The sequence below is a fragment of the Nyctereutes procyonoides genome, unplaced genomic scaffold (genome assembly GCF_905146905.1).
Source record: "Nyctereutes procyonoides isolate TBG_1078 unplaced genomic scaffold, NYPRO_anot_genome, whole genome shotgun sequence".
NCBI lineage: Eukaryota > Metazoa > Chordata > Mammalia > Carnivora > Canidae > Nyctereutes > Nyctereutes procyonoides.
The window spans coordinates 25,090,406-25,378,763 of NW_026575048.1; the positions used below are offsets into that span (position 1 = coordinate 25,090,406).

Genomic DNA, 288,358 nt, shown 5'->3' on the forward strand with positions numbered 1-288,358 from the left:
CTCCATACCCCAGTTCAGTTCTGTGCTTCTAGAACCTACACATCATTTCAAAACCCCACAAAACGATGATGTCACAAGTTTGAAACCTCTGATTCGGCAAAAATACGGAAAGCAGCACAGAAGTACAGCCACAGGTCCTGTTGCTGATGCAGACAGAAATAATGGGTTAGCAGATATAGTCATGCCTATCCACAGGAGTAGTTTACTACTTTCATTACTGCTGCTATAATTTTGGTTATACAGAACTACAGGTATCTTAGGAAACTCCACAAAGACTATATATAGATTTAATATGAACTTAAATTTAAAGTTCATATCTTTCACTCTCAGTCAATCTCTGCCAGAAAGGTACTCAGGGAAACTTGTGTCACCATTCAACCCTTTATCGATTCAAAATGTCATGAAATGTACTGTGCTAGGGTACCAACAGATGCATCACCTCATAATTATACTAAATCATCCCAGGTAGCTTTAAAAGACTGAGCTCTTGTCAAATCAAACCATTGCAACCAGAGTTTGCAGAACCAGAACTTGTTTCACTTTTTGAACAGCAGTTGGAGAGGCATGAAGAATAGAGAAAGGGGTTATGGAAACAAATACTATAGTGAAGCTGGGTTCTCTGGTGTTTTAGAGTTTGACTCCAGGTTAACAGTTGCATTCTAGATATGTCTCACACAAAGGACTTCAACTCTTCAGAATCTGAGCAAATAAAGAAAATAACTTTTTAAGGTTAAAATTTTTTTTTTTCTGGTCAGTTTTTCTTTTGGTTGGAGTCATGACATAAAAGGAGAGTAGTGTCACTAAGATGATAGAACAGGAAACCCTGGGCCCTGCTACCCCCAAGGAACATAAAAATTCAACAACTCATGGAAAAATTCCATTAGTGGAAACTCAGAAGCTAGTTAACAAGCTAAAATCCAAAAAAAATGACAACACTAAAAGGTACCAGGGATATGGAGCAACAGGAACTCTCATTTCATTGCTAAAAATGCAAAATAGTACAGACAACTTTGGTAGACAATTTGGCAATTTCTTACAAAACTAAACATACTCTAACCTTATGACCCAGCAATGGCACTATTTGGTATTTATGCAAATGAGCAGAAAACTTATGCCAAAAACAAACAAACCACAAAACCTGCACAAAGATGCTTATGGCAGCTTTATTTACAATTGCCAAAACCTGGAAAGAACCAAGATGTCCTTCAACAGGTAAATGGATAAATGAACTGTGGTATACCCAGAGAATGGAGTATCAGTGCTAAAGAGAAATGATCTATCAAGACAGAAAATGACAGGAAGGAACTTTAAATTCTTATCAGTTAAGTGAAATAAGCCAACCTGAAAAGGCTGGATACTGTAGGATTCCAACTATATGACATTCTGGAAAAGGCAAAACTATGGAGACAGTAAAAAGATTAGTGGTTTCCCAGAGCACGGAGGAGGGAGGGATGAAAAGGCAGACCACAGATTTTTGGGGGGAGTGAAACTACTCTGTACCGATACTATAATAGTGAATACATGTCATTACACATTTGTCAAAACCCACTGAATGTTAAAGCCATGAGTGAACCCTAATGCAAACTGTGGACTTTGAATTATATGTCAATACAGGTTCATGCATTTGAATAAATTTATCACTCTGGTTCAGGCTAGTGATACTGGGAAAGGCTGTTCGCATGTGGGAGAAGGGGATAAATGGGAAATCTACTTTCCGATCAATTTTTTCTGTGAACCTAAAATTGCTCTTTAAAAGTCTGTTTTTAAAAATTAAATAAAAATCAGATTTCATAGATATAAGGAGTCCATATATATAATGGACTCCTGACAGGAGTCTACACTAATTTCTTTCTTTCTTTCTTTTTTTTTTTTTAATGGGGGAGTAAGCCAGAGGGAGAGGGAGAGGGAGAGGGAGAGGGAGAGGGAGAGGGAGAGGGAGAGGGAGAGGGAGGGAGAGAATCTTAGGTAGTCTCCATGCCCGGCATGAAGCCCAACGTGGGGCTCAATCTCTTATCCTGAGATTATGACCTGAGCTGAAACCAAGAGTCAGATGCTTAACTGACTGAGCCACCCTATGCCCCAGGAGCCTACAGTAATTTCTTAAACATACCAACATGTTTCCTGTCCTTCTTGACTTGTGACCATTAAGAATAATCAGAAGAATATTCTGCAAGCTATGAAAGTCACATAAAGTGCCAAAGTGCTAAATAGGTAGTCAGCCAGAAAAGGTTTTGCCACAGGAGAGCAACTATCTGTACATATGAATTCTGAGAAGTTGGTAGAAGACATAAGTCTCTTTATTGATAGGCATAACTTACTATGGATCATCACAGAGCATCCCAATTCTTTTACCGAAAGTCGACTGCTAGTATATTGCTTGAATTGTGTTATGCATTTTAAACAGTACTTTCTATAATGAGATTTGACCTGCATTACAGCTGACAAATTTGCTGAATATTACAATGTTAGGTATCATTTGCTTGCTTGTTTGTTTTGTTTTAGATTCAGACCTTTACTTTTTTTTTCTTTTTTTGGGGGGGGGGGGCGTCTGGGTGGTTTAGGTGGTTAAGTGTCTGCCTCCAACTCAGGTCATGATCCCCCTTCAGGATCTCTGCTCTCTGCTGAGCAGAGATCCTGCTTCTCCCTCTCCTCCCTGCCTGTGCTCTCTGTCACTATCTCTGTCTTTCTCTCTCTCAAATAAATAAAATCTTTAAAAAGAGAGAGAGAGTGGGCACACACGCGTGAGCAAAGGAAGAGGGGGAAGAGAATCTCAAGCAGGTTACATGCCCAGAACAGAGCCTGATGCAGGGCTCAATCACAATCCCCGAGATTATGACCTGAGCTGAAATCAAGAGTTGAAAGTTTAACCAAGTCACCCAAGTGCCCCAACAAATTAGGTATCATTTTCAATTACTAACTATATAATATACTTATAATACACTTTTACAACAACAAATTTTTAAATGTTATATAACTTTTAAAAGAAATTAAGGGTATTGCCAAAAAAGAAAAACTGTTTAAGTATACTGCTATTTAAAACACAACAGTTTTTAAGTGACATATTTCTCTAAGAATCAGCACTGTAGATGCTTTGATTTCTGTGCCAGATTTAAAAAAAAAAAAAATCAGTTCATGGGGCACCTGGGTGGCTAAGTCAATTAATTCTCTGACTCTTTTTTTTTTAAGATTTTATTTATTTATTTATTCATGATAGTCACACAGAGAGAGACAAAGAGGCAGAGACACAGGCAGAGGGAGAAGCAGGCTCCATGCAGGGAGCCCGACGTGGGATCCGATCCCGGGTCTCCAGGATCGTGCCCCGGGCCAAAGGCAGGCGCCAAACCGCTGCGCCACCCAGGGATCCCTAATTCTCTGACTCTTGATCTTGGATCAGGTCTTGGTCTCTCGGTCGTGGGTTTGAGCTCTACACACCCAGTGTGGAGCCCACTTTGAAAAACTAGATAAATAAGTAAATATAAATTAATCAACTGATTGGTTAATAAAACATCAGTTCATTACCAAAACAGTAAAACTGAAGGATTTCAATTCAAACACCTCTTTTAAATTTTACTGAGTATTTTTCAATATCAAAATCACTAATTCAGATCTCACCAACTTTCAGAATGGTTCTAAGGGATTTTTTTAGTTGTGAACAACACACTTTAAATTTCTGCATTTTCTTTTTTTTTTTTTAATTTCTGCATTTTCAAAAGTTATAGTTTCACATCACTTAACAATCTACACTGAGATGTCCAGGAGTTTCATATACATAATCCCTAAGTATTCAAATAATTTATATTGTTACATGGCCTAATGGCCATCCATCAAATAAAAATCTTGACCATCCAGCTTACAGATTTGAATTTAAGATAAAGCAATGATTCTAAAACTTTTAAGGTATATTCTTTCTTGCTTCCCCCTCCCTACCCCACATGCACACATACACCACCACAAAAGGGCTCATGGCATCACCGTTAATAATGAATTCTGCAGTCTCACCTTGAACTGAAGAAAATTTCAAGGTCACTAATCTTTGAAACTCTTCCTGGATAGAACCTCATCTAAACCATTACTTATGGAAGTTATTTCCCCTTTTCTTCACCAAACCTTTCTATGACTGTGTGCTGTTATGTTCCTTAGGCTACACAAAGTAAAGTTTTTCCAGATGCCAATCTCATTTATAACTGTTTAAAACTAATTATTGACTAAAATAAAAAGCAGCTCCTCATCATCACCCATGTTCCTTCTCATAGTCAATCCTCTCCACTTTACTTACTATTCAAACATTTTTTTTCTTCATTCTTCATCCAAATCTTGTTTCCTCAAATCATCATTCATGTGTACTACTTACCTGAATTTTCTCTCCTCTTTCCATGTGTGGAATCCAAAATTAAGCACAAAATTCTTACAAATGTTTATAATTTGTGAGGACTCTGCCAAACACTGTTTGGATGGCCATTTTTCTTCCAGTGTACATATGATGCCATAATATGAGTGAATTGTAATAGGCAGAATTCCTATTTCCAAAAAAAGTTATTTTTTCTTCTTGAAACTCATTGGTTTTCATGAATGACAGTGTATCACAGACAGAGATGTCTAACCAATCATTAGTTTTTCAGTGGTTTAGTAAATGCTGCTGATCAACCATTCAAAAATAATTAAGTTGGACACTTAAAAATCAATGAGAAGCATCTCAAGATGGTGACACAGAAAGATCCTGAACTCAACTTCTGGGGACACACCAAATCCACAGCTACATACAAAACAATTTCCACTGAAAAAGACCTGAAAACTAGCTGAGCAAATCCTTCACAAGAAGAAAACAAACAAGGCAGGTAGGAGAGGCTGACAGACAATCTATAAAACTCACTCCCAGCTCAGCGACTCATAATTAGGAAGAAACTCATAAACCCCTGAGGAGCAAAGGGTTCATACCCTACAGTGGACACCCCAACTGTGAGGACCTGCACCTGAGAGATGAGCCTCAAACACATCTGGCTTTGAAAACCAATGGGGCTCATATCCATGAGACCCACAGAGCTGCAGTGAATTGAGAAGCAGCTCTTAAAGGACTCACACATGGATCACTCATCCCAAGACTGAGGGCAAAGGCAGCTGTTTGGTAAATGCTCAGAATTTATATGTAAGTGATCCACTTGCTAATCTTAAAGCATCAGCCAGAGAGTAGGGGCATGCTGAGATACTCTCTTGAACTGAGGTGGTGGATACCATCTATGCACTCCCCCTCTGCCTTACAAAAGCTGGTGGCACCATCTTTTCTTTTCTTTTTTTTTTCTTGATGGGCACCATCTTTACACTCTCCCTCTGCAGAGCTCCGGAACACCAGTAAATCCCAGTAGGAAGCTTTTATACACATCTGGTGTCCCAGTTTTTGCATCTACCATTATGAAATGCCCCTTGATCATCTGGTTCTGGTGGAGAGGGGGACTTGTATTCCTGGGTCCCATAGGACTGTTAAAGTCAGAAAGACAGTTCCTGGCAGACTACCAGCCCCAGAGTACTGCAAAGACAGCAGACACAACCCCAGTCTTTCTGAGAAAAAATGTATTTGCTTGTGCTGGAGCAGGCTTCAGGTTTGGCACACATCTAGAGGCCCACAAAACCACTCTTGAGGAAGACAGGCCAGGAGACTCTATCTTTACACTATCTTTCTGCCTTGCTACATACAGCTCACCAGTATTTCCCAAAAAGGAGCTTATACAATCAGCTTATACAATTTTTGTGACTGTAATCTCCAGATCAGCTGGCTCTGGTGGCCAGCAGGGCTTATTCTTGTGGTCTAACAGAACTGTATGCATTTGTATACTTGACAAGCTGCTGAGTGAGATTCTGGCGACCAATCAGCCTGAATCTATGTGCTGACCGAAAGACTCCCCCTTGGAACACTGACAGGTCTCTGCATACCCTCAACAACTAGAGGCTAATAAAAATAAAATAGGCTATGTGGACACCACAAAGGTTAAAGAGACAACCAAGAGCTAGAGCAGGGCTAAACAGCCAGGCTCTTTCCCCTGAACAAGCCTACTTCTTCAAGACTAGGAGAGGTAGTTGTTTTACCTAATGCATAAAAACCAACAAAGGGGGCAGCTCAGGTGGCTCAGCGGTTTAGCTGATCCTGGAGACCCGGGATCGAGTCCCATGTCTGCCTTCCCGCATGGAGCCTGCTTCTCCCTCTGCCCGTGTCTCTGCCTCTCTCTCTCTCTGTCTCTCATGAATAAATAAATAAAATCTTAAAAAAAAAAGAGAGAGATGAAACCAGATCACTATCTTACATCGCACACAAAATTAACTCTAAATGGATTAAAAACTTGAATGTAAGACCTGAAACCATAAAACTTCTAGAAGAAAACAAGTGGGTACGCATTTTAACACAGCAACTTTTATAAAGATAGGATTCCAAAAGCAAAGGCAACAAAAGCAAAAGTAAACAATCACGACTATATCATACTAAAAAGCTTCAGCACAGCAATGGAAATCATCAACAAAATGAAAAGAAAACCTACTGGATGGAAGAAAATACTGTAAATCATGTATCTGAAAGGAGATTAATATCTAAAATACATAAAGAACTCAAACGACTCAATAGAAAAGAACAAACAACCTGATTTAAAAATGGGCAGAAGATCTATACAGACATCTTTCCAAAAACATATGGATCACAACCATCACCAATCATCAAGAATGTGCAAATTAAATGAGGTATCAACTCCCACCTATTAGAACAGTTATTCACAAAAAGACAAGAAATAACAAGTGCTGGCGAGGATGTTGAGAAAAGGGAAACCTTGTGCACTACTGGTGGGAATTTAAAGTGGTACAGCCACTATGAAAACAGTATACGCATTCCTCAAGAAACTAAAAACAGAGGTACCATACAATCCAGCAATTCCACTTTTGGGTATTTATCTGATGAAAATGAAAACACTAACTTAAAAAGATATATACACCCTCATGTTCCTTACACCCCTATTTACAATTGCCAAGACATGGAAACCACCTGAGTGTTCAACAGATGAATGAATAAAGAAAATATGGTGTCTGTGCATGTACGTACACACACACACACACACACACACACACACAGGAATATTATTCAGCCATAAAAAATAACATGAAATCTTGCCATTTGTGATAATATGAACGGAGGGCATTATGCTAAGTGAAATAAGTCAGACGGAGAAAGACAAATACCATATGATCTTACTTATATATGTAGAACCTAAAATAATAATCAGCTCATAGATACAGAGAATAGATTGATGGTTGCCAGAGGTCATGGCAGTGGTTGGGCAAATGGGTGACAGCAGTGAAAAGGTACAAACTTTCAGGAATGAAATAAGTCATGGTGATGTAATGTACAGCATGGTGACTATAGTTAATGATACTGTACTGCATATTTGAAAGTTGCTAAAAAGTAAATCTTAAGTTTCTCATTACACACAAAAATTTGTAACTACATATGGTAACAGATATTAACTAGATTTACTGCGGTGGCCATTTCACAATATATACAAATATTTCATTATATTGTACACCTAAAATTAATGTTATATGTCAGTTTTACCTCAATTTAAAAAATCAACATTCTTTCTTAAAGGGGAAAATATTGTGTGAAAAATGACAAAGTAGGAAAAGCTGTATCCCTTCTGATGTGATGTGATTTAAAAAAACTCAAGACTGCAATGTTGGTTTAGGCTTCCACAATTTGCCCTGCTATACACAAAGGAACCCCATTCAAGAAGAAACTAAAAATCCATTTTTATTAAAATATTTTTGGAGGGAAAGAAAACAACATATTTACATACATGTTTACAAACATTTGCATAAAATGGCTTTTCCTTTCCTTTGAAATATTTTTTTCCAGTTGGCAAAAGATTAAAACATTTATTTACCATAAGCAATGAAAGCCAGTACCTTTATAAATGGTGATATCTCTGATACACTTTACCTGATATGTAAATTGACACCGATGTTTAGAAGAACAATGAACTAAAGTAGTATGGTTGATGATACAACTGCTCTGTTAGGAGATGGTGCTAAATTTATAAGTGCTAATTAAGAATATGAAATACAGTAATTACATACTTAAAGGGTCTTATTCTCCAAGAGGAGGGGGAAAAAGAATAGGAAAGAGTGAGAGGGAAAAAAGGGGAGAGCTGTTGCTGGGGGGCAGGGGAAATCAAGCATTGGAGAACACCACTACAAAGGGAGAATGTGCCCAATCATGTGCCCAAGCAAATATAGCTCTGCTGTGAGGGTATTCTATCTCAAGTTCTAGTTTCCATTAAAAAAATGTTATGGCTAAGGATATCAGAAAATGAACAAATTACCCACTACAAGAAGCTACAGGTTTAGAGCTACGTTGAAAAGATTTCTCTCAGGAAAAAGCAGTCTTTTTGAAACTTTAAGAACAGGCTTTTGTTATTTTTGTTGTTGTTTCCAATATACAAAGAAAAAACTACAACAAAGGAAAGGGAGGATGGACACAGATCAGTATTTTCCTATCTTTATCTTAGAGGAAATATCTTTTTAAATGTTAGAAAATAACAATCATTACAGAATTAAGCCAGTAACACTAGTGCTAATTAACTAAAAAGGGGAAGAGAAACAAATCAATCTTAGTTTTTACTGCTCTAGTGCCCACATAGATAGAAGATAATTAAAACATACAGTATCTTTTTCTTAGGAATAACCTATTTGTTTTCAATAGAGTTTAGATTTTTAAAAATAGTTTTAACTATTCGTGTTTTCTGTCCCATATTTTCATTTATAAGCCTCGTTATCTTCATTTGAAAGAACAGTTTTCTTCACTGAACTTTACAAAATCCTCATGCTCAAAAATCCCACTATCTCTATTTTACTATACAATCCATCTGTTACTTTCTTAAGGGTTTTCCTAGGCTGATCTGCAAATAAGTACAAAACTTGGTAAAGGTTTATTCTTTAAGAATATTAATTGCTGGGCAGCCCAGGTGGCTCAGTGGTTTAGCACTGCCTTCAGCCCAGGGTGTGATCCTGGAGACCGTGGATCAAGTCCCACATTGGGCTCCCTGCATGGAGCCTGCTTCTCCCTCTGCCTGTGTCCCTGCGCCTGTCTCTCTCTCTCTCTCTCTCTCTCTCTGTCTCTCATGAGTAAATAAATAAAATCTTTTTAAAAAAAAAGAATATTAAATGCTATAAGCTCTGTTATAAAAGAAGGAGGTAAAGTATATCTCCTTAATCACACTACTGCTCATCTTGGACAGAAAAACTAAAACTCAGTGAAAAGAACTCCTTTTTCAAGTGTCTAGTTTTCCTAAAATTGTAGAGAAGATGCCAACAATGTAGACATTAAAAAGGCAGAGGGTGTGGGGTATACAAGGGAGAAACTAGCAAGAAAACCTAAAGACTCTAACCAGAAAGCTGCTCATTACCATGTAGCATTGAAATTACTATAAAATTTCTGCTAAAAAATATCATTCTAAGCCATTTTATAGTAACAGTAACTTTAATCATATGAGATATCTGAAGAAATGATGGACAGTATTTCTCCTCTCTTTATCTTAGAGAAAATCTGAAGCTATGATGGACAGACATCTCTACAACTATAGAGGTAAAATTTCCCGCACAGAACTGAAGTTCCTTTCAAGTAATAAACTAGTAATGATTTAAATACAACATATTTACCTATGTTTCTATTATTAAAAAATTATTTAAACCTCCATTTAAAAATAATATCTGAATATGGAAATTTTAAAAATATCTGTTAATGCAAAATCTCTACATTACACTTAAAATATAAATTACAATCAAGTAATTTTGTTTTGTTTTGTTTTGTTTACAATCAAGTAATTTTGAATCCAATGTTAACTCTATTGTAAATCTTGAGTAGAAACTGACATCCTTTAGATACACAATCCAAACTCCAACCAAAATGCCAGACCTAAGTTTCAACCTGTTTTAGTACTGATAATTGGTTTAAATTTTCCCATTCAAAATGTAAACATTTATTAAAAAATTACTTTTGTTAAGAGATAATAAATGTGAGGATTTTTAAAACAGAAAAAAAAATGCAAACCAGGTACTATAAGGTACAATATTTTCCCAATACACAAACAATTCTGAGAACAAAGATTACAAAATTATCAATCGCAATCATGGAAATCATATTTTAAATAGAATCATGGAGATCTTATTTTAAATAGAAATTTTAAAATTTTTAAAAATTTTAAAAGTTTTAACTTTAAAACTGCACCATTGTTTTATCCAAGTTAATTTTCTCTGATAACTGTACCAAGCAGAACTTTTAGGAAAAGACTTACCCTGCAAGATTCATCAAATTAACAAACATCCAGAAATACAACATTATCAAAAACAAGTACTTCACATTAATGGAAGGAGGGGAGCACTTTTTAAACCTTAAAAAGGCCAGGTTCTATTTAAATACTTAATACAAAAGTATAGCATAAGTGGCCTATTGGTGATGGAAAATATGTAAACTTTTCAAAGAGACAATTTTTGATGCTTGTTTTATTTATATCAAGTTATCATGAGATTGTTCACATTTAACACAATTAGCTTCCAGGAAAGACTTTATAAAAAGATATTCCCCATTTTTAATCACTTCAACATTTAGCTTTCAGGAAATGGGCCAGCTTTCTTATGCACTGGAAAAAATCACCTTTGCTTCTTTCTTACACCAGATCTCAACCTATCATTTCGAGATACTTGTAATGCCAAAAGCCTTGTGTGGATTTGGTAAAAAGAAAAAAAAAAAAAGGTAGTTATTTAGATGTAGCACACCTAAAAAGTAACAAGAGTACTTTTTGAAGTAAAAATACTTATATTTATAAACGAATAGTTACTTTGACAGACTCTAAGCTTATTCCAATATGCCACTCTGGAGATTTTGGAGAGTTTCTACGTTAGAGCAATTTAATGTATCCCAGGAGAAAGGCAGACTTATTCTTTTATAACTAACATTTTTCCCCTAAACCGTATTATCCAGTCTAATAACGCAGTTGATTTCTGACCATGTCCAGTAAACAAATACAACCCCAAAAGGTCAAGAAATGTCCTGTCATGTACTCAAAAACATAGAATCTGAAGGCACCACAAGGCAAGGCAATTGCACTGTCGGAAAACACTATATATACACACTCTGGTATTTCTACTTAAAAAATACAGAGATGTTTTAAGATGTTATTTTATAATCAGGATAACTAATTAAAATATATTCCTCAAATATTCTATTTCTCTGATGGGAAAATATTTGTGCCATAATAATAATCTTAGAATGGCCCTATAAACAGAACTACAAACCTGCTTAAATTCATTTCTGTTCCATTTCACAAACCAGATCAATAGAGCGTATATTTCAGACACAAAAATCACAGTTTTTATGTGAGAAAAGAAAGAAGATTGATAATTAACATGTGCCTAAAACGGATGTTTCTCCCATTAGTTTTTAAACATACAAAACTCAGTATTCTTAATTCAGAAAAGATATCAAAGTATAAAAGATAAACTTATAATGCAATTTAACGTAGAGTTTATTCAAATTATAAACTCCATATTCCTGAATCCTTAATAAAAATCACAAAAAATTATTTATTTTTTAATTAAGTAAAGCTCAATGCCCAACATGGCGCTTGAACTCACACCCCCGAGATCAAGAGTCACATGCTCTACCAGCTGCTCCAGCCAAGTGTCCCAAAAGTTTAAATAAGAATCATAGAAAAATCTTTGGGGAAATTACCCAGGAACTAAATTTACCCTTACAATCAATGTTAGTAAAGGCTAATTCTGGTCCCTGATTATGAATAAGCAGGTCTTGGTAAGAAATGAGAAAGTAGGATCCAAGCAGTTAATAATCCATAATTTTGGTTGAACCAAATTCCATGTAATTTCTACCAAAACAGATAACCCATTGTGTCTTTCTTAGGTTATTTAGATAATGGACCTATATTACTTTTTTAGAAGAAAAGAACAAATAGATCTGGTAGTACAATTTCCACCTAAAATATTTAGCTTGTATTTTTACCTAAGTCTTTTTACTGTGAATCTTTCCTTTGCTATGAAATGAAGCTAAGGAAATTAAATTGAACATGGATGCAATTATGAGACAAGCTAAAATAGAATACTACAATACTTGTTTTAGATCTTGTTCAAAATAATAATTTTTTTCTAAGATTTTATTTATTTATTTGAGAGAGAGTACAGAGGCAGAGAGTAAGGGAGAAGCAGAATTTCCATTGAGCAGGAAGCCCAACGTGGGGCTCGATCCTGGGATCCTGGGATCATGATCTAAGCCAAAGGTAGATGCTTAACTGAATGAGCCACCCAGACACCCCAATTATTGTCTTTTTAAAAGAAATCTTTCATATCTAGCATGAGTACTAGTAATGACTTATTTCCAAAGTCAAAAGTATTTTAGGTGGTCCCAGAAAGAGACTCTGAAGACCAGGATTTTAAGACAAGAAGCTTATTTAGGAGTTAATCGTTAATCCCAGGGAACACTGATAAAGGAATGGAAGTGAGACAGTGAAGAGGGGGAAGAAAATAAAGAGTACATATTTAAGTTTCCTGCTGTGGGCAATGAAGTCTTGTCCCACTGGAAACTCTAGGAGACAATGTGAAACATGCCTCAGAGTGTCACCAGAAGGGCAAGGAAGCTAGAACAATTATCTTCCAATTTTCCATCCGTCACTAGCTGAGGGCTGCTCCCTGGGCATTATCTTCCTAGCACTTCCAGTCTCCCCTGTGTACAGGTGAGAAAAAAAATCCATGGAAGAGTCACAGGTGTTTGCAGAGGAGCTGAATTCTTATCCTCGCTCTGATACTAACTAGCCATGCAAACTTACCTAAGTCATATTATTTGTATGGGCCTGCCTCAGGTTCTCTATCAATAAAAATAAGGCAAAAATGTCGGGCATACTTATTGAGATTAAGAGGAAAGAAAAGGTTGTGTAACTTTTAAAAATGAAAAGTACAATATATTAAACAAGGTATCTTATTATTGTCATAAAAAAAAATCAAAGGTGGAAAGTAGTTATATTATTCAATTCTAACTCACGTCAATAAAGAAAGAAACTCTGCTCTAAGAAAGAGCAATGACTTGTCTCAGGAAATCAGTGGCAACTCACCGGCAAAGGTGAAAATGAATTCCAGTGAAAATGAGTCCACAGTATCTTTCTACTTGAGAGTTGGCTGAACATGTCATTAGGCAAGCAGCTAACGCAGATTCTAATTAATTGTCTTTAAAACTTTATACCAAATGCCAATAAACACCAAAAGATATTGCAAAATATGAGCTAAGAACCGTGGGCCAGTGGTTTCAAATTCACCAGATCACTTACATACCATTCATTTCATTTGGCACTACAAAGAGCCTGCGAGTATTAAATTCTACCATCTTTTAAAATTAGTAAAGAAGCTGGTTTTCACAATTAAAACTGAAAATGGAAAAAGTCAATTTAAAAAAGTGCTTCCAATTAAAAGGTTTATGCTTTCCTGTCTTTCAGAAGACACTTCATCTAAAGATTGCCTTTGGTTCTCCTTGCTTTAAAATTCATCAAAATTGAACAAATACAAAACTGAATGTCTCTTTTGTTAGATTCAAATCAATAAATTTTAAATGGAAAGAAAACTTCAGGAAAAAATTTCCATTTATAAAATGTTTAAGCTAAAAATATATTTATTAAATCTTGTTCAACAGTCTAAGTACTTATTTTAAAATCTCACCAAACTCTATCATTGGTATGTCATTTGTATATCATTCTCATTTTTTTTTAGTTTTCATCATGTTTTATACTTTTTACTTTCATCATGTTTTATACTTTATACTTTTATAGATAACATCACATTTAGTAAATAATTCAGAGAATATTGTGGTCAGAAAAATAAAAATATTTTCTACAAGTTGCACTGGCAGATTTAAAGATCAGAATTCAGGTCTTGCTCAATGCTGAATACACTTGGACTTTAAAAGCTTAATAATGGTATTTATATGCTCTTTGGTTTCATTATTACAATGACAGGAAAGAAAAAGGACTACAGCTAGTAAAGTTACAACCTCACCATACAGTATGAAATATGCATTTAAACATAACTTACAATTTATAATGAAAAATCAACTGTATTATATTATGGCTTTCAAAATCAGAAGAACTGGCTTTTAAAGTTTTTTCTATTATTTTATAGGGTGAAGGCCAAAACATTACATTAGAATTAAACACATACACACATACACAATTAATGTGATACATCTTGGGCACAAACCACTCTGAAATCCCTAGAGAACCTTGAAATAAATGACAAATCTAAAACTCTAAAATTACTGACATACTACCCCAACAAGCAGCATGTATCAATAAACTCATGATAGGCAAACAAGTTCCATCCACAACAGTGACTTTAAAAAGGCAGAAGTCCCAGTTAGCAGCATTACCTAAGGGTACTTTTACCAAATGTACAGCACAGTCAGTGATAATAGGGTGACACAATACTCAGTTATATTTATAGAGTAAGAGAGAAAGAAGGCAGAGAGAATTTATCTGCCAGCTCCTCTTGATTCCCTTCCTAGTATTCTGACATTCACAGGTGTAAAAAGAGCAAGCTCCCTCAATACCCTTTTTCTGCTACGGATATGGCTCTGTTTTAATGTTCAAGAAGCACCTGTTTAAGAAAGTCAAGTCATTGATTTGAAAACCAACTTAAATTTATTTTAGTAAATAGAAACCTCTAGCTTGTACTTAAATGTTTTAATTAAAACAAAAGTATATTTTCATTCTGAGGGTCCAGTGTTCCACCACTACCAAGCAACAATCATCAATTTATAATCTATGTTCAAAGTGAGTGCTAAATGATCAAAATTAATTTCTATTGAAAAATTATTGCCCTTAATAGTTTTATACACATGAAATAAATTCCATTTTATTTGTACTAATTCCATTAGCTTTTTTTCAGCTTGGTATTCCATAATTTTAGATCTACACCAATAATATACCCATGTGATGCTGATGCTGATAGTATAGGATCCTACTTTGAGAACCACTGATCTAGCTTTTGAGTACTTCCAATGTTTTTTGAGGACAGAGTTCATTTGGATTTAGAAATTCTCACAGAGAACATTTAATGTGGAACCAGAAACTTCCATTTCTTACTTTTATCATTTAGAACAACACAGAACAATCTTATTTCTTCCTATACATGGGAGTCACTCAAATATTTGAAAAAAAAAATTCCCTCTCTTTAAACTTATCTTCTCTAAAATAAGTATTACCAATTTCTTTGACTGGATCCCACTCTGCATAGCATTCAGGACTTCCATCATTCCAGATGCCTCCCTATGAAGACTATAGTTCATAACATCCCTCTTAATATGTGGCACTTACAATTTAACACAATAATATAAAAGCTTTAGACTGAATGTCAGAGTGCCCGTGGCTTATTACACTTGCTAATCAATAATAGTCCTATAACCACATTAGGACTTAAAAGTCAACTGTACCATAGCACTTCCCAACTGTCAGTCGATGGACTAATACTACTCTTCAATGAAGTTTTCATTGATCCAGAGTAAATGAAGACAGAACAGTGTTGTAATTTTTCCATCAACTTAAAAAGTTGCTCAAGTTAAAAAACCGTCTTTTATTCTGAGTTTATGCCCTTCCTAAATATTAGGGGTTTTGGTTGAGGGGCTGAATACTAAAGGATTGTGATAGAAGATGGTAGTTATTTTTCCAAAGTCTTTACTTGGCAAAATAGAGTCCTACATTTCACAGTCTCTCTTAAATTATTGGTATATGTCCTAGAATACTCAGGTACAAAGGTTCATCTTATCCAACCTCTAATACCTTCTAGGTAGCCAAGTGCTTAGAATAATCTTTATAATTTCCAACAACCAATCACAACCTCTACTCATCATTCTTTTCATTAATTTATGGCAGCAAAGCAAACCTCTCAGTGGTCCACGGCAAACAAAAGGGCTTCAAAGTGCTTTAAAATATTAGTTCCTAAGACTTCCTAGTTTCCTTTACCTACTTCCACTTCCCATTATAATTCTAAATAACACTCAAACCCAGCCAAGTAGACTACATCAAATTAAGAGAGGATTAGGAAGGTAGACACTTGGAATCATTTGCTGCAGTTTAAATTACTAGCCAGTAATTTGAATTACAAGTAAACTATACGATCTAGGACTGGAGACAGTAAACTATGACCCACAAGCAAATCCAAGAGTCTTTCTTTGTGAAGTTTGAGCGAATCAGCCACACCTACTCACGTACACATTGCCTCTGGCTGCTTTTGTGCTACAGTGGCAAAGATGAATAGTTGGAACAGAGACCCTATGGCCTGCAAAAACCCAAAATATTAGGAACTGGTCTTTCACACAAAACATCTGCCAACCTCTAATCTAGGGCAATGGACAATATTCACTACCAAAGAAAACTTTGTGACCTGCAACAATGATCAGTAACGAACTCAGGACCTACCATCCATAATGGAATATCTAAATATGAACACTGGAGTATCTGGATAGTCTTTTATCCTACTCTGTGTGATGATTTGTTGCCCACCCAAGACAAAGTATTTACTTACCTGCTCACTGAGCTAATCTTTAACATATATTTCTCAAGGATTCACTAGTAGAATAGTGAAGAATCCATGAATATACTGCTCTGTGCAATCTACGGTTAAAAAAAAAGTTGCTGCAAATAACTCAAAAGTATACAATATAGAAGAAACTGTACAGAACTACACAATAACTTCCTTTACATTTTAGATTTCAAATACAAAACACTTTCAAGGCACTTAAAGTAGAAAAGTTTAAGTTCAACAATTTAGGTAACATTAACTGCATTAAATAATGCAAAATAATTTCCCTTTTGTGTTAAGAAAAGACTTTCATTTTTACGTATGTAGAGTTGAAATCAATATAAAACTTCTAATTTAACGATGTAAGTTTTTAACATACTAGAATGTGCTTAAGAGATCACCTCCACATTTTACAGATGAGACCATCTCGATACAACATGAAATATTTATGGTAAGAGAACTAATTAGTGGCACAGACAGAACTAGAACTCACTACTCAACTATCAATTTGGAACTCTTTATACTTCATGACTAAGTATGAAAGAGATGCTCATATCCTAGGAAAGGGTGGAGTGATGTTGAAATATTCTAGAGTTTTAAATGTACAGTAAACATATTCACAGGGGTACAGCCCACTTAACCTAAGCAACCCTTTTGTGAATTTTATTGATCAATGAACTACAAAATCACAGAAGGAAAAAAAAAACTGATTCATGGTAAAGCCACTCTTATTAGAATGATGAAAAAGAACAACCAATTATATGCTTAACAAATTATCAAAAATTTTTAAAAATCATAATCAGTAAGTGGGGAAGAGGCAGTATGAGGGGTATTCATGTATTATTAATTTGGTACAAACTTGCTGAAGGGTAATTTGGCCATATTTTAAAGTGACTAAAAAGTTCTCACCATCTAAAGCAAATATCCCACTCCCATGAATATATTCTAAATAACTAGTCTATTATAGAGTTCAAATTTTACATACAAAGATGGCCATCCCACTATTATTTATAATTGTGAAATATTAGAAACAATCTAATATCCAAAGAGAGAACTGGTTCAATCGTGGTGTATATATTCATACAATAAAATATCAGGCAGCCATTTTTTAAAAATCACATTTTCAAAGACATGGGGGAAGTACTTAGGAAGTCAAGTTATAAAAAGTAGGGTATACAACTATATGGTCAGTATAATCTCAATTTTGTTATGCACACACACAAACACATATACACACTCATACATATAAATAGCATAGACAAAGACTGAGAGGAAATACAAAAAATATTAACAGTGTTATCTCTGGATAGTGAAATTGAAGATAATTTTTTTCTCTTCTTTAACCTTTTCAGTACTTTCTAAATTTTCTATAATAATCATGTATCAGTTTTATACTCAGAAAATAATAAAAATTCACTCTGCAGTCAATTTTGAAATTTTTATAGTCTATATAATAAATAAGGAATAAATATTTATAGTGCTCAAAAGTATACCTAAATGATGGGAAATAAATCATTAATATGTAAGAGTATAATTTCCATACATGTATAGAGGATAATTTTGAATCCAAAAGATAACATCATTTTTTCTCAACTCTTGAGTATAGAAAGTTGATACTTAGTAAATAAGAAATGCAAATCTTTAAATAAAATTGGTGCAAGGCATCTAAAAATTGTGCTATTCTGGCATAACACTGAAGATACAAATGCTCTCCAATGTAATGTAGATACCCATGTTAGATTGAAATAGGTATAATCTAGTACATGCATGGTGGCCAATAATTAACTAATCAAGTATTTTTTTTCTCCTGAAGTGACTAGAAATGGTCTATGCTAAAAAAAAGAAATACAACACCATACCATTATTTTAGTTGGAAGAGCCGCACCAAAAATGACAAAAAATTTGTAAAACTATAAGAAAATCCAGTGGTTTTTTGTTTTTGTTATTGTTAACAATTTCTTGCTAAAAATTCAAGTAAGAGAGTCAAATTGCTTAAAGCACTAAAAAAGCACAGCAGTAGTGTATGGTCTGCAATGATTTGAAAATCACTAAGAACACTCTTCATTCAATGTTTCCTCATTTGCAGACTACTGCCTATCAAACACGATCTTTGAAGGGAAGGACTACATCTGTGTACTTTTACCAATCTTGAATTTATATTCTATTACAATATAGTAATGACACAAGGTGATGTCACACACAAAAAAGGCAAACTGTATGTAATTTTAAAAACTAACTTGAAAATATGATTCTAATATCTGTGATAAAAAATCACATAAATATGTAAAATACAAAATGCATCCTAACATATTTTTACATGAGCTGAAGTTTACCACTTTTAACATAAAAATTCTGAGATGGAATTAATAAAAAAACAATTTTTCATATGTACCACAGAGCAATAAGTTTAAATCAGACTATTTTGAGTTGTGTAGCCCTTTATTAGCAACTAAAATAGAAGGTATCTGTTGTACAACACGGGTAGTAATTGACTATAACTGGAGATTTATTATATTCTAATACAGATCATTTATAAATGCAATTTCTTTATTAAAAAGCTTCCACCCTTTTTTTGTTTGTTTGTGTACAATTTGCAAAACTATTCTGAAAGCGGAATATATGTGCACAAGTCTGCAAAGAGTGCAAATTTAGGATATGGTAAATGCTTTACAAGTTACTTTCCAAAAACTGCCACAACTGGGCCTTCACATTACCATCTTTTTTGATCAAAATATTTTGATGCCAGCCTTCCTTCCACTGCCCTATACTATAAAGCATTTTTTAATGAATTGAAATTAAGGAAGGACTACACCTACTAGAAAAGAAGAGAAGAAAGTTCTATTAGTTTGAGGTTTCAGAATCCCCCCAAACCAGGACCAGTATCTTGGTAAGGGCTAGGCTGGGACCCCGGACAGAGAATGAGTATGTGCAGGTGGCATCCCTGAGGATTCAGAGCTTCAGTGGACCGTGAGTGCTCCCGCTGCATAACTCACTGAACTGTCTTGCCAGTTTCTACACTGGCTTGACTGGGCATAATTCAAAAAGGAAAAGCTCATATTCATTCCATTCTTCTGGAGCTCTGTGATAGCCTAGGGGAAAAAAAAATTGGTTATGACACACCTTACATAAAAAGTGAATACTCTTTGAATGTGCTGGTAGCTTAACTTTGTCCACTTTACAACTGAAGCCTTGATTTTTTACTCTTTTCTTAATTTGTTTCTTGAACTTCTTATTGTATCAATATTAAACAGGAAAAAGAGAATTCCTTATTTCATTCTCTCAAATAATTTCCCCTAGTCTAGCTTCTTGATAAATATGTTATCTTCCACACTACCTTTGTTATATTTAATAAGGCCACTTCAAGAAAAATATACCTTTCTCCTTTCTCTAAACCAAATCACAGCCACTTCTGTCACTTTGAAATACTGTCTCTTCTTTGTCTGACTTTGACTAAATTTGAAATATATATAAATTAATTTCCAGATCTAAGAATTAAGCCAGGATTTTTACTTTAATTATTAGGGGCTGGTTCATCATTTATTTTTTTACAATTTTATTTGAGCCAATACAGACTTTAGGAATTGGTGTAGCTTAGTTTAAATTTCAATAATTAGTTTATGCCCTTAACAGGCTTTTCTTCCAATCAATACCACTAAGAGAAAACCATTTCTAAAAACCCACAATGTACTATCTTTCAAATTACACTAAACGAACACTGTAGTGTAGGTTGCTACCCTACCTATTCTAGGCCAACATCATCTTCTCCATTATTTTCTGTCTCTCCAAACAATAAACACAACTATAAGAAAATCCAGTGGTTTTTTTGTTATTTTTGTTTATAGTTATTGCTTCCTCTTCCGATTCCTGAGTATACATACACTTTCTTAAAAAGTCTCATATTTTCTTTCAGGAAAGCCACAGTGTTTTATTTATTAGAGGAAAAGTTAATATTATTATCTCTTTCAAAAAGTCAGCTACTTGAAACTTCCATCTCTTATTATTTACATGAAATTTTGTTGTAAGAGAAAAATGTATACATGCTGTCTTGTGTTACATTTTATGAATATGTGAAGTTCAAAAACAGAATCTTCCATTTATTATTATAGAGTCTAGAACATTAAATAAAACAAATAAATTTATAAGGTTACTTATTATCAAAGGTTACTTTTGTTTATTTTTGTAAAGACTATATTGGAATTGGCTGTGAGTCAAGAGAAAAACTAGGTTTCTATTCTAAACAATTTTTCTATATTTAAAGAGAGTACTGGCCTATCTTGCATTAACAAATAACTTTATCCATGTAAGCAAAATAATGAAAAACTTAATTATTTTAAGGTACTAGAAAGGAAATTTACTATATGTACCTAAAACCAACGCTCATTAATAAAATATCACAGATGATAAGAATTAAGATATTTTGAAACATCATTGGATCAAATGTTAAAATGTTAAAAATCAAGCCTTCCTAAAGATACTCACATTTAATAACACCCCAATGGGATGTCTTCCACATATAGTATTATGGTATTTCTTCAAGTAATTGCTAAAAGATACAGGGTCTAGTTGTTCTATAATACTCATACCCTAAAAAAAAGAAGAGAAAAAGAAAATGAAAGAAAAAGAAAAAGGTACACAACTTATTATTTCATAATTATATTTTAAAACTGTTACTAAGAGCCAAACATCATAATTTTTCAATTAAGGAGAAGTAAAGAAAACACATTAAATAATCCTTGTGAAGTATCAAACTCATTCATCATAGGTAATCTTATTATAGTCAGCTCTCAACAATATGTACACTCCATTAGCAGAAAACTTTCAGTACTCAGTTTAGTTTTTTCTGATCTCCTGCTGTTTCCACACCACTATCATCAGTCATTACTTAGTTGACAATCCTCAAACATTTCACAATCTTACATCTTTCTTATATAAACATATTTACAAAAGTAAATCTGTTGTGAAAATTAAATTTTCTATATGGCTGTTTTTTCCCATAACCATTTTATTTCTCTTACCACTGGCATAAATAATTAAGAGTTTACTGTAATTTAGCTAATTCCATAACATACACTTAAATATCAAGAGTGTGCAAGGCATTCTGAATTACCAGGTTAAAAAACGAAGATACCAGTAAGAAAATGGTTAATACACTTTAATTAATTTAAAGCTCATAAAAGACAAATGCTTAAGCAAAATAGGCCTTTTATGAACCTTTTTAAAAAGTGTTTTATCTCTTTGTGCGCCTAGGTGGCTCAGTCAGTTGAGTGTCCAACTCTTGGTTTCGGCTCCAGTGATGATCTCATCAGGGTCATGGAATCAAGCCCTTTATCAGGCTCCACACTCAGCAGGAAGTCTGCTTGAGATCCACTCCCTCTGTCCCTCCCACCCTTCTCATGCTCATGCTCACACACGCATGTTCTCTCTTTAAATAAATAAATCTTTTTAAAAAAAAAAGAAAAAAAAAGCTTTTCATCTCTTTATACTTCCAGCTAGAATGCTTTAAGATTTTGAGAATCAAAACCTTTAAGACTACTATTAAAAAAAAAAAACTACTATAAAGACAACCACTATGACTTGGGTAATTATTCACACTAAATTCCATACTCTGCAAATGCATTCAAATAATGTATTCATAATAAAATAATATAGAGCAACTTTAATCAAGCAAATAAATCAATGATTCTCACTCATTCATTCACCAATTACCTTACCTTGTTTTCTTATTGAGGTAAAATATTTTACATTTGAGTTCAACAAACTGGATTAACATACTTTGAGAGAAATGTAAATGATGGTTTAACTAGGGAATCAACTGATATATTTTGTGTGGTTTTTAAATTATATTTCAACATGTTTTAAAACAACTGCAGTAGAAAAGCACCTAATCAGATGAACACATCTGAAAAATGACAGTAATCAGTAGGTGACATAAAAATATGGCAGTGGCAGCATCAAATTTAATTTTATAAAGAACTTGTTTTCAGAGCATCCAAGTTGTTCATAAACATCATCACACTTTCCTGCAAATATGTAAGACAGATAGGTGTGTGCATGTAATCAACTTTCATTTGATTGCACATCAATTAGCCACTTCTAGATTTGTCGACAACCAGTGTATAATGCTAAGCTGTTTTCCCCGCAAATTAGGAGGCTTCCAGGTCTACAGTCTTCAGTGACATTTGGTACAAGTTCAGAGAAATATGAACAAACTTAAAAACTAAACCTAAGATAAACAATAGTATAATTCTAAAGAAAAATCACACAATATATTTCCGAGCCAAGTAGTAGTGCAGAGATGAAGTTAAACAAATCTCTTCCACATATATGGATAATCAAGATAAAACTCCCTAAAGATGAAGGTACTGAGGCATAAATCAGATGAAGAGCTTGCCTCTAAATTTCTAATCCGAGGCTATTTCTCACTGACTAGTCTGCCTCATGTAGCATAAGAGACATACTAACAATTCTTAAGAAGTCTCACATAGCTATAATTTGTACACACATTTTAAGGAACTTTTAATGTTCCTGAATTAAGTCTAGGACAGTTTACTTTAAATAGAATTCTACTCATTAATACATGATATGACACTGAGGTTCTGATATACACCTTAATGTTAAAATCTTAAAGCACATCTTAAACAAACTTACCACATTTATAAACTGATGTGAAGAATTCAGAAACAGGAAAACTAATGAAAAAATTTGTTGAAAACAAAGAACTCACGAAATTTCGTATAGAAAGATAAAAAGGTCATTAATGCAGAGAAGACACTACTAAATAAAGCGTTTGAAATTAAGGTATAGTGGTTAAATTATAAGAGGGAAAAGAAAAAATGGAGATGATGGAAGTTAAGGGATTAAATTTGAATTTTTAATTCCCTAAAGTGTGTTACGTACCGACTCATGCAAAAATCAATTCCATTACGATCAATTCTCTGACAAATAAAGACAATGAACAAGTATGCATTTTTATAAAGAAGGGATATAGACAAAAAAATAAGGCTTCCCTCATGAGTGAAATTCTCCAATTGGAAAATTCATACAGTATGCAAACAACAGCAATAAAGATAGGGAGAAAGAGGACATCCATTAAGTAATACAGAACACTGGCAAATATAGTTTTGTATACATTTATATTTTGATGCTAACAATTTTTAAATTATTATTACCAAAATCCCAAGAAGATGAAAATGCTAATTTGATACTACTGCCAACTGCCAAAATTCCAAGAAGAAGAAACAAAGCACTTCTCAAATATGCTTAACTCTTCTATTCCTTAAAATACTGGAAGATATGATCAGGGAATCTAAAGTCTAGGAGATGAAAATCTTGCTTAGGGCCTAGCATATTGAGAATCTGTTCACATGAATTTAAATCTAATATGAAACAGTGGAGATCTAAGATACAAAGCAGACATCGTAAACACCAAAAGCCAATATCCAGTACGATTTGGGTTTCTGAGAAATTTAGCAGCTTCAGCAAGAAATCCTCAGATTGAAAGGTAACTCCCCACCTTGAGGGGGACAAGCGCAGGCAGAGGGAATCTATCATGCTGACTCTCCAAGTAATGAGTGAAAGCTTCTAATGTTAAATCCCAAGTGACAATCCTAAACTGAATAGACAGTTTTAACTGACAGAGTTGCAAATTCAGGACTCTGATAAGACAATAAAGATCTTCCCTTTTAAAAAAAAAAAGTTTATATATAATAAAATATTTAATTTAATTTTAATTTAATTTTAAATTCTATCACCCAGAAGCAATCTCCCTCTAAAGTAACAAACACAAAAAGAAAAGTATTTTAGAGGCAAGATGGGAAACGGAAATATTGTGCTTTCTGTAAGAGGCATCAAGATAAAATCTTATAGTGAAAGAAATTTTGTGGGGGAAAAAATCACCCTAAAGATAGCAATGCTAAGAAGCAATGTACTAACAAATAACTATCTTAAAAGATATTATAAAACCTTATACCAAAGACTACTAAAGAAACTACTGGTCTGAGTTCAAGGAAGCAGTATGAGTAGATAAATCTGAACAATTTCACTTTGAAAAGAGTAGAAAGAAAAGTAGCTGAAGTTCAATAATTGAAGTGACTACTAATAAATCTGGAAGGAAAATATATTATAAGGATGACTACAATCCCATTTTCAGATTCTCTTTGCTAAATGCCCATAATGAAACATTGGTCTATATAAAAAGTGCAACAGAAAAAATAACATGATCGTGTAATACATAGATATAAAATACATATGTATGTACTTATGTATGGTTAATGTTTCCAGTATGTAGTATCAAAAGTTCACAAAAATCAATGTCTTAAAATACGTTCTGCTTTATAATTACTGAAATTACAAAGTACTACATACCAAAAATATGATCAGCAGCCAATACTATTTTAACACTTCCAGAATATACATCTCCTGTAACTCATTACTTTTTTCCCCACTTAATAACATTTAGAAGATCCAGTTTATTTTCCTACAATTTTTATTTAGATATTTTTTTCACATCATTCAATTCCAAGATATTTAAATTCTAGATGTAATTATTTTGTAATAAGAGGTACAGCTATTTTTCTTTTGTTTTAGAACTTAGAAACAGACTTTTCTGATAACTAAAAAAGAGCCAAAACTAATTAATTAACTAATTTTGAACAGATTATACCTCAGATTTTATACTTAATTTTTCATCCTATCAAACTTTCAAGATGTGTAACAACTACAATTCAGAACTACTAACATGTTTTAATACTTATATAGAGAACCATCCAACTATATTTGCTTTAAAAAGACTACATATAGAAATTCAGATACTGGTTCTCAAAAGAATGTAATTACTTTTAAATGGCACTTTAGAAAAGGAATACACAGAGGGATTCACCATTTGGTTATATAAATCAATTAAGAAAATATATAAATATATATATATACTATATATACACACACATACAAACATACATACATACAAGACTATATGTATAGACCTAATCATTCGTATTACTCTTATTCTTATTTTAATCCATTTACTCTAACCTGCAGAAGTGAGTTATAACTTCAATTAAGAGTATGCTAATAAAAAACCACAACACTTATAAGCCATTTAAAAATTCTATATATAAACAGAAAGGGACCACAAAAATCAGACTCCAAGTCAAATATCATATCAAATATTAAACTCAAACATATTAATAAGAACCAAATACTCAATGTTCAGAAATTATATTCCAGACATTTAAATAAAAATTTAAAAATTATGACCTGGTTATTTTGGACATCTAAAGTAAGGTTGTCAGATGCAGATTTAGAAGTCAATCTTAAACTTACTGGTTCTTTGTTCATTTTTTGAGCAAAAATTTATAATTTCAAAGACTTAGAAGCCACCAGAAAGGGCAATAATTGTAGGAGAATCATGAGAATCATGCCAATGGATAATTGTTGCCCTTTTTGCTCTTCCTCAAAGTAAGAAACCAAGGTCTATCTCTGTCTGATAATGTATCTCAAGAGAGATAAATAAAGCTACTCCTCTTAATATAAGCTAACAATTAATATAGAATTAGAAGAAAGGCTAAAAGGATAGTTAAGTATGGATGTTTATACTAACACATAGAATGATAAATAATACTAAACTTTTTAAATGTGACCACAGTTCTAAAGAGGTCTAAAGGATACCATCATGTTCGGTGACTTCGGAGTACCAGGTAAACTAATGTTGTAGAGAAAACATCTCTCTGTGCTAAAAGCATCAATTCATGGATTTACAAATTCCTACATGTGCAAAATTAAATGCTGCCTAATTAAAGCTGACAAATGATTTAAAGAGCTGAATAGAAAACGAGAGAAGAGAGATAAAGAGGAAATTTGTTCTATTCAACAGATTGTGGCCATAGCAGGACAGTTCAAATTTATTTACAAAGCGAATTTAGGAATAAAGAGATTTGGGGACTCTTTCCATACTACCAGAAGGTGATCTCCAGGGGCACATATGTGCCAGTCTATTTTGAAAAAGTTCCACGGGTGACTGAAATTGTAAAGATAAGTTTAAGGATTACTATGGCAGACAATCTCCTCTCTACCCTGTCTCTAATTACCTGTTAGAACTCTCAAACTTACTCCAGACTTCTCCAGGTTTCAAAACACTATAGTCAATTCCTTAGCAAAGACCTTTTGAAAATACTTCTCAAAGTGATCTCAATCAAATCTACAAACTTCTTTTCACATCCACTAATGCCACCCCAAGTCCAAGTTGCTATCATCTCCCCGCTAAACTACTGCCCACGCCCATTGTTATTACTATTCCTGAGACTTCTGTAGAATCCATTCTCTACACAACCACCAGACTGACCTTTAAAATAATGTAACTACATCATTTCACTTCCCTTTGTATTTATATAAATTTCTTACCCTGGAATATAAAGCCCTACATTATCTGATCCCTGCTTATCCCTCTCTGGCCACAGTTTATACTACTCTTACTCTTATCTACTGTACTCCTGCAACACTGGCCCTTCATTTCTTTCTCCACCCACCAGCCTCTTTCCCATCAGGACTTTGCACAGGCAGTTCCTTCTTTCCAGAATGCTCTTTTCCTCTGATCTTTACTTGGTTTGCTCCTTATCATCTTTATCTCAGTTTAACGTTTCTCCTCAGGGAAGTCTTTCTCCAATCACTCAACCACCAATCATTTACTATTTCAAAACCCTTTCAATAAAAAAAAAAAAAACCCTTTCAATATTTTCTGTACAGCACACATCACTTTTGGAAACTAACTTATATATACCCTTACCTTTAAAAAAAAAATGTACCTCCTCCTGTTAAATAAAAGTCCTGTGAGAACAAGTGTGTTTGTTTACTGCCATTATCTCCAATGGTGCCTAGGACTGTAAGTGCACTCAAAAATAACTGACAAAATAAAAATCCAAGTGCCTACCTGACATCTCCACTTGGGTATCTTAAAGGCAACAGCAAATATAGAATATCCCTAATAGGATTTATGGTTTCCCTACCTCCAAAAACATCAGTCTTATCTTCTTATAAACCTAAGTGAATAGTACCAACACCCAACCAGGAGCCTAAGCAAGACATTTAGGAGTTAACTTTGATACTTCCTTCCCCAGCAAGTTCAATCAATCTCCAAGTCCCTTCATCAGTTTGTCTCTTACATATACTGAATATATCCACTCTGTCCCTCTCTTCCACCATCACCATCCCATCTACTGTCTAAATTACCTGAATTACCAAACTGGTTTACTCATTTCTCCTCTGGCCTCCCTCCAACCCACCTGCTACAATGCAGCTATATGATCTATTCAAATACAATCTGATTTTATCACTTTCCTATTTAATATCCTTTAAACAGTATGTTCTAAGGACACCTGGGTGGTTCAGTTGGTTAAGCATCTGCCTTCAGCTCAGGTCATGATCTCAAGGTCCCTGAATCAAGCCCCTCTTCGGGCTCCCTGCTCAGTGGGGAGTCTGCTTCTCCCTCTCCCTCTGCCCTGCTCGTGGTCTCTCACTCTCTCTCTCTCAAATAAATTAAAAAAAAAAAAACCCTTTAAAAAAATTTTTAAATGAAGAGTTTGCTCTAGATTCTCTACCTTCATTTCTCATCACTACCCCCCATCCATTTATTCACTGATTCACTCACTCAGCAACTATATATATTGAGTACCTGGTGAAAAGCTGATACAAAATGGACAAAGATCCTGACTTCATGAAGCTTGTAATCTAATAGGGGAGGTTATCAGCAAACAAATCAACAAATAATAAGTCACACAGTAATTAATACTGAGAAGAAAACTTAAGTAGGATAAAGCCATAGAACAACTGTTCACCACAGGGTTATGATGAAAAATTGTGGGCACATTTTTGTTTGTCTCAGTAATTAGAAGATGTTACTGGGGGATTTGGTGGGTGGTGTCCAGGGATGTTAACTGTCCTATAATACAAGACAGTCACACACATAAATCATCGTTCTCATCCTATAACACTCTTGACATGTCCACAGAGGTGAAACTCTACTTTTATATATAAATATTCTATTTTATATATAAATACTAAGAAGTTTTGCATGGTTTTAATATACAGATTTCCCAGGAATTGCCATATCATATAAAGTGAGGGAAGGCTACCCTTTGTTTAGTTTACAATTTTACTAAGAATCGTTCACCATTTTAGAAAATCAAGTCACTCAACAATATACCTTAGTAATATGAGTCACAAATATTAAAAAACTGTTTAGGTTTGGATAGCTGAATTTTTTAAAGATTTTTTTAAGATAGATTTATTTATTTATTTATTTATTTATTTATTTATTTATTTATTTATTTATTTATTATAGACATAGAGAGAGAGGGAGAGAGAGGCAGAGACACAGGAGGAGGGAGAAGCAGGCTCCATGCCGGGAGCCCAACATGGGACTCGATCCTGGGACTCCAGGATCGCGCCCTGGGCCAAAGGCAGGAGCTAAACTGCTGAGCCACCCAGGGATCCACTGGATAGCTGTTATATGACTATCCAGTGTAAGCATCTAACTACTTCATAGTGTCTTCTAATATAGTTGGTATTATATCATTAAATCATTAAAAATATATCATTAAAAATATACTATTTTATCATAAATTATTTTCCGTTTATTTCTTTCTCATATTATAGGTAGGGTATTTACTTGAATACGTATATAGGAAGATTATATTCACCTGAAAAATATCTGAGCATCTAGTAATGTTCTAATCATTATTCTAAGCCCTTTGGGTATATCAAAGACTAAGATAAATTTCCTAACAAAACTATAATAAATAAGTAGAATATTTAGTTTGTTGAAAGAAAAACTGCAGCAGGATAAAGTGGATTGAGAATGCTGAAAGGGTGGAATCTCTGATGCACAATTAAACAGGGTAGTCAGTGTGCCTGGTTGGGAAGGTGAAACTGAGCAAAGCCACAACATGAGACAATCAAGTATAAAAAGAGTCAAAATCCTAAGCAAGGATCATCTATGTCACTCTCACAGCATAATAAGGAGAGCATACGTCCCGAGTATCTCTTATATCTTTATGTCGGAATAGCTTCTAAGTCTGTTTAATGATTGCACTAAGTGAGAGACAGTGTTTTCTCTTCTCAACATCTTTAGTATTTCACACAGTACCAGACACACAGGAGACACCCATTAATCACTTACTACATGAAGAAAATAAATGATGACATAACCGGAAAAGTTTCCTGAGGCAACTGAGAACCAAGTCTCAGAAAAATAAGATCATAACTAGAAGCCAGAAAAGAATTAAATGTCTGATATGACAACATCATAAAGCCAAAAGAAAAGTCAGTAAATTAAATCCAAACAAAATTCCAAAGGTAAAAGTGTACTGAGCCATAATTGGATCCAATAATAAGATAAATTTAAATACAATAACATCTAAATATAACAAAATCTCCTAAGTAACTAAATTTCCATTCATTCCATTTGGCTTTTAATAAAATATATAAGGTATAACCTACCTATAGTTTTAAATCCAGATTCCTTACTCAAATATTTTATCTACTTCAGATACTTCAGACTAAATATTCTTGTATGTATGCCAAAAAGCTTTCAAACAGTGGTAAAGTTGATTTCAACAGATCACAGACATAAAGTCTGACAGAGTTTAAAGACAATTTAGAGACCACCTATTCCACATCTCTCATCTTAGAGATGACAAATTGAGGACTAGAGAATGAGATGATCTGTCAAAGGTCAGAGCCAATTAGTTATATATCTGCTATATTTAATATTCTGTTTATAAGTAAAAAAAATAAAAAAGAAAAACCAAGATGATTTGTATGACTTCTTAAATATGAAAATAAGTACTATGACTTCCATACTACTTTAAGGAAAATGACAGCAGGATCAATGTCTACTATACTCCTGGGCCAGATAAGAACATAATCATATTTTTAAATTCTATATTTAAAACAACAAAATGAAACACTATTTAAGAAAATACAAATGGCCAAGAAATATAATTAGATAATAAAACAAACTTAGAATTTGCTACCACTGTTTCTGCTTAAAAGTAAATAATGGCATTAGTATCCTGTCATCCCTAAACCTTAGACACTCCCCCAAATAGCATCTAAAACCTGTATCTAATTTTTCTTAGTCTCATTAATCAAATAAAATGAAGATAAAGGAAATTTCAACTAATAGAAAAGGGGTTTTTTTATGATCAATATTTATATGACTGTAAACTCTATTTTGCACATTTAAAGAGAGGGAAAGAATTATTTATTAGTCCACTGTATATTTCACATATTAAGTCTTGAATCACTAATCTGAAATTAAAGAAAACACCTTAGAGCATTAAAACCCCACACCTGAAAGACTTACCATTTTATCTAGATGTTCAATGGATCTATAAATCTCCCCCTGGGATTCATCATAGTAACTGTAACGGAACCTTTGACCTTGAAACAAATATCATGTACAAAATAAAATAGGGAAAAATTAGAAGCTAAAAAGAAAGCAAGCGCTTACCAAATAATTTCAGTTCTCATGGAAGGCAAAGCACAGCTTAAGCCTCTGAGAGAATCATTCCCAAGAGCCCTTGTACATAAAAATAAAAGGCGTATTTGGGAAGGTAATAAGGAAATGATATATCACCAGTGTTTTATGATGTTAAAAACTACTTCAAACTGTAGAACCTTAAAGTCACGAGCAATACAAAAGACTAAGGAAACAAAACAGCTTAAAAGTTAGAAGCATTGTTAAACATATCATATCTGTCTATAATAGAAGGTAAACCCAAAAGAATATGATTCAAGGAAGCTTGGTTTAAGAAAACTATCTCAATTTAACAAATCAATGAAAGTTTAGCTTTTGCCGCATAAATGCAAAGATTTGGTCTCTATTACAGAAAAAAAAAGTGCAAGCCAGAGATATATGTGGCTTCTGTGATTTTTATGACCTCAATAAAAAAGTTTCTCATCCTTGCAAAACTCTCTACTTGAAAAATGATCAATACAAGTGCCTTAAAATAGGAGGCACAAAAGGATTAAGTACAATAGATTAAGTACAATAAATAGTCCTACTCTGACAATAAAATCTCAGTAAGAGTACAAGCACAGAACATTCAATAAGTTTAGCTCTTCTCCAAGAAACAGAGCGGGTAAACTGGAAGAAGCTTGAAAAGAAGAGAGAAAACAAAAGGCTCAGGTAATAAACTATGCTTCCTGCTACAGTCATATAAAAACCAAAAGTTAAACATATTCATTATTAGATAATTGTGGTATGTTATTCCACCGTTCATGTTGTATTTCAGATACATCTACACTTGTATTTCTGTGATGCCTATATTTCTAAGAACTCATTACTTTTATATTAGTTATTTTTAAAGGTTCACCAAAATGCATTTTAAAGGGATGAGACTATACCAGTCATGTATGTACACACTCTGTGTCTTGTGCTTCATTTTTAGAGCAAAGTTCACATATATAATTATCATCCTCACACCTGAGAAGATGGGTTCCTTTGGCAGGATAATTATGATTTTTATGTTTTATTTTACTAAAAAAAATCATAAATGATGAGTAATGCAAAATAATAAAACTCTTTTGATGCTCTTTTTTTTAATGTTCTTTTTTGAAAAAAACACATAACCATTCTCAATACTTCCTTTACTTGTTGACGTTGATGTCTTTGATGGTCATCTTTCTAGAATATACTGTATTTTCTTTTTCACATTTTAACTTTTCACATACATTAATATGTACAAATTACTCATGTAGCAGTTCTTACTTTCCCTCAAGAGTTTCTATTAAATCAGTATTACATCTTGTAATTCATGATATCCTAGAATCAAGCAATAAGGTTCTGAGACAATTATCTGCTTTCTGAATGTAACAACCTTTTTGGCAAACACTGAGGATTACTACATCTTGCCATAACTATGTGATCCATTACAGTCCTTGCATTAAAAACATTCTTAAAGAGTGACAATTCATCATCCAATGTCCCTATGTTAAATAACTCATGAGACATTTCTTTCAAAATTTAGAGTTAGGTATAGTTTTGTTTTTCTTTATATAATGTATACACTTACTCCTACCTAATAGTAAGAACTATATAAACTGACCCTATTTTTCCCATTTGCCACTGGCTATCAGAAGACTCAAAGTCAAATCTAAAGCCTGTTGCAGTAACTTTACAGATTCAATTCATATGTACTAATTTTCTACTTCTATTTCAAAGTTCTTTTGATAGAATTGTCCCAAATCTTTTGTGAAATGAATGAACAATTAAATGGATAACCTTAGACAAGAAACTTTTCACTGTCAACTGTAGTAATATTCTTGGAAACAATGAAGATGAATATTCTTTGAACCTGAATTACTTCAGATTTATACTAACACATTCTATTTTACTTGCTTCAGGAGATAGCTGTCAGTTTTAGATGTCAATAATCCCTGTGACTGGAACATAACTGTCTAATCCAAAAACTGCTACTGTCCAGGTGGAGAGAAAAATGCATGTACTTTTTGATAACCATCTGCTACTCAAAAGTGTTTTCTGCTTATTTCCAAGTTCAGAGCTATTGTTTCTATTGTTTCAAATAACTGAAGTTGGTCAAATCTGGCTTAATCACAGGTGAAACGCCTAACTATATTTGGAAATGCTGCCTTGTTCATATGGGCCATTTTCAATGTCATTTTCACTTAAAAATTACTTCTGAAGAGAAAAATACATAAAATGTTTTGAATATTTTAAAATACTAAATCAACATGTGATTGAAAAAGAATGGCAAAATGCACAGGAAAAAAATGACTAAATGTTTAACATTTTGCTATCTACCACTTGCTACTCCTTAGGTAGCTACCCTGCATTTTGTAGCTGAAGAATCTAGTAGAAATATTTTATGAGCTCTAAAAAATATATCGATTAAGTAGCTAAATCCACACTACATATAGCTACTACACTGAAAAAATATCTGACTTTAACAGCTCAAACTGTCTTAGAATAATCTTAAAAAATTGTACAAGCATTTAAAAATTATTTGAGAAATTCATTCTGGTCAATATACATACATACAGAAAGAATCTAATCCAAAGTAAATAGTTTCCATCATCCTAACCTATATGTGTGGTGGGAGAGGGGGAGGATGAGGGGGGATGTGTGCACGTGCACACACACGCACACGCAACTTTAGTTACACATCTCTTGGAATTTGAATGCAAAGAAAAATCTTTTGTATCTAATTATTTTTAAAAAGTTTATCAAGATTTTATTTAATGAGAAACGAAAGAAATGACAATACTAGCATAATACATTGTCCGTAAATGCACCTTTAATCAAATATTTACTGTTGATTTAAAATATATTATGATTTTTATGTAATTCACGAGCAGACATTTTGTTTTATAATGTGTCTAACATTCAGTAAAGCTTATGCATCTAAACTGAGGAAATACAGTTGCCTATGTACCTGGAGAACTGGACTTGTATACTTTCATAAGTATGAATAAAGCATATCACGTAGTAAGAGAAAATTACTTACCTGAAACTCATCCTTTCAGAAGGTACACTGGGAAAATGGATTCTCTGAGCCCCTGTTTCAACTCCAAGTATGAGCTTTCTAGCTTTAAGAGCCATTGACACTGCCCCTAGGGCAGCATAAGCTTTGGAGCTCCCCTAGTGAGTATGTCAGTAGTTTCTTCAGGTGCCTTCCCTCAGTTCTTTTCAAATTCAAAAGATGAGAGGAAAAATAACCCAAGAAAAAAAATCCTGTAAAGCAGAAACCTTACTCTTTGAGGGAAGGAGGGTAGCTCATTTGTGAATCCATTCCAGAGCACGCTTTCTGAGAAAAAGAAATACAGGTAAGTAATTTTCCCCATCTCCAAAGGTGACTGGTGATTCATGAGTGGATTCACAGAGTGCGGAGAGTAAGCTCCAGGGATGTCTGTGTGACACACGACAGTCAACTAATGAGGACACACAACAATGAATGGTACAAGAACCAACACTACTGTTTAGTACCTCCAAACACAAAGTAAACAAATATCAAATACCTCAGCGTGAAGCCATACACTAGATTGCAGAAATAAACAGTGAGCTTGGAAAGTTCATCAATAGAGCCCCCGAAAGATGAGTGAACAAAACAGACTTCCAGACATACGTCCAGGAAAAACTGTACTGTTACACATTCACTTCATCACTTTAGGTTTATAGGTTACAACATTTTCAATGATTTAACTTAACCCTCACAACAACCTGTGAGATAGATTATCAAGTCGCTCTCTACTAAGGACCTAAAAACTAGGGACGTTCATAATTGAAATTGTGAAAAACTATAGTCCTTTCATTCTAAAGTCTCAATTATAAGGTTAAAAAAAATAATAATAACCTATTCTCCAACATGCAAAAGATCAAAACCTTAAATAGGTGAAATTAGTATGTATAAAATTTGAGAAGACAAATATGAAAGCTTGGATAAGATGTATTTCAGAAATCAGCTAAGTTACACTCAAATCAATTTAAATTATTTAGAAAATAGTAGTACCCTAGTATCTAAGAGACTAACAACAGAAAGGAAAAAAAGCAGACTGTATAATCTCTTGTTAATGTATATTAAACTAGAAATCTGAATAAAGATATAAATTTATAAATATTCTGAGGAATGCCACTTTTGATAGGTGACACATACTTATAGAAATTATGTAAATCTAGACAAATATAACTTTATATGTAAAAATCCAAAATTGCTAAAGTGAGTATAATAAATTTTATTCATATTTTTAATAAAATAATTTATCATTAACATTTACCAAGTAAATTTACTGAAGTCAATTTGCACTTAAAACCACCATAAAAGGAAAATTAAATAGAATGAATCGACTTTTAAAAAGGCCAATTTCTGTTAGATCCAGTTTCATTTAGAAACTTCTTAGAAGTTAATTAGAAATTATGTTAATGAAAGCTGTCAATAATCTAAATTTGAAAATATAAATTTCAGGGAGATCAAGAAAGTACAAATATTAACATATATATTATATGTAAGAATAAGAGCAAAAATGAAAGTTAGGAAAACACAATGAAAATTCTACCAATTAGAAAAACTAAATTAGGCCCAGTCAAAATTCTCCTATATGCAGCTATCTTATATGACAAGAAACTTGATTAGAAAAAGTAGTGATAACATAACCTAACCATAGTAAAAATCAAATATTAGCAGCAAATGTCTTTCACTTATGCCACAATCCCTGGTAGTAGTGGGAAGGGTGAAATGAGGTAGGATCATGAACTGTTACTAGGAAACATCACCCTTTTGGGCTGACTAATGAATTTTCATGTGGATTAGACTAAGGATAGAATAAAAGGCAGAAATTGAAATGGTGAAGGTTTTTTTCTGGGGGGAGTAGGGGGTTCAAATAAGGGACAGAAAGAGCATAATAGAATCTAGGTCCCCACTCTCCCTTGGCTTTTCCCACCCAAAAAGAAAATTTGAGAATGTTTTAGTCTTTCTACTTTTTCTCTAATGTCTTTTTCAAGTCCACAAAAAATTTAAATGGGATCTGAAAGATGAACATCTTTAAAGCAAAGCATACACACAAAAAAAGTCACTCTTGTAATAGACATTGGCTAACAAGTAAAATCAACCAGGCAAAACCCTTCCAATCACATAATAGGTCTCCCAACTGTCTCTATCACCAAATCTCTTGCTTTATTTTAAACAGAAGCTGGACAGAATAGAAACAATGACTAGAAATGAAAAATGCTGTCACTGCCAGTACTCTATTCAACAAAAACAAAATTCCTCTGTATGTATCTGAGTAATTTGTCAACTGTACCATAATCAATTAAGCAATTTTTCTTCAAAAATTAGCTATTACAAATGTAATAGTGTGTTGACAGTTTAACTCAATGGAACTTTTAAGATCTCTATTTAAGGAACTAAATCCTTCCTGTTAAATTATTTAGAATTCAGGGTTAACATTACTTTGATATGGTAAAATCAATCTATACAGTATACAAAAAAAACAAAACCAAAAAAAACCCCACAAAAACAAACAACAACAACAAAAAAAAAAAAAAAAAAAAAAAACAGAAGAAGAAGAAAAAAACCGTTAAGAAATATCCTCACAAGAAAAAGCTAGATTTTTGAAATGGATGTATATCATTCATTAATTTAGAAAAGATGACCAAAGCCACTAGAGCACGTAATTTGAGAAATATGAAAATTTCTAAGACATTTTAACCCATAACTAGCCAAAGATTCGTATTAATTCAACCAGGCATATAAAATAGAAAATGAATCTTACTTTACAAGAATGACAGTTACTATTGTAGAAGGGGAACTACCAATCTTGGAATAGTATCTAATAGTATCTATAAGTACCTTCCACTTATCCCCAGATCTTTATCAAATTTCCTAATAAGAATTAGTACAGTGCTTTCCAAAAGTACAAACTAAGCACTTTATAAGTATTGTTAGTGATACTAAAAAAAATAAACACTTGGAAAAGTTCTATTACTTAACGACCAAATGTAAATATAAATATATTTAATATCTGGATAATTCTCATAACTAAAATCTACCAAACTTTGGAAATTTTGAGTTATCATCTGTAGTTATCACCAGAAAATCCTAGCTTACAAATTTAAACACCAGAATTTTCTAGAACACTGGAGATCAAATGGCCTAAATAATTTTCTAAGAATCTAGGTAGAATATAAAAATTCATCTTTCTCTCTCAATATTATACTTAAATACAGTAGTGGACTAGAGCTTGTTTGCTTTAGAATTTCATTAATGAGGTAAAAAGAATGATTTAAGAGAAAAGCATCTACTGATTTTTGTGTGGATTTATACTGTGATTGCACATGATACCAACCAGATTCTAAAGAACAATATCAGGGGAACTAATTCTCTAGATCATAAAAGTAATCTAAAGTGATTCATGGGAGCCTTAAAAGTGAAGAGGGAGGGGACACACACTTCAAGAATTTTTAATTTCTAAGACATATGGACATGTTTTGTTATCAACACAAATTCACAACACTAAGAAAAATATCCTTTTTTCAATAATGATACTTAGTTTAGTTGTATCAACTACGTTTTTAAGATCAACTACGACTAAACATCAGAATTTCAAAGCATCTATCTAGTCCTCAGATCTAAGTAATATACTTAAAATCCATAAAAAATAACTTCTGCCAAAGGTAGCAAACCAACTAGCCAATAGAACTGATTATTAAAGAAACTGGAGAGTCTCTTAGGTAAGGTAGCACAGCCTAAACCAGGACTTCCCAACCTTAGCACTACGTGTTTTGGGCAGGATAATTCTTTGATGAGGAAGGCTGTTCTGTGTACTGAAGGATGTTTATTTGGCAGCTTTTCTGTACTCCACTAAATTGATGCCTAAAGCCTCCCTGCTTCCCACCCCCATCCCAAGGTAATGACCAAAAATGTCTCCAGGCATTTCCAAATGCCCCCTTATAAGACAATCAGCCCCAGATGAGAAATTAGTGCCTTAAACCAAAATACGTATCTATAAGGGAGGATGGCTCTCTTAAAAATGATCTCAAAGCCACTCAGAGAGCAAGGTAAGAGAAAATACCTGCCTAATGAGGCCAGAAAAATAGTGAGCCAGATTTGATAACCAATGCTTAAGACATATAAAAGCCAGGGGTCCCTGTATCTCACAGAGGATGTTTTTCTGGCAATTCAAGTACTCTATCTTAAAATGTACAGACTTGTGCCTTATGTTTTCTCTATAATAAAAGAAATAACTAAAGGATGAACAGATAACTGGCATCCTCAGGCCAATGAGAGAGGTCCTAAAAGGAACAGGAATCAGAAATACTCCATCCAGAACAGCAATGGATAAAGGATAGCAAACTGTATTCAAAGATTCAAAAAATAAAACTTACTGAAAGAGGCATCCACAAATGTCTTTTTATGATTTATTCACTGTGAAGTCTCCTTACTTTTTCTATTCACAATAATAACAAAAATCACATAAGAGTTCTTACTCGTATTAGCCATTACCAGTGAAAACCACAATGCTAACAGCCAACATGTTACACTCTTTGGAGGGTACCTCTAAACTGATGGCAAAAATTAAGCACCAAAGGAAAAATAGAAAGAAAAAACACTAATTACAGAAAAAGAAATGTGGAAAAGGACTGGCATAGCACACAGTGCTCTTCTACCTTCTAAAGAAGAACATTGGTTTTATCTACCAAAAACTAACTTCCGAGAATCTACCACACAACTCAACCTGGAAATAGGGGTTAAAAGATCTTAACTCCCACTAATGTAAGTAGCTAAAGCAAGGATGCCCTCACAGTGTGAATCCAATTATACCAGTCGCCTTTGGAAATGTATCCATCATCTACTATAATAATCTGATCCTTTTTAAAAGACTTTTTTATTCACTTTTAAACATTGCAGCTAAAAGTAAAACTTTCCAAGGAAAATGGTAAAGAACTGAAAATCAGAGCTTAGAGTGAAAAGATACCATTAACCACAAGTATATAGTATCTATCATGATATGTTAAAATCTAGAACTTACCCCAATGGCAGAAATCAGAAGAAACCACAAAGAGATTACTAGGATCCGCTAGATATTTACTGAAGAGTTTTCCGAATTCCTGTTCTTTTGACTCACTCAGAGCTCCAACCAGTACAGGAATAATGGTAAACTCATCCTTATGGCTTAAAGAAAACAGAAAAAAAAAAAAAAAAGTCATTTAAGAAGTATAAGAATAAAAATAGTTTTCCAATGTGTTGGCACTAAAAAGTGGAACATTTATTAATAATGGTAAGGGAAAGATACATACTGTTGAATTTTTTAGTCTATAAATTAAATGTTTAAAGAAGACCATTTAAAAATAAGAGAGATACAGAATATTAAAAATATCTATTCAAATTACAGAAATGTACAATAGTTCTTTAGATAAACAAAGCTAATTTACTACCAGGTATAATAATATCTTCAAAATAAAAATAAGCCCATCAGACCATCACCAAATCAAGTCTTCTCAACTACCCATCAAAGCTACAATCATCTGCCCAATCTTTCTGCAATTTTAAAAGAGCATTAAACTCTTCCTTAATATTTTAATCCTATCCTGTTATAAATACCACCACTTCTGGCACTTTTATAAACCTGCCAAATGAGACCCACAAAACTTAATCTTGGCTCCCGTAAGATACACCAACTGCACCTTGTACCTATACTAATAAACAGATATAAGACAGTCTGAAAATACAACTCAAATTTCACTGGCATCTAGGGTGGATGTAGACTTCAAGGAAGTAGGTATTAATTTCTAGCAGCAAGAAAAAGACACCACACCCACCCACAATGTTTATGACATATCCACAAGTCCCTTTTTCACTCTTCAGATTGACAGATTTATGGAAAAGGAACAGAGCAGATTAATAAAGAATATCTATGATGGGCTATAGAAACAGACGTTCATCCAAAACCTTTTAAATTTTTCATTGTAGTGAAATTTTACTTACATATATTCAATATAATTTACATTCTAAATGATCCCAGATTGGAATTTTAGAAGCGTGAATCATGTTTGTCTGACTTGTTCTGAACAGGACTTTAAAAAAAAAAAAAAATCACCATTATAATAAATGCTTTTTAATATGATAACCTGACACTTAACTGATGTAGGGCAAAGAGAATTCATAAAAGGGTTTTTACAAATACTAATTTTAAGTTTATTCCCAAAATAAGTGTTAGCCCAGCTTCATAAAGCTCAATTCAGGGCACCCGAGCGCCTCCCCCATAAGGACCCCCTTACCCTTGTCAATTGCGAAATAAACAGATCATACAGATCTCCAGTCCCTCTGCAATGCAGGGGCTTCTTGAGCAGAATCTGCATCTATGGAGTAAGAAAAAAAGAGGAAGCTGGCAGAGGAAGCTGCCATGGAATATCTCTTTCTCTCTTTCACCAGTTTGCTTAACAACTGCATGAATGAATAGGGGCTCTACAATAAGTTAAGAGTGATTATCATTTGAAAGGAAAGAATTTGAACTCTAGTAAAAACTCAAGAAGATTGTTATGATTTGTTCTAATTTCAAGTACTATATAAATAAATAAACTAGGATCACCAAAGAGTCTATAAATAATTATGACATGGTAGGGATGCAGTTATATAGAGTATAAAAACCAAGAAGTCAGAAGAAATAGGTTCAAGTATCATCTCCATCATATAATAAAAGTTAAGAGGGCAGGTAAATTACTAATCTAAAAATGTTTCCTTAACTATAAAACGATCATAATTGCAATATCTATTTTCTAAAACTGTTATGAAGTGTGAAACACTACTGGGAAAGTACTTTGTCAACAATTGTTGGCTTGCTGTCAAGAAATAATACATGTCTACTATTCCACAGAGCCACCAAACCATTCACTTACCCTTAGCCTCAGCTTGCAAATCTATCTATACCAAGGTAAAAGACTCATACTGCTTAGAAATCTAAGCTTTGAATCAAGATTCATCCATCTACCTCGTCATTTCTAAAAAAAAAAAAAAAAAAAAAAAAATTTTTTTTTTTTTTACTTGTTGTTCTATATTTCCACAAAGTATGAATTAGAAAAAAGAGCAATTGGGCTTTGAAATTAATATTCCTAGGTTTTAGAATTCAAGTTGTCAGGCTGGTCTTTCCTAGTCATGGAGTACAAAATCTCACCCTCAAAAAACAAATCTAAAACTTTCCCACCAAACCCCATTTTGTGCTCTAGAAATTAACCAAAGACAAAAAAAAAAAAAAAAAAAAAAAAAAAAACACAACAAGAATAGTTTGGTCATGTAAAATAACTGAACTTCTTTGGAAGAGCAGAAGTCTGGCATTTTACCAAGAGCTGCCTCCATCCCCCTGCGCCATTCCACCAACATGGTAAGGTTGGCTGTGAAAACCAGCAGCTTCATTGCTGAAGAGGGCTAACTTTTATTTGGAGCAAAGAGCAGAAAATTTACACCCAGCAGGAACCAGAAAAACCTGTAGCTCCTGCAGCCTGAGATTATAGTACCAGTGGAGGCAAGCCATAACCTGAGCACTACCTAGAAATTTAAGAGAGATTCTGGAAAGGAGAGAGCCACAGAGGGACTGGATAAATTCACATATTCTGAGCAAAGTATTGATGTTCTCCATATAATCCCATCTGACTAGAAGGTAGCAAGCACATATGTGCAGGGGAAACCCATAAGGCCCAAGCTCCCCCAGAATGCCAGCTAATTCTGTGTGAAAGCATGCCCAAGGGAAAGTGGAGACATGAGAGAGACCAACATGTCACACATCACAGGCTGACTGGAAATCCCCATGCACAAACAGGGAGACCTGAGAACACCCAACAGAAAGGAAAGGAGGCAAGCTAGAAAAGGGCCCAAATTTTTAATATGCTCCCCAAACTATACTCAATCCACCAGCGGAGGATGAAAGCTTTACAGACTTAAGGTATTCAATCACAACCTCCAACCAATCATTAGCTAAGCACTAAGCAATGTGAACATAGAGGTGAACTCTAGAAAGTCAAATTATAAGAAATTTTTAAAAGTTGAAGAAATACATCAGTAGCCACAATTTTGGGAGAGAGAAATTCTGTAGACAAGGACAACAAAGTTACTTTAAAAAAAAAAAAGTGAATGAATGAAACAACCACCACTACCATTTGCAGAAAATTTTGATAAAATCAGAACCAAGTTGCTATAATACAAGATAAAAAAAAGTCCAGTTTCAAGAAAAAATATGAGCCACAGAAACAGGAAAGTGTGACACATTCTCAGGGGAAAAAAAGGGGGTGGGGGAGTAGCTAGTAGAAGCTGTAACCATGTGGGACCAGATTTAGCAAAGACTTTAAAACAATTATTATAAATATGTTCAAAAAATTCAAAGAAATTATGCTTTAAAAAGTTAAAATATGGCAATGACTAAGTAAGTAGTAAATATTAACAAAGAAATGCAAGCTATTAAAGAGAACTAAAGAGAACTAAATGGAAATTTTAGAGTTGAAAAGTACAACAAATGAAATTTAAAATTTACTAGATAGTCTGAAAAGCAGATTCCATATTACAATCAGTGGAATTAAAGATAAAATAAATCATCTGACCTGTAGAAAGGGGAAAAAAGGATTGAAGAAAAATGAACAGAGCACTGGAGACTTGTATATAACATCAAACATAGTAGGATGCATACAATAGGAGTCCCAAAAAAAAGTTACAGTAAAAGAAGCAGAAGAAATGATGGCTGAAAATGTCCCAAATTTCATGAAAGACATTACATTTCCCAGAGACTCAATTACCCAAAGTACGATAAGCACAAAGAGATCCCCATCTAGATATACTATAATGAAACTGATGGAAACCAAAGACAAAGAAAATTTTAAAAGCAGCAAAAGGAAAATGACTCATTACTTACAGGATATTGTTCTCAATAAATGGCACTGGATAGTAATTGCATATCCATATTTAAAAAAAGTGAACTTAGACCTTTACCTCATACTATACACAAGAATTAACTCAAATTGGGTAATCGATATAAGAACTAAAATAATAACACTTCTGGAACAGGGGTCAGCAACAATCTTTTTAAAAGGGTCCATAAAGTAAATATTTGAGGTTTTCAGGGCCATACAATCTCCATAACCACTCAACTATCACTGTGAAGAGTAAGCAGCCATGGACAATATGTAAGTGAGTGAGTATGGATGGTTATGTTCCAATAAAACATTTATAATAACAAGTTGTGGGCAGATGTGTTCTGCAAACTGTAGTCTGCTGATTCCTGTTCAAGAAGAGAAAATCTCTGTGACCCTGAATGAGACAAAGATTTCTTAAATATGATACCAAAAGCAAAATCCACAAAAGAGAAAAAAATGATAAAAATGAATTCATCAAAAACTTTTGCTCTTCAAGAGAGCAAAGTAACCTGTATCTAGAATATGTAAAATCTTTTACAGCTCAGAAAAAGACAAATTATCAAATTAAACTAAGGCAAGATATATGAACAGACATTTCACAAAAGAAGACATACAAATGACTAATAACCACACTGAAAAGTTGCTTAACATCATGAGTCACTGGAAAGATGCAAATTAACGCCAATTGAGGTTACACTACACATCTATCAGAATGGCTATAATAAAAAAGACTGACAATAACAGGTATTGGCCAGAATGGGAAGAAACTAGAACCCTCATACTTTGCTGGCTGAATATAAAATGGTGCCATCACTTTGGAAAATAGCTTGGCAGTTTCTGAAAGAGTTAAAACATTCAAGAGAAATGAAAATATATGTTCACATAAAGACTTGTACAAGAATGTCTATAACATTATTCCTAATAGCCAAAAATGGAAGTGATCTAAATGTCCATCAACTGGTGAAGATATTAAATAAAACAGGATATATTCATATAATGTAATAACTATTTGGCAATAAAAAGGAATGAACTATTTTTTTAAGATTTTATTATTTACTTATTCATGAGAAACACACAGAGAGAGGCAGAGACATAGGCACAGGGAGGAGCAGGCTCCCTGCCAGGAACCTGATGCAGGACTTGATCCCTGGACCCCAGGATCACGCCCTGAGCTGAAGGCAGATGCTCAACCACTGAGCTACCCAGGAGTCCCAATGAACTACTGATACAACTACAGTATGGATGAACCTCAAAAACAGTATGCTAAGTAAAAAGGGACAGACAAAAGACATTTCATATGATTCCATTTATATGAAATTTCTAGAAAATACCAATCTATAGAGACAGAGAGCAGATAAATGGTTGCTAAAGATTGAGAGTCAGAGCCAGCATTGCCCTCAAATGAACACAAAGTTTCTTTGTTGTGTATTGAAAATATTCTCAAACTAGATTGTGAGAATGAATGTATGACTCTATAAATTTACTAAAAATCAAACAGTTGTATCCTTATGTAAATGAGTTTTATAGGATGTAAATCATATTTCAATAGGCTGTTAAAAGAAAGTCCATCTTTGCCACTTGCAAGCTGTGCTACCCTGAAGCAAGTTACCTGAAACTATCCTAAGCCTCAATTTTGTCATCTGTAAAAACAGTTGATAATACTTACCTTACTTACAAGGCTCTTATGAGTACTTCAATAATGGAGAAGAAAGTTTTATCTCTTCTTTTTCTGTCCTATACCTTAAACCATACTGCAGAAAATTAATATATCCAAGATGTGTAACAGAGTAAAAAGAACTGAAACCCCAGAACCAAGAAAGGAGCACTCATTTTAAAAACAAACAGTATTACTATGTCATCAATACCACTGAAGGTACAAAGCACTAAAGATCTACATTCTAATATTTGAGGACCTTGAGTCAGGCCACAATCAGAAAGAAAAGTAAAATTTTAAGATCTAATACAAAACTAAGCTATAAGAAGGGTTAGAATGGCATTTAAGTAAGTCAGAAACTTACGGCAGGCTGGAATTGGGAAAAGAGGAATGGGAATTTTGCAGGAGAGTTAACCTAGCAAGTCTGCTGCAGCAATTTTTAGAAGGGGCTGCTTATAAAGACTAGCCCTTGGCTTTAACAATGTTTCTTGTGTTGATTAAGGCTGTTTTATCCACTTGGGACACTGTACCAGCTTGCCTGGATTGTAAACAAAATGATAATGGCAAAAACCCATTTTCCTTCTGAGAGTCTAGAATTTCAGTAGCTGGAGCTAATTACACAGGCTGAGAGTCCCTATATGACAAGCCCCCAACCAAAATCCTGGATTTTGAACCTTAAAGCAGGATTCCCTGACCAGAAACACTGCACGTGTGTTACACTGATAGAGGAAGCACGTTCCATTCAATCCACCCTATGAAAGGAAAACGTTGGAAGCCTCCACCTGGATTCCTCCAGACTCTGCCTGATGTATCCTTTTCCCTTGGTGGTCCTGTTGTGTATCCTATCTGTCCCAATAAACCAAAACCAGTAATAAACTGTGAGTCCTTATAACAAATCTTCAAATGTAAAGCTGGTGGTGGAACCCTTGAAACAGGAGTTAAAGGCAAAGTGGCATAAAGGAATCATAACGGCAGAGTTTTAGGGAGGCTTATAAAAAATAATTTCTCTCATCTTTTTTTTTTTAAGACTTTATTTATTTATTCATGAGAGACCCACAGAGACAGAGAGTGAGAGAGAGGCAGAGACACAGGCAGAGGGAGAAGCAGGCTCCATGCAGGGAGCCGGACGTGGGACTTGATCCTGGGACTCTAGGATCATGCCCTGGGCCAAAGGCAGGCGCTAAACTGCTAAGCCACCCAGGGATCCCCTCTCATCTTTTTTTCTGATCAAATTCACCATCAGACGACAGAAACATGCATATATAGACCATACAAAAGACTGTGACTCACTATAAGAACAAACTAAATCCAGAAACATCAGGCAGAACCAAAGAACTTGGGAAAGAGGAAGAGAGAGGGAAAAGGGGGAGGTAAGCTAGCTGTTAGTGACAACTAAAATTAACATTTTATAAGTCTTTGCTGTTTCATCAATTAAGTGAATCTAATCAGATTATAAAAATAATTTCAAAGGTTATATACCTTTCTCAATTTCCATTTTAGTAAGAATACCGAAATAAAGGTTTTTACAAGGCCAGGCATATTTCATATTTCTTAATCATCTGAAGCAAAATAATCATATCATAAATTGGCCAAGCTTGCTATCAGAATTATAGAGAAATCCCCATATTTTATTAGGAATAAGTCAACATTTCCATGCCCTATATTCTCTTAAACTTATACCTATTTCTGGCTTTACCATCTCTGATAATGGCATCTATTAGGCCTTTCACTTTTGCATGTTCTTAAAATCAAGTTACTCCCCCACATAGAAACATTTACCAAGTTCTATAGATTCTAAACGTTCAAATGTCTCCCACCATCTGCTCAATTTGCTACCCCATCCACCACTATCTTAGTTCAAAGTCCCATGATTTCTTTACTAAACTATATCTAACAATCTTTTCCAACGCTAATCCATCCTTCACCATACCATCACATCATCAAGCAGTAATATTTGGAATACCTGGTTCGTAGAGCATGTGACTCTTGATCTGAGTTCAAGCCCCACAATGGACGTGAAGCCTACTTAGAAAAAAGGAGTAATATTCTTATTTCAAGTTCTAACCATATCCTTCTTTTTTTTAAGACTTTATTTATTTATTCATGAAAGACATAGAAAGAGAGGCAGAGACACAGACAGAGGGAGAAGCAGGCTCCTCACAAGTAGCCCAATGCGGGACTCAATCCCTAGACTGGGATCACACCCTGAGCCGAACACAGACACTCAACCTCTGAGCCACTCAGGCATCCCTAACCATGTCCTTCTTTTGCTGAGGAACTCTTACTAGCTCTATACCAATCAGGGAACAAAATACAAATATCTTACAATGACATTCAATGACCTCTATAAAATGGTCCCAAACCTACTGTTCCAACTTCCTTTAAAAAAGAAAAAATTTATTTATTTGACGGGGGGGGAGGGGCACATGCACAAGCAGGGGGAGCAGCAGGCAGAGAGAGAGGGAGAAGCAGACTCCCTTGTCCAGCAGACAGCCTAATGTGGAGCTCGATCCCAGCACCCAGGGATCATGACCTGAGCTGAACCAAAGGCAGACACTTAACCAAGTGAGCCACCCAGGCGGCCCCCAACTTCCAAATCTGCCCCTCTTACTCTATGCCTCTGTAAGTCAACTTACAAATGCCTCCAAATGCCTCCAGCTCCAGGCTAGTAATATATATGCATTAAAAGCTGGCCAAGGTATAAGATAACAGGAAGTAGTAGGACTAATATCCAACTAAAAATATTCATACATATAAGAAAACTTTTTCTAGCTTTATAGGCCAAACAAAAATATCTCAGATAGACCTCAGTTACTAGGCAAACCTTTTGCAACTTCCTTAAGCCAAGGTAAATAGCTTTCTATTCTTAAGCCCTGGGTTTTCCTACTCCTAGACTTTGTACTTAGAGAACTGTTTCCTACAGAAACCTGCCCCGCTTTGTGAAAATTATAGCCATCTTCAAAGTCCACCCAAATGCTATCTCTACCACAAAGCCACATGTGTGCTCCCCTAAATATATCTCTGCTCCCATATCCCCTTTCTCAGATCCCATAAACTCTTCAACTGAACTTAATACACTTTGAACTATGTTACATATATTTAAGTATATTTCTTATCCTTCTTACCAGGCTATATGCTGAGGAAATACACAATGTTTGTTTATTTTTCTATTCCCCATCATTCTTTACACATAGGTTAGCACAGTTAAGAAGCTCTGTAACATATGAAAAATGCATATTAATCAAAATTTTTAAATTTTGAGAGGAAATGTCTTAATATTTTTTTTATTTTTTTTATTTTTATTTATTTATGATAGTCACACAGAGAAAGAGAGAGAGGCAGAGACACAGGCAGGCTCCATGCACCGGGAGCCCGACATGGGATTCGATCCTGGGTCTCCAGGATCGCGCCCTGGGCCAAAGGCAGGCGCCAAACTGCTGTGCCACCCAGGGATCCCAAAGAGAGGAAATGTCTTAAACCACCTTAAAACCAATCAAATTTTTTACATAAATTAATTAGTAAAACTTAAGGGAAGAGAATTGCCTTTTTGGGGTCAAAATGAGTTTTATTTATTAGCCTATTTAATTACCCCTCCATATATAAAATACATTATTTGTGATTTAAAGAGACATCATAAAAGGAATCTCTCGTGTATTCTGCAGTGGGTGGTAAAGAATTCCTTTTTCAACCCAAAAGAGAAGGTATAAATAAAATCAGAGCTATAAATTGGTAAAAAGTTCTGCAAAGGGAAAATGATATAGGTCAGAAACTCAGAACTACTTAAAGAAAGCACATTAGAGAAGAAATAAAGATAAAATGACATCTTCAGTTTACTTCATTTTCTTATACTTAATTGATCTAAGAGATAACAATGTTTTCAAAAACTAATAGCAACAATATGCTGTAAGTATAGCTTATGAATGACTGTAAGGTTATAAGAAATAGAAAGGACAAACTGAAAATACTGTTGTAGGTACTTGTACTACCTGTGAAGCAGTATAGTATTACTTCAATGTGTACCTGGATTGGTTACAAATGCATACTGCAAACTTCAGAGCAACCACTAAAAAAGTTTGTTTTTTTTTTCCCCTCCTCCCTCCCCTAAAAAAGGTTTTTAAAAAAATTCTATAATTGGGCAGCCCCGGTGGCGCAGCGGTTTAGTGCCGCCTGCAGTCTAGGGCGTGATCCTGGAGACCCAGGATCGAGTCCCACGTCAGGCTTCCTGCATGGAGCCCACTTCTCCCTCTGTGTCTCTGCCTCTCTCTCTCTCTCTCTCTGTGTCTCTATGAATAAATAAATAAACAAATCTTTAAAAAAAAAACTATAATTGATATGTTGAGAGAAAAAAATGGAATCCTATAAAACACTCAAGTAAAACCACAGAAGGTAGAATAACAGAAAACAAAAAAAGAAATAAAGAACAAGGGCAATAAGTAGAATGCAGTAACAAATATGAGAGATGTTAATCTAACTATATCAATAATCCTTTAATAAGTGCATGGATAAACTGTGATACATCCATAAAATAGAATATTCTTCAACAATAAAGAGAAATAGGTATTAAGTCAAAAAAAAGACATGGAGGAACCTTGAAAGTATATTAACTTAAAGAAGCCAACCTGAAAAGGCTGCATACTGTATGATTAATTGTAATCATGTAATTGGTTACATGACATTCCAGAAACGAGATGACTATATACTATGGAGAGAGTAAAAAGGTAAGTGGTTACCAGGAGATGGGAAAAGGGAGACACAGACAGAAAAAGGGAAAAGGGCGGCGGGGTGGGGATGAACAGGAAGAGTACAGGGGATTTTTAGGACAGTGTAATGATTCTGTATGGTACTATAATGGTAGATAACATGTCTTTAGAAAACCCATAAACTTGTAACACCAAAAGGGAACCCTAATTAAACTATGGACCTAGGTATTAATAATGTACCACTATTTCTTCATCAACTGTAATAAATGTACCATACTAATGTAAGATATTAAGAACAGAAAAACTGTTCAGTTAATTGTATTTAATACCATGCAAAATCATCTGATAGTAGTGTTCTTACTCAGGGAACTCAAACATAAGAATTACAAGACTTCAGCTTATTGATCTGGGTAAACTACACAAAATCAAGCTGCTGTTTTTTAATAATACTCTAAGTACTCCAAGAGCTGTGGAATCCTAATCATACTGAATTTGTAAGACTGGCTAGAAAGTAAAGCAGAAGATGGTACATATTTAAATACACTGTACTGTACTTCCAAGTTGTATATGTTCCAAACTATTAGCAGTAATAAAAAATATTAAATGGCTAAGATAATGATATTTTTAGAGTGAACGTGAAAAGTTTTATAGTGCTGTATTTCTCAATGAAACACTTTCAAAGTTACTAAAGCATCCTATTTACTCTGCATATTTTTCTGAACAAAAGATAGTAAAATTATATCTGGACTATGATGGATATATACAACTCTGTATTTGTCAATACTCATATAATTCTATGCCTTAAAGAGTACATTTTAATTTAATATAGATAAATTACCAAAACAATTAAAAGTTTAAATTTTAAACAAACACTAAATAGGGATGATACAGAGAAAGGAACATGTAGGGGATGTTAAAGGTAACTGAACAAGAAAAAAGAAGAGCTGGGATCCAATGATCTTAATCTTCAGAGTTTACTAGTTTTTTTTTTTTTTTCAAAATAGATGGTTTCTACATATCCTTTTTTTTTTTCTAACTTAACTTTTTAATACAATTATAAGCAATGTAAAAATTACTACAGTAAAGATAATATATGGAATTCAATAGTAAAAATAAATATGGAAGAGGATCAGGATTACATAAGATATGATCTCTTGTTTGTGTGTTTTAATTTACACAAGTATGTATATATATAAACCTTACATATATAATACAAACATACAGGCATACATATATTAGTAGATACATAACACTTTTTACTGTTAAATGAACACTTGTTGAAGGGAAGCAGGGAAGCTTTAACTGTTCATCTTATACATCTTGATTTTATATTTTCAACCTATGTACATACAGTACTATACAAGTATTTTTTTAATGTCAATAGGGTTAACTAAGCAAGGAGATTATGGGTAATTTCATGTTTTCTCCTTTATACTACTCATTTTTTTAAAAAGTTCTAACGAATATTATTTTTTAAATTTGTTTAAGATAACACATAGAATTATAAATAATACCTTAGGTATTTAGTTTTAAAAATCTGTAATGACTATGAAAGGAAAGTTAGAAAATTAAATGTTCAACTGATTAAAGTATTCCATAGATATATTCTAGAAAGTCCTATATGTACTCAATAAAAAGAAGTAAAAAAGACATGGAAATATGTTCATAATATGAAAAGCAGTAATAAGAAAGAACATCCAACCTCATTTTGGGAAAATATTTAATAATCTTTAATAATGTGAAGATCATTATGAATTCATTCAACAATTAATTACAGAAATTCTTTTGTGTAGCAGGTACTGAGCTGGGCACTGAAGGTACAGTAAAGACTAGCTGCCCTCAGACAGGGAGCAAAGTAGGGAACTGCAAGAGAAGGGGAACACATACCAAAAAGAGCTATTTAAGCTGTCTTCAGGTATAATCCCTGAAAATTCGTCCCACTTCTAAATGCTCCTACCACTCCTCTCATCAAAAGTAGTCTCCTTCTCCTTCTCCTTGAACCTAGTCTTGCAACTTGCTTGGATGAGGAGAATGTGGCCTAAATGACACTAGGCCAGTTCCAAGCCTAAATATAAAGTGGCCTCAAAGTTTCTAGTTTTGTTTTCTTGCTGCCCTGAACTGCCATGTACTTCATTATGGTCCACAACTATCTGAGGAGAGGGACAATCAGGTGAAGAGATGCCCTGAAGGATAAGTGACAATAGGTGAAGATGAAGCGCTCCAAGATGGAACCAAGGTACCTCAGTAGACAACAAGCATTGCAGCCCGTGACAAAAAATGAGGGTACCCTAGAGCCTTTGGCCTAAGTCAGCCTGTTTCAATGGGCAGCAGATGAAACAGAGACAAGTTGTCACCATCTGCCCATGACCAAATTTCTAGTTCACAGAGTTATAATAAAAAAAAAAAAGGCACTTTGAGATTATCTGTTAGGCTACGAAGGTATGTGAGACAAAAAGTGGTGCTTGAAAAGGGTACTACGGGAACAGAAACCTAACCCATTGGCTTTGCATACAGAGGCAAGCAGAAGCTGAAAGGGCAAGAAGAAGACAGGGAACTGTTAGAGCAGTAAGGAAACTGCTATACAAGGCCAGGAGAAGAGGGGCCCGTATTATATACTGGCAGAACAATTAGCATAATTATCAGAAGTATAATGATTTATAACATTAAAAATATACCAAGTGAACCTGGAGAATAAGAAGATTCCCAGGCAAAATATTCAAAATGTCACTCGTTTCTTTATAGCCAAGTATGAGAAGGTAAAAGAAGAAAAACATGAGCTAAAGAATTAAAAGTAGAACTTAAAGGAAATATTTCTAACCATGAGTTGTTTGGTTGGAAAATAGTTGTTTTTCATCACCAGCCTCTACAGATAGCAAAAGACTATCAAAGAAACAATATGAAGACAAAGATCAAATCCAGAGCACTGCCCATAAATCATAAGCTCACAATCATCAAATCAAAAATTCATCTGTACAATTCTTTATTAAGACCACAGAAAGAGGGAAGCCTGGGTGGCTCAGCGGCTGAGCATCTGCCTTGGCACAGGGTGTGATCCAGGGATCGAGGATTGAGTCCCACATCAGGCTCCTTGCAGGGAGCCAGCTTCTCCCTCGGAACTGTGTCTCTGCCTCTCTCTCTCTTGCGGTGTCTCTCATGAATAAATAAATAAAAATCTTAAAAAAAAAAAAAAAAAGACCACAGAAAGATTTAAGCAGGTGGGCTTATATTCCCTCTTAGGTAGGCAAAAGGGCTCCTAAGAAGCTTACAAAATCCTAGCTTGGGATCCAAAGTAGAGAGAGTCCTATCACTTAAAGAACTGTGGATGTGACTTTTGCCTAATGAAATGCACTTATAATCTGATATACAAAAATCCCACAATGTTTAATAGAGTTCTATCAGTTTGGACTAAAATAAATGCTGTTCCAAATGAGAAGAGGCCTTTAGGTTTTCAGATTGTCACATATATGAAGCAGACTGAGGTATAAACAAGGCCCACTTCTTATGTAGAAGTAAAAATGAGTCCGCAAGTAGAGCCAAGAGCCCAAGGGACCAAGCCAAGAGATGAGAAAAGTGAAGAATTATGAAACCACTACCAGAAGTCAGAACCAAGCCCTAATTGGAAAACATTCTTGGAACACCTGGGTGGCTCAATAGTTGAGCATCTGCCTTTGGCTCAGGTTGTGATCCGGGGGTCCCGGAACTGAGTCCTACATCAGGCTCCCTCCACAGGGAGCCTGCTTCTCTCTCTGCCTCTGTGTCTGCCTCTCTGTGTATGTGTGTCTCTCATGAATAAATAAATTCAATCTTAAAACAAAAACAAACAACAAAAAAATATTCTCTGTTCCCTAATTAGATTTCAGAATTGCTTTGGACAAAGGCTGCTATATGCTTCCCATTCTTTCATTCTCCACTAGGAATGTCTATTGTGACTAAGAATTCCTGTCTCGGGATCCCTGGGTGGCGCAGCGGTTTGGCGCCTGCCTTTGGCCCAGGGCGCGATCCTGGAGACCCGGGATCGAATCCCACATCGGGCTCTAGGTGCATGGAGCCTGCTTCTCCCTCTGCCTATGTCTCTGCCTCTCTCTCTCTGTGACTATCATAAATCAATAAAAAAATTTAAAAAAAAAGAATTCCTGTCTCAAAATTGTATACAGTGTGAGTGGTGGGATAAAACTTGTATTCTTAGTTCACAGGTATCCAAACCAAGAGGAGCTGTACCCAGAAAGACTCATCCATATCCCAACCTAATAAAGACCATAAGGTAATGGACTTTGAATCTGAGGTCCTAACTGAATGAGATTTCTGGGCATTTTAGGAGGGCTGAGTACAGCATGTTGGAGACACACTGAATTGTCCATTAGAAGAACTGTGAAAGTCCATCTGCAAAGATGGCTACCAACAATTCCTCCTATTCTTGAATATACACATGCTACTCCTCCCATCAAGGAATGGATCTCTTTCTCCTTCCCTTAAATCTTGGCTAACATTGTGGTCTGCTCTGAAAAACAGAATGTAGTAAAAATGATGCTAGGCCTTAACAATCCAGTCTATCCTTCTAGAGAGAAGCCAGAAGAAAGAAAAGCCATGGTTAATGAACAAATAGGCTACCCAGAGAACAAATGAGGTATCTCAACTAAAAGCCAGCACCAAGGCCACCTTGGATCCTCAAGTTACCTTAGTCAACATCTCATCGACCAGAGCAAGGTGTCTCCTACCCAAACTCCTGACCCAAATTAGCGAGCAGTAATTCATACAATAATAGTTGTGATTTCAAACCAAAATTTTTGGAGCAATCTATTACACAGTAATGGATAACTAATACAGGTAATGAGTGCAGCAAAGACTACAAAGGAGAAGTACTGGGTACTTTTTAAGAGTCAGTATTAGGGATGCAAATGTAATCTGGGTAAGTGGGAAGGTCTCTTGAGAAGTGATATATTAAATATTGGTTATTTAACACTATTTAATAGAGAGGGAATTATAAACAGGAATTTTTGTGGATTTTAGTTTCTATTTTCCCAAATTTTCAACATTACGTTTTACTTTTGAAATAACAAAAATATTATTTTGTTAAAACTGCCTTAAGGATACTATTGGCTTCTAATGTATTAGTTCTACTATACTGAGATTCACTATGTCTAAAATATATTTTCTCATGACAAAATATGCAAACATTTTAGGAAAACAAAAGTTTTCTTTTAGCCTATGTAATTGAAGAATGCAATGTTCTGATTATACTAGCATTCCAGAAAATAAACAGCATATATTGGTTTAACAATTTCTGAAAGATTAGAATGTGGTAAAACACACTTAACCTAAAACTATACTGCTTATAATTTAATATCACAATGATTTTTTTGGGGGAAACTTCCTTTAGGTTTACACAATTCATCATAGTTATCATCATGAATAGATGTGAATAACATAAGACTGAAATAAGTTAAGTAACTGATAACGGAATTAGGAATAGAAATGATCCTAAAAGACTGCCATAATAGACTAAAACCAACCAGAAAAAATTAAACAGTAGTAATCAAGAGTTAAAAAGAAACCACAAAAGTACAAGAAAAAAAATGATCCAACTGTATGAAAAAGCCTTGGGCTGTAGCTGGCCACAAGTGTATTAGCCAATAGCAGGTAAGCCATATAAACATGAAAAATGTTAATGTGATCTTGGACTTCATTAACACATTTAACTTTATATATATATAATATAGGTTTATATTATAAAATATATTTTATATAAAATATTTTATATTTTTAAAATATAATATATATTTTATTATGTAAAATATAAACCTATATAATATACAATGCATTTTACTAAGGGAATATAGTGACAAGACCCAGGGAAGGAATAATCTCACCATATTTAGGACAAGTCAAACTCTATAAGGAATATTAAGTCCATATAAAGGAAATGGTTGAAAAAAAATCAGACAAATGGGACCTACAAAAGGAAGACCTTCTAATTTGAAATACTGTCCTAAAAGAAAAAAGCTCTTTTAAAAATTCTTTCTTTTTTTTTTTTTTTTTAATTTTTATTTATTTATGATAGTCACAGAGAGAGAGAGAGAGAGAGAGAGAGAGAGGGAGGCAGAGACACAGGCAGAGGGAGAAGCAGGCTCCATGCACCGGGAGCCCGACGTGGGATTCGATCCTGGGTCTCCAGGATCGCGCCCTGGGCCAAAGGCAGGCGCCAAACCGCTGCGCCACCCAGGGATCCCTAAAAATTCTTTCATTTTACAAAATAAACTAATGATTTCTATGTAATGGGCATTCTGCTAGGCACAGGGATACAAGTGAAGAATAAAATAAATATTGTCCCTGTCATCCTACTTAGTCTCGTGGGCATCCTACCACTGGAAGACCGTTAGCAGGCACGAGATAATAATCTGTCAAGCGTATTATAAAAGATATTTATGTACTTTGCATAAGGCTGAAATAAATGACCTCCAATGTTACTTCCAAATCTAAAATTTTATGATTACTTACTTATAGCATAAAAGAATTTGTTATTCTGAGATGTTTAATGATTAATTCAAACACACACACACACACACACACACACACACAGGTTTTTAAAATATTATCACCTAATAAAACAACCATGTCAATTCATGTGTTCAGCCGTTACAAACTACTTAAAACTAACTTCAAACCACATTAGAAATATCCAATTTCAAATTTTTATATCATTTCAAATAACAAACTTTAAGATTTTATTTTTAAGTAATCTCTACACCCAATGTGGGGTTCAAACTCACAATTCTGAGATCAAGAGTCACAGGTTCTACTAATTAAGCCAGCCAGGCACCAGTCAAATAACAAATTTCCTTAAAAATCTCCTTATCCTAATGATAATTTTACCCAGTGAAAATAACTCCAAAGAAATTAATATTTACGATTTCTCTGGGATTTCTTATATTAATCAATATACCTTTCCATGGCTTTAGCTGTATAAGGCAAATGCATTTCAATACTGTGTTCATCTTCATCTGTCTGCAGAGACATGCGTTCAAACATTCCTGTCTTCCATAGTTCTCCGTAAACTAAAGAGATTTCAAAATATAGTAAAACAAATATATTAATGTATATCCTTATTCTGTGAGACTCCACTCAGTAACAAAAAACTACATGCTTTGGCAAGAAACAGAAGTACCACATAACATTTTCCTTCATTTTTAACTTTAAAAAAGATAAAACTAGCTTTTTACATACCAAACAAAGCAATAATACATGTGATAACTACGGCATTTTCATATGTTACACAGTTAAATAAAATAATTCAAAATTTTCTTTTCATTACATCTAAAATCACCTCTGGGTCTAAGCTCTTCCTGGACTTTAATCAGCACATGCAAACAAGAATACAGTTGATTAGAACTCCTAGTAAAATATGGCAAAGCCATTGGACTACATACTCGTGAGGTTAATAATATAGTTTTTAAGTTGTGTTTTGTTTTATAATAAAATTCCCACATCAAATGCCTGCCATACCAAGAGCAGAAAATTCCTTTAAGGATGCTATTTTCCTCAAAATTAAAAATTCAGCTTCTGGGACAAGAACATAAATTCACATAGTACTACGCCATAAATAATCTTAAAATTACATAGTCATTCAGACCCTTCTAATTAATCATACTTAAAAATGGATATTATACAATGAGAAAAGGATGAAATTTAATATGCTAAAAAAAGTTATATAAGAATTTTTTTTTATCAGAGAACAGAACCAACATTTTTATAACTATATACTTAAATGGGTTTTACCAATATCAAAGAAAGAAACAAATGATGGCATGGCTTTTTTTCTGCAAAATTATACCTGATTAAAATCATTCATTCCTTCATTAGGAGGCTACCTAAAACCAAAATTTTCTGAATGCCCCAACAAAATTTTAAAAAATAAGGTACGTCCCCTAAAAGCATCATAAGGAGTAATAAGGCTAGTTCTACTCCAGCTTCATTAGTAAAAATTATTCTAACAACAAATTACTAATACTCAGTGATAACTGAAACCCCCAATTATGAAAAATTAGGCCTAAAAAATAAGGAAAAAGAGGTGATTGTCTGGCAAATGGCTTCTCTCATTCTTCAGAAGAATTTGTTCCAAGATTTCTTGAAACAATAAGCACCCAATATATTTAAAATATAATGTGATGAACTAGAGGAATACACAGCAAGATCATGAAAATGGTTTCTGGGAAAATAAACTGAATTTAGATAAAAGGAAAATTCTGAGTCAATTGTGTATGGTAAGTACAAGAATATTTGTTATGCTATTCTCTGTACTGTTCTAGATTTTTAAAATTATGCTCCCACTCCTCCAAAAATATTATTATGAAGTCAAAAGGTTTTAATTTACACATTCAATGTATAAAATGAGACACAACTAAAAAAGATCTGATTTCTAGAATCCTATGGAAAAACATCTATCAAAATATAGACATGTCTTAAAAATAAAATACACTTAAGACTTATGTAACACCTTTGTTTCAGAGTTTCACTTTTTCCCCCCCACAAAACTCATTTGAGAATGATGGCCTATTTACAAGGAAAGGGATATATACAGAAGCAGACTAACATGCTCAGAATCTTTCTTCAAGTTGTTGTGGGTACTAATTTCTTGTCTCATGATATAGTGAGTACAAGGCACCTCCCTGAATACACATATAATCATAAACAGTTAGAGACTAGTTGACCTGACAGATTTTTGCAGCTGGCAAAAAAACTATAGTTGTCTTTTATGCATATAGAAGATCAGCTTTCTTTGCTTTTGCTTTTTGCAGATAAGTTAAAATCAATTTATTCTTTAAAACTGAGATTTAATTTATAATATTCATATTTTTAATTTTTAAAATTAATTTATTATTCTTATTTTAAAAAAACTTTTAGCTGTTAAAAAGCTGTAAGATTTCTATATACTTACTCTTTTGGTCAATACGAAGGTCATACAGAGGTGTCCTATATATATCCACACTGGAAAGTGCACATCGAGAGAGGGGCACATGATGAGAAGGCCCAAGGATGAAAATTCTCCGGCTAGGAGATATACAACAAAAGCACAGAACAATTGCAATTCTATACAAACCTTATTAAATAAAAGGGAAAAAATAAGTAATTTTTAAAAATCATATATGGCACCATTTTCTATCTTGACTGATTTCATTTCATTATCTACTATTATGAGCTAAATTATGTACTCCTAAAGTTTATGTTGAAGTTCCACCCTAGTACCTCAGAATGTAACCGTATTAGGAGATAAGATATTAAAGCATATCATTATGTTAAAATGAGGCTATTCAGATAAGGCCTGAATCCAATGACTGGTGTCCTTATAAGAAAAGGAAAAGATACCAGGGGCACATATGCACAGAAAGGAGACCATGTAAAGAGGCATCAAGAAGACAGCCATCTGCAAACCAAGAAGAGAGGCTTCAGGAGAAACCCACCCTGTCAGCACCCTCATCTTGGACTTCCAGCCTCCGGACTGAGAGAAAATAAATTTCTGCTTTCAGTCACCTACTTTGTGGTATTTTATACAGCACCACCAGCAAACTAATATACCCACTAATGATTTGCTCCTTAGTTAATTAATTTCAACTTTTTAACTATATTTTTTGTTGGAAGGCCTTTAAAAGAACCATTTTCAACAACAAAACATTTTCAACACTTGGGTGTTCTAGTTACTGATTTATTGATCTACAGTAAATCAATTGCTATGCTTAAAATCATCTCAGCATTCACAATGCCTGCGATACAGGTTTTTCAATAGCTATATTCACTGAATTTAAACATTTCATCTATTAAATAAAATCTCCAAATTCTAAACATGTCCTAAATTTGCCTCCTAAGATCTACCATGACTTTAATAAAAACACATGATAGTATAATTTCTAAAACTCCATACAAAATATCATTACAAAGAACCATTCTGATAAAGCTATTTCCACATTTCTACCATAGCAGAGAAAAAAGGAAAAATTGTTGAGAAAAATTCTGTATAATAAGCTTTCTCTGTTTCCATTCAAGTAGATAGAAGCCATTCCCAAAAACAAAGAAACTTGATTATGTGTTATTTGCACTGTAGCTAAAGAAAAGAACTGGGCTAAACCATAGCTTAATTCTTTACAATCCTTTTATCTTGACATCAAGAGTAAAATTAACTTCCCCTCATTTTAACACAAACATCCTCACAATCTAAATTCGAAAACCATCCATTTTCTCTGTTCTCCCAGATTCTTCCCCCACCACACACACACACAAACTTACAGACTTGAAAAACCAAAACTATGAGAAAGAAGGGGATAGATGATAAGCTATGTACCTAGAAAAAATTAATTACTACTCATTGCTCAGTTAATGGACAAAGACTGAGACATTAGCTAGTTCTTTCATATCAAAAACTTGCAAGTGAAGGAATGTGCTTAGGCAATAAATATATTTATTTTCATAAAATTCAATGACAGCTAAGAAAATTAACCTATTGTCTGCTATATGTTACTTGCTGTGGTGGGGGGAGGGGATGGTAAGGAAGATATGGATAAGGAAAACAGAGATTCTCAGTTTAGAGTCCCAAAACTTCCTCAAGATGTCACAGATAGCAAAAACATAAGACTTCATCCATAGGCCATTTCTAGTCAAAAACATAATCTCTTCTCTTCCTTTCCTCCACTGCCAGTATTCACTTCCTATCATCACCTCTATGAGCAAGCCAACAGCCATTTCCAAAACAAAAAAAGATCAAATCAAATTTAGATTCCTGAATGAACAAAAAAGATACCACTATGCTCTCTCAACAGTCCATAAACATCATCACAATTTTCTAAATTAAAGTCTAATGTGGGATATAGACAATGGTAACTCTAAGTGTTCAGGTGACTTGCCTAAGGACAGGTATTACATGAACCAAGAATCAAGTATGAAAAGGCAGCACTTTTATTATTGATGAATGTATTTCTATGACAAGGCAGAGGAATAGAATATTTAAAATAAACACTCCTAGGAAATCCAGCATATATAATTAAAATATGAAATGACTTTTAAAATATTGATTTAAACCCAAGACACAGATATATTTCTAGGTAAGTGTAACAGGTTGTAATAGTGACCAAAATATGAGCACTACTCCAGAAATAAACACTGAAGGTCAGTTTGGAAAGCCTAATTGTCCCCTCTAATACCTATTTACCTTGTCAGCCTTTTTGCGAGACCCAATCTGGATGAAAAGATAAGACTGGTGGAGAAAAGAGTCCCACACATTTGAATTAGCCAATTGTATACTCAACAGATTCTTTCCAATCTGACAGAAACTCACTCATACGCAACACAAGGAAAAGGAGGTTTAGTTCACATCAATATGAAATCCTTACAAGTGACAAACCCAAAAATAAACCAAAAATAAGCTAGACATCATTGAAAAGGAGAAAAAAAAGTGCATAGTAGTAGTAATCTCAAAATGAGTCTGTTAGCTGTGTGCTAACAAAAAAATTAATAATGTAAATAAAAAATAATGCTCGCTCTTTTTTTTGGTGGATGGGGGCTAAATTGCTAGATCCATAAACGTCAAGACCGCAGGAATATTTTGAAGAAAAATAAGTAATAAGGGCATTGGAAGCAATGCCACTTTCTTTCCAATTTAATTGCAAAGTGCTTTGCCTTTAAACAAATAACTTACAAATATTAGCCTATCATTATTATTGTCACACATGAAAAAAAAAAAAAAGACCAACCCTTAGTATGATAAATCAAGAAAAAGTCAAGAGGTATTCTTTTAGAAATAAATGTAGTTTATGTGTAATACCTCCAGAGAATTCACATTTGTGGAGTTACTTACTACAAGAAGTATAGTCTGTGCATCCAATAAATAAAGTTACCTGCATATCTGCCCTCATAAATATTCAACTACTAATTCTAAATAATGGAATACAAGTAATTTTTAAAGATGTTTCCTGGCACACAGGAATATTTTAACTGAAGAATTAAACATCATGTGACCCCAAAGAAGATTCTTTGGCTCTTTCAAGTTACTATATATCTTGAGGTCCAGGTTTTCAATTAAAGTGTTAGTAACAGAAAAAGATTTTGCAACAATAAATACAGGAAAGAACTTACTTAAATATACCATTTTCTAAATTACTTAAACAACCAAGGTATTCCTTTTGAAACATAAATTAGATTCCATCATTCTCCTGCTTAAAAAGTCTTAATCAGAGGATAAAATCTAAACTCCTTAAAATGGGTTCTAAAGTCTCAAATGCACGGCCCGCCCCTTGATTACTTTCCCTACCTCCACCCCTTGGTCACAATAGTTTATATACTGGTCTTGCAGTTCCTTGATGTTTCTTTTTTTTTTTTTTTTTTTAATTTTTATCTATTCATGATAGTCACACAGAGAGAGAGAGAGAGAGGCAGAGACACAGGCAGAGGGAGAAGCAGGCCCCATGCACCGGGAGCCCGACGTGGGACTCGATCCCGGGTCTCCAGGATCGCGCCCTGGGCCAAAGGCAGGCGCCAAACCGCTGCGCCACCCAGGGATCCCTGCAGTTCCTTGATGACTGGAACACGGCTCTGCCTATTTCAAAGCCTTCACAGGTGCTATTGTTCCATTTGCTTGGCTTAAAAATGATTTCCTCAGAAATGCCTTCCCCAACAGCCAAATCTAAATCCAATCACCCTTTATCATAGTACTTCTCAAATTGTGAACTGTACCTTCCAAAAGAACCTTTCAAGAAGTGTACAAAATCAAAACTATTTTCATACTAATGAGGAATTTATTTGCCTTTTCCACTGGGTTGACATTTGTACTTAGAGGGAAAAAATGAGGCTGGGTAAATCAATAGCACAAGAGAACTATGATCCACAGATCCAATAGATTGATAGAATCAAAGGTACTGGTGGTCATGTATTCTTTACCTTCACCCACACCAAGGGGTTTTTTTTTGTTTTTTTTTAAGGCCAGTTTCACTTAATATCATTAAATCTTGAACTCTGAGTACAGTTTTTTAAAAATATTCTGTATGACAAAATGTATTAATTTTGTGGTGATAAATATGTAAAGCACTTTTGCTATCTACAGAATTATATCTCAGGGAAAACATTTGTGTGATTGTAAATGTGATTAAACTGGGCTTTTTTTTCATGGGACACAATTTTTACTTCAAAAAATGACTGTAGACAAATTGCAGTTACTCCAATTTAGGTATTAGGCAGAAATTTTCTAGAAAATGAACAAAATAGACCTGCCACTTCAAAGAAAACAGTGCCCAAGATATAATTGAAGCTTTTAAGTGAAAATTAGACTTTTGCAAAACTTCTATCACTGTGAGATGGACAGCTTCCCAATAATTAAAGATATTTCTGATGAAATTTGTGGTGATATTAACAAATGTGATTTTTTGGCACTGTATGATGAAATGTCAACATTCAAAAGATCTGCATAATTCAGTTAACAAATATCTCCTAAACGTTCCATGCAAGATATTACAAAATGATGCAAAGGTAAAAGATCCATTCAAAGTAAGACAGCACAAAAAGATGATCCTAGTTGACATGTAGGGAATGGATTAGTGTGGAAGGTAAGAATGGATCTAGTGGCAGAGAATTTAAACTTCTCTCCTGGACTGTTATTTTTTTCTCTGTACTTCTCATAGTTCCCAGAAAAATGTTCTTTCTCTATTTTCTCAAAGGACTCTGAAACACTGCCAAGCTCAAGGAAAGCTACTTTCAAGAGAATATAGCAATGACTGTCAATTATTTTTAATGCTTGGATCTTCAGATTTATTTATTCAAAATTCAATTATATACTAATTACAAAAATAAGCTGATAACATCTTCATGCATCATTTGCCTCTCTTTTTACTCATCTCTTTTATTATCATCTTAGTCCTTGGCTCTCTTCCCTTTTCTCTTTTCCTTCCATTATCAACTTATTTAATACATCCTTTTTTATCAACTTATTTAATACATCCTTTCTGCATCTACCAACATAGGTTCTCATCTCTCTAAATATTGCTAAGCCAAATTTAATTCAGGAGTATCCTTCTAGCAAATAATATCCTCAAATAGAAAAGGTTTGAAAAAGGCTGTCACATTAACTAACCTTTATTATAGGCCCAAGTGAAGGAAACATTTGAAAATCTTTCCAATTAATTTATTTTTGTTCTTACTCATGAAATAAATTAGCTGAAATCATATATTAAAAATGTATCAAGAAGTACTTGATGAAGACACTCCTCAAAACACCATAAATGAGGCAGGGCTAACTAAAACCTCATCAATTTGGCAACATTATCAATTTTTTATCATTAAAAACTTACTAAAATAATTTCCAGCAAAGGCATGATACAATGTGCAGAGCACACTACATAAATATAAAAAAGAACAGTTCTTTTGTTTTAAAAATCTGAACAATTTGCTCAAAAGTAAAGGATTAGGCAGTGGGGTGAGACTTTCTTTTTAAACTCAGGGCTGCTGTGAGTTACTTATTTTGAATTATTATGCTTTACCTCTACTAGCACAAGTCTAACCTAACAATCAATATTTGACAGAATTAAGATGATTGATTTTACCTACTTATATAGTATATGTATAACTGGCATACAGACTGGAGCCTAATACCTGTTCACATTTGTGAATTAACTATTTCAGTAAAATGCTGGTCAGCAAATTAAGTAATGGGGATGGCTATTTCTAGTTAATGCTTTTAAAAGTTCATAAATTTCTTATTTTAGAGAGCAGTATATTACTTAAGTCTCAATCTGCCAGATAAAAATCTTAAAGCTAATTTCAGAGTTCTCACTGAATTATTAAGAGCTAACATACTTCAAACACCATATTAAATTCACTGTCAGATTCTAAAATAACTCAGCTACCTCATCTTGTCAATGAGAAATTATTTTCTTTCATTAACCACAACTTAACATGTACAATAAAGAATTTTAAATCACAAAATGACTAGGATAGAACAAGGCACTTTGCATTCTTAAAGATTCTCATCTGGTTTCAAAGAGAAATTTAAACAAAACATTTAACCTTCTAACATTTCCAGAACTAAGCATTCTACCAACAACAACAACAAAAAAAACCTAAATGTAAAAACCAAATGTTCAGACAATGAAAAACAGTATGAAAACTTTTCATAACCTATATAAGGTATAATAAATAGTCAAATTCTTAATGAAATCAAGTATATAACAATAAGCATGCAAAATCAAGTTACTTCTGTGACGAAGTGGTTATGATTCCCAACCTTCTCCCACTTAAACAAAACTGTGTATTACTTACGTAATAGATGGATCCACTTGTTTATATGCATGAGCAGCACAAGACCCACAGTATGTATATCCTGCATGGCTACAAAACAAAATATTTTTAAAATTTAATTATCAGATTCAAAATTAAGATATTCTCAAAAAAAACCTTTTGAAAGAAATATAACTATGGTAAACATCACAGAATTGAGTATATAGATTAAAAAAAGCAATGTAGCTAATGATGTAAACTTTAGCAGACAATAGAGAACACATAATTGTTCCATGTTCCAATTTTTAATTTTAAAGAGTATTTTATAATTTTTTTGGTCTTGAGAACAATTAAATTGAGATTGCCAAGGCTTACTTGAAGTTGCTAATGAATACTAATAAATATGAGTTTTTAACATTCCTCTTCAATGTTATTAGCAGACTATTACATAACAATAAGACCAAGATCAAGTCAAATCAGACCAAAACAAATATCCTACAGTAACAACTCACCTTATTTTTCTAACTTCTTATTTTTTAGACTTTTTTTTTTTTTAATTTTTATTTATTTATGATAGTCACACACACACACAGAGAGAGAGAGGCAGAGACATAGGCAGAGGGAGAAGCAGGCTCCATGCACCAGGAGCCCGATGTGGGATTCGATCCCGGGTCTCCAGGATCGCGCCCTGGGCCAAAGGCAGGCGCCAAACCGCTGCGCCACCCAGGGATCCCATTTTTTAGACTTTTTAAAACATACAGTGTTATATCAGTTTCAGGTATACAATATATGATTCAAGATTCTACACATTTCTCTGTGCTCATCAAGAAGTATACTCTTAATCTCTTTTATCTATTTCATCCATCATCCCACTGACCTCTTCTCTCTGGCAACCACTAGGTTTGTTCTCTCTATTTAATAGTCTGTTTTTTTTTATCTCTTTTATTCTTTGTTTATTTTGGTTTTTACATCTTACATAAGTAACATATTTATTTATCTTTGTCTGACTTATTTCACTTAGCACTTATACCCTCTAAGTCCATTCGTGTTGTCACAAATGGCAAGGTCTCCTTTTTTTTTTAATTTTTTTTTAAGATTTTGTTTATTTATTCATGACAGACACAGAGTGAGAGAGAGGCAGAGACACAGAGGGAGAAGCAGGCTCCATGACGTGAGACTCAATCCTGGGTCTCCAGGATCACACCCTGGGCTGAAGGCGGCGCTAAACCACTGGGGCTGCCCAAGGTCTCCTTTTTATGACTAATATTCCATTGTGTATGTGTGCATGCATGCGTGTGTGTGTGTGTGTGTATATATGATGTCTTCTTTATCAATTCATCTTTTTTTTTTAAGATTTTATTTATTTATTCATGAGAGGCACAGAGAGAGAGAGAAGCAGAGACACAGGCAGAGGGAGAAGCAGGCTCCATGCAGGGAGCCTGATGTGGGACTCGATCCTGGGTCTCCAGGATCAGGCCCTGGGCTGAAGGCGGCGCTAAACCACTGAGCCACCCGGGCTGCCCTCCATTCATTTTTTGACGGACACTGGGTTGCTTCCATACCTTGGCTATTGTGAATAATGTTGCGATAAACAAAGGGGTGCATTTATCTTTTCAAATTAGTGTTTTTGTTTTCTTTGATAAATACCAAGTAGTGGAATTACTGGATCATGTAGCAATTCTACTTTTAATTTTTTGAGGAACCTCCATACTGTATTCCACAGTGGCTGCACCAATTTGCATTCCCACCAACAATGCAAGAGGGTTCCTTTTTCTCCACATCTCACCAACACTTGTTATTTCTTGGCTTTTTGAATCTAGCCATTCCTAACAGCTGTAAGGTGATTTCTCAATGTAGTTTTGATTTGCATTCTCCTGATTAGTGATGTTAAGCATCTCTCCAACGTGTCTAATGGTCATCTGTATGTCTTCTTTGGAAAAATGTCTACTCAGGTCCTCTGCCCATTTTTATCAGATTGTTTCTTTGGTACTGAGATATAGAGCTTCTTCTTTTTTTTTTTTTTTTTATTGATTGATTCATGAGAGAGACAGAGGTAGAGACACAGGCAGAGGGAAAAGCAGGCTCCATGCAGGGAGCCCAACGTGGGACTCGATCTCGGGTCTCCAGGATCGTGCCCTGGGCTGAGGGCGGCACTGAACTGCTGAGCCCACCCAGGCTGCCCCTAGAGCTTCTTTATATATTTTGGATATTAGCTTATCAGATAGATCATTTGCAAATATCTTCTCTCATTTATCAAATGACTTCGTTTTTTTGATGGTTTCTTTGCTGTACAAAAGCTTTTTATTTTGGTGTAGTCCCAATAGTTAATTTTTGCTTTTATTTCCCTTCCCTAAAGACATACCTAGAAAAATGAAAAATGTTTCTACTGCCGAAGCAATCTCTATCAAAATACCAATGGTATTCTCCATAGAGCTAGAACAAATAGTACTAAAATGTGTATGGAACCACAAAAGGCCCCAAAGAGCCAAAGCAATCTTGAGAAAGAGGAGCAAAGTTGAAGGTATTATAATCCCAGATTTCAAGACATACCACAAAGTTGTAGTAATTAAAAGAGTATGGTATTGGCACAAAAACAGATCAATGGAATAGAATAGAGGGCCTAGAAATAAACCCACACCTATATGGTCAATTAATCTATGACAAAGGAGCCAAGGATTTACAACAGGGAAGAGACAGTCTCTTCAACAAATGGTACTGAGAAAACTGGACAGATATATGAAGAAGAATGAAACTGGACCACTTTCTCATACCACGTACAAAAATAAATTCCAAATGGATTGAAGACATAACTTGAGACCTAAAACCATAAAACTCCTAGAAGAAAATAACTCACTTCTTCTGTGTCTTTAGTAATAAGAGAATTGATGCGGCCTTCTGGGTATTGTTCCTTTCATTTTCTCTCCCTATTACTCTTCCCTTTCATCTTTTGGTTTCAGAATTAGATTTGATTCTCTTATCACTTATGGACTGACTTTTGTTTCCTGACCTCATTTTTCTTTCTTGACTCATTCAAGTTACATGAGTTTAGACACATTTCCCTGGTTACTTACTTATTAGTGGGTGGACAGTGATATGCCGGTAAATATTTAACAACTGTCTCTGCAAAATATATATATATATATATACATGTGTACATAAACTTATTATAAACTTTACTGAGAGAAAAAGATACGCCTGGGTTGCTCAGCAGCTGGGTGTCTGCCTTTGCCTTTCGGCGTGATCCCGGGTTCCAGGATCAAGTCCCACATCAGGCTCATTGCAGAGAGCCTGCTTCTCCCTCTGCCTGTGTCTGCCTATCTCTGTGTCTCTCATGAATAAATAAATAAAATCTTAAAAAAAAAAAAACAGGTATCATATAATTTACAAATAATGAAAAATACATAATTCTCTTTATTGAAAATTCCACATAGTCAATTGATTGCCACAGAATGCTTTCACTGATTTTTGCTGAATTCTTATATCCATAGCCAAGTAATGGTTGCAACTGACAAGGGTAGAACAATGAAGACACATGTCTGACCTGTGTGAGTTCTCTACTGATTAGCTAAGTTTGAAATATTATAAGAAATATTTCCTTTCATACTTTCTTACACTTTTTTTATAAAGTATAAGGCTACAGACACAACATAATCTTTTTTTTTTAAGATTTTATTTATTTATTCATGAGAGACACAGAGAGGCAGAGACACAGGCAGAGGGAGAAAGCGGGCTCCATGTAGGGAGCCTGACGCGGAACTCGATCCAGGGACCCTAGGATCATGCCCTGGGCGGAAGGCAGGTGCTAAACTGCTGAGCCACCCAGGGATCCCCTAGACACAACATAATCTTTAAGTTTAATCTGCATTATTAACATTTTCCCCCATTTCTTAAGTATAGACAATCAACAAACGTAAATCAAGCCCTGATTGTAGAAATTTGCTAATTAATGTGGAGTAATTCATTCTTGCCATAACTGATTTCAGGATGCACACTAAACTGAAAAGACAAAACACAGACTGGGAGAAAATACTCATAAAGCATACACCTGATATAAGTTTATATCTGAATATGTAAAAAAAAATTTCAAAACAAACCCAATATTTAAAATAGGTAACCATTTTGCAAGACAAAGAGTTCTGAAGATTGGCTGCAAAATAACATGAATGTGCTTAATGCTACTAAGGTATAAGATGGGGGACACCTGGGTGGCTCAGTCAGTTGAGCATCCAACTCTTGATCTCAGGGTCCTGGGATTGAGCCCCAAGTCAGGCTCTGCACTCAGTGGCAAGTCTGTTTGAGGATTCTCTCTGTGTCTCTCCTCCTGCCCCTCACCCCACTTCTGTGCAATTATGCACATGCTTCCTCAAAAAAAAATAAATCTTAAAAAAAAAAGTAAAAGTACTTAAGATGTTAAGTTTTGTTATGTATATTTTACCACAATTTTTTTAAATAGGGAAAGATATGAATAAATACTTCAACACAGAATATACTAGGATGGCAAATAAGCACATAAAAGAATGCTCAATATAGTTTAGTCACTTGGGAAAGGCAAATTAAAACTACAAAAAACTACCACTAAACACCCAATAGAATAGCTAAAATTAAAAAGAGTGACCATACCAAGTATGTTAAGGACATAGAACCGAAACTCAAGCTATGCATGCTTGTGGGAATGTAAAATGTTACAATCACTTTTGAAAAGAGTTTGGCAATTTCTAAAAAAGTTAAATATACTCCTACCATATGACCCAGCTTTCCATTCCTAAGAAAAATGAAAGCATTATAACTACAAAGATTTGTACATAAATGTTCATCCCAGCTTTATTTGCAACAGTCAAAAACTGGAAACAACCAAATATCCCTCAAAAGATAAATGGATAAACAAACTGAGGTTAATGGATAAACAAACTGAGTTAGGGGGGTCTGGGTGGCTGTTGGTTAAGCATCTGCCTTTGGCTCAGGTCATAATCCCCAGGGTCCTGGGATCCAGCACCACATCCAGTCCTTGCCCAAAGGGGAGTCTGCTTCTGCCTCTTCCTCTGCCTCCCACACCTACTTGTTTTCTCTTTCTATCTCTCAAATAAAGAAAAAAAAAAATCTTAAAAAAAAAAAAAAAACACTGAAATATAAAAAGTCTTTCAACAAACCTGGGTGGCTCAGTGGTTGAGCACCTGCCTTTGGCTCAGGTCATGATCCCAGGGATCAAGACCCCCATCAGGGTCTCTGCGGGAGCCTGCCTCTCCCCCTGCCTACGTCTCTTCCTCTCTCTCTCTCTCATGAATAAATAGAATTTTTTTAAAAAACTGAGGTATGGTCATATAATGGAATACTCTTCAGCAACAGAAAGGAATGAACTATTGATAAAAATAATTATGTTAAAAAAGATGGCAAAAAAGAAAGAAATATGCTAAGAAGCCAGACAAAAAAAGTTCATACCATATAAGTCTACTAAAAAATAAAATTAACTTGTAGCCAACAGAGAGGAAGTCAATGGATGTGGGTGGAAAGAAGAGGCAGAGAGGTGCAGAGGGAGAATTACAAAAGGGCACAAGGAACGTTGAAGATGATGAGTATGTTCATTACCTTAATTGTGACAGTTTCACAGGTGTGTATATATATTTCAAATGCATCCAAATGTACACTTTAAATAAATATATGCAGCCATATGTTAATCTTACTACAATAAAGCTCTTTTTTAAAAGGATCACCATTTGATCTAACCTAAGCTATGAATGGAGAAAAAGAGATTCACTTAAGTCAATCACAACAATATGGGATAGCAGTATGCTTAATCAAGAGGTAAGGAATACGGAATCCACACTGAGCATAGTGAAACCACTGAAGGCTTTGTTGGTTGGATTAGGGGTAGTCACTCTATCCATAAATCCAGCAAGAGAGCCTATCAAGTTGCTTCAGTATAGCACTATTCTCACAACACAGTTCTAATCTTAGCCAGAAGAAATGTTAAGTTGTTCTATAGCTCAGGCACATTCAGTTTTGCTGATTAATATTCTGGCCTAACCAGGGGCTCAAATTTTTTTCCAGTTATGGCCCCAGTCTTCCAGTGCCCAACACCCCAAGACTGACTATTTCAGATTCCTAATAGCTGCTCCTGATCATAACATTACTGGCTCCCTCTTGTCAAATTCATAAATATGCTATCTTGTCCAGCCATGTGGGCCTTAAAAACCACTTGATCCATCAAGATCTAACCTGGTCTGTCTCAAACCTGCAGAACAATATGTCATGTTTTCAATAACTGCTTTGCTCTCAGCTGTCACTATCCCTTCCCGTCCCAACCCTTGTCGTTTAAGTTGGTCCTTCCATCTTAGATCTGCTTCTCAGGCTTAACTCCTATTTGCCATTCTTGAATTTAAAGGCTCTGATCCCCAGTCCACACTCTGATCTCTCAGTCTTTGTCTCAATCAGTCCAATCCTGTGCCTACCTAAGCACAGTTCTTAAAAGCCATAAAGTCATCTTAGAAACACTGGATTATTGAAGTAGAATAGAAATACTAAGAGTAGAGAGGTAAAGGCACAAAGGAAGAGCATAAAGGTTGAAGGAAGAACATGAGCAAATGTCCAAGTACATGATGTAGGTGAGAAAATATGAGACTGGCCTGAGTGAAATAAGTAGTGTTACGCCACAGTCAGACTTGATAAAACAAGTAACTAAAAAACTCCTGTATATTCTGGAGCAAGGTAGTGACAATACAAAACTGTTATTAGTCTAGTACTGAAAAACATGAGATCAGAGATCAGAGGCAGGAGTTGTTAAGTGGTGCTGTGGCCTGAGGTAGTAAAAGTCATGGTCTAGAAAGGTCCCAGTGCCAGCAGGAAATGAGACATGAATGTTCTACAGTCTAAAAAAAAACCTGACATATCTTAGTGACCAAGTAGGTACAGAGGGACAAGGAAGAGGAGAGGGTAGAGGGCAATTATGATAATGGTAATAACTAACATTTACTGAAAGCTTACTCTGTGTCCCTCATCCACATTATTCAAATTAGTAGCTCATTTAGTCCTCACACCAACCTTACAAGATAGGAATTATTGTTTTTCTTTTATAGATGAAGAAACAAAAGCAGAAAGGTTAAGAAACTTCCTCAAGGTCACACAAATATTGACTACACCAGGACTTCAAGGTCGGCAGTAGAGTTCCAGAACCCATTCTTAACCTCTATCTATTTTAAGGAACAAGGAAAGGTTTCCGTGGGGTAGGAAAATCAACAACCTTATAACTAGAAGAATACCATATATCCTATAGGACTGTAGGGAAAGTGGGTGCTTTTGAAAACATTATTAGGGATTCCTGGGTGGCTCAGTGGTTTGGCGCCTGCCTTCAGCCCAGGGCATGATCCTGGAGTCCCGGGATTGAGTCCCACATCAGGCTCCCTGCATGGAGCCTGCTTCTCCCTCTGCCTGTGTTTTTGCCTCTCTTTCTGTGTCTCTCATGAATAAATAAGTAAAATCTTAAAAAAAAGGAAGTATTTAAAATTAAAAAAAAAAGAAAAGATAAAAAAAAAGAAAACATGATTAACTAAGGTAAATATGTTTTATAATAGAACTCAGATTTCATGGTTTCAGTCCTTTCTGAAGTTGAGGACTTAAAAGCCTGCTTGAAACAAAGACAGAATGGTTGCAAAAAAGGGAGAGAGAGTTTTAATCTTAATAGAGAATATATTGCAGAGTATATTTTTAAAAATCATTAAGTGTACCATCCCTCTTAGCCCACATAATGAGAAACTCTACTTCATGAAAGGACTATGATTATAGCCAAAGAAAAGAATTTCTAGGGACACCTGGGTGGTTTAGTGGTTGAGCGCCTACTTTTGACCCAGGGCATGATCCTGGAGTCCCGGGATCGAGTCCCACATTGGGCTCCCTGCATGAAGCCTGCTTCTCTCTCTGCGTCTCTTATGAATAAATAAGTAAAATCTCTTTAAAAAAAAATTTCTATACTTTCCTTTATCCTGGCCCAGATACATGGTAATGAAGAGAGTCATGGTAATAACCATCAAATCTCAGCACTAATCCTCTGCTCCTAGACCCTTTTCTTGCTAATAAGAATCTTTCTACATATTTGTGGAAACAATGTTTCATTAAGAGATCACTCATAATAAAGTGAGTGTTCACTATGGGAACATCTAAGGTTTTTTTTTTTCTTTGTGCATAATAATAAGAGCATTGAAAATGTGAGCTCTACAGATACCTGAATACACATCATAAAAGTGTATCCTAATCAGTCTTTCACAAGCTCTTATAACCTTAAATTCTTTTTTTTTTTTTTTTTTATTTATGATAGTCACACAGAGAAAGAGAGAGAGAGGCAGAGACACAGGCAGAAGCAGGCTCCATGCACCGGGAGCCCGACGTGGGACTCGATCCCGGGTCTCCAGGATCGCGCCCTGGGCCAAAGGCAGGCGCCAAACCGCTGCGCCATCCAGGGATCCCAAGCTCTTATAACCTTAATGCAAAGTCATCCCTGAGAGTTTTTCCAGGTCACTCTGGTTCCCAATGTAACCTCAATGAAGGCAAATTCAAAATTATACTTTAATGCCTATCATTTCTCATTAGTCTAAAACCATGCCTTTAAAAACTGATCCTTCCTGTAACAAAATATTTTGCTTTTCCCTTTACTCTTACACAGCAGACCCTTTATATCACCAAGTCTAGCTCCTAACCTTCCTAATTTCTGTGCCCTATACAGAGCTGCAATCAAATGAGGATACAAAGCCACTGTCCATGGTCACTCACTAGTTAAATGACAGTTCCCACAGCAACCTTGCAGTGTGGGTATAATTTAAATAATTTAAATTCCTATGTCAGGAAGATTACCAATTACTACATGACATGGACTTTCACTTGTTCATTCTGAGACCTTCAAGGTTATAGGTGAATTGCATAAAGTGTGAATGCCAAGAGTCTACAAACATTCTCTGAGAGGCTTTTCATCAAAGAGGATATAGAGAACAATTTAAAACACACACACACAGAGACACACACACACCCCACACACACTTGGATTCAACAAAATCAGATTCTCATAGTCCTAGTTCTACTTAATAGTGGCAAAAATGCAAAATAAAAAGATTGGACTAAATGAAATGAGAAGATGGGACCAGATGAAAGAGTAAGAAAAGTCTTTAAGATCTACTTACAGTAAACTATGATCTAGAAAGCTAGAAACTAAACTTAAAAACACTTGTTAGTATCTGGAATCCACCTGAACAACTGGCTCAAGCAGCCTCCAAAAGCAGCAGCCTCACAATGACACTCTCCATTTAGTTTCACTGGACCTCATCTTTCATTCTCTTATTTCCATAGGCATTCCTCAAGGGCCCTCAAGATTCCTGCTTCATTAAAAGAATATTAGATAATTGTATCTTCAAAAATGTCCAGGTTAGAAAGTAATTATTCAGACTACTTTATTTTTACAACATGTTTAGAATCTCACAAATATTAAGCAAACAGTATTATAAACTAAGGAAAGTTATTAAAGTTATTCAAGTCAAATAAGAATACACTAACCATAATGTTGCATATCCAGATTGTTTTACTGCTGGAATATACAGGACCTGAAATACTGCCATGAATAACCTACTGCTTAAAATAAACAAGGACTAGAAATAAACAAGTTGCAGGAACTTAAATTAACTATATTTATTTAGATTCACTGTGTCACCACACTGGTAGAGCTCAACAGGTATATTTCACTATATGTAAACTGGTCTTCTATATAAATGTTTCCTGGCTTTTAAGTTTTCAAAACTTAACTAAGTTTTTATATTAAAAATAATACATGCACACAGTATAAAAAAGTCAAACCATAAAGAAGGGTATACAATGAAAAGTGAAAGTATCCTTTACTCCATACTACTACTATTAGGTTCACTACTAACAAATCAAACTCTGGTTTAAATGTATGAGGCAGGTTTCAATAACCATAGTATCTGCTTTACTCTAAGTAAGCCCCCTTCCAATTATCTGATTGTATTTTTATATTCAATAAGAGGTTTCTTAAGTGATGCATACTGAACATATAGTTCCATTCCAAGGGTTGCTAAGTTAATCCTACATAGTGCAAGATAACAATTTTGGCATTAAGGTGTCTGGCAGTCATAGTAGGAAGGCTTTTGGAACCCTAGTTCATGAGATCATTTCAATATATCTCTGGGCAACATACTGTTTCCTACACCTCAAGACAGTAAGGTTGTCCTAAATTCAACCAAAGGGCATTTTTAAATCAAATTAAATCCTTTTGAATTTAATTCAAAGATGCCTATATGCCATACAGATTAGAATCATTAAGATTGATCATTAGTTGGTTTATGGGCCAATATTTATTCTCTAACAACATTATTCTATTTACTATATACATCAATATACAAACAAGCAATCTGTTTAAGCAGTTTTAAAAGTATGCTATCTAGGTTCTGAATTACTTGTTTCTTAAGGCTCCCCTTACATGATTTATGCCTAAGAAGGCAAAAAAATCTAAGAAAAGCTGGTCCTAGAGAGCTAAATTTTATAAAAGTTAAAGAATGTTTTTTAGGAGAACCTCACTGGCTCACAATAGAGCATGCAACTCTTGATCTCAGGATTGTGAGTTCAAGCCCCATGTTGGGGGTAGAGATTACTTAATATCTTAAAAGTTTAATAGATTTGATTTGAATTAAAAGTAGGAATCTTAAATTTTCTAATTACTAGATAAGCATGTTCTAACAAAGACCCTTTTGTGCCTATAGAACAATAAAATGTTAGTTGTTGCTTTTCTACCTAAAAAAACCCCAAAACTCTAGAAAGGAAAATAATTACTTCTGGACACTATATACTAAGATTAATTTGACTATAATTTAAAGTCTTCATATGTTAACAAAATGGAGATTGTATTACATATGCATAAACATAATTACAAAGTCATTATAGAACAGAAACACACAGACCAAAGCCAAAACTATTTACAAATACTCATTTTAAAACCTAAGGTAGGGCAGCCTGGGTGGCTCAGCGGTTTAGCGCTGCCTTCAGTCCAGGGAATGATCCTGGAGACTCGGGATCGAGTCCCACGTCGGGCTCCCTACATGGAGCTTGTTTCTTCCTCTGCCTGTCTCTGCCTCTCTCTGTGTGTCTCTCATGAATAAATAAATAAAAATCATTAAAAAAAAAAAAAAGGAGGGATCCCTGGGTGGCGCAGCGGTTTGGCGCCTGCCTTTGGCCCAGGGCGCGATCCTGGAGACCCGGGATCGAATCCCACGTCGGACTCCCGGTGCATGGAGCCTGCTTCTCCCTCTGCCTGTGTCTCTGCCTCTCTCTCTCTCTGTGACCATCATAAATAAAAATAAATAAACTTTAAAAAAATAAAAATAAAAAATAAAAATAAAAGGAGTTATTTCAAAAATAAATAAAACCCAAGGTAACTTGGAAATCTTTTACAAATCCATATACTTGTGACTTAGACTCAAACATTTCATTTCCCAGGCTACTGCCAATTTCAACCCAAAAGCTAAATATAAAAAGGAAATAAATCTAGCTACATTTTCATGAATAACTAAACTTGACTTTATAGATTGTTTTAGCACAGTTCCTACATTTGAAACAAGTTTTAACTAGGAAGGTAGCATGCAATAGTCAAATACCAGCAAAGTGATGAGAATGACATAGAACCTATGTCACAAGTCACTATAAAGATGTGATTGACTATTAATCCATTGTTTCTTTTTTTTATCCATTGTTTCTCAGCCAATCAAGGATTACACAAACTTCCCTCCCTTATCCATGAATCAAGGAGAGAGCTCTTGCTGCCTATTTCATCCACGACTCTTCTCCTTGTACATGCCACTCCAGCTACCCCATCCTCCTCACTTTTCCTCAAATACACTAAGCATATCCTGCTGCAAAGCCTTTGTACTTGCAGTTCCTCAACTTGAAAACCTCCTCCCTCAATAGCCGCATAATCTCTCTCTTGAATTATTTAGGCTCAAATGTTACCTTATCAGGGAGATCTTTTCTTACTATCCTACATAAACTAGCACGTCCCTACCCATACTGTCAGTCTCAATCTTCTTATCAGCTTTATTATTCTTAGCATCCATTAGCACCTGATACAATATACAGGCATGCCTTGTTTTATTGTCCTTTTCTGTATTGTGCTTCACAGATACTGCTTTAAAAAAAAAAAAAACAAATTGTGAAGGCTTGTGGTAACCTCAAATCAGACAAGTCCACTGGTGCCAATTTTCCAACATTTGCTCACTTCATGTCTCTGTGTCACATTTTAGTAATTCCTGCAATATTCCAAACATTTTGTATTATTAAGGCCATCTGTGATCAGTGATTATAACTTACTGAATGGTTAACATTTTTTAGCAATAAGTATTTTCTAATTAAGATAATACACTGTTTTCATACAATAATGCTATTGTACACTTAATAGAATACATTACAGTGTAAACATAACTTTATCCACCAGGAAACAAATTCATTTGGCTTTTTTTATTGTAATACTCGTTTAATTGCAGTCGTCTGGAACCAAACCCACAATATCTTTGATGTATGCCTGTAATTATTTGTTTACTGTTTGTTTTCCCAAGTACTAAAATGTAAGCACCAAAAAAGTAGCAATTTTAGTTTATTCAAAATGCAGCATTAGGGAGCAGTCCAAGATGGCAGCAAAGGATGATCCTGAACTCACCTCCCATGAACACACCAAATCTACTGCTACATAAGGTATGGTTCCCTCTGCAAAAGACCTGAAAACTAGCTGAATACCTCCTTTGCATGATAGAAGTGTCACATCAAGATGGGAAGAGAAGGCAGGATGCAGCCTTGTCAGAACCCCATCCCTGGCACTGGGACCCACAATCAGGAGGCATCTCACAAACCCAGAGTTTCTTCCTGAGGAAGGAAGGGTTCACAACCCACATCAGGTACACCAATTCCTGAGAAGTGTAACAGAGAGATGAATCCCCAAAACAACCAGGAAATCCAAAGCTATAGGAAACTGAGATACTTCTCCTAAAGGGCTCACATGCAGACTCATGTCACCCTGGAAACCAGCACAAAAGCAGCGATTTGAAAAGTGCCTAGACTAAATGTGAAGGATACTGACTAATCTTAGAACATCAGAGAGACAGGGACCTGTTGCAACTCTCTCCAGGGACAGAGGCACCCATGGGGCAACCTAGCCCTGTGCTCTCCTGCGGCCCTGTAAAAGCTGTGTCTGCACCAACCACGCGCTCTCCTGTGGCCCTGCTAAAGCTGGCAGGCACATGCAAGTCTACACAGAGGACACTCCTTGATCAGCCGCTCTGGTGGCCAGGGGAGCTTGTGTTCCTGGGTCCAATAGGGCTGCAACAATTGAAGAGACAGTTCTTGGCAAGCTATCACCTCCAGGGCATCACAGAGACAGCACTTTGAAACACATCCCTAGTCTTTCTGTGAAACAAGCCTATTTACTTGTCCCAGAGCTTCAGCCTGAGGGGCAGACTTCACATTTGCCATACATCTAGAGGCTGTGAAGATGCTTTCAAGGAAAGGAGGCCAGGGGATACCATCTTTATGCTCTCCCTAAGCCTTACTTGTAGTTAGTAGTAGTAGTTAGTCACTTAGTAGTAATCTAACTACATTTCACCAGTACCTCCCAGAGAGGAGCTTATACACTCCTCTGAAGCCCTGATTTTTGCCAATGTCACCCCAGAGGACACTTTTAGATTACCTGGTCTGGAGGCTAACAGGGTTTTTACAACTATAGTCTCACAGGACTATCTATGTTGGCATATTTTAAAACCTGCTGCCTGAGGGTCTGGCTTCTAATTAGCGCATAAGTAGGGGGTGCCTAAGATCCACCTCCTTCAGAATACTGACAGGTCTTGACACACCCTCAACAACTGGGACTTATCAAGAATAACTCAGGCTGCTTAGACAATCACAAAGGTTTCAGAGACAATGAAGAGCTAGGGCCAGGTTGAAAGATAAGGTCCATCTCCTATACAAGGCTACTCTTTGAAGACTCATACATAGAAACAAACACAGGGAAGTCAAACAAACTGAGGAAATAGGAATATGTCCCAAATAAAAGGATAAGATAAAACCTCTCAAAAGAACCTTACTGAAACAAAAAGCAGCACTAAAAAGAACACCCGGCATTTAGCTGGGTACATACATATTTGCTGAATGACTAAATAAATAATAGCTTAAGTTATTATACTAAAACTTTCTAAAGATTAACTCATTTAATCATCAAAAAACTATATGAGGTACTATAAATATTCCAATTTTACCAACAAGACAAAAGCATAAGGGATTAAGGAACTTGTCTATCACATACCTTAGAAATGGTACAGTAGCCTCCTTTATCTATTAAATGAGATCAAGTTAGATCATACAAATGGAGCATTTAACAAAATGTTTGGCACATTAAATATCTAGCATTTGTGGAATACTTAATTATGTGTCAGACATTAATGTAGGCTCTTTATGTGTATTTACTTATTTCTCATATTGTTTAATAAGTAGATGCTATTATTATTTTCACTATTTTTTCTTTATTGGGGCACCAAATCTAACTCAACCGAAGTTACATAAAAGACATTGCTGTGAAAGAAATGGGACAAACTCCAACCTTTACTTTTCTCAGAAAACAGTTAACATGTGCTTTAAAAAATGTGTTCTGATGAGCAGCTGCCTTTGGCTCAGGTCATGATCCTGGGATCCAGGATCAAGTCCTGCATCGGGCTCCCGCATCGGGCTCCCACATCGGGCTCCCGCATCGGGCTCCCGCATCGGGCTCCCGCATCGGGCTCCCGCATCGGGCTCCCGCATCGGGCTCCCGCATTGGGCTCCCCACAGGGAGCCTGCTTCTCTCTCCACCTGTGTCTCTGCCTCTCTCTCTGTGTCTCTCTCATGAATAAATAAATAAAATCTTTAAAAAAAAAAATGTGTCTTGAAAGTTAGCACTGGAAACCAAATCAAAATGAACTGAATTCATATCACATACAGACCACACCATTAACTATATTTGTTAACTTGTAGTTCTAAAAAGCCTTTGAATCTAAAGGATTCAAAGACAAAACATTTTCTTCATTAAAATAAAACAAAACAAAAAAACACTACCCCTTCCCCAAATATCTGGTTGCTACTCCATATTGCATGGTGTTATGATTAACACATCTTTTTCATTATAAGGAAAAAGTCAGCTGAATTAAAGTAGATCATTTTACTATTTAAAACAGAACTTACTCAGTTACATCAATCTGAAATCACCAACTTTATGCACTGCAAATCACCCTCCACTTTAAAAGTCAGTTTTACTACCAAAATCAAATTTTAAAATTACTGTACCTGAGAAATTCCTTTATCCTTAAATTAAAGTGAAAGCTAAAGGAATAATGAAAATAATATATAATTTCTTCAGCTCAACATAGCATTTGTTTTTTAGTTTTTTAGTTCCATCTGTAGATACTATATTAATTCTTAACATATGAAACATTCTGGGTAAAGACCCTTAAAACTTACGGTGCAATAATGGCTCTAGCGGGTCTTTTTGTAGACTGAACTTGTGAGAGCCAACCTTCTAGCTGTGCATTCAGCTGTGGTCCTATAAAAAGAGAAAGAGGGAAGTTGGAGTTAGCAGAGAAATGTACCATCTATAATCATCCATGACACAAAGTCCTTATTGAACCTATTTGGGACTAAAATAACTTAATGGACAGTGGGATCATTAGTTTGGACATTAACATTGGAAACTTAACCAACTACTAAACAAGCCATAGATAAGGCCACATACTGATTAAAAAAATTCTGCTTTTATACATTTACTTATTTACACCCATCTTCATTCCAGAACAACAATACAATCTACGATTTGAGGCACAAGAAACAAAAGACTGTTGGCATATGAAAATACTTGAGTGATTGTTTTCAGAGCACCAAAACTTGCCTTAATCACTAATATCACATCCATGGAGTGATCATTCCCATACCCAAAACCTTTCCTTCTATCTACTCCAGCCTCTATTCTGGTAATCACATTGATGACCAGTGACTGCATCATGTCAAAAATCTCAATTTCAAGCATCCCACTCTCCTCACTTCCTATCTTTCTAGTTCACTTCTAAAAATCTGTTATTGCCAAAAGATTTGGAACTATTTTTCCCACTATCCTTCGTCTCCCTTCTTCTCTACCTCTTACTCAGCCTGAAAGCTAATGATCCATCACTATAATCATTTCCTTACCTATGCCCTCACTCTTCCTCATCACAATCAAATCAGTTAAAACCAACTTTCCATTTAACACAGTACCTTCACCTGTAGAGCTGAATGAGATGACAAGAAAATACCACATGACCTTTGATATTATACCCATAAATTTCAGCAGACCCTTAGCAAAGCTCAGAAGTATATCATACTAACCTAGTCAATTTGCTTTCCCAGCCTTAAGATAATTTCTTCTTATAGCTTCTCAATTTACCTTAAAGCCTCATCCTCCTCTCACTCCTAGCAGATGATCTTGCTTTTTCATTTTGTCAAGGAAAATCAGAAGATGGCCAACCATCCTTGTTTTTCCAGGACTTTCCCAGTTTAGCACTGAAAGTCTTGCATATTGGGAAACCTCTTAGTCCTAGGCAAACCTGGACATTAGTCATACTAAATTCAGAACAGAACTACTTCCTCTTCCTACCACTTATTCTGTTTACTCTCCTGTGTCAACACACTGGCCTTACTCCTATCAAAAGCCAAGCAAATTATTTCTGCACTGGGTCCCATTGTTTTTCTTCTCAAGGACTCTGCTCCGGTAACACTCCCAGTCACCTGCACTAACTTGTCCCTTTTTACTAGATCATTACCATTAGCATGCAATTACAAAAGTAGATTGAGTTCCCCCCCAACTAACACTGATTTTTCTGGCCTTTTTTTTCTCTCTCTTTTTTTAAGCATTTAATCATAAAATATTTAAACATTACAAAAGATTCTAGGTAATAACAAACACCAATGTACCTACCCACCCCTAATAAATTTTAACATTCTTATTTAAGATCTTTGTTTATTAAGAAATAAAGTATTACAGATACACTTGAAAACCTTGCTGATCCCATTATACATTTCCCTCCTAAAAGGTAACCACTTTCTGATCTTGGTGTTTATCAGTTCATTATACTTTTACTAATGAATATATCCATAAAAATATAGATTGTTCTGCATGTTTTTATTTTTTTTAAGATTTATTTACTTATTTATTTATGATAGACATAGAGAGAGAGAGAGAGAGAGGCAGAGACACAGAAGGAGGGAGAAGCAGGCTCCATGCTGGAAGCCTGATGTGGGACTCAATCCCGGGACTCCAGGATCGCGCCCTGGGCCAAAGGCAGGCGCTAAACCGCTGAGCCACCCAGGGATCCCCAATGTTTTAAAAATATTATATAAATATACTGTGCATGTTCTATAATTTAATAATATTATTTATAACAGGTACTCATGTTGATTTTGTAGCTCTAATTCAGTCACTTTCAATGCTGTATTATACCTTAAGAATATACCAAAATGTATCTATTCACTCTATTCATAAACATTTGCTATTTCCACTGTTAATATGCAATGTTACTCTCTTACACGAGTTTTCTGGTAGACACACAGCTGGCTCTGTCAGTTGAGCAACTAACTTGATTTCCACTGTTATGATCTCAAGTTTGTGGGATGAGCTCTGCATTGGGGTCCACACTTAGTGGGAAGTCTACTCAGGATTCTCTCTCACCCCCTCCCTCTGTTCCCCCCCACCACCACCACCACACCTGCTTGCTTAGTCTCTCAAATGAATAAATCTCTTTTTTTAAGAGTTTTTCTGGGATTTAACTAGAAATAAAAGTACTGGATCATACAGTATGCACATCTTTAACTCTACCAGAACACTGCAAATTGCCCAGTAAAGTAGCCAAATCAATTTACTCATCAGTGTAAGGGCATAAAAAAATGAGAAGTTTAATTCTCATTGTAAGGGAAGAATGGGATGTCTGCCTGGTTCAGTTGGTGGAACACCTGACTCTTCATCTTGGGGTTGTAAGTTCGAGCTCCACATTGGTCATGGAGCCTATTTTAAGTAATTAAAGTAGGTAGGTAGGTAGGTAGGTAGGTAGGTAGGTAGATAAAAAAGATACCCCCATATTTTTCTTAGAGCACTTTCTCTAGAAGAGTTGTAATTATAAATTCTTTCTCTATCCTGAAATATATGTAAATCTTTTTAAAAGCTAAATAAGCTTCTAGGGGCTCCTGCTGGCTCAGTCAGTAGATCATGCAACTCTTGATCTCAATATCCTGAGTTCAAGCCCAACATTGGGTGTGGAGCTTACTTTAAATAATACATAAATAAGAAAGCAAGCAGGCTACTAACAGCAACCCAGGGCTAGCTCAAGGACCTAGTAATCACCTCTTTGAAATGTGATTTGCACCAGGGGAGAGAATACCCTCTTTTTGTCAATTTCTGTGGGAAGACAGGAACCTAACTAGCTGGCCACCTAACTCCAAGCTGCAAAATTACCTCCTATCATAAGAATACAAATACACATTCAGCCAGTTAACAAATACATATTGTCATCCCAATTACCAAGTGACTTAGAATGATGCATGGGTGCGATATCTTGCTATTAAGTCCCCCAACTTGAGCTAAGTAGTGCTCTCAATTTATCTTGAAAACATGTATGTAATGGTTGTATCTGCTTGGACATATAAAAGGGTAAGCTCTCTTTAGATCTCTGCAGTCTCTTAGCAGATTGCCTGTGATGTACTTCACATTCTGGCTCAATGCTTATTCAAGAAAAAAAAATCATTTTCTTTCTCTTCTGCCTTTGAGGAAAGGTCTTCTTGAAATGGAGGTTTTAGTTCATATTTTTACAACATCAGCAATGGTTAAAAATTCCCACTTCTCTTCATTTTTACCAATATTTCATACTGTCAGAATTTTTTATTTTTTGGCAATATGATAGGTATGAAATAGTATCCCCTTACTTCTTCTAATTTGTTTTTCCCTGGTATCCATTGAGATTAAATATCTACTGGCTTGGATATCCCCCTGTACATAATAGGACTATATACATAAACAAGTCATATAATGAACAGTCCATCTGTAAAAAGTCAAAGTACAAAAAAGTTCTGATTTCAGCAATGTCATTTATTTTAAAAACTTAAATTTAAGACAATTCCAAAAAATATATGTTACATAACCTCATTAATAACTCAAGGTAAAAGAGCTCAGATTTTCAATATAAATTCTTACCTGCCTAATAAATTTCATATTAACTTAAAATAAGTATTGCTCTAAGTATTTCCACAGACAGAAGTTTATAAAATAGAAACTGGATAATGGATAAAAGCAAAGAACATATTATTTCCCAATTTAGCCACTCTACTGCCACCAAATTTACTGATTTTAAGCACTAAATCAAGTTCTTTTAGTGGTCCCTCTATTAAAAGGGCCAATTTCCTCAGGAGAATCCCAAGGTAAAAGCTAAACTCCAAGTTTCTTAATTATCTTTGAATATGACAACTAAGCATATCTATTTATTATGGTTGCTTAAATTGTTGATCTATAAAGTATCAAGGAAAAAAAATAATCTGAGTTCTTCCAGAGAGACTGATACTTGGCAATATGGTATCCTTAATACATGAAGATGATGAACAAAATATGTTTTGTGTTTCAAATACCACTGGATTTGAAGGCACACTGATGAGTAAAAAATCAGAAATACTGTTAAATCCTAGCAAAACTAACAGCTGTCTGATCTTGCCAAGAGGGATAAATGGGCATTTACTTCTTTGGATAAGATACTAAAAGCAGGTACCCAAAAGATCAATGAACAGCTATTTCCTTAGGAAACAGACAATAAATCATACTGCAATGCAACTTAATAACACATACACACCCCTCATCAGCCTTGCTTTTCCTATGTAACTCATTAACAGAATCATTCTAAGATATGTAATGAAGTAGTCAAATTGGTTTTCTACACTTTTCTGTTTGGCCTGCTTTTCTTCTTCTTTGCAAACAAAAAATTTCCGTTCAATGGCCTGCTCACTCTGAAAAAAAATCATGTGTACTCTAAGTTCTTTTCTAATAAATAAATTAGCACATCATGGGCTTTCCTAGGACCAATAATGTTTTAATGTCATAAATAACATTTGCCTTCATTTATTAATTGAATAAATATTTATGGAACACCTATTTATGTGCCAAGAAATGGAACAGATGCTGTAGTTATAGCAATAAAAAAAGACAGATGTGGTAACTGCCTTCATGGAGCTTCTATCAGTGTCTTAACTACAAAGAGCAGCTGAAAGATAAAAACTTCAGACAATGGGACAATCTAACACGGAAAAACTTTTGGTTAGAAGAGGAATCTTCTAGCATTGTTCAAAATATCCCACATATATAAGGAATGAACAGGGTGCTTAGGTGGCTCAATCAGTTAAGCATATGCTTTAAGCTCAGGTCATGATCCCATGGCCCTGGGATGGAGCCCTGCTCAGGCTCCCTGCTTCACAGGGAGTCTGTCTCTCCCTCCTCCTCCTTTGCCTGCTGCTCCTCCTACTTGTGCTGTCTGTCAAATAAATAAAAATCTTAAAAAAAATAAAAATAAAAAAAGGAATGCCAACTGCCACAATTTTTTAAACCATTCTTTTTAAATAGTATCTGCCTATTAACACAGTAAACTTAATTCCATGAGATTGGTTAAGGCCAAGTAACAAGAGAGAAAGCAGAAGCAAAAATTACAAATTCAAACAAAAGTATGCTGTTGGCAATCATTCTGTGAAACCTATTCAAATTAAAAAACTAAAATGTAGTCAAAAAATAATAAGATAATTTATGCTTGATTTTTTTTTTATAACAGTGGCTGCTGGATCTCTGAATTTCATGGGCCAATAAAACTTCAAAAAAAAAAAAAAAGCAGGAGCAAACAACAGAGTTGCCACTTTTTCATTGTACCAAGAAAGGACACTTAAAACATACCAAGTATTTATTTATGATCACCATGACTTCATAAAATAATATCAAAAAGATGAGCACAATTTTAACATAATCTCAGTACTTTAAACTGAATAAATTAATCACATTTCATTGACTGCAAGATACTGTCAGTATTACTATGCACCATTATTTATTTTATGTACCACTAAGAAAGAAAAATAAAGGGGCACCTGGGTGGCTCAGTGGTTGAGCATCTGCCTTTGGTTCAGGCCATGATCCTGGGGCCCTGGGATCGAGTTCCGCATCAGGCTCTCCATGGGGAGCCTGCTTCTCCCTCTGCCTGTGTCTCTGCCTCTCTCTCTGGGTCTCTCATGAATAAATAAATTCTTTAAAAAAGAGGGACATCTGGGTGGCTCAGTGGTTAAGCGTCTGCCTTTGGCTCAGGGCATGATCCCTGAGTCCCAGGATGGAGTTCCAGATCAGGCTTCCTGCATGGAGCCTGCTTCTTCCTCTGCCTGTGTCTCTGCTTCTCTCTGTGTGTCTCTCATGAATAAATAAAATTTAAAAAAAAATTCTTTTAAAAAGAAAGACCAAAAAAAAAAAAAAAAAAAACCCTCCCAATTTGAGGTGCCTAGGTGGCTCAGTCTGTTAGGCATTTGCCTTTGGCTCAAGTCATAATTCCAGGATCCTGGGATCAAGTCCTGTGTCAGGGCTCCCTACTCCACAGAGAGCCTGCTTCTCTCTCTCCCTCTGCCTGCTGATCATCCTGATCCTCCTGCTTGTGCTTGCTCCCTCTCTCTCTCTCTCAAATACATAAAATCTCTTAAAAAAAAAAAAAAGCTCCCAATTAAACTAGGACATATGGTTTCTTATCACTTAGAATTTTTTTATTTTTTATTTTTTGAAAAAGCTCTTTTAAACTTATTTAGACATGAATTATGATAAATACTCATGTTTATATTTTAAAAAGAAAAATAAATTCAAAGTAGTCTTTTTTGAAAAAAAAGACTGTATTTATTTACTCATGAGAGACACAGAGATAAAAGACAGAGACTTCGGGATCCCTGGGTGGCGCAGCGGTTTAGCGCCTGCCTTTGGCCCAGGGCGCGATCCTGGAGACCCGGGATCGAATCCCACGTGAGGCTCCCGGTGCATGGAGCCTGCTTCTCCCTCTGCCTGTGTCTCTGCCTCTCTCTCTCTCTCTCTCTCTCTCTCTGTGACTATCATAAATAAAAAAAAAAAAAAAAAAGACAGAGACTTCGATCCCAGGACCCCGGGATCACCACCTGAGCCAAAGGCAGATGCTCAACCACTGAGCCACTCAATTGCCCCAAATTCAAAGAAGTCTTAAAAATGTCTTCAAACTCACAATCTGATTAGCTAAGTTGCTTTTTAACTCATAGTCATTAGTACTCCTTGTTTTTCCATAAAATCATCCTCTGTACCATTTGGATAATTAGTGATGCAATATTTTTTTTTAAAGTGTTCTATTGCTTCTGGGATTCTCATCCAAACAAGTGACTGTACAAATTCCCATGCCATACATTTCTTGATCTTACAAAAGGTGCCACCAGAAGATGTAACTAACTATAGGTTTCGGAAGACAACTCAGGAATCATAAACTATTCATAAATGATCCTTAAATAGTACATTAACTAAAAGATCAGTGGGTTGCGGTTGTCAAGTCATACAAGCAGGATTAATTCTTGAGTTCACATATATGTAGACAGGGGCAACTATTTCACAACCAACAATGATAGTTAGGTGCCACCGATTATAAAATAAGTCAATTCTAGAAATGTTAAAATGTGGAAAAATATACATCTTAAAATTGATAAAATACAGTAGGCACTATGAAAACTACACTCATAAAAAAAAAAACTACACTCACTACAAGTTTCTCGTATTTATTTCAATGCAGAACAACAAAAAAGTTCACTGAAAACCAGCATTTGAGACCAGTACTTCTCACTACAATGGAAAATGTTTCTGAGAAGCCTTACCAACTATAATAATCTCATTTAATTTTTTTTTTATTTATAATAGTCACAGAGAGAGAGAGAGAGAGAGGCAGAGACACAGGCAGAGGGAGAAGCAGGCTCCATGCACCGGGAGCCCGATGTGGGATTCGATCCCGGGTCTCCAGGATCGCGCCCTAGGCCAAAGGCAGGCGCCAAACCGCTGCGCCACCCAGGGATCCCTCATTTAATTTTAAAAGCAACATTTCAACAGTTCTTCCCAAATCCTCTCTCTCATTATTGATACTGTAACTGCGACACACACCTAAAATGTATTGCTATGTTATTTACAAAACTTAGTATCTTATTTTTAGATACATCTCAAGGAATGTATATTATCTGTATACTATTATTTAATAGTATCTATGACAGGACTCCTCACACAAAAAATAGCATGCTCTTGGAACACAAGAATTATCACAATGAATCTAACCCCAACCTATCCAGAATATTATTGTATCAACCCGCAAAAAAATCCTTTGCTGTGAAGAACAACTGATTGTTTTACTTGACAAAAACCTCAAAGGCTAGACCAAATCCAAATATCCTGGATTCCTTATTACCCACTAATTTATTTAAACATTTTAAGAATTTATTTACATTTTTTAGTTAAACTCTATAGTTTAGAATACAGTTGCATAGGGGCAATTAATCATCCAAAAAAACAACCATGGGGATCCCTGGGTGGCTCGGCAGTTTAGCGCCTGCCTTTGGCCTGGAGTCCCAGGATCGAGTCCCGCGTCGGGCTCCTGGCATGGAGCCTGCTTCTCCCTCTGCCTGTGTCTCTGCCTCTCTCTCTCTTTCTCTCTCTCTCTCTCTCTCTCTCTGTGTCTATAATGAATAAATAAATAAATAAATAAATAAATCTTTTAAAAACAACAACAACCATTAGTGTATACCAACCAATTCTTGTATTTGGCCAACTGGAAATCACTTACCACTCTTCTACCTACTCATATACAGTTTCTCAAAATTTTCAGAGTTAATACCAATTCCTTTGGCATTTCATACCTAAAAGGGCTGCAACTTTTGGAGGATCACAGTCTATTTCTCTGCCCAATCATTTACAAAACTATAGTCTGAAAACAGGTTTAGCAATGATCTGCTTAATAGTCTATTAATTTGGATTCTCTATTCCTACTTCTATTCTCTGTTTATAAACAAATTCCCTATCCCTACCAAATGATGTGATTAAATCCCTTGATAGTGACTGGCTGTAATATCTTATGTAAACTCTTTTTTGAGATCAAAATACTGACTTGTGTTTGTTATTTTTTATTACAAAAAGTATGCTCAGTATAGAAAATCAGGGGAATACATATTAAGGGGGGAATCGATAATCCCAAATTATAAAACTCACTGAAAATTAATATTTTCCAAATTTCCTTATAAATCTTTAAAATGATCTACAATTCTTTAATTTGCTTTTATTTACATAATAATATTATAGCATAAGCATTTCCCTATATTATGAACTCTTAATTAAAGACATTTTATGGTGAAGTAGCATTTGGTTGTGCGAATGGGCCACTTCTTTAAATATTACTCCAAAATAAGATGTTAGGTTGTTTCCAATTTTTTGTACAATTATAAACAATTCTATAGTAAGTATCTCTATTTCATATTTAAATTTTATTTTTGAGATTCTCAAGGAAGGAATTACTATGTAAATCAGTATGAGCTGTTTTAAGATTTCAATACATATATTCAAAATGTTATTCAAAATTGCATCCATTCATAAGTTTGCACCATGCAATGACAATGCCGATTTTACCATAACCTCACCACTCTTAACAAAACAATATTTTGAAAGAGAAGGTCATTTAACCCATGCCTCCAGCTGATAAAAATTAAAATCTAATGCCCTTAGATTTAGCATTTCAAATTAAATAAAATATTTTATTTCTTCAACCAAAGCAATTTTAACTTTTCTTTTTTTGAGCAATTTTAACTTCTAAGAAAAATGTATTTTTGGCTTCTGAGATATTTATTTTCTACTTGGACCATGGAATAGCAACATGACTCTTGCCAGCCACAAGTTTTCCATTATCAAAGTTTAGCAAACAACTACTATCTATAGGTCTTTACAGAAGACAAGTCAAATTCAAAATCAAGCCTATTGTGCTGCATCATGCTGCTGCTTTAAATTACAGTCCTGAAGATTTTGATATGCTCCTACCATTACATTTTTTTAACTAAGGTGGTTCTCCTCTAACAATAGTCAAAAGAGGTCTACAGACTAGAATCATCTGATGTGTTTATTTAAGGAAGAGATCTCTAGGTCTTACACCACAGAGCTACTGTCATCAAAATCTCTGGAAATAGCAACAATTTTTTTTTAACAAGCTTTTAAGAAGCTCTCCAGGTGATTCTGATACAAATTAAAATGTGAGGCCCACTGCCATAAAGGAGTTTATTTGCCCATGCTCTATGAATGAATGTAACTAACAACCTCTTGGTAGGTTTATAACTGAGATTTTTCATTTAATTTGTATAATTCATTCATTTATTTGTATAATAAATTAATACATCACATAATCCATAAATTAGCTATATAAATGCATGAAGTTTTATCTCCAAACTACTTTGAAGCCATAAGTGACCTCCATTGCTTCTTAAAATTTATATTATATTTTTAATGGTGATTGTAGCCTTGCATTAGGATCAATGCCTCCCCAGCTTTTCCTCTCAAATATCCTTGATGACAAAGTAAACTCAGATTCTTAGAAACTAGGCGATACACAAATTCAAAATCTCTTTTAACTCTTCTGTTTCAATCCAAAAATTCATGAGAATGTAGTAGACTGACAATACAATAACCATTATAATCTCAAAACTCCCATGTTCCTATTTGCAACTGAAATGGAGGCTTCAGGAAGATATACCATGTTTATCCCCTCACACAGCATCAAGTACTCTAGTGAGGAAACAGGAACTGGAGTCATAAAAGGCAACCACCTAAATTATATAAATGTTTAATGTTAGGTCCACAATACTTCCTTAATGCATATCTAACCAGGAATCATTTTCATCCAATTGCAGCTAGTGCATTTCTTTCCCTTTTTTTTTTAATGTTTCTTTGTGTTACCATCAGTCAGTTGATACTAGTAAATCTGGGTATTTTGATACCCAAAATCCAAAAACATAATCTGTGGAAAAATAAAACAAGTCTACCTTATTGGACAGAATCAGTACTAAGATAAATTACACTTCCCACACAAGGCAACACTTCTTTCACTAAAAAAATAAGTTTCTTAAGATAAAAGGAGGGGATCCCTAGGTGGCTCAGCGGTTTAGCCCCTGCCTTCGGCCCAGGGCGTGATCCTGGAGTCCCAGGATCAAGTCCCACATCGGGCTCCCTGCATGGAGCCTGCTTCTCCCTCTGCCTGTGTCTAAAATCTTTAAAAAAAAAAAAAAAAAAGATAAAAGGAAAGGTTAGAATTTTCACTTTTCATATATTTCTACTACAAAACAGATTTGCAGACATCACCACATTCTCACCTTATTCTGTATAATACAGATTTGCTTCTCTAAGAGCTTTCACTTAGAGTTTAACCAGAAAAAGTGGATCAGGCCCAATGGACCACACCAAATGAAATGTATAATATAACTGCATATATGTGAATTGACAGAACAATAGATTTGAAACTATCTAAGTGTCTACCCCCCACACAAAAAAAGCCTGATTAAACAGATTATAGTAGATTCATAAAGCAGAAGAGTAAGCAAACGTTAAACAGTGATGCAAATTTTTATGAATCCTTATGGAAGATCTCTTAATTAAGAAAGCATTGTAAAGCACGGAAGGTATAATATGTTGTCATTTTGAATGTGTGTATACATGATTATGTACTGGTTTGTATTTGTATAAACTATCTCTGGATGAACATGAAAGAAATGGATAACATGACTGCATCCTTATGAGGGAACTAAGAGTGTACTTCTTTACTTTTCACTGTGTACTTCTTTGCATCTTTCATATTTTGTACTATGTACATGTACTACCTAACCAAAGATTAAGTATAAAAAATGTTGCAGTCGTGTAACATAATACCATGAAGTCATAAACAATGATCCTGCATCAAGATTCAGAAGCAATCTAAGTCCCATTAACTACTGAATGGATAAAGAAAATATGATATGTATACACAATGGAATAATACTCAGCCATTAAAAAAAAATGAAATCTTGCCATTCATGGCAACATGTAGACCTAGAGGGTATGATGCTAAGTGAAATGCTCCAGACAGAAAGACACATACCTTATTATTTTCCTTATATGTAGAATCTAAAAAAACAAAACAAATGAACAGACAGTAACAACAAAAGAGAAACAGACTCATAAATACAGAGAACAAACTGGTGTTGCCAAAGGGGAGAGGGGTGAAGGGATGTGAGAAATGAATGGAGGGGATTTATAACTTCCAGTTATAAATAAAGAAGTCATCATGAGGATGAATACTATAGCATAGGGAATATAGTCAATATTATTGTCATACACTTACTGTGGTGAGCATTTTGTAATATATGTCACTACTGAACCACTATGCTGTACTCCTAAAACTAATATTATACGTCAATTACACTTCATTTAAAAATATTTTTTAGGGACACCTGGGTGGCTCAGCAGTTAAGCGTCTGCCTTCGGCTCAGGGCGTGATCCTGGAGTCCTGGGGTCGAGGTTGAGTCCCACATCAGGCTCCCTGTGTGGAGCCTGCTTCTCCCTCTGACTTTGCCTCTCTCTCTGTGTGTCTCTCATGAATACATAAATAAATAAATAAAATATATATATATATATATATATATATATATATATATATATTTTTTTTTTTTTTTTTTTTTTTTTTTTTTTAAGGGACACCTGGGTGGCTCAGCAGTTGAGCGTCTGTCTGCTTTGGCTCAGGGCATGATCCTGGAGTCCCAGAATCGAGTCCCACATCAGGCTCCTTGCATGGAGCCTGCTTCTCCCTCTGCCTATGTCTCTGCCTCTTTCTCTCTCTCATGAATAAGTAAAATCTTTTAAAAATATATATGTATATATATTTTTATAAAATGATGCTGCATGAGGCCCTGACTGGCTCAGTCAGCGAAGCGTGCAATTCTTGGTATCGAGGTCATTGGTTTGAGTCCCACATTGGACACGGAAGCCTGCTTTAAAAGAAAAAAAAAATGATGCTGCAGATATCTGTTTCAATTACATGGGGGAAAAAAGCCTCTAAGTGCTAAACCCAACTAACAAATCATTGTTAGACCTAAGACAATATCTATATTAATAAACTAAGTTAAACAAAATCCAACAGTTGAAAATTGCTATTTGACCAATAAAATATAAAGTATGAAGATATATACAGACCAATCTGACAAGCAAAAGGGGGTTCCCCCTTCTTATGTCACTTCCTTAAGTGTGATGTCCATCACCAATTTCTGGTAAATATAATCAGAAAACACGAAAACGTTCTAGATAAGAAAGACCTAGGAAAGAGGACATTGAACACCTTATAAGTATCTTTCTTTATGTAATATGTAAAATGTAATAGTTTCAACAGTTTTGTTTTTCTTTTTTTTTTTTACTTGCCCAGTAAAGGACAAGTAATTCTCCACTATGACTTTTTCAGCAATCATTCATTAGATAACACAGAGAAGCCAATTTGCTTTTTGAAGTAATTAACTATAATCTAATGCAATTTTTGTTTCTATGCTTTTGTTGTGGCATGTTTGAGGCCTGTTTTCTTTTCACTAAACATTGGTAGTGCATGTGCCAGCTCATCCGTCTAAAGCATTATGTTTCTGATTTTGCAACCATAAGATGTAAACAGAAAGAATCTCAGCAAGTTCTTCCTTGATAACTAGCCAAGAAAACATGCCTAATGTGGACTGAGATGGGCATGCCAGGTATCAGATATAGAAAAGGAAAAGGTAGTCAAGCGTAACAGCTACCAGATAATAGGCTTTCCAAGGAGTTCACAGATGGATAATTTAGGAGGAAAACCAAGTTTGAAGACTAAGGGACGTGGTTAAACACAGAAGTTCAATGATATGTGTGCATTTATTCTCTCAAACTCTTTTCATTTCTCTTTGGACCATCTTCACTGAACTATCCCTAAAGCAAATGTTTTAATGTAAAAGGTTTCCAGATGGAAGAATAAACACTTGGATTTAAATCCAGGTGGGACCTCTCCGATTCCCAGAAGATCATACCAGAAAAGTTCTGAAAGCCTCAGCCATGCTCAGGAACTAGTACCTTTAAGAGGTTTTAGATAATGTCACTGGCACCTTCTTTTAAACCACAGTCACCAAAAAATTTTACTTAAGAAATAAAAACTCCTTTCCAAACCCCTCTACACTTAGGCCAATTTGATAGATAGATGATAGATGATAGATAGATAGATAGATAGATAACCACTCAACCAACCTTAACTCTACAAGCCAGAATTTCCCAAAGTATACTAAGCAAAATTAGAATTTGTGGAACTTTGTGCCAAAATTAACTGGAGGGGGTGTGTGAAAGAGCCAGTGATGACTAAACCTGGGGACAAGATAAACAATAAATACTACCAATACCAATGACAATTAAGGAAGACCATGAAATCTGTTCTAAGATGAAGACTTTGACTTGGACACACTGGAAGTTTTAGGAGACAGTAAGGAAACTAGGTAAGATGTTGAGGTCTTAAGAATAAGAGCCATAAGTGAAGAAAAAAGGATGAATGATATAGGGTACCTGGGTGGCTCAGTGGTTGAGCATCTGCCTTTGGCTCAGGTTGTGATCCTGGGGTCCTGGGATCAAGACCCACAATCAGGCTCCTCACAGGAAGCCTGCTTCTCCCTCTGCCTATGTCTCTCCCTCTCTCTGTGTGTGTCTCTCATGAATAAATAAATAAAATATTTTTTTAAAAGGGAGGGGGGATGAATAACAGAAACATAGATTTTGCAGTCAATTAGTGGTGAAAGATGAGAATAGCTGAGCCATCTGAGTGTGCACAGACTGATGATGACAGCACAACTGTTAAAAGTGTGTCTCCAGATACAGATATTTCAGCATGCAAGTAAGAAGTTGCATCAGTGAGGGAGGAAATGAGGCGCAGCTCAAGAATCAGAGGGAAAATACAGTACAAGAAAAGCAGAGATAAGATTTCAAGATTAACAGAACCTAATACACTGCAATGAATGAATACAATGAGATCAGAGAAAATGGTAATCAATGTATTTGGTGATTCTGAGAAACAGAAACCCGAAAGCAATTAGTTTTCAGTATTTTGGGGGGAGGGTGGTGGTAAAAATTAAATTTACAAGTAGTGAGAGACCAGAGAAATTACAAGAAAATGAAAAGAGCAAGTGAAAATCACTCTAAGAAGAGCTGAATACAACTATCATTGCCTCCTTTTTGATTGGAGAAAGAAAAAAAGGTCTCTGGGTCTCTCAATCTGAAGTCTCCAACACCTCAAATATATCATCAATTCACTCATTTTATGAAATAGAACCTTAGGCATTAGCAATCATATGTTTATACCTCCCAGTGAAGAAAGCCATCTATTAACTGTCATGGAAAAGTCAACATTCAAGTATGCTTTTGGAATTGTATCCAAATAGACAGCAACCAGCATGAATATGAGAGTGTATTTTTTGGAAGATAAATAGTTTCTAAGATTTTCTCTACACATTCAAATTAAACATGAATTACACATAAACAATCCTGTAGCTAGTTCTATAGAACTCAAGCCAACAGTTCATGTTCAAAAGGAGAGTGATAATTTAAAATACTAGCATTGAGTATTAGTAGCCAAGCTTTCATCTAAGAACATCAAAGCAGCTTTTAAACATCTATTAATTATGGCCTTTCTAAACTACCCTGTTTGCTGCAGAATACAAGCATGAACATGATTACATCCTACCTTGATGACACAAAATACTATTTAAAACATGTGTTTTGGGCACCTGGGTGGCTCAATGGTTGAGGGTCTGCTTTGGCTTAGGTCATGATCCTGGGGTCCTGGGATTGAGTCCCACTTCTCCCTCTGCCTATGTCTCTGCCTCTCTCTCTCTCTCTCTCTCTCTCTCTCTCTCTCTCTCTCTGTCTCTCATGAATGAATAAATAAAATCTTTTAAAAATAAAATAAAACATCTGTGTTTAATATTCAATAATTATGATAAATGGGGATATAACAACAAAAGTTATTTTGGTTAAGTACTTCAGAATGAAAAGTAAAATCTCAATTTGAACTTCAATACTGTCATCCTGAAACATTCAGAGAGGGACCAGACCAACTTTTTTATTCTGTTAAAGAAAAATTCTGTTAAATGAATAATACAAACATGGTAAAAAATATAAGAAAAGTACTGTTTTCAGCTACTTTAGATATACTTGATGTTCAATTTTAAAAAGAGGTAATAATATGGCAGAAAGAACTGCAAACTAGAGGATGGGAAGAGCCACAATATATAGTATACCTACAATGTGAAGAATAGTACTAGGTTCCTTAAAATATTACTCAATCCCATGAAATAGTTATTATTATTTCTAGCTTACAAATAAATAAGAAAGCCAGTTTCCTTAAGTTCATATAGCCAGTAAATAGCAATGCCAGTATTTTGAGCCACCGTGGTGTGTCTCTGAGCTATGAAGTTGTCCTATCAGCACATTGCTTACTCTAAAAAACAAGTGATCCAGCACTAACATTCTAGCACTATAGAATATAGTGCTATAACATTATAGCACTAACATTCCCACAGATATAGGCTTCAATTTCTCTTTCTATAAATGAAGAGGATAAACTCAATTATGTCTGTAACTCTAGGTTATGTAATATACTAACAGGTAGAATCAATTTTTTTAAGATTTTATTTAAGTAATCTCCACACTCCATATGGGGCTCAAACTCACAACCCTGAGATCAAGACTCTGAACACTCTACTGACTGAGCCATCCAGGCCCCCCTAGAATTATTTAGATTGATACTTAAAGATACTTATCAACCACTTGTATACATTTTACTAAGTATAAACTCTGGGCTATCAGCTTTCATTCTATTCTTTCTTTGAGTGTTGTATCAAAAACTTAAGAAAGATCAACATAGTGGGGCACCTGGCTGGCAAGCAGGCAACTCTTAATCTTGGGGTCATGGGTTCAAGACCCATAGTGGGCATAGAGCTCACAGAAAGAAAGAAAGAAAGAAAGAAAGAAAGAAAGAAAGAAAGACAAGAAAAAAGAAAAAAAAGATCAACATAGGAGTAGACAGACACCCAAAAGCGAGAAAAAGAATAAGAAAATTAACTACAACATAAGTCAATTTAATGGCTTTTAAGAAATTACACCTTTCTTTTTTTTATTTTTTTTTTATTTATTTTATGATAGTCAGAGAGAGAGAGAGAGAGAGAGAGAGAGAGAGAGAGAGAGAGAGAGGCAGAGACACAGGCAGAGGGAGAAGCAGGCTCCATGCACCGGGAGCCCGATGTGGGATTCGATCCGGGGTCTCCAGAATCGCGCCCTGGGCCAAAGGCAGGCGCCAAACCGCTGCGCCACCCAGGGATCCCGAAATTACACCTTTCTTGATAAAAATCCCAAAACAAAGTCATCTAAAGTAAAGCTTTGAAAATTATGAATCTCGATGTATTTTCATCATTAAAAGAATCATCAAAGGTCATTTATTAATTGCCAACATTATTTATAAGATTTTGGTACTTTGATTTTGTTTAAGATAGTAAAGATTCGTGTTCCTTGGGAAAATGGCAGATTCCATGGGCAGGACACGTAAATGAGTCTCGAACATCTTATACCAGATGTGGTGGTTAATTTTATATATCACCTTGACTGAGTCACAGCGTGCCCAGACATTTGGTCAAAAACTATTTTGGGTGTGTCTGTCAGGGTGTTTCTGAGTGAGATTAACATTTGAATTTGTAGACTGAGTAAAACAAATTGCCCTCCCAGCCCTCCCTGATGTGGTTAAGTCCCATCCAATCAACTGAAGGCCAGAATTGAACAAAAAAGCTGGACCCTCTCACAAGTAAGAGGGAATTCCTCCTGCTGAAGAGACTTCAAGCTGATACATTGGTTTTTTTCCTTCCTTCAGACTCAGTCCTAAACACTGGTTCTTCCTGAGTCTTGAGTTGGTCTGGAACTACATTAGCTCCTCCAACTTGCTGAACACAGATCTTTTCACTTATGAGCCTCTGAAATTCATAAGCAAAGTCATTATAATAAATATCTTTCTATATATATATATATATATCCCATTGATTGTGTTTTCCTAAATAATACAGACTAACACCCCAGAATGCAAGAAAGTTATCAAAGACTATTAGGGTCATGTCTAGAGGACTCAAAAATCTGCTTAAAGAGGCTCCCACTGGCTAAAGATGGGACAATTTGAGTATTTTTTTTAAGTCTAGGAGTTCACAGTAACACTTGAAAAAAATTTTTTTTTTTTTTTTTGCTGATTACCTTTATCCAATGTTATCTTTTATCCAAATGCTAGGGAACCAACTCATTATTTTGATAATTTGTAACTAAAAGGATCAAGCATTACTTACCCTACTTTTTCTAAGTGAACTATTCCTGCAAGTAACCAAGGATAGGAAGTATCCTCTCAGAGAAATATTACAGATAATAAATGAAGGTAGAATGATAAAAAAAAAAGTGACTACTTTGTAAGTTCTAATGAATTATTAGATCTAAACAATGATCATGAATGGTTACCAGTATCACCAAAAAGAGATAACCAGACATTCTCTATTTTCTGACAAAAATAAAAAGAAACCTAAATCTGGTCAAGTCTCTAAATCTGTGTTGTTTGGGACAGCCCGGGTGGCTCGGCAGTTTAGCGCTGCCTTCAGCCCACGGCCTGATCCTGGAGACCCAGAATCAAGTCCCACGTTGGGCTCCCTCCTGCATGGAGCCTGCTTCTCCTTCTGTCTGTGTCTCTGAAACGCTTGCGCGCTCTCTCTCCCTCTCTCATTAATAAATAAAGTCTTTTAAAAAATAAAAATAAAAAAATCTGTGTTGTTCAAAACAAGAGTCCAGGTACTTGCAATTGCAGCTTATTCCAAATGAGGTGTAACATAAGTGTAAAACCTACACTAGATTTCTAAGATTTAGTATAAAAAAGTATAAACTACCTCAAAAATTATATTGGTTGTATGTTGAAAGAACATCTTGAATATAATGGATCGAATAAAAACATACTAAAACCAATTTCACCTGTTTTTTTTTTTAAGATTTTATTTTTTTAAGTAATCTCTATACCCAACATGGGACTCAAACTCACAAACCCACATGCCCTACCAACTGAGCCAGCCAGGGTCCCCTTAATGGCTTCTTTTTATTTTTTTAAAGTGAATACCAGAAAATTTCAAATTACTCATACATGGCTCAAATTTATGGCTTTCATTATATTTATACTGGGCAAAGCTCCTCTAGATCTAATTAATATTTTTCATATAATAAATGTGACAGAAAAACATACTGAACACAACAGAGATACAATTACAAAGATCTAGGCCATGGGAATCTCTAAAAATCAAAAGACCTAGTTTCTTCAACAACAAAAACAAAACTGCAAGGAAAAAAAATGTGAGACAGAAAGGGAAGGTGTAGATTTTAAAAGATATAATAACATCAGGAACAAGGCAAAAAGGTGTCTCACATCTTTTTGACATCATACCAGAAATCCCAGCTAATATAGTAAGACAAGAAAAGGAAATAAAAGCTATACAGATTGGGGGATCCCTGGGGGGTGCAGCGGTTTGGCGCCTGCCTTTGGCCCAGGGCGCGATCCTGGAGACCCGGGATCGAATCCCACATCGGGCTCCCGATGCATGAAGCCTGCTTCTCCCTCTGCCTGTGTCTCTGCCTCTCTCTCTCTCTGTGACTATCATAAATAAATAAAAATAAAAAAATAAAAAATAAAAAATAAAAAAAAGCTATACAGATTGGAAAAGAATAATAAAAAACATCCATCTAAGAAAATGACATGATCACCTTTGTAAAACAAAAAAAAAAAAATCCTAAGAATCAACATCAACTCCTGAAAAAATAAGTATAGCAAGGTTGTAGCATACAGATTAAAATACAAAAGCTTTTCTACATACCAGCAATGAACAAGTAGAATTTGAAATGAAAACACAGTAACATTTACATTAGTACCCAAAAAGATGAAATATATGGGCATAAAGCTACCAAAACTATACAAAACCTATATGAGGAAAACTACAAATGTGATGAATGAAATCAAAAAACTAGATAAATAAATGAAGAGATATTCCATGTTCATGGATAGAAATATTGAACATTATCAAGATGTCAGTTCTTCCCAACTTTGTCTACAGATTCAGTGCATCCCAATCTAAAGCCCAGCAAGTTACCTTGGAGGGTATCAAAAAAATGATTTTGAATGTTATATGGAGAGGCAAAAGACCCAGAAAAGCCAACACAATATTTAAGGAGAACAAAGTTGGAGGACAACTATACTAACCAACATTAAGACTTACCATAAAACATGACAGAACATGAGAGACTCCTAACTCTGGGAAACAAACAAGGGGTAGTGGAAAGGGATGTGGGCGGGGGGGGGGGCTGGGGTGACTGGGTGGCAGGCACTGAGGGGAGCACTTGATGGGATGAGCACTGGGTGATATGCTATACGTTGGCAAACTGAACTCCAATAAAAAAAAATAAAAATAAAACAAAATAAATAAATTCAAAATAAATAAAATAATAAATAAAATAAAATCTAATACATGGAGGAAAAAAAAAAAAAAGACTTACCATAAAGCCAAAATAGTCAAGACAGAGTGGTACTGGCAAAAGAATAGACAAATCGAGCAACAGCACAGAAAAGAGAGCCCAAAAAATAGATCCACAGAAATATAGCACCTAATCTTTGACATAAGAACAAAGGCAATAAAATGGAGAAAAGTCTTTTCAACAAATGGTGGCTAAACAAGTAGACATGAGAGGGTTATATGGTAAATCTCTATACCTTCTACTCAATTTTGCTGTGATTCTAAAACTTCTCAAGGGAGGCCTGGGTGTCTAGCAGTTGAGTGGCTGTCTTTGGCTTGGGGTGTGATCCCGGATTCCCAGGATCGAATCTCACATCAGGCTCCCTGCATGGAACCTGCTTCTCCCTCTGCCTGTGTCTCTGCCTCTGTCTCTCATGATTAATAAATAAAATCTTTTAAAAATAATAAAAAAATAAAAAAATAAAACTTCCCTAAAGAAATAGAAAATATTTTAAATAATAATTTTTATATATTTATGAGACATCTCAACCAATTGCAACATGAGCCTCATTTAAATCCCAACTTAAAAAGAATTTAAAAAGAAATTATGACAATAAGGTAAGTGTGAGCATTAACTGAATATGAAGTAATTAATGACTTTTTTACAGTGATAATATTAGTACAGTTATGTTTTAAATTTTTAAAACTTAGTTTCTTGGGATGCCTGGGTGGCTCAGTCAATTAAGCAATTGCCTTCAGTTTAGGTCAAGGTCTCAGAGTCCTGGGATCAAGCCCCACCTTGAGCCCCACCTCAAGCCCACATCAGCTCCTCACTCAGCAGGGAGACTGCTTTTCCCTCTCCCTCTACCCTCCTCACTCGTGCTCTCTCTCTCTCTCAAATAAATAAAATCTTTAAAAAAAAATTAGTTTTAGAGCTAAATATTGAAATGTTTACAGATGAAATCATATTAAGGAATCTGTGTCAAAATAATATGGGAGTGGAATGCCTGGGTGACTCAGCAGTTGAGCGTCTGCCTTTGGCTCAGGGCATGATTCTGGAGTCCCAGGATTGAGTCCCACATCAGGCTTCCTGCATGGAGCCTACTTCTCCCTCTGTCTGTGTCTCTGCCTCTCTCTCTGTCTCTCATGAATAAATAAATAAATCTTAAAAAAAAACTAATATGGGGATAAAAATAATGTGGGGGGAGGCAAATGCAAGGGGATACAGGGCGAAATAAATTAGGAATGGGCTAATAATTTTGTAATTCTCTGATAAATAAATGGGAATTGATTACACTATTCTCTCCACTTCTGTAAAATCACAGAATTTTAGCAATTGGAAAGAACTTTAGAAATCAGACAATGGTAAACATGAATGAAAGAACTGGAAGCAAAGCGAAAAATACCCGAGTTTGTGACTTAAATAAAAAACTTTGAGTTTCAGTTTTCTCATCATCAAGTAAGTATAAAACACTAAGTACCTTATATGGGGTAGCCTAGCATTAAATGGAATAACACATACAAAAACATGTATTTTGCAAATCAAAATCATAATGAGATTATCATCACCTCACACCTGTTAGAAGGGCTAAAATTAACAACACAGGAAACGAGACGTTGGTGAGGATATGGAGAAAGGGGAACTCTCTTGCATTACTGGTGAAATGTAAACTGGTACAGCCAGTATGGAGGTTCCTCAAAAAGTTAAAAATAGAACTACCCTAACGAGGTATTCACCCAAAGGTAAAAAATATAGATCTGAAGGGGTACATGCACCCTGATGTTTATAGCAGCATTATCAATAACAGCGAAATTATGAAGGGCCCAAATGTCCATTGACTGATACATGGATAAAGATGTGGTATATATACACAATGGAATATTACCCAACCATCAAAAAGAATGAAATCTTGCCATTCATGATATAGATAGAACTAAAGTGTATTATGCTAAAGAAAGTAAGACAGTCAGACAAAGACAAATACCATATGATTTACTCCTCTGTGGAATTTAAGAAACAAAACAGAAGAACATAGGGGAGGGGGGACAAAGACGAAAATAAACCATAAGAGACACGTAAAGACAGAGAATAAACTGATGGTTGATGGAGGGAGGTAGGTGGGGAATGGGCTAGATGGGTGATGGGTATTAGGAGAGCACTTATTGTGATGAGCACTGAGTGTTGTATGTAAGTGAAGAATCACTGAATTCTACTCCTGAAGCCAATATTGTACTGTATGTTAACTAACTAGAATTTAAATAAAAATTTAGAAAAAAAACAAAACAAAAAAGATTTCCTAAAAGCCAACTCTTTCACCCTTTCCTAAAGTTCTTTTTTTTTTTAAGATTTTATTTATTTATTCATGATAGACACAGAGAAAGAGGCAGAGATGTAGGCAGAGGGAGAAGCAGGTTCCATGCAGGGAGCCTGAGGTGGGACTCGATCCCGGAACCCCGGGATCACGACCCGAGCCAAAGGCAGACACCCAACCACCAAGCCACCCAGGCATCCCTTCCTTAAGTTCTAAACAAACACTGACTCAAATTGGCCTAATCTCATTTGAAAAGTGAGAAAAAATCCTCCAAAGTCTACATGCAGTTTGCTCCTCTTTCCTAAACCATCCCTTTATCCCCAGTTTATATGCTATCTTCCCAGTTTTTAAATTTTTTTTTTATTTTTTATTTATTTATGATAGTCACAGAGAGAGAGAGAGAGGCAGAGACACAGGCAGAGGGAGAAGCAGGCTCCATGCACCGGAAGCCCGATGTGGGATTCAATCCCGGGTCTCCAGGATCGCGCCCTGGGTCAAAGGCAGGCGCCAAACCGCTGTGCCACCCAGGGATCCCTATATTCCCAGTTTTATCCAGAAAATACTCTACATACTCCCCATGTTTTAACGGTGACTTTTAGGATGAAAAGAAATTTACAAGCTTACCTTGACCAGCTAGTATTAGTTACTACTACCAATTATTTGATTTTTTTTTAAGATTTATTTATTTATTTATTCATGAGAGAGAGAGATATAGAGAGGGAGAGACATAGGCAGAGGGAGAAGCAGACTCCCTGCAGGAGTCCGATATGAGACTTGAGCCAAAGGCAGACGCTCAACCACTGAGCACCAGGCCTCCCCAGTTATTTGGTAATTTATAATTAGAGTTCTAAATTGACAACCTGCTTTTGAATAATAGGTGGCATTTACTACTTTTGCCATTAAATAATAGTTTAATGAGTGTTTGCCATCAAAACTAGGCCTGATATTCATGTCCCAGAGAAATCTAAATCATTTGATGCCAGTTCTATATGGATTTCAAGGATCTCACATACATTTTAGTTAAAATTTATTAAAAATTTAACCTTTTTAAAGTTAAATAACTTTGGAAAGAATAATTATTTAGGCAAAAACAACCAAACTTAGTAAATGTTGCAACATTTGTTAAGTGGCATAAAACCAATATTCTATTAATGGTTATTTTGGAGTATCAAATTTTAGATACTTATTTTGGTCACCTCTATACATTTTGAGTTTTTCTATATAACCAAGTATTTTTATGATGGAAAAAAAACATTGTATAAAATAGGATAATATAGGACTTCATTCTGTAAAGGAACATGGAAACAATAATGAATACTATACTGTTTTGTAGTTATTGATATAATTTCATTAAGTGAAAATTGCTATGTAAGAGATGTTAATAGGTCCCAATCATTTGGCAGTCAATTAACTCTCTTCTTAACAGAAATATAATCTTTTAAAAGAACTTGGTATTTTTTTTTAGAACTAGATAGATTTTTAATGTTAGTGTTTAGTGGAAAGTTTTAAAATTCTGAGTTGATGTTTATGTAGTTAAAGAGTTTCCAAAGTAGTTACTATAAAATTACTGTTCTAACTTCTCTTCTCATACATTATCCTGAAGGCCTCAGAGGAAGGAGGGATTGAACCAGGATGCTTAGACAATAGGAATCAAAAATTTACAAGTTCCAACCAAGTGTAAGGAGTGCTGCCTGTCTGTCTCAATCTGTGGTTCAAGAACCACATTCAAGAAAATCAGCTGGTGTGCTTAACAAAAAAAAATCAGACCCTGCTCCCCAAAGCCTAAGCCAAAAAAGACTGAATCAGAGTATAAATGAAAGTATCAAGTCACATAACGTACTTCACCAAAGATTCTTTTATTTTCTTCCTAAAAAGCTTAAATAGCTTCCTCCAGCCCATGAAGGCATCTTACATCATTTAAATAATTCCAAGTATCTCACCTTGTGAAATGCTCCTAGTATCTGATAATGCCTCTCTTGATAATAGGATGCATCCTGAAATCCTTCTGGCTTCTGTTAACACCAAGAGACCCAGAGCTGCCTATGCCTAGACAGGACTGACTGCAGACAGCTTCTACCCTGAGATTAACAACTTTGCTTAGGAGCTTTCATGCTGATCTTTTTTTTTTTTTTTTTAAGATTTTATTTATTTGAAAGAGAGAGAGGGAGGGAGGGAAGGAGGCAGTGCATGCACATGAGCAGAGGGAGGAGCAGAAAGGAAAAAAGAGGAAGGGAAAAAAGAATCTTAAGCAGACTTTGTACTAAGCACCAATCCAACACAGGATTCAATCTCACAATCCTGAGATATTGACCTGGGTCAAAATCAAGAGTCAGACACTTAACTAACACCCAGGCACCCCTCATGCTAATCTTCTAACCTAGAAGTCTCTGAATCTTGCACTACCTGCACCTCCTAATAGTGTTAGCAGGTTTCCTTCTCTAGGTAGCAAACCTAGTTATTTGTTCTGTAAATGACTAAGTTGTAGATGTTCTATTAGTGACAAATTGTACAGTAATAAATCTTCCAAGTGCCTCAAATTAATTACAAGGAGGCCTCCCTCCCTTTCACTTTTCTCACTCCTTGATATCCATTTCAACTCCATGCCTTCCACCAAATTCCTGACATATAAACTATTTCATTTCACAATTCAACATTTATGTTTTTTGTTTTTATTTTAATTTTATTGTCAATGTTGTCCATTATAGACAGAATTTGAGATAGTAAATACAATCTCTAACAAGGCCATTTCCATTCCAAGTTTTTAACCTTTTTTCATAACCTAGAAAATTAACTAGAGTTCTGTTTCAGGTTACAGTATATTTATAAAAACAAAATTTTAAAATGTAAGCTAAAAAAGGCAGAGAAATGTTTGTTGATGAACTACTAAGAAGTTTAAAATACCATACATTCTGATTTGATCTTATGTACCTAATATATTTTTATTAGCAAGTGCTAATGTTTATTTTAGATAAATGTTATAAACAATTCAACACTAGTCTCATTTACATAGAAAAAGCTAGTTACTATATCCAGTCAGCCATTTAAGACTATATTAATTACACAGGAAACTTTCTGGCAGGATTCCTAATTCCCAATATTTTAACAGAAAGTTGCATATGTTGAACTTCTAGCTAAGTAAATTTATGAGGCTACATAGACATACATACACATACATACATACATACATACACACACATATATGAAATGATCCTATTTTTATACATAGGCATAGAAAACAAGTTAAGAAAAGTTCTTTTAGGGCAGCCCCGGTGGCGCAGTGGTTTAGCGCGCCTGCAGCCCAGGGTGTGGTCCTGGAGACCTGGGATGGAGTCCCACGTCTGGCTCCCTGCACGGAGCCTGCTTCTCTGCCTGTGTCTCTGCCTTTCTCTCTCTGTGTCCCTCATGAATAAATAAATAAAATCTTTAAAAAAAAAAAAAAAGAAAGAAAGAAAGAAAAGTTATTTTAGGATAAGAGATGATTTATTTCAGTTTTACATTGACCTATATTTTCTAAATTTTCTCTAGTGTATCTGAATTATTTTTATAATAACACAAGCTTTTCTTTCTTGTAATTTTCAATAGCCATCTCTCCAAATAGAGGAACAATGCTGTTCCTGAGCTCCCACAACTTTTATTTTTAAAGATTTCATTTATTTGAGAGAGAGAGCAGGTGCATGCACACAAGCAGGGGGAGTGGCAGAGGGAGAAGCAGACTCCCCACTGAGCAGGGAGCCTAATGTAAGGCTCAGTCCCAAGACTCAATCATGACCTGAGCTAAAGGCAGAGCTTAACCACCTGAGTCATCCAGGCGTCCCTCACACTTTTGCATCCAGTAGAGTAATCCTATTACTGCATTTCAAAATGTGGCTTGTTTTAAAGAGCTAATGTTAGTTTAAAATGATCTCAGCTTCTGTTATATTTCAGACAACTACTCAAGTAGTTTTATAGTTACATTTTTTTGTTTATACCTCCACATAATCAAGCATTTTATTAAATACCCATTCAATGCTAGGCACTGTCACAGCTTGGCTTCCTAATGAGTCTTGGGGTAATCTATTAACATCTTTCTTGACCAAATGGCACATAAAATTCTCAATCATGTTCAGAACACACTATCATCCCCATGGGGATCAAGTAAAACAAAAACAAAAACAAAAACAAAAACAAAAAAAAACACTATAGTTACGCAAGCAAAATACCTTTTATTGCCACCACTAACACTTTTTCCAATCTGAAGTAACATTTCAGGTTGAAAGTTCCTTCATATAACCACTCATAAACTAGACCAAAAGACTTTTAACTCTCTCCAAACCCCATCTAAAAATTTTTCTTGCCTTTTTTACATTTTCAGGCTCTTAACTTACACATTGATATGTTCATATGGATGCTAATAACATCCTGCAAATGATGAGAGCATTCTGTTAAATTTTAAGATTGTAGACCCTTCTTTCTTGGGTATAAACTTAAGACAGGAATATTTATGCAAAAAAATGTCTGAAAGAATAAACTTTGTTTTGAAATACAACTAAAGCCAAGCATGAGGAAGATTCATTAATATAAAATCAAATCAACAAAGTCTTACTACCAGCTTCAGAAAATACAAACTAGTAAGATAGCACTATGCAAAATTGCATGTGTAATACATTTGTTTGTTTGTTTTCTCTAACTGGTATGGCTGGGATGTGGTCTGGGAGTCTGATAAACTTAACTCTACCTGAAATGATATACAGTAATGCCAGTACACAGTCACTTCTGGATGTTGTACTTGTCACGTTTCCTATTCCTCCACCTTTAAAGTGTGTGAAACAAACTGGGCTGAGGTAAAAACATACCAAATCAAAAAATAACCTAACAAGACAAAAATTAAAAGCCTTACTTAAAAACCAATTTAAAGGAGATAACAACACTGGGGCACCTTGGTGGCTCAGTGGTTGAGCATATGCCTTCTGCTCAGGTCCTGGGATCTAGTCCTGCGTCAGGCTCCCCACAGGGAGCCTATGTCTCCCTCTGCCTTTGTCTCTGCCTCTCTCTCTCTCTCTCTCTCTGTATCTCTCATGAATAAATATATAAAATCTTAAAAATAATAATAATAAAAAATAAAAGAGACAACACTAATGACCTTACAGAAATGAAGAGGGTTATAATGGAATACTATTTACAATGCACACCAACAAATTAGATAACCTAGATGATATGGGTAAGTTCCTAGAAACTATCCAAACGGACTCAAGAATAGAAATTTTGAACATATGTGTAACAAGTAAAGAGACTGAGTCAGTAATTAAAATCTCCCAACAAAGAAAAGTCCAGGACCAGATGGCTATACTGGTGAATCCTATCAAACATATAAAGTAGAATTAATGCCAATCCTTCTCAAACTCTAAAAAACAACAACAAAAAAAAAAAAAAAAAAAAACAGAAGAGTACAGAACACTTCCTAACTTACTCTATGAGGCTACCCTGATAAGAAAGCCAGACAAAGACATCACAAGAAAACTACAAACCAATATCCTTTTGGAATATAAAAAAGCCCTCAATGAGATACTAGCAAATGAAATCCAGCAACATAGTAAAAGGATTATACACCTCAACCAAGTGGAATTTATCCCAGTTCAATATACCTGTAAACCAAATGCAACAGACCACATTAATAAAACTAAAGGAAAAAAAAACCATATGATCATCTCAATTGATACAGAAAAATAGCATTTCACAAAACCCTACACACCTTTTTGTGATAAAAAGACTTAGAAGGAAACTTCCTTGACATTTATGAGAAAACCCACAACTAATATCATACACAACAGCAAAAAACAGCTAATATCATACACAACGGCAAAAAATGAAAGCATTGCCCCTAAAACTAGGAATAAGACAAGAATGCCTAGTATTGCCACTTCTACTCAATATTGTACTACAATTTCTAGCTAAAGAAATTAGTCAAGAAAAAGAGTTAAAAGGCATCCAAGTTGGAAAGGAAGATGTAAAACCATCTCTATTCACAGATGACATGATTTTTACGTTAAAAAATTGTAAAGAATCAAAAAATTTCTAAAGAATCCATATCAAAACTATTAGAGCCATTAAAGGAATTCTGCAGTGTTGTAGCATACAAGATCAACAAACAAAAATCAACTGTATTTCTATTTAATAGTGATGACAAAGCCAAAAAGGAAATTAACAAATCCATGTATAATAGACCCAAAAAGAATACTTAGCAATAAATTTAACCAAGGGTAGGAAAGACATATATATACTAAAACTATAAACATTACTGAAATAAAGACCTAAATAAATGAAAAGATATCCTGTGTATATAAGTTGACTTGATACTGTTAAAATGGCAATACTCCCCAAAGTGATCTATATCCAATGCAGTTTCTACCAAAATCTCAACTGCCTTATTTGCAGATATGGAAAAACTGATCCCAAATTCATATGGAATTTCAAAAGTCCCTGAATAACCAAAATAATTTTGAAAAAGAACAAAGATAAAAGACTCACACTTCCCAATTTCAAAAATTACTGCAAAACTATAGTGATCAGGGCACCTGGATGGTCCGTGGTTGAAGGTCCGCCTTTGGCTCAGGTCCTGATCCCAGGATCCTGGGATTGAGTCCCCTGAGGGGAGCCTGCTTCTCCCTCTGCCTGTGCCTCTGCCTCTGTCTCTCATAAATAAATAAATAAATAAATAAATAAATAAATAAATAAATCCTTAAAAACAACAATAGGGATCAAAATAGTGTGGTACCAGCATAAAGACAGACCAATGGAATAGAACTGAAAATCCAGAAATAAACCCAAAATATCTATGGAATAGAACTGAAAATCTAGCAGTAAACCCAAACACCAATAGCCAATTCAGGGTAAAGATGAACCTCTTAAACAAATGGTGCTGAGACCACTGGACATTCACATGCAAAAGAATAAAGCTGGATCCCTATTTCACTCCATATACAAAATTTAATTCAGAATGGATCAATAGCCTAGATATAGCAATTAAAGCTATAAATCTCTCAGAAGAAAACACAGGAGCAAATCATGATAACCTTGGATTTGCTAACAGTTTACTATTAGATATAATGCCAAAAGTATGAGCAAACAAAAAGGAAAAATAGATAAAACTGGACTTTATCAAAATGAAAAAACTTGGGATCCCTGGGTGGTGCAGCGGTTTGGCGCCTGCCTTTGGCCCAGGGTGTGATCCTGGAGACCCGGGATCGAATCCCACATTGGGCTCCCGGTGCATGGAGCCTGCTTCTCCCTCTGCCTGTGTCTCTGCCTCTCTCTCTCTCTCTCTGTGACTATCATAAATAAACAAAAATGAAAAAAAAATGAAAAAACTTCTACATATGGAACAATATAGTCAGCAAAGTGAAAAGAATGAACAATATTAAAGGAGAAAACACTTGCAAATCACATATCTGATAAAGAATCAATACATAGGATACATACAGAACTCTTACAACCCAACAAAAAAAGAACCCAATTTAAAAATGTGCAAAATATGTAAATAAACATTTTTCCAAATAAAATATACAAATGGCCAATAAACACATGAAAAGATATTTAATATCATTAGTGACTTGGAAAAACTAATCAATCTACATTGAGATACCACTTCACACTCATTAGGATAGCTATTTAAAAAAAAAAAAGAAAAAGAAATAGAAAACCTGAACAGGCCAATAACTAGGGAGGAAATTGAAGCAGTCATCAAAAACCTCCCAAGACACAAGAGTCCAGGGCCAGATGGCTTCCCAGGGGAATTCTATCAAACGTTTAAAGAAGAAACAATACCTATTCTACTAAAGCTGTTTGAAAGATAGAAAGAGATGCAGTACTTCCAAATTCGTTCTATAGGCCAGCATCACCTTAATTCCAAAACCAGACAAAGACCCCATCAAAAAGGAGAATTACAGACCAATATTCCCGATGAAAATGGATGCAAAAATTCTCAACAAGATACTAGCCCATAGGATACAACAATACATTAAGAAAATTATTCACCATGACCAAGTAGGATTTATCCCCGGGACACAAGGCTGGTTCAACACTCGTAAAACAATCAATGTGATTCATCATATCAGCAAGAGAAAAACCAAGAACCATATGATCCTCTCATTAGATGCAGAGAAAGCATTTGACAAAATACAGCATCCATTCCTGATCAAAACTCTTCAGAGTGTAGGGATAGAGGGAACATTCCTCAACATCTTAAAAGCCATCTACAAAAAGCCCACAGCAAATATCATTCTCAATGGGGAAGCACTGGGAACCTTTCCCCTAAGATCAGGAACAAGACAGGGATGTCCACTCTCACCACTGCTATTCAACATATTATTGGAAGTCCTAGCCTCAGCAATCAGACAACAAAAAGACATTAAAGGCATTCAAATTGGCAAAGAAGAAGTCAAACTCTCCCTCTTCGCCGATGACATGATACTCTACATAGAAAACCCAAAAGCCTCCACCCCAAGATTGCTAGAACTCATACAGCAATTTGGTAGCGTGGCAGGATACAAAATCGATGCCCAGAAATCAGTGGCATTTCTATACACTAACAATGAGACTGAAGAAAGAGAAATTAAGGAGTCAATCCCATTTACAATTGCACCCAAAAGCATAAGATACCTAGGAATAAACCTAACCAAAGAGGTAAAGGATCTATACCCTCAAAACTATAGAGCACTTCTGAAAGAAACTGAGAAAGACACAAAGAGATGGAAAAATATTCCATGCTCATGGATTGGAAGAATTAACATTGTGAAAATGTCAATGTTACCCAGGGCAATTTACACGTTTAATGGAATCCCTATCAAAATACCATGCACTAAAAAAAAAAAAAAAAAAAAAAAAAAAAAAATACCATGCACTTTCTTCAGAGAGTTAGAACAAATTATTTTAAGATTTGTGTGGAATCAGAAAAGACCCCGAATAGCCAGGGGAATTCTAAAAAAGAAAACCATATCTGGGGGCATCACAATGCCAGATTTCAGGTTGTACTACAAAGCTGTGGTCATCAAGACAGTGTGGTACTGGCACAAAAACAGACACACAGATCAATGGAACAGAATAGAGAACCCAGAAGTGGACCCTCAACTTTATGGTCAACTAATATTCGATAAAGGAGGAAAGACTACCAACTGGAAGAAAGACCGTCTCTTCAATAAATGGTGCTGGGAAAATTGGACATCCACATGCAGAAGAATGAAACTAGACCACTCTCTGGCACCATACACAAAGATAAACTCAAAATGGATGAAAGATCTAAATGTGAGACAAGATTCCATCAAAATCCTAGAGGAGAACACAGGCAACACCATTTTTGAACTCAGCCACAGTAACTTCTTGCAAGATACATCCACAAAGGCAAAAGAAATAAAAGCAAAAATGAACTATTGGGACTTCATCAAGATAAGAAGCTTTTGCACAGCAGAGGATACAGTCAACAAAACTAAAAGACAACCTACAGAATGGGAGAAGATATTTGCAAATGACGTATCAGATAAAGGGATACTTTCCAAGATCTATAAAGAACTTATTAAACTCAACAGCAAAGAAACAAACAATCCAATCATGAAATGGGCAAAAGACATGAAGAGAAATCTCACAGAGGAAGACATAGACATGGCCAACATGCACATGAGAAAATGCTCTGCATCACTTGCCATCAGGGAAATACAAATCAAAACCACAATGAGATACCACCTCACACCAGTGAGAATGGGGAAAATGAACAAGGCAGGAAACCACAAATGTTGGAGAGGATGCGGAGAAAGGGGAACCCTCTTGCACTGTTGGTGGGAATGTGAAATGGTGCAGCCACTCTGGAAAACTGTGTGGAGGTTCCTCAAAGAGTTAAAAATAGATCTGCCCTACAACCCACCAATTGCACTGCTGGGGATTTACCCCAAAGATACAGATGCAATGAAACGCCAGGACACCTGCACCCCGATGTTTATAGCAGCAATGTCCACAATAGCCAAACTGTGGAAGGAGCCTTGGTGTCCATCGAAAGATGAATGGATAAGGAAGATGTGGTCTATGTATACAATGGAATATTACTCAGCCATTAGAAACGACAAATACCCACCATTTGCTTCGACGTGGATGGAACTGGAGGGTATTATGCTGAGTGAAGTAAGTCAATCGGAGAAGGACAAACAGTGTATGTTCTCACTCATTTGGGGAATATGAATAATAGTGAAGGGGAATATAAGGGAAGGGAGAAGAAATGTGTGGGAAATATCAGAAAGGGACACAGAACATCAAGACTCCTAACTCTGAGAAATGAACTAGGGGTGGTGGAAGGGGAGGAGGGCGGGGGGCTGGGGGTGAATGGGTGATGGGCACTGAGGGGGGGCACGTGACGGGATGAGCACTGGGTGTTATTCTGTATGTTTGTAAATTGAACACCAATAAAAAATGAATTTATTATAAAAAATAATTAAAAAAATAAAAATTAAAAAAATAAAAAAAAAGAAAGAAAGAAGAAATTGGGGCACCTGGCTGCCTGAGTCAATAGGGTATGCGACTCTTGATCTCAGAGTATAAATTCAAGCCCCACAGTGGAGGGAGGGAGGGAGGGAGGGAGGGAGGGAGGGAGGGAGGAAGGAAGGAAGGAAGGAAGGAAGGAAGGAAGGAAGGAAGGAAGGAAGGAGAAAAGGAAAAGAACAAGTGATGGACAAGATGTGGAGAAACTATATGCTGCTGGTGCGAATATAATAAAATGGTATAGCCACTGTGGAAAAGAGTTTGGCAGTTCCTAAAGATATTAAAGACAGAATTACCATATGATCCAGCAATTCCAGCAATACCCAAAAGAATCAAAAACTGGTATTCAAACAAATATTTTTACACAAATCTCTGTATCAGCACTCCTAACAAATGCCAAAAGATGGAAATAATTCAAATGCCCAATAACTGCATACAAGAAAGTATTATTCAACTATAAAAAGGAGTGAAGTACCAATACATGCTACAATTTGGGTAAACCTCAAAAATATTATACTAAGTGAAAGAGGCCAGACACAAAAGGTCACATATTGTATGGTTCCATTTATATGAAATATCCCAAGTAGGTAAATCCGTAAAGACAGCAAGCAGATTTGGTGGCTGACAGTAGCTATAGTAGATGGGAACGGGGAGCAACTTAATAGGCGTAAGGAGGTTAACTGCTCAATAGATTTCTTTTGGGGTTTTAAGAATGTTTTGAAACTTGATATTGGTGGTAGTTGCACAACACTGCCAAGAAACATATACCTTAAAATGGCTAATTTTATATTATCTGAATTTCATCTCAATACAACAAACCAAAAAAGACAATTTAGACAAATCTTCAGTTTACAGAAGTTCAGAAGCATGATAAAAATGAAAAATCATCCTATCAGAAACCTGCTAACCTTTCTCACTCTACCTCCAATCTTCTGTACCTGGTTTAATACCATGAACATCCATAAAACATACTAACTTACTCTGTAATACTTAAATTAGTGCATTTTATTTATTTACTATGTTTTTGTCTAATAATCACCAAAGGAGTTAAGATTATAATAGAAAAAAGAGGAAGAAGCTAGGTCTGTTTATCATGCCATTTGTGGTTAACAGTTTAAATATATGAAAATTAATTTCAATTAACATAATAATGGTTAGAATCATACTTGTTTTCATATTCAAAACATGATTGTTTTTTAAAAAACCTGTTTTATATACCTAATAAGATGACTTATATAATCGATAGTTAAGGTGTTACACACATTTCTAATGACTCCAATTGGCTTCTAAGTAAAAATTAAAAGATAGGCACATGGATACAGTTTATTTTCTCAGGGCTTTAACATCTTTGGAATACAGCACTTTAAAGTGCAAAACACCAATAAACTTATAAAACATCAATGGACAGTTATAGGGTACCAAAATCTAAACCAACTCAATCTTGTGTTTATAACTGCATGCCACAATGAACAATAAAAAAATGGTCATGAGTAATAGAAATAGGTAGTGAAATCATAAAAGTTCTAAATCATATTGAACTTTTAAATATTAAATAAATTAATACCTGCTTGGCAAGTATAATGACACCTAAATTTTGCATTCTCCTGGGATAAAGCTCCTCTAACTAGACAAAGCTGGGATTTAAGGGAAATTATCATCCCTAGATCTGTGTGACAGAGAGGAGTCAGCAGGCAATGTATATGTAATAGAGTCTTCCCAGTTCCAGTTCAGTGAAAACCTATACTCCTCCTAAATCCATACCCTGCCACCTAGACACACAGAAGATCTTACGTAGATCTCAGGAACAGTTTACAATCCTTTGGTGGGTATCTGGAAAATGGTAGTAATGTCCTAGTTTCATTTCTTCCCCACTGCCCCGCTATGTGGATTGAGTACTAAAAACAAAGCATCTTTGCCTAAAAAGTTTCTAGAAAGACAGAAAGAATGAGATAGAAAGGAAGCAAGTATACAGCAATGGTGAGCTGAAAAATTAGTCTAGGTTCTAAACATATTTAAATATGGCAAAACTTGGGGATCCCTGGGTGGCCTGTCGGTTTAGCATCTGCCTTTGGCCCAGGGAGTGATCCTGGAGTCCCGGGATCGAGTCCCACGTCAGGCTCCCTACATGGAGCCTGCTTCTCCCTCTGCCTGTGTCTCTGCCGCTCTCTCTCTCTCTGTGTGTCTCTCATGAATAAATAAATAAATAATCTTAAAAAATAATAAAATTAAATTACATTTAAAAAAATAAAAGCTTTCTTCAGGGCATCTGGGTGGCTCAGCCAGTTAAATGTCTGCCTTCAGCTCAGGTCATGATCTCAGGGCCTCTATGGAGCCCTGTGTCAGGCTCCCTGGTCAGTGAGGAGTCTGCTTATCCCTTTCCCTCTGCCCCTCTCTTTGCTTGTGCTCTGTCAAATAAACAAAAATCTTTAAAATAAATAAATAAATAAATAATAAATAAATAAATAAATAAATAAACAACAGCTCTCTCTATGTAAGCTCCAAATTTAGAAAGAAATATAGTCAAATTTATACAGAATGTTTTCAAACCAAGAAAAAGTATTCAAGAAAACTATTTTGGAGTATAGATAATTAAACATATCAAGTGTCAAGGAAATTTGAGTTTTCATTTCTAAAAACTCAAAATATTGGGGCACCTGGCTGGCTCAGTCAGTGGACCATGTGACTCTTGATCTCACGGTCATGAGTTTGAGCCCCACGTTGGGTGTGGAGCCTGCTTAAAAAAAAGAAAAGAAAAAAGAACAAAAACTCAAAATATTAATTACTATGATCATATTCTTGCTATTTATACAGATTGACACATAACATACCTTTTTTTTCCTCCTTTAGAGCTCCAACCTTTCATTTCTTCATGAAATTAAACACTAAAATCTTCCACAAGAATATAAATTTTCAGATTTTAAACTTAAGATTTATAATGAGACAAGATGAACAAAATGAAATGTTTACGTAAAAACATCACTGACATGCATATATGGCTTTTTATTATCTTTTTCACTAGAAAGCAGTTATTGAGTTCCTTGTGTGTATAAGATACAAACTACATCATCAAAAGGTTTATCCAGTTAGGGAAACAGCAAATAAGACAAGGTAGGATACGTACACACACACACAGTGCCTAATGAGGGATTTAAGAGTTTAGACGAAAGAGAAGTACTAAGGAGATAATAAATTAACTTAAATCTTAAAGTTGAACAGGAAAAGCAGAAGATGGCAGGGTATTTCCTAACAGAAGGAAGCTATGAACAAAAGCGCAAACGTGGAAATGACCATCTTGGTTACACAAAACAAAAGCCTGTATAGTTGAGAAAGGGGGAACTAAAATAAGTAACCTCAAAGCTGACATTAAGGAATTTGCTGGGAGACCCTGAGCCAGAGAAATGAGCTAAACCACACACGGATTCTTGACTCACAGAAACTGAGATAATAAGTGTTTGAGCCTCCAAAACAAAACAAAAAAACAAAAAAACCGTTTGCTTGTTTTCCATGTAGACAATGGGTAACCACTCAAAATTTTTATGCCTGAAAATGTGTTTAAATTACAAGACAGCATTTTGAAACATGTGCACTGTATAGTTTATATAAACATGCAGGACTAAACTTTATATATTTGGGAAATTTTTAGGATTATCTTGTTTTAATTGATCTTACATCATGAAGCTCCACAAAATAAAGTGTTTTACAAGTTAAACAATTCCCTAACATTTCAGTTTCAAATAAATATACATGTTTTGTAACCTAAGATATTAATTTACTAAAAGCCTTGTATGGGATGCGATATAGAGTAGTATTTAAGAGCTCCAACTGTGGATTAAGCTGGTTGGAATACTAGCACCAACACTGTGACTCTGAATAACCCACGCCTCAGCTTTTTCATAGGCTGCTGTATTAAAAATGAAATGCACATACAAATGCCTGACATACAGTAAAGACTCAATAAATGCTGGATATATAATAAGGCTGAAATCCAAAAGCCTCACCATATGGCTCACCTGAACTTGGGTGAGGCTTCCTTTGTACTAACCTTCTACTTCCCAAAATTCTTAGTGAGACATTATCATGTATTTAGTAAACACTTCCTGATTTAATGACATGTACAAACCAACCATTTATTACTATGTCAGATGGACAAATTGGGAAATAGACTGCACAGAAGTCTAAAATACAAACTGTCTTAACTCAGTTATTTAAAAACATTTTCAAATCTAAGAATTGGAAAGTGATGATTAATGTTAAAATTCACCTAGGCGGGGGATCCCTGGGCCAAAGGCAGGCGCTAAACCGCTGAGCCACCCAGACATCCCTCCAATCCCACCTTTGAATCCTGTTATAGTGGCTGTCAATCTTATGTTTATCTTCATACACACTCCCCACCCCCTGCAGTATACTCTGTACTATTATTATATACACCTCCCACTAATTACAGTGGCTCAGGTTTCTTATTCCCAAGAGGGCAGTGAAAGAAGTGATTCTGATATACTTCTTCCCTCACTTCTGTGGTGAGGGATTAGGGATTATTGGAAACCTGTTGAATTAGAATTGCTAATAAGTAGAACCCAGATATCTGCATACACCAAAGATGACTCTAATACACAACATAGAGAACCACTGCTTTGAGCCTTTAGGAAGGAAACTGGGTTGCTCAGAGTAGAGGATGCTATCACCATTACTAGTTTTGTATTTACTGCTCAGAGTGAAAGGTGACATTACCGCTATCATCTTTGTATTTCTAGCACCCAAAGCAGCATCTGGCACACAGCAGAAACTCACTAAATGCTTTATGAATGATTAGATGATTAATCTGACTACTAACTTGTCTGACACTAACTTGCCAAATATATGAAGTTAGCTTTAAATTATCTTACTTGTTATCTTACTTGTCTGACACTAACTTGCCAAATATATGACAAAGTTAGCTTTAAATTATATGTTTAATTACATTTCTTAGTATGCTTACTTTACAAGAGTATGTTTTAGAACTCAGAAACCATGTAAATCAAAAGAAAAAAAGAAACCATGTAAATCAGATGCGACTGTACTGCTTTAATGATTATTGCTTCAATGATTTTCTTTTGTATTTGTATTTAAAGTCCTGATTATGGATAGCCTACATCATTTGGCTTATGCCTATTGTACATTTTCTTTTGTCATTCTCCCCCTTGTTCACTAGGATTTGTGAAACTGGTTATTTTTCCTTCCTGATTCCTTTAATATGGTAGGTCTTTTAGTCAGGGCTATTGTACTTGCTATCCCCTCTTCCTAGATGTTGCTATCCCTGAGACTTTTCTTGACTCTTAATTCTGCAGGTCTCAATTCAGTTGTTAGATACTTGAGGTGCCTTCCTTGCCTTTTTTTTTTTTTAAACTGTGTCTTCTCTATTAGACAGAGTGGCTACAAAATACGTTTGTTTTGTAGCACTGATCACAATTTGAAGTTATTTTGTTGTTCACCTATTTACTGTCTGCCTCCCTTCTCTGTAATACATACACTCTCTGAGAACATAGACCTGCTTGCCTTTTTTATTGTTGTCTCCCCAGTATCAGAAACAGTCTTGGTATAAAAGAGGAATTTTGTAAATTTCATTAAATAAAAAATGAATGAATGAGTGAAGAGAATATATAGAAGAAAATTATTTTGTTTATTCAGTATAGATCTTAAACTAAATAGAAAAGGTAATGGTTTGTTTATTTATCAGAGAGACAGAAAGAATCTTAGGCAGGCTCCATGCTCAATAAGGCCTGACTCAAGGCTTGATCTCACGACCCTGCGATCATGACTTGAGGTGAAATCCAGATTTGGATGCTTAACAAATGAGTCACCCAGGTGCCTCATTTATTTATTAATAATTAAGGACTTTATGTGAATAACTTTGTTTTGCTGGATTAAGTGAAATATCACATACATTTTAGGATTTCTGGTTTATAAAATTGCCTATAGAGTAGAATTTTTTTCTACTTGTAAATAGGTATGATTCTAAATAGTTGTTAAAACCAGTATAAGAGGGAATAACAGTAATTTCTGGGGGAAATTTGTAAATAAATAAGATAAAACCTTGCTGTTTATAACCATCCAAGAATTCTTTTGGATTAAGTATTTTAGATGAATTACCACTTTCAGCATTACAGCTTATACTTTAGGGATTTGGAAATATATGATTTCAGGGTCGACTTCTTCATTGGTGATGTTGACTAACATAAACTGTGAAAAGTAGAAGGGACAAAGCTGTGTAGTTGGACACAGCTTAGTTTATCGAGTCTCCATTTCTGTTTTGTGTAGAATTCTTCAACTCCTGAGGCTATCTTACTGACTGTTTGCCAGCCTATAAATTGGCTTTTCTTGGGTTCAGACCCCCATTCCTGACTTAGTTATGACCAGATTGGAAGGGTCATAAGGTATCAGGTGTTATATTCCTGCACTTGGTACTACTTGTCTCTATATTTGACTGTGGTGAAGAGATAATAAAGAAGTGACCAGGGGAGAAATTACTATAGATAGGGATTAGAGGAGGCCTTTCTGTGAAAGTAAAAATTAAACTGAAATCCCAAATGCTGTGAAGTTCTCAGGGAGAGAGATTTCCAGTAAGAGGGACTATGTGGCTGAATTATAGTGAAGAACGATGGAGAAGGAGACTAGGACTACATCATAAAGATTCTTGTAAGGCTGGTAAAATGGTTTAGGTTTTATTCTAATTATAATGGGAAGCTATATGAAATAGCAGAAAGAACTAAAAAAAAAAAATCTGATCAGACCTTAAGATGTTTATAATAAACATTGAAGAATACTGGTTTAAAAATAAAAAGTTCTTTTTTTAAAACATTATTTTTTTCTAAAGATTTATTTATTTATTTATTTATTTTATGAGAGAGAGAGAGAGAGAGAGAGAGGGGCAGAGACACAGGCGGAGGGAGAAGCAGGCTCCATGCCGTGAGCCCGATGCGGGACTCAATCCGGGGACTCCAGGATCATGCGCTGGGCCAAAGACAGGCACTGAACCGCTTAGCCACCCAGGGATCCCCTAAAAATAAAAAGTTCTTAAAAGGGATGCCTGGGTGGCTCAGTGGTTGAGTATATCTGCCTTTGGCTCAGGTTGTGATCGAGTCCCACATCGGGCTCCCGGCAATGGAGCCTGTTTCTCCCTCTGCCTATGTCTCTGCCTCTCTCTCTCTCTCTCTCTCTCTCTCTCTCTCTCTCTCTCTGTGTGTCTCATGAATAAATAAATGAAATCTTTAAAAAAAAAAAAAAAAAAGGTGGGATTGGGGGAAGAGGTTAATACAACTGCCAAGGAAAAAGTAAGAATTTCTATTAACCAACAGTTCTCAGAGTAACATCTGCAGATTCCTGGGGATCCCCAAGATCCTTTCAGAAGGTCCACCAGATTAAAATCATTTTCATAATAATATGAAAAACATTACTTGCTTCTTTCACTCTATTGGCATTTACTTTGATGGTTCAAAAGTAACTAGGTACAACTGCTAGCATCTTATTAGCACTAAACAATATAGCAGTCATTACAGTCTTCATTACCACACACTCAACAAACTTTTTTAAAAATCCAGTTTCAGGGATCCCTGGGTGGCGCAGCGGTTTAGCGCCTGCCTTTGGCCCAGGGCGCGATCCTGGAGACCCGGGATGGAATCCCACGTCGGGCTCCCGGTGCATGGAGCCTGCTTCTCCCTCTGCCTGTGTCTCTGCCTCTCTCTCTCTCACTGTGTACCTATCTTTAATAAATAAAAATTAAAAAAAAATCCAGTTTCATTTAGGAACGTCTTTGATGAGCTACAGCTATAAATATTACACATTTTATTATATTTCAACCCTTGAGTACACACTTTTCAGTATTCTGTGTGCTGAAATGGGAAGCATGATGGTTCTCCCAAGGGAAAAAATTTAACATGAGTTGCAAGCTGACCTAGCCACTTTTTTATGGAATACCATTTTTCTTGAAAGAATGACTGACAAAAAATGGTTACTTACTTAATCTTGGGTATTTAGCAGATATTTCCTTGAAAATCAGAGTGAGTCTATCACATTAAGGAAAACAACTGTCAATATATACTGCTGGCTATAAATTCAAGCTTTGAGAAACCTGAAATTCTGCAAAATTTGTTTCTATCATTATGGGCTTAAAAGCTTCCCAAGTCATAGACTTTTCTGATAAGAATGGTGTATTAACAAATGTGATTTTTAAACGATGAATGAAAAAATAAATAAATAAATAAATAAATAAATAAATAAATAAATAATAAATGATAAAATATATAAACATTTACAAGACCTGCATAACCCAAGGAACAAATGTCTTCCAAATGGCTAATGTATGGTGTTATAAAAATTCTACATGGAAGAAAGATCCACTTTAAGTGGAGGATAGACAGATCTTAACAAAAGAATAGTATAAAAACTTCATTGTTGGGGTGCCTGGATGGCACAGTCGATTAAGCACCCAACTCTTGGTTTCAGTTCAGGTTGTGATTTCAGGGTTGTGAGATCAAGCCCTGCACTCCATGAAGAGTCGGCTTGAGAGTATCTCTCCTTCTCCCTCTACCTCTTCCATTTCTATGGTCTCTCTCTCACCTCTCTCTAAAATAAATAAATAAAAGAAAAAAAACTGCATTGCTAGGATTTCTAATTCCAAATTGGAATTAATCGGGCAGCCCTAGTGGCCCAGCGGTTTAGCGCCGCCTTCCACCCAGGGCGTGATCCTGGAGACTCGGGATCGAGTCCCTCGTCAGGCTCCATACATGGAGCCTGCTTCTCCCTCTGCCTGTCTCTCTCTCCCTCTCTCACTCTGTGTCTCTAATGAATAAATAAAAAATCTTAAAAAATAACAAAAAAAAAAAGCACAAATTGGAATTAATCTTTTTTCTAAAACTGCCTTTAGAAGCACATCACCTTGATGCTGACAGTCTCACAGGTATATTAAATATGTATAATTCATCATATGTCAACTATATTTCAATAAAACAATTTTTAAAAATTACAACTTTAGCTTTAGTGACGTATCAAAAAAGTATATCCAAAATTATCTGAAAAGTCCATTAAAATACTCTGCCCTTTTCCAATTTCATATCTGTATTTCTTGATATGGTTCAGGTTAAACAATGCATCACAACAAAATGAATGCAGTAACTTAACAGATATGAGACTCCAGCTGTTTTCTATTAAGCTAGACATTAAAGGTATTTGCAAAAATGTAATAAATGCCAATCATATTTTTCTTGTTTTGGAAAATACAGTTACTTTCATTAAAAATGCTATTAACAGTAAAGCATGGAATGAGTTTTTATTATTTTTTAAATAGAAGTAAATATTTTAAAAGTTCCTCAGTTTTAGTTTCTAATTTGGCAGATGTTGATAGATATAATTCACTTTTTTAAAAAAAACCCATTTGGGGTAATCAATCATTTTGAGGAGTAAAAAGGGACTGAGTTTGAAAAGTTTGAAAATAACTGTTAGAGATCTAATGATATTTTATTTAGCTATTCAACTCTGGGTCACCTTACTGAGTACACCTTAACTATCTTCCTTTGAAGAACCAGAATAAGCAATAAAAAAGGGGGTGTGATAAGCAGAATAATGACTCTCCATGTTAGAACATAAAAAGACTTTCAATTATTAAATTTGTTAAGTACAAAAAGTATAAAACAATTATACACTATACTACCACTTGCTGAAAAGGTGTAGGTAATGATAATACATTCATATGTGCTTCTTTATGCTTAACAAAACAATGGACACTCAAGAAATTGATAAAAGCATATACCTATAAGAGAAAGGGAACATGAAACACACAAGGGTGGCAGAGGAATGAGCCTTTCAATCTTTTAATTTTTAAAAAAATATAAATGTGAAAAAATATGAATCCCAGGACTCCAGGATCATGACCTAAGCCAAAGGCAGACGCTCAACCATTGAGCCACCCAGATGCCCCAACTCTTTTATACTTAAAAGATACCACTGATAGGGACACCCGGATGGCTCAGTGGTTGAGCGTCTGCCTTTGGCTCAGGGTGTGATCCCAGGTCCTGGGACTGAGTCCCGCATCAGCATCCCCACAGGAAGCCTGCTTCTCCCTCCGCCTCTCTCTCTGTGTATCTCTCTCATGAATAAACAAATAACATCTTAAAAACAAAACAAAAAAAAAAGTCACTGATAGAACGAAAAACAAATTTAGATACTGCACAAGATAAAAAATAAGTCCGTGAACTTGAAAATAAAGCAAAAGCAAAAAATTATCCAAAGGGGAGCACAGAGAGGAAAAAAAGGAAAAAAATAATTCCCAATTAACTACAGGACAATATCAAGCTATTTAGCATACTTTTAACTGGAGTCTAGAAAACAAGGGGTAAAAAAAAATATTTGAGGTGATAATGATTATTATATTTTTTTAATTTGATGCAAACTATCATCTATGGATCCAAGAAACTTGGCAAATCCCAAAAAAGATAAACTCAGAGACTACTCAAAGGCACATAAATGATGAGAAAACAGTAATAAGTAAAAAAAAAAAAAAAATTTTAACACAACCACAGGAAAAGAATAAACCATTGTATTGAGAGAAACAAATTTTTTTTTAAAAAATCACAGAATTCTCAGAAGCTGTGCAAGCCAAAATTCAGTAGAATATTTATAAAGTGCTAAAAGAAGTAATGTCAGGGTGTCTGGGTGGCTCAGTCAGTAAAGCGTCTGACTCTTGATTTTTTTTTTAAAGATTTTATTTATTTATTCATGAGAGACACACAGAGAGAGAGAGAGAGAGAGAGGCAGAGAGGCAGAGACACAGGCAGAGGGAGAAGCAGGTTCCATGCAAGGAGCCCGATGTGGGACTCGATCCCGGGTCTCCAGGATCACACCCCGGGCTGCAGGCAGCACCAAACCGCCGCGCCACCAGGGCTGCCCTGACTCAAGCCCCTCAAAGGGCTCATCACTCAGCAGCAAATGTGCTTGAGATTCTCTCTCCCACCCCTTGTTCACATGCATATGCTCTCTCTCAAATAAATAAAAAATATTTTTAAAAAATCATTAGTCATTAGAGAAATAATGATACAATTTCACACTCATTAGGATGGCTATTATCGAAAAAAAAAAAAGGAAAAAACAAGTGTTGGCAAGGATGTGAAGGAAATAGAACCCTTGAGCATTGCTGGAAGGAATGTAGAATAGTGCAACTGCTGTGGATAGCAGTTTGCTAATTCCTCAAAGAATCACGGCATTACCATATGACCCAGCAATTCCACTCCTAGATATATACCCAGAACAACTAAAAATAGGGACTCAAGCAGATACCAACATTCATAGCATTACTATTCACAAAGCCAAAAAGTACAAACACCCAACTGTCCATCAACAGATGAATGAATGAACAAAATATGGTATATACATAAAATGGATATTATTCAGCCTAAAAAGGAAATAAAATTCTGAGACATGCTACATGGATTAACCTTGAAAACATGCTAAATAAGCCAGACAAAAAAGGTAATACTGTACATGAGTCCACTTAACTGAGGCACCTTAGGATAGGCAAATTCATAGATAAAGTGGAAGGGTGGTTGCCAGGAGATAGGGAGAGGAGTCAATGACCAGTTAGGATTTAATAGGTACAGACTTTCAGTGAGGGAAACATTCTAGAGATGGCTGTTGGGGATAATAGCAAATTGTATGAAAGTTCATAATGCCATAGAAGTGTACACTTAGAAATTGGTAAGAATGAAAATTGTATGCCATGTATATTTGACTACAATAAAAAAAAAAAGTATCTTTGTATACCTAGGGCCTTGCTAGATAGTTTATGCTAACAATATAATTTATAGTAAATGCCTGTTTTTGTTTTTCTGGTACCCTAGGCCACACCTGTATCACTCTGAGCTCTGCAAAAGACAGGAGGGCTAGAGACTGATTAGTGAAGGCAAATCACAACAGTGTTCCATGCCTACAAAGACGGACACCCCCACACACACCCATACACATCAATAAAAACCCTGTATACCAAGACTCAGGTGAGCTTTCCTGGCTGGCAGGACTTCATTCTTGTTGTCATGCATCACTGATGAGAGAATGAAATACTATCAGAGCAATTCTACTGAGAGGACAAACTGGACCCTTACACCAGGTTTCTCCTGTACTCCACTGTATGTACCTTTTCCTTTCCTCGATATTAATCTGCATCTTTCCTCTGTAATGAACCCTACCTGTATATAACAGTCTTTCTGAGTTCTATGAGTCCTTCTAAGAAATCATCAAACCTGAATGTAGTCTTGCTGACCCCTGACACAGACGGAAAGGCATGTACCATGCAAACATTAACCATGAGAAAGCTGGCCTGGTTTTATTAATATAAAATAAGGAACACTTCAGAACAAGAAAATTACCAGATATAAAGAGGAATATAAGTAATAACAGTCAAGTCAAGAAAACAATCCCAAATATGTACATCAAATAATAGATTCAAAATACATGAAACTACAAATCAACAAAACTAAAAGAAACAATACACAAATCCTTAATTATGGTTGGAAATTTCAACACTGCTCTCAGGAATTAACATATATAATAAGGAAAATCAATAGGAATATAGATGATTTAAATATAATAACCCAGCTTAACCTAATTAACATTTAGAAAGCATTCTACCCCACAACTACAGAAAACATACATTATTTTCAAATGAACACAGAACATTCACCAAGACAGACCATGTAATGAGCCATAAAAGTCTATTGTTACTTGTCTGGGCCCAAGGGAGAAAAACAGATGCAACATTTCCTGAACTTATTTGACGATAAAGCCTTTCTGCAAAGGCATCTTCAGGGACTACTGTTTCTCAGAACATTTTGGGAAAAACTATCCCACCCATTTTCACCTCTTCCTAATTCTCCTAGCTGTGACTAGCAAAATAAGGTAATCAATAAAAAGAACCTTTCCTAGGCTACTCAGCCAGAACCAGCCAATCTTATGATACCTGCAAAAGTCCTTAGGCAGGAATAAGTTTGATATATTTGGGAAACAGAAGGGGGCCAGAATGGCTGGAACACTAAAGGGTAAGTGGTAGGAGATAAATCAGAAAGTTAACCAGAGGTCAGAGTACGTAAGACCTTCTAAGCCTAAGAATTTTGAATGTGATTTGTAAGTATAAGGGGAGGGTTTTGAGAAAAGGATATTATCTCATTCACATATTTAAAGATCTCCCTCTCTCTGCTGTGTCAAGAACAGAATGGAAACTACGCAACTAGTTAAGAGCTAAGCTCTAGTAATGGTAAATGAAGTAGAAGACGAGAGTAGCTCAGACCAGACTTAAATATGTATGTGAAAGAAAAAACACCCCGACAAATCTATATAAACTGCTGATGGGACGCCGGGGTGGCTCAGTTGGTTAAGCATCTGCCTTGGGCTCAGGTCCTGATCCTGGGGTTCTAGGATCAAGCCCTGCATCTGGCTCCCTAATGAGCGAGGAGTCCGCTTCTCCCTCTCTCTGCCCCTCCACCCTACTTGAGCATGCACTCTCACTCTCTCTTCACTCTCTCTTGCTCACTCTCTCTCCCAAATAAATATTTTTAAATATATAAACTGTGCTGAGACGTCTTTAAGCATTTTCTCTACTTAGCTCCCAGGATATCTCATTCTCTGCCTAATGAAATGCTTAATCGGTCTTCCTTATGTGATCTCCCTCATCACTCCAACCTCTTCAGGTTAGAAATGTTTTAAGGCTCAGTCATGAAACTTTCTTCCAGCTATTCTCATTCTTGTGGTGACTTCACCCAATCCCCAATTTTACATCTCCAGTCTAGGCCTCTTCTCTAAACTACCAGGTTCATGTACCCTCGTAACTGTAAAGCTAGCACCTCAAAATTTAACAAACCAAAACTGACTCACTAACCTGCCTCCCTCAATTTTTTTCTCTTAAGTCCTCCATACCTCAGATGGTAGCAACTCCATTACTGCAATTGCTAAGGGATAAACCTTAAAAAATATCCATGACTCCTGTCTTTTTTCTCTCACACCCTACTTTCAAGTATGGCAACAAATACTTTCAGCTCTATCTTCAAAATATAACCAATAACCAACCACTTCTTACCCACCTCACTGCTATTACTCAATCCAAACCTTTATCACCTCTCACTTGGACTACTGCTTTCCTCTCAACTGGTCTCTCTAGTTCTGCCCTTGCCACTGTCTTCACCACTCCCCAATGCTCAAAATAGCAGTCAAGTGATTCTAGTAAATCTAAATTAGATCATGTCATCAACTGCTCAAAACCTTCCAATAGCAGTCTCACTCAAGAAAAGTCTTTACAGTGGTCTTCAAGACTTATCTGACCACAACACCTCTCTGCCTCTGCTCCAGCCATTTACTTTTTTTTAATTTTATTTTATTTATTCAGGAGAGATACAGAGAGAGAAAGGCAGAGACACAGGCAGAGGGAGAAGCAGGCTCCATGCAGGCAGCCCGATGTGGGACTCGATCCCGGGTCTCCAGGATCACACCTTGGGCTGAAGGTGGCACTAAACCGTTGAGCCACCAGGGCTGCCCTCCAGCCATTTACTTTTAACATCATATCACACTACTCTGTTCCAGGATCACTTCATACCAGTTGCAAAGGCCTCCCCACTGTTCGTCAAACACTTCACATCTGCTTTAGCCTCCGGACCTTTGAACTTACTGTACACTAAAATTATCTAGAATGCAAGGCTTGCTCTGTCATCTACTTCAAATCTTCACTCAAATGTCATTCAAATGAAGACTTCTCTTTTGATGTTATTTAAACTTGCAAACTTCTCTCCCATCCTAAACATTCTCTACACACCAGCAAACCCTACTTTGTTTGCTTGATAATTCTCCCCAGCACTTTCCTATATCTAACATACTATATATTTTACTTATTTACCTTATTGTCTTCTCCAAATAGACCATATACTCTAGGGATTTTTGTTTCATTGCCAGCTACAAAACGAGTCCCTAGAGCAATACCTTTCATAGAGAATTCAGTTTATTCAAGATTGAATCACAATGTTAAATAAAGCCTCTCCAAAAGTGTCAAGTTTTGCTAGGCCTATGGTGCCTGGGTAGCTCAGTCAGTTAAGAATCTGCCTTCGGGGGTAGCCCCAGTGGCTCAGGGTTTTAGCACAGCCTTCAGCCCAGGGGTATGATCCTGGAGACCCGGGATCGAATCCTACATTGGGCTCCCTGCATGGAGCCAGCTTCTCCCCCTGCCTGTGTCTGCCTCTCTCTCTCTGTCTCTCAAGAATAAATAAATAAAATCTTCAAAAAAAAAAAAAAAAAAAAAAGAATCTGCCTTTGGCTCAGGTCATATCTCAGTGTCTCAGATCAAGCCAAGTCAGGCTCTCCACTCAGCAGGGGTCTGCTTCTTCCTGTGCCCCTTTCCCTACTTGCTCTTGTGAAAAAACAATATACACTGTTTTTTCCAAAATCAGCAGGTAGTTCTTTAATCCTAATCTATTTAGTTTTTAGAAATTAGAAGGAAATCCAGAATATCCATCCATCTGGAGAATGATGAGATTGATCAGAAAAGAAAAAAAAAAAAAAAGAAAGAAACTTTTCCAAATGAAAACATATTAAAGTTAGGTTACTAAAAGCATAAGTATTATGATGATATAAATGGAATCTTCAATGTTACATGAGCTATATGTAGCAATACACATCCCCACCAGCATCATCTTAGATGACAAAATGCTCCAAGATTTTCAAAAAAGTAAATTAAAAAGAGAGAGAAAAGCAATGAGCTTAAGATGGAGGAGGATAGGCTACTTAAAAACAGATCATGGTGGGCCACCTGTGTGGCTCAGCTGGTTGAACATCCGACTCTTGGTTTAGGCTCATGTAAGGATCTCATGGGTTGTGGGATGGAGCCCTCGGTTGGACTCTGCACTCAGCAGGGAATCTACTTGAAGATTCTCTCTCTCTACCCCTCCCCCTACTGCTCTCTCTCTCTCTCTCTCTCTCTCTCTAATAAATAAAATCTTAAAAAAAAAAAAAAAGTTTTCCTAAGCCTGAATCTAAATCTGGGACTAGCCTAAAACACACACACACACACACACACACACACACACACACAATTCCTTTGTCAGTATTTACATTCTATGAATAATAATCAATATTCATAAATGTTTCTAGTCACAATTTTATTATTTTATAATCTACTTACTTAAAATTATAGAGATGCTTACCGATTCCAAATAATTCAACTTCTTTCTTACTCCAGAACCACTACAATTAGAAAAAAACAATAGCCTTCAGCCAAAAGTCCTGTGTTCAAATCCTAGCTCACAGTTTACCAGTAGTATGACTCGCAAATTTAGCCTCCTCCAAGTCTTAGTTTCTCATCAATAAAAGAGCAAGGAGTGGGTAGATTAAAGCCCTGCCTGCCTCATCTATCCTACACCTAATCACAGGCTTATTGTGAAAATCAAAAATGTATGAGAAAATGCTTTAGAGGGTGGTTCAGTCAGTTAATTGTCTGCCTTTGGCTCAGGTCATGATCCTAGGGTCCTGGGGTTAAGCCCTACATGGGGCTCCCTGCTCTGCAGGGAGCCTGCTTCTCCCTCTCCCTCTGCATGCCACACTCCCTGCTTATGCTCTCTCTGTCAAATGCATAAATAAAATCTTTAAAAAAAAAAAAAAGAAAGAAAGAAAATGCTTTATAAACCATAAATTATATACAAGTGTGAGTTAAATGTCAATAGTTTGGGGAAAATCTAAAATGGAACAGAGAGGTTCAATGTTTGGGACAACATATCTCACCATACCTCTCCGGAGTCAGACTGGCTCCCTGGAGTCAGACTCTTCCACTTACTACACCTTAAACATGTTACTCAACCTCTCTGACTCATTGTTTCCACATCCATAAATGGAGATAATACCAACCCTGTAGCGTCCTTTTGAGGATTACAGCTTATATTCAAATATATGTAATGTACCTATGTAATAAGCTTAATGAAGGACATTTTTATTATCATCATGGTCTTCCAAATGGACAAAAACCCAAAAACAGATAAATACAAACTGCATCATGGAGCTAAGAAAGAAAATGATTTTGATTTGGAAATTATATGAGAAAAAACATGAAGGAAAGCAAGAAAGAGCCAGAGGTAATCAAGCAATAATCTCAACAGTTTGCCTATTAAATTTGTTCTTTCTTTGTGTTGCTTTTCTCCAAGTAAAATAGCAGGATGAAATGCAAAGAAAAAAAATCAGCATACAGACCACTATATTTAGTAACCTAAAAAAGTAAATTTTTTTAAAGAATTTTATTTATTTATTCGACAGAGAGCCCAAGCAGAAGGAGCTGCAGGCAGAGAGGGAGAAGCAAGCTCCCCACAGAGCAGGGAGCCCCATGTGGGTCCTTGACCCCAGGACCTGAGCCCAAGGCAGACCCTTAACCAACTGAGCCACCCAGGCACCCCTAAAAAAGTTAGTTTTATTTTTTTTTTAAGATTTTATTTAGTTATTCATGACAGACACAGAGAGAGAGAGAGGCAGAGACACAGGCAGAGAGAGAAGCAGACTCCATGGAGGAAGCCCAATGCGGGACTCCATTCCCAACTCCAGGATCACGCCCCGGGGCGGAAGGCAGGCGCTCAACCACTGAGCCACCCAGGGATCCCAAAAAGTGAATTTTAAAACTAAGTATTATAAAGTCTTTTTTCTTCAAAGAAGAATGTTTTTATTGGTCAGTTTTTCAATTTTTCACACACTAAGATGTATTTCAACACCCGAAACTCAAGGCACATATCAAAAAATTAAACAATTGTGGTTTTCCAACTACAGAACCCTGATACATTTTATTAAATATTTAGAAATACAGCAAAATGAGTGAAAACAACTCAAAAAGTAAAACTGCATTAAGATATAGATCATACAAACACTTAATACTCTTTGAAATAATTTGCCTTTGATATATTTCCTCAATTCTAAGACACCAATAATTATAAGATGTACCACCAATACAACAACCATTTTCCAGGGGAGGGAGGGAGTCCCCACATTAAATATACATTTGGATACAAATACCTAACTTAAATAAACCAATTTCAAAAAACATTAAAATGTAATGTATCCTTCTGGGATGCTGAAAACGTTCTATCTCTTGATCTAAAGGGCTGGTTACATACAGTATGTCGAATTTGTGAATATTCATCAAAGCATACACTTGACTTGTATACTTTTTCTGTATCTACATTTGGTTCAACAAAAAAATGTATGTAATGTACCAACTCCATTACACATACAGCTATCAACGAGATGAATTATTGATCTAAATATGAAAAGTTAAAAGATACAAAGTTTTTAAAAGAAAACAGAGGAAAGGAACTTCAAGATACTGACACAGGCAAAGATTTCAAAAATGGAACCAGGAAACCTGGGAAGCTCAGTGGTTGAGGGTCTGTCTGCCTTCCACTCAGGGTGTGAACCCAAAATCGAGTCCCACATCAGGCTCCTGCAGGGAGGGGGGAGCCTGCTTCTCCCTCTGCCTATAACTCTGCCTCTCTCTGTGTCTCTCATGAATAAATAAAATAGTTAAGAAAAACAAATGGAAACAAAAAAGGACTAACCAATTGATAAACAGGATTTCTTTAAGCACTTTCATTCACCAAAACACCAAGATCCTAAAAGAACTAGCTACAGAGTAGACTATATCTGCAATGCATATAACCAACAAGACTATAACCAAAATATGTAAACTACACATCAATACGAAAAAAGTAAACAGCCTAATAGAAAAAAAGGCAAAATACTTAAAGGCTTCACAAAAGCAAAATCCAAATGGCCAATAACACAGGGTCCCTAATATGAAAAGGTGCTCAACTTTATTAGTCATCAGGAAAAGAAAATCAAAACTACAATGCAATACCAGCACACACCAGTCCAGAATAACTAAAAATAAAACGAGTGGCAATAATAAATGCTGACAAAGAAAAACTAGAACTCTCATACGCTGGTGATAGGAGTGTAAATTTGTAAAACCACTTTCCAAAACCTTAGCATAATCTAATAAAATGAGCATATCATAACCATGACTTAATAATTCCACTCTAAGGTATATACCCAAAATACCGCACATGCGCGTGCGCGCGGGCGCGCGCGCACACACACACACACACACACACACACACACACATATGTGTTCGCCAGAAAAAAAAGTACAAAAATGTTTATTGCAGGGGCACCTGGGTGGCTCAGGCGGTTAAGTGTCTGACTCTTGATCTCAGGGTCGTGAATTCAAGCCCTGCATTGGACTCCACACCCACACTAGGCATGGAGTCCACATACATACATGAGTTCCTTGCAGCAAAATCTAATATCTACCAACAGTAGAATGGATAAGCTCTGGTATATTCACACAAGAGAGAACAGCAATGAGAAAAAACAAACTACAACACAATAAGGGTTAATCTCATAAATGTAATGTTGAGCAGAAGCAGCTCAAACAAGACATACTTTATGATTCTACTTCATATAGAGTTTGCAAACAGACAAAATTTTTCTAGTGTTAGAATACAAGGAACACAGTAAGGGTTGGGGATTTCAGTACTTCTATGTTCCTTAAGCTGGGTGCTGATTACATAAAAGTACTTATTTTGTGAAAATTCATCTAGTCATACACTCTTCTATATGTATGTCACACTTTTTTTTTTTAATGGATTTTTTTTTGTTTGTTTTATTTATTTATGATAGGCACACAGTGAGAGAGAGAGAGAGAGAGGCAGAGACACAGGCAGAGGGAGAAGCAGGCTCCATACACCGGGAGCCTGACGTGGGATTCGATCCCGGGTCTCCAGGATCGCGCCCTGGGCCAAAGGCAGGCGCTAAACCGCTGCGCCACCCAGGGATCCCGTATGTCACACTTCTTTAAAAATCTTAGACCGGGGGGCAGCCCGGGTGGCTCAGCGGGTTTAGCACCGCCTTCAGCCCAGGGCCTGATCCTGGAGACCCAGCATCGAGTCCCACGTCTGGCTCCCTGCATGGAGCCTGCTTCTCCCTCTGCCTCTCTGCCTCTGTTTGTGTGTGTGTGTGTATGTGTGTGTGTGTGTGTGTCTCATGAATAAATAAATTAAAAAAAAAAATCTTAGGGCATCTGGGTGGCTCAGTTGATTAAGTGTCTGCCTTCAACTCAAGTCGTTGATCCCAGAGTCCTGGGATCAAGTCCCACATCAGGCTCCCAGCTAATAAGCAGGGAGTCTGTTTCTCTCTCTGCCTTTCCCCTCTGCTCAGTGATCTCTCTCCCCCACTTCCACAAATAAGTATATAAAATCTTAAAAAAAAAAAAAAAAAACTTAGATAAAATGGGGTCCCAACTGGTGAATCAGGATTTCTAATCCTTTCCCACCACTAATATTCTTCACCCATACTATTCTCAGAGATTTAACTGCAATGGTCCTTAATCACCCCTGCTGCTCTTCAGGATTTAAGCAATCAATACCTTTGCCATATTTACTATATGTCAAGCACTTTAACACTCATTCATTCAAATACTTACTGAGTATCTACTATGTACAAAATCTGTGCTGAGTATTTAAGGTACCAAAAATTAGTAAGATATTGTCCCAAGCTTCAAGGAATTCCTAATCTTACAGAAGACCACACATACAGGGGTACCTGGGTGGCTCAGTTAAGCATCCAACTCTTGGTTTTGGCTCAGGTCGTAATCTCATAGGTCATAAACAGGGAGTTTGCTTGAGATCCTCTCCCTCTGTCCCTCCCCCAACTCATGTGTATGCTCTCTCCCTCCCTCTCTCTCTAAAATAAATAAATAAATCTTGAAAAAAAAAAAAAGATTATGACCACACATACAGATAACAAATAAATGTACAGAGATATGCACAGGACATTACAGAATTACAAAGGATCAACAAAAACAACCTAGAGAGGTCAGGTATCGGGACAGCCATCATGAAGGTATGAACAACTGAGTCTTTAAAAGAAGAGTAGGAATTACCAGGCAAAATGCATTCCATCAGAGCAAACAGCTTGAGTAAAAAGCACAGTATATTTAAAGAAACAATTACAGCTGCTACATGTTGCTTAAGGGTGGTAAAAACAAGGACTGAGATGGGGTAAAGGAGTGGTCAAAGAGATAGTAGGATGCCAAGTCATGAAGAAACTTAGACCTCTTCCAAAAGGCAAGATGGGTCAGTGAGATTTATGCAAAGGAATTATGTGTTCAGATAGATTATTCAGGGAGCAATGCAGAGGATGAACTTAAGGAGGATAAGGCTAGTTAGGAGGCGGTTAAAACTGTCTTGAGAGAAGATACTAAGAGCCTGAAATAATGCAATAAAAGCTAGAATAAATATGGAGAAAATACAAAGTACAGATACATTAAGCTGCTGGTCTAGAGATCCCACTTTGAGAACCACTAACCTACACTAGAGGTCGGCATATTTTTCTGTAAAGGGCCAAATAATAAATATTTTTAGGCTTTACGGGCCACAGACGGTTTCAACGACACTTATGTTTGTTTTTTAAACCCTATGAAAATTAAAAACTGTTCTTAGCTAGTAGACTTGCTCATGATGAGGGCCACAGGCCGGATCTGACCTGTGGGCATAGTTTGCTGAGCCCAGCTATACACCGGTAAAGAAATGAGGATTAACCTTCCTAGGAGATCAATCTTCCTAAAACGCTACTCCCATATTAGTTCCCTACTCAGAAACTTCCCCCTTGGTCCTGACTACCTACTGAATAAATCAAATCACTATGATGCATAGCATTCACAGGCGTCCATACTCTAGCACCAATTTAATACTCCAGGCTCAAGAACTATACCCCAGTATGAACCATTCATTCTTATTAAATTCATCTACTTATATTATTCGCCTCTGTATTTTGTGGTGTTCCCCCAAAGTTTCTTCTCCTCTCCAAACCTAAGTACCATTCCTTCAAAGCACAATTCAAATCCTACCTTGAAGTGATTCCATAATCCTCAGAACTACTAAAAGCCCTATCTCAATTTATCCAAAATGGTCTTTATTGGTCTTCTATTACTTGAGTTTTTAGAAATAGTTCACTAGGGAAACAATAATAACACAAGTAAAATTTTTTCCGATGGTCAATGCTATCAACCTAGGTACACTGGGATAATGTGAAGTAAGTTGTCAGACCAAGTCAGAGTTCACTTCTCTCTATTTTTACTTATTTTTAAAATATGAAATAAGCTTTTACAACTCCATTGCTTTAAATTCATCCCTTATCATTACTTAAGTTTAAAATCACACACACATATAGACACACACACACGCCACACATGCTCTGAATTTTTTTAACAATAAGGTTCTCTATGACAATTCACATTATCAAAGTGGCATTACTGACTTTTTGAGAATTTAAGGAAATAAGATTGCATTTCAAATGTCTGAGAAAATAGTTGTTTAGGAATCGTTGAATCATTATACTGTACACACCTGAAACTAATATAACACTGTAAAAAAAATAAAATAAAATCACACTTATACCCCCCAAAAAAGAAGAAAATAGTTTGTGTTCACTCACTACTGATAAATAGCTATAATCAGAGAATGTTTGGGGCTAGATCCTCTTATATTTGAGATTACTGGAGAAGTCGTTTCAAGTCCAAAGTGTGAGATATACCTTATTTTGCTACCCAAAGAATATTCAAGAATCTATAAAAATTCCTCCAGAATTATTTGCCCAAACGTCAAGGCAAACTACATGAAAAGGTCTAACACACTTGTAGAAAGGCACAGAAAACAAAACCAGAAGAAATAAACCAAAAGATGGCCATGAAAGTGAAAACTGAGACGTTCTAACCCTTCAGGACACAGGGAGGAAAGCAGCTTAGTGACTGACAACCCAGAGAAGGCCACTCGTGCCCGGATAAATCCAAGATCAGCGATGCACTTCATGGAGGACAAACCCAGGGGCCAGGGACTCCCGCTCCTCAATCCGCGTCCCGCCACGGGCTGGTGGTACGGTCCCGGGCGCGTCCCCGCGTGTCCACCGAGGAAAGCTTAACTGACATCCTCGGGCCGTGGGAACGATTAGGTGTCTGTGGAGTACCCCGGGGCCACGAGGGCAAGGCCGAGGGTCACGGGCTCGGCGCCAAGCTACAGCTGGCTACCTGCTGGGCTCTGCGAATCCGATCGCGACGACTCTGCTGGGTCTTAACACAGCAAAAGCCCAGTGAGTCGGTCGGGAAAGCGCCAGCAGCAGCGACTCGGAGGGAGGAACTCTCTCTCTTCCCGACCTCGGTCGCCTCCCAGCCCGGACTACCCCGGCCCAGCTCGGCGCCGGAGGGAAGGCGTGAGCGCGAGATCCGCAGGAGTTAAGTCGGGTCTGGGGACCCGGGAGACCCGGGAGCCGGTGCCGAACCACGGGGAACCATCAGGGATCACGGTGCAACTTTCTTTGTTAACTCGCCAGGAACGGGACTCCTGAAAGTAATCCCGGGAAAAACAGTCGCCCCAACCCAAATGTCTGTTAAAGGGAACGTCCCTGGGCTTCCTTACATAAAAGAGCTCCAGAGGGTGTGTAGGCGGCGTTGACGGAGCGCGGGGCGCCGGAGACCCGGGCCCGGCTCGCGGGCTGGAGGGCGGCGCGGCTCGGCGCGGCTCGGCTCGGCGCGGCTCGGCTCGGCGCGGCTCGGCTCGGCGCGGCTCGGCGCGGCTCGGGCGGGCGGGGGGAGGCCGGCGCGCCGATGCCATCTCCGGCTGCCCCTTTCGCGAGTGGCAGCAACAATGAAAACACTGACAAAAGAGCTGGGCGGCCGCAAGCCGCGGCCCGGCAGCCCCTCCACCCTACCCCCACAGGCGCGCTCCGCGAATCCCACGGAAGGGCCTCCCGCCGCCTAGGCCACCTCGCCGGCGGGGACCCTGCGTCCAGCCCGGCCGCGTGAGAGAGTCCGGAGCCCGCGCTCCCGTGCAGGCAGCCGGGCGCCCTGGAGGTGAGACGGGGACGCCCCGCCGCCGGTCCGACCTGCCTCCCCCGCGCCGGGCGCGCCGTCCTCCCGGGGCCGGGGCCGGGGCGGGCGGCCGGCGGGCTCGGGTCCCGGCCTCCAGCCTGGCCCCGGGAGGGCGCGCGCCGCCGTCCGCCCCACGCTCCGCGGCGAGCGGGCCGCCGGGCGGGATGCCACGGGGGGGGGGGGGCGCTCCCTCCGCACGCGGTCCGCGCCGGCCGGCCTGGGGCCCTACCTGAGGCTGTGTACCAGCTCCCGGCGTGGCTGGCTTCCCGGCAGACCACTCGGTTGGACATCTTGGTGCCTGTGCCGCCTATGGTGCACGAGGATGAATGAGGAGGCGGCGGCGGCGGCGGCAGGAGCGGCTCCCCGAGGGGACGAGACACCGCGGGCCCAGCCCAGGAGGAGGCGGCGGCGGCGGCGGCGGCGGGGAGGGGATCGGCCCGGCCCAGGAGGAGGAGGAGGAGGAGGCGGAGGCGGCGGCGGCGGCGGCGGCGGCCCAGGAGGACGAGATGGCAGCCGGGGCGGTGGCGGCGGCAGCAACAATCAGCACGAGCTCCGGCGAGCGCCGGAAGATGGGGCCCGCGGCGGCCTCACCGAAGCCCGGAAAGCCCTGGCCCCGGCCCCCGGCCTCGCCGCCGCTCCCCGGCCGCGGCTGGTTCCGCCGAGCCGCCCCCACGGCCCCCTCCCCGCCGGCCTCCCCGAGCCGGCGCCGCTGACCCCACCCCCGTGACTCCGCGCCCGCCCCCTCCCCTCCCCCCACCCCCGCGGGACTCCCCGCACCCACCCCCGCCCCCGCCCCCGCCCCGGCAGGGCCCTCCCGCCCGCCCGGCCGCCGGCCCGCGGGCCCCGCCCCGCCCCGCTCCTCCTGCGGCCGCGCCGCGAGGTTAACGGCGGAGGCCGGACAGGCCCGGCGGGGAGGCGGCCGCGGCTGCAGCTCCGCGCGCACGAAAGCCCAGGGCCGGGGCCTGAACCGGGAGGGCAGACCCGCGGAGGAGCCAGCGCTTCCTTACTCGCCACTCCAGCGGGTCCTGCCCACTGAGCATGCCCAGCAGCCGCGGCCGGGCCCGCCGAGCAATCTCCGCGTGCACGCTCCGCGCTCCGGGGTTTAGCGGCAGCAGAGGCTGGGGGGCGGGGGGCGGGGAGCGGGGAGCGGGACGCGGCCGCAGGGCAAGCGCCCTCCCCCAGCCAACTTCCTTGAATGAGGAGCGCCCGGGGCTCGCCGCCGCGGCTTTCCGCGGGGACGGTCCTGCTCGTCCTCCCCCGCCTCATCGCACACGCGAATGTTGAGCGGATCCACAGCCCCGAGGTCCCACTCCCAGCGATGCGAGCCTGTGGCCTCGTTCAGGAAGTTCCTGTATAGAACAGGCACGCGGCAGTGTGAGGGCAGGGGTCCCCTCAAACGCTGGCTTTTGCTTCCCGGGGCCACTCTTACACCCAGTCGTGGCTTTGACACTGTAAACATTTATCCTGTTTCATTGTATACGGATGTAGGTGCATGTCTTCGCTCCCTAATTAGATTCAAGTGTGAAAATAGCTAGGCTAGCCTCAGTTATTCCCTTCTATGAAAAGGGGATAGTATATTCAAGGAGTGTCCCTGGGATTATCAGTTAATAAATGTAGGGCCTGACAGGGTATTGCATACAACAACATTATTTACAGCCCCTCCTCTTATAAATCCCACTATTTCACATAAGTGTCAGGAACAAAGAATTCCTCTAAAACTATTGAAGAATCAGAGAGAAGTAGGATATCTTAGACCAAGGTAGCGTCGTTATGAAGCAGATCATTCCAAAACCGGGAAGAGAGTTAAGAAAAACTTGCACGTCTTCAGTGAAAGAATCTGAATTTCATACTGAACAGATCATTGGTACAGTTCAAACCGGATCACTGGCTGCCTAATATTCAAGTTTCCCTAATGTCGTAATACAGTTTTGTTTTTGTTTTTGTTTTAATTTACTCTCCTATTCCCACCCCTCCTCCCACTTTTTCAGCTTTAAGGCCCAAGGATCTTGGATCTTGTGTGACATCCCGGGCCTAAAAGTCTGGTCAATTATTGGAACATTTCTGACTTTCACACCTTTTTCTACACAATTATTAGACGAAAAAATCTCCACTGATATGCATTTCTTTACCCCATTTCTAACCCTCTAACCACTAACCTGCCCAAATGTCAACATACTACACAGCAAAAAAAAAAAAAAAAAAAAAGGATGTGCCAAGTAGTGCCAAAGGGATGTCCCAAAAAGATGAGGGGCAGCTCTAATTCCATGGTACTCTTCACAGAGTACCAAAATTCAGTGGTAAATGATGACAAAAATTGGTAAACTTTTCATCATAAACTTCAAGAAAACTGCTGATATGATTGCCATGGCATTGATAAGCAGTAATAGCTCACAAAGTCAATGATTCCTGATTCTGCTTCTATGGCCCCAGAAAAGGAGGGAAGGGGACACTGGATACGATGAACTAAGAAAGCTTGGTATTTCAGGCTGATCAGGGCATCTACTAACCTCAGCGTTCTCATCTGTCAAATGCAAACAGCAATGTCTAACTCACAGGCTTGCAGTGAGAATCATGAAGTAAAATGAAAGTATTCTGAAAACAATTTATAAGCTGTTCTTTGTTTCTTTTTATCATTATCCTCTACTCCAAGGAACAATCTCAGGATTCATTCCAAACTAGTAACCTAATTTAAATTTAAGCATCCTCCATAGGAAAATGCTCTGTTGGAGGCTTCTTTCCCCAAAGGAGTTTTCTTACTGGTCCAGTTAAGCAAAGACCACAATGCCAAGAGTAGTAAAAGGTTCAAAGATCTTCCATTATCTCGAGAATGCTCTCAATATATCCCGTCATGATTCCTTCTTTCCATCTTTCTTTAGCTACCTTATTCAAGGAGAGACTCTTTAAAGGAATTTGTTGAAACTATTCACTTACCTCCCCTAAATTAATGGAGATCCATATAATGCAAAATACTCATTTCACATCCCAGAAGAAGTCTGTTTGGCAATACTGTACAATTTCCGTGTTATTATTAACAATTTCCATTTTATCTACTAGGGATTTGGGTTTGACACTCCATAAACATCAGTCATAGCAAAGGCAAGGAGGAAGTCCTCACTAATAGAGAGTTCTTATAAAGTAGAATAATAATAAATAGGGCACCACTAGTTCCAGAACCCAACATCAATAACCCAACATATGTTCTAAAAAAGCATGTCCTTGGGACGCCTGGGTGGCTCAGAGGTTAAGTGTCTGCCTTCAGCCCAGGGTGTGATCCTGAAGCCCCGGGATCAAGTCCTGCATCGGGCTCTCTGCAGGGCGCCTGCTTCTCTCTCTGCCTGTGTCTCTGCCTCTCTCTCTCTCTGTGTCTCTCATGAATAAATAAAATCTTAAAAAAAAAAAAAAAAAGCATGTCCTATATTCACTGCATCAGTCTGTATTAGCAAACAACTAGCACAGCCACAATATCCATCAATATGAGACTTGTTACATTAGGATATATTCATACATACACACCCATTAAAAAGACTAAGGTGGTGCTGTATACTGTATGGAGAGCTGGGGGGGGAGGAAAAAGCAAATTGCAGAACAGTGTGTAAAGTATGCTACCATTTGTGTAAAACAGAATACTTATAAGTATCCTCATACACTTGATTATACACAGAATACTCCTACAAGGAAACACAATAAATTAGTAACAATATGTTTAGGTGGCGGAAGTGCAAGGATGGACAAAAGATTTAAACTTTTGAGTATCTTTGGAATTTTGTGCCATGTACATATAGTACCTACACACACAAAATACTTACATCTTTAGGCTTGATTTTTGGAACCTACATGGCAATATTAAATTGACCATTTTTATAAAATGCTATCCATAGCAGACAGCTTAAGAAGTCCACTAATTACTAAAAGCCCCATATCCAAAAAATATTGTAGAATAAAACCAGAGTTCTGAACAAATCAAACTTGAGAAGAGTTTAGCATAAAGATGCTCTTTTGATATCAGTTAAAATGGTACTCTAAGACAAATGCCATTATGATTTCACTTAGATGTAGAATCTAAAAAACAAATGAATAAACAAAAAAGCAAAAACAGACCCATAAACACAGAGAACGAACTAGTGGTTGCCAGAGGGGAGGAGGGAAATGACCAAAAATTGGTGGAGAGTGGGAGGTGCAGACTTAGGGAATGAGTTGAGTTCCGGGGATGAGACGTACAGCACTGGGAATAGTCAATGGTATTGTATAGCATAACATACAGCATACAGTATAGCATACAGTAACAGACAGTAGCTACACTTGTGAGCATAGCATATGCTGAATCACTGTGTTGTAAACCTGAAACTAATGTAACATTGTGTGTCAACTATAATTCAGTTAAAAAAAAAAATTTACAAACTAGTACTATAATCTAGAGTCAGTCAAGTTTGCCCTTCCATTGGAAGCCAAACTTGATAAGTAATATCTATTAAATACTTAACTATGCACCTGACACTGAAGAGTCACTAAGTATGTATTTAGTGATTCTTACTAAAATGAAAATTTGTTCATTTACAATTTTTTGAAATAAATTTTATAAAACTTTTTTCAAACTTATTGTTAATATTATTTAGAATTCCCAGAAATGAAATAACAGAGTTAAAAGATTTTAACTTTTTTTTAAACAAAATTCGTATTCATTACTGCCTGGCCCTTTTATATCTGGTGACCTATTTTCCACTATATTACTTTCCTACTTTCCTAATTTAAATGTAGAGATTTTTAAATAAATAGATTCTCAGTGATAGCCATTTACAGCTTTCACCTTTGTCCCTCATTTCTACAGTTTGATAATAAGTATCAGGCCTCCAATTTGTTAATGCCTTTTTGGAATCCAGTCCAGAAAAATATCTGGCTATATTATTATGCTATCCCTACAACCATTCTATCAAGTTTCTAACAGGAAGTTATCAATTCTAAAAATCCGACATGCCTTCTCCTAAATGAGATTTAAGCAAAGAAAGGTTCAATATTCCCACAAGACCACCAGAATTAAATAGACAATGTCATCATTCTATCCAAACCATTTTTCTTTTTCTCAATTCAAGGTCTCTATTTCCCCTATGAATCTATGCCTAATTTGCTCTATGGTCTTCCCACTAACCTACCTACCAACGTAATTCAAGAATTCATTCTATAACATATAGGACTTCCCATTCTATTTCTGTATTTGTTTACTGAATAACCTATCTATTAAGTATTCGAAGGGTAGGCATGGTTTGTAAAATACCTCATCAAAGTACAGGGAAATGTGCTTAACTGGTTTTCAGTTCACCGGCTTAGTGGAGTAAGTGATGCTCTCCGTTCCCATCGTAAAATAAAGTTGAACTCTATAAGCTTGTAGATTACACTTTTTAGGAAACTCTCACGTGATTGCAGTCTCCTCTCAGGTTTGTATGCATACCTAACAAGGGTCAATAGTGTTCTCCACCTTACTTATGCCAGTTGTACTAGATACTACCATTACATAATTTAATTAAACATTACATAAACCAATGAAATACACATAATGCAAAAGGTGTACAAAAATTAGGTAGAATGCTTTGGAAAGACTTTGTAAAAACTGTCAAATTAGAGGCAGGTAAGATGACTGAAGGCTGGAGAAAAAAACCATGAAACAAGCATAGGATTCTACAAATTACTTCTTAAATGTCTAAAAAAAAAGCATTCTCTACTTTCAAAAAACCTGATACTGAAATATGATTTCAGGAATATTTCATATTCCTATGAAATATCATAGGAGTGATTTAAGGGAGAAAAATGATACAGAATTCCAATCAGAGAACCCATACCCAGATAAAAGATTGAAATGAAAATATTACCAAGTTAATATAGATTAACATTTTTAAAATGAAAAAAAAAAAATCTGTTCAGTGTCATTTAGGATTCCCTACCATGACTCACTTTTTCACCTACCAACTGGATAAAAGGGCTTCTACTGCACACACATGGGCAGACTGATTTTCCCCCAAGGAAAAATTATAAACATACCTGAGAGCATTAGAGCAGAGGGTAATATAGCATTAAGGGAAAGTAATTTAGCATTAAGCTGGGTTTGAATCCCTGCCTCAAATTTACTTTCCTCTATAACCTTGAACAAGTTAACAAAATTTCACTTTGCTCATCTAAAAATGAGGTATTAGATTTTAACCTACCTCACAGGATTTTGAGGATTATATAACAATTAATGTATTTAGCATGATGCCTAGCACATGTTAAGTACTGTTAAGTAGCAAGTGCACTGCAGCAAAAGATATGCCTAGTCTCAGCTATTACTTTAAAAAGTATCAATTTCAAGATTGAGTAATTTAAGCCCCAAGTCAAAGATAATTCAATACAACACTAAAGTTATGGAGCATAGGCAGAGTACTGCATTACTTCTAACTGGTGGTTAACCAGAGGTGTATATCAGAATGCCTCAAAGAGGCAAATTCAGAAGCCAGGTTCTATCACAATTTAATCAGGCTCTCGGGCTATTTATATATGAAATATATATGAAAAGTTCCCCAAGTGGCTCTGATGTGAATCACAGATGAAGAACTGCCATTAAGATGATAAAACTATTGATGTTTTAATAAAAAATTACCCAATTAGCACTTAATCAAATGCTAAAATATCACCAAAAAATTGAGCAGATTATGTAGAATTTAGCCAAATAACCTAAATGCATCTGATGGAATTAGTATTTATGGAAACTACTATATAAGAGATCTCAATTGCTACAGGCTTTTCTTATGCAAACTGTACAGATCTGCAATTTTAAATCAAAACCATGTCACCTCCCCACTAGTCACTCCTACTGAAATAAGCTTTTTCCTGTGTTAAAGTGAACTGTAAGACATACCTCATCAGCATACTTTATACCTCAACTACCTTCACGTGTTTAGCTTGGACACACATCTTTAACATTCCTCCAAAACTGGGTCTTCTTTTCTTTCTTTCCTGTAAGTAAACTCTAGGCCCAATGTGGGGCTTGAACTCATGACCTGAGATCGAGCACTGTATGACACAAACTGAGCCAGCCAGGTTCCCCTCTATGCAGGGTTTCTCAATCTTAACACTAACTGATATTTTGTGGCAGATAATTCTTGGGGATGGGTGGGGCAGCAGGTTGCCCTGTGTATTTTAAGATATTTAGCAGTATTCCTGTTCATTACCCACTAGATGCCAGTAGAACTCCACCTTACTTCAGTTGTGACAACCAAAATGTTTCTAGACATGGCCAAAAGTCCTTTGGGGTGAGAGGGCGAAGCCATTCCCCACTAAGAACTGCTTCTCTTAATGAATATTCTTCCTACCTGGCTTTCTTCAAACAGTTCTCTTTTTTCTGAGCTCATGAGTTATCTTAATTTTTTCATACAGGACAAAGTGAGCAGACCCCAAAAAAGGACTGGTTGGTGTTTTTTATTGCCAAATAAGCAATGATGTGAACTTGCACAAGCACTTCTCACTTAACTATCAGCAACACATTGGTAGGACTGGGTTTGAATGCCATTCAAGCACTTACCAGCAATATGATCTTGAGCAAGTCACTTAAACCCCTCCAAATGTTTCCTCATCTGCAAAATGGGAATAACAATATCTACTTTGTAGAGTTGCTGTATTAAAGATAATTTAAGTAAAATGGTAATTATGTTTGACACATAGAATTGCAATAAAAGACGGCTATTACATTATTACCACCAAGTGTTCTGGCAATGAAGGATATTGTACACCCTCCACAATGCTTATAACAGTACTACAACTTCACTGTGAATTAGTTACCTCTGATATTAAAAACCGAAGATGCAAAAATCCCACCCTCCAAGAGGTCCAGGGACAACGCTGAGAAAAGCTGGCAGAGATTTTTTTATTTTATGTTAAACTCGACTCTGGTGTATTTTCATCCTGCAGTACTCTAAGACCCAAGAAAGAAGGAATTCATGAAAATAACTGAACCATATAAGTATTTGCCATATAGAATAAAAACTACTTTCAAATAATGACGCTTTAATGGTTTATTTTGAAGGTTATTTTAAAAACAAAGTTAAAGACAATCTGAGAAAAAAATTGCACAGAATACACTCATTAAATAAGTATGGTAATTAAATCAAAATAAGGGAAATATGTTTTCTTCTGCAATTCCGGAAATAAGTTCTGTTGTCCTGAAGGTTCTTATATTTCCAAAAAGGGGGGGGGGGGGGAGGAATCATGGCAATTAAAGCTGCCTCTTAATCATGTAAATCTACAGTAGAAACCAAATTTTTCTGTTCTTCCCAATTAAGTCAGTTTCGATCTTCAAACTGTGCCTTGTTTTTTAAAAGATATGATGCTAGAAATTCAATGGGATTTGGTGGTCTGTAAGGGAAAAGAAATCCATAATTTAGAAATGTATATTCTAAGTGTATTAAATTAAATGTATTGTTCCATAATGAAAATACATCTTTTTCAGTTTAATTTTCATTTTACACTCAAAGGCCATTTGTAGTAAATACAGTAAGTGAAATAGGCAAGTTAATCAACAATATAGTTAAAAGAGACTGAAAGTTTTATATGGCTTACATCTGATTATAAATACAACTCTAAAAACACAAGTTTCAAAAATGTAATTTTTGACAATGGGATGATGATTACCCGGGGGGATAATGACTTAAAGAGGTCACAAGGGAGAATTCTGACAGTATTCAGTTTCTGGATCTGAGCACAAGTTATGTGGATATGTTTGGGTTCTGAAAATTCATCAAACCATACACCTACAATATGCACAATTTTCTCCACAGGTATCAACCTTCAATAAGAGTACAAAAACAATATAAGAAAATGGCTGTAGCATCATTGAGACAAATGGATGAACTCCTGAAAAATTAATCAAAAGATTCAATAGTCACTTGGACAAGTTAGTTCTGGTATGTTTCATTCTAAAAATGTACCTCTATTTTACTTCAAATACTTAAATCAATAATAATTTTAATACTGCTACAACACAGAGCAACTAAGAACATAAACATATTTTAAAATTAAGAGGTGGAAAATAAAAAATAAATAAAATAAAATAAAATAAAATAAAATAAAATAAAATTAAGAGGTGGAAGAAAGGGAATTAAAAGTGATCGAAGGGCACACACTCCCAGTTACAAGATGAATAAGTACCAGGGCTATGACTATGGGCTATGACATACGACACAATGACCACAGCTAACACTATGACATACAACACAATGGGCTATGACATACGACACAATGACCACAGCTAACACTGCTGTGTGATAGCAAACTTGTTGACAAGAGTGCCTAAGAGTTCTCATCACAAGGAAAATTTCTTTTTTTTTCCTTTTTATTGCATCTATGTGAAATGATGGATATGGTATCGTTTCACAATATATGTAGATCAAATGCTATGCTATATGATTTAGGCTTATACAGTGATATAGGTCAATTATTTCTCAATAAAACTAGGAAAAAATGTCAACAAAAGATGTATTTTATATTTATCACTTTTCCATGAATTATTCTTGCTGAGAAAACAAGTCAAAAGATGAAAAGCTGGAGGAATCAGCTATTTAAAATCCTACTATGAAAAGGCATATTTAGAATTAATTTACAATGATCTCAAAACATTCCCTTAAATTTGTAGGTCTTTTGAACTGCCTAGACATAAATAATTTTTCATATACTATATATAATTTCATGAATAATTCTGCCAGAATTCCTTACTTAAAAAGTATATTTACTAACAGCATGTTACCTAAAAACGTCTTCAAATTTTTCCTTCTAGTATTTAAAGTAATACTTAGAATTTCTCATATACTGGCTTTCTGCAGATAAAGAATAAAAAAATATATATATAAAAGATGCCCATATTTTAATTGACAGTATTAGAGCCAAGATCTATCTTGCAGTCATAAACAAATCCTATTTTATACATATAATTTAAGAAAACAGTTTTCTTATTGGATTTGCTTACACAAAAAGAATTTAGGTAGAATTAATAGGAAAAAACATGTAAAGAAAAAAACTGTAATGTTGCTAACAAAGAAATATAAATTAAAACCGCTTGGCAAGTGCGGCGCTTGGGTGGCTCAGTCAGTTAAGCATCTGCCTATAGCTCAGGTTATGATCCTGGAATCCAGGGACTGAGCCCCACCTGAGGCTCTCTGCTCAGCGGGACGTCTCCTTCTTCCTCTCCCCACCCCCTGCTCCTTCTCTCATTCTCACTCTCTCACTCACTCTCAAATAAATAAAATCTTAAAAAAAAAAAAACTTTGCAAGAAAAGTTTATAGCAACACTCATGCTGTTGAGGCTATGATAGTAGAACTTTAAGGATAAACTTCTAGACAGAAAAATGATTTTATGTGTCATATACCACATAACAACAGTCATGTTCCTCAAACTAGCAAATTAACTCTTGGAAAAGTATCACAAGAACATAATTAAGCAAGGGTGCCTGGGTAGCTCAGTCGATTAAGCATCTGCCTTCAGTTCAAGTCCTTATCCCAGGGTCCTGAGATCAAGTCCCAAGTTAGCACCCTGCTCAGCGGGGAGGCTGCCGCTGCCTCTGCCTCTGCCTCTGCCTCTCCCTCTCCCTCTCCCCCACTTCACATAGGCACACTCTCAAATAAATAAATAAAATCTTTTTAAGTAATTTAACAAAAGCAAAAGAGACATGAAAACATATAAATTGCCTAACCTATATTAACAAAGGAAATTGGACCTAAGTGTTCAACAATGAGAAAATGGCTAAATTAACTGCAGTATTGTTATAATTTAAATTATAATCACAAAAGCTATGCAGATATAGAAAAAGTTTTGTTATAAAGTAAAAAAGACATATAAAATTACATGTACACCATGACTAGAAAGTTTTATAAATATACATATGATCTAAGACTAGTACAGATAAATGAAAGTATCTGAATTCAGTTATGGCTGACTTATTTTTTTTTAAACTCTAATATCTATAAATTCCCTGTATTTTAAAAATAACTCAGCATAACTAATGATAACAATATTTCAATTAGAGAAGTCTTTATTTTCCTTTCTCTGATAACTCCATTTACAGATACTATTGTCTTACCTTTCTTTTGCAAGCACAGCAAGGCCCTGTAATAAAATAGGCACAACTGTCTGATCCAGGTAGGCACGAGTTGGCAAAGACTGGAGATCCACTTTCTGTTTTGATGACTTTTCTGCATTAATCTTCTCATTGTCTACTATCCTCTAGTGGATTCAAAAAACATGCATGTATATTACAAATAACTGGATTATTTTGAGTGCTAAACAAAAATTAATGATAATATGACACTAACAGAATCAATGACTAGAAAAGCTGATATTGAATAGCAAATCTTTCTGCCAAAATAAAAACCAGACCCATCTCTAAATTCCATTTAAACCTTTTCTCTCTGAAGGCACCATAGTATCTCATTCTTTTACTTACTTGGTTTTTTAAATTAAGTAGGCTCCATACCCAACATAGGGCTTAAACTCATGAGCCTGAGATCAAGTATTGCATGCCCTATGGACCGAGTCAGCCCATACACCCCAGTATCTCCAGATCCTTTTCTCCCTTTCCTTCTGCCTGTTGAGGAGTAAATACAAGTGCTACTGTTTTTTTTTTCATAAGAATACCTTCTTACACTATGCTTCAAAAAAGTCTGACACTAAGTAGCACTGAAGCACAGTAAAAAAGCTAGACCTGTTTCAATTCTTTCATCACAGACAGTATCAAGGACAAAGTCTCACTTTGGTACTTAGTAGGTCTGTAACACTTCTGTAACACTTGCTAAAGTCTCTTAACAGAGACAGCAGGCTTCAGGCTCAGAGCTTTCCAAAGGCAATAGAATATAGCTAAAATTTAATGCCATTTTGTATTCACTGTTTTTATTTTTATGGTTAGCCTCTATCAAAATGAGAATGCCTTTCCATTTGTTTCTTTTTTACAGAAATGCATTCATGATTTTTTAAAGTGAATAAACAAATATTAATCGAATGACAGCCAAAAAAAGGTAGAATTACTAATACAGAAAAGATCATTAATATGGTATTTAAATGATGTTTAAGAAACAATGACATACTTTCTACTCCTAAGAACCTTCAAATTTTACGTCTTTCATGTAGATTCATCTGACATCCAGAGCATCAAAAACTACTTTATTGAAAAACTTTTCATTCTTTTACAAATCAAACATTTTAGAAAATTAGAAATAAGTGGCTACCTAGAAGGCAAAACACTATTAAGAACACTTTCATTTAAATGTAATTTTGGGGGCAGCCCAAGTGGCTCAGCGGTTTAGTGCCGCCTTCAGCCCAGGGCCTGATCCTGGAGACCCAGGATCCAGTCCCACATGGGGCTCTCTGCATGGATCCTGCTTCTCCCTCTGCCTGTGTCTCTGCCTCCCCCCACCCCACCCCCCGTGTCTCTGATGAATAAATAAATAAAATCTTTTTAAAAAAATTTTTAGGGATCCCTCGGTGGCGCAGCGGTTTGGCGCCTGCCTTTGGCCCAGGGCGCGATCCTGGAATCCCGGGATTGAATCCCACGTCAGGCTCCCGGTGCATGGAGCCTGCTCCTCCCTCTGCCTGTGTCTCTGCCTCTCTCTCTCTCTCTATGACTATCGTAAATAAATAAATAAATAATAAATAAATAAAATAAAATAAAATAAAATAAAATAAAATAAAATAAAATAAAATAAAATAAAATAAATTTTTAAAAAAATAAATGAAATATTGAGGTGCCAGACTGGCTCAGTTAGTGGAGCATGCAACTCTTGATCTTTGGGTTGTATGTTTGAGCCCCACATTGGGTGTAAATATTACTAAAAATAAAATCATTTTTAAAAAATGAACTTTTGGGCAGCCCCAGTGGCGCAGCAGTTTAGCGCCACCTGCAACCTGGGGTGTGATCCTGGAGACCCAGGATTGAGTCCCGCGTCGGGCTCCCTGCATGGAGCCTGCTTCTCCCTCTGCCTGTGTCTCTGCCTCTCTCTCTCTGTGTCTCTATGAATAAAGAAAATCTTTAAAAAATTAAAAAATAAAAATAAATAAAAATTAAAAATGAACTTTTGCTTCAGTTATACTCACACTGGATATAAATGAGTCAACAACAAAATAACATTTTCTAGACTTAATTTTTTAGACAACTTTATTTTGTAAAAAGTGGTAAAAAACAAAAACTTTAATCATATACCTACAATATATATACACCATGATTTCCAAAGACACTTTCCACAACTATGTCAGCCAACTATTCTAATTTTGCTCATGATTTTTTCATCTTATTTTGAAACATAAGAGACAATAATCTTCTGTACTTAATTAATGTGTAAAATAGCTATCTGTTTGCTCATGGATTAAGAATTTATTGTTCCTTGGTAAACTTCCACAGATAATACCCATGCAGGACAAAAACTAGTCAGTTACATGATATTTCAATGCCTTCAATAAGAATCAACAATGCCTAAACAACTCCTATAGATGTAATAATAAATCCCTTGACTAAATATTCTTATTTTTTTCATCCAAACATTTAATGAATATCCACTATGTGCCAACAGCCATGCTTAATTTTAGTTAAGCCCAAATCCTGAATTAATCTAAAAATATGTACATCCAAATTACCACCTCCCTAAAAGGTAAAAGGTGTTAAGGGTGTATAACATTGATCACAAATATGAGGAAAAAATAAGGTGAGCACTAGGATTATCCCAGGTTACCGCCTCCTGCCTAGAAAATTTATAGGATGCAATGCAGAGAACCAAAGCAGAGCCCAGCAGTCTCCTTGAGCTGAGAAGACAGACTTAAAACTTCAGGGAAATAAGACAACTAGAATTTGTAGGACAGAGTATTGAAGAGTGCACGAAGAAGAGAGGTATATTCAGAAAGAAATTAAAGAGATTGCCTTGCAGTCTTTAGGTGAATACTTATCAGTGCATGCATACAGGATAGCTACCCAGGGCACCTGGAATGAAGAGACACAATCCCTGGAGCTCACATGAGGCCAAGAATAGTTCATGTTCCTGTGACCCAAAATTGGAAAACTGTAATACATGGAGCTCTAGGGGAGATGAAAGAGGAGGATATTAGCCCTAAATTAAAGGCTAGTCTGGTCCTAACAGAGTTTAAAGCAAACCTCGAAAGGATCAAATTGTTTCTTAGTAACTTAACTGAGTCCTAGAACAAAGCTCAATAAAGTTTGAAGGAATACAAAAATAGCCAGTATCCAACAAGGTAAAATGCACAATGCCCAGCCTCTGATAAAAAGTCACTACACAGGCAAAGAAGCAGGAATATACTACCCATAATGAGGAAAAAATTTAATCCACAGAAACAGACCCAGAAATGATACAGATAATAAAATAGGCAGTGCTGTAAACCATTTCTTATAACATCTTCCACATCTTCAAGAGAGGAAAAACATAAGTAAATTAAGCTTACAGAGTACTTAAAAATACTTGAAGAAATAAAAGCTGAAATTTTCCAAATTTCACGAAAACTCTAAATCCACAGATTCAAGAAACTCGATGAATCCTAAGCACAAGCTGCATACTTAAAAAAAAAAAAAAAACTACACAAAGACACATCATAATCAAATTATTTAAAACCTGAAATAAGGGACACCTGGGTTGCTCAGCAGTTGGACACCTGCCTTCGGCTCAAGATGGGATCCTGGGATCTTGGATCCGGTCCTGTATTGGGCTCCCTGCAAGGAGACTGCTTCTCCCTCTGCCTATGTCTCTGCCTCTCTCTCAGTCTGTGTCTCTCATGAATAAATAAATAGATCTTTAAAAAAAAAAAAAAAAACCTGTAATAAAATCGTAAAAGCACCAAAAGAGGGGGATCCCTGGGTGGCGCAGCGGTTTGGCGCCTGCCTTTGGCCCAGGGCGCGATCCTGGAGACCCGGGATCGAATCCCACGTCAGGCTCCCAGTGCATGGAGCCTGCTTCTCCCTCTGCCTGTGTCTCTGCCTCTCTCTCTCTCTCTGTATGATTATCGTAAAAAAAAAAAAAAAAAAAAGCACCAAAAGAAGAGACATTAAATATGGAGACGCAAAGACAGAAGTGATTGCAGATTTCCTATCAGAAATGATGTCAGCCAAAAAGACAGTGGAACAAATCTATACCAGCAAAAATATCTCAGGAATAAAGACCAAAAAAAAAAAAAAAAGGACAAAATAATGACTTTTCAGATATTCAGAAAAATCTCTTTAAAGAGAATTAACTGGGCAGCCCGGGTGGCTCAGCGGTTTAGTGCCGCCTTCAACCCGGGGCGTGATCCTGGAGTCCTGGGATCAAGTCCCACGTCGGACTCCCTGCATGGAGCCTGCTTCTCCCTGGGCCCGTGTCTCTGCCATTCTCTCTCTGTGTCGCTCATGAATAAATAAATAAAATATTTTTAAAATAAAATAAAATAAATAAAGATAATTAACTTTTTAAGGAAAATATAATGCAGCAGCCCACGTGGCTCAGTGGTTTAGCACCGCCTTTGGCCCAGGGCGTGATCCTGGAGACCTGGGATGAAGTCCCACTTCAGGCTCCCTGTATGAAGCCTGCTTCTCCCTCTGCCTGTGTCTCTGCCTCTCTCTCTCTCTCTCTCTGCGTCTCTCATGAATAAATAAATAAAATCTTTTAAAAAGAGAGAGAAAGAAAGAAAGAAAAAGAAAAAAAATGAATTACAGGACTTATATGTAGAAGTAAAATGTTAACAACAGTCCAAAGGTCAGTTGAGAGAAAATGGGACAATACTGTTGTTTGTTTGTTTTAAGATTTATTTATTTATTTAGAGAGAGGGACCGAGCTGGGGAAAGGGCAGAGGAAGAAAATCTTTCAAGCAGACCTCCTGCTGAACTAGGAGCCTGATGAGGGGCTAGATCTCACAACCCAAGCGATGGGGGACCTACACTGAAACCAAGAGTCTGACTGAGGCACCCAGGAGCCCTTGTTACAAGTAAGGTTCTTATACTCTACACAAAAAGAAATAATGCCACTTGAAGGTAAATTGTGAAGTCAAACTTGCATGGATAAACTATAAAGCAAGCACCTAAAAAGAAATTATAACTTATAAGCCATTAAAGGCAGAAATAGAGTAAGAGGGGCAGCCCGGTGCCTCAGCGGTTTAGCGCCACCTTTAGCCCAAGGCGTGATCCTGGAGACTCGGGATCGAGTCCCACGTCGGGCTCCGGGCATGGAGTCTGCTTCTCCCTCTGCCTGTGTCTCTGCCTGTGTCTCTGCCTCCCTCCCTCTCTCTCTCTCTCTCTCTCTCTCTCTCTCTGTGTCATCAGTAAATAAAATCTTAAAATGAAACTATAGAAGCAGGAAGACCAATCACCAAAGAGTGTATCAAACACTCCCTCTACTCTCATTTTTTTTCTCACTACCACGGAAATTGGTCTGAGAACCTGAGAGAAAGCCTTTGGGAATCACTGCTCTTCTCTATCATGACTCTGCCTTCATATACAAACATCATCAAGAAAAGACTGCTGAAAACAAGAAAAGCAGAAAAGAAAAAAAAAGAAAAGAAAAAAGACTGCTGATGTCTATAAAGAAGTTTGTAGATGAAACACAAAGTGGTGTAAAATATCTTCAGGTTCAATTAAAGGTTACATTATGAAAATAGTAAGTGTTTTTCTTAATATACTGATATCAAACCCAGAAACATTCCTAGCAATTTTGTAAGGCAGAGTGGTTATTCCACATACCAGGGAACTCTAGTAGCTGATCAAGACTGTCAAGACAATTTAACTGTACCTCAAAAACGTCAACCTGCCTACGTTTAACACACAGCCCTCCACTATACTTCTGGTGACTTTGCACAAGGCATTCAACTTCCCTGAGCTTTATAGGACTAAAGATACATGTAAATTACTTAGCAGTGTGTCTGGTACACAGCACAAAGAAATATTAGCAGCTTGGAAATAGTTATGTGCATTTATCCAAACTTAATCACTGGCAATGTCTCCTTCCCCACCCGCTCCCAATAAAACACACACATCTCCCGGAAGCCTCTATTTTCCTAACCAATCCTACCCAGCTTTGGCTAATTCTTTTGTCCTGGCATTTACTCATTCATTTACAAAATAACGTCTGCTTTTGAACAACCACCTCCTAGCACTTCTACGAAAAAGCTCTAAGAAAGTCTATCTTCTTTTGTATGTTTTTCACATGTAGTCTTTGAATTCAGACTTCACTAAGACAAAAACCAAGGTCTATTATGTGTTATAGCTTCCAACGGCATCGCACCTTCTACTGAACAGCAGAGAAATCAACATTTATTACAAGTTAACTCCACGAGCACACTATTCTGCTACAAAGACAATGGGTGTAATTTTAAACGTGCTTTTTTTTTTTTTCCAAAGCAATGTTCCAACAGATTCATTAATACCCACCAAGCCAAACGATTGGCCAGTCTCCATTAGTAACGCATGTTTGTTTCTTTATATCACTTTCAGAAGTTCAACCTCTTGACTCAAAACTAATGTGAACGTCTGCATGGCACGAGGTATTACTACTGCTAATAAAACAAGCTACCCATGATTTGATACTATTTAGTTCATGTTGATAAAGTTTTCCCTTGTGCAAAGCAACCTAGTAAAAAAAAATTTTTTTTAATTAAAAAAAAAAAAAAAAAAGGATCCCAAGTTTGCTCCAGCTCATAAGAGACGTTCAGAGGCGGCATAAGAACTGGGCGAAATTACCTCCACATTGTCTGTGAGACCGTACTCAGAGTGAGGGTTTTCTGCAACCTAGGAAACAAAACACAGGTCACTGAGACGCGAGCCACCCCTTCCTGCTGCACACCGCCACCCTGAAGCCAGGGCCTCCTGGTACCTGCGTCTGCCCCTCCAGCATCTGCTCTGGCTCCATGGCGGACCCTGCAAGTCACAATCCCCGGAAACCAGTCTTGGAAAACAAGAAGAACCGTGAGTTACCCGGGAGATTTCAACACGAAGACGCCAGGATGGAGTCCAGCCCAGCCCCCGACCCCGCCCCTCACCCCCACCTGGGCGCGGGAGCACCCGGAGCAGCAGAGCTAGGTGGGACAGTCCAAGACAGGGCGCCCGCATCAGGTCCGGAAGCTCCGCGGTGGTCCCAAGAACCTAGAAGAGGTGGGAAAGAGGGGAGAGGGAGCTGATTACCCGCGCCCAAGCCGCTCGTTCCTAAGAGCCCTGCACCGCGCCACCAACTCCCAGCACAAACCGCTTCAGCCGTAAGTGACGGATGTCGCACGACTGCCGCGCCTGCGCAGAACTCCCCCCTCCCACCAGCCCCGCGGGGCCCCGGGGCGGGGAGTGGCTAGCGCCCGGCTCGAGTCCACGATCCCCAGCTGCAGTCGGCGGGGCGTCCTGGCCGAGACCGGGCCGAGACCGGGCCGAGACCGGGCCTCGAAGGTTGCGGCAGACGGGCTCTGCAGCCTGCACACCGAGGCGAGCGCCACCCCAGCTGCAGACCCGGGGACCACCACAGCTGGCAGGGGCTCGGCCCGCCCAGCCCCCAGTGCCGCTTTTGGGAGAGCTTCTGCGGAAGCTCAGTCACCCACTCCCTGGGTGGTTCTGAACGAAAAATCAGACCTAAGCCAAGCAGTCAGCGAAAGAATGTCAGTGTTTTTTACTCTAAAAAGGTGGGGGAAGAAGCAGTGTTTGGGGATTTCCCGGTAAGCCTTGCTCAAGACCTCCAATATGCGAATCTGCGGTGTTGATGCTACCTTACATTTGTATCAAAGTTTGCAAAAAGCAACTGGCTTTCCAAAGTGTGATACTGTTGATACTATTGCATTTGTGAAAAAAAAAAAAAAACACAAAGGATCATTCGCCTTCTACTTAACAGCTCGTAAATAGCAAACAGGATTGCTTGGATCCCAATAAATGCCATTTATTTTATTTATTTTTTTTTTGCCATTTATTTTAATGTAAATACAAGTGATAACACTCATTAAAGTTCCTACCTTTAATTCAACAGTCCCATTTGTAGTTGCACTCTATAGTATGAAAGTTTGAAAACTTCATATTAAATATTTGGAGACTAGATATGTCATACCAATATAAGGGGATGTAAGCTATTGAAAGTCATGATTCCAGAAATACAGAAACATTTATGGTTATAACATTAAGTTTTGAAAAAGAAAGAATACAACTAAAAAAGTTTTGCTACTCTGCAAAAACTGAACAGATGAAAATCTAAATAAATTTGGGAACTAGATGTATGCGTACGTTTTTAAAGTTTAATTTTGTGACGTTTACTTGTTTAATATTGTAATTGGTGGCAGTTACCATAAGGCATCTTGAGGATGTTTCATGTAGGACTGACGCAAAGATGTGGACACATATATAAAGGATACAGAAATTTACTACTACATAAATTAAGATTAAATGCTTTTCAGGAGTGGGAAATAACAGTAAATATGTCTAGAAAATAGTTGGGGAAACTTAACAGTTATGTACATTGCTATATTATCATATATTAGTAGATTTCTTAATATATAGTAAGCACTCAATAAATATTTCCAAATTCCAGAAAGTCATTGAGAACTGCTAATTTATATTTTCTAAGTACTGACAGTTTTAGTAAAATAGAAGCTAGAATGAGCTCCTTCAAGACAGGGACCTGTCTTATGTAACTTAGTCCTTCACACAGTGCCTGTAACATACTAAGGTTCACAACATATATGGAGTTGATCCATAGTCAAAACTGAATACAAATACATACAATGACACTACTAAAGATCATATATATCTTTATGTGTGTGTGTAAGATACATGCATATATGATTACCAAAAGGAGCAAACAGAATAATTAACTATCAGCCAGGTTTCTCTCAAACCAGGAAAAACTTATGTGAGGTTTACAAAAAAGCTTCACCAATTTTTTTTACATTTACAACTTGTGGAAAAAAAGAACACACCATCACAGCAGAGAGATGGGAGGGAAAAAAAATGACAGCTAGAAATGATGTTAATGACTTAGCAAGAAAATGATAGGAACTATAAAGTTAATTGAAGAGACTGCAGAATGCTGAGTTCTTATATGAAATTAAAAATTCTAGGGGATCCCTGGGTGGCTTAGCAGTTTGATGCCTGCCTTAGGCCCATGGCGTAATGCTGAAATCCCAGGATCAAGTCCCACATCAGGCTCCCTGTGTGGAGTCTGCTTCTCCCTCTGCCTGTGCCTGTGCCCCCCTCCCTCTCTCCCTGTCTCTAATGAATAAATAAATAAAATCTTTAAAAAATTATAAAGAGGATGGGCCCTGAGAATTATGATTATGACAGAAATTTGCAATAATGTGTACTCTAGAGAGGGATAAATTAGAAGAATGAGAAGAACATTTAACTCTCATTTGGCCTTGTCATTCCAAACTTGGTTCAAGACTCCTCTCATCTGCTTTTATCATGTCTTTCTACTAAGCACTTACCTCATCCTACCTTATATGTTGTGTGCAGTTAAACACAATTAGATTTTTTAGTTCTTCAAAGGCAAAAATTTGTTATATTCATCTCCACATATATTTCTTATATTCAATAAATGTTTTTTAAAAGAAGTGAATGTATAGGGAAGGCAAGCACTTGCACCAAAGCACCACTCTAGACTTGTCTTTCTTGAAGTTTAGAATAAACAGTAGTTTATAGATTCTAGAACTAGAATTCCAGAATCCAGAATAATAAAGAAAAATTATGTGCTTGACCCCCTTTTTACAGACTTGGTGCAAATTCCACTTACAAAACATTAACCTATTGGGGCCACTGAGTGGCTCAGTCTGTTAAGAGTCTGCCTTCGACTCAGGTCATGATCTCTGGGTCCTGGGATGGAGCCCCACATTGGGCTCCCTGCTCAATGGGGAGTCTGCTTCTCCCTCTCCCTCTGCCGCCCTCCACCCACCCCTGATTTATGTATTCTCTCTCTTGCTCTATCTCAAATAAATAAATCTTTTAAAAAATAAAAATAAAAAAATAAAACACTAGCCTATTAGACAAAACCGACTTAGGAATAATGTAATATATATAGTAGAAAAACACTTGATTTGTGATTAGATGAGTATTAGAACCTGATTCCTGGGATCCCTGGGTGGCGCAGCAGTTTGGCGCCTGCCTTTGGCCCAGGGCGCGATCCTGGAGACCTGGGATCAAATCCCACATCGGGCTCCCGGTGCATGGAGCCTGCTTCTCCCTCTGCCTATGTCTCTGCCTCTCTCTCTTTCTCTCTCTGTGACTATCATAAATAAATAAAAATTAAAAAAAAAGAACCTGATTCCTTCATTGTTTGCCATGTGGAAGTAAACAAATAGTTTAACTCTTCTGAGCTTCATGTTTTTACACGTATAGATTAGGATAATAATTCGTGTAGAGGATCAAATGAGATAAAATAGATGAAACTGCTTTGTGTGAAGCTATATAAATATAAGTGAGACATTCTATTTTATCTATAACTACTGCTTTGTTATAATAACATAGACCACTTTTTTAAAAGATTTTATTTATTTATTCATGAGAGACAGCGAGAGAGAGAGAGAGAGGCAGAGACACAGGCAGAGGGAGAAGCAGGCTCCATAAAGGAAGCCCGATGTTGGACTCGATCCCAGAACTCTGGGATCACACCCTGAGCCAAAGGCAGATACTCAACCACTGAACCACCCCAGTGTCCCCATAGTCACCTTTTTTGTTCCTATTCTGTTTTCTTTTAATTAATTTGGGAGAAAGTGCTCAAATAAAGTACATGATTCAGTACACACTCATACACAAAAACGCTAACGTATTTGTAAAGGAAGACATAGAATTTATTGAGTGTAAATGGGCCCTCTGAGGACAGTTTGTGGGAAGGGACACCAACTACCTCTGAAGAAGACCTAGAAATATATGTTCCAGATTTGGTTACTCATTTTCCAAGGAAGTGTCTTTTGGTGGCTGATAAAAAGACAACTACTTTACCCATAGCTCCTGTGTCTCTGCTACCAAACCCCGTGCCCAACCACCCCATCACCATCATCATCTCAGAAATATTGGTATACCAAATAATATGCTAAATGGGCTTTTTAAAAAATGATTTTGTTTATTTATACATTCATGAGAGACACACGGAGAGGCAAAGACATAGGCAGAGGGAGAAGCAGGCTCCCTCCAGGGACCCTGATATGGGACTCGATCCTGGAACCCCAGGATCATGCCTTGAACCAAAGACAGAGCTACCCAGGTGACCCCCAAATGGCCTTTTAAAGACATGAATAGGGATCCCTGGGTGGCGCAGCAGTTTGGCACCTGCCTTTGGCCCAGGGCGCGATCCTGGAGACGCGGGATCGAGTCCCACATCAGGGTCCCTGGAGGGAGCCTGTTTCTCCCTCTGCCTGTGTCTCTGCCTCTGTGTGTGTGTGTGTGTTTGAGACTATCATAAATAAAAATAAAATAAAATAAAGACATGAATAGAATGTGTTTGGATTTTTATGATACAGACATGATCTTAGCAAAGAGGGTAATAAAAAAGCTAAACTTACTACAATCTCCAATCCCTAAACTGTCCATTATTCCTTCCATTTCTCCATAACAGGTTGGTTATATTTAGATTTTGTTTTAAGATTTTCAAAATGATTTTCAGTTTTTAAAAGTGTTGATTTTAGGGGTATCTGGCTGGCTCAGTTGGAAAAGCATGGGATTCTTGATCTTAGGGTTATGAGTTCAAGCCCCACATTGGATGTAGAGATTACTTTAAAGAAAAAAATGTTGGGACGCCTGGGTGGCTCAGCGGTTAAGCATCCAACTTCAGCTCAGGTTGTGATCCTGGAATCCTGGGATCGAGTCCCACATCAGGCTCCCTTCATGGAGCCTGCTTCTCCCTCTGCGTATGTCTCTGCCTCTCTCTTTCTGTGTTCTCATGAAAAAATAAAATATTTTTTAAATGTTGATTTTATGCTTTATGTTTTCTTTTTAGAATCCAAATATATATTTATAAATAGGTCATGGGTTATTAAGTAATAAGTACAATATATAACTTTGATATCATTTTTTTAAAGATTTATTTATTTATTCCAGAGAGAGAAAGAGTGCATGAGACAGCCAGGTGAGGAGCAAAGGGAAAGGGAGCCAAGGAGAGTAGCAGCTGATCAGGGAGCTAGACTCAGTAGCTCGTCAATCCCATGACCCTTGTATCATCAGACACTTAACTGACTGAGCCACCCAGCCACCCCTGATATCTTTTAATCTTAAAATATCCAGAGGCATTCCATGTTAACTTATATTGAAACCATCCCCCCTTTTGTAATCCCTACCCCCAATGTAGGGTTAGAACTTATGATCCCAAAATCAAGAGTCACATACTCTACTGAGCCAGCCAGATGCCCTGAAACCTTTTCTCTTCTTAAAGACAAACATGGGCAGCAAAATAGAAATTGGTAGTTATGCCACCTAATTTTAATACCAGATTACTATGTAAATTTGTTTTTCTTTATAGTATCATTATCAGAATGCATTGCTGTTGTATCTATATGAGAGAACCCCCCTAAAAAACCTGAATTTAAAAAAAATTGAATTAGAATTCCCAACTAGGTTCAAGTGAAGTGATTTACATATTCTACCACATAATACTGTAATCCCCCAGTAAAACAGATACAATTATCCCCATAAAGAAAATAATAAAATTGATTCAGAAAATTGTCAGGGTGCCTGGGTGGCTCAATCAATTTAGTGTCCAACTCTTTTTCAGCTCAGGTCTTGATCTGAGAGTCGGGAGTTCAAGCCTTGTGTTTGGTTCCACCCTGGGTGTGACGCCTACTTAAAAAAAAAAAAAAAAAAAAGGAAAACAAATTTGTCACATAATGTTACATACTCACATGGCTACTTGAAATTTCAACCCATATCCATCTCATTCCAAAGATTGTGCTCCAGGCTGTGCACAAATAGAGGACAAATGTATCAGTTAGTATCCTTTGGGATTCCAGTAACAAATCTCAATTCCAGTTTGTTAAGCAACAAACCAGACTTTTGAGTAACAATTGAAAACCCTGGTAGTAAGGTGGGTATCTAACAAGGTCTAGTCTGGCTTTTATACTGTTTGTCTACAATTTTCTTACCTTCATCTCTTTAATGTATCAGCTTCAATCTCAGGCTGCTTTCTCATGGTAAAGAAATCATTGCTAGAAGTACTCAGGACAACATGTTTCTTTTTCACATTCAAAAACAAAGCATCACTTCTCTAGGTCCACCCATGTACCACAAGTCTGAACTTTGCTTGGATCTGTCCATTTTGAACCAGTTATGTTGATAAAGTAGATGTCATGTACTGACTAGCATGGACCTGAATTACTGTCCATTCCTCAACAGTGACAAGGATGTGACCTGGTAGTAGTTGATCCCACTGGAATTGTATGAACATTATATAATGGGAGGGGATTGGTTCTACAAGAGAAAGCCTTAGAATGGGTAGGAATGGAAAAGAAAGGGAACGGACGCTGAATAGCCAGTCAAAAAATACTGTTGGGGTGCCTAGGTGGCTCAGTTGGTTACGTGCCCAACTGTTAATTTCCACTCAGGTCATGATCCCATGGTTGTGAGACTGAGTTTCATGTCAGGCTCCAGGCTAGAGTGTGGAGCCTGCTTAGGATTCTCTCTTCCTCTCCTTCTGCCCCTTCCTGCTCTCTCACTCTCTCTCTCTCTCTCTCTCAAAAAAAAAAAATCATTGCTGCATGTTATATAAAGACTTCAAGATAGTTTACCATAAGAGGGATAAACTAAAACAGAATTTTCACTTTGGCACACCATTTCTATTTCCACGACTTTATCCCATAGAAATACAAAAAAAAAAAAAGTATGAATTGAAGGATACTTATTGTACCATAGTTTTTAGCAGAAAAAAATTGGGAATAGGTTAAATTATGATAATACAATGGGCTAGTGTGTAAACACTGAAAAGATTAAAATAGATCCATAGGTACTGGTATGAAAAACATTTGCTACATAATTTTATGTGAAAAATGCATGTTATAGGAAAATCTCTATAGTAAGAATCTATTTTTGTATGTATATATTTGTATGGGCATAGCAAAAAGCCTGGGATATAAAACAAAATATTAAAAGGGAAAATGCTGAGGGAGTCTTTGTTTTTTCCAAACTTGTATATTGCTTGAACTTTTTCCCCCCTAAAAGCATGAATTTGCTTTAAAATAAAAAGACTAGGGCATGGGGATCCCTGGGTGGCTCAAAGGTTTAGCTCCTGCCTTCGACTCAGACAGTGATCCTGGGGTCCCTGGATCGAGTCCCGCATAGGGCTTCCCGCATGGAGCCTGCTTCTCCCTCGGCCTGTGTCTCTGCCTCTCTCTCTCTCTGTGTCTCTCATGAATAAATAAATAAAATCTTAAAAAAAAAAAAAAAAAAAAAAGACTAGGGCAGACCCAGTGGCCCAGTGGTTTAGCGCCGCCTTCGGCCCAGGGTGTGATCCTGGACACCCGGATGAAGTCCCGCATCAGGCTCCCTGCATGGAGCCTGCTTCTCTCTCTGCTTGTGTCTCTGCCTCACTCTCTCTCTCTGTGTGTCTGTCGTGAATAAATAAATAAAATATTTTAAAAATAAATAAAATAAAATAAAATAAAATAAAATAAAATAAAATAAAATAAAATAAAATAAAATAAAATAAAATAAAATAAATAGGAGCATCTATGTCGCCCGGTCAGTTAAGCATCCAACTCTTGATTTTGTCTCAGGTCATGATCAAGCCCCACAGTAGGCTCGCGTTGGGCATGGAGCCTGCTGGGATTCTCTCTCTCCCTCTCCCCTCCCCCTCATTGCATTTGCATGCTCACACTCTCTCCCTCTCTCTCCCTCTCTCAAATAAATAAATAGGGTAAAAATATTTAGATACATTTTCTGTAATTGGAAAATATACCGTTTGTTGTACATAACACATGCAGTGTTGGAGAAGAATATTTATGTGGGCAATCAGTCTAATCAGTTGTATGATAGCACTAAAAGAAAAATCTTCCAGTTCATGCTTCCCTTCACCCAAGTATTTGTGGGTTGTGTGTAGAAAAGAGTTAACATAGCAAGCCTGAAACTTCTATCCTTGGAAAGGCCTGCTCCCAAGGTTGGTATCTGGGAATTTGAATGATAAACAGTTCCCTACATAAATACAAAACTTTCCCTAAGTGATGAGAGTGGCTTAAACTTTTTGTACAAACACTATGGTTTCTTCTATATACCTGCCTTGCTTCTAGGAGTCTGGAATTTTGGTATATCTTAGCCAGAGGGTGCCTACATGCTCAGCTCCAGTAAAAACCCAAGCACTGAGTTTCTGATGAGTGTCATGGTAGACAATATTACACACATGTTGTCAGAATTCATTGCTGGAGGAATTAAATATGTCCTGTGTGATTCTACTGAGAGAAGACTCTTGGAAGCAGGTGCTTGGTTTTCTCCAGACTTTGCCTCATGTGCCTTTTCCCTTTGCTAATTTTGCTTTCTATTCTTTTGCTGTAATAAATCATAGCTATGACCATATTCTGAGTCCATGAGTCCTTCTAGCAAATCACCAAGAAGGTGATCTAAGGGATCTTAAACTCTTGAGGAATTTATTTTTTTAAGATTTTATTTATTTATTCATGAGAGACACAGAGAGGGAGAGAGGGAGGGAGGGAGGAAGGGAGACACAGGCAGAAGGGAGAAGCAGACTCCCTGCAAGGAGCCTGATGTGGGGGGATCCCTGGGTGGCTCAGTGGTTTAGCACCTGCCTTCGGCCCAGGGCATGATCCTGGAGTCCCAGGATCGAATTCCACACATCAGGCTCCCTGCATGGAGCCTGCTTCTCCTTCTGCCTGTGTTTCTCTCTCTCTCTCTCTCCTGTGTGTGTGTGTCTCATGAATAAATAAATAAAAATCTTAAAAAAAAAAAAAAAGAGCCCAATGTGGGACTCCATCCTGGATCCTAGGATCACTCCCTGAGCCAAAGGCAGATGCTCAACCACTAAGCCACCAAGGTGTCCCTTGAGTAATTTAAATAAATATAAATTACAGTAAATTTGTATTCTAGTTCATTTACATTAGATATATATACATACATGATACATTTAAATGACAATATAATAACTGATTAAAGGTTAGATTGAATGATACAGAGCATAAATTTTAAAGAAGTTCAGATGAGGTTGAGATATATGTAAGTAGGGGTCTTTGGAGCAGTATTAACAAAGAATAAATATTTAAGCAAAGCTGGGAGGAGCAGGAGGACATCAAACAGACTGAAACACTAAAAAAGGAGAGTAAATGGACAAACTTAGGTATCCCTACCAGACTATAGGATTTGAGCTTACCTGTCAAGATGGAAAGGAGGATGTCAAGGATAAAGAAGGCTCTCTGAAGTCACTGCAGTTGATAGAAACCACTCTTGAAAACAGACAACTCTTTCTACATGCCCCAGCGTTCACTTGGTGCTAACAGTTGCAAATTACCCTGCTTTTCACAGGTGCTAGAGTAAACATGCCCTGCCCACCATAAATATAGAAATGTAATACTATATTTCTATAACCAAGTACTCAGAGTGATGATTGAATATACCCTCTGACAATCTAGATTGCTATTCCAGGGCATGCATTTCAAATTCTGTATTAACTGCCTCTTCATATGCCTCCACAGCATCATAGCTTTAAAAATCAGGTTGAGCAGGTTAGATAACAATTTATACTCTTACACCTACTACTATTTCAAAACCATGAGCTCATTCACTCTTTCACTAGAAACAAATCCTCTGGAAACTAGAGAATCTCAAACTGGTGTCTCAGTTTTGTTTTTGGTTTGTTTGATTTTAAATTTTACGCCAATATCTCCTCAGCCATAGATTTCACATAAGAATTCAGAATTCTGGTTTCTCTTGAGATGTTTTAAAAGTATGGCAACAGGATGCCACATGTTTTTGAAAGGCAAAAATCAGCTGGAGCTAAGTAACAGCTGTCCTGTTTAATAAGGGGATGCTACTCTCCAATTTCTTATAGTATTTTTCATTCATATCATACATACATTTTTGAATTCCACAGCTACACCAGGAACCTCTATATGTTATATGTCTCACCACTGTTGCTAGTTGCTACTTGAGTTTTTTAGCTACTGTATATTTTATTCCCTCCTATATTCTTGGCACCTTACTCATTGCCTGGCATGCTGTCTGTGCTTTATACATTTTTTTAAAAGATTTTATTTATTTATTCATGAAAGACAGAGAGAGAGACTGAGACAGAGAGACAGAGAGAGAGAGGCAGAGACACAGGCGGAGGGAGAAGCAGGCTCCATGCCGGAAGCCTGATGCGGGACTTGATCCTGGGACCCCAGGATTATGCCCTGGGCCAAAGGCAGGCGCTAAACCGCTGAGCCACCCAGGGATCCCCTATACAAATTTGTTTAACAAATAAATGCATAATATGCACCACACTGTGGACTCAATAAAAAGAAATGATTAGTTCCCACAATTATGTTTTTGCTTAGTAACACAGCTATAGGATAATAATCCCCCAATTGTTACTCTACTCCTCCCTTACCTCCAACCATGTCTTCGTTTCTCTCATTTTCTGCCTTTTTCAAGATCAGTAATCTCTTGGTTCTAAGTGGGCCACTTTATTGTACTTTTTTCTTTTAATTGAAAAGGAGCTCCTTGGGATACCTGGGTGGCTCAGCAATTAAGCACCTGCCTTTGGCCCAGGGTGTGATCCTGGAGTCCCAGGATCGAGTCCCACATCAGGCTTCCTGCGTGGAGCCTGCTTATGTCTCTGCCTCTCTCGCTGTGTCGCTCATGAATAAATAAATAAAAATCTTAAAAAAAAAAAAAAAGAAGAGGTCTTTAATAGCTGTCATTCATCCCTACTTCAAATAATCCAGCATCTCTAAAGCTGAAGGTTTGAGGAATTCCTTAGAAGAGAAGTAGGGCTAAAATTGCCCCAAAACTATCTGGTGATAGTCACTTGGTAAATAAATTAATGGGTTAAAGTGATACGGTGACCAAATGTCCTGGATTAGTTAGCACAGTACTCAGCTCCTGCTTTTTGTTCTGGTGAAGCTGGCCCAGATTCCCTTCAAGATTAAGTGTCTGCAAGTTCTTCCCATCTGAAAACTGGGAGGCCATCACACTGTAGGTTAAATGACTGAGGTTAGGATCTTCAATCTAGGCCAGGATTACAGCTCGGCACTATTTCTCTTGAGGCAGATTTAGGAAGAGGTCACTTCAGAAAAATGGGTTTGCCTGGGACATAATTCCAAGAGGCAGGAGATGTGGATTGAGATGACTCCAAAGTGAAATCCCAGGAACGTCTGGTTTCTGGAATAACACTGTGGGTGTAAAAGAAACAGAATTTATTGAGGCTGGAGACTCAACACCAGGATGCCAAGGAACAAAACATCACTCCTGCTCTAGGGGCTGAAGAGACATGTATTTCATAATTGATAGTATATAAACAGACTATGTAAAAATGTTTTTCTTTGGAAGCCTACATTTTTACTTTAACTCCCTGAAGCTCCGAAGTGGTATGTGTCATTAATATGTTTGGGCAAGTAACAGACTATTAGAGCTTCAAGTTCCTTATTTTTAAAAATGGGGGGATAAACAATAAATAAAAAATAAGAATGAGACAACAATGCTTAATTCAAATAGTGATGGTTGAATAAGAGAATATAAGTTAACCGGCTTAACCCAGAATATGGATTCAATAAATATTAGCTGGTGGTCCTAGTCATGATTATCATTGTTGCTGTCACCTTAAAATTACGTGTGTTGATTTAACTTAGCTCATGATCAAAACTAAGAAGGTTTTTATGATTCAGCAAAATGTTTGGGAAATGCTTTCTTAGATGAGCAGTTTATCTAAAATTTAAGCTGAAACTCTGAACTTGAGGTAAAAGGAAATTCTACACATAATCACTATGATAATTTGCAGAGAGACGCCTGGGTGGCTCAGTGGTTGAGCATCTGCCTTTGGCTCAGGTCACGTGTGATCCCTGGGATCCCTGATCCCATCTCAGGTCCCGGGATGGAGTTCCACATCAGGCTCCCTCAGGGAGCCTGTTTCTCCCTCTGCCTATGTCTCTGCCTCTCTCTGTGTGTCTCTCATGTATAAATAAATAAAATCTTTTAAAAAAAGATTTCTTGCAGAGATGTCACAACAATTTCTTCTATCCCTATCTATATATATATATGCCTCCTTTGCAGTGTGCCACTCCTCCATCAAGCATAGAATTTAATTTCCCATCTCTTACTTTGGAGTTGGCCTTGTGATTTCTTTGACAACAGAATGCAGCAGAAATGACAACATGAAGATGTAGAGTTTAGGCTTCAAGAGACCTTGCAGCTCCATCTCCTGGTCTCTTGGAAGCCAGATGCTATGTAAAGAAGTCTGGAATATCCTTCTGGAGACAAATGGCCCAGCCAATGGCCACCACCACCATCTGGATAATGTGAGGGAGGATAGTTAGGCCACACAGGCCCAATCAAGCCATCAGATGACTAACATCTACATGAATGACCCCAGGCAAGGCCACTAGAAGAACTGCCTGGTAAACCCAGATCAAATTGCTGACTCACAGAATCATGAGTAAATAAATGGCTATAATCTTAAACCCGTAAGTTTTTGGAGTGGTTTATTACATAGTAACAGATATCTGCAACAATCACCTGTTTGAATTGATTTTCAAATTATTAATACTTATGGAGTACCATAAGTAAGACATCAGGCTAGATGCAGAAAGTAAGCCAAAATGTGTGAAGTTTGGCTACTGCCTTGAAATAAGTTTTTTAAGTTTATAATCTATATCAGGAAGAGATAAAGTATTTATCCTGGACTCCAGGATCACACCCTGAGCCAAAGGCAGATGCTCAACCTCTGAGCCACCCAGGTGTCCGGAGATAAGGTATTTAAATAACTATCACACAAGGAAATACATATTATCACACAAGGCAATATATATTAACAAGAGCCAGAGAGTAACAAAACCAAATCATCATAAGAATTAAAAGACTGGATCATGGGATCCCTGGGTGGCGCAGTGGTTTGGCGCCTGCCTTTGGCCCGGGGCGCGATCCTGGAGACCCGGGATCGAATCCCACATCGGGCTTCCGGTGCATGGAGCCTGCTTCTCCCTCTGCCTGTGTCTCTGCCTCTCTCTGACTATCATAAATAAATAAAAAAAAAAAATTAAAAAAAAAAAAAAAGACTGGATCATTTCTGAAGGTGGCGATAATGGAAGGATTTATCCAGAAGAAACATTACAGGGCTATCCTCGCGGGTCCCCTCCTACTTTGGGAACTTTGTACTATTGCTTTGCTATCATTCAGTAAACCTTGCTCTGCTGCCCTCATCCCAAAGAAAATAACATTACAGTTAAGCGATGAAGGATTTTGACATTGGAAGTAGGAGGAGAAGCAGTTCTAAAGGGAAAGAAAAATGACCTGAGGATAACTGTGGTCCTAGGAAAGAGCAACAAATGTTTGGAAACTTGATAGCAATTCATTTTAGTGGATTATAGTATATGTGTACACGTGAGAGAACCATTCTTCAATCAAAAAATACCGAGCAGTAACTTTACTCCAGGCACTACCTACTACTCTATTATGTAATAGATGTGAAAGCTGAGTCACTCCGTAGTCCAAGATCAGAGAAAATGGTAGAGCAGGGATTTAAATGCAACCAGTGTGACTCCAGAGCCGCTCTACTTTGAATGTGTCCTGGTGAAATTAAATAGTTATTTAAGGAAAAACAAAAACAAAACTGGCACCAAACTAAATATCCATCAACAGTTGAATGGTAAAATAAATTGTTTTAAATTCAAGTAGTAGAATACTACATAGCAGTTAAAATAAATGTGCTATAGCTATACAAATCAACAAGGAGTTACTGCAAACACTTGACTATCGAGCAGAAAAAAGCTAATTAAGAATACATGTTGCATTTGCATAAGGTAAAACCAGGCAAAACTATACAATTTATTGTTTAGAAATATATGTACGATATATGTACATTGCAAAACTAAAATGAAAAGCAAAGGAACAATGAGTACAAAATTCAGGACAGTGGCTTCCTCTAGGGAGGGAGAAATGAGATTGAGATTAGGAAGGAGCTCACAAAGTGCTTCAAGGAACAGGTTACATTTACTTTCTCTTAAACCGGATGCTGTTTCATCATTTTTCTTTATATATATAAGTTATATGCATCTTGTTTACATGACATATATATAAATACAGATTTCATATAACAAGAACAAAAAGTACTATGAGATTCAAAAGAGAGAACTCAGGAATTGAAATTAATCAGATGTAAAACAGAGAGGACATTATCCGAAGGAAGAATTGACAGAAACCCAGAGGCAGGAAAGGGGGTGGGGAGCATTTGGAGGAGGGGTAGGTCATTTTCACAATAACTTATGTTTGCAGAGAAGAAGTGGTGGGGAAAAATTAGATAAAGTCGTGGCCAGAATATGGAGATTATCAGAAGCTGGCATGAAGCATTTGCAAACCTCACTCTGTAAACAATGGGAACTTTATGTCAGTTAGGATTCTAGTTTTAGGGAACAAAAAACGATGGTTAACCTAAGTAAAAAGAAGAGGGGGGGGGGAGGTCGGTAGATGGAGAAAGGGAGAGAAATAGAAATAGAGAAACAGAACTGAATAGTTTATTGGATAGGTTACACTATCAAGTGACCAGTCCAGGAACCTGGCAGCACTGGGGATCTCAATGAGATGAACTGATAGCTCCTTAGGGCACTCAGTTCCTACTACCTTCTACCCCAGTGTGTCCATCCAAAATTCCAGCTTCTTGGGAGAGTATATTAACCTCATGTTTCCACCTCCGGGATCTGCGAGATTGGGTTCAGTGCTCGCAGCTCATTGACACAGAGGCAGCAGAGGTGAGTGGGTAGTTCCCCAAAGGAAGGGACAGCCAGGAGGCTTAAAAAAAAAAAAAAAAAAAAGGCCCATTTTGGATTCTTCTGTAAACTGTGGGATGTTTACTGTGCAAAACGTAGGAATGCCCCCATTTAAACGAATTAATTCTTCAAAATAGGCCTCTAAACCTGTACTAAATAAACGCGTAGAAGCATCCACTTCATTCCACCGAGCTAATATTTTTGTCTTCGGCGATCTTAACTTTGTGTCTCCCAATTGCTTCCCTGTCGGATATTAATCCCCAGATTGGTACTCGTGACTTTTTTTCTTTCCATTTATTCTTTTTCATGCAAAGTAGGAGATCACACTGGTTTGTGACATTCTGTTTTCACTGAATATATCGTGGAGGACACCTTTCTTTACCAGTACATATAGATCCGCCTCGTTCTTTTTAAATGCTCCACGGAATTCCATATGGTTGTCCCAAAATCCGTTTAATCATTTTCCTCTTGATAGACGATCGAAATTATTTTCATGGCACCCATTACTTTAGGAGATGGGAGTCAGAGGAATCCTCCTTTGCGGGAGTCGGGCAGAAAATGGTGAAAGGACTGTAAGAGCGATGACACTGCGAGCTGGGAGCCCTGCGAACCAGGCAAGCGCGACCCCAAGGCGCAGCTGTCCCCGCCGAGAGTGGGTGGCCGAGGTCCCCTCTGCCAGGCGGCTCCCGGCGACGGCGTTACCCGTAGAGCGACAGAGCCCGAGGACCACGTAGCCGAACTGGACGTTGGGAATCGTAGTTCCGCAGCGAAGGGGCGCGAGGGGCGCGGGCCGCACACGCGCAGTAGGAGCTCGGTCAACAAAGAGGGCGGCGTGCGCGCGCGCGCCGGAGAAAGCCATGGGCAGGCGTGCGCGTGCGCGTGCGCGGCCACCGCTCGGAGCTACCAGGAGGCCGGGGGGACGCAGAGCGGGCGGGGCAGGAGCCGCCGACCGCGGGAGGAGGAAAGGGGTTGTGCTCCTGGCCGAGCGAGGAGAGAGGGGCGGGGCCGGCGGGCAGCGCGTGGAGGTGCCGAGCTCCTGGGACCGGCGGGCGCGCGGGCGTCTGTGGCCCGCGCCGTCCCAGTGGCCGCCGCCGTCCTTGGTCGCCGTCGGTCTGCGGGAGGCGGGTTATGGCGGCGGCGGCAGTGGGAGCTGTGAATGAGTTCTCCGGGTGGACGAGGGAAGAAGAAAGGCTCCGGCGGCGGCGGCGGCGGCAGCAGCCCGGTGCCTCCCAGGCCTCCGCCCCCCTGCCTGGCGCCCGCGCGTCCCGCCCCCAGGCCGGCCCCCCCGCCCGAGTCTCCGCATAAGCGGAACCTGTACTACTTCTCGTACCCGCTGTTCCTGGGCTTCGCGCTGCTGCGTCTGGTCGCCTTCCACCTGGGGCTCCTCTTCGTGTGGCTCTGCCAGCGCTTCTCCCGCGCCCTCATGGCTGCCAAGAGGAGCTCCCGGGCCGCGCCGGCGCCGGCCTCGGCCTCGCCCCCCGCGCCGGTGCCGGGCGGGGAGGCCGAGCGCGTCCGCGCCTTCCACAAGCAGGCCTTCGAGTACATCTCCGTTGCCCTGCGCATCGATGAGGACGAGAAAGGTAAGTGCGGGGGGGGGGGGGGGAGGGAGGGCGACACCTGCGTCCCTTCCTGCGGGCGCCGGCGCGGGCGCGGGCGTGCATCCCCGGAATTGACCCCCCCCCGCCCCCCCGGCAGGCGGCCCCACCGGCCAGACCCTCGGCCTCCTCCCCGGGTCTCGGCTAGACCTCTTCCCTTTCAGGCGCCCTCGCTGGCCACCTGGCTTCAGACACCAGCCTTCCCCTCCACTTCTGCACCACCCAAGTCCCCCGGAGTCCCCCGGAGGCGGCCGGTCGTGCTACTGACAGTGACAGTTGCCCTAGAGTGACCCTTCCAGCGCCGTAGACGCTGTGTGGCTCCCAGAAGGTTTTGGTGTCGGAGAAGCTGTGTCTTGGAGGCTTTTAACGAAAGCAGACTTGTGTAGTGTCAGGAAAAAAAGAGAAGAAAGAACAAACGGTGACTTGATTTTGAAAGGAACAGCTGCATATGATCACAGCTAAAATGGGCATTATTATTATTATTATTTTTTTTAAGTTTCATGACTGTCGTTTTATCAGTGGGTCTCCTAGGTGTTTTCTTTATAAAGTTCCCTTTTAACATGAAACTTTTGCCCGTTAGATGTGCTTTCATCTAAATCCGTATTCCGAGGTAGCCTCCAAGTTTCTTGAATCGAAATGTTAGATAAATGAACAGGAAAAATATATCATTTCACAATAAAATTGGCAACAAGGATTTGTAGATTTATTTTTTAAGATTTATGTTTCTGGATGAAGGCAAGAATACCATATCCTTCAGATTTCTTTTAAGCTAACGTTTTTAAGTCACTCAGTGCACCACACTCTACTGTTAGCTTTGTGTGTGTTACCTAGTTAATCCGCGCAGTTACCCTGTGAGGTGAAGGTACTGTTGGTATCAGCATTTTACGGATGAACAAACTGAGGCTCAAAAGATTAAAGCAGGTCAATCCAAACCTATGCTAATTGCTAATAAACATTTTTTTTAATGGAAGATGAGAACTGAAGTTAAAAGGAGCCTTAACATTTTGAAAATCCCTCCTTTCATCCCTGCCTCCAATATGCTGAGATTTTCTTTTTCCTGTAACTACCAAAGAACATTTTTGTAACACACCTAGTTGAGGTGTGATACAACTTGCATTGTCAATTAGAAAAAAAAAAAAAAGCAGTCTGCAGTTCATTTGTAGTATCTCTCATTACTGTCAACTGCAGAAACTGTTCTGGAGTTTGCTTTTTGGAAACCTGTTTCCTTTGTGGAACTTAGGACTGAGAAGTATGATATAGGGAAAGAGGCAAGCATTCATGGTTTTGATTGTAAGGACAGGGGAGGTTAAGAGAGTTCTGGAAGGGACACATGCATGACTCAGTCAGTGGAGCTTGCAACGCTTGATCTGGGGGTTTTGAGTTCAAGCCCCATGTTGTGTGTGGAGATTACTTTTATTATTTTTTTAAAGATTTTATTGGGATCCCTGGGTGGCGCAGCGGTTTGGCGCCTGCCTCTGGCCCAGGGCGCGATCCTGGAGACCCGGGATCGAATCCCACGTCGGGCTCCCGGTGCGTGGAGCCTGCTTCTCCCTCTGCCTGTGTCTCTGCCTCTCTCTCTCTCTCTCTGTGTGACTATCATAAATAAATAAAAAAAAAATTAAAAAAAAAAAAAAAAAGATTTTATTTATTTATTCATGAGAGACACAGAGAGAGAGAGACAGGCAGAGAGACAAGGAGGCTCTCCACAAGGAGCCCGACACGGGACTCGATCCCAGGCATCCCGGAGATTACTTAAAAGAAAAATAAAATCCTTATTTAAAAAAAGAATTCCAGGAAGGAGTTCTATTTAAGAAAAGAATACCACGTGGGCTCAGTGGTTGAGCATCTGCCTTTGGCTCAGGTTGTGATCCTGGAGTGTTGGGGTGGGTGGGGGTGGAGCCCCACATCAGGCTCCCTGAATGGAGCTGGCTTCTCCTTCTGCCTATGTCTGTCTGTCTGTCTGTCTCTCTCTCTCTCTGTCATGAATAAATAAATAAAATGTTTATTAAAAAAAAAGATAATACCATGTGTTTGTGGAAGGAAGTGTTTTGTTGCCTGCTTCATTCTGTACCACCTCTTAGAACATCCAAGGATCCTTGGTGAGGATGAAGAAGAGTACCATCATCCCTTCCTAGAGAAGCACTGTTTTATTGCACTATCCAATTACAATAGAGTCCTCAGAAGTTTACCGATCTAAATCAAAAGATGTTTTGGAATAAAGGGTATATGTTTAAGATAGGTTCATTGTAATATTTACGGAAGAGAATGCAAGAAAACACAAGGAAATTTTATTTAACACTGAATGATGGCAGTTGGGAGGTGAGATAAGAGAGGGCAAGGAAAACCAAGGTATTAAAAGGTATTTTAAAAAAGACCCAAGGCTCTGAGATTTAAGGAGAAATCAGTTCTGTAATTAGAGATAAATGACAAAAGTAGAATTCAGGGGACACCTAGGTGCCCCTAGGTTAAGTGTCTGCCTTCAGCTCAGGCCATGATCCCAGGGTCCTGGGATCAAGTCCCACATCAGGCTCCTTGCTCAGCAGGGAGCTTGCTGCTCCCCTTGCTTGTGAGCACCCACTCTCCCTGTCTCTCTGTCTCTGACAAATGAATAGATAAATAAAAAAGTATAATTCAGGCCTTGGGTTTCATACTTATGACTTATCTTAGAGTATCCCATATATGCCTACATCTATTATATTTAATTCCTCTAAAATATTTTTTTAAGGGATGCCAGGGTGGGTCAGTGATGTAGCGTCTGCCTTTGGCTCAGAGCGTGATCCTGGAGTCCCGGGATCAAGTCCCACATTGGGTTCCCTGCGTGGAGCCTGTTTCTCCCTCTGCTTGTATCTCTGCCTCTCTCTCTCTCTCTCTCTCTCTCTCTCTCTCTCTCTCTGTCTCTGTCTCTCATGAATGAATAAATAAAGAAATCTTAAAAATAAATATTTTAAAAATATAAATATTTTCAGCAATCCATGGACCACATACTTCAACCTCTTTCTACTGATGTTTCTTTTCAAAGTTATTTGCTTTATGTATACTTTAGCTTCTAAAGTAGACATTGGAATTATAATTTTTAGAATGAGTTTTACAGTTGAGGTGTTATATGCTGAAACTAATTAAAGATTCATTTTCTTTTAAAAATGAATTAAAGCTAAGTTTATATTGTCCTACTTCTTTTCTATCTCATATTTTTCCTTTAGAATATTCCAGTTTTTGTACTTTAGCCTTAATCCAATAGTTGCAAGAGTTCATATTTAGAGTTTATCTCTCAGCCGTTATTGACAATGTAGAAGAATAAGAGAATTTTATTCTCCTTTCGCACTGCGTCAAGATATATATGAACGAATAGAAATAATTGTCTTTAAAGCAGTCTTAAAAGGTTTTCTAACTTTGTGTTAAACCATCAAGGGACTAGTAAGATCATGCACTACCATTCCCTTAGCAACTTGACTTGGCTTCTAAATACACTGTGAGCCCCCCTTATTTCATCAAGTGAAGTGGGATATTTCATACTGTTGTGGTGTTAAATAATTAAAACATTGGTTGCCTTGAAGTAATAAAGGCCAAATTAAATCTTATTTCAATAAAGTAGTGTATAAACATGGCTTATAGGATAACTGTTTATTTTGTATTTTATTCTTATGGTATACTCAGTTTTGATACTGAATTTTCTTTTTTTTTTTTTATAAGATTTTGAGAGAGTATGAGCAGGGGGAGGGGCAAATGGAGAGAGGGAAGCAGGCTCCCCACTGAGCAGGGAGCCCCTATGCTGATGCTGCTGAATCCCAGGATCTTGAGCCAAAGGCAGCTACTTAACTAACTGAGCTCTCTAGGTGGCCTTGATACTGAATTTTCATAAAGGCTTAAATTTGTCTGAAACCAAACTATTTGAAGTAGAGAATGATAACACAGCAAATTCTATTTACCTAATGTAGGGATATTCGAGTTCTATTCATTAAAACAAGCAATTACTGGATACTGGTTTATTTGCACAGCTCTCTTCATTCTAGATGCTACTTTAGAAAAACTTACTCTCCATTGAAATAAGACAGCATTTGCTATGTGATGTATGTTTTCATGCATATTATGTGTCTCTTTTTTTTTTTTTTCAAAGAAGTAATTTTTTGGATGTTTTCTTTAATTGTTGAACATCCTTGGAAAACTGATAACTTTTTATATCCATTATGTATATGGAGAAACTGAAATTTAAAGAGTGAACTCAAATTAGCAGAGCCAGGAACAGAGTTTAAGTGAACGGAAAATTATACCACTCATAATTTTATACTTTTTGCTTCATACAAAGCAGGTTCTCTGTTTTGTAATGCTAATACTGGGCCCCTTGGAATACTTGGGGGAAAAGAGGAGGTTGTTATAGTGGGTCTTTGGATTAACCAGAACATGACCTAACATGTTTGGCATGGCTCCTGCAAGAAGACAAGCCTGAGATCTCTTGGGTAATACAGTGGTGCAGGTTTTCTAGGTGTGGTTTGATTACCAGGAGTATGTAGAACTTGACAGTAAGGGCCCAGTATGTTGTATGAAAGAGAGAGAGCTGGTTTCTCAGGATATTGTAGGGCTGAAGAACCTGGCATCAAGGACAGAAATTGTCTAAATAGAATCCTTTTATATTTATTCCTAGTCAGTTTGTATTTAAAACATTAGGCTTTTAAAAAATTGTCATATAATTTTGTGTTCACGTGTAATTCAACCTTGCCCTATTTAAAACACACACAAGATCCCTTGCCTAACTATATTTTCAGAAGGTGAGGATAGAGAATAGAGGTCACAAATGTCAGATTCAGGGGCACCTGTGTGGCTCGGTTGAGTGTCTGCCTTTGGCTCAGGTCGTGATCCCAGGGTTTTGGGATTGAGCCCCACATTGAGCTCCCTGCTCATTGATGAGCCTGCTTTGCCTTGTACCCCTCCCAGCCCCCGCTGGTACGCATATTGTCTCTCACTCTATCTCAAATCAATAATACATTTAAAAAGTCAGATTTGGTATACTTCCTTTTAACCCTAAAAACTGGTCATCATTGTAAAAGGATTGATTTCAGAAAGTTTTCTTGGGCCTAATGATTCTGCTAATGATTACAGCAAGGAAAGAATTCTGATGGTGATATCACTCTTTTCCACGTGATGTCTCTCTTTTCCAAAAGAATAGCAGTACCTTTTATTAGATATACAACAAATATTTCTCATTTCTCCTCAAGAATATTTAGTGGCATTTACATTAAAGAGACAAAAGGCAACCACTGTTAGGAACTTTATCCCTTGCTCTGTTTTAGCTGTTTTTTTTTTAATTGCAGTTTATATTTTTCCTAATGTAGAATACAGTTAAACCCCATAAACAGGTAACTAGATTCCTAAGATTATTGTTCATCATCCTGGGGACAGTTAAGAAATAGGCAATCAGTAAATGGATATTAAATTATTTGAAAAAGGATCTTCTCTAACCCTTCCTGCCTCTTTTTCACTATCATAGTTCCTATGCACCACTCAATAGTAGTTGGCTTTTTTACTTCTGGCAAAGTATAGATTCTCTATTTTTCTACTAGTTTTCCTCTTTTTTGACCTATAATGCTCCTTGAGCTATATAATTACCAGCACACATATTAATGTGCTATTGTAGCCTTTTTTTCCCTCTTTACTCACACTAGACATCCTATAGAATAAAACTTGGAACACACATCTCAGCAGTTCACTCTAGTAGATGAGGAAAGAAAAATAATTAAAATCTATGATTACCCTAGAGACCATGTTTTACAGCTATGAAGGTATAGGATAGACATGCTAAACTTATTCATGTATTCACGTATATAATCCAGCTCGTCTGCAAATATTTTATGCTATAATAGGGGAGAGAATTAACTGCTATTCTTAAGTGGTCTTTGTCAGTGTCTTTCAGTCAACTGTCACTAGAACAGACACACCTGTAGTTGAACAAGTGGGATTTTTTTTTTTTTAAGATTTTATGTATTCATGAGCGAGAGAGAGGCAGAGACACAGGCAGAGGGAGAAGCAGGCTCCCTGCAGGTACCCTGATGCGGAACCTGATCCCAGGACCCCAGGATCATAAGCTGAGCCGAAGGCAGACATTCAAACCCTGGAGCCACCCAGGTGCCCCAGAACAAGTGGGATTTATTATTTTTTTGGGGGGGATTTATTATTGAAGCAGGGAGAATGCACACTATGGGAACAGTGGCATCTCAGGATAAGGGTGCTGGAAATATCTTATAGGATTGGCCTTGTATTAGGTGATTTTTGAGGAGGATTTAAGGAATTGGTTTTACTCTGCATTGGGTGCTGTCATGAAGTGGGGGTATTCTATGAATAAGTATCTTAAATGTGATCTAGAGAGAGGGAAGACTAGAATGAGTCTAAAGCTATAATTGATTGAGAAGCACTCATTAGTCTGAAGAGGAGATACTTGGTATTTCATGGCTTGGACAATATTCATGTTTTGTTTGGGACACCTGGGTAGCTCAGTGGTTGAGCATCTACCTTCAGCTCAGGGCGTGATCCCGGAGTCCCAGGGTTGAGTCCCACATCAGGCTCCATGCAGCAAGCCTTCTTCTCCATCTGCCTATGTCTCTGCCTCTCTCTGTGTCTCATGAATAAATAAATAAAATCTTTAAAATATATATATTCATGTTTTGTGTTTAGACATGATGTTGGAGTGGTCTTTTTTTTTTTTGTCTTGATCCATCACGATATTACAGAGTGACCTTATCTGATTTTGATATTCTGTGAGATTGTTTATGTTCAACAGAACACCAGGCCTAGCAGTAATGCCAGGTCAGCCCCTAGTTATACCAATGCCTTGCTGATAGTACTAGGCCAGCTCCTGGATGTCAGGGACTGCTTTTCTCTTTCTCAGCTTTGAGAGTCCAATTTTATCCTTTTTAAATTGTGGTGCCTAGTATCCAAAATGATACTTGAATTCTGACTATTCAAGATCTTGGGCAAGTTACTTACTACACTGAGTCGATGTTTGTAAAATACTCAGTGCCTGCACATAGTGGGTCTTCAGAAAATGGGACTAGTGTTATTAATTCAACAATCCCTTTAAGACTATAACCCCTGGAAGTTAGGTTAGAATACTGCTAAACCTTGATACTTGATTTCTGTCACCCTTTTTAGGTATACTTACAGCAGTATAAATGAAATTTGAGGAAGAAGGATAATTATCTAGAATAATATAAAAATATTTTTTGCTAATTGTGACCCTTCGTTCAGGATAAAAACAGATGGAAGTCTCCCCCTAAGCTCACCTAGTATCCTAGTTTTTTATTGTAAAAGATAAAAGTAATAATTTTGTACTCATATATGAAAGTAATGCAAGCCTCTCAGTAGAGAATTTGGAAAATAGAGAAAATACATAGAAGAAAATTAAAATTACCTACTACCTATAGTAAATACAAAAAACTTTAAGGAAGATAAATTAATTGATATTCTTAAGGTTTAAAGAAAATGTCCAAAACTGAAATGATTTCTTTACATGGGATTTAGAACCTTCCCAATTAAATGAGAAAGTCTTTATTTCAGAAATACACTTTGATGTTGGAAAGTAAACGCAAATGTGACCTTTTTGCTGAGTTAAAACACAGTAGAAAATATCCTTTCTATAATAGTGAACTATGAGAGAATTAATCTGGGGGCTATTCGCTGATGCTTTATGATCCCTTTGGTTTATTTGGGTTTAGCACACAGTAAAATCTATTATAGGATTTTTTTTAAAGATTATATTTATTTGAGTGAGAATGAGCATGAACAGGAGGAGGGACAGAAGGAGGAGAAGCAGATTACCCACTGAGCAGGGAGCCTAATGTGGGGCTCAATCACAGGACCCCAGGATCATGACCTGAGCCAAAGGCAGATTCTTAACTGACTGAGCCACCCAGGTGCCCCATTGTAGGATTTTTAAAGATACCTGTTATTCTGCTAATAGTGACACTTGCAAGTTGCTAGCAGAAAATTTTGTAGGAAAATGAATATATTTGTTCTCTGGAATTATTTGTAGGCAAATACTTAAGGACTAGATAAGTAAAAGCAGTGGTTTTATAGAACTTAAATGAGGAAAAATCACAAACATAGAACTGTGCATGCAGTTTAGGAGTAGAATGATTTAAATTAGCAAACAAATGTAGTAAGTATGATAAAGATGGTAGAAGTACTGTTTATATGCCTCTTTATTGTTTAAAGTATTGTCACATACCCTATTTCATTTGATTTTTGCCACAATTCAGGGTTAGGTAAAAGAAATGTCATCTTGTTTTTAGGTCAGGAGACTAAAGTTCAAAGAGATTAACTGACTTTCCCAAAGTCATACTGCTAGCTATTAAATGATGAGCAAGGACTTAAGTCCACATTTTGTAACTTAAAACACATAACTTCTCTCCACCCCAAACTACTCTTTTGACCCTTCTCATGGCAGTGTGGTACTATTAACTATCTGAATGAAAAGATGCAGTAGATAATTCATAACTTAGTCTATTATACTTACCTCTACTTAAAGATAGGTATCATTAGTATTTCTGTTGCTTATACAATAGCACATACTCAAAAATTAAAATAATGGGGGCGCCTGGTGGTTCAGTTGATTAAGTGTTCAACCCTTATCAAGCTCACGTCATGATATTGGGATTGGATTGAGCCCGCCCTGGGTTGGGCTCTGTGGCTTTGTGCTCAGCACGGAGTCTGCTTGAGATTTCTCACTCACTCTTTTTGCCTCTTGTATAAGTACTCATTCTGTCTCTAAAATACATAAATCTTTTTTAAAAAATTAAAATAATGAACAAATATAGAAAGTAAAAGTCCTCTTTAATCTTATCCTAGGGAGATGATTACTAATAAGTTACCTGACTTTGTCTGCCTATATATTTATTAGAGGGGAAAAATGTTACATACAAACTGATCTGTAACTATTTTCCTTAATGTATTGGAACTCTTTCCATTTCCATATACTTTATCTTCCCCTTCTGTTTTTTGTTTTTTTAGTTTTTGGGTAAACTTTGATTAAATTATACATAAAGTGCACAGTTACTATATTGCTTAATGAATTTTCAAAAGGAATATAGCAGTTTGAAATCCCACCAGGTCAAGAGATAGAATATTACTCCAGAAGCCTGCCTTTGTCATGCTCTCTTCCACTTACTACCTTTACTACCTTTCTCCATCCTTGGCAAAGGTATCTACAAATCCTAATTCTAACACTATAAATCCGTTTTGCCTGATCTTCAGCTTTACAAATGAAATCATACAGTATGTGTTCATTTTGTATATGGCCTTTTTTGCTCAGTATATGCTTGTCAGATTCTGTGATATTTCACATGGTACAGTTTTTTCATTTTCATTGCTGTCAGCAAATTGCTTATAATGGGTCAGTTAGTAATTTTTTTTACTGTAAAGCATAGATAACATAAAATTTGTCCTTTTATTCATTTTAAGCATGCAATTCAGTGGTATTAAATACATTCCCAGTGTCATGCAACCATCACCACTATCCATTTCTAGAACTTTTTATCATTCCAAATAGAAACTTATACCCATTAAACAATAACTGCCCACCCATCTCCCTTTCTCCATCATCCCCTTCCTCAGTCCCTGATAATTTCTGTTCTACTTTCTGTATCTATGAATTTGCCTGTTCCAGGTACCTTGACTAAATGGAGTCCTACAATATTTTTGTATCTGACTTGTCTCACTTAGCATAATGTTTTCAAGGTTCAGCAGTCTTGTAGCAGATTTCATTGCTTTTTAAGACTGAATGATATTCCATTATATGTATGTGCCACATTTTGTTTAACCATTGATGGACGTTTGGGTTGTTTCCATCTATTGTGAATAATGCTACTGTGAATGCTGGTATATGGGTATCTGTTTGCTTCCCTGCTTTCGCTACTTTTGAGTATCTACCCAGGAGTAGAATTGCTGGATTATATGGTAATTGCATGTTTAACTTTTTGAGGGACTGCCAAACTTTTCCACATCATTTGTACTTTCCCACCACCAGTGCATGAGGGTTTCCACTTACATTTGTTAGTTTCCAGGTTTTTAAAATAATAGTCTTCCTAATAGATGTGAAGCAGTGCCTCATAGTGGTTTTGATTTGCATTTCTCTAATGATTTATGATGAGTATTTTTTCACTTATGGACCATTTCCATATCTTCTTTGAAAAATGCCTAAGTCCTTTGTCAGTTTTTGTGTTGGCTTTGATTTTTCTGTTGGGCCATTTAGTTAGTATTTTAACCTCCCTGTCACAATATTTTAAGCTTTCTGAGTGCTCAAAATCTCATACAGTAGATGTGATCCAGTAAAGTTTTTTTGAAGATTTTATTTACTTCTTTGAGAGAGAGTGTGTGCACATGTGTGAGTAGGAGAAGGGGCAGAGGGGGAAGGAGAAGAGGGAAAGAATCCTGTGTGCTGAGTGCAGAGCCTGACACCAGTCTCAATCTCAGGATCCCAAGATCATGACCTGACCCTCAATCAAGAGCCGAAGCTTAACCAACTGAGCCACTAGGTACCCCTCCAGTAAAGTTTTATGTACAAAAACAGGTAGCTGACAGTACTTGACCTTTGGGCCATTGTTTGCCTTAAATTATGTAGTTCACTTGTAGTTCAGATTATCAGCTAGTAATGTCAAGTACAACAGTGAATGTAAATTTCTTTTTTTTTTTTTTAAGATTTTATGCATTTATTCATGAAAGACACAGAGAGAGGCAGAGACACAAGCAGAGGGAGAAGCAGATTCCCCACAGGGAGCCCAATGCAGGGCTTGATCCCAAGATCCTGGGATCATGACCTGAGCCAAAGGCAGATGCTCAACCACTGAGCCACCCAGGTGCCCCTAAATTTCTGCCTCTTAAATCTTCTTTTGATTTAATATAACCTGGTTGGAGTTTTGAGTGTTATTTGGGGCTATAGAGGTATGAAAAATGTGTAAGGGAAACTAAGAACTAAGGGCCTTTTGTGTGCTGGGGACCATTGGAAGGTTTGATTTTTCTGCTGTAATTTAGTCAAAAGGATGATCAGTGGACAGGGAGGACTATAGCTTCCTTTACCTTAAGGTATTGAAGTGATGTGAGTATGGTTTCCAGCCCTTGTGCAGGCTGGCCTAGTTCTTAAATCTTTAGTAATGGAGAGTCCCAACCAAAACCCTGGAATCTTTGCCACTACTTCTGGGCATGCCCTGAAATTCACATTTTGTTTGACTCAGTTCTGTGAGTCTGCTGAAAGCTCTGCTTAGTTTCTTGGCCACTTTTGCCTTCAGAATTGGCAGTTGCTTCAAGTTGAAAAGCGCCCCAAATACCAGGCCCACCTCTGTTGGCTTTTTTTCCTTTCATATTTTGGTAATTTTTGAAAATAACCATCCTAATGAATGTGAAATGGTTCCTTTCCAAATTTGGGTAATTTTCACTGTTTTGAAAACTCTCTGATCCCTTCAGACAGACGTTTTAAAAATAATTTTCTGCTTTTTGTCTTCTAATTTTACTCTTGTAATGAAAATTATAGTTCTGGTGTTATATTCCATGCCACTGAATATCATACATAAATGTTGGAAGTATTGCACTTTTTAAGTCAGATTTATTGAGGTATATTTTACATTGAGTAAAATTTAACCTTTTATGAGTGTGTAGTTCAATGAGTTTTGACAGTTGGGTAACCATGACAACAATTGATAAACTGAATGTTTAATCACCCCAGAAGCTCCTTTGTAATCAATCCCCTTGCCTTCTCAGTAGCCCCTGGAAATCTGATCTGTTCCTATAGTTTTGTCTTCACTGAGTATTATTTAAGTGGAATCATTTTGAGATTCATCCATGTTCCTACACTGACCAGTAGTTTGTTCCTTTTTATTGCTGAGTAATATGCTGTCTATGGATATGCCACAGTTTGTTAATGCATTCACTAAATAATGGACATCTGGGTTGTTTCCATTTTTTAGCTTGTACAAATAAAGCACTATAAACATTCATATACTAATCTTTGATGCTTTCATTTCTTTGGGTAAATACATAGAAGAAAAGATTGCTGGGCCATAAGATAAATATCATAAGAAACTACCAAATTTTTTTTTTAAAGAACCATTTATTTACTTATTCATGAGGGACACAGAGAGAGGCAGAGACATAGGGAGAGGGAGTAGCAGGCTCCCCATGGGGAGCCCAATATGGTACTCAATCCTGGGACTTCAGGATCATACCTTGAGCCCAAGGCAGGCGCTCAACTGCTGAGCCACTCAGGCGTCCCTACCAAACTCTTTTTAATGTAGCTCTACCATTTTATATTCACACTTGGAAACATAAGTAAGGTCCATTTATATTTTATCTTATAATTTTAAGTGCTTTAAGAAATTTTTGAGTATAGTTGATGTCTTATAATTTTTTTCAATTTTAAATTAGGTACTTAGTGGTATTTTGTGATTTTAATTTTGTAGTTCCCTAACAGCTGATGATGTTGAACATCTTTTCTTGTGCTTATTTGCCATTCGTCTTTCTTTTGTAAAGTATACATTATCCAATTTTTTGCCCACTATTTTTTAATGAATTGTTTTTTTAATCGTTGTATTTTAAGAGTTCTTTATATATTCTGGTTATGTGTCCTTATTAGTCAGATTGTTTTGCAAATATTTTCTCCCAGTCAGTTTGTGGCTTGTGTTTTCATGTCTAACTCTGTCTTTTGAAGAGCAGGAGCTTTTAATTTTAATGGAGTCTAGTTTCTCAGTTATATCCTCTTAAGGTTTGTGATTTTTAGATTCTATTCTAAATCTCTGCCTAAGCCAAGATCATGAAGAATTTTGTCTGTTTTCTTCTAAAAATTATGTAGTTTTAGGTTTTACATTTAGGTCTGTGATCCATTTCAAATTAATTTTTTCTGTGTTGTGTGAAGTTTTATTTTTTTGGCCATTATTCTAGCATCATTTTTTGAAGAGGCTGTTCTTTCTTCATTGAATTGCCTTGTCATTCTTGTCAAAGTCAATCAGTATTATATGTGTGGGTCTATTTTTGGACTTTCTCTTCTGTTCTACTGACCTATATGTCTATCCTTTCTCCAGTAGTCTTGTACTTGTAAGTTTTGTAGGAATTATTTGTGCATTTTCTATCATCGTACCAACTTGTGAGATTCAAATAATGCAGCAAATCAGCTACCTCTTATCAAGAATGTGAGGTAATTGAGTAATTATTGAGCATGTGAATTTATTTATTTATTTATTTTTAGAGAGAGCATGGATAGACGTGTGCATATGTATGTGTCTACACACTCGAGCAGAAGGGGGAGGGGCAGAAGGAGAGGGAGAGAATCTTATGTGCGGAGTCGAGTATGAAGCTTGATCTCATGACCCTGAAATCATGAATGACCTGAGCTGAAACTTGGAGGCAGATGCTTAACTCACTGAGGTACCCAGGTGCCCCAAGCAGGTGATTTTATTTGTAATTAGTCATTTAATTTGCTTACAGTAATATACTAGAACTCCTTAAAGCATTTTTTGGGGTATTGCCAGTGAGAACTGTCATTGACTGCTATTAGGAGTGGAAATTGGTACAAGCACTCTCAAAAAGTAGTTTCTTCATTTCTAGTGAATGGAGATAAGCTATGACTCATTAACTCTACCTCTTAAGACATACACCCTAGAGGAATTGGCACATGTATGTAAGACGACAGATACAAGCATGTTTATTGCAGCATTATTTGAAATAAAATCTGGAAACAGGGCAGCCTGGGTGGCTCAGCAGTTTAGCGCTGCCTTCAGCCCAGGGCATGATCCTGGGGTCCCGGGATCGAGTACCGCATCAGGCTCCCTGCATGGAGCCTGCTTCTCCCTCTGTCTGTGTCTCTGCCTCTCTCTCTGTGTCTCTCATGAATAAATAAATAAAATCTTAAAAAAAAAGAAAAAAAGAAAAGAAACTGAAAACAACCTAAATATGTTTTAATAGAAAAATAGTTGAATAAATTGTAGGATGATAAAGGATACTATATAGAAATCAAAATGAGGGAACTAGATCCTCAACATAGTAACATAGATCTCAGAAGCAGTACATAATTTTAAAATAATACAAATACAATAGAAACAGCAGAAAAACATATACTAGAAAGATACACACTGAATATATTACAGTGGTTTCTAGAAAGGAGCATTAAAATGGGAAGAGGCATAAAAAAGAAACTTTTGTATCTGTTAGATTGTAATTTATTTTAAAACAAATTTAAGCAAATGTGACATTGTTATCAGTTACCATCACTCAGAATGCAAATGCTATTTTACTCTTTTCTGTAATTTTCCCCCTTTTCTCAAAAAACTAAAAATACACATAAGCAGATTTTTTTTAATATATAGGAAAATAAGCATCCAAATAGTTTGAATTGACATATAACATATTCTTAATAATTTCTTCATGTTTCATTATCAAGTACTTCTTGAACCCTTATTCTGGCTCAGAAACTGTGAAATACTAATGGCATTATAATAAGGAAGAAATTACCTCATCCCAGGGGCTAAATAATAGCTAGTGATTTATTTGAGGAATGAAGGAAGGGGTAGGTGGTATACACTCACAAGGGGACAGCACTTTTTAGTTGTTTTGTGTGGTAGTTATAGTAAGACTTCATCTCTCTTAATCAAAGGAGTCATGATTGATTGGCTTTGAAATTTCAAATGATATTAAGGAATGACATTGGAATTTTTGTTTGATTAAATAGGAATATAAGTTTGGAAAGAAAAGCTGATTCTAATAGATGATTTCCACCTTTACTATATCTCTGTGCCTCTTAGGCTTTTGCAGATTCTAAGGACTAAGAAATTAATTTTCAAAAACTGAGAGTTGCATATGATTGTTCTCACTTTACAGAGGCACATGGGTGACTCAGTTAAGTGTCCAACTCTTGATTGAACCCCATGTTAGGCTTCTTCTGGGTGTGGAACCTGCTTAAGATTCATTCATATTCTCTCTCTCTCTTCCCCCCTCTTTTTCTCCCTCCCCCTCTGCCATCCCTCCCTCCCCCCACATGTGTGCAAGCTCTCTCTCAAAAAAAAAGAGGAAAAAAGAATGTCTAGTTCCTTGGCAGATAAATGTTTACTAATTGAAAATAAAATCTTAAAAAAAAGAAATATCCTACACACATTTTGATTTGCTGAATTCTTAGATCCTTTTTAACTCGGATCAAGAATTAATGTTATAAACCAGTCATTTGTTTCAAAGAAAATGGATGTGTTACTAAATGCCATACTTGTAATCTCATGTATCAGTTCTCATGATGCAGTCATTAGTTAAATAAAAACTAACGCCAGAAAGTAGGCACCCAACAATGAACAAATTACATCAGATTTCAATACTATTGGATGAAACAGTGCTTTTCCCCCCATTATTGAAATCATGCTTATATATTCTAATAGTATGGATTTTGAAAACCATTTATTTAAAATATATTCTCCCTAATTAAAATTTCTTTCCATAGTACAGTATTTCAGTGATTATAAGCATCAATATCATGAGATGGCAAACAAAGGACTCACAGCCCTAAAATTTTGAGAAACATTGAAGTCTATACCCCCCTCTTGGAAATTCATATGTACATTAGGATGCTAAAGGTTTAAGAAGTCATATAGTAATATTTCTCAGATTTATATGGTCACAACCTGCTTTTTCACGTATTATCTAATAACAGCATTACTTGGGGAATGTTTAGTATATTCTAGTATATAACGTATAATATATATACAAATAATTATTTCTATTTTAAAGCAGGACAAAAAGAGCAAGCTGTGGAATGGTATAAGAAAGGTATTGAAGAACTAGAAAAAGGAATAGCTGTCATAGTTACAGGACAAGGTAAGATTATATTTACATTTGTTTCATAGCCATCCCAAATTATATTCACATGATGGCCCTAATTTCAGATATAGCTGCCTTTCTAAAAGTATTTGACAGATTTTTCAAATGTTATTATTAACATTTATAGATTTACAATTAATGCTTTATTACCTATGCTAAAATCTAATTTATAACCAGCTGTGCTTCAACTTGATTACCTGTAACAGCCCAGTATATTACCTGTGTCCTCTCTGACCCGCTGTTGTTGATGGTTAGCCTCATTTTTTTTTTTTAAAAGAAGCTCCTCTTTTTTTTTTTTTTTTTTTAATTTTTATTTATGATAGTCACAGAGAGAGAGAGAGAGGCAGAGACACAGGCAGAGGGAGAAGCAGGCTCCATGCACCGGGAGCCCGACGTGGGATTCGATCCCGGGTCTCCAGGATCGCACCCTGGGCCAAAGGCAGGCGCCAAACCACTGCGCCACCCAGGGATCCCGGTTAGCCTCATTTTTAGCTCTATTTTGAACCTGGTCCTTCCCTCATTGTCAAAAAGGAAGGCATAGTTAATTAGACTCCCTTTTCTGTTTGTGGGTAATGCTTGACTGCATATTAGAATATGAACTATAAATGTCTTACTTTGATTCATACTTGGCTTTTTGAAACCTAAGCAGTCATTTCTCATCTTTACTTTCTTATCACCTAAAATTAAAAATTAGTCTAATTTTATCTTTAAATATATAGGTACTATTTATTGCACACTGTGGTGTGTGCCCAAACATCATTGTGTGTACTTCATGGGTGTTATCTTTTGCAATTTTTACCACACTCTGAGGCTGCTGCTGTTATTCTTATTTTTCATATAAATAATCCTAAGTATGAAGAAGTTCAGTAACTTGCCTAAGGGCTCATAGCTAGCATGTGGTAGATGGAGTCAGGCTTTGAACCCAAGCAATCTGACTTTGGAGCCTGAATTTTTAAATATTATGCTGTGATTATTGTGTAGTATGTGGGCACCACTATTAAACAGAGTGTTTCAGTTTGTCATGCTAAAATAAATTCAGAAGAAAAAATAATAATATGTAGGCTGAGAATCTTAGCCTTATGGATCAGTCTACCCAGTGGTTGTTTGTTGTCTGGTTGGCTGACTCTGTTACTTACATCAGCTAATCTCTAATAATTACAGTGTGTCTAACATTTGTCAGGTTTTTTTTTCTCCTCTTTTTATTTTGAGTGCTTCTCTAGGTGCTGATGTCCTGCACAAAAGAGAGCAGAATAGAACAAATACATATGGGAGGTTAGGCCTTTGAGTCTTTCCATGAATTTATGAGCATGACTATATGAATTATGTACATAATGTATTTGCTGTTATTTGTCAATTCCATGGAAGAAGAACTAGAAGAAAAATTTGTTAAGAAAAATAGTATCTCATTGAATCGAACATGCCTTTGTACCATTAAGAGAAAAAACAATGACAGTCAACCTATGATACCTTCTTTTCTTGTCACTTGGAATTTAACTTTTACTTTATTGCATGTACTGTCTTCATTCTATTTAGACATAGCTATAATTGCAGTATTAGTATCAAGGACCAAATATGTTCCTGCACAGGAAATGACAAACTGTGGTATGAGTGCAATTTGGCTGATAGCTTTAGTAAGTTGGTACTGGTTGTAAAATACATCTCTTGAGGCTCCTGGATGGCTCAGTCAGTTAAGCGTCCAATTCTTGATTTCGGCTCAGGTCATGATCTCAGGGTTGGAAGATTGAGTCCCACAACAGGCTCTACGCTGGGTATGGAGCCTGCTTAAGGTTCTCTTTCTCCTTCTACCCCTTTCTCTCTCTTTCTCTCTCTCTCTCTTTTAAACATTTATTTGTTCAAGAAAGAGACAGAGGCAGAGACATAGCCAGAGGGAGAAGCAGGCACCATGCAGGGGGCTCAATGTGGGACTCGATCCCGGGTACCCAGGATCACGCCCCGGGCTGAAGGTGGCACTAAACCGCTGAGCCACCCGGGCTGCCCACCCCTCTCTCTTAAACACACACACACATATCTCAATTTCAGATGATTTTTTTTAATGTAGAGAAAAAATATTTCTGAAAATCCATGAAATGACATGTGAAATCCATGAAATACCACAATAGATCTGAAACCATCATAAGAAACTGTAACTGTTATTTTATTTTTATTTATTAATTTTTTTAAACATTTTATTCATTTGAGAGAGCGAGCAGAGAGAGAGTACATGGTCAGGAGGGAGGGGTAGAAGGAAAAGGAGAAGCAGACTCCCTGCTGAGCAGGGAGCCCAATTCAGGGCTTGATCCTAGGATTCCAGGATCATTACCTGAGCCAAAGGCATTTGCTTAACCAGCTGAGCCACCCAGGTACACTCCTGTAACTGATTTTTTAAAAGATACTAATTTCTTTATAAAGACCATGATTCAAAAAAAAAAAAAAATTAAAGACCATGATTCCCAAGGCACTTGGGTGGCTCAGTTGGTTAAACATCTGACTCCTGATTTCAGCTCAAGTCTTGATCTCAGGATTGTGAGATTGAGCCATGCATCAGGCTCTGCACTCAGTGGAGAGTCTGCTTCTCTTCCTCTCCCTCTGCCCCTTTGCTTGCACGTGCATGCTCTCTCTCTCTCTCTCTCTCTCTCTCTCTCTCTCTCTCTCAAATAAATAAATTTTTAAAAAGGAAAAGACTATGACTCTCTATGAGATTAGTTGGGATAATATTTTATCTTGAAGTAATATTAGTAGGGAAACACAGATGTTTTAATTTTTTTCCCCTTTATTCCAGGTGAACAGTGTGAAAGAGCTAGACGCCTTCAAGCTAAAATGATGACTAATTTGGTTATGGCCAAGGACCGTTTACAACTTCTAGGTATCAATTAATGAATTGTATAACTGGAATGAGATGTATTTGAAATGTGTGTTCAGTGAAACTTTAAATGTGGATGGAAATAGATCAATAATCTTAAAAATGTGTTCTAGACTTTTTTCTAACTTATAGAAAATTTCTAACATATTCCAGATAGAAGAGTATAATGGATTATCACTCAGCTCTAATAATTATTAATTCATAGTTTTGATTTATCTACTCAAGAACTGGCAAATTACAGCCTATGGACTAAACTCAGTTTAGTGCCTAATTTTATAAGATGGTACACAGTTACTCATTCCTCTCTCTGTTACCTGGATCCTTTCATACTACAGTGACAGAATTGAAGAATTGATAACAGAAATCATACAGCCCTCAGAGCCTGTCAATAGAGAACTTTAAAAAGTATTTTAATATTTACTATCTGCCTTTATATAGAAAAAGTTTGCCAACCCCAGTAAATCCCTACCTACTCACCCCCACTTCATATTATGTTGAAACAAATTCTTGACATCTTTTTATTTCACTTACAAGTATTTCATATTCTATCTCTAAAAGATAAAAATGCTTTAAAAATAATATTGCCAGAGGTGCCTGGGTGGCTCAGTGGGGAGCCTGCTTCTCTCTCTTCCTCACCCTGTGCCGCCCCCACCACCACCTACTCATGCTCTTTTTCACTGTCTTTCTCTCAAATAAATAAAAATCTTAAACAAAAAAAAAGGGACGCCTGGGTGGCTCAGCGGTTAAGTGTCTGCCTTTGGCTCAGGGCATGATCCTGTAGTCCTGGGATCAAGTCCCATATCGGGCTCCCCGCATGGAGCCTGCTTCTGCCTCTGCCTACATCTCTGCCTCTCTGTGTCTCTCATGAATAAATAAATAAAATCTTTAAAAAACAAAAATTAAAAATAAAAAAGTAAAATAAAATTACCAAAATGCCATTATTCCATCGAAAAAACCCAATAATTTCTTTTAGTATTAACAAAAAATAATAGCCAAAGAAATAGTGTTCAAATATAATGTGTATATAATAATTATATGTCTAGTTAGTATCTCAAAATTTAATAATTCTTACTGTTTTTCTAATAAGTTTTTGAAGCAGGATCTTAAAATTCATATGATATGTTTCTTTTAATATTCAAGTTCATCTGTTTTTCTTTTTCTTGTAATTTATTTGTTGATGAACTGGATCTTTGACACATTGTGATTTCCTGCAGTCTTTCTTTTGCTCTGTGAATCTCCATGGTACCTTTTAATATGGTCTGCCCTCCCTATAGATTGATAGTTGGATATAGAGCCTGGATTGTATTGACAGTTGATTTTTATTTTTTAATAAGACTACTAGATAAGTGGTTGTGTGTTTATTTGACTATAGTTCTGACATCTTGTGATGGTAGTAGGGGTTGATGACTGATGCCTACTGACATAATTCTGTCGTTCTTTATGCATTTATAAGCTGGGAGAGGCCTATAAAGAGAAACTTTCGATCTTCTATTTGAAGGTATAGGTTTTAAAAATATTTTTTAAGGTAAATTTACCACTGAAGCAAAGTAGAACTAAAACCCACCCTTCTTGAGTGATTCTCTACTATAACTGGATGTGATAAAAATAGATATTTGGTCAATAGGCAGATCTTATGTATTTATTGCTCTGTGATTTGTGGTAAGTTATTTAGCATGTTTGAGCCTTTTTCATCTCATTTATAGTATGCTGATAGATAATATTTATCCCACCATATGTGACCATTGAATTATTGAAGGAACTTAATCATAGTAAGTACTCAAAAATGCTGGGTTTTACTCTCCTCCTTACCTGTCTGTAATCACTACCTTGCTTTTGTGGAAAAATGTATTTATACATGCATACATAAATATTCATTCATCTATTTACACACATAAACATCAATCTATTCATTCTTATATGGTCCGTTGTGTTTGTAAGTTTTTTGCCCCACATTGGTGAAGAAGCCTTTAATGTTTTCAGGGGACTGACAATACAGTGTTCCCCTCGTTTCTGTGGCTGACAGAGTTTGTCTTCTTACTTCCTATGTGATGATTATTACTGTATCAAATAAAATTAAATATTATATCTGAGGTTATTGTAGTAAAATAATTGTTCACTTGATACTTTCTATGTGTTTTAGCTATAATACCTGTCACTATGTGTACAAAGTATATAAATGATGCAGGAACATTTTATAGCATGCTTCAAATTGAGTAATTAGGAGCTGGTTGTTATCTTTTGAAGATGTGGTATGACAAATTATTGGAAGCATCTCATCAATTATAGACTTGTCTTTAAATACAACTTTGTAATTTTTTAATTTGTGTTATTAAAGGAGAGAACAAAAAAAGGATATATGACATGGAGCTAGACATTAAAAGAATTGATATTTTGGATGTCATTATCTCTTGTCATCCTCAAAAGTGCTATGTGCGCATTGAAAGATGTTACTTTAAAAAAGAAGAGGTGGACTAGAAGGCATCAACATATTCCTATCTTATGAGAACTCAAAGTCTAGGAATATATATACCAAAGACAGTAAAAAAAGAGCTATGTACAAGTACATAGTAGAACATATTTGTGTATTGTGTATTGGTTAAGAAATGGAGTTTTTCAGAGGTGGTATGCCCAATAGTTATCTAATTAGTATGGAGAATCATACTGGGAGTTCCCCATACGGTCTGGTTTGAGGGGATGAAGACTCTGATAAAATGGGAAGAGTTCCTATATATTATATATCTTCAAGTTAGTAAACCTTCAAGCAAAGCTTAAGTATAAAAACTTTCATAGATAAAAAAAAATTTTTTGGCATACCTGGAGGTTACCCTATTGTAAAAAAACAAATATGGCTTCATTCAGCATCCATTTATGAAGTCTTTATTCTGGACCAGGTAAAGTGCCAAGGTATAATTAAATTTATTCAGTAATTCACATATTTACTGGGTGATTACCATGTTCTAGGCACTTAGGATATAAACAAGGATCTTTCCTTTATAGAGTTTTTATTCCAGTAGGGGGAACACTTGACAGTAGGGAGTAAACATAAAAAATAAATAAGTGGGCAGCCCGGGTGGCTCAGTGGTTTAGTGCCGCCTTGAGCCCAGGGCCTGATCCTGGAGACCCGGGATCGAGTCCCAAGTTGGGCTCCCTGCATGGAGCCTGCTTCTCCCTCTGCCTGTGCCTCTGACTCTCTCTCTCTCATAAATAAATAAATAAAATACTTTAAAAAATAATAGATAAATAAGTTATATAGTATGTTGGAAGGTGATAAATATATGAAGAAAAAAAAAGTAAAACGTAGTAATGGGGATTAGGAGTGGATGGGAGGTGGTTTGGGCTTTTAGTTTTAAATAGGATGGTCAGGAGGCACCCGGGTGGCTCAGTGGTTGAGTACCTGCCTTTGGCTTAGTTCATGATCCAGGGTTTCTGGGATCGAGTCCTGCATTGGACTCCCCAAATGGAGCCTGCTTCTCCCTTTGTCTCTGCCTCTCTCTCCGTGTTTCTCATGAATAAATAAATAAAATCTGATAGATAAATAAATACATAGATAGATGGTCAGATATGCCTCTGAAAAGATGACTTGAGTTAGCTGTGCAGGTATCTAGGAGAAGAATGGCCCAGAGAGAATTAAGAGTTGGTATAAATCCCCTAAGAAAACATAAGTGGTGTGTTTGAGAAGCAATGAGACCAGTGTGCCCCAGCAAGGAGAGTATGGTAGAGATGCAGTCAGAGAACTAATAGGACAGAGGGGGTTCATCCAATACATAGGGTCGTATCAGCCACCATGAAGACTTGAGCTTTTACCACCTGAAATGGGGAGCAGTTATAAGGATTTTAAAGAAAGGAATGATATAATCTGACTTAAATTTTAATTTTTTTTGCAGATTTATTTTAGAGAGCACAAGTGAGGGGAGGAGAGGCAGAAGGAGAGTGAGAAAAACAGATTCCTCACTGAGCATAAAGTCCCACTGGGGTTTAGTCCCACAACCCTGAGATCATGACCTGAGCCAAAATCAAGAGTAGACCACCCGACTGACTGAGCCGCCCAGGTGCCCCTGAGTTAAATTTTAAAAAGATCTCATTGCTGATAGACTCCAAGGATAGAGCCAGGGAAAGCAAGTAGGACCATTATTGAATTTCAGTAAGCCTGGAGAAAAATGATGAGAGGCTTGGACTAGGATGATATGAAGAGAAATTGTAACAAGTGGTTGGATTCTGACTATATATGGTTATATTTGAAAGTTGATCAAACAGATTTACTGATAGATTGGATATAATGTTCCTCTCTTAAGGTAGTCAAGATATAGTGGGGGATGCAGACACATAAATAGATGAATCTTTATCACTGCAGGATGGAGATACACAAATATTTTGTAGGGGTGGGAAAATAAGTGTCTGAGAAATATTCCTGGAAGAAGTGAAACAAAGGGGAGGTTAAAAAAAGATAAAGCTTTATTTTATTTTATTTTTAAATATTTTATTTATTTATTCATGAGAGACAGAGAGAGAGGCAGAGACACAGGCAGAGGGAGAAGCAGGCTTCATGCAGGGAGCCTGATGTGGGACTCGAACCTGGGTCTCCAGGGTCAGGCCCTGGGCTGAAGGCGGCGCTAAACTGCTGAGCCACTCAGGCTGCCCAAAAAAAGATAAAGCTTTAAAGAATGTTTGGGGAAAAAAGACATTTCAAGAAGAAGTAACAACATGAACAAGGACTCAGTGTAAGAAATAGCATGGCAGGTAGGGAAAGGTGGTGGTGGAGAAGTGAATTTAGGATTGTTCGGTATGTATAAGAGAGGTAGGCAGATCATGGAGGGCCTTAATGTTATATAAAGAGGCTTGAATATTGATCTCTGGGCAAGGGGAAGCTGCTAAAGAGTTATGTGGTAAGATTTTCCTTTTAGGCTGTGTTGTGTAGGGATTACACGTGAGGGGATCAAGAAGCAAGATGATGGTTTTATTTTAAATCATTAATGAATCTACACAACCTTTAATGATTCCAAAAGGAAGCATTAAACTAAATTTACTTTCTTTAACAAAAATTATTTGGAGCAGGTTCACATTAGCAGTATAACTACAATTGTGTTATATGTATATTTTCACACATATAAATCTAAACCCTACGCACCAAAAAAAGCCACATCTGTGGCTTTTTATTCCTGGTTATTAGTTATCAAAACCAAGGATTTAATTTGTGTACTTTTACTATATAATGAATGTTTATGTGATCTTTTTCTTACATTTCATTGAAGATAATGTTAATTGATAAAGAAGATACTTACAAATCAGGTTTTTTTCTAATTTGTCTATTACCAACATAAATGGTTTCTTTCTCAGTAGAGTGAAGAGTATTATCATTCAGAAAAATCAGATGACCTATCTCTTAACTAACAACAACAAAAAGCTCCAAGGTGTATTGTATCAGCCAGTTCTAGGATACAAAAGCTGTTCAGTACTTTGTGCTTTGTGCAAAAAGGGTAGCTGCTATTTAACCTGTCCCAAAGGCATGTGTGGTTGTACCATAAACCTAGCATGGCGCCTGCTTGTCTGACCTTAGAAATGAATGTTTAGAAGAGTTAGTATATATGTGCTATATTTTTGCGTGTATTCACTGACTTCCTAGTACCAAAGAAAATCAGTATGACAACTTGGAGTACTGCAACAAAATAAATATGGTAAAAACTTGGCCCCTATTATGAATAGGGGCACAGAATAGATACTCTATATATATTATTTTGTTTAATCCTTAAGACCCTTGGAAAGCTGAGGCTAAAGTAAGTTCATACTAGAAAGTGGTGAAGCAGGATGTTAATCAAGTAGCAGTATGAATGACAAACAGGAAAAGAGAGTGCAGCAGTGATGTAGGGGCAAACAGCTCAAACTGCTACTCTCTTGGACTTCAGGTGCTAGACCTTAGAGACCTGGATCTTGAGAGGATTTGTTGTAATTTAAAGCAAGGATAGAGTTGAAATAATCCTTTTAAATCTTTGATTAATTTTAGAAATAGGTAACAAAGAGACATGCTACAACATTTTTTAAGTGTGAGAAGTTATCTATCTGGGTACCTGGGTGGCTCAGTGGTTGAGCATCTGCCTTTGGCTCAGGGCATGATCCCAGAATCCTGGGATTGAGTCGCACATCCGGTTCCCTGCAGGGAGCCTGCTTCTCCCTGTGCTTGTGTTTCTGCCTCTCTCCATGTGTCTTAAATAAATAAATAAATAAATAAATAAATAAATAAATAAATAAAATCTTTTTAAAAAAAGAAAGAAAAGAGAAGTTATCCATCCCATACTATGTCCCAGCCACTCATTTCCCCTCCCCAGAGGCAGTTGCTGTGACATTTCTGAGTCCTTTTTAGAGATAATCTTCATGTATACAAGCATGAATGTGTGTGTGTGTACACTGTTCTGCAGCATGCTTATTCCCTTTTGCTCTGTTGCCTTTATTATTTTTTTGCTTGACATATATTAACATGTAGCCGAATATGGCATTTCTTAGACATTCCTTTTTTTCAATTAATTAATTTATTTTTTAATTTTTATTTCTTTTATGATAGTCACACACACAGAGAGAAAGAGGCAGAGACACAGGCAGAGGGAGAAGCAGGCTCCTTGCACCGGGAGCCAGGCGTGGTATTCGATCCTGGGTCTCCAGGATCGCACCCTGGGCCAAAGGCAGGCACTAAACCACTGCGCCACCCAGGGATCCCTTAGACATTCCTTATAGTTTCCCTCTGTGTCATTTTTAAGTGCTGTTTTCTTTTCCTGAAATGTCCCTTCTTTTTGTCTTTTCAAATCCTAGCCAACTCACAGCCCACGTTTTCTGTAAAGCCTTTTTAACTTTCTTTTGTGCTATACAATCTTTAAAATCTATATATATTTGTGTTGTAAGTTGCCAACCATATGTAATAAGTATCTGGATGATAAAAACCACATTCATTTTTTTTTTGTTTTTGTTTCCATGTTCTCCCTACATAATGATGTGGATATATTACTTAGAAAATATTTGCTGGGGATAGTAGTAATATGAAACTACCACAGGTTACCAAACCTGAATAAGCATTTTTTTTTAAGATTTTATTTATTTATTCATGAGAGACACACAGAGAGAGAGAGAGGCAGATACACAGGCAGAAGGAGAAGCAGGCTCCATTCCATGCAGGGAGCCTGACGTGGGTGGGACTCCATCCCGGGCCCCAGGACCACACCCTGGGCTGATGGCGGCGCTAAACCGCTGAGCCCCCCTGGCTGCCCAGCATATTTTGAACATAGCCAATCAATTGTGAATTCTGTTGCTATTTTAACGTATTAGTTTTTACTAATTATTTTTAAAGAAAATTTTATATAAATACCAAAACCCTTCATCTTCTAACACCTTGAATTATTTTTTATTTTCACATGGACATCTTATTTTTTCATTATGTATGTTTTCTTTTTGTTTATTTTGTTCTTTTCTACCCCTCCCTCTGTTGCATAGAGAAGCTGCAACCAGTTTTGCAATTTTCCAAGTCACAAACGGATGTCTATAATGACAGTACTAACTTGACATGCCGAAACGGACATCTCCAGTCAGGTGGGTTTAGGTTAACTAACATGTAAAATAATAAAGCTTGCATGCAGATTAGAGTCCTGCGTAACCTGATAATGTTGATTTGATTTTTTAATGGTAGATTTGGCTGACTTGTTTTCACAGGGCTATGTTGAAAAAAGTAAGTTGATACGCCATATCATTCATGGTGTATAAATATGTAACAGATATAACCATTCTCAACATGCTTTATTTGCTTATTTTGCAACCTTCCATTTTTGAGATTAAAAAATATAAAGGTTCATTTTTCTAAATTATTAAAATATTCTTTTCTTCCTATTGTATTTTCAGCTTTTGCAGGTTTTTTTGTTTTATGTATACCTGTACCAAGTTCTCATGAGATAGTGTGTTTTTAGGGCAGAAATTTTAATTTCTCTGTTATATATCAATTTTAATTGCACAGCAATTTTCATATAAACTACATATGAATGTTTTATCATAGTACCTATTAGGAAAAATTTGAGGCTGAGTTCACATAGCGAGGGGTAACATTAGAATACTATTTCAGTATATGTGCTACCAAAGTGAGCACACATTAGATAGAATACTATTAATTTTCTATGGGTTAAATTTGTTTTCCATGAACTTTGGGAATCTTACAGAAGATTACATGCTTTTTTGTTTTGTTTGGGTGGGGCAGGGGGAACCTTCATTTCCTAAGTTTTCTGACATCTTGGCTAGTTTTATTGGTGACTTTTTCAGCATTAATTTTCTGTCCAGGGCTTAAATTTTCTTAAAGTAAATATTGTTTTGTTCATTTTGTAACAGAAAAACCTTAGTTTAGACCTTACGACAACTGCCTTCTTCATTCATATGTAATACAGAACTTTTAAGACTTTAATAGAGAAGAATTACAGTTAGTGGATTTCAATGGACTGGAGACAGTAAGTCATCAAATCTTCTCCTCTGGCTTTACCTCCCTCTTAAAGGAGTTCTCACTTTGGTTTAGTCTTCCAGTACAGAGCCCCATGTCACTGGCTATATTCCTTTTCCTATTCCTTCCTGAACATGATTTAAAACACTATTTCGAGTATAGAAGTAGTTTGCCTGTTTCTCTTAACACAGATGTGAAGAGCTGAGATTTGTTTAAGGAACTTTAAAAAAATATAAGAATGTACCACATATAAATAATTCAGTTTACAAGATATAAATTTGAGATCTTAGTAATCCTACCAAGGTAAATAACAAAAATTTTCTAGCCCTGAAGAGTGGTATGCCTTTCTTTTATTATCTTGCTTCTCTTCCACTTCATTCCATATATGAGATCCCACGGTTTTGTTTTGCCATGCAAAACTTTATTTTCCTGGGATCTATATTAAAAAAAAAATCACCGTATCTTATTTTAAATACCTAGTAATCTGACTGTTCTATTCTGTTTTCTTGTTGGGGGACATATTGACTGCACAGCTAATTTATGCAGCACTGGTAATTGATACCCATTGAGCCCTAGTCAATGAGCTGGCTCATTCAAGCCTATTTTACTGGTGTCACCCACTTCTGGAATATTCTGTGATATTTCATTTAGATGAATTACTTCGTCTCTCTTAGGAAATAGTTATGCCGAAGTCCACTTACTACTTCAGTATCTTACCTACAATGTCTAGTTTTCAACCCAAAATTACTAGACATGTAAAAAAATAAGAAAGTATGACCATTACTCAAGAAAAGAATTAGTCAATAGAAACTGACTCTTGACTGGGCCCAGATGTTGATGTAGCAAAGACTTCAAAGCAGCTTTTATAAATATGTTCAAAGAATTGACATATGGCATCAGTTAACAAACCTGCAATTTTAGGACATAACATAAACTACACAATAAAAATAATGGAAATTCTAAAGTTGAAAAGTACAGTTGCTGAAATAAAAAATTTACTAGATAAGTTCACCAGCAGATTGGAAATGTCAAATGAAAGATTCAGTGACTCTGAACCTAGATCAATAGAAACTACTAAATCAGGTGACTCCTACTTTGTCAGAGAGCAGATTAGTAATTGCCTAGGTCGGGGCAATAAGGGATGGAGTGCAAATGAATATAAGAAAACTTGGCTACAATGGAAACATTTCATATCTTGATTTTAGTGGCTATTTGATCTTTAAATGCATCTTTATAAACTTATCAAATTATACATTTTAAATGGATATAATTTATTATTCATAGATTGTAACTTAAATGGTTGATGAAAAAATAAATACTGAAAGGCTTGTAAAGAAAAATAGTATTCTTCCTACCTCTTCCTAATTTCTTCCTGCCTTCACCCCTAGTCTGGCTTCTCATATAATGTCTCACTCTATTTTTTGTTTCCTACTATGTTTCTAGATATTATGCTTAGGTTGCTATTACTGATCGGTATTCTATTTTGATGTGCATTGACTTCTTATTCAGTAAAAGACGGTTTAATTTTTATACCAACATTACCCTTCATCTTCTGATATATAAATATCACTATTTTTAGTTATACTGAAAAATCAAATTTAACATTATTATGATTTAGTATTATATACCTAAAACTAAATAGTATATTCTAATTATGCTTCCTTTTTTTAGTTTTTCCTTCCCACAGATTCCTAATTTCTTTGTTTGCTTTTTTAACTAAAAGACCTTCTTTAGGGCAGCCCTGGTGGCTCAGTGGTTTAGTGCCGCCTTCAGCCCAGGGTGTGACCCTGGAGACCCGGGATCGAGTCCCATGTCGGGCTCCCTGCATGGAACCTGCTTTTCCCTCTGCCTGTGTCTCTGCCTCTCTCTCTCTCTCTCTGTGTGTCTCTCATGAATAAATAAATAAAATCTTCAAAAAAAAAGACCTTCTTTAGTAGTTCTTTCAGTGAAAATTTGTAGATAGTAACCTTTCTTAGTCTTTCTACTGCCTGAAATATCCTTATTCTGATGTGACAGGTTACCAGGATATAAAATTGATAAAGGTTAACACTTTTTTCTTCCTATAGCATTTTGAACATAATCCATTGCCTACTGACCTTTCTTCTTTTTAATGAAAAGTCTCCTATCATTCTCGTAGTTCCTTGTGGAATTTCCTATTCACTTAGTCTCAGGACTGTATATTTACTGTCTGAAGAAATTCTTTCCCACTTTCCTTTTTTTCCTCTAAAATGAATGATCTTTATCTTTAGCCTAGACAGATTTTGCTCTTTTTCATGTCTTTGCTTTTGCTTATTGTTATTCCCCTTTCTAGATTGCTTTTCTGCTTTCATTTAGGGTTGCTATTCATTAGTTCCTTGAACATATGATTCAGAACTTTACATTTATTTATAGCCAAAAGCTCTTGATCACCTTGCTCTATTCTGAAGCCCTCTTCCTTTGAATTTCATTAAAACACTTTAAGGGATTTGATAAACACAAAAATAAGGTTTTTGTCTTTTTTCTAGGCTATTGTAATTTGATTACTGATTTAACATTTGTCTTTACTGTAATCATTGTTATTAGTAACTGATGTTTGTTATGTAGTTTATAAAAATATTAGAAGCAATGATATTTGAACATTTGAAAGCCTGTAGTTTATGTAGAAGTACAATACAGATAAGTCAGGTATACTTTTAGGTTTAATTGATGGTGTTTCATATGTTTATCTACATACATACAGCATGCAGAATACTTGGCATATTAAAAACCACATCTTTATACTCCTTAAATTAAAAATGATTATTTCTAGAAACTCTTTTGGTGGGCACAGACTGTGGACTTTCATACTATTTTACAGTCTTAATTTGGAACCAAGGTAGTACAGTACTCCTCCACCCCATACAACATAACTCTAATCCTTTACTGCATTTTGTTTCTTGACAATATTTGGCAACTTTGTTTGGTAATCTTTTTATATCCTCTTCCTGTCCCCACAAATAAACATGTTTCTTCTTATTACAAATACATATTCCTTATGAGAAAATCAAAATAATACATCAGGAAAAGGAAAAACATAAATAACTATAGTCTTGTCCACCAAGTGATAACCCTGATGAACATTTAAGTAGATATTCTAATTAAAATCTTATTTTGAAATATTGCTAATGTAAAAAATAGTTTTGCAAATTTGTATCCATCTTTATTTTATATTATTTAGCCACAGTTTTCTAACCATGATGGTTTTACTTTTTCCTTGATAGAAAGTGGAGCTGTTCCAAAGAGAAAAGATCCCTTAACACACACTAGTAATTCACTGCCTCGTTCAAAAACAGTTATGAAGACTGGATCCACAGGTTTGTCAGGCCACCACAGAGCACCTAGTTGTAGTGGCTTATCCATGGTTTCTGGAGTGAGACAGGGACCTGGTCCTGTAACTGGAACTCATAAGGTATTTGGAGACAGTCACTTTTAATTGCTATGCTTTTGCAAATAGACAATTTTGAACACGATATGCTTGCTTGAGATTATTAGAAGTACTTTGTAATACCTTAGAGAATTGATAAGTTTCTACAAAGTTGAATATAGTTTTCTTCTTTAAATCTGCAAAGACAATTTGCTATTAAAATCAAATCTTATTTTAACTTCTTTGGACCTAATTAGGTATTTTGTTATAAGTTGCTTGTCTAATCTATTTTATATAATGCTATATAGTTAATTTTAAATTTGTTATTTTAATTGTTTAATGTGTTTTATAACATTAAACATAGAGTTTTGTTCAAATCCTAACAATCAAAATTATATGACTGAATTGTCAGAGGCCTTTTTTATTTTATGGTACCTAAATCTCTCTGGATGAAATGCCCTATATACCCACTTCATGCCAAATGTAGTTCTGTAGTGAATACATTTTACCTTGAAGTGGATATACAATTTTGGGGTTTTTTAATATCCTTTTTCCTATATTTAAAACTTTTAATTCTGTGAATTTTAAGGCCAATTTTAACTTACTTATGACAAGTGTTAATGTTAGGTTGTATTTTTACGTTGCAATTTTGTGTCCTTTAAGAGTACACCAAAAACAAATAGAACAAATAAGCCCTCTACCCCTACAACTGCTGCTCGTAAAAAGAAAGACTTGAAGAATTTTAGGAATGTGGACAGCAATCTTGCTAACCTTATAATGAACGAAATTGTGGACAAGTAAGTTGCCATCTAAAGTGTTTTATTTAACAGTTTTTAGTTTTGAATTTATACAATATATCATGAGTAAAATAGAGTATCTTCTCTAATGTACATAATTTTTATGGTGGTTTTTAGTTACTGTAAATGTAGAAAACTATTGTTTTACTAATTAAACTATAATTTCACAGTTAACATAAAAATAATTGTATCTCAAAAAATAATTGTATTTCATTAAGTTTAAATTTAATATTATAATAACTGAATCATATTTTGTCATAGAGCTAACTAAAATTCTATTTCTTAGTGGAACAGCTGTTAAATTTGATGATATAGCTGGGCAAGAATTGGCAAAACAAGCCTTGCAAGAAATTGTTATTCTTCCTTCTCTGAGGCCTGAGGTAAACACTTTATATTACCATTTTCCTATAACATCATTCATTATTTTTTTCAGCATTCATTATTGAATTCATATTAGCAGTAATCTGTGAGTTACACTAGATAGAAATGATTAATGCATGTAACAGATTGGATGTTTTTAAAAAGAAAGAAACATTAGCAATTGATGCTGACTGGTTATTATAGGAGTGACTATATAGGTTCCTAATGACTATCAAGGTTCCTAATAACCAATCCATTTTTAACATTTAGAGAAAAAAGTAGGTAATAGAAAATAAGTTTTACATTAAGGTAAGAGAGATTTAAAATTATGAGCCAGAAATCATACTGGAGAAAAGGGAAGTTAGGATTAAATTAATAAGTTTAAGTTTGAAGAATTTTATCAAAGTATAGTTGAAATACAATGTTATAGGAGTTGCTGGTGTATAACATAATGATTTGACAATTTTGTACATTAAGTTATACTCACTACATGATAAGTATAGTTAACCATATGTCACCGTACAATATTACTGCAATATTATTATTTTTTTGATTCTTTATTTATTTATTCATGAGAGAGAGAATGAGAGGCAGAGGCACATCCAGAGGGAAAAGCAGGCTCCATGCAGGGAGCCTGATGTGGGACTCAATCCTGGGTCTCCAGGATCACACCCTAGGTTGATGGCAGCACTAAATTGCTGAGCCACCCGGGCTGCCCCTGTAATATTATTGACTATAGTTCCCATGTTGTACTTTTCATCCCCATGAATTATTATTTTGTAACTAGAGATTTGTATGTCTTAATTCCCTTCACCTATTTTGCTCATCCCTTTAGCTCCCTCCCCTCTGGCAACCACCAGTTCTCTGTTTTTATGATTTTGTTTCCATTTTGTTTGTTCTGATCATAACAATAAAAACAACAAAATGGTAATTATGTGAGGAAAAGAATGTATTAACCTCATTGTGGTAAATATTTCACAATTTATTTGTGTGTCAAATTATATTGCACATGTTAAAATTACACAATGTTATATCTCAATAAAGCTGGAAATTTTTAAAAACCAAAAAATGCTGAGTAATTAAGAAATGTGTCTTTGGCGAAAGAATGGACAAATAGATCAGTAGAACAGAGAGCCCAGAAATACAGAGACACAAGTATTATCAATTGAAAAAGGCACAAAAGCAATTTGATGGAGAAAGGATAGTATTTTCCACAAAACAACAACTAAACATCCATGTGAAAAAAAGTTCTAGACATATACTTTACACCTTTCACATAAGTTAATTCAAAATTGGTCACAGACCTAAATGTAGAAGGCTAACTATAAAACTCCTAGAAGATAGCATAGGAAAAAATCTAGGTGATCTTGGTTTGAGGATGGCTTAGTAGATACAACACCAAAAACATGATCCTTGAAAGAAAAAAATTGTTAAGTTGAAATTCATGAAAATTAAACACTTTTCTGTGAAAGACATTTTTTTTTTTTAGATTTTATTTATTTATTCATGACAGACATAGAGAGAGAGGCAGAGACACAAGCAGAGGGAGAAGCAGGCTCCATGCAGGGAGCCCAATGTGGGACTCGATCCCAGGACTCCAGGATCATACCTTGGGCCGAAGGCAAGTGGCTAAACCACTGAGCCACCCAGGGATCCCCTGTGAAAGACATTGTTAAGAGAATGAGAAGACAAATCACAGACAAGGAGAAAGTCTTTGCAAAACATTATTTGATATAGGACTGGTATTGAAAAATATACAAAGAACTTTTAAAACTGAACAATAAGAAGACAAATGACCCAGGTAAAGTGTGGACAAAAAATATGAACAGACACTTTACCAAAGAAGATACACAGATGACAAACAAGCATTTGAAAAAATAGGGAAGCCTGGGTGGCTCGGTGGTTTGGTGCCTGTCTTCAGCCCAGAGCGTGATCCTGGAGACACGGGATCGAGTCCCACATCAGGCTCCCTGAATGGAGCCTGCTTCTCTCTCTGTTTGTGTCTCTGCCTCTCTGTGTCTCTCATGAATAAATAAATAAAAATAAAATCTTTAAAAAAAAGAAAAAAGAATGCTCAACATCATTCATCATTAGGGAATTACATGTTAAACAATAGTAGGATTCCACCTCACATTTATTAAAATGGCTACAATCCAAAACACAGTACCAAATGCTGGTGTGGATGTGGAGCAGTAGGGACTCTACTCATTACTGAAGGGAAGGCAAAATGGTACAGCTATTTGGAACACGCTATGACACTTTAATTTTTTTAAATTTTTATTTATTTATTTATTTTAATTTGAGAGAGAGAGTGCGCATGAGAGCAAGCATGAGCAGTGGGGGAGGGCAGAAGGAGAGGGGAAAGCAGACTCCCCACTGAGCGAAGAGCCTGACATGGGCCCCAGGATCATGACCCGAGCTGAAGGGAGATGCTTAACTGACTGAGCCATCCAGGTGCCCCAACACTTTTCTTAACAAGCAAACATTTGGTTTTACCTCATTCCACTGAGGAATTTACCACACTTTGTCAGTTCTCCCTCTACAAAATTTTGTGTCTTCTGTTGTCTCCTTTCTTATTCTTTTTGAAGATTTATATTTTCTTTATTCATTTACTATTATTTTGGTGAGATTTCAAAGGAAGTAGAGAAGCATACCTATGTTTAGTATGTCTTTGTTCAGCTAATTTGCTTTCTTTTCTCAATGAAATTTTTAAAAATGTTGTTTTCTTAATAATTATACCAATTTATTGATTACGTGCTCTCTTCAGAGCTCTGACAAGTTCTGTTTGGGAGGATGCTACAGAAAAATGGTGCTTTTTAGATAACAGTACTTAAAGTGTCTGGAAAAAAAGTCTCCAGAATTATAGTTGTGAACTAAAGTAAATGTTTTTAGTTGTTCACAGGGCTTAGAGCTCCTGCCAGAGGATTGTTACTCTTTGGTCCACCTGGAAATGGGAAAACAATGCTGGTAAGAATTCTTTTAAAATTTGAGAGTTCTATTTAGATAATTAGAAATAGTAATATGAAAAAAGGAAACTTTACATTGTCCCTGAGTTATTTTTAGAATTTGCTTTTTACTCTAATATACTTAAGTTTTGTTTTGTTTTTTAAGATTTTATTTACTCATTCATGAGAGACAGAGAGAGAGGCAGAGACATAGGCAGAGAGAAGCAGGCTCCATGCAGGAAGTCCGATGTAGGATTCAATCCCGGGATGCCAGGATCATGCCCTGAGCCAAAGGCAAATGCTCAACCATTGAGCTACTCAGGTGCCCCTTTTTTCAGTACATTGAAAACAATGTATTTTTGCCCAAATTTTTACTGGGATCTGGATACCTTTCTCCCGCATAACTATTCTAGAGGGGAAAAGTAAACAGGAAAAGAGTTTAGCTGTTTCTCTCTCTCTCTCCAAACAGTTATCTTTCTATAATTAAGAAGAGACTTACACCCTTTTTGTAACCTCTCCTTATCCATTCTGCCTTAGAAAAAATAAAGAGAATTGAAAGAAGCATAGCTCTTCCTAGACCTTGTCCTCATTGCTGAGAAGGAAACACATTGATTGCCATCCGTCAGGAACTGTGTCATATTTTAGATTTTTGGAAATCTTTTCTGTTGTTTAAATTGATCAAATGTGGTTATCTTTTTAAAGGAAGATACTGAATATAATATTTGCCCTTGTGATTTTTAAGGCTAAAGCAGTAGCTGCAGAATCCAATGCAACCTTCTTTAATATAAGTGCTGCAAGTTTAACTTCAAAATATGTGAGTGTTCTTTTTCTAGTACTGTTTTATGCTACTAAGTGTTGCTAAGTATAAATGCTAATAACACTACACAAAAAATATTTTTGAGTTTTATATCTATTTAGATATGATGAAAATCACTCTTCAAAATAGAAAGTTAGGCTCATTTAAAGTTAGAATTGTGCTGTCAAATACTGTTGTAGTTTGCTGGGGCTGTGTGACAAAGTACAATAAACTGGCTGGCTTAAACAACAGAAATTTATTGTCTTAACAGTTTTGAAGGGTAGAAGTACAAGATCCGATATTGGCAAGGTTTTCATTTTTATAATGTAATTAAAAGTAACTGTAACAAGATACCTCTTTTCCTGGTTACATTTTATTTTCTATGTGAAGGTTTATAAATAAAATTGTTATTAAAATAAGTGTACTGAGCATTATACACTGGAAAACACTATCTTGAAAGTTAGGGGCTAGGGATTCCAGCCTAACTTTTGGATATTGGACTGGCCTTAAGAAAATACTGCTTTTAGGCCTCACTTCATTTATAAAGTGTTGATGTTGTAAGAAGTGATCTCCTGCAGTTCCTTCCAGCTCTGTGAATATTTGTTTTAATGATTCTAAATCTGAGGCCATTTTTTTAAATGAAATTTTCAATTAAAAAAATAGATGCCAGCTAGAGGTTGGAAGAGTTTTTACAGTAGATTAGCCCAAACCTCATGACCCTTTCATTAGCTGCTTTTAGTGATAGAATGGTTTTAGTATTGTCTCAGCCCCTGGAATGTTTCAAGGGATGTTCATAGACCTCTTGGGCTACCTAGAAATATTTTTATACTTATTGACAATGATATTGTGAGAATGAATTTAAGTAAGTTTAGTTTAGGAGAGCACTTTCCAACTTACCTGGTTCTATAAATATACTCTGCAACTAAGGGCTTAATAAATAAGTATCTCTTTTTCTCCCAAAATATTCCACCTTCTCACTAGTTATACCCATAGTTGCTATTCCATTTTCAAGACTTAGGAATGCAGGGTTAAGCAGAATAGAGATATATTTAATTTTTTAAAGTACTTAACAGGCCAGATCCAGGTTTCAGCACCAAAAACATAAAGTACTTACCAGACTGTATTAAATACAAAATATTCTGATTTTTTTAAATTATGAGACAATTCGGTAACTCCCCTCTCCCAATTCCTTAAACCAAATCTTTGTTGCAAAGAAAGGAAATTAAATTCCTAGGTTCTAGACTTTAGATCATGAAATTTAAACAGATGGAATAATGTTGTATTGTATGTGTATTACAATATATAATATCTTGTTTCAGGTGGGAGAAGGAGAGAAATTGGTGAGAGCTCTTTTTGCTGTGGCTCGAGAACTTCAGCCTTCTATAATTTTTATAGGTAAGAATATGTTTTATAACTAAGTTGAATATTTATGAAATTTCCCCCTCCGAATTTGAGAGGTGTAATAGGAAAGATTATTCAAAAGGAAAAAGTTTTAATCTAAAAATGGCAAATTTACACACTATCTAATGAATTGAGTAGGACCCAGGATATTAATAACTTAAGTAGTAAACTAGATTAATCTCAGATGACTCATATAGCTTGGCTTTTAATTAAAGTTTTATCTTTGTATTTCCTTTAGATGAAGTTGATAGCCTTTTGTGTGAAAGAAGAGAAGGAGAGCATGATGCTAGTAGACGTCTAAAAACTGAATTTCTAATAGAATTTGATGGTGTAAGTATTGATTATGGTATTTCTAAGATGGTAGCATTTTAGTGTATATATTTTCCTAAATGACCTAGATTAGAAATACAGATATCTTTATTATGTATCTGTTATTACTTTATCTAAAAGTACTGAAAAAATTTTTGGCTTATAGGTACAATCTGCTGGAGATGACAGAGTGCTTGTAATGGGTGCAACTAATAGGCCACAAGAGCTTGATGAGGCTGTTCTCAGGTAGGGAGATTATGTAGAAACACATCAGTTTCAGATGTATTTACTCCTGTGTTCATCTCACATATCTATTTCCTTCACTCTTAATTTGAAGACTAAATTCATTATTTTGCTCCTGGTATCCATCCTTTGGCCTCTTGTCATCAACTGAAGTTTTTTGTTTTTTTTTTAAGATTTTATTTATTCATTCATGAGAGACACAGAGAGAGAGAGAGAGAGAGAGAGAGAGAGAGAGGCAGAGACACAGGCAGAGGGAGAAGCAGGCTCCTCACAGGGAACCTGATGCGGGACTCGAGCCTAAGTCTCCAGAATTATGCCCCAAGCCGAAGGCAGACACCCAGCCACTAAGCCACCCAGGCATCCCATTGTCACCAACTAAAGATTTTGAAGACAGAACCGACATACCACGAAAACAAGTTTACATTTTGTGGTTTCAGGAAAATTGCTTATTTCTTCTGATTAGGATTAAATTATTTTAAAACTCCAGAATTTATTCTTACTCTCTTTTCCTGGACTTCATGAGAAGTCAGTAAAAGCAGGCAGGATTCATGGGAACTGTGTTCTGTGTTGTTGTGTGATTGAACGAATTTATTCCCTTCCTACAGGGAGGACAGTTAGACTCAGCCTAAAATTCTTCGGCCTCCCTTTCTTTTCCTGAGGTATTGATTACATTGCCCCATTGTTTCTAGGATTAAACATTATAGTGTAAAAGTCTGAAGCCAGCCTGCTTTTATTCACATTTATGGATTAACTTGATTTTTTTTCCTCCTTACTAGTTATATTTAACCACTAAAATCTAGTTATTTGAAATATGTTGATCTGTGTTTATTCTGGGATTTGGTGTTTGTTTAAATTGATAGTTTGAAACCTCTTGTTTTAGGAAAGTAATTTTGAATACTATCTTGAATTTTTATTTTCCTAATTCGTTCTTCTGTTTTTTTTTCTTTCACACACAGTTTATGCATTATGTTGCATCTTTTTGCCTTCCATATCTTTAATTTTCTTTCTAATCCTTTATAACTCTTAGGTCTTGTTTTGTTCCATTTTATTTGTTGTATTTATTGGTTACTGGGTTTGTGACTGATCTTTGTGCTACTACTTTTGTAACCTGTGTCTGTGGTGGTTTTCTCCTTTGTTTTCATCGCTTTCTTGATCTCTATAATCCCGTTTTTCTTCTTCTTTTGTCTTATTTCCTTGAGCTTTTGTAAGTTATAGCCTTCAGCCCTTATATCTCATTGAGTTCTTGTTTAATTAGGAGACTTCTTTTTGATTAAATTATTTCATGGAAAGATATATGGTCACAATTTAAATTTGTTCTATGGCAGAATCTTCTTGCGTATATTCTCTGTTTTATATTTATTGTAATCTTTTCTCTCTTTTTTGGCACTTTAAAGAAATTATTACCTGTTTTGCTCACTGTTCTCATTTGAATAAAGGGAGTTTTCTTAGAAAGCCTAGTTTTAGTGATATTATAGGAGAAGAGCTAGTAAATTAAGATACTGAGCAAGTGTCTTGTCCTATGAATAGCCTGGACTAACAGGCAGTCTCCTTGAGTCACCATCAAATCCTACTTGATAAAGATTAGTCAGTGCAAGATAGCTTGTAATCTTCTGAGATGTCTTGATGTCTTCTTACAAAAGTGGTATGTCTTTGAGTTTCTTTTTTCAGCCTCAATATTCTTGCCATTCCTCTGCTCCTGACTAGGTTTCACATGATTTGCAGAGCCATTTTTCACATGCTGGTTTAAATATGGGAGGCTCTGGAACACCTGGGTGGCTCAGTGGTTGAGTGTCTGCCTTTGGCTCAAGGTGTGATATGGGTTGGGGGATCAAGTCCCACATCAGGCTCCCTGTGAGGAGCCTGCTTCTCCCTCTATGTCTCTGTCTCTGTGTTTCCCATGAATAAATAAAATCTTTAAAAAGATAAAAAATAAAAATAATAAATATGGGAAGTTGGCTTTTTATTAATCCTCCGAGAATGCTCTGTTTCCTTTAGAATACCCTGTGCTGATAGCCACACCTAGAATCTGCAGTAGAAGATCCTGTGTCATCCTCCTTCATCAGTATCATTTTCACTGCCCTAGGCAGCCCTTCTTCATTCACTTTAGTTGTATAAATATTACCTGAGTTTGTTGATGGTGGAGTTTACATTTCTGTTTCAATGGTCCTTGTTTGTTTTAGTTAAGTTTTTAGAAGGTAGCAGAGATTTCTTTATTCCATTTCTTTTTTTTTTCTTTAAAGATTTTATTTATTTATTCATGAGAGACACACAGGGAGAGAGAGAAGCAGAGACACAGGCAGAGGGAGAAACAGGCTCCATGCAGGGAGCCCGATGTGGACTCGATCGCGGGTCTCCAAGATCATGACCTAGGCTGAAGGCAGCGCTAAACCGCTGAGCTACCCGGGCTGCCCTATTCCATTTCTTATATCAGATATTTTGTTTGTTTTAAAACATTCATGCTATTGAAAACATACATATAGGAGCACATGAGTGGCTCAGTTGGTTGAGCGTCTGATCTTGATTTAAGCTCAGGTCATGGTCTTAGGGTTGTGAGACTGGGCCTCACATTGGGCTCTGCTCTCAATGTGGATGGAGTCTCCCTGGGATTTCCTCTCACTCTCTTTTCCTTCCTTTCTCCCTTGACTCCTCTTCTGTTCCCTCATGTGCTTGCACGCACTCTCTCTCTCTCTCTCTCTGTCTAAAAAAGAAAAGATACACATACATAAATGGTTACTTTAATTCTGACAATTTTGAATTAAAGATTTTTTATTTTTTTATTTTTTTTTTTTTTATTTTTTATTTTTATTTTTTTTTAAATTGAAGGTGTTTTTTTTTTGTTTTTTTTGTTTTTTTATTTATGATAGTCACAGAGAGAGAGAGAGGCAGAGACACAGGCAGAGGGAGAAGCAGGCTCCATGCACCGGGAGCCCGATGTGGGACTCGATCCCGGGTCTCCAGGATCGCGCCCTGGGCCAAAGGCAGGCGCCAAACCGCTGCGCCACCCAGGGATCCCTGAATTAAAGATTTTTTAAACAGTATCTAGAGAGTTTTAAAAAAGTAACTCAAGGGGTGCCTGGCTCACTCAGTCAGTAAAGCATGTGACTTCTGATCTTGGGGTTATAAATTTGAGCCCCATGTTGGGATTACTTCAAAATAAAATCTTAAAAAAAAACAAGTAACTCAAAATAACTTCACACTGATGAGTACACTATAACGCATTCAAATACTTTGAGTATTAAAGTTTTGTTTTTTTGTCATTTGCTACTTGAACTGAGTTACCTTTAAATTCAAGGTAAATTCTGAAATTGTTTGAATCTTTTTTTAGGCGTTTCATCAAACGGGTATATGTGTCTTTGCCAAATGAGGAGGTATGTATCTATGTTTGAATTTTTTTTTTTAACACAGAAACAAGACCTACCATCTTGACAATATTGATTTTCCAATCATTAGTACAGCCACACTGGAAAACAGTTTGGCAATTTCTTTTTTTTTTTTTTTTTTTTTTTTTTTTTTTTTTTTTTAGTTTGGCAATTTCTTAAAAAGATAAATGTAAACTTAACCATAAGACCCAATAATTCCTTTCCTAAGAATCTGCCCAAGACAGATGAAAACATATGTCTAACACAAAGACATGTATAAGAATTTTTAGATTAAAAAAAAAAGAATTTTTAGATTTATAAATAATAGCAAAGAACTAAAAATCTAAGATCTAATTAGAGAATGGGTAAACAAATCTGTTGTGTGCATTTAATTGAATACTGTTTAACAATAGGTATTTGCTAGGATTCAGGTATTTATACATGGTATATAATATAGAAAAACCTCCAAAACATACTAAATGAGAAGACACCAGGTATAAAAGATAATCTATCATATGGTTCCACTTGTATGGATTGTCCAGAAAAGGCAAATTTCTAGAAAACAAAGGAAATTGTTTGCAGAGTTTAGGGGTAGGAGTGGGGATTAACTGCAAACAGACATAAGTGAACTTTATTTAGAGTGATAGAAATGTTCTAAAAGTGGTCATGGTGATGGTTGCACAGCTATATATTTATTAAAAGTCATTGAATTATACATTTAAAATGGGGAGATTAATGTTACATGAATTCATTCCTCTATAAAAGTGTTTATTAAAAATGGTGATTGTCGAGGCACCTGGGTGGCTCAGTGGTGTAAGCATCTGGCTCTTGGTTTCTGCTTAGGTCATGAGATCAAGCCCTGCATCAGGTTCTGCACTCAGCCACAGAGTCTACTTAAGACTCTCTTTCCCTCTTCCTCTGCCCACCCCTGCCCCGCCCCATGCTCTTAAGCATTCTCTCTCTTAAATAAATGAATCTTTAGAAAAAAATAAAAATATTTAAAAAATTAAAAGTTGTGGTTGTCTAGCCCAAACATTTAACATCCTTGATAGCAGCAGCTACTTCCTTAGTGCTTTATTTGGATTATCTTTAAGTCTCAAGAACTCTCAAAAAATGGTGGTTGGTTTGTTTGTTTATTTATTTATTTATTTATTTATTTATTTATTTATTTATCTTTAAAGATTTTATGTATTTAATTGAGGGAGAGTGAGTGAGCACTAGGGGGCAGGGACAGATGGAGAGAGAGAAGCAGATTCCCCGGCTGAGGAGAGAGCCCAGTGTGGGGCTTAATCCCAGGACCCTGAGATCATGATCTGAGCTAAATAAAGGCCATGCCTAACCAATGGAGCCACCCATGTGCCTTGCAAAATGGTTTAACTCCAATTAACAGACATGAGCGAGCCTCTAAGAGAGTGACTTATTTATGATCATTCAGCTAACTAAATAAGGGTCAGGATTTGAACCTAATTTTTGGATATTTCATTAAGCTAATTCTTGGGGCTGATAATTCTTTAATATTTCTTTTCAGACACGACTACTTTTACTTAAAAATCTATTATGTAAACAAGGAAGCCCATTGACCCAAAAAGAACTAGCACAACTTGCTAGGTGAGTAATTTGATTTGGTCTATCTTAAAGCTTTTTTTTTTTTTTTAAAGAATTCTTTTTTGTTTTGTGTATAATTATGAAATGAATAATTTATTTTTAAGAGAACTTCACCTCATCCTTTAACTTCCTTTACCTTTTTTTCTTATCTCTTATTCTTATATATATGGTTTCTAAATTTAAATTTCTAGATCTTCTGTAAGACCTGACCTACATATCCAATGATGGTATATTCTTTTTATAAATTTATTAAAACTTGTAAGTGGTATTAAAATAATTTTAAAAACTTAAAACATCTTGTATCTCTGCCTACACCAATGCAAATATTTTCTTCTTCTTTCCTTTTTTTCTTCTTTCTCTTTCTCTCTTTTTTCTTTTCTTTCTTTCTTTCTTTCTTTCTTTCTTTCTTTCTTTCTTTCTTTCTTTCTTTCCTTCCTTCCTTCCTTCCTTCCTTCCTTCCTTCCTTCTCTTTCTTTCTTTCTTTCTTTCTTTCTTTCTTTCTTTCTTTCTTTCTTTCTTTCTTTCTTTCTTTCTTTCAAGAGCACAAGCAGGGGAAATAGCAGGCAGAGGGAGAAGGAGAAGCAGGCTCCCCACTGAGCAGGGAGCCCAATACAGGGCTCGATCCCAGGACCCTGGGATCGTGACCTGAGCCAAAGGCAGATGTTTAACCAACTGAGCTACATGGCACCCCACAGATATTTTTATACAAACTTGTTCTCTAGTATTACACATAAATTTTTTTTTAACTTTTGCATCTTCAGCTTTTTTTATGAGTGGTATACTTAAGTAGAAACTATAGGAGGTGTACTTGTTGAATTTTAGTCATTAAAAATCTCATAAAGTAATTTAAATACTCAAGAAGTATGTGAAGTGCTAGTAATTTTAGTAAAAACCCTGAGTTCCAGATACCTATGAGAAAAGAGTAAATTCAATACTTGGAAATATTGAGGTTCTTCTTTGTCATTGCAATAAAGAATGCAGCTAATAATGTTTGATCTCAATAGTTATATAACATAGTATGTGCTAAGTAAATGCTTTCTTTTCCTGTTTTATTTTCTTCTTCCTCTTTGTGTCCCCCCCCCCCCCCCCCGCCAGTTTTTAGTTCCCCTTGATAATCTCTTGGCTGCCCAGGACTCTCCACTGTGGCATCCCATTCAGGTGTGCCTTTTTTGCCAATGTCTTCTACCCCAGACTCTTCCTTTACCCTCTCTGTCCTACATTTAAAGAAATGTACCTTGGGGACCTGACTGGCTCAGTTGGTAGAACACATGACTCTTGATCTCAGGGTTGTGAGTTTGGGCCTCACGTTAGGCATAGAGTGTCCTTGAAAAAATTTTTAAAAATTTAAAATTAAAAAAAAGAATCTACCTTGATTGACAGTGTTTTTTGTCAAGATAAAGAAATATTAATTTACAGAGCAATAATTATGGTTATGTATCAGTTAGCTAGCAATGGCTTATAGGTGTTATCTTTTCCAAGGGATGTATTTAAAATTTAATGGAGCCTCCTGGAGATGTAATATGCCTTAATCTAAAGAAATGGTTCTCATAATGAAAATTTCAGGCATTCTGAGGACTGCCATAGACTATTTTGTTTGTTTTCAGCAAGTGGGCCTGTGTCCTTAAAATCAAATTACATAGCTCTCTGCTTGATGATAGAGGCAAACTAGATTTTACCCTCTTTTTACATGGAGATTTTAAATCTGCAAAGATGAAAATAATTTACTCTTTCTTCCTTCCCATTCTCAGAATGACCGATGGGTATTCAGGAAGTGATCTAACAGCTTTGGCAAAAGATGCAGCATTGGGTCCTATCCGAGGTATGTGTATAGAGCCTATTTATTAGACCACTTTAGAAGCTTAAGAAGTCCCTATTGAGAGGTTTTTGTTTTAATAAGAAAGCATTGAAGCTGTTAGAAAGCTTATTACAAAATAGTTTCTAGAGTTAGAGTCAGCAACTCTAGACTGAGAGAGTAAAGGGCCTGATAAATATTTTAGGCTTAGGGGCCACATAGGCTCTCCGTTGCATATTCTTCTGTTTCTTTGTTTTCACAAACAAAAATGCGAAACCGTCTTAGCTCACAGTCCATGGGTCAGTAGTAGACCATGACCCCTATTAAAAACAACAGTTTTCAGGGTTTTTTTATTAAAAAATTTTTGTTATTGAAATATAGTTCACATACAACGTTATATTCATTTCAGGTGTACAACATAATGTAGAAAACTCTGTACATTAAACAATGCTCACCACGATAAATTACCATCTGCCATGTTTCACTTCTTGATAGTAGGTAACCAGCAGAAAATAAAAATAAAAAAAAAAATAAAACATTTTTAAGCAAGCAAAAAAGAAAAATAAAGGGGAAATGTTCTTATCTGTTTTTTGGCTCTTCTCACTTCAATATTCTGATATCACTTGAAATTAAAAGTGTCTAAAGGGAAGCTTTTATTTGTATTCTTATATGTTATCTTTTGAGGAATTGCTTTGATTTGATTCAGAGTTATTTGCTGATTGTGAAATACCACTATGATACCACTTTAGACTAGATATTCTTAACTGCTTTTCCACAGCCAGTATGGGGAGTGGGTAAATGATGCTCTCAGGTATGCACGCAGATTGCTGGCTGTGACAATAAAAAGGAACATGAAACATGAAACTTCTAGAACTTATCTCCTGCAATGAAACAGTGTACTGACTCAGAATTGCTGCTTTGGAGAATAAGAAGTGTAACCTTGAGAACATGGGCATAGCATTCTAGTCAAACTTGCTGCCAGAACCATGAAGTCTTGTTCAGAAAGAGGACTCAACCAATCACTAATATATAAACCATTTGCCTTTTTTCCAGAAGATTTTAACTATTCTGAAGCAAACAAAAGTTACTGGGTTTAAAAAAAAAAAAAAAAGAAAAAAACTTTGTAAAGAACAAGCTGCATTCTTTTAAGTTCACTCTTAAACTTTGTAAATTTTATTGTTCTTGAGCAATATGCAAAGAAATTGAATGCCTCCCAGTTACTCCTAAAAAGGACTATTATTAAGCATTTATAAATTGTGCTCTTAATATTAATGTGTGTCTTCCTTTTAATACAAATAATTTATATTGAACATGTACTTTTAGATCATTGTACTTGGCTTTGTGCTTCAGTAACTTAAACTTAGAAATTTTTTTTTTAAGTGATTGTCTTATATTTTACAGAACTGAAACCAGAACAAGTAAAGAATATGTCTGCCAGTGAGGTATATTATTTTATAATTATCATTTCTTTGCTCTGGTTCTCTATATTGTAAGATAGGTTTGTCTGGATTTTTGTAGTTGATATGATTAGAAGATAGAAAATGTTAACTTTGCTTCATTTCAAAATATACAAGCATATTAAATTACAATCCCTTATGTTCTTTGGTAATGAACAAAAAAAAAACATTGTACATAGTCATTAAGTCATTTTTCTATCAAATCATAGAAAACTTGAGGATTTTACTCTTTCTAACAAGTTAATCCCTTGATGTTTTTGTCCTTATAAAAGCAATTCCAGGGCATCTGGGTGGCTCAGTCCATTAAGCGTCTGCCTTCATCTCAGATCATGATCTCAGGGTCCTGGGATAGAGACAGACCCATGTCAGGCTCCCTGCTCAGTGGGGAATCTGCTCCTCCCTCTCCCTCTGCCTGTCCCCCAGCCTGTGCTCTCTCACTGTCTCTCCAATAAATAAATAAAATCTTCTTTAAAAAGGATTAAATAAATAAAACAATACCATTGTAATGTAATTCATTACATTTTCTTAATATGGTAGGCCCTCTTATGAGACGCTGAGGTATTTCTTTTGAAAAACATTGCTGCAAAATATGACATCGCACATGCAGAATGATTGTAATAACTATGTAAGCAAATATTTAAAATTAGTCTTAAATCATATTTATAACTTATATGTCAGAGATATTTTTTACTGCCCAAGTTTCAACAGCTATTGAGGAGATGGTGAACTCTTAACAGAGAGAATGAATGAACAGAGTATTTTTTTTTTAAAGATTTTATTTATTTATTCATTAGAGGGATAGAGAGAGTGAGAAGGCAGAGACACAGGCAGAGGGAGAAGCAGATTCCATGCAGGGAGCCCGATGTGGGACTTGATCCCAGGACTCCAGGATCACGCCCTGGGCTGAAGGCAGGTGCTAAACCGCCAAGCCACCCAGAGATCCCGTGAATGAATGTATTTGAGTACATTTTGGCAGTCTTTTTTTCTTTAAGCTTCTGAGTAAACTTCATTGTTTTCAGGTATTTTGTGCATAGTAATTAACTACATTACTAAGAATACCCTCACACTTATTGCAACCACCATTTCATTTTAAGTCTAATTTACCTAGAGTGTCTTTGATATGAGTGAAGCTGGGAATAGAGTATTCCACATACCTTCTTTGGCATTTAGCTACTATTACCTTAAAAATTCACATTTAAAGTATAAGTTCCAAGTCCCTTTTATCTGATTCATAATTTTAATTCCACATTTACTTTTTTTATATATATAAGTACTTATACAGCTTGTGTTCCCAAAGTGTCTTGTGGATTTTTAAAAAGTTTATTAAGAATATCCCATAAATATATGTTTTTAATGTTCTTATAGCATAAACCTGATAATACCTTTCTACTCAAAAAGTGAACATCATGCATGAATTATTTCTTCTTCATACACCATTTCCCTGCTTTGGACCCAGGATAGATAAACTTGATATCACCTATACTTTGGCCCCTTAGCTTCAGACTAGGAGAGGCCGATTGTGTGACAATTTAGGCGTTTTTATTTGACCCATGGAAAGACCACGTGGAATAAAGGGACTAATTAAGGTAGTAATGAGGGCAGCCCGGGTGGCTCAGCGGGTTAGCACCGCCTTCGGCCCAGGGTGTGATCCTGGAGACCCGGGATCGAGTGCCGCATTGGGCTCCCCTGTGTGGAGCCTGCTTCTGCCTCTCCTGGTGTTTCTGCCTCTCTCCCTCTGTGTCTTTCTCTACTTAAAAATAAAAGAAAATAAAAAACAAAGCACACAGTTTGTATCCACTTTAACTGTAACTTTGCTATTTCATTATTTCGTTTTGATAAGACATCTTTGCCGATTTATTTTTCTCCAATTAACTGCCAGTTGCTTTTTCCCATTGTATACATTCACCTCTTACTAACTTTAAAATACCATATATAAATTTCATATATATATATACACCATACTATATATTTCAGTTGGAATTTCATCAAAAGCTTTTAAAACCTTAATTTCTATAACAAATAAATTTTATTCAAGAATATCATAGTAATACATTACATTCATCATCCTTCTACACTTTGGGCTTTAGGAAGAAGCCAGTGTGTGTTTTACAGTTAAATAAGTAAACATGTAGGGCTCATATGGTGATTATGTGGTAACAATATGTCCTTTCCTTTTTGACTAAGATTAGGCTACAAGTTACAAATGTGGGTGATTTTCTCAATATGTGTTCATCAAGATATGAGGGCATGAAGTAGTTAGATTGGCTTTTATAAGAGTAATAAAAAGAATAAATATCAGTTGACATTTTGTCTTAAATTCTCCTTTCACTTATTTTTTGTCAAAATACAATGTATATATTAGTGACAATTTCTAAAACTATTCATTTTGTACCAAGCTCCTTTTGGTTTTAAAAATCCTTTGGTAACTAAAGATATACGTTAACTCAGGATTCTTTTCTACATTCTCATAGCCAATTAAAAAGGTCAGAAAATAAGACCAAATTAATATAAATGCATTATAAGTAATATTAGTATTAGAAAATTTCAGATACAAGCATCTTCTATATTGTAAAAAGTATTGTTTCCTTAAGAGTCTCATGCCCTTCTTGTTAACTTTTCCTGTCTAATAAACCTAACATGAATTTAGCTAGAGTATGCTTGTGGTGAGACTTGAGAGTTCTGTATGATGGAATTGTGATTCTTTTTTCTGCTTGTCTGTTTTTTGTCAAATTTTCTTTAATGAGTGTTTTCTGTTTTTATAATGGGAAAACATTATGATTTAAAATTTTAGGGACGCCTGGGTGGCTCAGCAGTTGAGCACCTCCCTTTGGCCCAGGACGTGATCCTGGAGTCCCAGGATCGAGTCCCACATGAGGTTCCCTGCATGGAGCCTGCTTCTCCCTCTGCCTGTGTCTCCGTCTCTCTCGCTGTGTCTCTCATGAATAAATAAATAAAATCTTTAAATAAATAAATAAAAATTTAAAACCTAGGAAATTAAACACATATCGTAAAAGTAGATTAGTATAGCATTTTGGTAAGATTTCTTATATAGCAAACTTGCCTAACATATATGTAAAATAAGATGACTGGCATGATTTTCTAAGAATATATTTATAACCCAATAAACTACAGCATCATTACTTTAATCCATTTTTGGGTTAATTACTGTATATATGTTCATGATTTGTATTGTCATGTGTTTTTTTTAAATCTAGATGAGAAATATTCGATTATCTGACTTCACTGAATCCTTGAAAAAGATAAAGCGCAGCGTGAGCCCTCAAACCTTAGAAGCATACATACGTTGGAACAAGGACTTTGGCGATACCACTGTTTAAGGAAAGACCTTTGTAAGCCTGCAGAACATTTTGCTTTTGAAGAGAGAAACACCATCTTTATTGAATAGTTATCAGCTACAGAAATTCAGCCTAAGTTTACAGGACTTTTCAGAGTCTTACAATTACTTGTACACCCTAGCAGACAAACCATAAAACAAATTTAAATAAAATATACAATGCAAATGGAGTGTTTTGTTGAAGGCCTTCTTGCCTGTGTTCATGGTTATCCTGATGGGCACTGTAAGTTAGAGCACAACAAAAACTGATTCTGGTCTTCTTTACCAATATAATCATAATGTAAATAATAATTTGTATATCGTGTTGCAGATGAAAGTATTCCAGAAACAGTGAATGGTAGAAGACACAAGCGCCTTTGGTTGTTTGTCTTCTGATGTCTTTTCTTAAAATAGTAATTTTTTCTATTTTCCTTTCCTACTGTTGTCTTTACTACAGATGATTAGAATGCCAAATTCTCGAAGTTTCTTTTTTTTCCTTTTTTTTTTTTAAATACAAGTCCAGTGTGCCAAATGAAACTTCTTCCTATGTAACAGTAATAGGAAAAAGTATTTTGAAGGTTTTTTTCTTTTTCAAAAATCCAGACATTAAACAATTGCATTTCACTTTACATTTTTCTATTACCTTGCTACCAATTTAGAAAGCAATTTGTTGATAGCAAAAAAGCAAATCTTGTAAAATAGAGAGTTAGAAGGTTTGAGTCACTCTGTCATTACAAGGTGTAGATCAATCCTCATGTGACCTGCAGTATTTTTTTCTAATATATGTCAGAAATTTATTGTAGACTGTTAATTTATTCCTAATGGAATTTATTTTCTGCTAGAATGATTCTAATATTTAAAAAGGCCAATCTTAACTGCTGTAAAAGTGGTCCTGTGTGAGAGAAGGGAAGAACTGAGAGATAAGACATTTCTAATTTATTGCTTATTGCTTTCTTACTGTTTACAGGATAATTATAAGCCAGTGGATCTACCATCTTTTATTCTTAATAATTATTAATCCCCCTTCAATGAAACTTTAAAAAATTACTGAATTTTTATACATTGCATACATTTTATAGGTTTCTTGTGCTCACTTTGTTAACTAAAAAGTTAGTCTGTTAATCTGTCTTTTGTTCCCCAAAAATGTATAGTAATTCCATTTCTTGTTTGTATAAGTATGCCTGGATTTTATTATAAAACTGTCATTGTAGGAAGTAGACTCATCATGGCTTTTTAAATATTGTAATAAAGGCAAATGGATATTTGCCCTTAGTTTACTGGTTAAAAGTTTGTTTACAGAAATTTTCTTTGGTGCTTTTATGTAAAATGTCATGGGTGGAAAGAATAATTTTATAATAGTAACAAAGACTTTTTCGTTTAAGAAAAATATCTTTGGTTTTGAGGGAATACATTAAAATTAAAAACGTGCCCCAGCTAAATAAGAATTTTATAATGAAGACATGCATTCTTTTTAATTTTATTCTTGTTCTTGTTAAAGATTTAATCTACATATAGATGTATTGGTTTCTTAAGATAATGGGCTATTTGTAGCTGTAACTCAAATGTCTCCTCTAATCATGAACTTAGAACTCCCTAGATAACAGAAATGAGGGTTGAAATAAATAGAAAAGAAAAATTTTTAAGCCAGAACCATGCCTATTTTCAATCACATGTTGTATCTTTTTAAGGTCTCAAACATTAAAGCATCAATCATAAAATATTGATAATGAAAGATCATACAGTATACATGATGACAAGAATTGGGAATATCCAAAGTTAAAACATTTTCAGTAAAGCTCATAAAATTTCACTTTGTATTTTCATTTAGAAAAGGATTAACATTAATGAAACTTGAATAACTGGTCAGTCATATTAAGGGTCTGTGTGCTTCATGCTCAACTTTTAAAATATGATATTTAAAAGTATTCTATCTGCAGTAATGTAGCTCACTTTTAATTGGCATAGTTTTTAGATAACAAAGATTTCAAATGTTAAAAAATAGAAAAGTCAAGCTAATATTCTCATAAACACTGAATCACAATTATATATTACTGTATGAATAACCATCCATACAGTATAGAAGTTCTTTTACTTTCCTGACCAAAGTCTGAAGTTGAGCTTAGTGATAGAGAACTATTTTCTATGGCTTACTTTTTATTTTCACTTTAAGCTGGTTTTTTTTTTTCTCCTCATAGAATAACCATGAAAATAAGATAATGATATAATTGGAGGCAAAGGGATTCGTCTGTTTTTTTTTTCTTTTTTTCAATAAAGACAGAAGTTGGCGAGGCTTTCTGAATATTAGACTTCGTTTGTGACCTTTTGGATTCTGTGTTGAACTGTCATATTAACTTCTTAAAAAGTAATGCTTAAACATTAAAAGTTAGTGTGCTCATGTTAATATGGCAGTGTTTTGTAAACTATATTAAAACTTACTTTGAGCCAAAGGAAAGAATCAGTACTATCTTTCCCAGATAATGGTAAAAGTTTATTCTAAGACAGTCTGCCCATTGAGGTTGTTAGGTTTCTGACCGTGCTTTGTGCTTAGGAAGAAGTGAAGGAAAAGCAGATGCAAGAATTCCAATTTAAGTAAATATACAGCAGTCTATTGATAGGATAAAATTCTTTATATTTTGTACAGAAACTAATTCTTTTGGTAGAATGAACCATTTAGTTTGGCTTTGGACTCGAGTCAGAAAAAGATTTTCCTTGAAGTGCTTATCTCAAATTTTAATCTGGTCTTTTGTATTTTTTCTTCAGAAGAAAAAAAATGAATTAAAAGGTTCAGCTGCATAAAGTGGATTTTTATCCTAATGGATTGGAAATGAATGGTAGATTTTATTTTGCCTTTAATTATTTTTATTTGAAACTTTTTGAGGTTTCAGAGGCTGCAGTCTAGCAGTGAAGGAGTGGCTCGTATTGGACTAACTCTTGCCCATAATAATTATAAAGTGAACAAAATATAAAAAGCAAAGATTAGAAGACTCTAGGGAGCAAGCAAAACCAGGCAGAAACTGCACAAAAGCATGTCCTAGAAGAGATCCACATTAACTAGCTTTTACCCCCAGGGTAACTTCCAGTGTGTGCAAGGTGCTTGGTGCTTAGAAATAGACTTCAAGCAGAACCTAATAGTCTTTTTGGGCTAAAGAGTCACTTGGGGCTTGTAAAACAGCTGAAAATCAGGAAGGAAATCTTAAGCATTTCAGAGGTAAAAGCCCCAGAATATGCCTACAGATTTCTTTCAAATCCTTGGTGAACTCCAAGATCGTATCCGTGCAGAGTAATATTCAAAGGAACCTAACAGAAAGCAATGGTTGGGGAGTCTAACGAGCTGTGGAGAGATGGAAGCTGCCAGGGGAATCGAGTTCGAGACTTAAATCCCGCTAAGAAGGGTTTAGCTAAGGCATGCTAACCTCTCAGAACAGTGCCTGCCTCCCCCGTGAGTGCTTGGTTGGCAATCACTGCCAGCGACGACCCGTTCTCCAGCCGCCGCGTAAAGCTCACCGCCTCCTAAGGACCCTCCGTGGGCTCCCCGTTTCCCTTAGAAGGCAAAACAAAAACCGAACCAGAATTAGAAATTCCTGCTCGGTCTGACCCATTTTCCGTTTAGATCTCTTCGCTTCTTGCCCTCAAGCCCAAGGCTCCAGACACTGCCGTCTTTCGGACCCTCAAACACCTACTGCTTGTTTTATTTGGAGGGTCTATCCCGCCTGCAATGATCTTCGCAAGAAGGCTTGTCACTCAGAAGTCCAATTTCACTTCCTTAGAGCAGCTTCCTGGACTACTATAGATCAGCGACCCAGTCGCTCTGTTTTCTGCATGGCACTATCCGTACAGTAAACACTCTTCCCCTCCCTCCTTGTTTCCCTCCCCTCCCTCCACTAGGGCCTGATGGATGCACACACGCGCTGCGTATTCCATACAGAATCTTTTTATTCCCCGTGTTCTACAATATTAGCCCCCTAAAATTAATTTCATGAGAAATCAGCGCTTCGGGAAACAGAACACAGCACTGCCTACACTGGCCTGAGTTCGAATTCGGCTATTAACGGAGAACCAGAGGTATACGCCTCTGGGCAAGTTTCTTATTCGTCCTGGTTCCTCAAACGGGAATACTACTTCACAAAACACTGCAAAAAAATTCTACCCCACAAGTAAAAGCGCTTCAGCACTAAGGGAAATTTTTCCTGACGTTACAAAGAGAACCTAGGCGCTCCCTGACTGGGTCTTGAGCTCCCTCGGCTCCACCTACGTACCCCCGAAGCGCCTCGGCGCGGCCGCTCTAGCTGCTGCCTTCGCCTCTATGGCACGCAGGGGTAGCCGGGGAGGGGGCGGGAACGGAGTCGGCGCACGCACTTCCGCCCCCGTGTCCCTCTCGGCCAATCGGCTTCCGATGCCCCACCCCTTCCGCTCTAGGGAAACCCTAGCTCCCAGAGCGTCTTCCGGCGGGAGCTGTGCGGCTCCTTATCATGGTGAGTTGGCTGGGGGTCTGAGGGTTTCTGTCGTAGATGATGCCTCTTATCTTCTCGCATCCCGGAGCGGCCTTGACATGCCTCAGCGGCCCAAAGGAGGGGTCCTCGGAGTCGTGCTCGGGCCCCTGCAAGAGAAGCGGCGCACGTCCGAAGCGTTCATTGCCCGCAGAGCTCCGAACCCCCCGCGATCCCTCGCCAGGCCCCTTAGGCGCTTGGCATCCCGGCTCTGCTCGCGGCCGAGCTTTCAGTTCTTAGCGTTTATCACTTTCCCGTGCCGAGATATATATTTGATACAGAAATAAAAGTCTTTGCCGGCGCCAGCGTCTGCACCAGCAAAAGCTCTGAAAACAAGTCCAAGCGACGGCGACCGTAATTAGTGATGCTTACTTACATCAGTGACGATACCGTTGTTCATAAAGAGGGTTATGAGTGGGGCGTTGAGGTGGACGCCCCCTCTGCAGCCTGGCTTAGTGGAGCGCCAGGGAGCCTGACACAGCAGCAACTTTCAGAAGGCCGGTGGTTGCAGAGAGTCCAGGTGTTGGTAGAGCGTCTTTATTGCACGTTTTTTTTTTTTTCCCGCGTTTGCAGATCCCACTATATACCTTACGGTTTGGGGGGAATGTGATTTTTTTTTTTAAAGAGAAATTCGTCTTTTTTATGCTTTTACAAATCAAATATATATATATATATCTCTGAATTTTATCGAAAGATAAGTTGATTGTAATCGTGACGTCAAAAAAGGTACACACCAAAAAAAAAAAAAAAAAAGGAACACACCGTTTTATCAGAAAAATTCTTGGATCTCTTGATAGCCTCCGTAGGAGAGAAGCACCACTTGTCAGTGCCTAAGCCATTGTCACTCTAGTACGTTTTTTCCTTGAGTGGAAATGGTCCCCCAAAAAGGTCTTATTTATACTTTCTTTTTTTTTATTGTAAATTTTCTGTAATCCCTCCTTTGCACACAGGAAGTTGGTAAAAGTTTACTTCGGTGAGGCTGTCCAAATAGCCTTCGAGCTACTTTCTTCAAAATATTCACCACTGTGTAGCCAGAATTAAATTTCTGAAATTGGACTGTGTCACTCCCTGCCCACCCACCCCCCCCTTGCTTCAATCCTTTCCCTGCCATAATCCTCAAGATAAAGTCTTATATGGTATGGCACACAAAAGCTATGTGTTGTCAAGCTGCTAATGCTGCTGTCTTCTGTGTGTATGTGTGTGTGTGTGTGCGCGTCTGCGTGCAAAGCTTCTTTATAGCCTCTTTTTTCACATACATACATTCATATTCCAGTCACAGTGAAGAGCTTGCAGATGATGCTCTAAGGTGCCTTTGCACCTAACTTGTATATGCTGTTCTATCTGCTGGATTCAATCGTCTCCTACCCCTCATTCTTATCAATATAACCCTTATATGTCCTTTAGTCTCTTTCATGAGACTTTCTCCTATATCTCAAGATACTATTAGGTGCTTCCGTTGTGCTCCCATGGTAATTAGTGCTAATTACCAGTAACATCTGTAGCCCTTACCAGAGTATGTTAAAATTGTGTGTTTACTTGTCTTCCTCATTTCCTAGACTGTAAGCTCTTTGAGAGCAGGACCTCTGTATTCACGCTGGTGTTCCCAGACCCTTGTAACAGTTCCTGGCCCAGAGGAGGTTTTCAATAAATACCTGTCTTTAAAACACCAAATAAATAGCTATGGCACTAAATTTTTATGCTTGAAACCATAATGCAAAAAAATAGTGGCATTTAAGGTTTATTTTAGAAGTTTTGGGGAAGAAAGGGTTTATGAGTCACCCATGTTTTGTTTATTAAGGTGTTACTGTGCAAAGCACAAGCTATCTTAGAAAATGTAAAGAAAATATAGCCCTTGCCATCAGTGAAGTTACTAAAAAATTAACTTAAAATGCAGGATGACAAGATGCAGGCTATCCTGGCTAATTTGCAAAGCAAGTAGGGTAAAGAACAGTATAGTTTGGAATAATCTAGGAAGGCTTCACATAGAAGATCAGCCATGAAACAGTACTTTACACTTTACTGCATTACTCTTAATCTATTCATTACTCTCATTTAGAGGAGGAAACAGAGGTCAAGTAATTTGCTCAAGTATTACAGGGTTGTTAGAGCTTGGTTGGACAAGTCCGGCCTTTTCACTCTTGAGTAGTATGATCATGAGACGAGGGGTACACCAGTTTAGTTGGAGTTGATTCCCTATCTGGAGCAAGAGATAAAACTGAAAAGAAACAAGCTAAATCACTTGAAAGCATTGGATTTCAGGTTGTAAAATTAAGAGTTTATCATGATAGCAGTGGGGGACCAATATAATTTTGGAAAGTGACATGAACTTTAGGATTTTTGTGGGGTTTTATTTTAACCAATATCAGAATGGCATCAGAAATGGCCCTCTACCTTTTAGAAAACTTACTGTCTTCACCCAAAACTTTAACAAATAAAGTGGGATGAAGTTAGAGGATACCCAGGGATAACAGTGTTGAGCAGAATTTGTGCTTGGGACCAAATATCCTGCACATATTTCATTAAGAATAGGGTATTTTCATTAACATGACCATTAGCATCTCAAATGAAAACAGAATATTGTTCCTTTTCAGCTGAATTAGTTTAGCAAAGACTTAGAGTTACATATACACTAGTCTTTATTTGGATAGCAAAATTAGTAACAGTTTTTTCTAATGCTTTATATTTTAAGTGTGTTTTACTTAAAAAAAATTTATTGTGGAGATTTTCAAACACAGAAAAGTAGAATATAATATAATGAGCCCCCGTGTAGGCCACTTGGCCTCAGTTATCAACAATCTGGTTTTTAATGGTGATTTCTAGTGCTCAACTTAGTTTTCTGCCTTTTCTGAGTCTCAACCTAATGTAACTAATGACATGTCTGAGATTCGAAGAAATGGGATATACCTTTTTTTTTTTTAAATGACTACTGAGATGGTCCTAGTAGCTAACTAGGAAAATCATACCTGTGCTGGAGTTGGATCTGAAAGTTTCCCTCATTTTAAATCTGTTAATACTCAGTTCCACTGCTTTCTGTGAAATTTAAGTGTTTAAGTCAAATTGGCCAACGATAGTGAGGTGGCAATGTAGTGTGGCTGTTATGGTGATTGTGGCCTTACTGTCAGGAAAGCATTTTGCTAAAATTAAAGTCCAAACAAGTAAATGCATGGCGCTTAGCAATCAAATTATTATATATGACCCACTGAAAATTGTGAAAGATTTTTTCCCCTAGAAACAATACTTTGCTTTTGGAATAACAATTAAAAATTTTTTTTCCCAGTTTATCTTTCCTCTCTAGGATTGTTTTTGGGTTTTTTTTTGGGTATTATATTCCCAAGATAGTAAAATTGATCAATTTTTTTCCCTTTATAGCTTCTTGGTTTTATGTCCTATTATGAAAAGTCTTCTCCATCTGCAAGATTATAAAATTATACATCCATAAATTTCTTCAAATACTCTATAGTTTTATATTTTAGTTTTAACATGACAAAAAACTAGAATAAGAAATACAAGTAGAATCTCAACTTGACCTTTTCCAAAACCATTTATTGGTAACTCATATTTTCTCCTCCTGATGTTGGATACTGCCTTAATCATAAGCTAATTTCCTATGCTTAAACTCTCCTTTAATAAAAGCTAAAGTTTCCCGTACTTGAGTGGCCAATAACTCTCTAGTCTCCACTGTTTCTTCTCTTGGTGGTAACCCCACTGTTATGCCCTTTGCTGTGTCCCATACTGTGTACTAGCAAGGACTAAAGAGGCTATCCAGGATATCAGATACTTTACCTAAGAGAGAACCTCAGAGATTTTTCTAAAATAATAGTTTCCAAACTTTTCATATATAAAGCTTTGATGAGGTAAATTGAATTATTTTATTTCCAGTAGAGCTATCTGGCAAATGGCAAATGGTTTGCTTTTCTGGTTCAAAATTGACTATTCCATTTCAAAATAAAAGTGTGTAGTCTGGAGCTAATAATCCCTGGGTTTGAATTTCTGCTTAGCCGTTTGTTAGCCCTTGGACAATTTACTAAAAATCACTTCCATTTCATAGATGATTATGAGAATTAAATGGATAAATACTTGTCAAGTGTCTAGAATAATTGCTTGCCACATACTGAATGTTCAGTATATGTTAGTTGTTACCATCATATCCCATTACAGGATATGAAAAAGATTAGATGCTTCAATGCTGATTTGTTTATTTTTTATCTTAAAGGGGACAATTCATCTCTTTAGAAAACCGCAAAGATCTTTTTTTGGCAAGTTATTACAGGAATTTAGACTTGTAGCAGCTGACCGAAGGGTAAGTTATCTTTATTAATTCTAATTTTAATCATTGCACAGACAACATTATGACATTGAAAAAGATAATTTTTAAGGCATGTAGAAATTACTCGTGATCCCACCACACACTTTTTCTTTTTTGTTTTTTGTTTTTAAAGATTTATTTTTTCATTCATGATAGACATAGAGAGAGAGAGGCAGAGATACAGGCAGAGGGAGAAGCAGGCTCCATGCTGGGAGCCCGATACAGGACTTGATCCCGGGACTCCAGGATTACGCCCTTGGCCAAAGGCAGGCGCCAAACCACTGAGCCACCCAGGGATCCCCACACTTTTTGTTTTTAAGTAAACTCTACACCCAACATCAGGCTAGAACTCATGACCCCTAAGATCAAGAGTTGCATGTTCCACCAACTGAGCCACCCAGGCACCCCCTACCACACTGTTTTCATTTTTTTATGTTAAATAAGCAATTTTATTTATTTATTTAGGTAATCTCCGCTCAGTGTGGGGCTTGAACTCACTACGCCAGCATCAAAAATATCTTATATATTCTACTGACTGGTTAAGCCAGGCACTCCTGGCTAAGCAAAATTACAGTACTTTGATACACAGTTGTTTTGCTTGGGAGGAAGCTAGGCTTCAGTTAAGTTTTTTATATAATTCTAATGAGTTTTAAAGAAAAATTATTTTGCCTTTTATTACTTTTTTTTTTACAAATTTAATCGATGCAATTTAAAGCCATATTTTCTCATTTTTAGTGCAAGCAAAGAAAAATAAGTTATGCTTTTGAATTCAAGATCCACCCATGCTGTGTTAGAGCTTACATTAAAAAAAAAAAAAAGATAATCAATACCCTTTTTTGTTACCAATATAGACCTTCTAGTTATTGTTCTGTTTTTATTGTTTTCATTATTGTCTAAAATATACTATAAGCTCTCCAAAGACAGTGACTATGTCTGTTTTGTTCACTTTTTAATAAAAGCACAAAATAAGCAGCCAATAAATATGTGATGAATTTTAAATAAACCTAGTTTCAGTGGAACATAAGTGTACCAATGATACTGGCATGTATTATAATACTAGACTAGAGTCTTTGTTCTTTGTTTCTAATCACTGTATCTCCTATTGCTAAAACTTTGAAATATAGTCAGAACTCAATATTTCTAGTATTTGAAAATAGTATCGCTCTATTAACTTAGTATAGCTCTTTAAACCTAAAGAGCCAAGGATAAGGAAATTGATCTGCTACTTGTATATCTAATCATTTAGGATGATCTCTTGAGAACAGATAGAATGTTATAATATTGATGGAAAGAAACATTGCAGAAGCAAACAGAAACTTCTTGAATCTTATGTTTTATTGAAGCACACTATACCACAGAATAGGTAGTAGGAACATAACCAATATAAGAGCATGCACCTGCTTTGTGCAGATAATCTCCATAATAATTTAAATCTTACAAAATGTTTCTAGCTCATTTCTCTTTACTACTGCTCCTGTTTTAGTTCTTTGTAATTTCTTACATCATGAGGAAGATCCTTACCTCTCAGTTCCTTACTTCCTCACCACAAATAATCTTGTCTGACATCCCTTCCAACCATTCATTCCTATGATCATACCATAGATATTATCATTTATAGTAACCGTATCTTCCCATTGTCTCAGTTTCAAGCATTTCACTCATAGTCACCATCTCTTGTTATTCTAGTTACTCCTTGTATTATCCCAATTCCAGTAATTCTCCAGTCTTACTAGGATATGCAGTCCATTGACTATGCCATATCTTCACTGCTTTTCATCTCTTATCCTCATTTGCTTACTTAGCCAATTTAGATTCTTTGGTCCATCATCACCAGTTTCTTGCATATTTCTTCAACTCCTTTGTGCCCTCCTTTCATCTATTACTCTTCCTCTGATACTTCCCTGGCAAATCCTTAACATCATTAAGTCTAGTTCTTGCTACTCTGTTCCTGCACTCAAGCAACTGAATGTAGCCCAAGAGAAACACAAAACCATGGTGTCTGGTCTTACTTTAAATTCATGATCAAATATGCCATACTGGATTGTTTAGTTCATTCAGTTTTCCATTTTTCTAGATAGCTGTTTCATGCCAGTCTTTCACTTCCATCTTCAAACTTCTAAAACCTTATTCAACTTCACTCTGACCTCTTGATCTTGCTTCCTGTTTCACTAAAGGAAAAGAAGTAATCAGAAAACACTTCCACATTCTGTCATCTCCCAACACTCTGCCTTTCCTCCTGTTTCTATGAATGAACTCTCCGATCTTCTATATAAGGCCAGTGCTTCCACTTGTTGTCTACTCAAAGACAACCTTTCTACAATTGTTCCTTCCTGCATCATCACATACCATATCTTCCATTTTTAGGTACTGCCTCATTTCTCTGCTTCCTTTGATATAGCGAAACTACTTAAAATAATCACCTTCACTCTCTGTTCACTTTCTCTTCTTTCTGTATCCACTAAGTACATACCAGTCTGGCTGTAGTCCTCCCCAATCCACTGAAACAGCTTTAACAAAGTAACTAATAAACCTCTGTAACCATATGCTGATGACCCCATATTTATATCTCAATTCATAACTTCTCCCCTATTTCTACATTCCTATGTATCACGGCCCTCTCAGCATTTCCACTTGGATATCTAATAGGCATCTCAAATTTAATATGGTCAAACCTGAACTTTGATTTTCTGTCCCTTCCTAACTAAATGGCCACTCTGTTCTTCCAGTGCACAGGCCAGACATCTTGAAGACATTCTTCTCCCTCTCTTTCTTTCATTCCTCATCCATTTTGTAAGTAAATCTTTCTACTCTATCCTCAGTGTAATACTAAGAATCTGACTCTTCTGACTTTCTTACCAACCTCAAAACCACCATTTCTCACATGATTACTGCAGTCACGTTCTAAATGGTCTTCCTACTTCTATCCTTCTATCCCTATACCGTGTATTCAACATAGAGAAGCCAGAATGGTCTTGTAAAAATGAAAGCTAAGCCACTTTCCATCTCATTTGGAATAAATCTCTATTCTTTTGCTGGCATACAAGACACTACTTGATGGAACCCCAGACTCCCTCTCCCCTCTTGTCTATCCATCCTCAGCCAGATCCTCTTTTGTCTCAGGACATCTGTACTGTGGTTCCCATTTTCTTTTCTAGATATCTGCATGCTTAGTTCCTTTTCCTCTGTAAGATTTCTGGTTACATGTTACCTTACTAAAGGGGTTCTTTTCTGACCACCTTGTCTAGGAGAGCACCTTTTCCATGTCTCCCATTATGGTATTCTTGCTGTACTTTATTTTTCCTTCATAGCACTTACCACCACCTGACCTTATGTATTTGCTAATTGTTATCCCAACTAGATTATAAGGTCCATATTTTGTTCCCTGCTGTATCTCTAGTGCCTAGAAAAATGTCTGTTAGAAAATAGTACTCAAATATTTATTGATAAATAACTTGATTCATCAGTAGAGCTGCAGAGAATGTCCTTTTTATTTTTTATTTTATTTTTTTAAATAAATTAATTTTTATTGGTGTTCAATTTGAGAATGTCCTTTTTAAATTACATGCCTTATCCTCCTTTTCTGACTGTTCTTGAATCCCTGTCTTGATTAGAGCCCATGTTCAATTATTCCATTAATGTCCTCACTATGAGAGTCCCTTGTCCCATTAACCTATTATATTAGCTCTCAGTCTAATATCCCTACCTTAGCTGCTTCTGTGGTTTTGCTTGTGGGGGTAGAGGAAGCTGCAGAATGTTGCCTACCATAAATTTATGATAGTCATTCTTGTTCTCCCCTGATGATTCAGTAGTACACTCACTAGAACTGCTGCTCTGCAAATTCTCCTCTGGATTTAAGTTTCCAGTCCTACTCTACCATAGAAAATGGCCTTGTTTCTTATTTTCTAGAGATGTATAGGTTTTTAGTTCAGTGCTGCTTCACTGTCACTTCTTCCTAGCTCACAGTTTCTCTGTCCCTTCAGGGACAGAGGGACCTTCTTACCTTTCTCAGAGGTTCTTCATCCTAAACCTGCATTTTGCATCCGTGTTCTAAAGTCATCCTATCCCACATTTCACCTTTGCAAATATATCTAATTTTAACACCTCCAAATAACTCCATTTTCACTAACTTGTTTCACTTCTACTTTCACACAATTATAGATCTCCCCTCTTTTTAGGGAGTGGAGTGGAACAAAAATTAAAAAACACTTCACTTGGGCAGCCCGGGTGGCTCAGCAGTTTAGCACCACCTTCAGTCCAGGGCCTGATCCTGGAGACCCAGGATCAAGTCTTGCATCGGGCTCCCTGCCTGGAGCCTGCTTCTCCCTCCGCCTGTGTCTCTGTCTCTCATGAATAAATAAAATAAAATCTTGAAAACAAAACACTTCACTTGATGTCTTCTTTTATTCTTAGAATGCCCTTTCTGCTTCCTCTGATGAAATCCTAGCTACTTTCCAGGTATATCTCAGGTATATGAACTTTTTTTTAAAGATTTTTATTTATTTATTCATGAGAGACAGAGAGAGAGAGGCAGGCTCCCCACTGAGAAGGGAGCCTGATGTGGAACTCGATGCCAGGACACTGGGATCACAATCTGAGCCAAAAGCAGGTACCCACCCACTGAGCTATGCAGGTGCCCCTCAGGTCTATGAACTTCTAAAACATGGTAGTCTTTCCCTCTTTTGCAGTCCTATTTCATATGACTTATTTTGGTAAATAAGTAAATGCAGCCCTTTTTTGGGGAGAGGGGAAGAATACGTTTATTTTGATATAATTTCAAGCGTACAGAAAAGTCACAAGATTAGTGTTAAGAATTCCCTTAAGCCCTTTACTCAGACTCACAAGCTGCTTTATATATTGCCCCATCTGCTATCATTGTTTCTATGTACATATTAAAAGAGACAAAATGATACTATAGTATATGCCTATTTTTCTCAACTGTTTGAGACCTTATGTGGCAGAATCTTTTTCTCTTTGAGAATTCCCCCTTTAGAACTATTTTTTTAATATATGTATTTTAATAATAACTTGGTTGATGGTAATTTTGGTAGATATAGAAAATGTAACACTTTTTGAAGGAAGATGTGCTTATTCCTTTGGAGAGTATGAATTGCAGCAACTTGAACAGGCCCAGTGAAGTTTATCAGCACTATACAATTAAGAATGATTTTCTTTTTTCACAGTCCTGGAAGATATTGCTCTTTGGTGCAATAAACTTAACATGTACTGGCTTCCTGCTTATGTGGTGCAGTTCCACTAACAGTATAGGTATGTCACTGTTCTTATTTCTTTGGAGTTAATTATTAGTTTCAATTTATTGTTCTGATTTTAAATAAAGGTATATCTTTCTTTACATAGAATGTATTATTCTGAAATATAACTCAAAAGGTTTAAATGAGAGAACCTATATGAAAAGTGCCTTGTAAACTGTAAAATTTGGTTCAGTTGTTAGGCATTATCATTTTTAAATGAGCTATTATTTTTTTAAAATAGCTTTATATCTCTCTGAGACTGAGATTCCTTTTTCATGTGATAGATTAGCCCTTCAATTTATGCAGTATCTAAGTGAGATTTTGAGACTTCTGTTTCTTGGATTTTCCTTGAAAAGGGAAATCTTGAACTCTTTTTTTTAAGATTTTTATTGATTTATTCATGAGAGACACACACAGACACAGAGAGAGAGAGAGAGAGAGAAAGAGGCAGACACAGGCAGAGGGAGAAGCAGGCACCATGCAGAGAGCCCGACATGGGACTCAATCCCGGGTCTCCAGGACCATACCCTTGGTCGAAGGTGGCGCTAAACCGCTGAGCCACCTGGGCTGCCCTTGAATTCTTTTTTAAAAAAATTTTAATGGTATTTATTTTTATTTTTGGAGAGAGGGAGCTTGAGCAGGGCAGACGGGGAAGAGGAGAAAATCCCAAGTAGACTCCATACTGAATAGGGAGCCCAACTTGGGGTTCTGATCCTGAGATCATGACTGAAATCAAGAGCTGGATGCCCACCTAATTGAGCCACCCAGGCATCCCATTTCTTGACCTCTTATGTTTTTATGTACCATTGTTTTCATCTTGCTATTTAAAGAATGTATTTAAAATAGTACTCAAATGATAGAAGAAGATAAAAAACAAAAATAAAAATGATCACAGCACTTTTGGATATATACTGCTTTATTTTTCCCTGGTGGAGAAATTGGGTTCTAAAGTAAGCTTCTGTATTTACCAACCTTTTTTGTTTTTGTTTTTGTTTTTTAATTAAGTAGGCTCCAGTGCCAGGCTTGAACTCAGCAACCCTGAGATCAAGAGATGCTCTACCAACTGAGCCAGTCAGATGTGTCTATATTTACCAAGTTTGGCTACTTATATTAATCTAGATGATTGCCAACATAGATTAATTAGTGGCTCAGGGATTTTTTTGGTAATGGATACTCCAAGTATGAAAAATCTTGTTGATTAGCTATATTTTCAAACAGTGGATTCAGCAATATTTTAATCATTTTATTGTTTTGCAGCTTTAACTGCCTATACTTACTTGACCATTTTTGATCTTTTTAGGTAAGTTTTAAAAAATCTCTTTAGTGTTTCAAAATTAATAAGGAATTTGTTGTACTGAATTTATGTTTTCTCTGCTTAAAGGAAAGTAATCTGTGAAATAAGTTAAATTATCAACATAGAACATATATATAAACAATAACTATTAGGAGATATACTGGAAGAAAATATCCCATTTAGAGAGAAACAGAAAAAATAATATCCAGGCATTAGATTATACGCTTTGCATGCCTATCAATAGTTGAGTCAGCTATGGGCAGGGAGAAGGGTCAAGTAAAAACATAACAGTTCCTTCTATAACCATGTAGATGGGCATTAGTAACTAAGAAGTTAATCATTGTGAGCTAGAGAGACACCCTTTTGACTCCCTGCTTCCTAGGACCTCTCATATTGCCATGTAAGGTTTGCAAAATCCTTGATGTCTGCAAGGTTGATGGCCATAGGCGTATAAGGTTTTCTTTCTATCAGTCACGTAACTAAATCTACTTGACTCATCTAAAACATATAGTTACCACCTGGATTTCACACTGTAGTAATTTAAAGTGAATCTGCACTGTACTTGGAAAATGAACATAATTTTATCCTATCCAGAATGTGGTTAGTAATATTTACCTTAACTCTTAACAAAGATAAAAGTTTATCAGAGTTAGGATTTCTTATTTGTGGCTAAAACAAAATATATTACTTTTTGTCATTTTTGCATGCTCAATTCAGATACTAGGGTGGGTAACTTACTAAGTAGAGAAAGTATAAGTTTAGGTTCTGTTTACTGACTTGAGGTACTGTGACTTTACTCAGTTTCTCCACATGTTAAAACTCAGGTATTAGGATGCTCATAGTGATTAGATAATAGGTTATTAGAAAATTTAGTCTGCAAACACTGATAACTTCCAACAAACTTAGGAATTCTAAAAACTTAATTTCGTTCTCTGTGTTATCTTCTTGCTCTAGTTCTAAAGCTAAATTTGTTTTCCTTTTTACTTAGTTTAATGACATGTTTGATAAGTTACTGGGTAATGATGAAGAAACCTAGTCCTGTCTATTCATTTGGGTAAGTTCAAGTCATTTTATTTTCTGCTAACTTATTGCTATTAAAATTTTAGTAGTAGTTATCAGGCAGTAAAGAGCTAGCTAGAGTGTTTGTAGAGAATAAATGCCTGTATAATGGAATGGGGATCAAATAGTGAAAGTAGATTAAAAAAAAAAATCTTGGGATCCCTGGGTGGCACACCGGTTTGGCGCTTGCCTTTGGCCCAGGGCGCGATCCTGGAGACCTGGGATCGAATCCCACGTCGGGCTCCCGGTGCATGGAGCCTGCTTCTCCCTCTGCCTGTGTCTCTGCCTCTCTCTCTCTCTCACTGTGTGACTATCATAAATAAATAAAAATTAAAAAAAAAATCTTCCAACAGGATTCTAGATAAGAAACGTAAATATTTAAATTTAAATCATATTAAAATAAAGTGTTCACATTAGGTTCTCTAATACTTTGGTAATCTCTTAAATTTTAGAGAAAATACAAAGGATTTTCCTATAGGTTTGTCCCGTACATGTTAGTGTAAATGTGATATATTTTAACATTAATGTAGTGTTAGAGATGTATTTTTATCTTAAGACTGGATTTGTGGGGATGCCTGGGTGGCTCAGTGGTTGAGCATCTGCCTTTGGCTCAGGGCATGATCCCGGAGTCCTGGGATCGAGTCCTGCATTGGGCTTCCTGAGGGGAGCCCGCTTCTTCCTCTGCCTGTGTCTCTGCCTATCTCTCTCTGTGTCTCTCATTAATGAATAAATAAAATCTTAAAAAAAAAAAAAAGACGGGATTTGTGATAGCAGTGGACTAACAAAGAATTTGATATTCTGTTTCTATAGTTTTAGAAATTACTAAACATTGAAAGTTAGAAGATAATCTTTTGTATTAGAAGTTTTTGGTAATGGAAAAAATGAGTTCCTTTCGGATTCTAGGAAAAAACTTGAAAGAAGAATTTCTTTTTTAAGTTTGTGGGGGTTTTTATTGTGATAAAATGTGTGTAACATAAAAGTTACTATTTTAACCATTTTCAAGTGTACAATTCAGTAGCATTAAGTACCTTCACAGTGTTGTGTGAGAACTGCCACTATCTATTTCCAGAAGTATTTCCTCTCCCCAGACAGAAACTCTGTACCCATTAAACAATAACTCCATATTCCCCTATCTCTCAGCCCTTAGCAAGCACCAAATTCATGTTTATGAATTTGCCTGTACTGAGTACTTCATATAAACGGAATCACACAGTATTTGAATATGGCTTATTTCACTTAATATTTACAAATTTCATCTGTGTTATATATCAGAATTTCATGACTTCCTAAAGTTGAATGATTTTCTGTTGTGTATATGTCAAATTTTTTATTCTTCTGTTGTATCCACCTTTGGGCTATTGTGAGTAATGCTTTTATAAACATTGGTATACAAGTGTCTGTTTGAATCCCTGCTTTCAGCTCTTTTGGGTGTCTACTGATTCCTGGATCATACTCTGTGATTCCATGTTTAACTTTTTGAGGAACCACCATGCATTTTCCACAGTGGCAGCACTATTTTCCATTCCCACCAGCATGCTAACACTTGTCATTTTTCTTTTTCTTTTTCTTTTTTTTTAGTTTTTAAAAATCCCAATATGGGGCACCTGGGTGGCTCAATTGGTTCAGTGTCTGCTTTCGGCTCAGGTTGTGATCCTAGGATCCTGGGGTCGAGCCCCACATTGGGCTCCCTGCTTAGTGAAAAGCCTACTTCTTCCTCTCCTTCTGCTACTCCCCCTGCTTTGTGTTCTCTCTCACTCACTCTCTGTCAAATAAATAAATAAAATCTTTTTTAAAAATCCCAATGTAATTAACATATAGCATTATATTAGTTTCAGGTGTACAATGTAGTGGTTCGTAATACTACACATTACTAACTCTTCATCACAGTAAGTGTACTCTTAATCCCTTCACCTATTTCATCCATCCCCACCCACCTCCCCTCTGGTAACCACCAGTTTGTTCTCTGTAGTTAAGAATCTGTTTTTTGGTTTGTCTCTTTTTTGTTTGTTTTATTTCTTAAATTCCACGTAGGAGTGAGATCACATGGTATATGTTTTTTTGACTGACTCATTTCATTTAGCATTATAACCTTTAGATCCATCCATGTTGTTGCACATGGCAAGATTTCACTCTTTTCTATGGATGAGTAATGTTCCATTATATTACTATTACATTGTAATACACCACATAATCTTTATCCATTCATCTATTGATAGGCACCTTGGGCTGCTTCCATATTTTGACTATTGTAAATAATGCTGCAGTAATCATAGGGGTACGCATGTTTTTTCAAATTAGTGTTTTTGTATTCTTTGAGTAAATACCCAGTAGTGGGATTACTTGATCATATGGTAATTCTATTTTTAATTTTTTGAGGAACTGCCTTACTATTTTCTACAGTGGCTGCACCAGTTTGTATTCCTATCAACAGTGCATGAGGGTTCCTTTTTCTTCACATCCTCACCAATACTGGTTGCTTCTTGTGTTTTTTATGTTAGTCATTCTGACAGATATTAGGGGATATCTCATTTGGTTTTGATTTGCACTGCTCTGATGATGTTGAGCATCTTTTCCTGTTGGCCATCTGTATGTCTTCTTTGGAGAAATGTCTGTTCATGTCTTCTGCCCATTTTTAATTGTATGTGTGTGTATGTCTGTTAAGTTGTATAAGTTCTTTAATATATTTTGGATACTAACCCCTTATCGGTTATATCATTTGCAATTATCTTCTCCCATCAAAAGAAGAATTTGGCTTTGGCAAATAAACTTTAAGATCAAACAGTCTTTCAAACAAAATCAGATTTTGGTTACTTAAACAATAGGGCAAAACTCTGAAATTTTAATGCAAAGTGAAGATATTCCTAAGTGTCACTGAAATTTGATAGAGTTGGACTATTAGTATGATAAAGTTATAAGGTACATAGAGGTATCTGTATACGGGAATCTGTGACTCTGAGTTAAGGCTTTTGGTTGTAAGTGACAAAAATCCAACTCAAACTAGTTTTGGGGGAGGGAAATAGGAACTTTTGTGATTTATATAACAGAAATATATAAGACTGAGGTATCTGGCATAGAGACTAGCACACTCAGGACGTTGTCTTTCTCTTACCTGTCAGGCCTACTTTTCTCTGCATGTCAGGTTTAGTTTCTTAGACCACTTTTCCCCACCATCCTGGAATCACTCCTAGCATGACCTTAACTGGAACCTTCTGACCTTCATCTTAGAGAAGGAAAGACCCTTTGCCAACTCTGGTTAAGAAAATCATGAGAAAGAATTATTGATTGGTCCAGCATGGAGACAAGGATAAACAAGGACATGATAGCTCCCATTTTGACCCACTTACTTAGAGTGAACAGGAAAGGAGGGAGCAATTAAACAATAAAATTAACATCTGAGGATAATTACAATCACATAGCTTGAAATATCATCTATATTTAGTAATTCCAACTCTAGTTCTCTAGCCCTAAGATCTGTCTTGTTTTAGATTGTCTTCTTTACAACATCACATGAATGTCTAATTGGTGTCTTAAATATTGGCTAGACTTTTTGTTTTCTTCCCCTAAAACCTGTTCCACTGCAGTTTTTCTTCTCTCAATAAGTATACTGCCACTCAGTTACTCAAGCAAAATCGTTTATTATTCTCTCATTTCCCACATTTATCCATCAGCAGGTTACATCAGGGTAACCTACACACACATCCAGAATCTGCCCTCACCCCCATTTCTATGTCAACTACTACAGTCCTAATCAAACAATCTTCATTTCTTGCCTTAATCCAGGCTCCTAACTGGTCCCCATATCTCTGCTCTTACCGCCTTTTTAAACCTAAATCATACTGTCAGTCTCCTTAAAACCACCCAGTTGTTTGCTATCATGCTTAAAATAAAATCCTGACTCCTTTCAGTAATTCACAGAATTCATTTATGAGATGATCTATGCCTCCTTCTCTTCAAGTTACCACTTTTATGTCCTCTATACAACACTTTCTGTGATTTTTTTTACAGAACTAATTTATTGCTGCCTTAGGTCCTTTGTATAAGCTATTGTCTCTGTTTGAAATGTTCTTCATGTCATCTTTGCAAGATGAGCTCCATCTTATTATTCCAATACTAATATAATAAATGCCAATGTCATTAAGTGTCATTAAGTGACTGGGCGCAATCTAAAATAGATCCCAATTAGCCTCTTGTCGCATCAGACTACTATAATTCTCTGTATAGAATTTACTAGAGCTTATAAGTTGTTAGTCTGTCTTTCCCTTTAAAATATAAACTTCAGTGGCACCTGAGTAGCTCAGTCAGTTAAGCATCTGCCTTTGGCTCGGGTCATGATCCCTGAGTCCCAGGATCGAGCCCCATGTCAGGCTCCTGTTCTGTGGGTAATCTGCTTCGCCCTCTCCCTCTGCCCCTTCCCCTGCTCCTTCTTTCTCTTTCTCTCTCTCTCCCTCCCACTCATTCTCAAATAAATAAATAAATAAATAAATAAATAAAATCTTTATATATATATATATGTAAAATCTTTACATATATATAAATTTCATGGTGCCAGGGACTGTATCTTTTCTGTCTTATATCCTTGTATGGTTTGGTGAATTTTAATAAATAAATATACCTCTATAACTACCATCTAGATCATGATATAAAACACTACAAATCTCCCCCAAAACCCTCCCTTTTTTTGAGCCAGAGTCAGACCCCAACAAAAGGATTAGTGCTCTGACCAGTATTCCTTGCAGATTATTGTTGTGTTTTTGAAGGCACATAAATGGGATTACAGTGTATACTCTCCTGTAGCAGTAGTTCCCTCTGGTCCATTGCTCTCATATTCCATTTTATGAACATGCGATAATTTCTTTTTTATGTTCAACTATTGAAGGACATTTAGGTGATTTTTAGCTTTTAACTATTATCAATAAAACTACTTATGAATATTCTCGTACATGTCTTTTGCTGTACATGTGTATCCCTTTATGTTGGACATATATATTTGAGTGAAGTTACTCAATCGTAGGATTTACATATGTTCATTGTTAGAAGATATTACCAGTTTTCTAGAATGGTTTTTACCTGTCTACTCTGCCACTGGCAATGTATGAGAGTTTTGGTTAATGCCTACACCAACAGTTGGTTTTGCCTTTTTTTTTTTTTAAGCCATTCTGGGGTATGTAGTTGTGTCTTGTGGTTTTAAATTCTTTTCCTGGTGACCAGTTGAACACTTTTTCATATTTTTTATTGACTTTTTCATATATATATATATATATTTTAAAGATTTTATTTATTTATTCATGAGAGACACAGATAGAAAGGCAGAGCCACCCGGGATGCCCTACTTTTTCATATATTTCTTAATCGTCCAGATTACCTATTTTGTGAAATGCTTGTTAAAGTGTTCTGCCCATTTTTAAATTGAGTTACCTTTTTTCCCCTTATTGATCTGTAAGAGTTCTTTATATGTAAATATCTTTTCCCATGAGTGAAAAGTTTATTTCAATGATAAATTCAATTTATTAGTCTTTAATGGTTAGTACTTTTTGTGTACTTGTCAAGAAATCTTGGCCACTTCCAGGTCATAAAGATATTCTGCGGTTATTTAGAAGTCTTGTTGTTTAACTTTTCACATTTGAAACCTAAACTGGAATTCATTTTTTTAAAGATACTTATTTATTTATTCATGAGAGACATAGAGAGGCAGAGACACAGGCATAGGGAGAAGCAGGCTCTCTGCAGAGAGCCTGATGTAGGATTTGATCCCGGGACCCCAGGATCACAACCTGAGCTAAAGACAGATGCTCAACCACTGAGCCACTTAAATTGGAATTCATATTTGTATATAGGTTGAGGTAGAAATCAAGGTACGTTTGTTTCTACATAGTTGTTCAATTGGTAAAACATATATTGGAATAAAATTAGTTCTTTTTCTCCACTTTTATATCTACCTTTTTTCATAAATTAGGTGATTATGAACGTGTAATTCTATTTCTGGATTTTCTTTTATGTTCAATCTGGTACATTTGTCTATTCTTGTATTAGTACTATTCTGTGTTAACTATGATAGTTTTGAAATAAATATTGACATCTGGTGGTATAAATCTTCCAGCTTTGTTGTTCTTCAGATTGTTTTTGCTTTCCTTCATCTTATGTGTTCTATATGCACTTTCATATCAGTTTATCAATTTCCACAAATAACTGCTTCATTTACATACTGTTTTTATACACTTTTATGACCTACTCTTTTCACTTATATCTTTCCATGTCAATAAATACATTTAATTTATATATATATATTTTTTAGAATTTATTTATTCATTTGAGAGAGAGAGAGAAAGTATGCTTGCAAGTGGGGGGATGGATGAGGGAGAGAATCTCAAAGACTGCACTGAGCGTGGAGCCTGAGGCAAGGCTCAGTCTTACAACCCATGAGATAAAGATCATGGCCTGAGCCAATACCCAGAATTGGACACTTAATCTGCTGTGCCACCCAGGCACCTCTGTTTCTGTTATATTTTTGATAATGTATTGTATTTTATTGATTCCAACATTTTTTCCATTTGCAAACAGCAATTTGAGAAGCAGTCTCAATTATTATCTTTTCTGAAGATATGTAATTCCTTGAGAAATTTTAAGCATTTATATTTACCACATATATTGAATGCCATTAAATTACATGTTGGAAAAACTAAGATGAATAGGACTACAGTGCCTGGCCTCCAGCTGACAATTTAGGGATTATAAGACTTACACATAATTAACTACAATTAGGTGTAGCAGTGAAAGACAGTATAATAAGTAGTTAAAATCATGAACTCTGGAGCTGAAGTGCCCAAGTTTGGAAACCTGACTCCTCCATTTGCTACTTATATGACTCTGAACAGGTTTTTTTATGTGTGTTTCAAGGTCCTTATATCTTCTTTTTTAAAAAGTGGATAAAATAACCTTCATAAAGTGTGAAGTATAGAAGAGATAATATCCAGGCACCTGGGTGGCTTAATTGTTAAACATCTGACTTTGGCTCAGGTCATGATCTCAGGGTCCTGGGACTGAGCCCCATATCAAGCTCCATGCTCAGTGGGGAGTCTGCTTCTCCCTCTCCCTCTGCCGCTGATGCTCTCTCTCTCTCCCTCAAATAAATGAAATCTTTTAAAAAGAGAGAATATGTTAAGCACTTTAGCCAATGTCTAACACAAGATGGGTCAATCAGGTGTTAGCTATTGTTATGATAATTATTTCTAGAAAAATAAGAGCCACATTGAGTTCTGGGAATAGATGTTGTACAGGTAGGCACTCTCTTTTTTTTTTTAATCTGTGATGTCCTTTGTTTATCCTCATTCTAGAAAATCTGTAGTCTGAACAGTGTTTACAGCTTATAATAGACACATGAAAATTGAGTGAATACATGAATGAAAATATGTTCTGGAGATAACTGGTTTATGAATTGTGCTGATCTAATTAATTTTCTGATTTCAGATTTGAAAGATTAGAAGTCTTAGCTGTATTTGCCTCCACGGTCTTGGCACAGTTGGGAGCTCTATTTATATTAAAAGAAAGGTACTTTTGTATACAATGTTACTGTCATTGTAAATTCCCTTTATGCTACCTTTGGGAACATGCAAGAATCCACTGGATTTGTTTGAAGGGTATACAAATTAAGATGAACAGTGCTGGAGTTTTGCTAGTATGGCTTCTTTATGTTCAAACTTTTCTTCTTTTCACTCTTCTTTTTTTACTTTATTTGATGTTCCTAAATCCTGGGCAGGTATGAAAAGGCTTCAGTCAGACATGTTTTAATGTTTAGTACCAATCCATTGAAGCATTTTGTGGAGAAGATTGATATTACATATTAAGGATAATTTGTAAGTGTCCTTGCCTGATCACTGCTAATAATCAACAGTTGGATATCATATTTAAAGATTTTGTTCAGGGCACCTAGCTGACTTAGTTGGAAGAGCGTGCAACCCCTCATCTTGGGGTTGTGCCCCATGTTGAGGGTAGAAATTACTTAAATAAATAAACTTTTAAAAAAGATTTTGTTCACTTATTGGATTAATTCTATATAAAATAAAGCTTTTTAATTTCATAATTTATAGAACTAATTTAATACATTATTTCTTTCTTTTAGTGCAGAACGCTTTTTGGAGCAGCCTGAGATACACACGTGAGATTTTGCTTTTGACATACATAAAATTCACTATTATATTTGATCCCAGTTATTAAGTGGTACATTGAGAATAATAGTTGCTTTGGCCAATGTCAGAGTTCAGAGCGTGGAAATATATATTTCACTAATACTTCACAAACAAAATTCCCAAATCCCAAAAGTTCTTCTCACCCTTAAGTCTTCCCAAGGCCTTATGTTTTTATATTACACAGGAAGACCTTTGTACCTTGGCTTTATGTCCCTCATAATTGCCAGGCATAGGTCAATACACTAAGCTAGTCCCATTGATCTTCTGTAATTTAAAATTTGATGCCCAAATCTTTCAGAAGCACTTTTAGAAGAGATAGAACTGTTATTATCTACTACATAGTTGCCAGATAAATGGACTTTACCTATTATGATCAGTTTAATTTAGGATATTCTGACCTGTCTGGTATATTATAAACCAAACACGTGGCATTTGTATAGATTTGTAACAGAAGTTACCTATAAGAAGACTCTTAGTTAATGCTAAGAGTCAGTTTTGGTCCTATGTAAGATGGAGCAATAGACAAAACATAGATTATGGAGCAGGTTCAGAGTATGGCTCTGCAAATCCCAAAGCACTGAAGCAGACCACTCTGTGCCTTCCCATCTCTTGGTCTGTCTGCATGCTGAAATTACATATTGATATTACCAAGAAAAAAATAAAGATGACTGTTATGTTCTTTCTAGGGGAAGATTATTAGTTGGTACTTTTGTGGCTCTTTCCTTCAACTTGTTCACAATGCTTTCTGTTCGGAATAAACCTTTTGCTTATGTCTCTGAAGGTATGTTTTTTTATTTACTATTAATAAAAAATCTGATTAATTTCTCATAAAAACAAGTCTTGTGTTTACTTCCTTATCTCATAAATCTACAAGAAAGCTTATCCTGAAGAGAAAAAAGAACTACCCCAAAGGTTCTCAGGTCTTCTCTAGTAGAGAATTATAAAAACTTAATTATTTCAAGCTTTAAAATATTACTTAAAAACAGGCAGAACTGACTTATTTATTAAATTACATGTTATGAAAAATTGTATTTGCCAAATAACATGAATGGGATTTTAGACATATAATCTACCTACAAAAAGTCTATCGGAAGCATTTTAGAAGCATCCGTAAACTTCAAATAGTTGATGTGCTCTTTGCAAATAATTGTATTCTGTTAAATACGTTCCCAGGAACTTCTCTGTGTCATTAGTGGATGGGCATATGTTGTAAAGTAGCATATATGTTTTGAAATATTTTTTTGTTCTCGGGTCTGCAAAATTCAGACTGATATTTCAGTGGTCAAAATTATTATTTTTTATTAAAGATTTTATTTTTGGCATGGGGGGGTGAGTGAGAGAGATGGAGCATGAGCAGAGGGAGAAGGAGAAGCAGACTCCTCATTGAGCAGGGAGCCTGATCCGGGGTCAGTTCCAGAACCCCAGATCATAACCTGAGCCTAAAGCAGACACCTAATCAACTGAGCCACCCAAGGGCCCCCAGTGGTCAAACTTACTGTAATTTTTCAGTAATTTGTCTGTTCTGGAATCTCACTAACCCACATGGAGTTAATCACTAATTGATGGAGAAGTAAGGTAAAAACCAAAGTGGGCTATACACAGGCCCACATTTGAAGCGAAGATAGAAGAGAGTCTTTTTAGGTCTTAGTGACTTTTGAACACTAAGACAGTCAGAAGAAGAAAGCTTCCTGAATTGCCCATTCAAATTTAAACAACTTCATGAATATTATGAAGCATGAGTAGTATTTGTATGAATTAGAGTTTAAGAATTACTGCATGAAGGGTGCCTGGGCTTACTTTGTAAGCATCTGCCTTTGGCTCAGGTCATGATCCCAGGATCCTGGGATCAAGTCCTGCATCAGGCTCCCTGCAGGGAGCCTGCTTCTCCCTCTGCCGGTGTCTCTGCCTCTCTCCCCGTGTCTCTCATGAATAAATAAAATCTTAAAAAAAAAAAAAAGAATTATTGCATGAACTAGAAAATTAAATAATGGTAATTTGCAACATCTAGAATTGTTTTTTAAAAACTTATAAATTATTAAAATAGTATGTCATTCTAGAAATTTTAAGAAGGTACAAAAATTCAAAAATTATATCTCTCTGAAAAGATCAGGATGGTACAGGTTTTCCTTTTGCAAATAATGCTACAATCTGCTTTTCTACATCAAATTTCTTGAATGCATCTCCAGGTCTTCTTTAGGATAAATTTCCAGAGAAGAAATTTTAAATGAATTGGAAATATAATATTTTTTTAAGTCATTGATGTATATTGTGCCAGGCTTATTTCCAGAAAGGTTACCTAGTTTGTATTTTCATTAGCTCATTAGCTGGTTATTAAAGTTCTCAGAAACATTAATATTTGAGATATTAGTTGAAATCTGAGTAGAAATAATACTGAGCACTTTCTGTCTGCCAGGCACTGTGCTAAATTCTTTATGTCGATTAACCCATTTAATCCTCCCTAAACCATATGAGGTAAATAATTTTACTATTCCTATTTTATACTGAGGCACTGAGAGGTTAAATTGCTTGCTCCAGGCCACACATCTAGCTAAGGCAGAGCTGGATTCCAGCTGGTATTCTGGCATCAGAGTCTGCTCTTAAGTTCTCTACTATGTGGCTTTTATATAAAGCTTGCCAATCTTTTTAACATCATATAACACATAAAAAAGTGAATATTTTTGTCACCCTGAGATAAATGTAAGAGGATGCTTGAGACTGGAGGCTGCTTGTTCAGGGGTCAGTAACTGGCAGGTGTCTGCATGTAGCCAGATCCCCACCTGTCCACTCTGAGAGCTGAGGGAATTAATTGGTTTACCTGTGACTCATTCCCAGCACGCTGGTTAGGAAGTTCTGCTTAACTTTTAAAAAGCCTTTAAAACTTAAAATTAATAGTAACAATGACCTGTAAGTTCATTAACTCCTTCAGGTCAGTGATACAAATCACGGAAACTGCTTTTGCTTTATTATTTGAAGGATTAAAGGGAAAGAAGGGCTAGATTTGAATAGTGTGTCCTTTTGTGAAATGTGATACAGTCATTGCCAAACTTATTTTTTAAATTAAGGAAATCAAGTATTTCTGGTAGTGCATTATAGGTAATTTAAGTGTTTTCTTCTTAAAGCTGCTAGTACGAGTTGGCTTCAAGAGCATGTTGCAGATCTTAGTCGGAGGTAAGATGTTATGTATGGGGTTTCATGATATACATAATTTCAGAGGGATCCACTAGAAATTCATCTGTTGTGGGAATTTATTTATGTTATTCGTTGCTGAAGTTACTACATGAATCTTGCAGATTCTCCTTTTTTTTCTTGATTTTTAATTGATGATACAAGAGACCTTTACCTTTGTTCCCAAATCCTCTTTGCTGTCTATAAAATACATATGATACTAAAATACAAGTTATCTTTTACAAGATTTTCATCAGTATGACATTGAATTCTGCTAATGAATACTCTTTGTTTCTTCATAGCTTGTGTGGAATTATTCCAGGACTTAGCAGTATCTTCCTTCCCCGAATGAATCCATTTGTTTTAATTGATCTTGCTGGAGCATTTGCTCTTTGTATTACATATATGCTAATTGAAATTAAGTAAGTATTTTGTTTTGTTTTGTTTTGTTTTGTTTTGTTTTGTTTTGTTTTGTTTTCAAGGGTTTCCATTTTGGGGCCTGACTTTTAAAGGCATCTGTGGGATTGATAAGGATTAAACTTAGAGCATGTTTACTTATGGCCTATGTAACTTTGGTCAAGTTTTGTCCTTAAGTGTCTTCATCTGAAAAGTTGAGGGGTTGGATTCAAGATGTATTTTTTACCATAGTCTATAATTCAGACTGGAAAAACTGTATAAATTCCCTACTGCTGAGCTGGTGAGTGAAACAGAAAGGATGGCAGTAAAAGAGAGCTAAGCCATGGCTACTGTTGCTGCGAGAAGGAAAAGGAAGTAGATGTGATACATTTTTTTTAAAAGGCAACCCTTTTAGGAAAAATAATTTATAGCTGCTTTAAGCTCAGTGTTTTATGACATGATTCTTTCACTACTTACCCTTTAAGTATTAGTGTTTACTAAGATCTATCCTTAATTGTTCTTTTTCTTCTTTTGCGTACTCTCCTAGGAGATTACATTCAATTATTTGCTTTTATTTACCACCTCTGTGGGTTTCCCAAACATACATACATACATTCATTCATTCATTCATTCCTTCCTTCCTTCCTTCATTCATTCATTCATTTATGACAGAGAGAGGCAGAGACACAGGCAGAGGGAGAAGCAGGCTCCCTGCAAGGAGCCGGACGTGGGACTTGATCTCGAGTCTCCAGGATCACGCCCCAGGCCGAAGGTGGCGCCAAACCGCTGAGCCACTCGGGTGGCCCCCAAACCTTTATTTCTAATAATAGAGATGTCTGCTGAATTCCAAAAGCTGTATCTTACTGACTTCTATTCATGCCTACATCGACTGAACTTATTTTCCTCATCCCCAAAGCTGTTTATCCTTATATTTTCCATTTCGGGGAATACTACTACCATCCATTCCATTGCATTGGTTTTTTAATTGCGTTAAAATATACATAACATAAAACTAAAATTTTAACCTTTTTTTTTATTTTAACCATTTTTAAGCACACATTTCAGTGGCATTAAGTCCCTTCACATAGTTGTGTAACTATCACCATCATCCATCTTCAGAAGTTTTTCTCTTCCCTACCTGAAACTGCCTATTATACAGTAACTCCCCCTCCTCCTTGCCCCAAGCCCTGGCAACCACTCTTCTACTTTCTGTCTCTCTGAATTTGATGAAGTTGGAGCACCTGGGTGGCTCAGTGGTTGAGCATCTGCCTTCAGCTTGGTTGGTCGTCCCAGAGTCCTGGGATCGGGTCCCACATCAGGCTCCCTGGAGGGAACCTGCTTCTCCCTCTGCCTATGTCCTCCCTCTCTATGTCTCTCATGAATAAGTAAATTAAAAAGAAGAGGAAGAGGAGGAGGAGGAGGAAGAATTTGACAAAGTACTTCCTATAAATGAAATCAGACAATATTTGTCCTTTAGTGTCAGGTTTATTTCACTAAGCATAATGTTTTCAAGATTCATCCATGTTGTAATATGTGTCAGAATTTTCTTCCTTTTTTGGGACCCCTGGGTGGCTCAGCTGTTGAGCATCTGCTTTGGCTCAGGGCATGATCCCAGATTGCCGGGATCAAGTACCACATCAGACTTCTTCCTGAATGGAGCCTGCTTCTCCCTCTGCATATGTCTCTGCCACTCTCTCTCTTTCTGTCTCTCTCTCTGTGTCTCATGAATAAATATATAAAACCTTTAAAAAATTTTTTTCCTCCTTTTAAGGAATAATATTGCATTATACATAAAATACATTTTGCTTATTTATCCATTGATGAATATTTGGAGTGTTCCCACCTTTTGGCTTTTGACTAGTGCTGCTCTGACCATGAGTGTATAAATATCTGTTTGAGTCTCTGCTTTCAGTTCTTGTGGGCATATGCCCAGAAGTAGAATTGCTGGATTATATGATAATTTAGTGTTTAATTTTTTTGAGGAACTCCAAAGCATTCTTAAATAACCTACTTCTCCCTCCCCGCCTTTCCCCAAGCCAGTTCTAATTAGTCACCTAGTCTTGTGTTTGTTTTTTTTTTTTTTAAGTTTTTGTAGTTACTATGCTATACATTACATCCCCAGAACTTGTGACTTATAACTGCAGGTTTATACTATTTGACCACCTTCACCCATTTCTTCCCCTTCCTCATCCCCTGCATCTGACAGCCACCAAACTTCTATGTTTCTTATGAGTTTGGATTTTTAGATTTCTTTTTTTTTCTTCTATAAATTTATTTTTTTATTGGTGTTCAATTTGCCAACATACAGAACAACACCCAGTGCTCATCCCATCAAGTGCCCCCCATCAGTGCCTGTCACCCAGTCACCCCCGCCCACTCCCCTTCCACCACCCCTAGTTCGTTTTCCAGAGTTAGGAGTCTCTCATGTTCTGTCTCGCTTTTTGATATTTCCCACTCATTTTTTCTCCTTTCCCCTTTATTCCCTTTCACTACTTCTTATATTCCCCAAATGAACAAGACCATATAACGTTTGTCCTTCTCCGATTGACTTATTTCACTCACCATAATACCCTCCAGTTCCATCCACGTCGAAGCAAATGGTGGGTATTCGTCGTTTCTAATGGCTGAGTAATATTTCATTGTATACATAAACCACATCTTCTTTATCCATTCATCTTTCGATGGACACTGAGGCTCCTTCCACAGTTTGGCTATTGTGGACATTGCTGCTATAAACACCGGGGTGCAGGTGTCCCGGCATTTCATTGCATCTGTATCTTTGGGGTAAATCCCCAGCAGTGCAATTGCTGGGTTGTAGGGCAGGTCTATTTTTAACTCTTTGAGGAACCTCCACACAGTTTTCCAGAGTGGCTGCACCAGTTCACATTCCCACCAACAGTGCAGGAGGGTTCCCCTCTCTCCACATCCTCTCCAACATTTGTGGTTTCCTGCCTTGTTAATTTTCCCCATTCTCACTGGTGTCAGGTGGTATCTCATTGTGATTTTGATTTGTATTTCCCTGATGGCAAGTAATGCGGAGCATTTTCTCATGTGCTTGTTGGCCATGTCTGTGTCTTCCTTTGTGAGATTTCTGTTCATGTCTTTTGCCCATTTCATGATTGGATTGTTTGTTTCTTTGCTGTTGACTTTAATATCTTGGATACTAGCCCTTTATCTGATACGTCATTTGCAAATATCTTCTCCCATTCTGTAGGTTGTCTTTGAGTTTTGTTGACTGTATCCTTTGCTGTGCAAAAGCTTCTTATCTTGATGAAGTCCCAGTAGTTCATTTTTGCTTTTGTTTCTTTTGCTTTCGTGGATGTATCTTGCAAGAAGTTACTGTGGCCAAGTTCAAAAAGGGTGTTGCCTGTGTCCTGCTCTAGGATTTTGATGGAATCTTGTCTCACATTTAGATCTTTCATCCAGTTTGAGTTTATCTTTGTGTATGGTGCAAGAGAGTGGCCTAGTTTCATTCTTCTGCATGTGGATGTCCAATTTTCCCAGCACCATTTATTGAAGAGACTTTTTTTTCCAGTGGATAGTCTTTCTTGCTTTGTCGAATATTAGTTGACCATAGAGTTGAGGGTCCACTTCTGGATTCTCTATTCTGTTCCATTGATCTGTGTGTCTGTTTTTGTGCTAGTACCACACTGTCTTGATGACCACAGCTTTGTAGTACAATCTGAAATCTGGTATTGTGATTCCCCCAGCTCTGGTTTTCTTTTTAATATTCCTCTGGCTATTCGGGGTCTTTTCTGATTCCACACAAATCTTAAAATAATTTGTTCCAACTCTCTGAAGAAAGTCCATAGTATTTTGATAGGGATTGCATTAAACATGTAAATTGCCCTGGGTAACATTGACATTTTCACAATATTAATTCTTCCAGTCCATTAGCATGGAATATTTTTCTATCTCTTTGTGTCTTCCTCAGTTTCTTTCAGAAGTGTTCTGTAGTTTTGAGGGTATAGATCCTTTACCTCTTTGGTAAGGTTTATTCCTAGGTATCTTATGCTTTGGGGTGCAATTGTAAATGGGGTTGACTCCTTATAGAAATGCCACTGATTTCTGGGCATTGATTTTGTATCCTGTCACACTGCCAAATTGCTGTATGAGTTCTAGCAATCTTGGGGTGGAGTCTTTTGGGTTTCCTATGTAGAGTATCATGTCATCGGCGAAGAGGGAGAGTTTGACTTCTTCTTTGCCAATTTGAATGCCTTTAATGTCTTTTTGTTGTCTGATTGCTGAGGCTAGGACTTCCAGTACTATGTTGAATAGCAGTGGTGAGAGTGGACATCCCTGTCTTGTTCCTGATCTTAGGGGAAAGGCTCCCAGTGCTTTCCCATTGAGAATGATATTTGCTGTGGGCTTTTCGTAGATGGCTTTTAAGATGTCAAGGAAAGTTCCCTCTATCCCTACACTCTGAAGAGTTTTGATCAGGAATGGATGCTGTATTTCATCAAATGCTTTCTCTGCATCTATTAAGAGGATCATATGGTTCTTGTTTTTTCTCTTGCTGATATGATGAATCACACTGATTGTTTTATGAGTGTTGAACCAGCCTTGCATCCCGGAGATAAATCCTACTTGGTCATGGTGAATAATCTTCTTAATGTATTGTTGTATCCTATTGGCTAGTACCTTGTTGAGAATTTTTGTGGATTTTTAGATTTCATATATAAGGGTGATCATAACAGTATTTGTTCATCTTATCATATCATTGAAAATGACATGATTTCCTTCCCTTTTTTGGCTGAATAATATTCCATGTATATGTGTCTGTGGGTATGTATATCACATTTTTTATCCTTTCATATTCTAATAGATACTTGTTTCCATGTCTTGGCTATTGGAAATAATCAGTCTTGTCAGCCAGTCTGATTAGATCTTTCATTTTAATGTTTATTTGTCTCCTCCTTTCCATACTCAGTGCTGCTGCCCATATTAAGACCTTATCATTTCCTTGGTCTAATTTGAATAGTCTTCTGGTCTTCTAACTATCACTCTCACACATCTCTAGTTATCTTCCATTTTGCTCCTAACAGCATCATTCAAAATTGCAAATCTGTCCATAATATTTCCAGTTTCAAAATTCTCCTGTTTGCATATTTGAGAAAAAACTTGTTAGCGTAAGCCCCTACCACTCTGACTGGCCATCCAGGCATGTGTACTTACCTGCTTGTGGTTTCAGTGCTGTATCAGGACTTTCACACCCTTGCACTTGCTGCTTCCCTGTCTGCAATATCTTCCTCCCATTGGCTCACTTATCTTGGAAGAGTCAGCTCAGATGTCACCTCTTTTTATATTTAGCCCTTCTGGATTATTCCTTCCTCAGGAGGCTTGTCACTCACTCCTCTCTGCATCCATGATACCCTGTAGGACTTCTTTTTTCCCAAATGGCTTTATTTTCCTTACATGGGCATCTCCTGCTATTTCAAAGGTAGGGACTATGTCTTACCTCATGTTTCTATCCCCAGCATTTGGGGAAAAAATAAAAGAGTTCAGAATCAGCTTGTAAACATGGGCATTTTGGTCTGTCTTCTTAATAGAACAGTTTGAACTCCTGATGAGTGTTGCACTTTTGTGGCCATGTTCCTCTAACAAAGTCCTATAGAATCTCACATTATATATAATTCCTGGGTAATTTCAAAAATTCTTAGTAGTAATAATTGGAAAGTTATTGTTTACAGGAAAATTGCCAGCATCACTGATGAAATACATTAGTCTTCTATCAGAAATTACTAGTTGAAGGTTTTTATTTGTGGAACAAGTGAATATATGTGAAATCTTTCTACTTTGTAAGTAGATTGAGAATAGATAGTGGGGAAATGTTCACATATTTTTTCTTCACCATCTCTTCAAATTGCTTAACATAATTGTTATTATTATTTTCCATTAAACTTTGGCAAGAAAGGATTCTGAAAACTTTTTCTTTCTTTTTTTTTTTTTTTTTTTTGAGATGACCTTGTTCCAGTAGCGGCCAGTATTGGTATAACAGTCCTGTTGCTTTAGATTAATATTTTGGTAATGGAATTGTAAGTAGCCCAGTGAAGTATACATCTAAGATTTAGAATTGTTTTTTCCTTTTAGTAATTATTTTGCTGTAGACACTGCATCTGCAATAGCCATTGCTCTGATGACGTTTGGCACTATGTATCCCATGAGCGTGTACAGTGGCAAAGTATTACTGCAGGTAAGGGTCTTCTTTTAATGCACGTCTTAATATTAGCCATGTTTTTCAACCAGATTATAAAGTTATATGTACTCTTATACCAGATAGTGAAATTTTTAGCAACTGGAGGCCCCCATCAGTAATAGTCAAACATTTCTAGTCTGTATAGTAAGAACCAGATGAAATTCTGTTGGCCCATAAAATAGGTACAGATCTTCCTGTATTTATAATAAAAGAAAAAATCATAAGCTAAAAATATTTTGCCTTTAATGTTTCAAGTGAAAACAGTGTTACTTAGAAATTTTTTTTTACATATTGATTTCCCCCCAATTATTGTGCTGTGTCTATTTTGTAATCTGATTGTGATTGTTTTCTTATTTCCTGTCATTGAATTAGTGAGATTTTGAAATTTCAAACTTAAAATTTAAAAGGCAGATTACTATGTATTTAAACAATAGGAACATCATAGACAAGCACCTGAATACAAAGATAGTTTCCCATTGATGAATGTATATGTAAGCACTGCTCTTCCTTATGTCTTACCCTCATGCCTTTTCTGAAACTTAGGAGTACTAGCTCTAGCTCCAGAGGCAGTAATAACAATAAGATAATAGTTGCATGTGCTAAGCCATATACAAAATATTTTTAGTTGATTGATTCTTCAGGGTTTGTTTGGGACTAGAGATAGAGCTTCTTTGTGTGATAAAAAATAAGTATGGGCTGATTCTTAATGACCCACTAGTGGAGCCAACTGAAACCTCTCTTCCCTAAATCATATAGGGCACTTGTCAAAGCAAAGCTGACATAACCCGGTTTTTTAGTTTTAGGAGCACTGTGCAAATGTTTCTTATCTCCACAGATTATTCATATTTTATTTTTATTTTTTCTCCAGACAACACCACCCCATGTTATTGGTCAGTTGGACAAACTTATCAGAGAGGTAAGGTGGAATAGTAAATAAAATCATTTTAATTATATGACAGCAGGAGTTATAATAACAAAAGTACAAAAATTTGAGGAATTGCTCAGTCTGAAAGCTTAAAGTAAATGTAGAAGGGAAGGTAATGGTCTAGCAACCACCCTACCAGCAATGTAAATGCTATGGTTTTTATGAGTCTGTATTCAAATCCAGGATTTTGATTAGTCAAAGGCCACTTTTACATGCTGATTCTTTTACCACGTAACATTGATCTGTGAGTTTAGATTTTGTATCGTATAAATATCCACCTCTTCACTAATGAAGGAATAGATAATTGAATTACTTGGATTTTGAAAGTGTTTAAACTTAGTTATCACAAAGGCCACTTTTACCCATATAGCTGGCTCCTTGTCTCAGCTAATGAAGTTGTGTCATTGTACCAGTGGTCCATACACAATGTATCTGGTCTTGGAATTTCCTTTTGGCACACATTCAAATAACATCTTCTTGTGCAGAAATTTGTTAAGAGGGAATACAGGGAAAGAAATGATAGAGAAGACCCCCCAAAATGGGGGAAAACCTAATACTCCAAGTGCTAGACATAAAATATATGACATACTGAGATAAAAAAAAAATACGACATTGAGATAAAAAAAAAATAAAAGAACCATACACTGTTGAACAAGGTGATTCTGGGAGTAGGTGATACGGACCTGGTTCTGAAAGGAATGGGCCAGACAAGAAATAGAATCCAAGGCCTGTGACTCACCACTGAACAAGTAGAAATGATCTTTTGAGTGGTCTGGGACATGTCTTCGCTAATGAGTATCCTCACACAGGGTCGGGCCATGTCATTTCTAGGCTTAGATTAAGTCTGCAATGTGACTGAATTGTTTTGAATGTGACAAATACAAATAACCTTATTTCTTTGTTTTTGGTTAGGTCTCAACTTTGGATGGAGTTTTAGAAGTTCGAAATGAGCATTTTTGGACTCTAGGTTTTGGCACATTGGTATGTTCCCCATATGAATTTAGATAATTTAAAACATAGTTTAGAATTTTTAAAATTGAAAAAAGCATTTCCATAAATTTTTTATAGAGACTTTGATGACCATTTGTGTTCTATAGAGTCTAAAATGTAGATGGATTCAGTATCCTTTTTTTTTTTATTTAAGATTTATGTATTTATTCATGAGAGACAGAGAGAGAGGCAGAGATATAGGCAGAGGGAGAAGCAGGCTTCCCACAGGGAGCCTGATGTGGATCTCGATCCCAGATCCCAGGATTATGCCCTGAGCCAAAGGCAGATGCTCAATTGCTGAGCCAGTATCAGTATCTAACTTCCTGGATTCAATATCATAATTGAGATTAATTGAGGGATATTTCTCTTTTTTTTTTCCTTTCAAACTACTGTTAATAATCTTAATACTGGGTTGTCCACATAAGACAAATCTATAGTCACACATTACTGAATATGAAAATATTCAAAAAGTTAGGGACTCCTGGGTGACTCAGTGGTTGAGCATCTGACTTTGGCTCAGGGAATGATCCTGGAGTACTGGGATCGAGTCCCACATCAAGCTCCCTGCATGGAAACTGCTTCTTCCTCTCTTTCTCTCTGTCTCTCATGAATAAATAAAATCTTTTAAAAGAAAAAAAAAAAAGAAAGAAAATACGAAAAGTAAAAAGTACAGGTTTTTTTTTAATTGCAGTTCTGCCTTTGGAGGTTTTGCTGATAAAGAGTTGCGATAATACAACTTGCTTCAGCATAGAATTCTGTGTTTTTTTTTTTAAAGATTTTATTTATTCATAGAGACAGAGAGAGAGAGAGAAGCAGAGACACAGGCAGAGGGAGAAGCAGGCTCCATGCAAAAAGCCTGACATGGGACTCGATCCAGGGTCTCCAGGATCATGCCCTGGGCTGCAGGCGGCACTAAACCACTGTGCCACCAGGGCTGCCCTGAATTCTGTGTTTTTTATGTTGATCTTAAAATAAAACCAATTATTTTACTGGTAAAAATGAGTTTCTTTGAAAATAGCAGAGAATTGCAGTTTGGGACTAGCAAGCTACAGCAAAACCAGAGACAAGTCTGGAGAATGAGAGAGGACTGCTCTTTTATAGAGGAAAGGGGGAAGTGGAAAGCACTGTTGTAAATGAGAAATCCAGTGGAGGAAACTGGGAGTTCAAGTGTGGTGGCTCTCATTGTGCTGAGTTGTGGCAGTCTCTCATTGGCTGGACTTTTGCCGGAAGGAAAGCCTCCTTCCTCCTGCTGATGTGATAAAATAGTAACGAAAGTAGTATGGACTTGACCTCTCTTATGTTGAGTCTGCAGTTGACTAGGGGTAATGGGCCTGAGAGGCCCTCCCTTCTGGCCTCCTGACTTCATTTTAGTAAGATTTCCTTTTATTAATTTCACAAATCCACTTTGGACCTATTGTCAGAGAGACTAGGTTTAGTTTCATTCCTGGAAACGTAATGCTGAAGAAAACACTGAAAAGTACTCAGAAAAAGCTTTTCTTTAACCCCATAAGCCTTTCATGTAGAGAAACCTGCTGTGACATTTCATTCATACTCATATATTTACTCCATAGAAAACAAGACTGTACTGTTTATAATTTGCTCTTTTCACTTAATATGTCATGAACAGTTTTTCTGTGCCATTAAATATTACTATTGTGGTCAAAATATTTTTTCTCTTAAATGCAACTTGATCTTTGCCTTTGGGCAAAAGTGGTTGTTTTGCTTGTTTGTTTGTTTGTTTTAAGTTTAGTAATTTCATTAGAATATATCTTGGTGTTGGTCTTTCTGAATTAGTTACTCCAGGTGTACAGTATATCCTTTCAAAAATGTGATTTCAAAAAAGTTTTGTTAACTTTCAGGAAAGTTTTATTTTGTTCTCTTGCTTTTATTATCTTCTTTAGGAACTCCTATTATAAGCTTGTTGGATCTTTACCTTTCTTCCATATTTGTTACTTTCTTTCAGTTTCTTATTAACTCTTCCATTCCTTTGATTTTTAAAACTTTCCTTCTCTTCACCTTTTATTTCTCTTATAGTAGACCTGTATGTTTATTTGGTTTTGTATTCCTTCTAATTTGGTCTTAATTTCTGAAGTGATTGTTTTTTCTTGTATTTCTCACTGTCATCTCATTTCTGAGGTTTTCTTTTTTCTTTTTTCTTTTTTTTTTAAGTAGACTCCACACCCAGAGTGGAGCCCAACACAGGGCTTGAACTCACGACCCTAAGATCAAGACCTGAGCTGAAATCAAGAGTCGGATGCTTAACCGACTGAGCCACCCAGGCGCTCCTCATTTCTGAGGTTTTCTAATGTTGATTTATATTGTGCTTGTTTCGTGTCTTTTGGTTTGTTTTGAAAAAATAGGTACATAGTTCTCATTCGTTTTGTAGGTAAATCTTTCTGGTGCTCTTTTTTTAATCTGTCCTTCTCTTTTTTTCTTATAATAACTGTCTGTGATTTGATTCAGTCCTTTTCTGTTGCCCCTTTTTATGTAAAATTGTTTTTCTAAACTTTAAGAAGTGGTTTAGGGTAGTGTGTTTGAGTTTATGGTTCTAAGGCTCCCTCTTCTGATGAGTCTGTGAAATGAAATTTTTTTCTTTCTCCTGGTTCTTTTCCTCCCATTTGTATCTGAAGTTCTTCATCTTTTGTTTCTACTGTGTTGCTCAATTTGGCTTCATAGATTCAGATACACTTGTTTCCTCTTACTATGGGGCTCTATGCTGGAAGAGAGCTTTGCTTGGTTACTTTGGAGAGCTCTCAGGGCTTTGGCTGCTCCAGCTCTTCTGTCTTATTGCAGACTCAGTCAGTGTATTCACCCACTATTGAAATGTGTAGAAGCCCTCCCAGTTTCCCAGCTGCCTTCTCAGATTTGCTGTCCTCGATTTCCATTAAGTACAGGTTAGCTGCTTTGAGGTTTTTAGGTCAGTCAGATATCCTGTCGCTTCCTCTTCCACAGATGCTGATACCTTGCAGGTTTTACACCTTGTGATTAGGGTTTCTTAAGGGAACCGTGTTCATCTTTTTTTTTTTTTTTTATAGATGTCCCTAGGTTTTTGGACTTCATGTCTTAGTTTCTCTGTTTTTCTGGGGACATTTGGGGCACTTCAAAAAAAGTTCCACTGTAAACTGCTGTGGTTCAGGAATCCCAACATAATTTTTAATGACTGCAGTTTGATATTATATGAATATGCTATCATTTATTTAATCAGTCCCCAATAGACAAAGTGGTAATCCATTTTTCCCATATAAACAAGCTGTGATGAACATTTTTTTTTAAGATTTTATTTATTTATTTATTCATGAGAAACAGAGAGACCAAGAGGCAGAGACACAGGCAGAGGGTGAAGCAGGCTCCACGCAGGGAGCCTGATGTGGGACTAGATCCCCGGTCTCTAGGGTCACGCCCCAGGCCAAAGGCAGGCGCTGAACTGCTGAGCCATCCAGGGATCCCCTGTGATGAACATTTTTGTGGAATAATCTTTGCATATACTTGTGATAATTCCTTAATATTAATTTTTAGAAGTGGCTTTTGTGAGTCAAAGATTATTCGTATTGAGGCAACTCTAGATCTCAAGGTTGTTGGTTCTAGTTCCACATTGGGTGTAGAGATTACCTAAGAATAAAATCTTTTTTTATTATTATTATTTAGTTATGATAGTCATAGAGAGAGAGAGAGAGAGGCAGAGACATATACAGAGGGAGAAGCAGGCTCCATGCACCAGGAGCCTGACGTGGGATTCGATCCCAGGTCTCCAGGATCATGCCCTGGTCCAAAGGCAGGCGCCAAACCGCTGCGCCACCCAGGGATCCCTAAAATCTTTTTTTAAAAAGGGATATTTACATTTTTATAGGTTTTGATACAGCCAATCACTTTCCAAAAGTGGCTGTACCAATTCACATTCCTACAGGAATGTAGTTCGTTTTTTAAAAAAGATTTATTTCTTTTAGAGAAAGAGAGAGTGGGAGTGAGGGGCAGAGGAAGAGGGAGGGAGAGAAGAGAGGAGGAGAGAGAGTCCCAAGCAGACTCCATGCTAAGGGTGGAGCCCGACAAGGGACTCAATCTCACCTTCTGAGATCACAACCTGAGTCAAAACCAAGAGTCAGACACTCAACTGTGCCACCTAGGCACTCCCAAATGTCATTTTTAATCATTCTTTTAATTTTACCAATTATTTTTTTTTAATTCATGAGAGACAGAGAGAGAAGCAGAGGCATTGGCAAAGAGAGAAGCAAGCTTCCTATAGGGAGCCCAATATGGGACTTGATCCCACAACCCCGGGATCACGACCAGAGTCAAAGGCAGATGCTCAACCTCTGAGCCACCCAGGCATCTCTGATTTTACCAATCTTAATAAAATAGTAGATAAGTGGGTTTTTTTTAGCTGGGTGGCTTATAAACAAAAAGAATAAAGTCATCCAGCTGTTCAGAATGTGATCATCTAACCCTGCACCCATGTAGTGACTAATTAAGACCAAGGACAAAATAAACCATGCTTCTGAGCTGCCAGGAATAGTTGTTACAGAAGCCATAAATTAATGCAAATACCATAGTCACAGCAGATTCTGTTCAAGCTCCTGCACAGAAATGGTTTTCACTTTTTTTTAATTGCTTTAATTTCCATAGCAGACTGAAAAAGGTTACAGTGTCTTTTTTTTTTTTTTTTAAATCTATGATAGTCACACAGAGAGAGAGAGAGAGAGAGAGAGAGAGGCAGAGACATAAGCAGAGGGAGAAGCAGGCTCCATGCACCGGGAGCCTGACGTGGGATTCGATCCCGGGTCTCCAGGATCGCGCCCCTGGCCAAAGGCAGGCGCCAAACCGCTGCACCACCCAGGGATCCCTACAGTGTCTTTTATAGTTTTGTCTAATGATAACTAAGATGGCAGTGGCCAAGAAAGGGAGGAATCAAAGATGACTTCATTTCTAGACATGGCTTATCTTACATAAAAATAAACTAGAAGTCAACATCAAACATTATAGATATTTTCTCCATCTTAATGATTGACAATCACTCACTACTGTTAAAGTCATAGATTCAGACACATTGTAACTAAACCAACTTCTTGGCTAATTTATGTGCAGTTTATTCTTTGTTATAATTTTTTCTCTTTTGAGAATCTGAGTTTATCTAGAAATCAACATTGATTTTTCTTTTTTTAAAGAGAAGGGGAGGGGTGGGGTAGGGAAGGGCAGAGGGAGAAGGAGAGAATCCTAAGCAGGCTCCATGCTCAGTGCAGAGCCTGATGTGAGGCTTGATCTCATGACCCTGAGATCATGACCTGAGCCAAAACTAAGAGTTGGACACTGACTGACTGAACCACCCAGGTGCCTGTCTGCTGGACATTTTATTTAATTTTATTTACTCTATACTTTTACTTTAGTGTTATTATGGAAATAGTAACTGATTCTTAGAAAAATTAAAACTTGTAACTAATTCAAAGAGAAGAGAATAAAAACCTTTAATTCTACCATCTAGAGATAAGTGCTGTTACTCTTGGCTGTTTTTCTGTCCGTGTGTGTTTTAAACTAAATAGGATCATTTTTGTACCTACTATTTTACTATTTACTTTAAAAAAACATAACGTATGATGTCTTTTCAATAAACAGACTTCTAGCCATCATTGTAATGCTTGGGGTTCTCTCTCCTCCTAGTAACCCAGGCTTGAAACCTTCAGATCATCTTTGATTGTTAGTTGGTCCATCTCCCTCATCTCCTACATCCAGTTGGGTATCAGATTCCCCGCTCATCTAACCCATGAAATAACATGAATTCATCTTTCCCTCTCTGATCCCACTGTCTTTGTTCTGTCTCCGCTCTCTTCATTTCTGACCTAGACTGTGGCAGTCATTTCTTACCTAATTACCAGTGATTCATACCTATAATTTTTCTAAACTTTCATTATTTTACTTCTGATGGATTGCTGGTGTTAAAACTCCTTATCATGATTTTTAGAGTTCTCTGTTAGCTTTTCTTTTAACCTTACTACCTGCTTATCTTTCTTTCTTTCTACATTCTTTCTTTCCTTGTTTCCTCTTTCCTTTTTTGTTCTCTTTCATTCTTTTTCTACCACCTGAAATATTTGTACTTTTTTATATATTAGTAATATTGCTTATCCTTGTCCAAACATGCCATGCATTTTAATTGCTATTCCTTCACCTTAGAATGCCTGTCTCCACCTTTTGAAATTGCATTTAACCATCAACCCTAGATCAAATCCCATCTGTTGAAGTTTCTCAGTTTGAATAAGTAGCTACCTTTTCTGTACTTCCATTGCATTTTCTCCATACTGTATATTCTGCATTAGGTTATAACATGCCTGTCTTCCTCCTACATATATTTCTCTTTTTTTATATTTTAAAAAGTCACGTTTTATTTAAAGAGTCACAAAGAACTTCATTAACTCTTCATGTTGACAATCCCTGCTGAGTAGTCTTTAAGGAAAATATCAAAACATTATCTCTCTTGTTGTAAAGAAGGTACCAAGTACAGTTATAACCAAATGTTTATTTCTAATGGAATTTTCAGTGGTATAATTTTAAGCATCTCTTTCCTATGATTTTGCCCTTTTTTTTTAGGCTGGATCAGTGCATGTAAGAATTCGACGAGACGCAAATGAACAAATGGTTCTTGCTCATGTGACCAATAGGCTGTACACTCTGGTGTCTACTTTGACTGTACAAATTTTCAAGGATGATTGGATTAGACCTGCCTTACTGTCTGGGCCTGTTGCAGCCAACGTCCTAAACTTTTCAGATCATCACATAATTCCAATGCCTCCTTTAAAGAGTACTGATGATTCAAACCCTATCACATCAACTCCAAATAAACCTAGTAGTCCACCTCCAGAATTTTCCTTTAACACCCCTGGAAAAAACGTGAACCCAGTTATTCTGCTAAACACCCAAACAAGACCTTATGGTTTGGGTTTTAATCATGGACACACACCTTATAGTAGCATACTTAATCAAGGACTTGGAGTTCCAGGAATTGGAGCAAGCCAAGGACTCAGGACTGGTTTTACAAATATGCCAAGTAGATATGGAACTAACAATAGAATTGGACAACCAAGACCATGATGTACTGTACTTTAATTTATTTTTATGAGGAATATTGACTCCTTTACTTCCAATTTATTTAGTAATCCAACTGTGCATTGACTGTTCAATCATTTACTCTAAATGTTAGAGAGTAGTAAGGTTTGTTCACATTACATGAAACCGATGAAACTATATTTTTGTAAAATGTATTTGGGGCTGTGAGAACCTTCTAAATGTTGTAGGGTTAAATAGGCTTCCTATAGAAAGCGTGTTTCTCTAAATTTGAATTTTGCTATTTTTGGTTTTGTAGTTGACTGCAGTTTGATAGACATTATCTTTACAATAAGAGAACCACTTGATGGAGCATATCCGTCACATAATTAAAATATAATATTTTCTTCAGTGAAATTTATAAACATGCTTCTTGAATAATGATATACATTTTAGGAAAGGAAAAAAATGTCCATTCCAAAAGTAAAAGTCTCTTTTATAGCTTTTCCAAACTTAATTGCTACATTTTTCTTTGAGGTCCTCCTGATTTATGCCTTGCAAAAGAAAAGCAGAATTTTTTATCAGAAATTTTAGGACATATTCTACTATCTAGCATAATTTGAAAATTTAAATTATCCATTTTTTTATAGTTTCTCTCATTAAAATATTTCAGTACATTTATAAATAGTCCGTGGTTCTCAAAGTGTTATTTTGGTTAAATGAATACCAAATCAATGTGAACTGAAGGAATCCCAGTTTTCTGTCTTACATTTAATCAAATACTGACATAATAAGCAGAAAACATCAAAAACCCAAATATTGACATAATGATGAAATTTATCTTTTTTTGTGACCTTTTCATTGGTTGACTTTTTAATATCTCAATTTATTAACAAATAAAATATATCAAATATATGATAAAATATATGGAATTCCATGCATAGTATAGGAATTGTATCTTTTCAAAGTTGCATAAACAAATTGAGTTTACATTATATAATTTTACCAAAACATAATAGACCCTAGATTATAAAATACAGTATTGTTATATGTATGACAGGCAGTTTCTAATTTATTTTGTTTTGCTTTCTCCAAATCATAAATTGTTAACTGTGATGAAGTGTGAGAATCATATGGATTATTTTATTTTTTGATTATCTTCCAAATGCAAATGTTAAGGACTTGCCAACATGGCCAGTATTACTTATAAAAAGTATCACAAGTAGCAAATTACAAAAATTACCTGAATTTGTTTTGTTTTGTTTTTATTATGAGTTTTATAATTAGAATCTTAAAAAAGGAATTTTGAGAGTGCATTCAGCTTTTCTGGAACCTAGTACTCCTGGAGATTTGTGACTTTTCCAGCCATCAGCTGGCTATGTAGAAAAGATTTTTGTTTTTGAAGAATTTGTAAGTTTCTTCAGTAAACTCATCCTTTTTTAAATATGAGCAAAACTTCTAAGTCCAATTTCATAGTGGAATCACAAACATCCAAGAAGCCACCTCTGTCAAGCAGAATTCTAGTCATCCTGTAATAAGTGACCATGTCCCAACTTTTGCATGGTGAGGAGTTGGTCATTGTCTTTAACATCTGCAACCCTGTTCAGGCATTTGACCTGTTGAAGAAAGAGAGCACATACTACTTTGACTGCTGGGGAAAATGAAACTTCGTAAAATGTAATAAGGAAACCAGTTCCTTGTCCTTTGTCTTATGTTCTCCAATGTTAGTATACCTATTATTGGTCTACTATTACAGGGTGATTTCTCCTCCATTGACCTCATCCAAGTGGGTCATGTATGAAATGTGAAGAACTGCCATGTACCAAGTCTGTGCTGCCACCCTTTGCATGTCTTTTCCATTCTCATGGGATTTTTAAAGTGTGCAGGTACTGAAAACAATTCTGCATGAGGTTAAATGCCTATTTCCTCAACACCTATTCAGAGGCAACACCTGTGTAGTTGTCCCACCAAAGGTGCTTTGATACTCGCCTACACTATTTAAGAAATTTCCTGTGGGTTTGAAAAGAATTGGCTCTACTTGCTGAAATTCACTGATGCCAACTGCTGTGAGTGACGTTGGTCCATGCATTATTATATAAGGAAGTTTTATTTGCCGGGGGCTCTGGCCAGCATCTGGATATGAAAACAAGAAACTTGACCAACATAGGCTTATGCTTATAGGGCAGTAGTCTTACAAGTAAATCTTGCCACAGAGTCACTTGAAGCTAAACAAAGAAGAAAGTGTGAATTGAATATTTGGCCCATGGCTTGTGATTAGGAGCAAGTTTTCATGGAGTGCGATTAACCCTTTCTGAGAAAACACCGTACTCTAACATACTGTAATGGAAAAAACACTGGACTAAGAAGTCAAGAATTTTGGATTCTGAGCCTGATGCTGCCGCTATGTAAGTAGTTTTGTTACCATGGGCAAGTCACTTAACTCCTCTGAGCTTTATCATCTGTAAAGTTAGGGTGGGGAATGAACTAGTGATCTGTAAATAATCAGCTCTGTAATTTTATGGCTAAATCTACAGATTATGCCCATTTGCTAAACAACATTGTGCACGGAATGTCCTTTCAGTGACTACCTCAGCATACAGGCCAAGTGTTACCTACACCAACACCCAAGCCATTAATTTGAGGTGCCAGGAGAATAGAAGGTGAACTGCAGGCTAACACCATTTAAGTTTTTGTTTATTTCAGACTTGCCTTGACTTAAATCTGTTAAAATTAAGCAGATTTTTCTTAGTCTTCTTTCTTTGTGGGGAAGGATTATTTTGTGGGGTGTTGGAGAAAAGTTTAGGACAGGGTGCCCTTATCTTCCTAGGGTACAAAAGAATTGGTTACATTTTTCTTTCTTCCTTAATCTCTGAAGATACGGTTGGAATTACATACATGTATCAGCAAATGGAGAGGTCCTGAATTTCAAGCCTCTGATTTAGCTGCTCGTAAACTGCCAATTTTTTGCTTGACTATAGTATGCCGATCTTTTTGGGAGTCTAATCTGCTTCTTATATAAGGAAATGCTTTTTACATTCCAGATTGTTTAAATCACACTGTTTGAATAAAGAACATACATGGAGTTTTCTGATCTTAAATAATTTTGGCTTGTTTATTCAATAGCTATTTATTGGTCATTTAATTTAATTCAGGAAATACTTGGTACATGCCAGGCACTAAGTAAATGTGCGTACAATATATCAATTTTTGTGACCTATTCTTGAAACCAAGGGGAACACAAGGATAAATAAAAAGTCCTGTCAAGTACCTGGTAATCATACTTGTTGTGATGAGGCAGAAATACTGCACATGTCATCAAATGAAACTCCCTCCTGCTTCCTCCTCTTCTTTGGTCTCATTTTCCTGACATCCTTCTCCTTTTTTTTTTTTTTTAATGATGAAACTAAGAAAGTAAATTTCCATGGAATTGGCCAGTTACAAAGGTCATGATGTCACATGTCATCCTGATATCAGGAAGGGAAGAGAAAATTTGGAAAGGGCAAATTAGGCAGACACTGTTGAGAAGGATAATTTTTAGGTTATATAATGGATTGCCACATACTTTCAGACTCTTGCACTGGATAAGCAAAGATTCTTAGGTAACTAGGTTGAAAGTAATGGGGTCCCCAGAGCATTCACGGGCTCAGGATGGCCTTTATTTAAGTTACCATTTAAAAACACCTTAATAACACTAATATCGTCGTCATCAAACTGCTACCCAACAAGCCTACCTTTTTGCAAAAAGTTAACTTCAACCACACATGGCTAAGTTTCCTGACTAATGCTGCATCAGGCAAAAATCTTGTAGTACTGAAGTGAAAAAAAAATAATAATAATTGCTTGAGATTCTGAAATATATTAATGAAGGCAAGCCATCCGTCACTGCTCACACAATTTCCCACCAAATCCAACTGCTGGAAATTTTTCAGAGGATTCTTTTCAAAAAATGCATGTGGGTGAAAAAGTAGAAGTAAGTATGTTAGTTGGAAACAATTCTTTAAATAGAAATGGCTATGTTTGGACCAGTGCTTTGATGCAGAAAGAAATTAGAATTCTCTATTGGTAGGGCATCGATTATCAATGAATCTGCTTCATTATATTTTCAAGTTATATTTTTCCTAAAGTGTAAGGAAATCTGATAGATAGTAATTAGTAGCAGTATAGCAAAGCAATATAAATGAATTAAATATTTTTTCACTTTTCTTGATTCTTCCAGGTAATGGAAGACTGCTTTAAAATTGAGATGTAAGATGGTAGTAAATATTTGTCTCAGTTCTTCAAAACTGGAGTCAGACTTCATCAATCTTAGGTCATTGCCTCTTCTTGAGAAGCAAACACTATCTATTGTTTCTTGGATATGGAGTGTTCCTAACCTTAAACTTGAGTAAGCGAGCCTCTTTCAGTATCTCAAGACTTGGGTTTTGGAGGCTGTCTTTTTTAATGCTCCCTAATGGAACTTCCTCCATTCCTTACAGAATAGGGCACCTCCTACAAAGGGAAGGTGGATATTCTAGGCGTGAAGTCCAAGATAATAGCCTAAGGAATGGAGGAGTCAGAGAAGTAGGTTTCTGGGTCTGAAAGCTTGCACGGCGCAACACCCACCTGCCTGGACTGCTCACCTCTGAAGTGTTAAGAGGGAACCAAAATTCTGTCTTCTGTTAGCCATGGTATAGGTGGGTCTCTTGTTAAACCAGCTTAAGCCTGTGCCCCCCTAACTCATACTGGGCCTTACTTTCTCCTCTCTTCCTCCTTCCCTAAAGGAACCTGTCTTTATTCCCTGTAAGCAGCTTTCTCACTGCTCTCTTGGACCTCATGTTCATGTCCTTTCTGCCTCCGCCTCTTTTCCATTTGCTTCCCAGTATGGCCTGCACTCAGCCAAAAATGCTGGTTGCCACTTCTCATGTCTGTATGAAAGGCTTCTTCCCTAAAGGACAGCTTTTCTCCTTCTCTCCTAGCAGCAGGTTTTACCACCTCAGTGGAATCTAACAATTTAAAGCTGGAATGGGGGAAGCCTGAGTGGCTCAGTGGGTTGAGCATCTGCCTTGGGCTCAGGTTGTGATCCCGGGGTCCTGTAATCAATCCCACATCAAGCTCCTTGCAGGGAGCCTGCTTCTCACTCTACCTATATCTCTGCCTCTCTCTGTGTGTCTCTCATGAATAAATAAGTAAAATCTTTAATAAATAAAGCTGGAATCTTTTCCTAAGCACTGCAATGACCAGGATATGAGGGTTCTAATTTGTCCAAGTCCTTGTTAACACTTATTATCTGTCCTTTTTATCATAAACATCCCTAGTGGGTGGGAAGAGGGGTTTCACGTGGCTTTGATTTGCATTTCCCTGATGGCTAATGATTTTGAGCATCCTTTCTGGCTTATTGATGGTTTTTACATATTCTTTTTTTTTACAGGTGATTTTTAAATTTTTTATTTAAATTTAATTAATGTATAATTTAAATAAATGTAATTAACACATATTAATTTAAGTAAATTAACATATGGTTATTAATTTCAGAGATAGAGTTCAGTGATTCGTCAGTCTTATATAACATCCAGTGCTCATTACATCATGTGCCCTCCTCAGTGTCCATCACCCAGTTACTGTATCCTCCCACCCCTCTCCCCTCCATCAACTCTCAGTTTGTTTCCTATAGTTAAGTGTCTTATGGTTTATATATATTTTTTGGAGAAATATCTATTCATAAATTTAAAAAATGTCTATTCAGATCCTTTGCCTGTTTTAAAAGTTGAGTTATTTATCTTTTTATCAATGAGTTGTAAGAGTTCTTTATATATTCTAGACAGTAGTCCTTTATGAGATACATGATTTGCCGTCATGTAAAGTTGTTCTGCCATTCTGTGGGTTCTTTTTTCACTTTCTTGATGATGCCCTTTAAAGTACAACAGTTTGTAATCTTGATGAAGTCCAATTTATTTTTTTCTTTTCTTACTTGTGTTTGCTTGTTATACGTATCTAAGACTTTGCCTAACCTGAAGTCATGAAGATTTACTCCTAGATTTTCTTCAATATATTTTATAATTTCAGCTGTTACATTTGGATCTTTGATGCATTTATATTTTAGATTTTTTTTTTAAGAGAGAGAGTGAGAGCATGAGCAGGGGGAAGGGCAGAGAGAGGGGGAGAGAAGCAGACTCTCTGCTGAAGGCAGAGCCTGATGTAGTGCTCTATCTCAGGACTCTGAGATTATGACCTGAGTCAAAAGCAAGAGTTGGACACTTGACCACCCAAGTGCCACTAGATCTTTGATTCATTTTTTAAATTATTTTTTATTGGAGTTTGATTTGCCAACATATAGCATAACAAACACCCAGTGCTCATCCCGTCAAGTGCCCCCCTCAGTGCCTGTCACCCAGTCACCCCATCCCCCCACCCACCTCCCCTTCCACTACCCCTTGTTCATTTCCCAGAGTTAGGACTCTCTCATGTTCTGTCATCCTCACTGATATTTCCCACTCATTTTCACTCCTTTCCCCTATAATCCCTTTCAGTACTTTTTATATTCCCCAAATGAATGAGACCATATAATGATTGTCCTTCTCCGATTGACTTACTTTGCTAAGCATAGTACCCTCCAGTTCCATCCATGTTAACCAAATGGTGGGTATTCATTGTTTCTAATGGCTGAGTAATACTCCATTGTATACATAAACCACATCTTCTTTATCCATTCATCTTTCGATGGACTCCAAGGCTCCTTCCACAGTTTGGCTATTGTGGACATGGCTGCTATAAACATCGGGGTGCAGCTGTCCCGGTGATTCACTGCATCAGTGTTTTGGGGGTAAATCCCCAGCAGTGCAATTCCTGGGTCATAGGGCAGCTCTATTTTTAACTCTTTGAGGAACCTCCACACAGTTTTCCTGAGTGGCTGCACCAGTTCACATTCCCACCAATAGTGCAAGAAGGCTCCCCTTTCTCCATATCCTCTCCAACATTTGTTGTTTCCTGTCTTGTTACTTTTCACCATTCTCACTGGTGTCAGGTGGTATCTTATTGTGGTTTTGATTTGTATTTCCCTGATGGCAAGTGATGCAGAGCATTTTCTCATGTGCTTGTTGGCTATGTCTTTGACTTCTTTGGTGAAAATTCTGTTTATGTCTTTTGCCCATTTCATGATTGGATTGTTTGTTTCTTTGCTATTGAGTTTAATAAGTTCTTTATAGATCTTGGATACTAGCCCTTTATCTGATATGTCATTTTCAGGTATCTTCTCCCATTCTGTAGGTTGTCTTTTAGTTTGTTGATTCTTTTTTTCTTTTTCTTTTTCTTTTTTGTAAAGATTTTATTTATTTATTCATGAGAGACACACACAGAGAGAGATGCATAGACACAGGCAGAGGGAGACGCAGGCTCCATGCAGGGAGCCCGACGTGGGACTCAAACCCAGGTCTCCAGGATCACACTCCGGGCTGCAGGTGGCGCTAAACCGCTGTGCCACCAGGGCTGCCCTTGTTGACTTTCTTTTGCTGTGCAGAAACTTTTTATCTTAAGTCCCAATAGTTCATTTTTGCTTTTGTTTCCCTTACCTTCATAGATGTATATTGCAAGAAGTTGCTGTGACCAAGTTCAAAAAGTGTGTTGCCTGTGTTCTCTTCCAGGATTTTGATGGATTCTTGTCTCACATTTAGGTCTTTCATCCATTTTGAGTTTATCTTTGTGTATGGTGTAAGAGAATGGTCTAGTTTCATTCTTCTGCATGTGGATGTCCAATTTTCCCAGCACCACTTATTGAAGAGACTGTCCTTTTTCCAGTGGATAGTCTTTCCTGCTTTGTCAAATATTAGTTGACCATAGAGTTGAGGGTCCATTTCTGGATTCTCTATTCTGTTCCATTGATCTATGTGTCTGCTTTTGTGCCAGTACCACACTGTCTTGATGATCACAGCTTTGTGAACCTAAAATTTAGCATTGTGATGCCCCCAGCTCTGGTTTTCTTTTTTAATATTCCCCTGGCTATTCGGGGTTGCATTTTGAGTTAACTTTTTTGTATGATATGAGGTTGGGGTCCAAAATCATTCTCTCACATGTGGTTATTCAATGGATATATCTACCCTTATTCCAGCACCGTACAGGCTTGATTTCTGTAGTTTTGTAGTAAGTTTTGAAATTGGGAGTAGTATGTTCTTCAGCTTTATTCTTATATTTTTTTAAGAATGTTTTAGCTATTCTGGGTTCCTTGAATTTCCACATGAATTTTACGATTAGCTTGTCAATTTCTACAAAGAAGTCAGTTGCAATTTTGTTAGGGATTACACTGAATCTGTAGATCAATTTGGGGAGTTATTGCCATCTTAACAGTATTAAGTCATCCAGTCCATGACCACAGAATGTCTTTCAGTCGACCTCTTGTTCAGAGTGGGGTCTGCCAGGGTTTCTATTGTAAATTTGTAATTTTTCCTTTTTTAATTGATAAATATCATGGGTGAGATACTAATATTCTCTTTCTTCTTGAAGTTTTACCCACTGATTTTTAGCATCCACGGGTTGATCTTGCCTGTAACAATTATAACTTGGAGGTTTGTCTAATGGTGAAACTAGCCAAAAAATACATATTGGGTTAGTTTTTTTCTTTATAGAAAAAAGTTGAATTATATCTTCAATTTATATTATATTTATAGAGTATTTAGATTTTCTCCTAATTCCTCTTTTCTTTTCTTTTTTTTTTAAGATTTTATTTATGGAGAGAGAGAGCAAATGAGAGAGAACACTAGCCAGGGTCGGGCAGAGGGAGAGAAACAGATGCCCCACGGAGCAGGGAGCCCAATGCCGACCTCAATCCCAGGACCCTGGGATGGGATCATGACCTGAGCCAAAGGCAGACACTTAACTGACTGAGCCACCCAACTGCCTCAATTTTCTCCTAGTTCTTTTTTTTTTTTTTAAGATTTTATTTTTTCATGAGATACACAGAAAGGCAGAGACACAGGCAGAAGGAGGAAAAGCAGGCTCCATGCAAGGAGCCCGATGAGGGACTCAGCCCCAGGACCCTGGGATCATACCCCGAGCCAAAGGCAGACGCTCAACCACTGAGCCACCCAGGCATCCCAGTTTTCTCCTAATTCTTGAATCAGTTTGGGAAATTAACTTTTCTAAAAACATGTCTGTTTCAAATTTGTTGGTATCACAATTGATGGATTTCCGTATCTTTTAAATTTCTGATTAATCAGGGGGTCCCTGGGTGGCTCAGCAGTTTAGTGCCTGCCTTCAGCCCAGGGCGTGATCCTGGAGTCCTGGGATCGAGTCCCACATTGGGCTCCCTGCATGGAGCCCGCTTCTCTCTCTGCCTGTGTCTCTGCCTCTCTCTCTCTCTCTCTCTCTCTCTCTCTCTCTCTCTCTCTCTCTCTCTCTCTGTGTGTGTGTGTGTGTGTGTGTCTCATGAATAAATAAAATCTTTTTTAAAATTAAATAAAGTTCTGATTAATCTATAATATAACTCCTTTTTTGCTTTTGATTTTTTAGAAAAGTTTTATTTACTTTAGATAGCAAGTAGAAGGGGTGGAGGGAGAGTCTCAAGCAGACTCTGTGCTGAGCTCAGAGCCCAACACGGATTTGATCCATAACCCTAAGATTATGACCTAAGCTGAATCTGAGTCAGATGCCTAGCCAACTGTACCACCCAGGCACCCGTCTTTGATATTTTTAAACAAACTATTTTTCTTATAAAAACAGTTTTAGATTTATAGAAAAATTGCAAACATAGTACACAGAGTTCCCATACACTCCATACTTAGCTTCTCCTATTAACATATTACATTAGCACGACATATTCATTGCAATTAATCAGTATTGATTGATACCTTATTAACTTTTTTTAAAAAAAGATTTATTTATTTATTCATGAGAGACACAGACTGAGAGAGAGAGGCAGAGACATGGGCAGAGGGAGAAGCAGGCTCCTCACAGGGAGCCCAATGCAGGACTTGATCCCCAATCCCGGGATCATGACCTGAGCCAAAAGCAGGTGCCCAACCGCTGAGCCACCCAGGCATCTGATACCTTATTAACTTAACTCTGTAGTGTATTGAGATTTCTGTAGTTTTTACTAGTGTTCTTTTTCTGTTTTAGGATCCCATCTGAGATACCACAATACATTTCATCATCATGTCTCCTTATGTTCCCCCTCTTGTGACAATTTCTCAGATTCTCCTTGTTTTTTATTACCTTGACAGTTTTGAGGAGTACTGCTCAGGTATTTTGTAGGATTTGTCTGGTGTTTTTCTCATGGTTAGATTGTGTTTTTGAAATTGGGAGAGGAAGATCACAGATGTATAAAGTGTCATTTTTATTATATGTCCAGGGTACATACTATCAACATGATCTGTGCCTGCTAAAGTTGACCTTGATCACCTGGCTAAGGTGGTATTCAGTTTATCTTCTGTAAAGTCACTCTCTCCCCTTTCTGTACTACCACAGAGGAAGTCACTGTGTACAGTCTACACTTAGGTAGTGGGAGGTATGCTCTACTTTCTTGTGGGCAAACTTATCTATATAATTATTTGTGGCTCTGCATGGGAGATTTATCTCCACCACCATTTACTCATTTATTCAATAATAATCAGTATGGATTCATGGATAATTCTTTTATGCTTTGGGATATAATCCAGTGCAGCTTTATTAATTGTTCCAGTTGTTCAGCTTTACTGTGGGCTCTTTTAGTTGGTTCCTGTGTCACTTTGACTTTCTTCTATTATTGTGGGTGTTTTTTGTTTGTTTTGAGCACTTCCTGACTTTTCTGGGACTACAGGATGCTCTAGGCTTATACATCTCCTGCCCTCATCCTAGAATCAGCCATTTTGTCAAAGTGCCCTGGTTCCTTTTATTAGAGAATGGTATTAGAATCCAAGAGCTAGGTATGCTGAGTGCTTGTTGCTTCCGAAGTATCATTGATTCTAGACCATCTCAGCTGGCAGAGCAAAGAATATATGTACACATGTAAGAAAAACTCAGTTCATTCTAGCTCCTGTTTTACTCCTGTGTGTCTCCTTTACTGCACATACGGAACACTTCAGACCCTTCTGGTCGTCAATGTGTGGAGGCTTTTCCCCACACCACACAATTGTGTGCAACACCAAGTACATGTCCTACAAGTTAACTCAATTCTAACACTATCCACTGGAAATAGGGTCAGATCCCACAGGTTAGGGGCTTAGTCCCAAAGACTGCTTCCATCCTTCAGATGCCAATCGCAAGTGGTAGGTCCATGGATTATCCACAACTTCTGTCTCATTAAGCTACAAATTGGAGGTTCCCATGTGTCCCTCCTCAGGTTTGATTAATTTGCTAGAGCAGCTACAGAACTCCGGGAAACACTTATATTTACCAGTTTATTAAAGGATGTACTAAAGGATACAGATGAGCAGGCCAATGAAGAATTATATAGGGCAAGGTCTGGGAGATCCCAAACACAGGAGCTTCTGTGCCCATGTAGTTTGAGGTGTGCCACCCTCCCGGTACGGATTTGTCTGCCAACCTGGAAGCTCCCTTAACCCTGTGCTGTTAGGATTTTATGGAGGCTTCCTCACATAGACATGATCAATTGCTAATTCAGTTTCTAGCCCCTCTCTATTTGGAGGATGAGGTGTGAGGATGAAAATTCCAAGCTTCTAATCGTGGCTTGGTCTCTCTGGAGACCAGCCCCCATCCAGGAGCCATCCAGGAGCCCACCCAAAGTCACTGCATTGGAGCAAAAGATGCTCCCCTAGTGCTCTTATCACTTAGGAACTAAAAAGGTTTCAGGCATTGTGCTAGGATCTGGGGGAAGAGACCAATATTTATTTATTTATTTTCTAATATCTCACAGTATTTTTTTTCTATATGTAACCATATATATTAAGGTAAACATGAAATGAGTCCATACTGATGTCTCCCATTCTAATCCACAACCACATGGATTATACTAGCCTCCTCTTTTTGCTGTAAATTTCTACTCCAGCAATGAGAAACCTAGCTCCCACCATCTGCCATTCACTTACTTAATCATTCCAGTGGAAATGTATATAGCAGTATCAAAATTGTTAACCTGTACCCCAATGGAATATAACTTTATCAGAATATAGCGCTTATGTACAGTTTTTTGTTGTTGTTGTTGTTGTTGTTTTTTGCCTTTAGTTTTACAGACCACTCATTCCCAAAGTTATTTAGGGCACCATCTTTTTCCCTTATAAGCTCCCTGTGAGCTTATTTCACAATTTGTAATACTGTTAGAATGTTTTGCATTCTTCATTCCATCCTCCAGTTTCCCAGACCTCCTAAATGATTTTTATTTGATTTAATTTTTTAGTAATCTATACCATATGTGGGGCTCAAACTCACAACCCTGAAATCAAGTCACATGCTCTTCCGACTGAGCCAGCCAAGTGCCCTCTAAATGATTGTTTATTTTGCATATATTAAGGCTCACTCTTTGCACTATAAAGTTCTATGGGTTTCAACCATGCATGGTGTCATGTATGCGCAATTACAACATCATGCAGAATAATTGAACTGTCCTAAAAAAAATCCCCTGCGCTGACCAGCTCAGCCCTTCCTCCCATCCTCTTGAGCTCCTGACAATCACTGAACTTTTTTTAAATTGAAGTATAGCTGACATTAGTTACAGATGTACAACATAGTGATTTGATGACTACATACATTATGCAATGCTCATCATGATAAGAGTAGTTGCCATTTGTTACCTATTATTGACTATATTCCCTATGCTGTACTTTTCATCCCCATGACTTACTCATTTTATAACTAGAAATTTGTTCCTCTAAATCCCCTTCACATATTTCACCTGTCCTCCAATCTTTCTTGCCTCTGGTAACCACCAGTTCTCTGTATTCATGACTGTGTTTCTATTTTTTTGTTGTTGTCTGTTCATTTATTTTTTAGATTTAGATCATACGGTATTTGTCTTTCTCAGACTTATTTCGGTTAGCATAATAACTACCCTGTAAGTCCATCCATAGTGTTTCAAATGGCAAGATTTCATTCCTTTTTATGGTTGAATAATATTCCACTGTGTATATACAGCACATCTTTATTCATTCATCTATCAGTGGACACTTAGGTTGCTTTCATATCTTGGCTATTGTAAATAATGCTGCAGTAGACATAGAGGTGCATGTATCTTTCCAAATTAGTATTTTTGTTTTCTTTGGGTAAATACCCACAGTCACTGAACTTTATACTCTTGCAAGAGTTTTGCCTTTTCCAAAATGTCATGTAATTGGATTCATACATTATGTAGCCTTTTCAGACTTGCATCTTTCATTTAGCAGTATGTATTTAAGTTTCCTCTATGGCTTTTAATGGCTTCATAGCTCATTTCTTTTTACCACTGAATAAGATACTATTATTTATAGCTGTACTACAGTTTGTTTATCCATTCACCTATTGAAGGACATCTCAATTGCTTCCAGTTTTGGTGATAAGGAATAAAGCTACTACAAATACTCGTGCCTGTTTCCATTTTGACTAATCATTTATGTCACTCTATCTTTCCTTGATTAGTCTTACTTGACTTTTTTAAAACTCTACACAGGGCTTGAATTCACTACCCCAAGGGCAACAGTCACATTTTCTACCCACTGAGCCAGCCAACGCCCTAGTCTTGCTTGACTTTTATCTACTTTATTACTTTTTAGAGAACCACCTTCAAGTTTTATTAATCTTTTTAGTGTATTTTTATTTTCTATTTCATTGACTTATTTTCTTAGGTATACTATTCTTGGAGCTGATGTTTCTAGCTTCTTACATTAGAAACATTAATTTTCAGTCATCTCTAATATAAATGTTTAAGGCTATGAGAATTTTTATTCAAGCCCTGCTTTTGCTGCCTGCCACAAGTTTTGGTACATAGTGTTTTCTTACCATTCAATTCTAAATATTTGTGTTTAAATTTGTCACTATGAATTTGTAGCATACATATCTGCCAAATTGTGTGATATTCCCCAGTATCCTGAGTATGGGTACAGGAAATGTGGAAATTTAAGGATAACCCAGGCTTAGAATTTTGTCTGGAAAGTACACCCCAACCACTGAATCTAATTTCACACCTCACGTCCACATTTCATTTTATCCCTCCATCTATCTCATTAAGTAGGCTTACTTTAATTAGAGAATCTGTCTCTCATTACACTCTTTCTTCATTTCACTCTTGCGTCTATCACACATGTCCATCATTAAATGTCAATGCCTAAATTGGCTTATGATACTGGGGACCGTGGGAGTGTCATAGGGGACTATAAGAGATGGAAATGGGAGAGGGGAAGGCGATTTACAGACAGCTGAAGCCTGAATTGGCAGAAAAGGCTAAGCATCCCTTTGAGAGTATGGAAGTGCCAATATTATCTTTAATCTGCTGCTCAGAACTATCACAGTTATCCTTCACAATTACCCACAAGCACTCAGTATACTTGCTATATCGGTAATTATACTGGGGCCTTCTTGAAATTGACAAGTGACTGTTCTCCTCATCCAAGTCACTTGAGGGAAAGGAACCACTGCAGGAGGCAAGGTGACACAAATCCAGAGACACATGGGAGCAGAGTGAGCCAGAAGCGACCATGGAAACAAGCCCTGGATCTAGGCTGACATCCTGGGCAGGATATGGATTAGGGTAGTGTTTTTTTCTAAGCTGTGGGGTATCCTTTCCTTTAGAGGAACATGAAATAAATGTAATGGGTTGCAATCAGCAGCTGTTTTAAGTGAAATAGGAGGAAAAGAATAGAAAATAACATTGTGTCCCAGCGTAAGATAATTACTTTCTGTGAGATTTTCTAATGTGTATGTATTAGATCATGAGATAAAATGTATTTATAACTGAGGGTCATAGTAAAAAAAAGTTGAAAACATTCTGGACAAGAGGCTTAAAGCAGAAGTCTAAGTTACATATGAGAGTGCAGAAGAAAGAACATATGGAAATGTGACCAAGGAGGAGATATTTGAATTAGGTCTCTTTTTTTAAGATTTTATTTATTTATTCATGAGAGACAAAGAGAGAGAGAGAGACAGAGACACCGGCAGAGGGAGAAGCAGGCTCCACGCAGGGAGCCCAATGTGGGACTCGATCCGGGGACTCCAGGATTACACCCCGGGCTGAAGGCAGATGCTCAACCGCTGAACCACCCAGGCGTCCCTGAGTTAGCTCTTAAAAGGACTAAAGGGCACTCTAAAGGAAGTGCACGTACAAAGGCATTTTTGGGAAGCAGCAAGAAATCCATGAGCAAGGGACCTCCTGTAGGTAGGGGAGGCATGGCAGAAGAGGAAGGTGAAGAGGAAGGTAAGTGGAGGCTCCATTGTGAACCTTACATCTCTGCTTCTTTATAAAACAAGAATAATGTTATCTTTTATTAGGGATGTCATGATAATTCCACAAGTTCTTCTTCAAAATACTTTGAGAATAAAGTAGTTAGTACTATTTAGTTCCTTTGTAATTTTTACTTGCATTTGGGGGTACATTGTTAACAGCTAAATTTCCAAGAATCACCTGCCTTCTACACTTATTTTTCTCATTTACATATGGAGGCTCTAAGGCACTTGGGCAACTCAAGTCAAATGGCAGATTACTCCCTAGCTCGGTTCTTTTCTCACTAAATATGCCATCTCCTTCTCTGGTCTCATTGGCCAGCCTGAGAAGTGAGCAAATCAGCCAGCTACCTACTTAAGGATTTGAAAGATGCTAAAAGGCCTCGATCTAAAAATGCCTCCCCAACATATGATTCTAATTCTATGCACTCTCCAGTGGTCTCCTTGAAAAGACACCTTCTTTCCAACTTGTCTAAGGTATGAAGTTACCCAACAGGGATTATTTATTATCTAATTACTTAGCCTGGTCACAGAAGCCACCTCCAATATCACCCAGAATAAAGGAGGGACCTGTAAGAATGACACCCAGAATCATATGATTTGATGGGTTAAGGGAGTGGGTAGAGGGGATGGAGGTGGAGTTAGGAATTAAGAGGAAAAAGATCCAGAACTTGAAGCACCATTAGGGAAGACAAAAACCCTTGAGGAGCCTTAGGACTTAAAGCTTTAGGACTTCTCTCTTATGCATCCCTAAGAGAAAAGATTTTAAAAAGAGTAGATGGGGATTTAGTTTTTAATGGGTACAGAGTTTTAGTCAAGGAAGATGAAAAAGTTCTGGAGATAAATGGTGATGGTGGTTGTGCAAGAATGTGAATGCACTTAATACCACAGAACTGTACACTTAAAAATGGTTAAAATTATAAGTTTCACAATATCCTACAAATATATCCTAGACAATCTGTGAGGGAAATGAAGTCAAAACTATTTTCACCAGTCCTTAAGTATATTAGTCAGCCTTCCAAATGGTGCCAATGATCCTCATCTCCTAGTATACACTCCCTTATATTGTCTACCCTGCCCCCACTTCCTGCCACAGTGGATAGGGCTGACCTGGGTAACCCAATAGGATAAAGCAGAAATGACTCCCCAAGGCTAGATCATAAAAGACATTGCAGCTTCCAAATGGTTCCCTCTTGGATCTCTTGCTCTGAGGGAAGTGAGCTACCATATTGTGAGGACACTTGGCAGCCTATGGAAAGGTCCAGGGATGAGAAACAGAAGCCTTCAGCCAAGAGCCAGCATTAACCCGCCAACCCACTGAGGAGCCCCTTGAAAGCAGATTCTCCAGCAGCCACCACATCCTACATCTGTACTTCAACTTCATGACAGAGCTTAAGCCAGAACTACCCAGCTCCCACATTCCTCACCCACCCAGAAATTTTAAGATAATATTTATAGTTATTTTAAGCCACCATTTTGGGGGGTAATCTGTTGGACAGAAATTGATAACTAATACAGAGTGCATGAAGACCCTCCATCAACTGCCTGAGGCTGATGAGATCTTTAATCATTTATATATCTCTATTCTGGGAATATTTCACAGTTGCTTGAAAATATTCAGTGATCCCATTTAGATAAAATTGTACTTAGCTTTACATGTTTTGAACACCCAACAGATATTCCTTAAAAATATTTCCAAAAAAAAATTCCCCAAAATTGGAGAGGCATTGCTGAATCTCATTTTTTAAAAGATGTATTTATTTGAGAGAGAGAGAGAGAGAGAGAGAGAGAGCATGACCAGAGGGAAGAGGCAGAGGGAGAGGGAGAACCAAGCTTCCCTCCGATCAGGGAGTCTGATGCAGGGCTCGGTTCAGTCCCAGGACCCCAGGATCATGACCTGAGCCAAAGGCAGATGGTTAGTCGACTGAGACACCCCAGCACCCTGCATTGCTGAATTTCAGACAGTTAAGGCTAGCAAGAGTGATTCCTAACATAATACACCTTGTCAGGTAATGGAAAAGTTTTTCCTTTAATACTATAGATCCAATGCTTAGAAAACTGAAGATGGGCCAGTATTTTAAGTCATTTTACTCCTTAGAGTGTGTGAACTCTCCTTAAATATATTTGTATAAAAAAGTGAAGGTGGGGCCCCTGACTGGCTCAGGTGGTAGAGCATGTGATTCTTGATCTCAGGATTGTGAGCTCAAGCTCCACATTGGGTGTAGAGATTACTTAAAAATAAAATATTTAGAAAATATAGAGAGGAGGTATATAAACACAATTTTTAAAAGCAACTTAAGAGCTTTGTTAGGGCTAACTCCTTTTGTCTTGGCTGTGTGTGTGTGTGTGGGTGTGTGTGGGTGTGTGTGTGGGTGGGTGTGTGTGTGTACCTACCTAGAATCTAATCTTGGCATCTTGAGTGTCCAGTTTTTCAGCCCAATCTTGACAAACTGGAGGGGGGGGAGCCTCCACTTTCTCCAACAGCCTCGTCAAACTAACTCATATGTCACTCCACCAGGGCAGCATCAGCACAGTTAGCTGTTCCAGGATGTGGAGCCATATCAACATGAAGAATCAGAGAGGAGTGCAGGAATTGAATCCATCTCGAAACTGATGAAGGATTAAGGGCTGTGGGAGAAGGAATGGTCTTTTTCTCTGCAGCCCACTCATCATGGGATGAGAATCTACTTGTGTTTTGGTCAGTATTTTTATGGAAAGTATTAAAGAATATTCAGTGACATACAAATAGTATGCAGAATAGTATAATGAAACTATATTACTAATAAGCCAACTTTCAACAAACATCAGATCAGACAAGCTTGCTTCATCCTCACCTAATTCTTTCTCTTCCTTCTGAATTATTTTAAAGCAAATCTCAGTATCAGTTTTAAAAAAACATAATAATATCGCTATCACATTTTAAAACCATATCACTAACTCCTTTTTTTTGTATCACTAACTCCTTAAGCAGATTTGTCTTTAATATCAATTACTCTCATCACTAGCTCTCTAGAAGTAGGCAACAGGTGGGAACCTCAGGTGCAATGGGCGTATGACTCAAAGCCATTGGCCTGTTCTTCTTATGGGTGGTTTAAGAAATGTCCTTAAAGGACATCTGGTAAGGCACATGTGGTCCAGAAACATCACATCTCAGATGTGAGAAAAATAGAAAACAAATAGCAATGTTTTTCTGACTATCCAGCACCCATATTCAAGTATCCAACTTTGGCTACATTGTCATTCTTACTCAATTTGTGTAGAGAGCTTCATTTCATCATTTTCCAGGTGATTTTCAGATAAGTCAAGAATGCTCAGTTTGGCCAAATTGTGAAGATTCTGAGCTGGACAAAAAATTCAATCCAAAATAAAAAGCCTTTTAGGGAACTACATATGGATTTTTAAATATCCTTAGAAGAATGCTAAGGCTTTATCTTCTTTGTTGATAATATACAAACCATTATTTGACCTGATTAATTAAATTATTTATTCCCAAAGTTATCTGGCTACATTTAACCCTGAGCTCCCATGGCTGTGACTAAATGGACAGATATTTCAGTCCTAAGTTCTGACTAATAAACTTCAGTTCACATAAAACCTAATGCAACATAAAATATAGTTATGTCATTATAGGAAAGTCACTCCATTTCTCCAAGCCTCCGTGTCTTCATCTTTAGAATGAGGAAGTTGCAGTAGATAAAATGTGAGATTGCTTCCAATTCTAAAATGCCCTTATCATGCAGGAGAAACAAAGGAACAACAAAAATAACAAAAAGCAGATGCGATGAGCAACTTTTTGTTGACTTCAGCTTAGATGATTTTGGTAATGTCATAGTTGTGATGTTGATAATGAAAACTTAGAAAGTGAAAAAAACACACAGGTGAGAAAAATAGAAAACAAATAGCAAAATGGCAGATGAAAATCTATATCAATAATTACATTAAATGTAAATGGACTAAACATTGATCAAAAGGCAGAAATAAGACTGGATTTCTTTTTTCAAAAAGCAAGACTCAACTCCATGCTATCTGCAAGAGATGTAATTTCTTGACAAAGACACAAATATGTTGAGGTAAAAAATATGGAAAAGTAGTTTACATGTAAGCATTAATCATAGAATACTATCAGTCTAGCTAACAACTGCTTAGTTCTTTTCTTCACTTTAGATACATATCATGGTTGCTTAATCTAGTTGAAGTTTTTCCTATCAAAGAAGGAAGTGGCTCAAGGGTTGAGCATCTGCCTTTGGCTCAGGGCATGATCCCGGGGTCCCAAGATTGAGTCCCACATCAGGGTCCATGCAGGAAGCCTGCTTCTCCCTCTGCCTATGTCTCTGCCTCTCTCTCTATGTCTCATGAATAAATGAAGTTTTTCTATCAAACTGATAAGAAAAATCTCCACTTAAAGAAGTCAAGTTTTTCATGGATATGAACTTTTGTTATAATTTTACTAATTTTTTCTATTTAAAAAAAATCTTTTTTTTTTAAGTAAGCTCTACACCCAACAAGAGGCTTGAACTCATGACCCCAAGATGAAGAGTCACATGCTCTACTGATTGAGCCAGGCAGTTGCTGTAACTATTATTATTTTTAATCAATCATATGAACCCTTGTCTTAGAGGAAAGTAACTTCTGGGTTTGGTGCTTTAACATAAAAAAAAAAAAAGGAACTTCTCTCAAAAAGTGTACAGCTGCCATTTTTAGTTCTAAATCTGTCACTCCCCAGGGTCAGGTAAAGAAGGAGTGTACTTATCATTGTTTTCCTAGTAGAGGCTAGACAACCTCTTCTGATCATGGGTTTCTCTAGCTTTTGGATTATATTAGCATACAAATGATTTCCTTAGTAGTTTTTACAGATTCCTAGCAGTTTTATATTCTGTTTTAAGAGGGCTAGACCATCTTTTCCTTAAAATATAAATTTAAAAATATTAATTGAACATATCCAGTTTATCTAGATATATGGATCTAGATACTTGGTATGTATACCCTCTGGGAACTCAAAAGACTCAACTCTTATGTTAATGGAGTTAACATTAATTCCATCTTAACAGGGCAATTGGTAAGAACTGGACAGCCTGAGAACATTTAAGGAAATTCTCTCTCTGCTTCTCAATCATTTATTTATCCAGTCATCCAAATATTTATTAGGCAGTTATTATGTAACAGAACATGTGCCAAGTTTCAATTACCTATATCTTGTTTACTTTCTCTTCACCATCTCTTAAAATTATAATATCTCCAATTATTCTGAATTTTTCTCCTAATTCTCCATTTTTAATAAATTTTTATTTAAGTCATGGAGAATATCATTAAAAACAGGCTAAGTACTACCTGGACATCTTTATTATCTTTTCCAGTTTCCCTGAAAATTAAATATTCATTTGAGAGACTTAGCATGCATTAGCATGAAAGTATCACATGTTCTCTTACACTGTTCTCATTCAGTTAATGCAGGCAACAGTTATCTAGGGTTTTCACGGTGTTTGCTGACAGGCAGCAGGAAACTAATTGGATTTCTTCAAGGTCACAGAGTTCAGCTGACAGACTTTACTATGTAATCCATTCCCTTCCCAATATCAGACAAGTGGGTCATATGAAGTAAACTCATCTTCTTCAGGTTTGTCAGACTTTCAGATGCAAAAAGTTGGAAAGGAAATACATTAAGACATGAAGTTAATTTGATTTAAACATAGATTACTAGACTGAAAGGAAGGTAAAGAGCAATTGCACAGAGATCTTGCCATCATGCTCTTTCTGTAGAGACCTTGAGTTATAAAAAGCCAAAGAGAGCTATTCTTTCAACTCACTATCCAATCTCCTGGACCATACAAAGGTCACCTATGTGAAAGTCATTCTTTCAGAAGCATGGAAACACAGGAATGCTTTGTTTTTGTTTTTTTGGCCAGAGATGGGTGTATTCTTTAGCTAAAAACATGTTCTCCAAATATAGCAGAAATGGACTAGAAAATAATAACAGAAAGATAACAAGGAAATCTCCAAACACTCGGAAATTTAACAATAGACTTCTAAAGAAGCATGCATCAAGGAAAACTAGAGAATGTTTTGAAAAATATAGAAATGAAAATATATCAAAATCTGAAACTAACACTGTGCTTAGAGAAAGTTGAATCTATGGTTTAAAATTTTCCAAAAAAGAAATCTGCAGACACAGATAATTTAACCTGCAAATGCTACCAAACATTCATAGAAGAAATAACACCATTTCTATAAAATCATTTCCAGAGGGACGCCCAGGTGGCTCAGCGATTAAGCGTCTGCCTTCAGCTCAGGACGTACGTGATCCTGGAGTCCCCAGATCAAGTTCCGCATTGGGCTCCCTGCATGGAGCCTGCTTCTCCCTCTGTCTGTGTCTCTGCCTCTCTCTTTGTGTCTCTCATGAATAAATAAATAAAATCTTAAAAAAAAATCACTTCCAGAAAGTAGAAGTGGAGGGAACACTTCCCAGCTCTTTAATGATGCTGTCATTAAATGATACAAAACCTAGACCAAAAACATAAAGCAGAAGAAAACTTCAGACCAATATATCACTCAGGAACATAGAAGCAAAACTTCTCAACAAAATGTTACTGAGGATTCCAGCCATATATAAGAAGAATGTTATACTACCACCAAGTGGGCTTCCTACAGGGAATACAGAGCTGTTTCAATATTTGACTATCAATCCATATAATTCAACATATTAACAGTCTAAGAAGAAAAGCTGCATGATCAGTTATATTGAGGCTAGAAAAACATTTGACGTCATCTGACATCCATCCATAATAGGAATTCACAACAACCTAGAATAGAATGGAACTTCCTCAACCTGATAAAAGTCATCTACAGAAAAACTACTTTTGACATCATACTTAGTAGTGAAAGTCTGAATGCTTTGTTCCTCATATCAGGAACAAGGGAGGATTTTTCTTTCACCCCTCCTATTCAACATTGTACTGCAAGTCATAATCAGTGCAATAAAGGAAGAAAATAAAATAAATACAAATTGGAAGGGAAGAAATAAATCTGTTCTTGGAGGTGACATGAAGTGAGTTTAGCAAAGGTGTAGAGTATAAGATCAACTGACAAAAATCAGTTGCATTTCTATATAGCAATAAATAATGGCAACCAATTTTTTAAAATTCTATTTACAATGAAAAAGTTAGGTGTAAATCTGATAAGACATATACAGGATCAACATGATGAAAACTACAAAATGATGATAAAAGAAATTTTAAAAATATAATTGAAAGGGAAACCATGCTCATGGATTGAAAGATTCAACCAAATAAATATGTTGATTCTCCCTAAATTGGCCTATAGATTTCATGTAATTCCAATCAAGATCCCAGGAAGAATTTTTTTTTATTTTTATTTTTTTTCCAGGAAGAATTTTTGATAAAATAAACAAGGTGAAAGACAAGGGAACTAGAATATAAAAAACAATTTTGAAAAAGAATAAAAGAGAAACAACATTACTCAATTTTATGACTTACTGAAATCTACAGTCACTAAGGATGTTGCCAAATGATGAATCAATAAGAGAAGAGAGTCCAGAAATACACCCACATAATTACACTCAAATGATTTTGGACAAAAGTACAAAGGCAATTCAATTCAAACATGAAAGAATAGTCATTTCAATAAAATTAGGACAACTGTATATCCATATGCAAGAAAAATGAACCTTGGTCTAACCATCATAATTTATATAAATGTTAACTCAAATAGATCATAAATCTAAATGTAAAATGTAAAACTTTAAGAAGAAAATGTAGGAGAAAATCTTTCTGACCTAGGGTTAGGCAAAAATTTCTTAGAAATCACACCAAAAGCATGATTTTACAAGCAAATATGGACTGCAACTAAATCTAAAATTTTTGTTCTATGAAAGATACCATTAAGAGAATGAAAAGACTAGTTACAGACTGGGAGAAAATATTTTCAAATCACTTATCTGACAAAGGACCTGTATCCAAAATATATAAAGAACACTCAAAATTCAACATGAAGAAGATAAATTACCCAGTTAAAAAATGGGTGAGAACTTAGACACTTTGCCAAAGAGGTATGTAGTTGGCAAACAAGCCTATGAAAACTTTTTTCACCTTTTACCAGCTAAGTATGATGAAATAACACTGCTCCCAGAATTCCAGTTGCTCCACATCCTCATCAGCACTTGGTGTTACCCTCATCAGCACTTTTTTTTTTCTTTTTTTTTTTTTTATGATAGTCACACACACAGAGAGAGAGAGAGGCAGAGACACAGGCAGAGGGAGAAGCAGGCTCCATGCACCGGGAGCCTGACGTGGGATTCGATCCCGGGTCTCCAGGATCGCGCCCTGGGCCAAAAGCAGGTGCCAAACCGCTGCGCCACCCAGGGATCCCTGTTTTTGTTTTTATTGTAGAGCAGTTAGAGAATGACAAAATTTTAAAAACCCACAAAGGAGGGCTGCCCGGGTGGCTCAGCGGTTTAGCGCCTGCCTTCAGCCCAGGACGAGATCCTGAAGACACAGGATTGAGTCCCACACCGGGCTCCCTGCATTGAGCCTGCTTCTCCCTCTGCCTGTGTTTCTGCCCCCCCCCCCCCGCCGTCTCTGTGTGTGTCTCTCATTAATAAATAAATAAAATCTTAAAAAAAAACCCACAAAGGATATTAAGTCCTTGTGAGAATGCAGAGCAGCTAAACCTCTCATACATTGCTATTAGAAATGTAAAATGATACATACTGGAAAATAGCTTGGAAGTTTCTTAAAAAGTTAAACAAGCACTTATCAAATGGCTTAACAATCCCACTCCTAGGTATTTACTTAAGTGAATTGAAAACTTATTTTCAGGGATGCCTGGGTAGCTTAGTCAGTTAAGTGTCCAACTCCTGATTTCAGGTCAGGACATGATCTCAGGGTGGTAAGATTGAGCCTCATCTGGGGCTCTGTACTGGGTGTGAAGCCTGCCTAAGATTCTCTGTCTCTCTCTCTCCCTCCCCATCCTGATCTCTCTCTCTCTCTAAAAAAGGAAAACTTATTTTCTTTTTTTAAAAATATTTTATTTAAATTCAATTTGCCAGCATATAGTATAACATCCAGTGAGGAAAATTTATTTTCATACAAAAACCTTCATATGAACATTTATAGAAACTCTATTTATAATCACACAAGCGGGAAATAACCTACATGTCTTTCAGAGGTGATAAGATAAACTGTGGCACATCTATACAACACACCACTATTCAGCAAAGAAAGGGACAAACTAGGAAGATTCTGAAGAGACATGGAGGGCAGAAATAGAAACCAACCTTGGGTAGAAATGACAGGGCAC

The 288,358-nt window shown here is 36.7% G+C and overlaps 5 protein-coding genes across 11 annotated transcripts in view; 2 read left to right on the forward strand and 3 right to left on the reverse strand.

The window, feature by feature from the left end:
* Nucleotides 1-7,767: 7,767 nt before the first annotated feature.
* MEMO1 (mediator of cell motility 1) lies at nucleotides 7,768-137,648 on the reverse strand. 3 transcript variants are annotated; one of them, XR_008664704.1, is made up of 10 exons: nucleotides 137,292-137,494; nucleotides 80,123-80,204; nucleotides 64,649-64,717; nucleotides 58,293-58,405; nucleotides 56,301-56,412; nucleotides 39,139-39,281; nucleotides 30,959-31,035; nucleotides 21,079-21,183; nucleotides 16,603-19,688; nucleotides 7,768-10,744 (listed from the first exon to the last, which is right to left on the reverse strand). XR_008664704.1 is itself a non-coding variant. In XM_055327040.1 (9 exons), the coding sequence occupies exons 1-9, from the start codon at nucleotides 137,350-137,352 to the stop codon at nucleotides 19,557-19,559; spliced, it is 894 nt and encodes a 297-aa protein (XP_055183015.1). In that variant the 5' UTR covers nucleotides 137,353-137,648; the 3' UTR covers nucleotides 7,768-19,556. The 3 variants fall into 3 exon arrangements, 2 of the variants coding, with proteins under 2 accessions (XP_055183015.1, XP_055183016.1); XM_055327040.1 differs by having other exon boundaries at nucleotides 7,768-19,688; nucleotides 137,292-137,648; XM_055327041.1 differs by lacking the exons at nucleotides 39,139-39,281; nucleotides 80,123-80,204; nucleotides 137,292-137,494 and having other exon boundaries at nucleotides 7,768-19,688; nucleotides 64,649-64,715.
* Nucleotides 137,649-145,083: 7,435 nt separating this feature from the next.
* DPY30 (dpy-30 histone methyltransferase complex regulatory subunit) lies at nucleotides 145,084-164,606 on the reverse strand. 3 transcript variants are annotated; one of them, XM_055327545.1, is made up of 7 exons: nucleotides 164,351-164,606; nucleotides 160,884-160,939; nucleotides 155,076-155,172; nucleotides 154,904-154,975; nucleotides 154,771-154,818; nucleotides 148,156-148,298; nucleotides 145,084-145,438 (listed from the first exon to the last, which is right to left on the reverse strand). In XM_055327545.1, exons 4-7 carry the CDS (start codon nucleotides 154,937-154,939, stop codon nucleotides 145,366-145,368), a joined length of 300 nt encoding a protein of 99 aa, XP_055183520.1. In that variant the 5' UTR covers nucleotides 154,940-154,975; nucleotides 155,076-155,172; nucleotides 160,884-160,939; nucleotides 164,351-164,606; the 3' UTR covers nucleotides 145,084-145,365. The 3 variants fall into 3 exon arrangements, with proteins under 3 accessions (XP_055183520.1, XP_055183519.1, XP_055183518.1); XM_055327544.1 differs by lacking the exons at nucleotides 155,076-155,172; nucleotides 160,884-160,939; nucleotides 164,351-164,606 and adding an exon at nucleotides 155,212-155,298; XM_055327543.1 differs by lacking the exons at nucleotides 160,884-160,939; nucleotides 164,351-164,606 and having other exon boundaries at nucleotides 155,076-155,276.
* Nucleotides 164,607-170,836: 6,230 nt separating this feature from the next.
* SPAST (spastin) lies at nucleotides 170,837-220,652 on the forward strand. Of its 2 annotated transcripts, none has more exons than XM_055327352.1 (17): nucleotides 170,837-171,517; nucleotides 187,274-187,360; nucleotides 190,143-190,226; nucleotides 197,697-197,792; nucleotides 201,921-202,108; nucleotides 202,727-202,860; nucleotides 203,147-203,240; nucleotides 206,113-206,187; nucleotides 206,908-206,979; nucleotides 208,281-208,356; nucleotides 208,601-208,692; nucleotides 208,838-208,917; nucleotides 212,240-212,282; nucleotides 213,802-213,881; nucleotides 215,627-215,697; nucleotides 217,072-217,112; nucleotides 220,343-220,652. In XM_055327352.1, the coding sequence occupies exons 1-17, from the start codon at nucleotides 171,094-171,096 to the stop codon at nucleotides 220,463-220,465; spliced, it is 1,860 nt and encodes a 619-aa protein (XP_055183327.1). In that variant the 5' UTR covers nucleotides 170,837-171,093; the 3' UTR covers nucleotides 220,466-220,652. The 2 variants fall into 2 exon arrangements, with proteins under 2 accessions (XP_055183327.1, XP_055183328.1); XM_055327353.1 differs by having other exon boundaries at nucleotides 187,277-187,360.
* A 4,244-nt stretch (nucleotides 220,653-224,896) lies between these two features.
* On the forward strand, nucleotides 224,897-266,828 carry SLC30A6 (solute carrier family 30 member 6). 2 transcript variants are annotated; one of them, XM_055327537.1, is made up of 14 exons: nucleotides 224,897-224,933; nucleotides 229,162-229,248; nucleotides 234,435-234,519; nucleotides 235,761-235,803; nucleotides 236,786-236,851; nucleotides 244,321-244,401; nucleotides 244,973-245,008; nucleotides 245,726-245,820; nucleotides 248,159-248,207; nucleotides 248,507-248,626; nucleotides 254,691-254,793; nucleotides 255,665-255,712; nucleotides 256,634-256,702; nucleotides 263,285-266,828. In XM_055327537.1, exons 1-14 carry the CDS (start codon nucleotides 224,931-224,933, stop codon nucleotides 263,783-263,785), a joined length of 1,386 nt encoding a protein of 461 aa, XP_055183512.1. In that variant the 5' UTR covers nucleotides 224,897-224,930; the 3' UTR covers nucleotides 263,786-266,828. The 2 variants fall into 2 exon arrangements, with proteins under 2 accessions (XP_055183512.1, XP_055183513.1); XM_055327538.1 differs by lacking the exons at nucleotides 224,897-224,933; nucleotides 229,162-229,248; nucleotides 234,435-234,519; nucleotides 235,761-235,803; nucleotides 236,786-236,851 and having other exon boundaries at nucleotides 244,332-244,401; nucleotides 244,978-245,008.
* A 512-nt stretch (nucleotides 266,829-267,340) lies between these two features.
* Nucleotides 267,341-288,358, reverse strand: part of NLRC4 (NLR family CARD domain containing 4) — a 27,613-nt gene continuing 6,595 nt past the window's right edge. Inside the window, 7 exon segments of the mRNA XM_055327142.1 lie at nucleotides 267,341-267,465; nucleotides 267,468-267,689; nucleotides 281,448-281,499; nucleotides 281,501-281,610; nucleotides 282,295-282,387; nucleotides 284,503-284,588; nucleotides 284,590-284,670. Coding sequence (XP_055183117.1) covers nucleotides 267,341-267,465; nucleotides 267,468-267,689; nucleotides 281,448-281,499; nucleotides 281,501-281,610; nucleotides 282,295-282,387; nucleotides 284,503-284,588; nucleotides 284,590-284,670 — 769 coding nt within the window.

What these genes read in the sequence shown, in the direction of transcription:
- MEMO1 (XM_055327040.1), bottom strand. Translation starts at nt 137,352, where the DNA reads ATGTCCAACCGAGTGGTCTGCCGGGAAGCCAGCCACGCCGGGAGCTGG. An exon ending in CAAGTGGATCCATCTATTAC is followed by an intron (nt 58,406 to 64,648) that starts GTAAGTAATACA and finishes TATATCTCCTAG; the next exon opens with CCGGAGAATTTTCATCCTTG. An exon ending in TTCTGATTTCTGCCATTGGG is followed by an intron (nt 31,036 to 39,138) that starts GTAAGTTCTAGA and finishes ATTTGTTTCAAG; the next exon opens with GTCAAAGGTTCCGTTACAGT.
- DPY30 (XM_055327545.1), bottom strand. Translation starts at nt 154,939, where the DNA reads ATGGAGCCAGAGCAGATGCTGGAGGGGCAGACGCAG. An exon ending in TGCTGGAGGGGCAGACGCAG is followed by an intron (nt 154,819 to 154,903) that starts GTACCAGGAGGC and finishes TTTGTTTCCTAG; the next exon opens with GTTGCAGAAAACCCTCACTC. An exon ending in GTCTCACAGACAATGTGGAG is followed by an intron (nt 148,299 to 154,770) that starts GTAATTTCGCCC and finishes TGAATCCACTAG; the next exon opens with AGGATAGTAGACAATGAGAA.
- SPAST (XM_055327352.1), top strand. Translation starts at nt 171,094, where the DNA reads ATGAGTTCTCCGGGTGGACGAGGGAAGAAGAAAGGCTCCGGCGGCGGC. An exon ending in GGACCGTTTACAACTTCTAG is followed by an intron (nt 190,227 to 197,696) that starts GTATCAATTAAT and finishes TCTGTTGCATAG; the next exon opens with AGAAGCTGCAACCAGTTTTG. An exon ending in GAACTAGCACAACTTGCTAG is followed by an intron (nt 213,882 to 215,626) that starts GTGAGTAATTTG and finishes TCCCATTCTCAG; the next exon opens with AATGACCGATGGGTATTCAG.
- SLC30A6 (XM_055327537.1), top strand. An exon ending in TTTTGCTTATGTCTCTGAAG is followed by an intron (nt 245,821 to 248,158) that starts GTATGTTTTTTT and finishes TTCTTCTTAAAG; the next exon opens with CTGCTAGTACGAGTTGGCTT. An exon ending in CTCTAGGTTTTGGCACATTG is followed by an intron (nt 256,703 to 263,284) that starts GTATGTTCCCCA and finishes CTTTTTTTTTAG; the next exon opens with GCTGGATCAGTGCATGTAAG.